Source organism: Mesoplodon bidens (genome assembly GCF_964165515.1).
Source record: "Mesoplodon bidens genome assembly, chromosome: 14".
In the NCBI taxonomy this organism is placed as follows: domain Eukaryota; kingdom Metazoa; phylum Chordata; class Mammalia; order Artiodactyla; family Ziphiidae; genus Mesoplodon; species Mesoplodon bidens.
Window position 1 is genome coordinate 62,995,191 of NC_138170.1, and position 226,396 is coordinate 63,221,586.

General features: G+C 39.0%; 1 protein-coding gene across 2 annotated transcripts; it reads right to left on the minus strand.

Moving 5' to 3' along the window:
- Positions 1-18,658: 18,658 nt before the first annotated feature.
- On the minus strand, positions 18,659-200,299 carry TTC27 (tetratricopeptide repeat domain 27). Of its 2 annotated transcripts, XM_081254403.1 has the most exons (20): positions 199,985-200,298; positions 198,635-198,812; positions 196,359-196,488; positions 190,168-190,308; positions 185,591-185,693; positions 159,583-159,747; positions 157,243-157,376; positions 150,608-150,720; positions 145,794-145,860; positions 120,241-120,354; positions 98,691-98,786; positions 95,946-96,068; positions 76,494-76,721; positions 53,083-53,181; positions 49,340-49,392; positions 44,017-44,182; positions 29,151-29,348; positions 27,725-27,836; positions 22,595-22,695; positions 18,659-18,897 (listed from the first exon to the last, which is right to left on the minus strand). In XM_081254403.1, exons 1-20 carry the CDS (start codon positions 200,082-200,084, stop codon positions 18,775-18,777), a joined length of 2,544 nt encoding a protein of 847 aa, XP_081110529.1. In that variant the 5' UTR covers positions 200,085-200,298; the 3' UTR covers positions 18,659-18,774. The 2 variants fall into 2 exon arrangements, with proteins under 2 accessions (XP_081110529.1, XP_081110530.1); XM_081254404.1 differs by lacking the exon at positions 22,595-22,695 and having other exon boundaries at positions 199,985-200,299.
- Between the last annotated feature and the right edge of the window lie 26,097 nt (positions 200,300-226,396).

Here is a 226,396-nt window from a genome sequence, read left to right on the forward strand (position 1 = left end):
GGAAATGGCATGAATTGGGAGATTGGGATTGACATATATACACTACTATGTATAAAACAGATTACTACTGAGAACCTAAAAGAGAGGGGATATATGTATACGTAAAATGGATTCACTTTGCTGTACAGCAGAAACTAACACAACATTGTAAAGCAACTATACTCCAATAAAAATTAATTTTAAAGAAAAGAAAAAGAAAAAAAAAGTCTGTTGAATTTGGACTAGTTTTTTCTACCTTTAATCCCAGAGTAAGCTTTTGGCATCTTTCAGCTAACTCTCATCCTCGGCCTGCCTTCTCTAGACTATGACTCCTCCCCAACCCGTGCTGTGGTCCCCATGTATAACAGGGTTTTAGCGCTCACAGAATTGTAGGAAGAGAATCTCTTATGTTCTGAGTCAGACTATACGTCCTTTAGGGCAGGAACAGTTTTGTTATCAAGTTTTGTACCCTGAGCACCTAGCATAGTGCCTGACACACAGGAAATGCTTATTAAACATCCATTAAGTAGGACTGACTCTGGCAAAGGTTGGTGAAAAGGTGAGTCTCTAACATCTGAAATCTTTAAATACAGTCTCTGCAACGTCAGTAGAAACTCCCAGGAGGACAAGGGTCAGGTCAAACTAGTTATCAAACATGGCTTGGAACACAGTATAGATGGCTTTGTTTCTAACAGTAGGGTCTGTGTATTTTTAGGAGCTGAGAATCCATTCAGAGCATCATGATTTGAAACCATTCTGGCATCACCTGTGAGTAAACCAGGGGCATGAATGACTATTTAGCATGATAAACTCGCAGCCTGGTCAAGAAAAAGGCCAGCACGTGGCATCCACTGTGAGTTCCAAATGGGCAGCGGTGCTGCAGGTACATGACTAGGCTGCTACCAAACCTCCTGCCCAAATCCCAGCGTTACAGAAAGCCAGAGCCCAAAGGTGGGGCACCCATTTCTCTACTGCAGCACTTCTTAGAAACTTTCATCATCTAATGTCCATGAGGACTCTTCCTGCAGGGACAGGGCACACCTTGTTTCCCAAACTCCTTGGGCCACACAGTCCTTCTCTAGTAGAACTTCTGGGTAGTGCTGCACCACACGGGGATCTGCCCTGCGTTACATTCAATGCCACAAACATCGGGTCACCCCCTCCTCCCTGCGCCGAGGTGATGTTCTGGGTGTGGGAAGGGCCACACGGAGAATGATGGACAGTCTCTCCCCTTGTGGAGTTTTTTTTTTTTTTTTTTTGTGGTACGCGGGCCTCTCACTGCTGTGGCCTCTTCCGTTGTGGAGCACAGGCTCCGGATGCGCAGGCTCAGCGGCCATGGCTCACGGGCCCAGCCACTCCGCAGCATGTGGGATCTTCCCGGACCGGGGCACGAACCCGTGTCCCCTGCATCGGCAGGCGGACTCTCAACCACTGCGCCACCAGGGAAGCCCTCCCCTTGTGGAGTTTTAGGTCTCACGTGGGAGATGAGAGAAGGAGGAATCAGAGAAGAGGCAGAGGTCAAACCGGGATGAAGGTCGGCACGTGACAGGTTTCCAAGCAAGGCCAAAAGCAGTGCGAGGGCACAGTGGGGGAGACTGAGCACCTGGCTCAGGGGTGGCCGTGGGATCAGGGAGACACCTCATGGAGGAGGTGGGCCGTCCACTGGCAGACATGAGATGGTGGGCAGAGGGGAGAGTGCTATGAAGGGCAGGGGGAGACACACACGGGGAGGGACAGGCCCCAGCATGGAGAGGGGGCAGGGAGTGGTGTCACGGGGAGAAAGCCTGGGAAGGAGGTTTGTGCTCACCTTACGAATGCCACAAAAAGAGTCTGTATTTCGTGGAGAACTCCGGAAGCTTTTTAAGTGGGGGGTGGGGGGGTGACATAACTAGAGCCATATTTTAGACCATAGAGCCCTCCTGATGCTTACCCTTATACCATCTGTTAGTTCACACATAACTCTCTAAGGAGATGACTGATCCCAACACAATATTATATACAGTGAAAGCATACTGAGTTTAACTTGTGTCAGTCTACCGTCTTAGAAATAACAGTGGAAAAGTTTTCCAAAGAAGTTCTGTTTTGTAATTATTAGGAGTTTTAAGGATTTATGTTATGGAAAGAAAGGTGACAGGTGAAATCTACTGTGTTAGTTACCTATTGCTATTTAACAGATTGCTAGGTTAAACTTTGCAACTTAAAGCACACATTATCTCACAATTTTCGTGACACAGGAGGCCAGGGCCAGCTGAGCCAGATCCTATACTTCAGGGTCTCTCACCAAACCAAAATTAGAATTGGCAAGGACTAGGGTCTTATCTTAAGGCTCACCTGAGGAAGGAACTGCTTCCAAGCACAAGTAATTTTTGGCAGAATTCAGTTTCTTGAAGGTTGTTGGACTGAAGGGCTGCCTCAGATCCTTGCTTCCTTTAGGGCTTGGCCGACTGCTGGCCCGAGGCCACCCTCAGTTCCTGACCACCTGGGCCTCTCCGACATGCAGGCCCATTTTATCAAAGCCAGCGAGGGAGAAGGTCTGCCTGTAAGATAGAAGTCACTGTCTTATGTAACCTAACCTGGCAAGTGACATCAAGCTGCCTATACAGCTCATTAACTTCCTAGCACAGATTAAACTTATGAGAAACTCATAATGTTTTAATAATTATATTCTAAATGAACCTATAGAACTTGAGATCAGTGTGGGAAGCATATATCTTGGTGGAATGTTACAATCAAGGAGAAATAACTGTGTCAATCACTTTTCCTGGCAAGTCAGAACCCTACTGTAAGAACAGTCTTGGAGCAGGGAAAGTGGTCCCCCTTACCTCAGTGGGCCCCTCTCCCCTGCCAGCTGTGACTCTGTCCTCAGGACGAGGCTCGGCCAGTCTGCTTTCATTCAAGTCCTCAGACTTGCACAGGCGCTGGGAAAGGAAAGACGCTCTTTTGTTCTGTGCAGATGAAATAAGATACTCTTCACTCTGTCTGGTCTGGTTCATATGCCTTCCTAGGATTGCCTCTTTCACTTGAAGAATGTACCAGCTACATTCCTGAAGATGAGAAACCAAATGTTGTCAGGGCTGATTTGTGATTCTTGTGATTCTCAGAGGAGGAAAGGAAAGACGGAGAGGGTTTATCTGAATGCATGTAACAATCAGAGAAGGACTGTAGGATTGGCTGGGTCAGGAGATGGCTAATAAAACACAGTGTCTTTGATCTATAGGTCGCCAGTTTATTTAGGGTTGTCCTGAGAAATTCCCTTGAAATATGTGTTTTTGGAATTCTTCCAGAAAAGCTTAAAATCTTAGGGTTATCTTTTTCTTTTCTTTTCTTTTTTTTGTGGTGTGCTAGGTTTTGATTTATCATTCCCTATGAAGTTATGGGTGAGATTTCACCTTTATTTGTTCAAAACCATCCAGGCACACATAAATGCTCTCCCTGAAGGTGGTAGTGTAGGGATCCTGCCAAATATGACCATCAGGATTCCTAGTACAACTTCAAGGGAAATCGCCACCCCAGCCAGAGCTGTCGAGTGGAGGGTCTTGAGGCCTTGCTATTCAACTTGGCCATCAGACAACAACAGGGACTTTTTTCATCAGACTACAGAGCCCAGAGGAAATGCCACAGGATATTAAACATGTCAACACCATGCTTTTCAAGAAGAAATGTGAGAAGCTGGCTTTGGTCACCAAGATGGCCACATTCTATCAATGAGTCAAAGCTGGCCAGGTTCCCTTAGGTTAGTACCCTGCTACTTAGCCAGAGAGCAATGTGGAAAGCACAGGATGTAAACTATGTTAGACAAAATAGAGACTTTTAGGGTATACTGTAAAATTATCCACATTTTGGTCTTAGGGTAAAACCACCTTAGAGTTAGTTGTAAAATGTTTTATTTTGTTTAAGGTGTTTGAGAGGCTGGGGTGGGTGGATGGAGAGTTAAAGTTACATGGGGTTAAGTTTGGGTTTGTGATGTTAAATTTCACCTCAAAAAGAAGTATGCTTTCTCAAAAGTCAGTTTTATGATTTGTAAGTAAAAGGAGTCAGGTCTCCTTAAAAAGAAGGAAAGGCCAAAGAGGTAGAAAAGTGCAAAGATCCGGAGGGGAAAGCAGACACTCAGATTCACATTAAGCCTGACTGTACTGTTTCTAATATTTTAAAGTTTTTTACTATGAACTGTAACACACATTCATAAAAATATATAGAACAAAAATGTATAACTCAATGATTTGGCAAAAGAATCACGTTAACCAGGACCTAAGTCGATAAATGATATTGCCAACTCCCCAGGAGCCCTCCATACACCTTCCCAGCCATCACCCCTGTGCATCCACAGGGGTAACCACCGTCCAGTCTTTTGTGGTAATCACTTCCTTGCTTTCCTTTACAGTTTGCACACCCATGCCTGCATCATTAAGTATTATAATTTCAGCTGCTTGTCTTTTTTAAAATAAATTTATTTTGGGCTGTTTTGGGTCTTCACTGCTGCACGGGCTTTCTCTAGTTGCAGTCAGCAGGGGCTACTCTTCATTGAGGTGTGTGGGCTCAGTAGTTGTGGCTTGTGGGCTTAGTTGCTCCACGGCATGTGGGATCTTCCCGGACCAGGGCTCGAACCCGTGCCCCTGCACTGGCAGGCGGATTCTTAACCACTGCACCACCAGGAAGCCCTCAGATGCTTTTTGAACTTCATATTATGTACATGGAAACATGCAGCATGCATTTTTTTCACGTCTGGCTTCCTTTGCTCAACATGTTTTAGAGATTCGCTCATGTTGTTGCTGTGGTGCAGCTATAATAAATTCTTTTTCATTGATGCATACTATTCCATTGCATGGCTATCCCCCCATGGGTGTATGCCTTTTACTGTTGGTGGATATTTGGATTGCTTGCATTTGGAGGCTATTATGGATAATTCTGCTATAAACATTCTTGAATGAGAGTTTTGGTGCGCGTGTGTATGCACTTGTATTGTGCATGTGCGTTCACCTAGGAGTAAACTTGTTGGATCCTAGCGTATGTATGTCTTCAGTTAGTAGACATTGCTCAACTGTTTTCCAGAATATTTGTATCAATTTATACTCTTATCAGCAATGTTTAAGAGCATCTGTTACTCCACACCCTCACCAACACTAGGTATGCGCAGTCATTTCAGTATTAGCCATTCTGTTGGGTACGTGGTCATCTCATTGTGACTTCAATTTGCATTTGATCACTGAGTCTCTGATGACTGAGTCTGAGCATATTTCTGGAATTTATTGGCCATTTGGTTATCCTCATTTGTGAAATGCTCAGTTTTTTTAGTTGGGTTGGTTTTTTTCTTATTATGGTTTTTATTTATTTATTTTTAATATTCTGAGTACACATCCTTTCCAATTAGATGTATTGCAAATATCTACTCCCACCTTTTAGCTTCGATTCCCCTTGTCATGTCTTTTGATGAACAGAAGCTCCTAACTTTAACGTAGTTCAATATATTTTTTTAAATGTGCTTTTTTGTTTCTCATTAACAAAATCTTTAGCTCTCCCAATGTCATGAAAATATTCTCCTATATTATCTTCTAGAAGCACTATTGTTTCACGTTTAGGTCTACTCACTTACAATTGATTTATAATGTATGGTGTGAGGTAGGAGGGTCAAGAGTAACTTTTTTCTATATAGAAATTTAAATACCTGGCACCATTTATTGAAAAGGTTATCTTTTCTCCACTCTTTTGCAATGCCACCTTTGCCATAAATCAAGTGTCTGTATATGTATATTTCTGGACTCTATGTTCTGCTTCATTGGTCTATTTGTCCTTGCACCAATATTCCACTGTCTTAATTACTGCTGCTTTATAATAAATTAATATCTGGTAGTGTAAGTCTTCAACTTCATTCTTCAAGATTGTTTTGGCATTCACGGTGCTTGACTTTCCATATACATTTTAAAATTAAAATTTTATTTTCTACCAAAAAATCTATGGGAATTTTGATTAAGACTATTTTCAAATCTATAGATCAATGTGGGGAGAAACAACATCTTTACTATATTGAGTTTTCTAATTCATGAACATAGTATCTCCCACCACTTATTTAGTTAGGACTTTTAAAATTTCTCTGAAAACGTTTTAGTTTTCTGTTGAGGTATTTGCTATCTTTAAAAAGATTAATTCCTAAGTATTTGATTTTATGCTACTACAAATGGTATCATTTTTTTTCTTTTCAAAATCCCTGAAGGTTGTGTATATGTGTAAATTGAGAAGTTGAGTTTTAAATCTATATGGAAATTCTGAATTTGAGAATAATTTTCATCAATTCTGAAGAATTTTCATTTACAAACTCTTCAAATGCCTCTTTCCCATTCTCTTTAATATTCTTCTGAAATTTTGATTAGAAACATCCTTCTGGAAATCTGTCCTCCATGTGTCCTAAATTCCCTTTTATTTTTCTCCCTTCTGATATGAATGTGCTGTATTATGTCCAGAGCTATCCTTTTCTTCACAAATTCTCTTCAGCTCTGTCTAATCTGCCGTTTTAACTCAGTGGTTCTCAAAAGAGGGTGATTTTATCCTTCAGGAGACACTTAGCAGTGTGTGGAAACATTTTTGGTTGTCACAACTGGGAGGGGCATACTACTGGCATCTAGAGGATAGATGCCAAAGATGCTAGTCAGCATCCTACAATGCACAGGACAGCCCCCTACAAGAAAGAATTATCCAGCCTAAATGTTGAAAGCGTCAGGTTGAGAAACCCTGGTTTAACCTATCTACTGAATTTCTAACTTCAATTATCATATTTTTCATTTCCCAAAGTTTAATATGGCTCTTCTTAAACCTTTCTGAAACTTTCTGATAGTCTTCTAAGTTCAAAGTTGATTTCCCCTTTTATTTCTTTAAACATAAAAAAATGTACTTTTTCTATATTCTGTAATTCCAATCTGTGGTCTTTCTCAATCTTATTCTGTTGCTGTTTCAACTGATTCTTACCCATGGTGCATTTCTGATTATTTTTCTTCTAGTTTTATTGAGATATAATTGACATACAGCACTGTATAAGTTTAAGATGTACAGCACAATGATTTGACTTACATACATCATGAAATGATTACCACAATAAGTTTAGTAAGCATCCATCATCTCATATAGATACAAAAGTAAATAGAAGAAAACTTTTTCCTTGTGACAAGAACTTCTAGAATTTACTATCTTAACCACTTTCATATATAACATATAGCAGTGTTAATAATATTTATCATTTTGTACAGTACATTCCTAGTGCTTATCTTTTTTTTTAAATTTATTTATTATTTTTGGCTGTGTTGGGTCTTCGTTGCTGCACGTGGGCTTTTCTCTAGTTGTGGCGAGTGGGGGCTACTCTTCGCTGCAGTGCGCAGGCTTCTCATTGTGGTGGCTTCTCATTGCAGAGCATGGGCTCTAGGCATGCAGACTTCAGTAGTTGTGGCACATGGGTTCAGTAGTTGTGGCTCGCAGGCTCTAGAGCGTAGGCTCAGTAGTTGTGGTGCATGGGCTTAGTTGCTCTGCGGCATGTGGGATCTTCCCGGATCAGGGCTCAAACCTGAGTCCCCTGCATTGGCAGGCGGATTCTTAACCACTGTGCCACCAGGGAAGCCCCTAGTACTTGTCTTATAACTGGAAGTTTGTACCTTTTGACTGGCTGCATCCAGTTCCCCCTCCCCCCCCCACCACTGGTAACCACAGTCTGATCTCTTTTTCTGTAAGTTTGTTTGTTTTTGAAGTATAATTGACCACAACACTGTTAATTCCTGTTACACAATGTAGTGATTCAGTATTTCTATACATTTCAAAATGATCACCATGATAGGTCTAGTTATGTCACCAAAGATATTACATAGTTATTGACTACCTCCCCACTTATTTCACTTAGCATAATACCCTCTAAGTCCATCCATGAAATGGCAAGATTCCTTCTTTTTTATGGCTAAGTCATATTCCATTGTATATTTATACCACATCTTCTTTATTCATTCATCTATCGATGGGCACTTAGGTTGCTTCCATATCTTGGTTATTGTAAATAATGCTGCAATGAGCATAGGGGTGCATATATCTTTTCAAATTAGTGTTTTCATTTTCTTCAAATACCAGGAGTGGAATTGCTGGATCATATGGTAGTTCTATCTCTGTTTTTTTGAGGAAACTCCATACTATTTTCCATAGTGGCTGCACCAATTTACATTCCCAGCAACAGTGTACAAGGGCTCCCTTCTTGCCACACTGTCGCCAACATGTGTTATTTGTGGTCTTTTTGATGACAGTGATTCTGACAGTTGTGAGGCGATATCTCACCGTGATTTTGATTTGCATTTCTGTGATTAGTATGTTGAGCATCTTTTCATGTACCTCTCTTCTCTGGAAAAATGTCTAGTCAGATCCTCTGCCCAGTTTTTTCTATAAATTTATTTATTATTTATTTTTGGCTGCATTGGGTTTTCATTGCTGCATGTGGGCTTTCTCTAGTTGCAGTGAGCGGGGGCTACTCTTCATTGCAGTGCGCGAGCTTCTCATTGCGATGGTTTCTCTTGCTGTGGAGCATGGACTCTAGGCATGCGGGCTTCAGTAGTTGTGGCACGTGGGCTCTAGAGCACAGGCTCAGTAGTTGTGGCGCATGGGCTTAGTTTCTCCGAGGCACGTGGGATCTTCCTGGACCAGGGCTCGAACCCGTGTCCCCTGCATTGGCAGGCAGATTTGCCACCAGGGAAGTCCCCCTCTGCCCATTTTTAAATTGGGATTTATCTTTATGTTGAATTATATGAGTTCTTTATATATTTTGGATATTAATCCCTTATTGGATATCATTTACATATTTGCATTTCTTATTTTTTATTGTGAATACTTATTCCTTAGAACCTTATTGGAATAATTCATTGAGGTCTGTGTTCAAAATGCATTCTTCCAAAGAGGTTTGTTTTATCAAATATCTGGTGGCACATCAATCTGGGTGGGCCAGATATAATTTTTGTCTTTAGGCCCACACAGGGAGTATGAATTCCAATATTAAGCAGCGTTGCTGTTAGGAATTATCACAGAATTTTCAGAGAAGAGATTTTTCATTTTTTTTCCCCCTTAACCCAGAGCCAAGTCTGAGACAGATAAATATCCCATCAATGTCCCTCTATGGAGTGAGTTTTTGTTGTAACTGTTGTTACACTTTTCACGGAGGATGGTCCCGGACACAGAGGATCCCTGAGCCAATCTTCATACTCAAATGGATCCTAGGTTTTGCCTCATGTCTCCAAGCATGCTCAGCCCATTAATACCTAAGTTTACCCCCTGGGATCAGTAGATGCTTTCAGAGCACACAGCCCCTTTAGCATTTATTTACTTCTCTTGATTCATGCTTTATGACCACCAAGAATTTCCCTATTTCCCCACCAATTCAGCCATCCCTTTAAAAGGAATTTTTAAATAAATGTTTTATCCGGTATATTCAGTTCTTTTAAGTATGGGTTTCTCTGGATGTCTAATCATATTGTTGGCAATTAACATTGATATTTATTTTACTATATTTTGTTCCAAATGTACATTACTTAATAGCTGTAGTAATTAATAATACTAGACAATTATTAATACGAGTAATACTAAATAATTATTCATAATAGAAGTAACAATACTTTATATATATAGAGAGAGAGACCTTTAGCATTCAGTGCTCTTCTTTTCATTTAATCCTTACCATCAGTCTGTTACAAAGCAATACAGGAATTATTTTCATTTTCTAAAGCTTAATTATGTTCAGCAATCCCCAAACACAGGCAAGTATCAGAATCATCTTTGGAGCTTTAAAAAAACACATTTGCTCAGGGCTAGGGGATCTAAATCTCCTAGGTTTGAATCTAGGATTTTTTTGTTTCCTGTGTTTTGGTTTTTGTAAAATTCTTCAAGTGGTTCTGATTCACAGCCCTGGTTAAAAATTCACCATGCTTAAAAAAATCCACTAGACAACTCACTGAACACAGCTAGGGCTTGAATCCAAGAATTCTGACTCTAATTAATTACTCCCCCCTCCCCTCTCTGAACTGATTTTGAAACTAATTAACGTACTGATGATGCTGGACTCAGACAGATGGAAATTAAAATGTCAGTTTTATTATTTTGATGTGTTATCACATTTGGGCCTCCTGATGCTTCTCCTGAAGTTTAGTTCTTGGATTGATCCATAAAGGAAGAGTTTGGGACCACAGAGCAGATACATTCCTCAACCCAGAATTACTGCCCCATTAAGGAGACTCAGAGGGGGGCTAACTCTCAGACAAGGCTGGGCCTTGACTTTTTGTGCTTCCATTGAGAGCAGGGGTGGGAAGAGAATTCGACCTCTCTTTTGGCAGGAAAGTGAGAAGGGGAACGGGGGAGGGAGGGAGGGGGAAGGAGAAGAGAGGAAGAGAGGGAGGGCCGAACTTGTCTAGTTCCTTAAGTCATTCCTGCACTGGAGTAAATGCAGAGTAGAGATGCTAAATTATTCCTCCTGTTCTTTTCCTTTCTAGAATGTGGAAGGAAATTCTGTTTCTTTTAAGGAAAATTAATGACTGGTGAATAGGTGTTCCTTTCAACACCTCCTATATCTGACACTATTTTCCCATCAGTACCTCCCTTAAAACCAGTCAAGAGGGCCCTCTGCCTTGACCTTTCACTTTGACAGGTCCCTCTCTGTCCCTCCACAGACACGCCTCACTCATGGGACCAAGGGAAAGGGACATGCCCACCTAAAGCCTGTACTACCCCCACCTTCTAGGCCATGCTTAGGTAACTGAGACCCCAGAATCCCCTGCCCAAACACCCAAAGCCTACATCACAGAGCTGCGTAGACCTCTTTCCCAGGCCTATATTCCCGAGGGTAGAGTGGCCTCTGGTCTTGCACCCCTAGGTCTGAGGGGTAGCATTATAACTGTTTGTGGGGGGTATGATAGACCTGAGACGTGTGCTGGGGTGTGCACACCGGTGCACAAGAGGCCCCAGAAGACTAGGGTGCACTGAAGGAGGGCCGACTATCCCTGCACCACCCTCTTCTGGTCTGGAATTCTGAGGTTTTGAATATTCTAAGTTAAAATATGACCTGCCATTGTAAGTCAACTATCATTCAATTTTTAAAAATGCCCTTCCAGAATTAATATTGTTAAAATGACCATACTACCTAAGGCAATCTACAGATTCAATACAATCCCTATCAAATTACCAGTGGCATTTTTCACAACTAGAACAAAAAATCTTAAAAAATTTGTATGGAAACACAAAAGACCCCAAATAGCCAAAACAATCTTGGGAAAGAAGAACAGAGCTGGAGGAATCACAATCCTTGGCTTCAGACTATACTACAAAGCTACAGTAACCCAAACAGTATAGTACTGGCACAAAAACAGACTAAGAGATCAATGGAAGGGAACAGAAAGTCCAGAAATAAACCCACGCACTTATGGTCAATTAATCTATGACAAAGGAGGCAAGAATATACAATGGAGAATAAGTGGTGCTGGGAAAACTGGGCAGCTACATTTATAAGAATGAAATTAGAACATTCTCTAACACCACATACAAAAATAAACTCAAAATGGATTAAAGACCTAAATGTAAGACCAGATACTATAAAGCTACTAAAGGAATACATAGGCAGAACACTCTTTGACATAACCTAGAGCAATATTTTTTTGGATCCATCTCCTACAGCAAAGGAAACAAAAGCAAAAATAAACAAATGGGACCTAGTTAAACTTAAAAGCTTTTGCACAGCAAAGGAAACAACTAACAAAACAAAAAGATACCTACTGAATGGGAGAAGATATTTGCAAATGATATGACCAATAAGGGGTTAATATCCAACATATATAAATAGCCCATACAACTCAACATCAAAAAAACAAACAACCTGATTAAAAAATGGGCAGAAGAACTGAATAGACATTTTTCCAAACAGGACACGCAGATGGCCAACAGCTCATCAGATGTTGAGCACATGAAAAGATGCTCAACATCACTAATCATCAGGGAAATGCAAATCAAAACCACAATGAGATATCACCTCACACTTGTCAGAATGGCTATCAAAAAACCCACAAATAACAAATGTTGGTGAAGATGTAGAGAAAAGGGAACCCTTGTACACTGTTGGTGGGAATGTAAATTGGTGTAGCCATTGTGGAAAACTGTATGGAGCTTCCTCAAAAAAACTAGAAATAGAGCTACCATGTGACCCAGCAATTCCACTCCTGGGTATATACCTGAAAAAAACAAAAACACTACTTTGAAAAGATACATGCACCCAATGTTCATAGTAGCATTATTTATAATAGCCAAGGTATGGAAACAAGCCAAGTGTCCATCAGCAGATAAATGGATAAAGAAGACATGGTATATATATACAATGGTACACTACTCAGCCATAAAAAAGAATGAAATTCTGTCATTTCCAACAACATGGATGGACGTGGAGGGCATTATGCTAAGTGAAATAAGTCAGAGAAAGACAAATACTGTATGATATCCACTTATATGTGGAATCTAAAAAATACAATACACTAGTGAATAAAACAAAAAAGAAGGAGACTCACAGATATATCAATAGAAAACAAACTACTGGTGACCAGTGGGGAGACTGAAGTGGGGAGGGGCAATATAGCAGTAGGGAAAAAAAAGGAGTTATTATGGGATTGTATGAAATCATGTGTGTGAAACATTTGGAAACTGTAAAGCACTATAGAATTTAAACAATCTTTCATTCAATAAAAATTTTTAATAATAAATAAAAAAAAATTTTAAATGCCCTTCCAAGTCAGTATGAAGGAATATTTGTCAAGATCAAAAAACAAATTTTATTTAACAGTTTCTTAGTTTGGTTTATAACTTTTAAATAATTTAGACATATGGTATGTGGGCCTCCATTTGTACTCTGGCTCAAAGCCCCACCATATTAAAGGCAGGCCTACTTCCATGTGCTTAATTATAAACTTAATTAATTAAAAAAAAGTTTAAAGACTATCTCTCTCTCAGATGTGTATGTGCACATTCATAGGAAACAGTCTAGAAGAATATGCAGAAAAATGTTAATATGGTTATCTAGTAAAGGGGTGGGATTTTGGGTGATTCATATTTTTCTTCTAGCTTGTTAACTTTTTGGCAATGAACATGGAAGGAACACGTGTGTAATTTATTAAAGTAGGAAGGTGAACATTAATCAGGGCATGCCTACCCACCCCCCCAAAATAAATAACTTTGTTTCCTACTGGTTATGATCAAGGGCACCAACTGCGCATATGAAGCACACTCTAGTTCTGCTACTGCTACATATTTTTTTTGTGAAACAGAACTGTTGGGGCATAAACAGGTTTTCTGGCCAGACGGCTGTAAAAATACCAAGACAGCTTTTATCAATCCTGGCACCAGACATCTTATAGGCCAAACTGATTTCAGTAAGTAGTGTGATAAAGGGCACACAGAAGACTGGAAACAATTCTGCAGCATTGTTTCTCAAGCTCTAGGGTCATGACCCCACAGGGATTTCAGAAATTGGAGCCAAGTTGCTGGATGCCCCCATCCAGGGACTCCACCAGTCCCTGGGACCCAAAAGACCATCCACAATGCCCCTTTCTCTTGATCATAACAAGAACTAATTGTGCTCAGTTGCTCAAAAAACACTTTGCACACATCATCTGATATGACCCCTATAGCAATCCTGTCTGGTCTGTAGGCTATTTGCATTTTATAGTTGAGAAAATTGAGACCCAAAGAGGTTCAGATGCTCAGGTGTGGTCACAGCTAGGAAGTGGTGAAGCTGGGACTTAAATCCAGGTCTTCTAACCCTGAGTTTATCCTAGGCAGTCAATTCCCCATTTCACCATTTGTTCTGCCTACTCTCCCTCATCACTGTTTCTCTTTCCTTTTCCTAGTACCAACCCAAGAAATCCTGATGATGGGAACTTGATTTTGTTTCTCCTTGACTTTAGAAAAATCTATCACAGTCTTTCCTTCTTCCCTTCCCCTATCCGCACTTGTAGCCCAGAAACGTGGAAACTTTGCAACAGAATGAAAATGCTGAGAATCACGACACTTTGGCATCATGGTCCAGCAGTACTACACGTCATCAAGCTCCCAATGGAGAACAGAAAAGGCTGTATCAATGCTTATTACCAAATGGTTTCTAAGACACTCTTATTTGTATTTCTATCAAACTTTTTTACTTTCACTTCTACATGCATCTTCCCAATTGATCTTGTGATAACATCTCTGTCATATGGGTCACTGACAGTTTACAGAGAGGCTAAGGACTTCCTCAAGTCCCATGGTAACAGAGGCTTCAGGAAGCATTTCTCTGTCTGTGAGCAGCATTGTGTAATAATATCTGTATGCCTATAGATGCTCATGTTCGTTTGAGCCCTCAGTCTGGAAAACGTTAGCAATGCATGGGTCAGCTCCTTAACAACATTAACATGATTTACCTCCCCCCACCCCTTTCTGGCAACACCACAAAAAGATTCAAAAATGGCTGATACTTACCGTTCAGAGGACCACTTTCATAATAGCAGCTTTCTGCCTCACAGTACTTGGCGGGAGTCCCTCTTCATAAATCACAATGTTGGCACATGGCCAAGAGATGGTGTGGTTGACTCACAGGTCACTGTGTTTATAAAAAGTCAGAACAATAAAAAGGAAGGCAGATCTGACATCACTGGCAAGAGAAAAATTTTAGTGCTGTGCAAAGCAAACTAATTACAGCTAGCTCTGAACAGTGTGGGAGGAGTGAAGACCTTGTTGGACAAATCCAATCCCGAAAAGGTCCACATAGAAAGTCCAACCACTCTAACTAAGAGTTTGCAAATCTCCTCAAAATTGACATTAACTTGTTATTTATCCTAAAGTCAAAGGGGAGGACAAAATCTGCTCAAGTAAACTCTTTATCAACCACTTTATTAACCAGGGTGAAAGAGAAGGTGCTTTATAATAAAGTAATGAGAACACACACACAAATGCACACGAAATTGGTTTCTAAATTGGCTTTGCTGTGAGCTGCATATCCTGAGTAAAAAGTACCTCTTTGTCCACTAAGCTACTGCAATTTTAAATAATAAGAAAAGACAAAATTTCAAGATAAGCTCAGCTTTTATAGTCCACTTGGTGAAAACCTAATGCAGCTACAATTATTATTAGGCCTTGGTCTGTGAAAGACTCTCTAAGAGTTAAAAGCAAGCCAGCACTACCCTTAGCCCATAAAGGATTACTCTTTTATTAGTATAGTCTTGGGATTAGTGGAAATGTCTATCTAATGAATGCAGCTACTATATTTGAGCACATGCCTGAATAAGCTGCTTGTTGATTGAAACCTATCTATTTATAAGCACTTCTGCACGTTGTGAAAAATCCATCTGTATCACCACAGCATGACGCCCACCATTTGAATAAAGGCTCTTTGCCATTTCACTATAGAGCCTGCTGAATGAACGGGCAGAAAGGAAGTGTGCTGCACCCACTTAACAGGTTTTATTCCTCACTCTTGGCAAGTAGAGTTACCTTATCTAAACACCAACTTAGATGAATGTGAATGTTATACAAACAGAAATAGGAAAAAAGAATACTTTTCATCAGACTCACCTAGGGTTTTAACCTAGTAGACTTACCATAATTTGGATAAATGGTCACAAATAGCCCAAACTTAGCCATACCTCTGCTTATGTCACAATCTTTGAATGTAGTCTGGAAAGTAGGTGAATTTACTACACATACTTGATACCATTTCTTCACATTTCTGCCTATGAAAGCACACTAATAGATGTCCAACAGAAATAAGTACAGCATGAAGAGAATAGCCTTGATACAACATTAAATAAGTCGGGGACTTCCCTCATGGTCCAGTGGTTAAGATTCTGCCTTCCAATGCAGGGAGTGCAGGTTCGATCCCTGGTCGGGGAGCTAAGATCCCACATGCCTCGGGGCCAAAAAAACAAAACATAAAACAGAAGCAATACTGTAACAAATTCAATAAAGACTTTAAAAATGGTCCACATATACAAAAAGAAATCTAAAAATATATATATATATATTAAATAAGTCAGTGCTTTCAATGTTTGGGGTCCTCATTACTGTACTGAGTCTCCATCTGAGGTAAGGCCAAGATGTCCACCCCTACATGGGAGCCTCAAAGTCCACTCTGGGATTCTGCAGTTCTGAACCTCACCACTCTACTCACGACCCCTCAACACACACCCCATGGCGCTGCTTCCCAGACTCAGTATCAACTCTCCAAGCTTCCTGAGTTTTGGGTTTGGGTGTAGGGAAGTGCTTTCTTATTCCATTTGGGTTTATTTTAACTCCTTTGCAGTTAGGGTCCCCATTTACTATGTTGCTTCTTTGGAAAAAGGCCAACAAAGAATTTATTAAAATAAAGATAAAATAATCCTAAATAATCTTAACAGACCACAGGCAATTGTTAACTGAGACCTCACAGAATTTCACTCCTTGAAAAACTTTATAAACAATGAAAGGCAATCTTTCCAGGTATCCCATTGTTGGAAAGAGAAGACTGAAATCAGCTGACCATTGGAAGTTCTTTCTAGCCCCAACATAGCAAGTACAAAGAATGCAGGTTTCAGCAGTCTTCGAAGTCCGGCTATTTCTCTTTCTTCAGTTTACTGGTGATGTCACAAACCTACCTAGTACATAGTGAGAACTCAGTAAGTATTATTATTTATGCTGTGGGAACTAAATAAAGATTAAAGGATAACATCTTTATATTTTTCTAGTTGATAAAACAAAAAAGTAATTCTGAAAACCAATGTATTAATACTAAAAAACCAAAGTTAAAATCTATAAAAGATAAGTCATTTGGAAATAGCAAGTATATAAATCATAACATAGCAATACAAAGCACCAAAGACCCTATCGGAAATGATATACAGCTGTTTAAACAGACACTCTGTTACTGACTCTGCAGCTGGGTGAAAGTGCTATAAGAGATATTAAGAACTTGATAGGAGGTACTATTATCACAACACTCTCTACAGATGAAAAAATCAAGTACCAGAGTGTTAAGTATTAAGTGTCAGGAGGTGGTAGAGATGAGGTTTTGCTAAAACCCAAGTTTTTCCTACTTTACCATAGTACCTATCCCTGGCATTTTCTTCAATTATGTTAAACATTCACTTAACATTCACTTGCCTAGTAAGACTATTAAACATAACTAATAGGTCTATACCTTTAAAAGAAGATATCTAATAGCTCTTTTGTGAGATCATCCCAAGAAAAAGGAGGTGTAGGGCAGCTTCCTGGAGACTTTGGTCCACTACAGCATTTGAAAATAGGACTAGAAGGTAATAATCCTTTAGGACTTGGTTTGTGGCAGTTCACACTCACCAGTGCCTTTCTACTTTGAACCCAAAGGAAAACAAACTGAGAACTAAAAACTTCTAAAACCTGGAAATTCTTCTTCAATCTTCTACTCGATTCCTGAAATCTTTACCCTTTCCAGTATTTATCTGTTTTCTATTGGGGTTCACAGCTAGGTACCAATAAAGGGGTTTTAATCTTAAAACCTCGTTCCCTCCATCCAACCATCCACCCACCTATTCCCCAATGGCTTCCATAAAAGATTCAAGTGGACATTTAATGTTAATTCATGCTACTACATCATTTTACTGGTCTTTCTCATAGTTACTGCATCTCCGGTTAAGAGAAACTGCTTTGAGACATACATCAGCTTTTTTTTTTTTTAGGCTAGTATGATACTAGAAAAGAGAAGCAGGTGGTTAAGTAAAAGAAGCACTGCTGGAGTATGAATGCTAAGCATTCACAACCAAAATTCATTGATGAAAGTTTTTAAAAACTTTTTTTTTAATGTTCAGAATACTTACATTTGTGGATTACATATTTTTAAATCTCCATAGGCAGCAGAAACTCCAAAGCAGCAAGGGATAGAAATTATTCACATTTTATAAATAAGAACATGGAAAACAGCAAGGGTCAAATGACTTATGCATGGGACCCAATATTCAGCAACCCAAGCCAGGACTTCAAATTCCTTACTATGACTTTTGTAGTAAGATTATTAAGCTCAGCTGCTGCCTTCAACATTTGTTTCCATAGACATTACTAAGAAAACATTTTACTTTGGCATTTTTGTAATATGGCACCATTTATAGCTGTCTTCACTCATAATAACCTTATTAAATAACCATCTTTAGGGCTGGCAGTATACACAATGAGGGTCAGCCTGGTTACTAGTGGCTAATGGCTGAGTCAAAATTTGAGTTATGTCATTTTTTTCTTGCATTTTCCCTGATTTAGAAATTAAACCATACCCACATTTCTAACTTAGCCAAGCCCGTATCTTTTGGACCTTTACACTTCTCAAGAAGTGTAAAGGTTTCCATCACCAAAAGTACTCTTTTATCACTTCTGGATAATACATCAGCCAATCTAATGATTCCACAAACTTGCAGCGTGTGATTTCTTTTTTCCCTGTTTAGACTTTTTCCAAAGAATGATCTAATTCATTTTAGACTGTGACAGAATAAACCCTATGCTAAAAAGAAAACTACATTTTTTTTTGCTCTTTGTGCTGAAATACCTGAAGAATAATAAAAAATAGTGAATTCAACTGTAATTAAGCCTAAAGAAAAAAGGAAGGAACATTTTATTTAATGTATTTCAGAAAGTTCAAACATTTGGAAAGATCACAAAAACAAGAATGTTACCCATACAAGAGAAATTTATTAAAAAAAATTAGTATCTTGTGGTTTAGATACACAGGTATAAGAGAAATTCCAGAAGGTGAAGCACCTTTTCCAGAAGCTGTTCCGAGGATGGTCAATACTGATTTCGAAATTGGTTGCTTAGGTCTTGAAGCTCTGTTACTAAGGTGTCCATTGCTGCTGTTTCATCAGCTAATTCCCTGGAAATTTCTCCACTTACCACATCTGTAAAAAGTTGCTGCAACATAAAGAACAAGGCAGAACTATCAAAACAATGAAAATGTCTTTAAAATAATATAGATACAGAGTACAGAATTAAAATTCCCTTTGCTTAATAATACATTATAGTAGCAACAGTAGTATTTGTTCTATTCACCATCCTGAAATGTACAAGCTGCAACAATTAAAGGATGAATCAAACAACATGCCTGGACTTGTAAATTCAAATCAGCTCTGCTCTTCAAAATGGCTGCACTGAATATTGATTATATTATTCATTTCAATGTCATAAGATGGTTTTTGGATAAAGAGACATCATTCATCCAAACAAAACAAATCTATTCTTTGTGTATACAAGCAAAACAAATGTATTTAATATTCAAGTTCATATAAATCATACTTTTATGCTAATTATTTGAAAATTAATATGGCTTAGGACTCAGAGGCCACAAAGATCATCAAAATTTGGTGACAGTAAAAAAGCCCAGCAAAATAAAAGTGCCCCCCTTTGGTAAAAGGAATTGCCTTGGAAGGCATATTGCAACATACTCCAATAATGCCACCATGGCTGAAACATTCTGGAATGCCTCTCTAGGAGCTGCCTGCTGAGCCGGTACAGGCACCCAAGAAAATCAGCTTCAGGATTTTATGACCGTGTGTGTGTGTGTGTGTGTGTGCGCGCGTGTGCACGCACGCGCACACACACATGTGTTTTAATCAGAAATGTAATTTACTCAGCTTACCATAAATCTTTTTCATCACAACTGACTAGATGATTTGTTTACAAAAATCAAATTTACCATTACAATATAACTATTTACTTCCACCACAGATGATAGCAATTGTTCTGACAGCTATTTTAAAAAGGGAATCCTGAAGATGTTCTGAGTGACGGCATCATCACTACAATAAGCTTAGAGTTTCTCATAGTGACTTATGGAGCAAAGAACATTCACTTGAATGCAGAACTTCAAAAATGCTTTGCAAAGCTTTGCCACATTACTGTGTAGTCACACCTTGTACAGCATTTCACAACAGATTGACATACCAACCACTGAGATGTGATCAGTAGAGAAAACACCTTTGAGGAAAGTAACTTGGACTCACATAGCATATCTGTTTTTACTAAGAATTACAGTGTTTACAAATCATCATAAATCTGTACCACTGGGACTTCCCTGGTGGCACAGTGGTTAAGAATCCATCTGCCAATGCAGGGGACACAGGTTCGATCCCTGGTCTAGGAAGATCCCACATGCCGCGGAGCAATTAAGCCCATGAGCCACAACTACTGAGCCTGTGCTCTAGGGCCCGCAAGACACAACTACTGAAGCCCACGTGCCTAGAGCCCGTGCTCCGCAATGAGAAGGCAAGCCCGTGCACCGCAACGAAGAGTAGCCCCCGCTTGCCGCAACTAGAGAAAGCCCACACATAGCAACAAAGACCCAATGCAGCCAAAAATAAATAAATAATTTTTTTAAAAAACTGCATCACTTCCCTATAGAGTAAGGAGAAAGCAGAGAGAAACTGAGGCTTAGAAAGAATGAATAATTTGCTGAGGATCCCATGGAGTGTAAGTGGTAAATCTGTTCTGTCTCCAGGCTCTCCAGCGTTTTCACCAACTGCCCTCACGACCCCCTGCAGCAAATCTGTACAAGGACAGGGTGCTGAGGGCCGAGGAGTTACTGTGTCCTGGCCAAGCATGGACTTGATGACTTTAGGTGAACCTCTAGGTTCTACCTAGGAGTTTAATTCCATGAAGTCCCAGGCCTGGCAAGAAAAGACCAGAGATTCATGCAAACCAAGCCTGCTACTTAACACAGTTATCGTCATTCATTTTCACTTTTTAAAGTGTTCTGAAAAAGTGTTCTTTTGGAAGGCAATTCTGTTTAGCAAACCCAATTTGTTGAAAAAGTAGAAAAGGCATGTGATTTACTACAAAATCAGAGACTCCTAAATATTATATGCAAAAAGGTGCTTTCAAAGGAGATGTTGGGGGCTTCCCTGGTGGCGCAGTGGTTGAGAGTCTGCCTGCCGATGCAGGGGACACGGGTTCGTGCCCTGGTCCGGGAAGATCCCACATGCCGCAGAGCAGCTGGGCCCGTGAGCCATGGCCGCTGAGCCTGCGCGTCCGGAGCCTGTGCTCCGCAACGGGAGAGACCACAATAGTGAGAGGCCTGCGTACCGCAAAAAAAAAAAAAAAAAAAAAAAAGGAGATGTTGGGAAGCAATTTTTCCCATTTTCGGATAATCCAGTTGTGATCTAATGAGAACAAAATCTAAATACAGATGATGTTCTGAGGTCTCATTTTCAATGTTTGGAATTCCACAATATGAACGGATGGGTAGTACAGACAAGACTATTTAAGTCATATAAGTACAGGTTTATGTAAAATTAATATATTATAAGAGAAAGCTTTGCACAGAATAGGGAAATCTGTAGAGTACATCCTGAAGAAATAAACCATCATGGGTAGGTTAATGATCTCACCAAAACTAGGAAAATTAGCTCCCAATTTGGGAAGGAGAGTCACAGAAAAAGTCTGCTAACTTGACTTTCTTTGAGAGAGCTCTTGCAGTTTTCTGAGAGACTCATAATCTGAAGTTGTTTGAAGTTTCCTGTTGGGAGGAAATACAATTTCCCCAGGTAGATTACAGAAACCTGGTTCCAGCATGCAGACTAATAAGGACAGAAAAGTGAGTTAATAATCTAAAGAGGCAAAAACGATGCTCTGACCTGAAAAGATCAAGCAATTAATAAAAAGCATAGTCTGGAAAGGTTTTTACACGTGTCCAGAAGTGACCTTCACATGCCATGGACTTGCTCTCAGAAGTGAAGTAAAATTAGTTTGCAACCCAGGATTAAATAGTGAAGGCAAGGAAAGATTAGAAAAAAAAAGTGCTAAAGTGTGTTAGAAGTTATATTCCTTTAAATTTTGTTCCTGAGGTATACTCCAAACCTGGCTGCATGTTAGAATTACCTGGGAAATTTAACACAAATTTCCCAGGCTCTGTCCCAGACCCGATCTGTCACAGGTAGAGATGTGGAGTCCAATCTTCAAAAAACCTCCCTCCATAATTCCTGGGTGTCCCCATTCTAGCACTGGTTCATAGGTTGGTATTTGTAAACTGATAGCGTTATGTTTTAGTCGTCAAACCTGAGTCAACCTATCTACCTTATTTGTGTCAAATCCATATATCACCTACTTAATATTCATCTCTAAATCAATTTTTTATTTAAATAAAAGTATTTTAAAGGAAACATTAGAACACTACTGTAAATAAAAAATAAGCAATACTATTCATGAAACTGTAGGTTTGATATGCGAGTTATACTTTTTCTAACATGCACTGAAATAAATACATATTAAAATAAAATGTTTACCCAAGTGCTACTAGTAGTATATATGCCACACTTTGGGGAAAAGTGATAGTAAGTAGTAGAGCAGTGTTTTAATTTGACTTAAAGAAAGCATCAAGAGCTGGATTATAAATATTAATTTCAAAGACTCCTAAGTTACCCATGTGTAGGGTGGTTTAGCCACTGGGTCAATGATCTCCTCACCAGTACAACTAATCACTTGGGGGCTGATGTCTAAAATATAACATGGGCCTAAAATTATCCTTCATGTAAAAGAAGACTTAAGAGCAGCTGGCTGATACCAAAGACCTTTTATTTTCTATGATAATTCTAATTAATTCACATTTCACTCTCACCTTTGCTTTAGATAACAAGCCCCGTAAATTGAGTCGAACTGAAGAAAGCACTTGTATAGCCTCTTGGGGACTGGATTTGCTTTTACTGCATTTTATAGCCACTGGAAGATAAATAGGGGGAAAACATCCATTAAAAATTGATAATGATAATTTGTAAGTACAAAAACCAATTAGTTAATTAGGATTTTATAGTAACAGACTTCAGAAATATTTCTACATGACAAGTTTTATTTTGGTGAAAGGAAAATAAGTTATATGCATAATTTTTCCTTTTATCCCTTAAGAAGGATAGCTTATTGCTAAAAGGAAAATTTTGAGGAAAATGAGGGACATTTGGTGAGTTACAGACTGTTGGGAATGGACCCGTGAAAACACACACGCACGTGCACACACATAAGCACAGAGTAATGAAATTAGGCAGAGACAAGATCTAATTGAACACAAGGTACCCACAGAAAACAAAAACATATGCAGCTCATCTTAATGTGGCTTCTCACGGTACTGAGTCCCTAATAGGGAATCACAATTGCCGATGACACCAGCCCAAAGAAGTGACATGCCAGATATTTACAGCTCAATTCTTACTGCATTTTTGTACTCAGAGTTTACATCACCATTCTGGAAGAAGTGACGCCAACAATCTAGGTGCCTGCATTTAGGGAATGTGACCATGACCAGGCTCTGGGGTCACTAAGCCATGCTTGGTATCCATTAGCAAGAAGTGGGGGAGAGGACAGTCACTCATTCCCGACACCTCTACCTCCACATTCTGGGGAGCCCATTTTCCTAAAACTTGAAATTATCAAGAGCGTGTAACCCTTCCTAGCACAGGGCCTGCCTATTAATGCTTTTTAAAAACAAGTGGTTAAGCACAGTGGTTAAGAATCTGCCTGTCAATGCAGGGGACACAGGTTCGAGCCCTGGTCTGGGGGGATACCACATGCCGCAGAGTAACTAAGCCCGTGCGCCACAACTACTGAGCCTGCACTCTAGAGCCCGCGTGCCACAACTACTGAAGCCTGCATGCCTAGAGCCCATGCTCTGCAGCAAGAGAAGCCACTGCAATGAGAAGTCTGCGCACCACAACGAAGAGTAGCCCCCACTCAACACAACTAGAGAAAGCACCCACGCAGCAACAAAGACACAACACAGCCAAATAAATAAGTTAATTTAAAAAAAAGAACAAGTGAAGAGCTTTGTAAAAATATAATACCTCGATACCCTGAGAAAACCATAATTCATAAAGAGTCATGTACCACAATGTTCACTGCAGCTCTATTTACAATAGCCAGGACATGGAAGCAATCTAAGTGTCCATCGACAGATGAATGGATAAAGAAGATGTGGCACATATATACAATGCAATATTACTCAGCGATAAAAAGAAACGAAATTGAGTTATTTGTAGTGAGGTGGCTGGACCTAGAGTCTGTCATACAGAGTGAAGTCAGAAAGAGAAAAACAAATACCATAGGCTAATACATATATATGGAATCTAAAAAAAGATGGTTCTGATGAACCTAGGAGCAGGACAGGAATAAAGATGCAGATGTAGAAAATGGACTTGAGGACACAGGTGGGGAGGGGAAGCTGGGATGAAGTGAGAGAGTAGCATTGACATACACACTACCAAATATAAAATAGATAGCTAGTGGGAAGCAGCTGCATGGCACAGGGAGATCAGCTTGGTGCTTTGTGACCACTTAGAGGGGTGGGATAGGGATAATGGGAAGGAGGCTCAAAAGGGAGGGGATATGAGGATTATGTATATGTATAGCTGATTCACTTTGTTATACAGCAGATACTAACACACCATTGTAAAGCAATTATACTCCAATAAAGATGTTAAAAAAATTTTTTAAGTACACACACACACACATATATATATATATGAATGTGCATATATAAAAAAAAGAAAAAAAAAGAAGGTAAATGCCTAATGAGCAGAGGGGCAAAATAAAATGCTGCTGAATTAAGAAAGAAAAAAAAATAAAACATACACAAAACGAGAAATTCTAAAAGAATGAAACTAACTTGGAATAAATAATATTTAATGTCTTGCTAAAATATATATATATATATATATATATAATGCCTCGTATTTCTCCACTGATTTGTTGTTTTTGTTCCTCTAAATTATGCTCACTACAAACAGATCAATAATCAGATCCTATTTTAAAACTACACTAAACAGTGCAACAAGTAAAGTTTACTTAGTAGCCTGTATCTCAGAACAGGGATGGAAAACAGATTTCTTTCTGTATGCAAACTCTCACCAATTGGTGGAGGTTGCTTGTGCCTGGCAAAATCGTTTTGCCATTCATTAACACCTTCCATGGCTGGTGAGAACTATGCTTGACATTCCTATTCTAAAATAATAATCAGACTTTGAAAGGATGCATGGTAATCAACAACATTACACTCATTTTCAAAGGGTACAGTTAACATGGAGATAGTGAGGATTATGATGTCTGTGTCCCATAATAGAGAAGGCTGTAACTGCTATTACTGAGGTACTTGGGCTATTTAGTACCTAGTAACATATCAAAAACAGCTGTGATTCTGTTTTCAATCCTTCATTGTCATTTTGAGAAAAACAAAAAAGCAGAAAGACAAACAGTGCTCCATTAGTCCCCTTCCTCAATCCCATTTCCAAAAGGCGTTAGAGATGGGGAGACAGAGAGAGAGAGAGAGAGACAGAGAGAGAGACAGAGAGAGACAGAGACAGAGAGACAGAGACAGAGAGACAGGGAGAGAGACAGAGAGAGAGAGAGAGAGAGAGAGACAGAGACAGAGAGACAGGGAGAGAGAGAAATAACCTGCTGTTTCAAATCATCAGGAAATCCAAGACAGCTGTGCTTCCTCCAGGCAGACTGTAGTTAAAATGCGTAACTATTATTTTAGAAGTTCCTGGATGGCAAAGAAGGAACGAACTTTTGTCCACCCTTTCCCAGAAGACAGAACAGCAGAGACTGTAAATGAATACCCTCCAGACAGAACAATGGGTACACGATGACAACACTATTACAGAAGGGTCTCCAACACTACATGGAGACCACAATGTCTTACACCAAGCTTTCTGAAGCACATGGCTACTCTTAAAAATAGCAACCCGGAAGGGAATAAATCATGTGGAGATTTTTTTAAATGTTATATTTCCTTTTCCAGTGGAATTGGGTGAGGTGGAGAACAGTGATGGGGAGAAAGATAAAAAAGAGAACAGAAATAACAGAGAAACTCAACTCATTCTTCCATGGAGCACTGGTATACAAAAGCAACATAGAAAAGGTTAAGATTTATCTCCATAAATCTAAAATATCACGAGAAAAGAAAGCTGAGCATCTACTCAAGTATGCTTAAAATGTTGTAGGAGCACGAACACATAATTCACTAAGTCAAAGGGAAACTTAAAAGAACAGACACTTGTTTTTCTCTGAGTAATGCCTGGATGAAGAAACAAAAAAAGGTACCAAAAATAGTTCGCAATCAACTTTAACATGCAAAATGAAGATTTTTCCTAGAGTACTTCTTTAACCTGCATATTTATATTTGACAGGTTTAACACCATCACTTAGTGATTACAGAAAATATCTTGGCTTTGACTGTTATAGAGCCTGCTGTTCACCGAAATGTTTAGGGTTGGCAAGCTGAAGTAGCTCAGATAAATTCTTCAGAGAAAATTGCACCCTGTTATAACTGCTTAGCATGGGTTTCCTCAAATACAGTACCACAGCCACAAAGGCCAAAGGGATAAAGAATGAGCTCCATCTGAGCCCACCCACCAGGAGGCCAGCACGAGCTACCTAAATTCTAGCCACCCTAGACCATCATTCCACTGGTCTATCGGCAATTATCTCAACCTTTTGGATATTTATATCCTTTTGTCAATGATAAGTAGAATTATTAACTACTAAGCCCAGTTCTAAATTGTTTGAATGTTCTATTACTTCTTTCAAGGCAAAGTTAAACTTTATTCTTGTTCATTTTTTTCTTTTTAGTTTTTTCTTTCTTTCCTCCTCTTTTTTTTTTTTTCTTTTTAGTTTTGAGCCCCTTATCATACAGCTCAGATCCTCTACCATAGAAGGAACAGGGTGGGGGTGAGGAGGTAAGGGATTAACATTTAAACCATGTGTAAGATACTGGTAAGTGTTTAAATATGTTTTTACTTATTTTTCATAACCATAAGTAGATATTATCCCCATTTTCCCCATGAGGGAACTAAGAGTCAGAGAAGCTAAGTCATGGTGACCCCAAGTCACCCAGTTAGTATGTGGTAGAGCTGGTCCTGGAACTTGGGCCTCCCTGAGTCCAAAGTTCTGCCCTTTTTACTGTCCCTTGTTGGCTACCTATTTGCTGCAATTATTAGTTGCAGAAGTTAGAGGAGGACTTTAGGATAGGTTCACAGTCCTTGTGATTCAGTTCTTGAGAGTGTGGCTTCATTATTTTATTTGAATTGCATTCCCAGGGCATCACATGCCTATATTCAAACATAAATATAAAAGTGCATTATTACCTTTAATTAGTATATTTTTCATTAATGCAAATAATTAAAGGTGGCCTTTATCTGGAATATCTTTCCCCAACTGGCCTACAATTTTATATGTAAGGTTTTCCCTCCCCTCAAATATCACCCACTAAATTTCCCAAAGTTATGGATGAGACTATATATTTAATTTTCTTTGTATATGCCATAGCTCTTATGTATATTGCTATGCACTCCAGAAATCTATGTATTTTTATGAATAAATATTTTCATTTATAAAAGAAGAACATGAGTCAGGAAAAGTTAATATTTTCTTACTACTACATCATCAATGCAGGAGAAGGTTACTTCTGTGTGAAGTGAAGATTAAATACAGTTGTAAAAGTATTTCCTATCTCTAAAGTTTCTATCATCTGTCACTTATTCAAACACTATTTAAGCCTCTAGCCTATTTCTTCTTATTGCTCCAGGGTGCCTACTACATAATAGTTGGTCTGTAAATATTTGCTGAATTAACTACAACAATTTTAATATAATGAAATAACCTGAAATTATTTGTAATGGAACTTTGCTTTTGACTAATACTTCTTCTTATCAGTAAAAATACATTAAAATATGCCATGGATATCAAACATTACATCAAATACCATGTGCGAGTCCTAAGGCTCTCTGAACCACTTCCTTAAATGATGTAATATCTTTCTCCCAACAACTGGACTGTGTGTCACACTTGTATGCCTTAGAGAGATACTGGAACGCCTGAGGAAAGAAAAAGAACAACTTTCAGAATAACAAGTAGAATTCACATTTCAAACTCAGCTTCCTGGAAGTCATATGGAACTAATTCCAACCAAAAAACCAGTCTCTGTTGTTATGTAGCACAGTTTCTATGATTCTCATCAAAGAAGGGGCATAGATGCACATCCAACAGCAATGAGCAATTAAAAGAAATCAACTGGATGTGTCTGGATAGAGACACTTCCCTCCAAACCGAAAAATAAAAACGCTTGGTTTGGAAATCTATAAGAAGTATACACATTTCCCTAGCATTTGTAGCCATCAGCTTAAGAGACCAGTTTAGAGAATGAGGTGTGAACTTGGTGAAAACTACTGAATTACTGGTAGGTGTGTAAACTCACAGGTGTTTAAAACACTCCCTTTCACAACCCCACCCTTGTGGATTCTTGAGGGAGAAGTCACAGATCAGAGAATTCAGAGTACCCTTAATTCTGCACATAAAGAGAGGACATAATTCAAGACAAAATGGAAGGACGGAAAGCAGGAGTGTGTGCATGCCTGCGTGTGAGTATGTGTTCTCTGGGCTGACAGGGCTTTGGTGGAAGCCAGCTGGGTGGACTGAGGGAGGAGAGAATGGCTAAGAATCCCACAGATTAGCTGTTCTGTGGCGAATTCCAAACTTACACAAGAAGTACATTTGATCTGCTGTGGATGTTTTGAAAAGAGCACAAAATATTTAGTATTCCAACCTTGGAAACTCTGGAGGTGCATCTACATTCTAAGATAAGAAGCTAAAGGCATAACTTGAATCTATCTGGTGTTCTACTGCACTGTGAGAAAGGGGCAGGGTAACCTTTGTGAAATATTTTATGTTTAGACTTTAAAAGCTCCTCTCTGATATTCTTATCTAGCCCCTTTTTCTTTCTCCTTTTCATAGTCTCCATCTCGGATTTAAACACTCCTTTGTCCTTGTACCGTCTACCTTAGTCTTCAGCAAGGAGCCTGCAGAAAGGGGTGTGGAGTAAATAACAAGAACCAGCTGTTCGCTGCAGCTCTGGAGGGAGAGCAGGTTAAGACAGACCCTTTTGCAGGAAACAGAGAACAATTATTTAAGAAAAATTCATGGAAAGAAAAAAGATGAATACCTACACATCTTAACCTGTCCACAATTCAGGGTGCTTACGTTAAGGACTCTGAATCACACCTGAAAACTTGAGCATATTAATCTTACCTTTCAAATTATCACAGTCTTCCTCCAACCATCAAAAAAGCAGATCCACTACACCTATGTTCAAACAGAAGGCAAGAGCCCCGGAGGAATGAGGCAGGACTCACCTTTTCATTTTCATCAGGCTTGTCACTCTGCCCGTTGCCATACACTCGGGCATACAGCCTCCAGATTTCTCCGTCATTCGTCACTCTTGAAGTTACTCTGCCAAACAGCTCCTGCAGCTTTCCTCTGAGGCCAGGTGCAACATCTCCACTACGATCAGCCATGCCATCCATCACTGCCCTGACCAGAATTGTAAGGACCTTAAAAGATGCATAGGAGAAACTGGGAAGCTAGAAACAACCAAACAATAGCTAAAAACAAAGAGCTACCCTCACCATCAACGATGATGACAGTGAAAAACCTTGTCAGGCCTGTAAGAATATCACCTGTCACTTTTGAAAAATAAAATACAAGACGAGCCATCCCGAACCACTGTCTGGAATCGCAGGCCGACTACCTCTCCCAGTGTCCCTTTTCAGGCTCCTTGGAGGGCTCTGCTTCCACAGGGCCCTATGCTCTGTGCACCTCTCTTCGCACTCTGAGGGCTCTCTCTGAATGATCTGATCCACACCTGTAGCTGCAAATACGCTATGACCAAGTCTACCCGATACCGTCAGCACAGCTCCAGCCCGACTCCTCTCTGGAGCCCCAGGACTGTGCACCTCTGTATCTACCAGCCATGTCCCATCAACATCTCATGCTCCATCGATCCCAAAGGGAAACCTAGATCCCAGATCCCTCTTCCTCCTGCAGTCTCAGAGCCAGTGACCTGAGCGCCAACCTAGAGTCTCTTCTCTCCCGGCTGAGCCACATGTAACCAATTTGATTCAACATTCCTAATGAGTCCTAAATCCAGCTTCTCCTCCTTTAGGTTGGGCCGCACTATTCCCACCTGGACTGCAGTGATAACACTCTAATTCTGCTAAAAGAGGTCCTGGCCCTTCCTAATTGTTGCATAATAAACTGCTAGTGCATTTGCCTTAGGTATGCAGGGTACCCACAAAGTAGCTCTTGACCTTCCAACTACCCCAGGTCGGCTCACCATTTGCAATTTTGTGGCCATCTCATTTTCATTAGTCAGATGCTTTGAATGCTGATAGATGAATTAAGGTGAGCCCCACCGTGGGTTACACTGTTATGACAAGCTACATCTGTCATATCTATATTAGGCTGTGTATCTCAAGGCTTCCTGGAAGCATAGAAAGTGCATCCTCCATCATCCACTCTTGTGACAGGAGACCAGCAAAGACACGTAGACCCACCTAAAGAACCAGCTCGAGGAGAGTGCCCTCAGACCTTGCTGCTACTCAGTGCAGCCCTTGGACCGACAGCATTGGCATCACCCAGGAGCTCGCTGTAAATGAGGAATCCTGGATGGAGATGCCGCTCCATCTCAACTGAGATTCTGCATTTCTAATGAGCTCCCAGGTGATTCTGATGTTGATGGTCCACAGATCACACTTTGAGTGGCAAGGTTCCAAGAGACAGGGTGCCACATCTTTATTCTTCCTCTGAACTTCAGAGAGAGGACCACATTTCCTCACCTTGTGTCCCCAGTATCTAACATCATGTCTGGCACACAGCTCTGATGCAATAAATACTTATGCCTGAAAGAAAGACTGAATGAACACACCTCTTTCAGAAAGCTTTGCTAAGAGAAATGCAACCAGTGTGACATCTTGCTCTATCTCCCCATAGAGCATTCTGATCTAGGCATGAGATGCATCCAAGGAATCAAGGCTCTTCTGGCCCATGAACACTGTTAGGAATGTGAGCTCAGACTTATGGTCCTAATTATATACAGGGATAAAAGTGGACAGGAGAACACTCACTCAGTTGTGCTTTTTTCTTTTTTGATGGACAAGGTAAATTATCTCTGCCTATAAATTCACATTACAATCCAAAATGTACAGTTTTAAATCTGAAAGTAATGAAATAGATATTACAATTCCATTCATAGTTTTAAATATGAAAGTCACAATGCAGAAGAAATGGTATGAATGTGCACTACCTGTTTCGAGTAATCATTCTGTAAACGTTTCAAGGATTAACATACTTCGAAAGAGATGGTCTATTGAAATAGTTAATAACATGGACAAATGAGGCATACTAAATTAGTAAAATTCTTTGTTTTTTCTGGGATATCACAGTTGGCCCAACATCCTATCCCCTCATTTTAGCCACGATGAGTAGCCAAGGGGGAAGAAAAATCTTTTGGCCTTCTTGCCAATAAAAATGGAGAGCTGCAGTACTGGTGTTTGAGAGGGGGAAAGTTGGTGAAGCGGGGTGTGTGTGTGTATTTGCGGGTGCATAGAGGGAACTGCAAAAGGGTAAGGAGGTAGATAGAATGCCTCTGTTTTGGGGTTAGGGGGCAGATACCAAACACCTCTACCCAATTCATATGCAGATACCATAAGTAGAGAGACCCTGAATATAAGTGGAGGCAATAACAAATTTGTTTTTATACTCTCTATTTGATGTACAATGGTTAAATAGCTGGATCTGGGCCTTAGAAGAGAGTTCTATATGGAAGAATACATAATAGAAGTCATTCATGGCCATGGCAGATATTGCCTAGAGAGACTGTGTTGGGTAAGCATCAGACCAAGGATAGAGTCTTAAGGAACACAACATTTAAAAGGAGGGTAGATGAACAGAAGTCTATGCACAAAGAAAAGGTGGCAGAAAGCGATGTCATGGAAACCAGGGAAGGAGAAAGTAACAAGGAGAGTACATCTACAGAAGATCAGAACTGGAAGATTCTGCTGGATTTGGCAGGTACACGGGTTAGTGACTGTATCCAGAGCTAAAGCCAGAAAAAGGAGGGCATGAGAGATCATGATTTTAGACAAGAGGCTCACAAAGAGAATCACATGAAAACCAAGACAAGTATTAACATCATAAAAAACAAAAAGCAAAAAATACCCCCCAATCATAGTATCCTATAGTACCTATTTTAAATATAATTTGCATAGGGATATAATAGTAATAGAAAATATTCATATAACCAAAATTTTTAATATAAATATATTGGGAAAATAAGAAAGGGAAGTAGTGGAAATGCTAATATAAGAGAATTAAGTCCTTATTTACTATAATAGGAAGTCAACTGATAATACCTAAAATTTGGTTAATAAAAAATAGGCGGGGGGAGCAGTGGAGCAGGAAATTGCTGTATTTTGTCATAAGCCTTATACTACAACTTAACTTGTAAAAACTATAAGTTGTGTTATTTTAATAACACAAAAATTTAATTTAAAAATAGAGAAAAAGAATACATACAAAGATTGGCAAAGAGGAAACAAAAAATGACAGCACACATGAATATTCATTTATAAACTTTAAAATTATGTCTTTCGTGTGTGTGGGCGGAGGGGGGAGGGGCAAAGACTATAAGGGGACCGTGAGGACTTTGGGATGCTGGTGATGTTCTGACTCACACTCCTCCGGGAAGGGCGTGGGCCGGTGGGGGGGGGTGGGGGGGGGCCCGAATGGTTTACACAGGTGTGTTGCCCTTCGTGAAAATTCATGTTTACTTATGACCTGTGTACTTTTCTATATTTTCACTCTATTTTAATAAAAGTTAATTAAAAATGTATTTCCTGGAATTAAGAAAGCCCCATAAACTGAAGGAAAAAAATAAGAGTTATTAAAATACATTAAAAAATGGAGCTAATATATAATCTTCAAAACTGGGTTTAGAGTGATAAAATTTTTTTTAAAACTATTAATGTGGGCCTCCCTGGTGGCGCAGTGGTTGAGAGTCCGCCTGCCGATGCAGGGGATACGGGTTCGTGCCCCGGTCTGGGAGGATCCCATATGCCGTGGAGCGGCTGGGCCCGTGAGCCATGGCTGCTGGGCCTGCGCATCCGGAGCCTGTGCTCCGCAACGGGAGAGGCCACAACAGTGAGAGGCCCGCATACCGCCAAAAAGAAAAAAAAAAAAAAAAACAACTATTAATGTTATAATTTACTGGTTAATATCACCATTTCCCTCCCTCTAACTGGTGAGAAAAATCACACTCTTGTTATCCAGACTGACTACCAAAGTAGTAACTTTTAACATATATTTAACCCTTCTTTAGTAAACAGATATTTTTCACTTAAAAAAAGCAAAGGGTGTTGTAGTAGGATTTCTTTGATAAAATGAATCACCAAGAATTATGATTTTCTCCTGGGCAGTCTACAAAGTTTACCTGCATTATAGTCCTTTGCACCATCAAAGGCGAAAAAGATTCTTTTTTTTTACCAGGTAAATGTTTTTATCTACTGTAAACTGGGTAAAAATATGATTACTGAACCCATCAGTAACTAGTTAAAACTATAAATTATTAAGTATGTAATAAGAGGCTGAAGGGTAGAGTACTAAAGTTTAAGAATTTAGAGGTAAACGATTCTTGGTGAAACAGGATCCAAGATATGGCCACTTGGATGGGTTGTTCCTATGAAATAAGATGAAGGCAAAGAAGTTTAAGTCCAAAGTATTCGATGTGCCATCTACCTAAAACCAAGTGTTCAAGAACAGTAGATCTAGAGTGGAGAGGAAGATATACATAGTCGGTTGCTGAAGTCCACCATGAATATGGGGGAATGGCTAGGAAGGTGGTAAACAGCAGTAACGAGGACACGTCTTCTGTCTGCAACATCACAGAACTGTTGTATCAAGGAGTCAATATACAGGTAAAGAGCTTCAAAAACTGTAAAGCAATATAAACCTATAAACTATCATGATTATCACTGACCCTCAACTTCCTTACTCTGTCAAAAGGGGACAGCAAAGCCCTTATCGTCGCCCACTCATTATGTGCCCCTATACTTACTTGGATTAAAATGGAGCTAAAGAAGAACAAACTCTACCACCATGGTATCAGCCCTCAATACCTCCCACTACCCCTGCTGTGAGCACTCACCATGTGCTAAGCCCCATTCTAAGTACGTGACCAACATGATTTCATTTAGTTCTCACTGTAACCCTAGGAAGCAGGGACTTTATTATCTCCACTTTACAAAGAAATTGAAGCATGAGAGGTAAAATGAACTTCTCAAGGGCACAGAGCAAGTGAATGGTGGAGGTGGGTCTTGAACACAAGTGATACTGGCCTCCTGAGTTTTGATGAGGATGAAGAGAAGACGACGATGATAGCAGGTAATATTCACATATATACACCTTCCTAGGAGCCAGGTTGTCTATGAACACAATCTTCCTAACAACCCTAGGGGGAAGGTGCTCTTGTTATTTGCATTCTGCAGATGAAGAAACTGGAGCACAGAGAAGTTAAGTAACTTGTCCAAGGTCACACACCTAGGGAAGGCAGAGGTGGATTTGAACCTGCAGCTCGCATCCTGGCTCTTGCTCTCAAGCATTTGCTGTATTAAATGATAAAGCACAGCTCCTTACTCCTCTGTTGTTCCTTCCTTTCTAATAATAAGTTCTTTTCATTGGAAAGATTTGCTCTTTTATGAAATACGTATGCCAATAACTTTGATCAGTTCATTATCGTTTTTTTGCCAAATCTTGAATCAACCCAAACCAGACAAGTTTTTGTAGTTCTTTCTTTTTTAACTTAAAAATTTCCCCAAGACATTGGAGCTAATAAAAAATAAAAAGAGAAAATAAAATTCACAAACACAAGCACTACTAACATTGTCATTAATTTCTAATTTCTTTACTGTATGTAAATTTTTAAATATAATACTATGTGAACTGTTTTATCTTCCTTTTTCACTTAACATTATGTCATAGAATTTTTTGATGTTTTCATATATTCTTTAGATAGATCACTTTAACAGATTCAAAGCCTCCCACTGGGTTGACAGAGCACAGTCTATTTAACAATTCCCCTGCAGTTAGATAGTTAGGCTGTTTCCATGTACTGCCATTGTCCTTATCATTATAAAGAACACTTCACTGCAGATTTTTGTGCCTAAAGATTTTTTTCATACTGAAGCTTCTTTAGGTTAGAATTCCAGTAACAGAATTATGGAATCAAGGGAATAAACATTTTAAGACTCTAGAGATAAGCTGAATACTTTCAAAAAGGGCTAAATCAAATTAGATGTCCATCTGTAGTATATGAAAATGTGTCATTTCACTGCATATTACCAGCACTGTGTGTGTGTGTGTCTGTGTATGTGTGTGTGTAGGTGTTTTAATCTTTGATATTTTGTTCCACTAAAAATATACACAGCTATTATTCTGAATTTTACTTTTATTATTAATGAATTTAAAACTCTTTCCAAATGTCTGTTGAGTATATTTCATTTTTAAGATATTTAAATTTTTTCTTAATTTGTATGGAACTCATTATTTTCCAATGTGAAAACGGTTTTATTGTTCATCTTCATATGGAGATTACATAGCCTACAAGCTGATGCACTAACACGTTGCTAGCCTCTTTTTCTGAACCCCAATTCTGTACACTGCTTAAAAAAAAGAGAAAGTTGATGAATCTGAGAAAGTAACAGCAAACACATGGGAAACCCTGGAGAGACAGAGACTGGCTGGGTCCTGGTTTGGTGGAGAAGAGCAGCCCAGGATGGAAACGTACAAAGTACCAAGGTTCACAGATGGGCTGAGAAAAGCTGTTTAGTTGTGCTTTGTTTTTCTTCCACACACTACTCTATACACCACTTGCCATCAACGTGGAGAGACTGAAACACAGCAGTGCCAGCCCAGTGCAAGCCAGGGACCAGGCAGGTACCGTCTGGGGGCAGAGGGCCTGGCCAGCCCCCTACCTGCTGAGGTTGGATGACTACTCAGGAAGATGGGATTGGAAGAAAGCAGTGCCTGGCAGAGATAAGAAAGGTTTCCTGAGGAGCCAGGCCACTTGGCGGTGGTGGTGGTGGTGGTGGTGGTGGTGGGAGGAGGCAGTGGCAAGGTGTTTCCAAAAGGTGAGCTCCCCTTGTGGCCCAAACTCACCAGGAGGGGCACAGTTGGTCCTGGGCTTGCTTTAGACCCTCTCACCAAGTACGCATTACCAGTCAAGGAGCCAATATCCCCGGGGAAGTATGAGCCAATAGGGACAAAATTAAGACATCTGAAAAGTGCAACCATAATGAAAGAAACAAATTGAACAGCCTATGTGAAAAAGAATTAAAGAGACATGTGGAGGAAAACTTGATTTCATAATACATATCCTCAGGAAGATGAGCGGGAAAAACAAAGGGAATGGTGAGATCCCCCGGGTAGCAGTATAAACGGGGAAGAAAAATAGCGTGAGGACTGAGCCTGGAATTGCTCTCACAGGGAAGGAAAGGTGAGAACGATTCTGCAAAGGAGATGAGGAAGCTGCATCTGGTAGCGTAAGAGTTGTGAAATTCTGGAAGCCAGCTGAAGAAAGCACTTGAAGGAAGAGAGATCAACTGCGTTAAGTGTAACAGATAGGCTGAGAAACCTGAGGGCTGACAGCTGTCCCCTGGATGTGGCAATATAGACCCTGACAACAGCACGCTCAGTAGGCTTGCGGAGATGAGCCTAGAGGGCGTGGGCTCCAAAGAGGACAGGAAGAGGGGAAGTGGAGACTGTGCAGCAAGATGCTTCTCCCAAAGAGTCAGCCCTGAAGAGCAGCAGAGAAATGGGGTGGGGACTGGGCTGGGGGTGGGGGGAGTGCACATAAATTACTTGTGCACAGTTTGTAAAGCTTGAGAACTTTCAAAAAACAAGAGCAATGATAAATGCATTTGTAATATAACACAGCTATACAGGTAAACTAACCCATGGTGATTATAAGGGAAGGTCCACTTGCCTTTTTATTGGAAAACTAATCCTAATACTCTACTCCAAAGATATTCTTTATTTCATCTGTTGTTTTCTTCTTGGGGTTCTGGACACCCTTGGGGATCTAATTGAGAGTTTTGAACCCTCTACCCAGAATAGGTACATAGCCACGTACACAAATTTTTTTCATGATATTTCAGGTAATCTCATAGTCTTCTGAAGCCTAAAAATAGATCCTTCTTAGAAATTCTAATTTGTCCACCATGGCATGGGACTCCGGTCTTCTCTCTCAATACTACATACGACTAAGCATATGACTAAGTAAGTGTATCTCTTTGAAAAGCTTTTATTAGTTTTCTATCAACTCCTTCCCTATTCTTATTATCCCTTCTGTCCCTTCCAGATGTTCAAATCTCTGGTATTGTTTTAGGCAAGACCTTCATGTGATCAGTTGAGGTCTCTCTGGCCTTCTCTCGGGGGCACCTCTGTGCATGTTGCCTCTCCTTCTACCAAAGCTACCAATGAGGTGTGTGTTGGACACACTCTCTTACCTTTACCAACCTCACTATTCTCAAAGCCACCGCTTTCTCCCTGAAAAGGAGCATGAAAGTTGTGGTGGGATGAATAGTGTCCCCCCTCCCAAATTCATGTTGAAACAGAACCTCAGAATGTGATCTCATTTGGAAATAGGGTCTTTGTAGAAATAATTAGTTAGGCTTAAGTCATATTAGATTAGTGTGGGCCCTAAATCCAATGACTAACGTTCTTCTAAGAAAAGGAGCCGACAAACAGAAACATGGGGGAAGGAGGTAAAGTAGGTGAAGAGGGAGGCACAGGTTAGAATTATGCATCCACAAGCCAAGGAATGCCAGGAACCAGAAGCTGGAAGAGGCAAGGAAAGATTCTTCACCGAGCCTTTAGAGGGAGCATGGCCCCGCCAACACCTTGATTTCAGACTTCTAGCCTCCATTACTGAAGAGAATCAATTTCTGTTGTTTGAAGACACCAAGCTTGTAGTAATTTGGTAGAGAAGCCCCAGGTAACAAATCCAGCAGTCTTATGTAGAAAGACTAAGGCAACATGGAGAACAGTACGACGAACACTTCCCAGGGCATTTAACTGGCTTCTACTAACCCTCTTCCAGTTTCAGTTCAGGAACCACTAAATGAGGCTGTCATGTCTCAGCCTGTCCCTCATCAGGACAGTGACGTTCAGCCCTCTGGTCAGAAGTCATCCTTTCCTCATGTGTAGAAATTTTCAATTCAAATCTCTCCATATTTTCTTTAGCAGAGTTTGGCTTTTGTGTCATTATTAAAAATGTTTTCTCCACCCCCAAGCTTATAAAAATATTTACCATACTTTCTTTTAAGTGCTTTCATGGTTTTACTTTTTCAATAATAGTGATGATGACGATGACGATGCTGACGGCAGCTATACTCACAGCACTCGTATGTGCCAGGCACTATTCTCTGCCCTTTACATATATGAACTTACTTACTCTTCACAACAATCCTGTGAGGTACTAATATCATCCCTGTTCTACGAAACTGAAGAACAAAGTGGTCAGTAATTTGCTCAGGTCATACAGCTAGTGACTGGCAGAGGTAGTAAGCAAAGGCTGTCTAACCCCAGGATCTATGCTCTTACCTACAACATGATCCTGCTTCTCAAGCCATTTCAATTTAAATATTTATCCAGGGAATTCCCTGGCGGTCCAGTGGTTAAGACTCTGTGCTTCCACTGCAGGGGACACAGGTTCAATCCCTGGTCGGGGAACTAAAGATCCCCCACGCCAGGTGGCATGGCCAAAAAAATAAATAAATGAATAAATAAATATCTTAACCATTTGAATTTATTTTGGTTTAAGGAGTGAAACAGAGACTTCATTTTGGGTCCCAAATGCTTGGCCAACTATTTCAATACATATTGAATATTTTATTTTATCCCACAGATTTAAAATGCCATCCTTAACATGAACTAAATTCTCATACTTGAGTCTGTTTCTGAATCCTCTCTCCTGTCCCATTTCATTCCTGTAGCAGATGTTAACTCTTAATATAATAAGGATATTATTAGCTTTTTATCTTTTCTATTTGTTACAAATATTTCATCACATACTTTTTCCATGAAGTCATAAAAATTCCTTCAAGTTTTTTTTTTTCTTGCTTCAAAGTTCAGGAAATATGGTAAAAACCCACTTGTACTGCTAATTTTTCTAGGAGATGAAAAAATATTTAGCATATATTTAGCCCATTTGGAATTCATTTGGTGTATCATAAAATAATCTAAGTATATTTTTTGAGCCTGGATGTTTAGAGGGATTTCATTTTAATCAGTATAAACATCCCTGCAGTCCCTCACTTCCTAACTAAACCAATGACACACCACCAACTTCATGTAATGACTTCTAAATCTCTAACCCACATCTCTAATCATTTCAGTGATAGAGCACTTTTGTTTCATTCTCTTTCCTCAGCCTATTTCTCACTTCCATCATGGTCCACGGACTGCATCAAGCAGAGTGTGACTGTGGGGGACCACCACTAGCCCCTGAAGAGAGCTGACTTTTTCTCACATGGAGGAGCAGCGATTCTAATCTCCACAAAGAGAAAAGTGTAACTATCCTCTTCCCCAACACTAACCTTGAGGTCCTTGGCCAAGTCGCCCCCAAAATCTTGGCTGAAAGCACAAGGCGTTGGCCCTTTGAATCCTGGAGGTCTTCAAAGCAGGAAGGAATAGGATTGCCTCAGGTCCAGTTACTAACACTTCCAGGAGGGCTGGAGGCCAGGAATGAAGCCATTTCCCGCCTCCCTGGCTTGGCCAAGTCCCAGCTCCACTTGGAGCTCTCTAAAGAACCTGCTCTGTTTCCTGGTCTGATAACCCTGACCCTTGGCTTCCCCACACCTCGGTTATCAGAGAGACGTAGGCAGTTTAATATTGTCTTTTTCACTCCTTCAGCAAAAAAAGAAAAAATTTCTTCGCGTGTGGAAAAGGCATGCACAGGTTTTAGGTTAAATAGGCCAGACTTCAGACTTCACGCCTTGGCTTGACTGCTCGTTAGCTGTGAAAGATCAACTTTATTAGTTCATCTTGCTGAGCCTCAGATACTTCAGCAGTAAAAGAGAGATAGTAACCACTTCACAGAGACAGAATTTGTACACAATATATCCATTCCCTCTGCTCTTCTCTCTCAGGTAAGCCCAGCCACCACTTGCTCCAGGACTTCAATCTGGTTGGCAACCTGCCCCACTGCCCATCAACACCACCTCCCTCCTTCCCCGAATAGAAATCCACACAAAGAACAACATCCATAGGAAAGAATACATATTGTATGATGTTCAAGAGAAAGCAAAACTGAACTGTGGTGACAGAAATCAGATAGTAGTTGCCTGGTTGAGGGGAAAGGGTGGTGGTTCAGTTGACTGGAAAGGGGTATAATAGAACTTTCTCTGGTGATGAAAATGTTCCATATCTGTTTTGGGAAGTAGTTACATAAGAATACATAATGGTCAAAACACATCAAACTTACACTTAAGATCTGTGCGTTTTATTATATGTAAATTATACCCCAATTTGAAGAAAAAAAAACTTTGTTAGATATAGTTCAAATGCACATTAATATAATGGAGAAATGTGCCTTTTAACATAAATCTTCCCACAGACTTCAAGGCTTGATTCACACAAAAAACAGACATGCCTAAATGGGATTCCTATCTTTGGTTCCTACTAGATATATGACTGGTCAAGTTATATAACCTCTCTGGGTCTCATATTCATACATTGTAAAATGAGGACTATTTAGTACCCACCTCAAATACTGTATGCCCTATAAAAGATAATCCATGTTAAGTGCCAAGAACATAGTAAGCACTGGATATACGTTAATCCCCTTTCCTTCCTCTTCCATTTATAAACAGCAAATGGGGTGCAATAATGCAATACTTAAATTTTTCCCCAAATGACTGAAAGTTATCAAAGAAGAAGGAAGAAGAGGAGGAAGGGGAGGAGGAGGGGGGATGGGGGAAGAGCAGAAAAAGAAAAAAAGAAAAGGAAAAAGAAAAAAAATGAACACATCAACATTAGAAATTATCCCAAGGAAAGAAGCATGTATATACACAAGGGTTTGTCTACAAGGATATTCATGGCACTATTAACAATAGTAGAAAACTGGAAAATCAAACAGGGACTAATTACACAGAAATATGAAAATTAGTTTTATGATAGATTAATAAAAGTGTGTACAATCCAGACATGAATATAAATATCTATTATAGAACAGTGTTCTTGAGTTATACTAATCTGTGCATTAGTCAAAATTAGGACATAGAAAGAAAAGGCAGTAAATGATAAAGGTAGTATATTCACCCATTCTCTTATTACAAATAGTGAGAAAAACAATTTATAGTTAATTTATCATGTGTCTGTATTTAAATGAATATGAATTTACAACACACAATAAAAAAATTAAAATGTCAGTAATCACATCTATAAAGAAGTAGAAAAAGAATAGATAAAAAGAGAATTTTAAAGCAAACTGAAATAGAATGAGGTCAGGTAGTGTGAAACATAAGAATATCAGAGTTTTTTTGAAAGACACCTGTTGCCAAACTTGCAGAGTCAAATTAAGTAAAATTATTTTAGCCAAGATAAAAATATTCCAGACGATGTATCAACTGTCTCAGTCCACGCTGACTAGCAGTGAGAAAACATGATGGCGGACACAAGTATGCCACGAAGCTAAATATGACTGAGACCACGCTAGCCATCAAGACCTTCCTTCAGTGATGATTTAACCACTCTGGAGTGATTCTACCCACACCTGCCAGAGACCAAACACCTCCATCAGTATTCTGTGACACTTCTAGAGAAAGCTATTAACAGGGCCTAGTATAAACTGACAAATTATCTTACTGTGGCTATTTCTCCATCTGAATACCCGAAAGTTCTCTATTATAAGGTGCTAAAGATGATCATTTGACCCGAGCAAGTCACTAGTTATCTAGTTCTTACGTTCTGAGTAATATTTCCCCAAATCCAAATATAAAAATTAAGCTAACAGCCATAACATCTAACATCTTTATAGCACCTTATGTTTCTCTAGGTGCTCTGTTTATAAGCAGTATTTTGTCTAACAGGAATGATTCTTGGTGTTCCTGTGTGTGGCAGGGGTGCTGAGGGAAGAAGTCTTAAGAATATAGATGCCACCCTTGATTGTTTCTAAAAATACTGAACTTTTATAAAAACTAATTTCAAACTCATCAAAATATTACTGCTCAGATGAAATACTCTTGTACGAAAGGAGGTTTGATTCATATTCTGAATTTGAGGAACAAAAGAATTACAGGAAAAAAGAAATCAAAATATTAGCTGGCCATGAATTTAAACTGAATCCTAATAATTTTCTCTAGGTAGGAAACGACTCAATTTTCACTTAAGTTAAAAATGATATAAGTTAAATACTCTGCTAAAACAGGTAGAGGATTAGAAAATTTTCAATGGAAATTAGAACACAGTTTTGCTACGGGTGAAAATTCTTATGATTAGATTTGCCAGAAGGAGTTTAAAACTGTGAATATGATCACTAAAATATGTTTGGAAACTCTATTTAAGATAAAAATTAAATGAAAGCATCTAAATTTATGCTGGGAGCAGTTTTGGGGTTTTTTTAAACTTTTTTTCCTTTTCTGAAAAACACTCAAAATACATCTCTATGCATTCAGAACTTCGCAAAAGGAAAAAAAAAAGAATTTATTTCAAGTGAAAAATGGAATATACTACCAATGCAAATTATTTACATTCTCCCTGAGATTTTAGAACAGGCTTCACAAGGCTTTCTTAGTAAAGAAAGGTCTTTTAAAAAATTACAGTTGAGATAAACAAGAGACAAGCACTTTGCAATCTCTGCACCATCCTCAGTGGTTCAGCAACACACCGAGATCTGTTCAGAGCCTCATCAGTGCCCTTTGCCAAAGGGCTAAGTGCGGAAGAGAAAGAGCCATCACAATGGTGAACAGGACAAGTACTACATGGCCAGAGGACTGTGCAAACAGATTGGCTAGGGTTCCTATCCTCCCTAGGATGTAAAACTCTGCTATACTTCCATGCACGTTTTAAGTGATCTTCACTCTATAAAATTCAAGTCCCTTCTTTCTATAATGGATGGTCAATGTACAACAGTTAAAAAGGGGGGGGAAAAAAAAAAACAAGGAAAAGAAAAGTAATTGAAGGGGTCAACAATGCTCCTGTAAGTAGGTATATGGTTCTACTTGAAGCCACAGATCTTTAAGTGAACTGCCCAGAACCTGAGCTTTAAAGCAATTTAGCGAATTATATAGCTGGATTTGCAAAAACATGCAAACAGGTTGAGGGCTGGGGCTACGAAACCAGAAACCAGACAAGGTAAATTTTGGAACAGCTGTAGTATATCTATAATAAGCCATAAGAGTAGTGAGGTATTATCATATATTACATGTTATTTGTTTTTTCATAATTCCAAATTCACCACTTTAAATAATATATATGTTGATTATTGCAAATAAAGTATTAAATTTTCAAGCCCCTGGACTTTGTAACCTATAAGCTCCTATACACCCTATCTTTAAACATTCTCTTCAACCACAATAAAACCCACAATGTCTTTTATATTTAATACTACTGGATGTCAAACATAGGGGCTTCAAGTCTCCCATAGTTTCTGAAACGATATAGTATTTTTTGTACTGTTAAGAATCAACCAGTCCTGACTTCATCGCAAGATGAAGACCATCTCATTAAACAGTGCAAAGAAATGTTAGTCTTCATTTCTATATTGTTCAAACAATTTGAAAGTTGCAGTAAATGATTGTTCAATGAGTGGATAAATGAGTACGGGAGTTAATCCAGCTATTGCACTGAGATAACCAAAGTTATAAATAACACAAGCATCACTCTATTAAGTTTCTGCAAGCTGACTATACATATGTAAACCACAAATCAGATTTTCATAACTGAGTCACAGTACTATTCAGTCTATGATTACACAAACATATTTGACATTGGAATGTCAGAATTAATATGTAACTAAGAATATTCAACTCTACAAAAAAGCCCTCTTTTATATATTACTTGTGTTTAACAAAATTTTCCTGGGTAGAGTCAAGGAAACAATTTACATCATATAATGAAGTATTAATATCAAACACAAACTGAAATAACAAAATATGAATATCCTACCTGAGTATCTTTGTATTTGTCTCTTAAGTCCAAGAGCCGATGATAAGCTTTAATGGCTTCTGAAAATTCCCCAATGTCAGTGCTAGTGAGAATATAGTTTTCCCAGATCTGCCAGTGTTCATAGTTGCACTTGAGGGCTTCTTGTAAAGTTCTAAAAGCTTTCACTCTATTGAAGGTCAAGTTAAAAAAACAAAAACAAAAAAAACCCCAATAATGAATAACCATAGCTAAATAAACTATAGCTACATGTATAAAATACTAATGTGGACTTTCTGTCAGTCCTTAATCATTCATGTTAATAAACAGAATTAAGAGGTTCAAACAACCCGAAACCACCTCAAATTTCCCTAACAGGAAACGGCAAACAAAAACAAGTAGAAATGAAACAAGAATAGGGAGACATAAATAAAAACCAAGTAGAAATCTTGAAATTGCAAGAGACATTAAAACAAACAAACCGGGCTTCCCTGGTGGCGCAGTGGTTGGGAGTCCACCTGCCGATGCAGGGGACACGGGTTCGTGCCCCGGTCTAGGAAGATCCCACATGCCGCGGAGCGGCTAGGCCAGTGAGCCATGGCCGCTGAGCCTGAGTGTCCAGAGCCTGTGCTCCACAACGGGAGAGGCCACAACAGTGAGAGGCCTGCATACCGCAAAAAAAAACAAAAAAAACCCCAAAAACAACAAACAAACCAAAAAACCTCAACATGTGACAAAAACTGGATTACACACAGTCAAAAAGAGTACTGATGAATTGAAAGATAACAGTGAGGAATTCAGATTAAAAAATAAAAGAGTAATAAAGAGACAAAGGAAAGAATGAGAGGTAAGATTTAAGCATACATTCGATAGACATTCCAGAGTAAATAAATGCAGAAGATGGCAAGACACTACATTTGACAAGATAATAGCTGAGCATTTTCCAGAACTGAACAAAGATCTAAATTCTATGATCAAAAGTATATTTTGTGTACTGAGCATTATATTGGGTTGGCCGATAAATAAAGGTAAACCAACACCTAGACACTTTATGTGAAACTGCAGAACATGAAGATAATCCTAAAACCTATAAAAGAATGACAGAGGACAGCAGATATTTCATTAGCAGCAGAAGATGGTAGAAGGCAATAAAATACTTTAAAGTGCTAAGTAAAAATAACTGTCAGCCTAAAATTTTATAATCAATTAAACTTACCACTCAAGAATAAATGCAAAATAAAAAATTTTACATGTACAAAGACTATGGAAGTTTATCACCTAGTGACCCTAACTTAAAAGAACTATTAAACCATCTCCTCCTGCAAAAATAAAAGGGACTTCAAAGAGAAGAAAAGGGATACAAGAAATGATCAATGGTGAGAAAAGAAAATGAAGTATGTCAGTAAATTTAAATAATTATTGAGACCAAAAACAATTATGAGTTGTGTTTAAAAAAAAAGTAAAACTACAAGTATATAGACCATATTCTCTGCAACTAAATATAGAAATCAACAGTAAAGAGACAGTTAAAAAAATATATGCCTGCAAACTTAAAAATGCACTCCTAAAAAAAAGGAACCTACAGTGGGGGGAGGAGAGAGATTCATATTAGAAAGTACAAAATATTTAGAATTTAATGAAAGCATTATATACCACCATCTGCAAGATATATGTAAAGCAGTATTTAGAGAGAAATTTATATTTTTATATGTATTGATTATAATTATGAAAGATGGGAAATAAATGAGCTAAAACATCCAACTTAATTTTGTAAAAGAATACCAAATAATTCTAAGAAAGAAGAAAAGAAATTCTAAGAAAGAAGAAAATATGAAATAAAATATAAAGAAAGAATATAAATGATCAACAAAACCAAAAGCTGGCTTTTTGAAAAAGACTAATGGAACAGACTAACTAAATTCCATTTAGAATTTAGAAAAGTGGCATATATAAAATTAGTAATTTTTTAAAAAGTCACAAGAGAACATTATGAACAAATTACGCAAAATGAGCTAAAAAATAGAAAGCCAAATAAATCAATAAAAATTAAAACCAGACTAGGTGGTTTTACAGATAAGGTTTATCAAACCATCACAGAATCCTTGCCTTATCCAAGCTACTTCAGAAAATAGAAAAACACTATTAAAAACTTGATATTGGCAAGGAAATCACCAGAACTTCATGTCACCTATTCTAAGTGTTAAACATCTCAGCTCTCAAAAAGATTCTTAATACTTTACTCTACTGGCTGAACAACACTATAGCTCCCTTATAGATCATAAATGCTTTACTGGACAACTACAGTAACCTCGTTCAAAGGTATGCTATCAATCTCCCTCTCCAAGAGCCATTTTGAATTTGCTAACTTAAGACAACAAGGTCCACCTCCCTTTCCCTGCTGAGCCTCACAGGGTTTCACCAAGACCCCTCCTCTTTGCTGACTTCAAGGCAAATTTTAGAGAGGATGGTGGGGGGTCTTCTGGCTGACTCAGGCCCTTGTCCTGAGAGTCACCTCCTAAAGCACTTAAAAAGAAGTGTAACTTTTTAGTAACCTTCCCTGCTAGTCACTGAACACACAAATCATTTACTCATTCTCTAATATACCTATGGTACTGACCAAAATTTCTTTACAATTAAGTCCTTTTAGTCTTTTCATAACCACAATTCACTACACTTTAGTTTTTTATACCCTATATTAAACAATTTACTGAAAGTTGTCATGGAATGCACTGGTTCATTTATCCCTTGACTCACCCTCCTTTACAGTTAAAAATGTAAGCACCCTTGCTCTAATACTTCTTCAAATTCAGCCATAAATTGTTTCTATGTGATTTCTTTTCTTTCTCTACTCTACTCCCTATGCCCACCTCATATGTGATAGCAACTGCCTTCAAAGGCAGTGGACCGAGATTCCGCAGGTCTCCCATCTACATAGGGGGTGGGGGGTGAAGCTGTCCTACTGGAAAAGGACTCAACAAGCAGCAGTCCACAGCAGGAGGATTATCCTTTTTGTATGTCCTCCTATCCTCTAATCACAATTTTTTGGCCTCAAAATTTTTGCAATGAAATCCTTTTTTTTTTGGGAAGTATGACTTCCTTCTAAGGAGCTTCAATTCCGGATTCATTCCCACAGGACTGGTAGGGACATGATGCCTAGGGGAATCAGATGAAATGGGGGAAAGAGCACTTTAGTGAAGAACCTGGTGACAGCAGAGGGAGAGATGAGATAGTTTAAAGGGTCACTTTAAGGCAGGGATAGGATTCTTTTGAGAGGAGCATTAATAATTTGCCCCTGAAGTAACAATCTCCTGAGTCAAAAATGAGCTCTCTCTGGAGCAGCAGCAGCAAAGTAAGCAAAGAACAAAGAGGCAAGAAGAAAGGAGTGATTTAGGGCTTCCCTGGTGGCACAGTGGTTGAGAGTCCGCCTGCCGATGCAGGGGACACGGGTTCGTGCCCCGGTCCGGGAAGATCCCACATGCCGCAGAGCGGCTGGGCCCGTGAGCCATGGCAGCTGAGCCTGCGCATCTGGAGCCTGTGCTCCGCAACGGGAGAGGCCACAACAGTGAGAGGCCCGCGTACCGCAAGAAAAACAAAAAAAAAAAAAAAAAAAGAAAGGAGTGATTTACCTCTGACCTTACAACCCCACTTTGACACAAAAACCTATTCATGGAGCTGCAGGAAGACAAAAAAAGTGTCAAAAAGAAGCTGAGGAACAATGTGCAAGAACCATTAAGAGAGAAAGCAATTAGAATTCTTAGGATTAATGGGCTGGAGGACAACATAGAGTGTCAAGAGCCTCACGACATACAAAATTATCAGTATGACTAGAAAAACCCACTGAGATCATTCTACAACTATGACAGGGATTTCCCCTGCCCCTGCTTTAACCCAAAAGGGTCTCTAGTGAGTTTTAACACAATCAGTTGCAATCAAGAACATAATGTTATTTTCCAAAGAGAGCGGCAGAACAAACAGTACTTGATTTATGTAGACTGTCATCCAAGAGCAGCGGAAGCACTGCACGATTTCGACGTGATGTGGACTTAATGATATCTTCAGAAATACTCGTGAATCCACAAAGACAAATTAAATTTGAAAATAAGGCAAAATAAAAATGGGAATATATCTACGCTTTAATTCATTTGTTTAAAACGGGGGCAACAGCCATGCTTGCCTCTTGCCTTCCCTTCACCTTCTATAGCCAGTCAGTGAGCCCAGTTGGTTGTTCTCTTTATAAACTGGCATCCGCCCCTTCTTTTTCCAGTCTAGTTATTGCCTGCCTGGACTGTTACCACAGCTGTCTCCTAACTGGTTTCCCTGTCCCCAGTTCCCTCTCTATTCTGTCTCACACATTGTCACCAGATAAATCTTCCTAAAAAACGTCTTTCTTCGTGAAATTACCCCACTGAAATCTCTGGCTTCCTACTGCCAACAGGATAGTCTCAACTAGTCAGCCAGATGATCAGAACACGCTGCCATGTGACCCCAACTGACCTTTCCAACCTCATCTCCCACTATAGATCTCACTAGTCTCGAGCTGGACTATTTTACTTCCTATATCCTAAAGTGTGGCATTCATGCCTGTCACTCTGCATTTCGTCACACAGATTCAGAACGCTAGGTACACAAATTAATGACCATTTATTTCCAAATCCTGAAAGGCTTCCCTCTCTCCCCTCTACCAATTCTTCAAATTTTAGCTTGAATCCAACATTCTCTCAGAAGCATTTCTGAACCAGCATCACACACCTTCTCTCCTCTGAGATCCTCACAGGACTACATGAGCGGCAGAGAATATAACTGTTCTACAAATATCACCTACCATTATTATAGCCCTCTTTGTACTTCTCACTTGAGATTTACCACATACAACTTATATTACTAATCAATTTTTAAAATAATATGACATAATATTTTATTTTTTAAACCCACACTCCCTGAAGACATTGGTTCATACTTATATGTCTCAATAATGTCCAGTACACAGCAAGCAATCATTAAGAATCTATCAGTTGAGCTGACTGACTAAAAGCATGCTTGCTTTTACCATGCAATGAAATTTAGGATACAAAACTTCGGTATCAAATAAAGAGGTCAAAAAATATTTCTTAAAAAAAAAATATATATATATATATATATTTCTTATTTTATTACATACTAAATGTTTTCAAGAAATAAACTACACCTGGAATGCAAATGGTGATATTAAGTCATTCTAACTCAAAGATATGGGTAGGCAAGGGGAAAAAGACAAAGAGTAAGGCACAATGTTTCAGTGTTCAGTTGAAGAAAATCTCATTCATTTATTTTGGAAGCAAAGTTCTTCATCTTTTTCTAATGCACTTACTTTTGTTTTAATCGGATATAAGAAGTTGATAAATTGTTCCAAGCTTCAGCATTCTGAAATGATAGATAACAGTTACAGACTATTCTCATTTAGGTATAATTGCTGCAACCAAAAATATAACATATTTTCCTAGCTCAAGGTGTACTCTTTACAATGTTAATTTTCAATAAGGTATGTTTAAAAATGTATAAGAAAATTAAATAAATTAAACTTAACACTTATAATTTAGAACAAAAATAGTCAACAAGGGCTTACCTGGTGGCACAGTGGTTAGGAATCTGCCTACTAATGCAGGGGACACGGGTTCAAGCCCTGGTCCGGGAAGATCCCACATGCTGCGGAGCAACTAAGCCCATGTACCACAAACTGAGCTTGTGCTCTAGAGCCCGCGAGTCACAACTACTGAGCCCACGTGCCACAGCTACTGAAGCCCAAGCATCTAGAGCCCGTGCTCCACAATAAGAGAAACCACCACAATGAGAAGTGTGTGCACTGCAACGAAGAGTAGCCCCCGCTCGCCACAACTAGAGAAAGCCCATGTGCAGCAACGAAGACCCAACGCAGCCATAAATAAATAAATAAATAAATAAATAGATAGATAGATAGATAGATTTTTAGGTCAGCAAAGTGATATAACTATTATAGCACTAATTTGGAAGTTTGCTAAGATTTTATTTCCAAATTTATATTTACAAAACAGTTGGACAATTTACAACATAATTTACACAATATATAGATTAACTACAAATCTAAAGTAATGCAAAATATTGTTTTTCCTATCATAAAAGGCTTTGCTATTTTACCATCATCCTTCATCAGATGGGAGAGCAAAGGAATATGTGTTCTCCAGTGTTAAGCCTAAGTATTTCATCAATCAAACATATTTCTCTACCTATTCCTCTATGCAATGACAAAAATAAAGCCTCTATATAAATGTTGATTCTAACAAAAATGATTTAAATTATGCTTGTTCCTCTTTGTTCCACGTTTTATAAAACATAAAGTATATAGTTCTCAAGTTCCATACATATGATATAAAAATTAATTGGCAATGGACCGACCTCTCCTTACAGACAGAGCACTGTTAGAACCAGACTAGCCTTATTGCCATAAAAAGTTACAAACTGGACAAAATTTAGGAAACAACTGTTTTTGAGAAGTTGGACAAAGGGTTACACAGGACTATGATCCCTGAGAGAAGGACAGTTGAGTTGTCTCAACAATCAACCTACACTTCTATCTAGAGGCACTTTGAGGGCTGCAGCACAGAAAGGTAGAAACCAAACAAAGCATAGCAAGTCTTACTAAGGAGGGGGAAAAGAGTTCAGAGTTCAGGTCTGAAAAGGGGCTGAATTTGCAAGACAAAATAACAGGGAAGAGAGATCTGTGCAGAGAATAAGCTCCAGAAATCTCAATAAGCATCTCCTTGAGTCCTTGGCTGAATACTAAGCTATACATGTGCAGGGCAAAACTTCTTAAGGCCAGGCAGGAAACAACTACGAGACAGCTGTGAGCTGAATGGAGATTCTAGAGGTCACACAGTTCTGGGAGTTATTCAGGTTCCAACCAACCAGAGAGGAGAATTCTTACTGATCACCTGTGGGATTAAGTTCGGCCCCCAAAAGGTTATACCTCAAGAGAAGGTTGACAGCAACTCTGGAATACGGACAACTCCAGACCCACCTTAAGCTTAAAATCAAGCTGATTCACAGGTAAATTAACCAAATGCCAAAATAAAACTCTACCTTCCTCAAGGGAAGACAACAAGACTCAGAAACTCAACAACATAGCATCCACAAGTGTAGGATATAATTTTTAAAAATTGGTAGACAGGCAAACAAGCAGGAAAATTCATCCATAACCAAATAAAAAAAATCAGTAAATAGAAACAGACACAGAAATTAAAGAGACGTTGGCATAAGCATACAAAAATTTCAAAGCAGTTGTTATAAAATATAATAAAAGATTTGAAGAGAACATGATAAGGTAACAACTAAGGAATCTCAGTAGAAACATGAAAACTATAGAAGAACCAAATAAAAATTCTTGAACTAACAAAAAAAATACATTGTCTGAAATGATGTTTAGTTTTTTTTTAATTGAGATGTAACTGATATATAGCATTGTATTACTTTTAGGTGTACTACATAATGATTTGATATATGTGTATATATCTGTGGTATATATTGATTACCACAATAAGTTTAGTGAATATCCACCACCACACATAGTATAACAAGTTTAATGAATAGGTTTAACAGCAGATTTGACATAAACATAAGAGTTAAACCAATAAAACTCTTAGAAGAAAAGATAAGGTAATCTTCATGATCTTAGATTTGGCAACAGATTCTTAAATATGACACCAAAAGCACAAGCAACAACAGAAAAAACAGACAGGCTGGACCTCATCAAAATTAAAAACTTTTGTACCTCAAAAGACACTATCAAGAAAGTGAATAACAACTTGCAGAATAGGAGAAAATATTTGCAAATCATATATCTGATATCGGATTTGTATCTAGGATATATAAAGAATTCTTACAACTCAACAGTAAAAAGGCCAATAACACAAATAGGTAAAGGATATCAATAAACATTTCTCCAAAGATGATACACAAATGGCCAAAAAGCACATAAAAAGATGCTCAACATCATCAGCCATCAAGGAAATGGAAATTGAAACCACAACAAGATACCACCTACTAGGATGACTATAATCAAAAAGACAGACAATAATCAAGACAAGTGTTGCCAAAGATGTTGAGAAATTAGAGCCCTCACACATTGCTGGTGGGAATGTAAAATGGTGCTTTAGAAAACTGTCTGGCAGTTTCTCAAAATTTTGAATAGAGAATGGATGAATTGTGAAAACATTAATCTAAGTGAAGAAAGGCAGTTAAAAAGACCACTCATTGTATGATTCCACTGATATGAAATATTCAGAATAGACAAATCTACAGAGACAGAATGTCCATTAGTGGTTGCCTAGGGGTGGGGATGGGGGGTAGACGTGGAAGGTGTTTGGGAGAAATGAGGAGTGACTGCTAACAGGTACAGGGGATTTCTTTTTATGGTAATAAAAATGTTCTAAAATTGACTGTGGGGATGGTTGCACAATTCTGAATATAATTTAAAAAAATCACTATATTGTACACTTTAAATGGATGAACTAGATGGCATGCGAATTATTCACCATCTCAGTAAAGCTGTTAAATATTTAAAGACTGTAAACTAAAAGAACTTTCTAATAGTGCAATTAACCTAGGCAGCACATGCTGGTGAGCGACAAAATATATGTGACACTTTGCTGTATACTCAGCAAAGTATATTTTTAACTAAAAAACTGTTTTATCAAAACTATTTTCTAAACAAAACAATGAATAACTTAGCTATTACGAGAAGAAACTTATTTCTAGATGTATAACTCATATAACTTAGGGTGTGACCTTCTGCCAAAGGGATACCTTCCTCCAACACAAAAGGAATTGGTGTTCTTCTTTTTTTTGACATAAAATAATAGAAAGTTTGAATCTTTTTGCCTTCTTCTCTCTCGCTCTCTTTTTTTCCTGTGATAAGAATGCTTAACATGAGATCACCCTTTTTAAAAATTTTAGGTGTACTCATCTTGCATAACGGAAACTACAGACCCATAGGAATTGCTGTTCTGAACTACAGTACAATTCAAATAACTTAAAGAGTACCAAAGAGCTTAGTAAGGAATGAAGACCAAACAAACTTACATCGGGTTCTAGGGTCACACAGCGCTGAAATGCCCTTGCTGAACCTCCATAGTCTTCCAAGGCCAGATAGGCACAGCCCAGAGAAAACCACACCCCGAGCTGCAAAGACCAAAAGACAAAGTCATTCAAACACATAGAGACATTTATAGAATTAACCTGAAAATCATTTAAGATACTATCAACAAACACACTACACTACTATAAAGAATGCAGAGCTATAATTTGGCTTACATTTTATATTAGCTTAAATGTAGGAAACTTAGCAATGGAGATGGCATTTTTCCATATAATTTTCAAAGCCAATACGACACTGAAAGCATGTGCAGTATCACTGCACGTCTTTTACCGAGAAAGACCATTCTTTGTGTTAACCAACTCCATGAAAGCAATGGAGAGCTCTGTTGACAAGCCCTGATATTATAAATGTGGGATTAATCTAACATTTTTACTGAGCATCTATGTAACTATGTAAAAAGTATACAGAGCATCAGCAGGTTCACAACTGATGAATGTATTACAAACTTGAGAGGAAAAATTTTTGCTTCCATCTTCAAGTTAGACCACAAGTACTTCTGCAGTTTAACCAAGAGCCAAATTGCCCTAGCATGTATCTGTTTAGGCATGCCCCCCAAAATTTAGAAAAAGCAGGCTGAGAATCTGGATTACCAAAGAGTCGTTCAAAGAGGAAAGCCTGACTTAAGTTAGTATGATTTGTAAACGTAGAGATGTACAAAACAGGTAAATTAGGAAGTAGCTATTGAAATCACAAAAGAATTCTTTACATCACAGGGTTTCCTTAAAATACAATAGCCCCTGTCAAAAGGAAGATAAGACTGATAAAAATTCAATGAAATGAGTCAGAAATGCAGCTATTACAACTTTGCTTTCCTTTTAGATATAGTTAGTAAGGCCAGCAGCAGAATGCAGTTTACTTTCTTACTTTCTTTGACTTCCAGTACAAAGGCAGTAAGCCAGCAGACAGACGTGGTTGAACACTTTAGGGTGGGAAAGGAAATGAGGTGCTCTGTTATCTGTCCATAGCCTTCCACAGAGGCGAGTAGGAAGCTGCCCCTACATCCCTCCTCCCCCTGCCATTCCTACAAAACTTGCTCCATATGGCTAGTTGAGGCCTGAAATTTCTTTAAGCAGATATAGATTTTTAGCCGATAATTAGAGATAAGGCTTAGAAAGCAAACATCCTTGGGCAATTTAACACTTTGCCTTGAATTCACAAGAGGCTATAAATAACTGCTATGAGGAGCCTTTAAGAGAAGAGATTTTGTTAGAGGTATAGGTAGTGGCTAGAAATGGGGTGGCTGTGTGTTTGGGGGTTGAGGGGGATGCAGAGGTACTAGGTGGAAATAAAGTTAGAAGTTCACTTTTCTCAATCAGCTCAGTACATTTGCTTTTGTCTGGTTATTTACAGAATTAACTGAAAAGAGTTCCATACTCACTAAATGTGACTCATTTGGGAGGGCCTAAAGTCTGATGCTAACGTATAAAACAACATATAAAACAAGCTCTCTTACTTCTAACCTGGTTGAAAGTTTCAAAATCTGTGTATTATATTTCATCATTTATAAGGTGCACTTTTTTTTCCATTTAACATCTCTGCAATAGATGCATCTTAATAACCCATAGCTGATCAGAGTTTTATTGGCAGCATTCAATTTTCTATACAAGGTGGCACTTACATGTGCCTCTTACAATTGACAGCATCTTATACCCCAATAGATCATGGCAGCAGGTTTACTTGGAATGAGGTATACCTCATTCTGGGACTAAATCAAGAAAAATGAGAATTGCCCTCAAAGTTCTCAAAATGCATGTGCCTGCTTGCTTCCTGCATCAGCAAAGAACAAACTCCCCACAAAACTATTTCACATGTGTTATAAAAAACAGCAAGTGTAAATTTAAGATGTAAATAAAGAGCTTTATTTTTCAATCCACCTGAAAAAACAAAGGTTACAAATGTCTGAAATTAGCAATTATCTCACAGCTCTAACATAAGCTTGTGATGATATTACTGTTGATCTTTAAGTTTTTAAAGCAAGTCAATATTTTGTAACTAATGTCCTAAAACCAAAATAAATTTGATGAAAACCAGGCAGATGACAATTTAATATATAGTATTATGATTCTCTTTTCTTTTCGCTCTTGGTAATTTGTGTAATTGCTTTTTAATTTGCATCTGAAAAAAAATTCTGGAATCATTAACTGCTAGTAGGTTTTCATCTACTGATAGCATATAATTATGATGGGAGATGACTTCTGTACACATCCTATTCTTTGAAATCATGAAATGGCTTAAAAAAAAAAAAACCTCTAGGATCTTCTAACTGCTTCTGGCTGACCCACTAAACCATCAAAACTGCATTCATACCCTGCATCTCAATTGAGGTCCTCGGAATTTGGGGGACTAAGGGGAATATTCAGTGCCTCTTACTCTTTTCATTTTAAACTATTACTTAACCTATATTATCCTCACTGGCATCTTTTTTTTTTTTTTTTCCCCCGGACACGCAGGCTCAGCGGCCATGGCTCACAGGCCCAGCCGCTCCGCGGCATGTGGGTTCTTCCCGGACCGGGGCACGAACCCATGTCCCCTGCATCGGCAGGCGGACTCAACCACTGCGCCACCAGGGAAGCCCTGGCATCTTGATTTAGGATGGTCATGCTCTGAAGAACAGAACATCATAAAAGAAAAAAAAAATCAAAAGAATCTTCAAAGAAAAAAGAAAACTCACATGGTTCCCCAAATTAAAGTTGTATATGGTTGACTACCAAAGGTCTCTATCTTCTAGTCCAATGCTATCAGATAGAAATATAATGCTAGCCTCATTACATTTGCTACTAGCCATTTTAAAAAGTAAAAAGAAATGGGTGAAATAAATTTTAATAACATATTTTATTTAACTCTACATATCCAAAATAGTATCATTTCAACATGTTATCAACATACAAAATTATCGAGATATTTTATGTTCAATTTTTTCATATGACGTCTTTGAAACCTGATGTGTGTCCTACACTTACAGCATCTCAGTTTGGACCAGCCACATTTCAAGTGTTCAACTGCCACATGTGGCTAGTGGCCACCGTACTGGGCGGCACACTTCTACACTATTTCTCCAAAACACTGAGACAGACCCTGGCATACATGCACCTCTCCCTTTTTTCTCCATTGAAAAAACTAGCTCCTCTGGCTGACACCCTCCCTTGGGCTCCAACTCTTCATATACTATAGTCACTGCTGTCCTCTCCATACAACGGCAACCAGAACAATGAGCACTTAAAGAGCACCTACAATGTTCGCCAAGCACTGATGCTGCGAGCTTTCCACACACTAACCTCACCTATTCCTCACAACAGCCTTGTGAGGCAGTAAATATCACCCTCATTAAAGAGGTGACCGTGGACCAGAGGCAGTCAGTGAGAGAGGAGAGATTCGAGGCCCAGTCAGCATGACTCCAGAGCCCACGTCATCTCCACGTGACCATGCCGCCCCCCGCTACACCGTCTGCCCCCCACACAGCCACGATTTACGGCAGTGCCATCCTTGTCACCAGTAGAGAGGGCGGGGTGTTGGGGGGAAGGAAAGAGTCCAATTAACATGTGCTGGGAAAACCCAAGAGACCAATTTTTTAAGAACCAGGGCATTATCGACTTCCCCCCTCCAAAAGCTGTCTTGATTAGGCAAGTGGACAAAGATGAAGCAGAAGAATGGATGGCTATGTTTGGCTGGAGGAAAGAGCTGAAAGGCAAATCTCTTACCAAGGGACTGGGCAAGGATGGAGAAAGATAATCATCTGACAGAGAGGCTCTGGTGGACATTTCTGTGGAGCTTATTTCCACAGAAGGCAAATTGTGAAGGCAGGCAAGCTATAGGTAGGGCAGTGATCTTTAGAAGCTGACAGTCTAGCTTTTTCCTCTGAGGGAGACAGTACAGAAACACAAAAGCAGACCAACTATTTATCTTTAATATGATGATATATGCACTTGAAGAATGGTTTTAAATTATTTTTAAGATAATTATCAAAAAGCAGGAATGGTTGAAAACATGATCTCTCTTTGAATTTCCCTCAAAAGCCCCCTACAGAAACAGTGGAATAGAGGGAAAGATAAATGACTGGGATTCAAGAGGTTCTAAGGTACTGTATGACCTTGGCCATGTCACTTAACCTCTGAGTCTTAGTCCCCCAGTTGTTAAATAGGGGGTGGGGGGGTGGATTAAGCAAAAATTCCAAGGCTCCTTCAGACCTCAGATTCTGAAAACCTGGAGGTGACAGGGTTCAAAGGTACATTGATGCCATCTAGTGGCAGAACAAGTACACTGATGATGCAAATAGAACACTTAGAATCAGCAGGGTTGACAAACTAGGAGGAAATCAGTTCAATTACAGGCTTAGAAATCAATGAAAAGAGGTGGTGAGGAAAATGAGGCCTAGAAAGGAAATGATTTCCTTTCCTTTCCTTTCCTTCCTAAAGCCACACAATGGTTCCTGGTTTCTGGTGTGCAATACATGTGATGAAGAGAGTGACTGCAATTCTTACTAAACCTCAATAATTAAAATAAAAATTGAACACTAAGCACCACTGGACAATGGACATGGATTACTTTTAAAAGTTAATTTTTACAAGGGCATTTAAAGCACATCTGCAATAGGTGCCATTTACTTATGTATTACAATTTTCTTTCTTAAACTATGAGACTACTCAAATTTCCTTCCTCCTCAAGGTTTCTGCAGAATGAATGAATAATCAGTAGCTTCACTTTTTTTTGTTTGTTTGTTTTACTAATTTTCCTTACAGGATTGACTGAATTTTTCTGATGTCCCATATAATAAAGTGTAACACGTTATAATTGAATCCTGAAGCCAAGCTACATTCTCCATTCTCTCCTTTCTACATCCCTGATTCATTCCCATGACCCCCAATGCAGATAAGTTGTTGAATGTGGCTTCATTAAACAGGAAATGACCCAAGCCAAATCCAAGAGAGCTATCAATGTTGTCTGGTAATATCTTTTCCTAAAATGATGCTTGCTGCTCATATTTTTTTTAAATGTGCACCACCAACTCTTTCGTAACCAAATTTCTCATTTACTATTAAATACTATGTTCTCCTCCCTAAGGAAACACAAGTCTTAACCTGCCAGCTTCTCCCTCTCTCTCAAAAGTTTCCTCTATGTCAGTGTCTTCTTTTAAACTACAAGAGCAACTAAATTTTATACACACTTTTTTCTTTTACTAGAAAGGGTATTAATTGTTTAGTGTCCTCCTCTTGTTCCTGTCCTAGGCTTGGTTACCACTGGTTCTTCTATTTGCCTCCTCTTTCCAGAGAATTCACATGTGAGGTAACATGGGTGTTTACGTATCATCTGCATGAAACTCTCCGGTTAGATGTATCTCCCTATCTTTAGGCTACAGAAAATGGGGTAACAATGATTTTCTACCACACTGCAATGGGCAGGACAGAAAGCTCCACAACAACTGAGAACTTACTATGGGCCAGGAAATAGGCTAGATACTTTATACATATTGGCTCTAATTTTCCCAACAGCAAATTGAGATGGGGATTATATCTCCACTTTACAAATGAGGAAACTGAAGCTCAGAAAGATGAAGTGATTTACCTTGGGATTACTAGGATTCAGAGTCAGGGCTATGGCCGCAGAGCTCTGCCCTCCCCTCTACCCCTTAGTCCCAGCTACAGCCCAGATGTTATCACAGTGCTCATATTTCTTGGCAGTTATGCAAGTTAGACCTTAAGAGTTTCATTTTTTATTGCTTACCAATATGAGAAAGGAAGAACAAAAAGGAAAGAATCTCTTTTTTCTCTACATATTATTCGCATATGGTTATTCTCTCTTCTCCACTGGAATGTAAGCTCCAATCTCCTCGAACCTCCCCACCGCAGTAACACAAGTGCACAACAGAAACTCTAACTCCATTTCAAATAAAAACATTTCTTCTTTCAAAAACTGAAATGAAAGAGAAAGTTGACCCCTACAAATCAAAGAAGAACACAAGCTCTCAGGTTAATTAACAATTCTATCAGAGTATTACATCGTGGAAGTCTAGTCTTACATGTAGCACGGGCAGGGAAGGGCTGCCTTGATTCCTCTACAACTCCCTGGTCTCGCAGAGAGTTACCCGCTGTCATGTGCTGGACTGTCCCATTACATCAAAGTTACAACTTCACTTTGCTCCTGACGAAAGCCCCAATGGTTATGTATTAAAGAAAAACGTTCAAACCCAACAGTCTTGTATTCAAGGCTTTCCATAACGTCTAACTTGACCTCAGCCAAATCTGCCATTCCTTCCTAAATAAGACAACATCCTCTAGAGGCAAAACAATGAAAAGGTTAAGAGTAAGTGCTCTGAAATCAGAAAGCCCCGCCCCGGTCCCAGCACCACCCCTCATAAGCTGTGGGGTCTCATGTAAATGAATAAACCCTCTATTTCCTCACCTGTGAAATGAGGGGAATAACAGTAAGTACCTTGGGGATTGGGCTGAGGATTAAAACTGTATGCAAAATGCTTAGAATAGTACCCGGCACCTAGTAAATACTCAACGTTGGCTGCTAGAATTATTATTACAACTGAATTTAAGAATAAATAGTCAGGGCTTCCCTGGTGGCGCAGTGGTTGGGAGTCCGCCTGCTGATGCAGGGGACACGGGTTCGTGCCCCGGTCCGGGAAGATCCCACATGGCACGGAGTGGCTGGGCCCGTGAGTCATGGCCACTGAGCCTGCACATCTGGAGCCTGTGCCCCGCAACGGGAGAGGCCACAACAGTGAGAGGCCCGCGTACCGCAAAAAAAAAAATAAGAATAAGAATAAATAGTCAAAACCTACAGCTACCAAGAAACCTTTGCTTGCTACATGCTTGATCTTTGCATCTGCTAGTCTCCTTTCCCGAAGCATATTTTCCTAACTTTTGCCTCCTATCTAAATCCCAACCACTCCTCCTAGTTCGTGGCATCTCCATCAGGCCTTACATCCTTTTCATCACGCCATCACTAGGCACCCAAAGCATGGCGTCTATTTACTCTACCCCTTGGTCACAGGGAAAGTTACTTCTGCCTCTTCTCTCCACTTAGCCCATATAAACCACAGGAGGGCAAGAGGCCACATCTCAACACAGTTCTTTTGTAACCCCTCCCCCAATACCTCACAGTGATTTTATAAAGAGTTCATTTATACTTATATTCTAGCTTACACTATAGAAGATGCTTAATAAATGGAAACTGCTATTATAATATAAATGCTCTCATCTTCTTTCCTGTCTCGTTGGAAACATTACTCCGTTTCCAGAGCTAATGCCTTCATCTCTTCTCATTTCACTCTTTCCTAGAATGACATTCCCTAGGTTAGCAACCCATCTCTCTCTATAACATTCAATCTCTCCTTCACTCAATGGATTCAACCACATAAAGGTCTCCAGTATCTAGAAAAGTTTTACTTGACTCTTCTGCCCCTTGGTACAATACTCTACATTTTGACTCTCATTTCCTTGACATGCTCCTAAAAAGAACAGTCTATGGATGTTATGTCCATTTCCTCAGCTGCCACACACTCTTTTGCCTCCTGAAGCTGGTTTTGAAGGTCATTAGTGAGCTCCAAATCCAATAAACTCTTCTTAGCTCTCTTTAGACTTTATCACTACATGTGACATTTCTTACTGATACTTGTTCTTCCTTTAGTTTCCATGACTCCATTCTTTGGGGTCCTTCTTTCCCTCTGACCAAGACTCTGGTATATTTTGTTTGAATCATATTTCACTGGTGCTACTTCTTCTACCTTCCTCCAACCCCTGGAGATGCCCGAAGTTCAACATTTTGCCTCGTGTTCTCTTCCAACACAGTTTTCTGTCAGGAATTCATTCACTTGCATGGATTCACCTTACTTCCACAGAAAAGCCCCAATCTGCAAGCTCAGTTCTTGGCCTCACTCCTAGGCTTCAGGCTTGGACTGGCTTTCAGTGGACTGTGATGAGCCCTCTCTACTTAGACACAGCAACATCTCTTCATATTCAACACTCAAAACACATCATCTTCCCCTACCAAAGATACTCTCCCTTACTCCTGAATTCTCTGTATCTATCAATAGGGACATTTCCTTTTTAACCAAACAATTGAGAAAACCACATGTTCTCAGATCCCGAACTCTCCCTCAATGCTGCCAATCCAGTGAAGGCCCAGAAAATTTTCCTTTATAATGAGCTTCAACCTGTTCTATCTTTCCATCCTCACCGCTAAAGCCACTGATCACTCATCCCTTATTTAAACTTCCTAGAATATCACTTTTGTCATATCACTCTTTTATTCAAAACCACAACAGACTCCCGTATCTGTAGGGTTACTAATCCTGAAGAAAGGCACTTACGGCCCTTCACAAACTAGTTCTGTCCATATCATTTCCCAGTGGAAACTCTCTGCTCTCTGCTGATAGGCTGACACAGCCCAGTTCATTCCCACATCCGTGTCTGGTTCACAGCAGGATCTTGATAATGCTTAGTGAGGAAGCCACATAATGTACTGTTCAAACTGCAACATTTTAAAAAATGAAACAAGGCATTAAAAAATCATTAAAATTATAGGACCTTAAAAAGACCTTATTTATTGACCAACAAACTGCTGATTGTCAAATTGGTTTTACTACTGATATATCAGGGGACCTAAAGATGGTTCTATTTGAAAACCGTTTTCAAAAGTAAAATTATTTATTGAAAAATAAAATATATTAAAAAATTGTAAATTAAGATTATCTGAAATTTAAAAATAACAAAAGGAACATTAAGCAAGCTATATATTTGTGACATTTGCATATTTCTCTAACATATTACAGAATTAAAATCAATTTTTCTTAGCAGATATTCATATCCTCTAGTCAGTTCCTTAGTCGTATCTAATTCTAGTACCATGTCATCGATATTTTCTGATAATTTTTTCAGTACCTTAGTACTTTTAATTTTTTCATAAAACTGCCTGCTGTCTACTTCAAAGTTGTTCTTTATTGTTAATTGTCAAATTTATTGTTAATACATTTAGAATTGTTAAAACTTTTGATTGACTCTTCTCTGTAGGTCATAATAATTTTAGCTGAGAAAATATTCTAAATGTATTGAGGAAAAATTAAAAATAGAACCACCATATGATCCAGCAATCTCACTACTGAGTATATAGCTGAAGGAAATGAAATCACTCTTCGAAGAGATATCTGCACCCTCATGTTCACTGTAGCATTATTCACAATAGCTGAGACGTGTAAACAAACTAAGTATCTGTCAATAGATGAATGTATAAAGAAGTTGTGTGAGTGTGTGCACACAGAGGGTGAAATATTATTCAGCCATGAAAAAGAAGGAAATCTTGCCTTTGGCAACAACATGGATGAACTTTGAGGGCATTATGCTAAGTAAAATAAGTTAGACAGAGAAAGACAAATACCATATGCTCTCACTTGTATGTGGAATCTAGAACAGCCAAACTCATAGAAATAGCAGAATGGTGGTTGCCAGGAGTTGGGGGTGGGGGAAAGTGGGGAGATGTTGGTCAAAGCATACAAACTTCCAGTTATAAGATAAATAAGTTCTGGGGATCTAACATACAGCATGGTGACTATAGTCAACAATACTGTATTATATACTTGAAAATTGCTAAAAGAGTAGATCTTAAATGTTATCATCACACACACACAAAGGTGACAGAGGTGAGGTGATAGAGGTGTTAACTAATGCTACTGTGGTAATCATTTCACAATATATACCTGTATCAAATCTTATCAAGTTGTATACCTTACACAATATGTCAATTATATCTCAATAGAGCCGGGAAAAAATTTTTTTTAATGTACTGAGATAACTAGGAAGCTCGGAGCAACTGCTGCTAAACAGAGGATATTCTGAATTCTAGTTTTGTTAATACTGAAGCTTATAAATATTTTTCTTGGGTCCGGTCTTTTGGCCTCCATTTAGAGTACCTTTCTTCAACAAATATTTTTAACAGGACAAAATTCATCAAATAATTCATCAAATTTATGATTCTTTGTAGGTTTCATCAAACTTAAAAATTTATAAATTATAGGCCTTCTCAATTACATTCTATTCTAGAATAGAATATAAATTTATTCAGTTAAAATCAAAAACTCAGTCAAAAGTTTTTGGCAAATTATTATTGATATCTTAAGTACAATGGTACTTGGTTATTTTTTTAAGTCCTTACTTTTTTAGAGATACATACTAAAACATTTAAAAATGAAATGATATATTGGGTTTGTTTCAAAATAATATGGGATGGAGTGGGAAAATATAGATGAAACAGGCCCAGTTAGGAGTTAGTAACTGTTGAAGCTGGTTCATAGGCACATGGGAGGGGACTCTTTATTCTGGTCTCTGCTAGTATATATTTTGTATAATTGAAAATTTCATAACAAAAGGTTACAAAGGAAAGATTCCTCCTAGGTAGATGTTACAGACTGAACTGTATCCCTCTCAAAATTCATATGTTGAAGCTCAACCCCCAGTGTGACTGTATTTGGAGACAGGGCCTTTAAGGAGATAATTAAGGTTAAATGAGGTCATAATGATGAGGCCCTAATCCAACAGGACTGGTATCCTCTGAAGAAGAAGAAAAGATACTGGAGCTCTCTCTACACATGAACAGAGAAAAGGCCATGTGAGGAGACAGTGAAAAGGTAGCCATCTAAAAGCAAGGAAAAGACCTCACCAGAAACCAACCCTGAAGGTACCCTGATCTTGGACTTCTAGCTTCCAGAACTGTGAAAAAATTAATTTCCACAGTGGTTTAAACCACCCAGTCTGTAGTATAATTAAACCACAGTGGTTTAAACCAACCAGTCTGTAGTATTAGTCAGCCCTTAGCAGACTAACACAGTAGGGATATTCAAAAGTACAATTATACATTATTAAATTAAATCCTGTACACGATTTAAACTCTCATTGTTCCTCTTCAAGATAAATTTCAATGTCTTCCTGTTTGAAAGTTTGCTTTCAATAATTACAATCTGGTAAAAGTTGTAAAAGCTGAAATTTTTTTGAACTCCATTAATTGAATACATAAAAGATTTCTAATTGATTTTGAACACAATGCAGCCAAAACGAAAGACTCCTTAAGAAAAAAAAAGTTCCGGGCTTCCCTGGTGGTGCGGTGGTTGAGAGTCCACCTGCCGATGCAGGAGACGCGGGTTCGTGCCCCGGTCTGGGAAGGTCCCACATGCCACGGTGTGGCTGGGCCCGTGAGCCATGGCCGTTGGGCCTGCGCGTCCGGAGCCTGTGCTCCGCAATGGGAGAGGCCACAACAGAGAGGCCCGCGTACCGCAAAAAAAAAAAAAAAAAAAGTTCCTATCATTATAGGACACTTAAATTGATGTATTAAAAAATTCTTCAAAAGGGCTTCCCTCATGGCACAGTGGTTGAGAGTCCGCCTGCCGATGCAGGGGACACGGGCTCGTGCCCCGGTCCGGGAAGATCCAACATGCCGCAGAGCGGCTGGGCCCATGAGCCATGGCCGCTGAGCCTGCGCGTCCAGAGTCTGTGCTCTGCAACGGGAGAGGCCACAACAGTGAGAGGCCCGCGTACCGAGAAAAAAAAAAAAAATCTTCAAAAAACTCAAACATTTTTATAGTGCATTAGGTGATGGGCAGCAACAAGAGAAAGTATACACTGCCACACTAATCTTATTTTAGTTCAACATCAGACATCACATCAGACATCACAAGAATTTTGTAATTCAATTACCCAAACAGTGTATATTAAAGTATGTGTAAATGACGACCGCTAGTTTTTAGTTCCATTGGTAGAAGCTTGTTTGGACCATATTATGTCCACCACTACAACCCATTCCAAGTACATTTCTGCTCCACTGGTTTTCTTAATTCAAAAAGAGAATTACTTTTACCATGTTGTCATGCTCCATGAAAATTTGTATCCTTATTATCACCACTAAAAGAAATACTTTTATCTTTGATGTTTAACAATAGCATTCAGAATAATGTCAGATGTTTCAACTTTGATAGAGTGAATTTCCAAAAATTTTATTTTGAATCCAATAATTAGGTGAAAAAAATTAAAACCATTATGAGAACCAAATTAATGAGTTTTCTATTTGAAGCATCTGATGTCACTGATATAAAACTGGCAGATTCAACTGTTAATGAACTACTTCTGCTAAGAGCTAGCACATTAACAGCTATGATCTCACTTTTCACATACGCACGAAAAAATTTGGTATCAACGAATTTTCTAAACTAATTTTGCGCATTTTCATTTGCTCTAGATAAAAGTCCAGTCTCACAGAATGACATGAAAATACACCTCCTACAGCTGCATATTAAATTGTCATCTTTGGACATGCTTCCTATTAAAACAACAACAACAACAACAACTACTAACTTTTGACATAAACACTAATGTTTCTTCAGAAGACTTGGGTCTTCTGGTTTTCATGTGATTAGTGATATGATTACGGCCCCTGAGGTGGAATTTAATTATATTAATACATTAATTTACTCTCTTGACAAGTGAAAATTAAGTTCTTAATTATTCCCTAAAAACACATTTTAAAAATTTGTTTGCTTTTTGGAGATGATTGCTGACAAAGGGGTTTACTATAAACTATATAAAAAGTTACCAAGCAATATAATATAGAAATAGTGGTACATTTAGAACATACAGTAAGTGACCAAACCCCTGCAGCAAGGGAATTCAGCCTATTCTCCATGTGCTTTTATTTCTGGCAGGACTGCTTTGCCTCTACTCCCCATACATCTATCTAGCCTACAATTCCCCATATTTCCCACTAATTCTGCCAACTGGTAACCAGGCAACATCATGCATCTCACAGGCTGCAGCTTGGCACAAGTGTCTGATATATACCAAGGGGCTTATAGAGACATTGGCTCAAACATTTCTCCTACCACCACCCAAAACCTGAAGGAGGTGGCTGCCCTCAGCCACTCAGAGCAAACACAGTTGATGTTACCAGCCAGCACCCTACACACTGTCCTCTAAAGGGCAATGTAGTTAAGTTGCATCTGGAGAGCGTTGGGGATAAAAGACACAGGCTCCTACTGGCCACCTCTCAGATTTTATAGCACATCGTAAAGTGGGAGCTCCATCCACCACATGCATTAAACACAACACTAGATGAGGCTATGGCTGAAGACAGAAGTACAAAATGAATGTCTATGAAAACCCATTCCAACTTCTTTTAATGTAACTAGTAATAATAGCACTTCATTTAAAAAGTAAAAATCTGGGGACTTCCCTGGTGGTCCAGTGGTTAAGACTCTGAGCTTCTAATGCAGGGGGCACAGGTTCAATCCCTGGTCAGGGAAATAAGATCCCACATGCCGTGCAGTGTGGCCAAAAATTAAATTAAAAAAAAAAAGTAAAAATCTGGGACATACAATAAACTGGATGTGTTATCAGGATATTAGGCACAAACTAGGAGAGCCACTTAGTAAACTCTCAAATCTTCACCTTTCTTCATGCTTTTCTCCTACCCGTGAAGCCAGTCCCCCTCCTGCACATCTACTCACTTTGCATCCATCAGTGAACATCTAAGCTAACTTCTGTCCCATTTCTGGCTCCATCAGGCCACAGCGACCCCTCACCTCCTCTCAACTCCTATAGCCCTTCTGCCTACACATGTATCTTTCCATATATATACTGCCAGTAATATCATATAACCTTACAAAGATGACCAGTTAATTGAGGAGGAAAGTCAAGGAAAATTTTAAATTTTTAAGGGGGGTAAGGGGGAAAATTGACAAAATAAAAGAAATAAAGTATCTGTGCTGAGGGAGGGGTAAAAAATGATAGGAAGTAACATGTTCCTTTTTCAGGGCTACACATACTAGCTTGATATCTGAACAATTTCTTTGTTTTTATTTTTTGCATAAAAGTAGGGAACAATGAGAATAAGTACCTAAGAGTAGACCTAAGGATTTATGTTTTAATTCTGGTCCTGAGTCTACAAAATCCTGCTTGGGAGGTTTAGTGACCACTTCCCCCACTTCAGCTTCTTCTTTTTTTTTTTAACCTCTTTATTGGAGTATCATTGCTTTACAATGGTGCGTCAGTTTCTGCTTTATAACAAAGTGAATCAGCTATACATATACATACATCTCCATATCCCCTCCCTCTTGCGTCTCCCTCCCACCCTCCCTATCCCACCCCTCTAGGTGGTCACAAAACACCGAGCTGATATCCCTGTGCAATGCGGCTGCTTCCCACTAGCTATCCATTTTACATTTGGTAGTGTATATATGTCCATGCCACTCTCACACTTTATCCCAGCTTACCCTTCTCCCTCCCTCCCCGTGTCCTCAAGTCCATTCTCTAGTCTGTCTGCATCTTTATTCCTGTCCTGCCAATAGGTCCTTCATGACCTTTTTTTTTTTAGATTCCATATATATATGTTAGCATATGGTATTTGTTTTTCTCTTTCTGACTTACTTCACTCTGTATGACAGACTCTAGGTCCATCCACCTCACGACAAATAACTCAAATTTGTTTCTTTTTATGGCTGAGGAATATTCCATTGTATATATGTGCCACATCTTCTTTATCCATTCATCTGTTGATGGACACTTAGGTAGCTTCCATGTCCTGGCTACTGTAAATAGAGCTGCAATGAACATTGTGGTACATGACTCTTTTTGAATTATGGTTTTCTCAGGGGATATGCCCAGTAGTGGGATTGCTGGGTCGTATGGTAGTTCTATTTTTACTTTTGTAAGGAACCTCCATACTGTTCTCCATAGTGGCTGTATCAATTTACATTCCCACCAACAGTGCAAGAGGGTTTCCTTTTCTCCACATTCTCTCCAGTATTTATTGTTTCTAGATTTTTTGATGATGGCAATTCTGAACAGTGTGAGATAATATCTCATTGTAGTTTTGATTTGCATTTCTCAATTGATTAATGAAGTTGAGCATTCTTTCATGTGTTTGTTGGCAATCTGTATATCTTCTTTGGAGAAATGTCTATTTAGGTCTTCTGCCCATTTTTGGATTGGGTTGTCTGTTTTTTTGATATTGAGCTGCATGAGCTGCTTGTAAATTTTGGAGATTAATCCTTTGTCAGTTGCTTCATTTGCAAATATTTCCTCCCATTCTGAGGGTTGTCTTTTCGTCTTGTTTATGGTTTCCTTTGCTATACAAAAGCTTATAAGTTTCATTAGGTCCCACTTGTTTATTTTTGTTTTTATTTCCATTTCTCTAGGAGGCGGGTCATAAAGAATCTTGCTGTGATTTATGTTATAGAGTGTTCTGCCTGTGTTTTCCTCTAAGAGTTTGATAGTGCCTGGCCTTACATTTAGGTCTTTAATCCATTTTGAATTTATTTTTGTGTATGGTGTTAGGGAGTGTTCTAATTTCATTCTTTTACATGTAGCTGTCCAGTTTTCCCAGCACCACTTATTGAAGAGGCTGTCTTTTTCCATTGTATATTCTTGCCTCCTTTATCAAAAACAAGGTGACCACATGTGTGTGGGTTTAACTCTGGGCTTTCTATCCTGTTCCATTGACCTATACTTCTGTTTTTGTGCCAGTACCATACTGTCATGATTACTGTACCTTTGTAGTATAGTCTGAAGTCCGGCAGCCTGATTCCTGCAGCTCCGCTTTTCTTTCTCAAGATTTCTTTGGCTATTCGGGGTCTTTTGTGTTTCCATATAAATTGTGAAATTTTTTGTTCTAGTTCTGTGAAAAAAGCCAGTGGTAGTTTGATAGGGATTGCATTGAATCTGTAGATTGCTTTGGGTAGTATAATCATTTTTACAATGTTGATTCTTCCAATCCAAGAACATGGTATATCTCTCCATCTGTTGGTATCATCTTTAATTTCTTTCTTCCATGTCTTATAGTTTTCTGCATACAGGTCTTTTGTCTCCTTAGGTAGGTTTATTCCTAGGTATTTTATTCTTTTTATTGCAATGGTGAATGGGAATGTTTCCTTAATTTCTCTTTCAGATTTTTCATCATTAGTGTATAGGAATGCAAGAGAGTTCTGTGCATTAATTTTGTATCCTGCTATTTTACCAAATTCATTGATTAGCTCTAGTAGTTTTCTGGTAGCATCTTTAGGATTCTCTATGTATAGTATCATGTCATCAGCAAACAGTGACAGCTGTACCTCTTTTTTTCCGATTTGGATTCCTTTTCTTTCTGTTTCTTCTCTGATTGCTGTGGCTAAAACTTCCAACACTATGTTGAATAATAGTGGTGAGACTGGGAAACCTTGTCTTGTTCCTGATCTTAGTAGAAATGGTTTCAGTGTTTCACCATTGAGGACGATGTTGGCTGTAGGTTTGTCATATATGGCCTTTATTATGTTGAGGTAAGTTCCCTCTATGCCTGCTTTCTGGAGGGTTTTTAATCATAAATGGGTGTTGAATTTTGTCAAAAGCGTTTTCTGCATCTGTTGAGATGAGCATATGGTTTTTATTCTTCAGTTTGTTAATATGGTGTATCACATTGACTGATTTGCATATATTGAAGAATCCTTGCATTCCTGGGATAAACCCCACTTGATCATGGTGTATGATCCTTTTAATGTGCTGTTGGATTCTGTTTGCTAGTATTTTGTTGAGGATTTTTGCATCTATGTTCATCAGTGATATTGGCCTGCAATTTTCTTTCTTTGTGACATCTTTGTCTGGTTTTGGTATCAGGGTGATGGTGGCCTCATAGAATGAGTTTGGGAGTGTTCCTCCCTCTGCTATATTTTGGAAGTGTTTGAGAAGGATAGGTGTTAGCTCTTCTCTAAATGTTTGATAGAATTTGCCTGTGAAGCCATCTGGTCCTTGGCTTTTGTTTGTTGGAAGATTTTTAATCACAGTCTCAATTTCAGTACTTCAGATTGGTCTGTTTGTATTTTCTATTTCTTCCTGGTTCAGTAAGAATTTCTAAGAATTTGCGCATTTCTTCCAGGTTGTCCATTTTATTGGCATAGAGTTGCTTGTAGTAATCTCTCATGATCTTTTGTTTTTCTGCAGTGTCAGTTGTTACGTCTCCGTTTTCATTTCTAATTCTGTTCATTTGTGTCTTCTCCCTTTTCTTCGTGATGATTCTGGCTAATGGTTTATCAATTTTATCTTCTCAAAGAACCAACCAGCTTTTAGTTTTATTGATCTTTGCTATTGTTTCCTTCATTTCTTTTTCATTTATTTCTGATCTGATCTTTATGATTTCTTTCCTTCTGCTAACTTTGGGGTTTTTTTCTTCTTCTTTCTCTAATTGCTTTAGGTGTAAGCTTAGGTTGTTTATTTGAGATGTTTCTTGTTTCTTGAGGTAGGCTTGCATTGCTATAAACTTCCCTCTTAGAACTGCTTTTGCTGCCTCCCATAGGTTTTGGGTCGTTATGTTTTCACTGTCATTTGTTTCTAGGTGTGTTTTGATTTCCTCTTTGATTTCTTCAGTGATATCTTGGTTATTTAGTAGTGTATTGTTTAGCCTCCACGTGTTTGTGTGTTTTACAGATTTTTTCCTGTAATTGATATCTAGTCTCATAGCGTTGTGGTCGGAAAAGATACTTGATATGATTTCAATTTTCTTAAATTTACCAAGGTTTGATTTGTGACCCAAGATATGATCTACCCTGGAGAATGTTCTATGAGCACTTGAGAAGAAAGTGTATTCTGTTGTTTTTGGATGGAATGTCCTATAAATATCAATGAAGTCCATCTTGTTTAATGTATCACTTAAAGCTTGTGTTTCCTTACTTATTTTCATTTTGGATGATCTGTCCATTGTGAAACTGGGGTGTTAAAGTCCCCTACTATAACTGTGTTACTGTTGATTTCCCCTTTTATGGCTGTTAGCATTTGCTTATGTATTGAGGTGCTCCTATGTTGGGTCCATCAACATTTACAATTATTATATCTTCTTCTTGGATTGATCCCTTGATCATTATGTAGTGTCCTTCTTTGTCTCTTGTAATAGTCTTTGTTTTAGTCTATTTTGTCTGATATGAGAATTGCTACTCCAGCTTTCTTTTGATTTCCATTTGCATGGAATATCTTTTTCCATCCCCTCTCTTTCAGTCTGTATGTGTCCCTAGTTCTGAAGTGGGTCTCTTGTAGACAGCATATATAGGGGTCTTGTTTTTGTATCCATTCAGCCGGTCTATGTCTTTTGGTTGGAGCATTTAATCTTTTTACATTTAAGGTAATTATCAATATGTATGTTCCTATTACCACCCACTTCAGCTTCTAACAGCCCACAATCCCCGGAAGTCTATGGTTGATTTTGAATTTTAGTAGTTTCAGAAGTTACTTGCAGGGCTTCCCTGGTAGCGCAGTGGTTGAGAGTCTGCCTGCCAATGCCGGGGACACGGGTTCGTGCCCCGGTCTGGGAAAATCCCACATACTGCGGAGCGGCTGGGACCATGAGCCATGGCCACTGAGCCTGTGCGTCCGGAGCCTGTGCTCCACAACGGGAGAGGCCACAGCAGTGAGACGCCCACGTACCACAAAAAAAAAAAAAAAAAAAAAAAAGTTACTTGGGAAAATGAAACAGGTAGGGGTAAACGATTGGTACCTAGCAATCTCAACACAAATGCAAATGGTACACATGTCTTCTGGTTCTCTAACAAATGCACCATAGACAAATGCATTTAGTTTTGTAGACCATCCCTGATATAAAACCAAACATTCCTATTTTTATAACAATTTGATTTCAGGAAGCCATTACAATGCACAAAAGCCATTCAAGTATCTCTCTCATTTGCCTGAGTTTTGTTATTAAACCTAATTGTTTGGATATGTCAGAAAAGCAGGGATAGAATTTTTTAAATTCTATTTTTCTATTTTCCTTTCATTCCACGACTTAGAGGAGACAATAGCATATAGGAGCTCTCCTTCTTCAGAGACAATTCTAACTTGCATCACGAGTTATAGTAAGTCTACAGCGTTCAAGTTTGCATCTTGTAGTAGTTCTGTACAACTGTAGTATCATACGCCTGCAAATTTTGGCATGGCTTACAGCCTGCCTGAATTCGATCCATATGACAAACTGCAAAATATCCTCACATAATATCTGTTTGCTCTGTGACGCTGCTTGGAGCAATTGTCATTTCTTTGTCTTGATAAGTAATTAATTTGAAATCATATAATGAGGCCATTGGGCCCTGTCAAGTCCTCCCTTGCGAATTCCCTTACTCCACCCCTTCTTTCCTATTGCCCCTCCCTCACAGCCAACTGTCCTGCTAGATCACTGCTATAGTTCCTAAGCCTGCCTACATCTAGTGTCTCCCATGGCCACAGAGTTGCCAAAACAATATTCTTAAATCACCTCCATGCACACCACATTCCTTCAATTCAACAAAGCCAAACACAAATCAACCCTTTAATAGCCTCCTACCTGCCAAATAAAAAAAACCAAAGGCCTCACCTTCAAGACCTTCCATAATCTGGCTCCAGTCTCGCTTTCCCACTGGGACTGCCCTATTCCCTTTCACTCTAAAAAACTAGCCTATTCACTAACACTCTGTACACACACACACACACACACATGCACACGCACCCCCCTTCTCTTTGTGTTTCCAGGGCTGGGCTCATACTGTTCACCTGCCTGGAATGCCCTCACCACTGCCTTTCCATTGGCCTATTCAAGTATTATGTGTCCTTCAAAGCCCAATTCACCATCCTCTCTTCATCATTGTCTACAAAAGGCAGAAATAGTCTCTTTGGCCTCTATAAAAGTAGTGTCTTAAAAATTACTCTCTGGGTTTTTCTTTGAGGCCTCATACTGTTGGCTAGCTTTGTCTATGTCCATTTCACTAGATTGTAGAAGAGGGTACAAACCAGGCCATCTGGTGGTCTGCTGCTACTGCTTCCTCCTCTGATTCCATGCCATGTGTACAGCAGACAATTAATATGTATTTGATTGAATAACTGGTTGAAGATATTATTTGTTCACTCATTCAACAATTATTTATTAAAGACCCAATATGTGTTAGGCCCTGTTATAAGCACTAGGAAAATGTAAATGAACCATACAGATAAAAATTTCTACCTTCATAGAACTTACATTGTAGTGGAGGAGAAAAAGATTTTTTTTTAAGTAAGCTATATATAATATTAGAAGGTGCTAAGTACTATGGAGAAAAATAAAGTAGGGAAGGAAAATAAGGAATGTAAGGTAAGGGTGGAAAGTGAGGGTGTGATTTTAAATAGAATGATTATGGAAGGCCTCTCTGAGAAAGTGACATTTGATCCCAGAAGTGAATGAGCTCATGGAGCAAGGTATGCAGATATCTATCCAGAAGAAGAACATTCCAGGCAGAGGAACAGCAAGTGATGAAACCCAGAGGCAGAAATGTGCCTGGAATGTTCAGAGAAGAACAAAGAGGCTAATGTGGGGTGAGTGAGGGGGAGAATGGGAGGAGGAAGGTAAAGAAGCAACAGGGGCTAGGCTTGGAAAAGCCTTGAGCCAGTCAGAGACCTGGTGATGGAGCAGAGGAATGACACATATGACTTGCATTTGAAAGGATCAACTTGGATGTTCATTGAGTATAGGCAGATTGTAACAAGACAGAGGCAGGAAGACCAGTAAGGAGGTAATATATTAACTAGGTGAGAGGTGATGGGTATTTGACCAGAATGGTGGCAGGTAGCAAGCAGTTGTCCAATTCTGGATATATTTCAAAGGCAGATCTCCTAGAATTTGCTGATAGATTAGATGTGGGATACGAGGGAAATAGAAATCAAGGACGACTCCAAGACCAAACAGGCTGCCACCTACAGGGATGGGGATGATCTTGGGGGCAAAAGCTTTTAGGAGGGGGAGAACAGTATTTCGGATATTAGAAATGTTTAGTCAGAGTAACGAATGGGGAGACTGAGAAAGCAGTGAGATACGGAAGTCTACAATTAAGGGGAGAAGACAGGACTGAAAATAAACTTTTGGGAGTTGTCAGCATACAGATGGTATTTAAGCTATGGGACTAGATTAAATCAAAGGAGTGAGTGTAGACAGAGATATACAGCCCAACGACTAAGCCCTAGGAACCAGCAAAGAAGACTGAGAAGGAGTAGCCAGTGAGGCAGGAGGACAATGTTAAGGCTGGACGTTAAGAGACTGTGTGCTTGAGAAAACAATTCATGTGTGTGATTTAACTTAGACAATGGAGGCTAAGGGAGGGAATTTATTTTCCCCACTCCTTATGGCAGCTGTGGCTGGGTAAACTTTAAACAGATAAGCAAGGATATGATACAGTTTTCCATAGAAGTAAAATTTTAGTAACACAATACTGAGTTCTATTTTCTACCAAAAAAAAGTGCCCAGTGATAATCAAGTTAGTGCAGGGTTTCTCAACCTTGGCACTACTGACATTTTAGCCGGGATAATTCTTTATTGTGGAGGGCTGTGCTGATCATTATGGGATGTTTGGCAGCATCCCTGCTCTCTACCCACTAGATGTCAGTAGTGCACCCCTTCACCTCCCCACCATTGCCAAAGGACCTGGAGACAAAATCATCCCCAGTTGAGAACTCTGAGATAGAGCAAGTTGTCAACAAAAACCAACTCTTATGTTAAGCATTCTTGCTGTGAAATGCAACTGTCAGCTTCTGCTGATATTCTGTATTCCCACCTGTCCTACTCTCTTCTCCAGGCTTCTCACCAGCTCACAGATGAGAAAGATTCTCATTGTATTCACTACCCAGAGCGAGGAAAGTAAGCAATTAGCTCAACCTGTCATTAAAAAAAAAAAATGTGTTCTGATCTTTTTTCAATGTAAAAGATATGCCTCAAGTCTACCCAGTTCAAAAGGGACCATTTCTGCACACCTTCATTCATTGCAGCACTACTTACAACAGATAAGAGGTAGGAGCAACCCAGTGTCCATCGACAGATGAATGGATAAAATAACTGGTATGTACATACAGTGAAATATCATTCAGTCTTAAAAGAAAGAAAATTCTGACAAATGATACAACATGGATGAACCTTGAGGGCGTTATGCTAAGTGAAATACGCCAGTCACAAAAGGACAAATCCTGTATGATCCCACTCATATGAGGTACTTAGAGTAGCCAAATTCATAGAGACAGAAAGTAGAGTGGTTTTTAGGGACTAGAGTCGTGGGGGGGAGAACCGGGAGCTACTGTTTACTAGGTGCAGAGTTTCAGTTCTGCAGGATGAAAAGAGTTGTAAGGATGGGTGGTGGCAATGGCTACACAACAAAGTGAATGTACTTCACACTACAGAACTGTACACTTAGAAACAGTTAACATGGTAAACCGTTTTATGTTACAGGCTTTTTATCACAATTTAAAAAAGAACAGACTGCTGGCTCTGGAGTGAGACTGTCTGGGTTCAAATACTAGCAAAGTGCCCAGAGAGGCACCTGGCTCATAGTAAGTACTCAGTAAATATTAGTGGCTGATATTAAATTAGTATTATAACTAAAATTATACCAAGTCGGTGTGCATGTTTGTCAGGAGCATGGTTGACAGGTATGTGTGACTTTGGTGACTGGGAAAGCAGTCATAAAGTTTAGTTAAAAAAAATAACCATTTCTAGGAATAAAACCATTTAACTAGGCTTCCCTGGTGGCGCAGTGGTTGAGAGTCCGCCTGCCGATGCAGGGGATATGGGTTCGTGCCCCGGTCTGGGAAGATCCCACATGCCGCAGAGCGGCTGGGCCCGTGAGCCATGGCCGCTGAGCCTGCGCGTCCGGAGGCTGTGCTCCCCAACGGGAGAGGTGCAACAGTGAGAGGCCCGTGTACCGCAAAAAAAAAAAAAAAAAAAAAACCCCATTTAACTAACTGAGTATCATTAAATACAAAATAGGTTGATCTCTTTCCCCTCAAAATTAGGTCCTCTCCTGTGGATTTCTTTTGCACTTACTTATTTTAAAGATCCAGGTTCCTTTTGCATTATTTTTTCAAATCTTAAAAATTTTTTTAAACATTTAAAAATGCTTCTGTGCATGTAAATACAGACAATTTTTTCCTAAAATGATCAACTACCCATTCTATATGTTACCCTTTTTATATAAAGGTTTTTCTTTCATTATTGACATCAACAATTACTTGCAGAGTCCTTCACTGCCTGTAATTTTGACTCTCATTCACTTCCTTCCTAGTATATCTACTCAAAATGAAGCCTAACTTTAATAGCTGTATTTGTGTTAAGGACAGTTAGCAGAGAAATAACAAAACGAAAGAGAAAAGTGAATAAAAGAAGCACAAAAGAAAGCGAGTAAGAGAAAAGCAACCTGTCCACTCTTAGTGACAAGCAAGAAGTATTTTCAAGGCTAGGTTCTTAGCTCACAGATGAGCTCCCCAGCCTTTATGAAAGAAAACGGGTATTCATTCAGTAAGTCAAAATCAAAGAAAGGCAAGAGCAGATGAGGCTTTATGAACTGTCCAACCTGCATGGGATTAATCTTCACCGAGCGTTCAAAGCACTCCACGCATTCTTTAAACTCTTTGCTTCGCAGATGGAGAAGGCCTTTGGAGCGCTGGGCGCGAGCACTGCGGTGCTGAGACAACTCCCAGGCCTGGTCGTAGTAAGAGTGCTCTCGAAGGACATCCCCAAGCAAGCAGTATAGACTTGGTGTTTCTTTTTTCTCCAGCTCTTGCCTGAGGATTTCTTCTGCCTAGAAATAACAACAGAAATAACTAAATTGCTGAATAGTGACAAATGCCTATTTTTTAGCACATATACAATCTTTTATGTCACATGATCCAAAATTTTATTTTCAAAGTTTGAGATGACCTGCTTATTTCATGCATCTGGCACACAGGCTGAAAAAGAGAGGAACAGTAGAAGATCAATATGGTACAAGGAACAGAGGAACAAGAAGTAAGAGGTGAACACGCTTCACTGGCCTCTGGAATCCTCAAGGAAAGGCCCCGAGGAGAGGCTGACTTCATGATACTGGGGGTGATTCATTTACCTCCCCTTTTCCCTGCTCCCTCTACCAGATGTCACCACTGTGACCGTTTGTTAGAGCAGAGCCTTCAATTCACCTCCACCCAAGAGCAATGAAAAGTATGTTTTCCCTTTTTAAAAATGGTATGCTTGGGCTTCCCTGGTGGCGCAGTGGTTGAGAGTCCACCTGCCGATGCAGGGGACGCGGGTTCGTGCCCCGGTCCGGGAAGATCCCACATGCCGTGGAGCGGCTGGGCCTGTGAGCCACGGCCGCTGAGCCTGGGCGTCCGGAGCCTGTGCTCCGCAACGGGAGAGGCCACAACAGTGAGAGGTCTGCGTACCGCAAAAAATAAATAAATAAATAAATAAATAAATAAAAATGTTATGCTTCAGGAGCCTGGGATCGCTGAAAAATTTATAAAAGAAGGGAGAGGGTACAATTTAATAGGCACTGCTAAACACCTACCTCTTAACTGAACTACATCACACCTCACAGATAAAACCTGCTGGAATTCCCTGGTGGTCCAGTAGTTAGGACTCCGTGCTTCCACTGCAGAGGGCACAGTTTGAGCCCCAGTTGGGGAACTAGGATCCTGAATGCTGTGCAGCGTGGCCAAAAAAACAAACAAACAAACAAAAAAAAACCTTGCCAACATGAGACCTATCTGCTTCCAGACAGTCCATTCACTATAGAAATGAAAGACCATCCTCAGTACATGGCTTGGGTATTATTCTCATGTGTCCACAATTCGGATTCACCTTGTCACCCAAGCTAACTCTGTACTTGTGACATATACTACCCCACTTCCCCCACCCATGTCTGTTACCCACCCCCACCCCCATTTCTGATTAATTTCAACAGAGGGCAAGAAGCATGGTAGCAGCTCTACTTTCCATCCTCACACACAAATACTTCCACATAAACAGCAGTGGGGTCACCAAATATGCCAAGACAGCCCTGGCCAAAGTAGATGTAGACATCCAGGAAGCCATCCTCTGGTAGCTAAAATGGTAGTTTAGACCCCCTAACTTGCGTGGCTGGCAATCTTAAAGTCTGTATATCTTATTTTCTTTAGGTTCAACATATCTATAATTTAAGTCTTAAGCAGTCTAATTTTTGTGAAATCTTTTAAAAGACGGCTGTGCTTCTATAAGTGTCTTTGGATGCCACTGCTTCTTTTGCATTTCTGATACAGTATGGGTTATGTAGGTCTTTTAGGCTAGTCTGAAAATGAAACTGGAATTTATAAAACAGGTTCTAAGAGAAAACAATTCCAAGTCCTAAACGGCCAAAATAAACATGAAGTTTTCAAATATAATCCATGTAATTCCTTTATTCACAGATAATACAGCAGTTATTAATGTACCTAACTATAATTCTGTATTCGATATATTGATTTTTCAGTAGGTACATTTCAATATACTTTGTATTTAATATATTTATTTTTACGTATATACGTGTATGTATTCAACCAAATTGTGTACAACAGATTGTAGCCACAGCAGGACTTTTGCTGAAATGACCTTACAGTGTAGTTGAGGCATTTCTCTTGACAGCATGTCACTGAAATTTGATACCCACACTCTCCCACTTCTGCTTTAAACTGTTAGAGTGGATTCTGTGGTCTGCAATTAAACAATGACGATTACAGTAACTGGGTACAGAAGTTACTGCTTTCAATATACTCCTGAAAAAAGTGAAACTTTAGTTTTTTAAGGAACCTCCATACTGTTCTCCATAGTGGCTGTATCAATTTACATTCCCACCAACAGTGCAAGAGGGTTCCCTTTTCTCCACACCCTCTCCAGCATTTATTGTTTGTAGATTTTTTGATGATGGCCATTCTGAGAGGTGTGAGATGGTATCTCATTGTAGTTTTGATTTGCATTTCTCTAACGATTAATGATGTTGAGTATTCTTTCATGTGTTTGTTGGCAATCTGTATATCTTCTTTGGAGAAATGTCTATTTAGGTCTTCTGACTATTTTTGGATTGGGTTGTTTGTTTTTTTGATATTGATACCATACGACCCAGCAATCCCACTACTGGGCATATCCCCTGAGAAAACCATAATTCAAAAAGAGTCATGTACCACAATGTTCACTGCAGCTCTATTTACAATAGCCAGGACATGGAAGCAACCTAAGTGTCCATCGACAGATGAATGGATAAAGAAGATGTGGCACATAGATACAATAGAATATTACTCAGCCATAAAAAGAAACGAAATTGAGTTGTTTGTAGTGAGGTGGATGGACCTAGAGTCTGTCATACAGAGTGAAGTAAGTCAGAAAGAGAAAAACAAATACCGCATGCTAACACATATATATGGAATCTAAAAAAAAAAAAAAAAAGATCATGAAGAAACTAGGGGCAGGACAGGAAGAAAGATGCAGACCTACTGGAGAATGGACTTGAGGACATGGGGAGGGAGGGGGAAGGGTAAGGTGGGACAAAGTGAGAGAGTGGCATGGACATATATACACTACCAAACGTAAAATAGATAGCTAGTGGGAAGTAGCCGCGTAGCACAGGGAGATCAGCTCGGTGCTTTGTGACCACCTAGAGGGGTGGGATAGGGAGGGTGGGAGGGAGGGAGACGCAAGAGGGAAGAGATATGGGATATATGTATATGTATAACTGATTCACCTTGTTATAAAGCAGAAACTAACACACCATTGTAAAGCAATTATACTCCAATAAAAATGTTTTAAAAAAAAGTGAAAGTTTGTGATTGGTTATCTGATCTGGTTGGAGTTGAAGACAATGAGGATCCAGTGATCATGACAGGGTTTAACATCACTAGTCCATGACGTCCAGTGATGAAAGGATTACTTAAATTATCACCTGCGGTAACTTAGAATGAAACACCGATCTAACGCAAGGCTTTTGCAGTTTGAGTGACAGGACGTTGTGAGACAGCGCAAGACTGTGAGGTAGGTCAGCTGGTCCTGAGTTCACCGGACAGCTCAAACATAGAAAATGACACTCAGTGTTCTAAATCCTCAAGGCCAGAGAACCAGGGAATTTCTATAATTTCCTAAAAGAATTTGTTTTCCTTGTAGCTGCCAAGCTGGTACAGGCAAAAATCAGATGCAGGCATTGCTCTTATAGGATTGCTGAATTACAGTATAGGATGAATTCAGTTTCACTAGTTCTATGTGAAAGTTAGGGCATTTGATTGGGTTAATCAAATATGCTTTACTCATTCATTTTATTTCCTCTATTGCCTCTTAGCTACACATCATTTTATTAAATTTTCATGATTGCTCTAGGGCTACTCATGTGCGTCTTCAATTGATCTAAGTTCATTTAGAGTTAATATTGTATCACCTCACCTTTCTCATGTCACAAGTGGCCTTCCTAAATTTCTGTTCCACAGAAACAATGAAATAAACGACCGCTATTGTTTTAAGTCACTATGTTTTGATGTGGTTTGTTATATACCAATAATAACTGCAACAGTTGTTTAAAGCGAGAGGGTTACTCTAGTGCCAGTTACTTCATCATGGCCAGGAGAAGAGGACACTGATCATAAAAGAGCAAGACCCAAGAATTTAAATGGGGACATTTGGGATGATTCAGGTAACAGAAAACCCCCAGATTCTATGGAGTTTCCTAAGCCAGCAGAGGCAACCCTCCCCTATCTGATAAGACTAGTGCTACCTTGCTTAAGGACAGTGTAACAACTACACCTCAAGGAGTTACCTTGCAAGAGAATGCCAGTTCTCTCCTATTACCTAACCCCTCCCACCCCTCACTGCCTCCAGACATGTAAATGGGTTTATACACAAAAAGAACTGCAAGATTTTGTTACTTTCTAGAGAGAAAACCTTGGGACCATGTGGAAAAAGATTCTAAGGGAGCTAGACCATAGACAAAGAGGATCATAATTTTAAATCAGCTTAATGTAGATACTCATCAGAAAATTTTGATTCACAGTTCTAACTCAAGCAGCTGGGGATGGTTCCAAACTATTTGCTCAACTGCTTGACTAAAACCAAGACTCAAGCATGGCCAAAACTAAGGCTGAGACGCCAAAAATTCTTTGGTGTAATATGGAAGAAAGAATCCAACAACTTAGGAGAAAAGGCTGTTGTTAATTTATCATTTGCAACCTACTACCCACCCTACCTGTATCCCCCATTAAGGCCAAGGGGATACTCCTTTCACCTTGACTTTGAGAAATACATTGTACCTGGGAGTATCAGCATTTTGAAAAGTGCTATAGTAGATATCCTATGTAAGCTGGAGGTAAAGCCGAGAGGTCCTTCTATTAAATGAGCTTCCTGATTTCAATGGGGATGATCAGAAGCCAAGGTAGTAGACTTGCTGATAGCCCCTGGAAGCAAGATGAACATAGTTCTTTGTAACAGGCACAGCCAGAGTGATAAGTAGAACGGTGTGACTAGCATGGATCACAGGTGATGGCCAACTGATCATAAAGATTTTTAACCAAATTAGATAAACAGTCAACTAAGTACAACTTGATCTAGTAAGACTTAAAAAAAAAAATCTAGATTCGGAGACTAGATGTCTGACATGAATCACCATGCTGAAACACTGTCTCTCACCCAATTCCTATCCCTGAGTCATTTCACAGACTCAGAGCCTCTTATAAGCAAACAAATAAATAAGCAAGCAACTCAGTACTGGTGAGAAAGGACCCTGTGATAACATAACAAGTATATAACACAATTCTTCTTCCCTAAATAAGTAATTATAACCATTTACCAGGTAATTGTATCCTGGGGAAAAAGAAATCCCTCCTCTCTTCAGGGTTGATTAGCTCTTAGTTACTGCTAATCCCTGGGGACCCAGAATATCACCATGTTGAGTTAGTGGGTTTATGGGAGATACTAAGCCTACCATGGGATGGACTAAGTCCCGAACCCACCCAGTGGTCGCTTTCCTAGTTGAATACAGAGGTGAATTACATACATCCAGCAACAAGCAGAGTCCACAGTGAGTGCTGCTTCGGAATAAGGGGCCAAGTGAAAGCCTCTGAAGCTGCTTCTCCTCATTAAAAGAGAAAACCCAAAGCAACACCACATTATCTATGTAAATCACAGACATGTGTGCCACTATCAAAAACTTGAGAGACAATGCAAAGTGTATGTGTTTGTACGTGTGTGCATGGGCCGTTTAACCTACCCATTTAAATTGAGAACACAGACGGGTCCTGGAAAATGTCATAGATTATTATAAACTTAATGTAATGGCACTCTAATTATAGCTACTGTTCCAGACATGATCTCTTTACTGTAGCAAATAATCACAGCTCTTGACATATGCTAAACAGGTACTGATACAGCAAATACATTTTTCTCTACCCAATAACCAGGCAACATCAAATGCAGTGGGCTTTAACTAGCACAGAGAGAAGTAGACTTTCCCTGTCTTTCCTCAGAATTACATAGACTTATAGTATAATTCAGTCTGCAAGGACCTTGATTGTCTCACTATCCCATTAGACCTTACCAGTCTTGATGACATCATGCTAATAAAAGTCAAGAAACTAAAATAAAAAATTATATGCCAATGTCAACCAAAAACCAATTGGAAATTACATACTCTTGTCACCGTAACTTGTTATTAGGAAAATTTTCATTTATAAAAATTCATTTTATATGTTCCTTAGAAGGAACTCATCTATTAAATAAAGCAAGATATGTAAAATAAATGTTTATGTGTTATTTTTGTTATTATTTCTAGTTATTTTTGTTCTTATATGCCCTAAGAATGCTTCAATATCTAAACCTCTTTTGAAGAAACTGTATGTTTCCCCCAAATCAGAAATTCTTCTTTACATATACAACACAATCTATAAAATACTCTGTGTCTGGGAATTCCCTGGCAGTCCAATGGGTTTGATCCCTGGTCAGGAAACTAAGATCCAAAAAACTGGCCAAAAAAAGAAAAATTAATTAATTAATTGTATTTAAAAAATACAATACTCTGGGCCTATTAGTAGTTTGTCACTTTCCAAATAAGTAAACTCCCAAGTAAAAGGACTAAACCACTGCATAGTCATATGTACCAGATCATGCTATGTACTTGCTTAAGCTGGGAACTACGTTTTCTAAAATCCCTTTCCCTTCTGATTTCGTGTTAGAGTTGGTCAGAAGGGAAACTTGCTAAGGATTTGAAAGGCAGAAGTAAAGCAACAACCATCCTTTACTCTTGGAAGGTTGTCATGGTTAAATATGACATCAAACAAGAGGCAGAGATGTCCTGAAGATCCCAGCTTGACCATGCTCTATGTGTCTTTCCACTTGCTGGCCCTGCCAACCAACAGCAACCCCGGGCCCACCATAAGACACTTCACTTTGGACCCACAGAGCTTGTAGCTACAGAGATCCAACAGCTTTCCACAGACCTCTCCACAAGTTCCTTCTTCACCCTCCCATTTCAATGGCTGGAAGTACGTGGCTTCTCAGATTCCCCTGTAAGTTCTGACTGATGCACTGGTGCCAATGCTTCAAGTGGATCGTTAAATGATTCTTTCCCTGATCCTCTTACTCCCTTTTTCACTCCTTCATTTTCCTTCCCACATGTGTGTAATATCTAATTCTTTTAGCGAACCTCTATTCCCCAAAATACTCAAGGTGGCTCTGCTTTCATAAACAAAACCTGAATGACAAAATCGTTTTTTTCATTTTTCCTTTTAAATGCCTTATGTGTCCTTCCATCTGACAGTACTTACAGATTAGTTTTTATTCAGCACATTATTAAATGCATTATCTCACTTAACCTCTGTAATAATTCTGAGAGGCAGATACTAATATGCCCATTTTTAAGACAAAGAAATACAAGTTTAGATTCCTTGATCAACTGGTAAGCCCAAAACCAAAAAATACTAAGTTGAAAAATAGGACCTTGATTTCAGGTTCAATACTTTTCCTATTTTCACATCAGCAAAAATGGTGGTATAAGGACCTCTAAAATTTCCCTGCACCATAAAAGCAACAAAGAAAACTGGAAAAAGTGTTAGAATCAACTTTTTCAGAGCTCTGGAAATTAATCAAAGATTTGAAATAAACCAGGGAGTGTTTATTCAAGAAAATGATAAAACTCTTGGTAAGAACAGCAAGCTTTGTGTCATTTTAACATGTACCATTCCTATTCCCTCTTCTCCAGCTCTGCACTAGCCTTGAAAACCAACAGCATATTATCATGGGAAAATTATCAGCCAAGCAGCCACCAGAGGGAACAAAATGGATTTGGAGCTCCTCTGAAGTTTCATTCCCAGAAAATTGTCTGGTGGTTCCCTGGAAGAGCCCACTTGCAGAGCTGTCTTTATTTAACCTAACTCTGAACTTGTCCAGTGACAACCCTTTGTCAAAAATAATTAGAGACAATTAATTAATTCTGCAGCTGCCTGAGGTAGTAACAGCTGGGGCAAACAACAGGCTATACAAAACACTTAAGGGAAAATAAGGGAATGAGATATACATAAGGGCTTTGAAAAACTCCACCATATTGGTGGGAATCTAGAAGTCCATGCATGTGTAGGGCTGTGCACATGTTCAGGGAAGAACTGAGAAGGCCCTATACTCTCACCTCAGGCTGACCCTGAGGCTTTGCACAAGCAGTTAGTGAATGTTAAGGCAGAGTTGTCAACTGCCTGGCTAAGTGTTGAAAGCATACCCCAACACACACACACCCAGAGCCCACCATCAAAGACTGGGAGACTCCTTAATTTAGGCATTTAAGGAATTTTCTGTCCAGTCATTAGCTGACCATTAAGCTAACCAATCTGAGACTACACAAAGAAACAAGAAAGTATGGCCCTTACATGGGGAAGAAAAAGTAGAAACCATCCCTGAGGATGTCCATATGATGGACTTAAAAGACACTTAAAATCTGCTATTTTAAATAATGCCTAGTACAAGGAATAAGAAACTCAAAAAGAAAAAAAAGTAAAAGAAATGACAACGGAATTAAAATGGTATACTAGAAGTAGAAAACATCCATTAAGCCAAAAAGAAGGCAGTAATGGGGAAATAAAAAAGACATATAGAAAACAAAATGACCAACATACATCCTACACTATCAGTAATTAAATTAGATGTAAAGGGATTAAATACTCCAATCAAAGGCAAGATTGGCAGAAAGGATTTTAAAATTATGATTCAACTAAATGCTGTCTACAAGGGACACACTTTAGATTCAGACATACAAACAGACTGAAAATTTTTAAGACATAAAAAGGAAGATGACACATCGTGGAAACAGTAACCAAAAGAAAGCTGGAGTAGCTATACTAATATAAGACAAAATACACCTTAAGACAAAAATTGTTACTAGAACAAAGAAAGGCATATTTTAATGATAAATATTCACTCTATCAAGAAGATAGAATAGTTATGAGTATATACTCACCTAACAACAGAGCCCCAAATTACATGAAGCAAAAACTGACAGATCTGAAGGGAGAAATACAAATTCAACAATAATATTTGGAGACTTCAATATCCAACTTTTAATAATGAATAGAACAACTATACAGAAGACAGAAATAGAAGAATTGAACAATGCTATAAACCAACTAGACCCAACAGACACTTAAAGGACACTCTGTCCAACAACAGTGGAATACACATTCTTCTCAAGTGCACACAGAACATTCTCCAGAAGATATACTATACGTTAGGTCATAAAATGTCTCAATAAATCTGAAAGTGTAGAAGTCACACAAAGTATATTCTCCAACTACAATGGGATGAAATTAGAAATCAGTAACAAAGAAATTTGAGAAATTCACAAATATGTGGAAATTAAACAACACACTGTTAAATAAATAGTAAGTCAAAAAAGAAATCACAGGGAAATTGAAAACATTCTGAGATAAATGGAAACAAATATATAATATGCCAAAACTTATGGGATGCAGTGAAAGCAGTGCTTAGAGGAAAATTTACAGTTATAAATGCCTATATATCAATAATAAATAATATCAATTCTGGAAGATGGGTCTGGAGGGCCAGAGTGGGGCAGCTTCCAGAAGAAGGTAAGAAACACTAGAGCAGTGACTCTGCTTAGTCTAAATTGGCCTCCTCAAATTCCTATCCCTCGTTTCTTTAGATAAGTCAATTCTTTCTCCTTGAGCACTTACACCTCTTCATCCTGCTGACAGACTTATCTTCCCCAAGGGCAATGCTTGCAGGCAATATATTTGCTCTCTTCAATTAGTCACACCCTCAGTCTTCCTCACTCTCTCCAAAATGTTCTATTTTCTCTTCCCTCCTCCACTTATCCACTCAATTTATATAATTTATTATCAAATAAAGAACTACAAAAGAGGTGCCCGGTGAACATAAATAAAGCACAAGGGCTTGTAATATCACTTTTGCAGTGTCAAAATGTGGGTGGTCAGAAATCTTCACAGAATGTGAAAAGCTTTGGTATTTCTGGCTTCCCTACTGGAAAACACAGATGTATGTTCTTACACAATACAAGAAATTTGTCATCTTAACATCTATGAAGTAGGATAAAAATACATTCCCAAACATGCAAAGGCATACTTCAAGTGGCAAATGGCTGCAATGAACCTGGGGTGCCTACAGGAACCTGCAAACCCCAAAGACCATTCCTTTACCCACACATATATACATATCTTACATATCTATTTTATTTTATAATTCCACACAACTAATTACTATTCTTAATACAACTTTACAGCAATGACTAGGCACAGTGAATCTCAGCATAAAATTAAGTCAGCCAAGACTTACACAGAACCTTATGAATTATGGCTGGAATAACACTCTCCTTACTTTACCAGGAAAACCTGCAGTGCTTAGAGCAAGGATCACTCACTCAAATGCCCAGAGATTCTTGCCAATTATTGAGAATGAATAAAGCAGGCTGGCAATTGAACATACAAAGGAAGGAGCCACTCCTCAACTACAGCCAGTTAGCACAATAATATGGGAATCTGCCCCAATGTTTCCACATCATTTGATTCTTTTTTTTTTTTTTTTTGTTACGTGGGCCTCTCACTGTTGTGGCCTCTCCCCTTGCGGAGCACAGGCTCCGGACGCACAGGCTCAGCGGCCATGGCTCACGGGCCTAGCCGCTCCGCGGCATGTGGGATCTTCCCAGACCGGGGCACGAACCCGTGTCCCCTGCATCGGCAGGCGGACTCTCAACCACTGCGCCACCAGAGAAGCCCCATTTGATTCTTTAAGAGAAGAAATCTAGATTTTTAGATGAAATTGCTTGAAAATGCTTACTCTAATTTTTTTCCAAAACACTATGTAAGCCAAACAAAATACCTCTTGCAACTTCAGATTTAGAAAATTAAACTCCCACCCTACAGTGGACATCAACTGCTCTTTTTCCTGCTCAGCATCCATCCTCTGATCTTCTGATTATAGAACTCCTCTTCCCTGAGGGGAAACCATTCCATGTGGTACAGGTAGGGCCTATCAGAGGCAAGGGCACATGCCTCAGGCAGTTCAGAACTTTTCTGTTACAGCCATGGAATTGACTGCATTTTTCCACTGGGATTACTAACCTTGAGCTTCCAGGGGCCATCCTGTCTGGCTCTTGGAGAGATAACATCATCTCAGCCCCTGGATACGGCTATCATGATGGGTCTACTAGAATTTTCAGCTGCATGAACCTATAAATTCCTTTTTTTGCCTAAGCTAGTATATGTTGGTTCTCTTACAACCAAAAGAGCCCTAACATGTCCCTAGAAAACTGTGTTGCATAATTCATTCTATAGAGTTCGAACAATAAGAAGATCTGTGAGGGACTTCGCTGGTGGCGCAGTGGTTAAGAATCCACCTGCCAGTGCAAGGGACACGGGTTCGAGCCCTGGTCTGGGAAGATCCCACATGCCGCGGAGCAACTAAGCCCGTATGCCACGACTGTTGAGCCTGCGTTCTAGAGCCCGCAAGCCACAACTACTGAGCCTGCATGCCACAACTACTGAAGCCCGCATGCCTAGAGCCTGTGCTCTGCAACGAGAAGCCACCGCAATGAGAAGCCCGCGCACTGCAATGAAGAGTAGCCCCCGCTCGCCACAACTAGAGAAAGCCCACGCACAGCAATGAAGACCCAACTCAGCCAAATAAATAAATAAATACCGGGCTTCCCTGGTGGCGCAGTGGTTGAGAGTCCGCCTGCCGATGCAGGGGACGCGGGTTCGTGCCCTGGTCCGGGAAGATCCCACATGCCGTGGAGTGGCTAGGCCCGTGAGCCATGGCCGCTGAGCCTGTGTGTCCAGAGCCTGTGCTCCACAAGGGTTGGGGCCACAACAGTGAGAGGCCCGCATACCGCAAAAAAATAATAAATAAATAAATAAATAAATAAATAAATAAATACCAAACTTATATCCAAAAATTAAGATGAAGAATTAGATGTGAAATGTACCTAGCATTTTGTCAGGCACACAGTAAGCCCTAAACTAATGTTTGTGTTTTTTCTCAATCCCTCCACTGGAAAACCAGATTGGAAAGCAAGATGCTTGAGGCTTCACTACTAGGAAGAAGGAAAGGAACTTGAAACAGCTTCTAGAAACATTAAAATTTTCTATAAATAATCATACTAGTCAACTGTGTACAGTTTCTCCAAAGATAGAAGAACTGCTGTTGTCAACTGTTAAACAGGTGTTTATGTAACCCAGGTGTTCATGTAACAGGACTGGAGGAAGTAAGGACAAAGGGGGAAAGTACCGATGCTACAAGGTTAAAGCTGAATTTTTCCACTCAAGGCTGATTTCAACCAAACATCAGTTTTTTATGAAAATGTGTAGAGTCACAGGAGGAGGCCCTGGAGATCTCAGGGAGAGAACCTGTACAAGATACAAACTGAGTAGATTGTTGCTTTATAGAAGGATAGCAGTGGGAGAAATATTTTGCTGGCCAAATAGAACTTGGAATCCACACACTTCCATCTTAGCATCTGTCACACTACACTAAAGTATTCTGCTCACAAATATCTGCACTATCAGACTATAAGCTCCTTGGAGGTAACTTTTTTTCTCACTCTCATCTTTGGAATACCATTGCCCAGCACACAGCAGGTACTCTATAAATGTTGGATGAATTCAACTGAAACTAACACTGAAATCACAAAGGGCTTCGGATTCTAAATAGAGACATAAAAGATTCTTCCTACTGAGAACAAAGGGAGAACATTTTGGGGACATGCTCTGGCTGACATCAACACTGAGCATGACTAAATTAGGAATGATCTAACAACAAGTTAGTCCTAGCAAACAGAGAGGTCATACAGCAGAATCTGAATTTCACAGGCCCTTCTCATGCAAGTGATCACACCTAAGAAGTGACTCTTGTTAGGACTAAAAATACCAAGGAGCGAAGCTGACAGCCTGAGTTCCGTACCCTGGTGATGTACCTTTTGATCAAACAGTCCAGTGTTGAGAGGTAACTGAGAATTTTAGATATATGCAAGAAAAAAGTTAATATAGTGAAAAATATGCCATATTGGGACACACTTACATTTATGAAGGTATATTTTTCTACAAGCTGTTATATGGGATATTCGGGTTTGAAGCAGGGACCCTACCCTAAGCACACTAGGATTCCAGGAAGCACCCTGTTAGAGACAAGGCCCTGGGTTTGGGGTAAAGAATATGGGTGACAGTTCAGTTCAGTATCTAATAAAAAGAAAAATAAAACATTTCAGGAAAATTATTCCTACTTGAGTCAGAAGGAATTATCAAAACAAACTGCCCCTCTTGGCTGCGATTTGGGCCTTGATTTTGTGAATGAGAGGAAGGAATCAAAAGTTCTAATGTGCGATAAGAGTGGCCCTCATCTGACACTGCATCTGGGCAGTATGTAGGTAGGGGAATTGGTAGACCAACAACTACAGGAAGCTCTCCTGGCAAAAACATGAAGGTGGGGAAATGAGCTCTAGACCCAGAGATGGTACTAATTGTAACGAGTGCATTTGAGGACTACAGAAATGACACAATTAGGCTTAACAACAAGAGGTTTGCTCCAAGGGGACCAATAAATGGCAGGCTAAGAATTTAAAGTCATATTATGAATTAGATTTGGCCATCTGACAATAGCTTCAGGTTTTTAAAAGTGTGTGTTGGGGGGGGTGTGGTGTGGTGCGTACAGCTCAAACAACTTTGGGCACAGTCTAACTCAGTCTTTTCCTCTGAAGCACAGAGGAAAATGGACTCTAATTTTTACTACTGCAGACACTGGTTCTCAGAAACAGGGAGCTGGGGCTTCCCTGGTGGCGCAGTGGTTGGGAGTCCGCCTGCCGATGCAGGGGACACGGGTTCGTGCCCCGGTCTGGGAAGATCCCACATGCCGCGGAGCAGCTGGGCCCGTGAGCCATGGCTGTTGAGCCTGTGCGTCCGGAGCCTGTGCTCCGCAACGGGAGAGGCCACAACAGTGAGAGGCCCATGTAACGCAAAAAAAAAAAAAAAAAAAAAAAAAAAAGAAACAGGGAGCTGGACCACTGGAAAGGTGCTCTACTGCCCTTGACACAGTGAATGGGACGAGAGGGCAGAACCAAGAGAGCACCAAGCACCTTGTGCTCTTATGGCTGTCACATACAGTCCTTCTAGCAGAGAGGCAGTTTATCCCTAGCCTACATGCTTGTTCTGTGAGAGGCAACTGAGAGGTGAAAAGTACAAAACACTTCATCTCACCCCAGTCGCTCACTCCCCTTTTCCGTGGGGGTGATGCCTAGTCTTATTCACTCTCTGACTGAGCCAACTATTCACTAATTGCTCTTTACATTTATGTGTGTAACTGCACCATACTCTGGCTTGATTTTTCAAAGGGTACCTGCCAACATAAATATTCCAGGTCCAAGATAAAACAGAATAATTAAAAACAGCCCTTGTTATCCAATTAGCTGATCATCTCCTATTTGTACACCAAGTTATATTTTCAGTTGTTTTGCCTATCTTCCTCATTCAAGTGAACACAACAGGTTTTAACTTACAAATTGACCATCAAATTTTAAGGGATTAACAACAACCAGGATGGGGGGCAGGTGCTGGGGAAGCAGTGTGGGCTTTAGAGGAAAGGAAGGTCGGAGCTTGGATTCCAAAATCTGCCGCTTACTAAGGCTAATCAGTAGAGTGGCAAAAACAATTCATACTTTGTAGGCTGTTACAAATATTAAATGACAGTGACAAAATAATTCTATAAAGAATGTAGTACATAAAAGGCTCTCAAAATTGCATTACATAATAACAGCATGCTCACAGTATCTTAGCATCTGCAGAGCAAAAATAAAAGTTCTTTAAGGCTCCTATTTCTATTCCTAAAATTAAAAGGTTGAAATGGGAGGGGTGAGATGTTACAATTTGTTTTTGGAGAGAAAATATATAGCAGGGGTTGGAGAGGTATCTTTCACCACATGTAAAGTCCATAAGGAGTGTCTACTTGGAGATTTGCTTCAATGCAATCACTATTCTACCAACACCTACTAGTCATTCATTCAGCAAATATATTTAAGTTCTCCCTAGGCTCCAGGCCTGTGGTAAGTGTTGGCGAGACAGCTATAAATAATATAGACACAAGTCTGGTTCTTAAACAGCTTACAGTTTAGCAGGTGAGCTAAGCCAGCACATGAAGGATAAGAGCACTGTTGGGTGTTACAGGAGCACACAGGAGAATATCACCAAATCTTCAAGGGAGATTTCATGGAAAGCTCACTGTAGGAAGCAATCACCAAAGAGACATCTGAAGAATACGGAGTGAGCTGAAGGAGGACAAGTTCTAGACAGACAAGAGCACGTGCAAAGGTTCTGAGGTCAAACAGTGCTGAAAATTCAAGAATTACAAGTAGTTTAGTCCTACCAGAACTTTGGGCACAACCTGGATGAGTGAGTACAAAGGGGGACAAAGCAGAGATAAAAGAGTAGGCAGTGACTTCCCTGGTGGTCCAGGCGTTAAGGCTCGGTGCTCCCAATGCAGGAAGCCTGGGTTTGATCCCTGGTCAGGGAACCAGATCCCGCATGCCGCAACTAAGATCCCACGTGCGGCGACCGCATGCCACAACTAAGAGCCGGCGCCGCCAAAATAAATAAATAAATAAATAAATAAATAAATATTTTTAAAAAGAGTAGGTAGACAATGCAGTTAGCAAGGTAAGCAGGAGTCAGATCGTGAAGTAAAGACCATTCATGCTAAAGGGCTCTGAGTTAATCCTGGAGACACAGGGAAGTTCCTGAAGAGTCAGAACAACATGATCAGATTTGCCTTTTAGGAAGCTTGCTCAACTGTAGTGTGAGAAAAGAACACGTGGGAACTCTCTTAAATCATATAAAGAAACTATCTTAGAAGAAAAAACACCAAAACCCCAACCAAATGTTAAAAAGAATCTCAGCTGTTTTAGAAATAAAAGATTTACTTGGCAATTTAAAGGAAAAAATTGTTAAAGCCCAAAGGCTACAATGATCTGCCAACTGTAGCATAATGAAAAATAAGGCTCTGCATCTCAGGTAAGCCTTGTTTCCTAGCAAGAAGAGAAAATAAGAGAGGTTCCAACCTGAATCTCTCCACTTCCTTCCCCCCTGCCCTCTCCAGGCAGCTTACGCCTGCTCAGTATTTGTCTTTTCACTTATGGACCCAATTTGAGCAACAAAATAAAAATTTTGTTATAGAAAAGCCTTGGGGAAACTGCAGTCAGTGTTCCAAATAGCTTTAAAAAATTAAATGCTAGCAGATGAGAACCAGTTCTGACCCCAAGGTCAAGCAAAACTAATCTTAGCTATTTTGCCAGTGGTCATTAAATAACGAGAATTTCTATAGGTAGTTTCTAAATTAGAAAGTCTGAGATCTTACTAGTGGGGTGCAAACATGAGCACCAGAGCATAATAATTAGACTTAGATACTTTTCTGAATTTGCCTTTTAAAAATAAATTATGCCATTAAGCACTAAATGCAAGGATTAAAATTTCACAATCTTCTACTTAAATCAAAATGTGGTGACAACTACTGGCACACAACCAAATACTAAAAGAATCTTAGCTGTTTTAGAAATAAAACATTTGCTTCCAACTTGATGCAAACGTTTTTAGGGTCTATGGTTAAGCTGATCTGTAAATACAGCATAAGAAAAACAGGTAAGGGAAGTCTTCTATGTGGCAAATAAAAAGCTAAAATCAAGATTTTGAAGGATGTTTGGCTGTAACTCACAAAAGACTTGAGACAAAGTAAATGACTATACATTCCTAAAAATTAAAATATGCACATTTTATAGTGATTAAAAATGTAGGAATTTATCATTACTATAAGACATTTTTTACAAGGTTATGTGCAAATTTAAAAAATAATAATACCACAACTACTTTAGGAAACATAGTCAAATCCATTCTATAGTCCATCCATCCAAAGGAATGGACTCATTATACTTTTTCTTTTACAATATGAGAAAGTCTCTACTTTCCATACTTTCTAAAAATAATTAAATAAATTTAATATTTCAAAATGTGCTTTGGGTATTTGTGATTCACCAACTTGCTTAATTATTTCAAAAATCACTATTTCAAAAACTTCCATATTTTTATATACAGTTATTATTTATTTGTTCACTGACCGATGTGAAGAATGATGCAATGGGAACTACATCAATGGTATCCTGGGAGTCAAGATACCATTCATTCATCCATTCATTTCTTTGTTAAACAAATATCTGAGTACTACCTGTGTGCCAGACAATGGGCACTAAAAAAAAAAAAATACTTAAGTCCCTGAAGAAACATAATACTATATTTCATCAAATGTGAGATGCCATCAATTGTAAGACTAACTCTTAACTAATAAAGAAAAAACATGGGCTTCCCTGGTGGCGCAGTGGTTGAGAATCCACCTGCCGATGCAGGGGACACGGGTTTGTGCCCCGGTCCGGGAAGATCCCACATGCCGCGGACCGGCTAGGCCCGTGAGCCATGGCCGCTGAGCCTGCGTGTCCAGAGCCTGTGCTCCGCAATGGGCGAGGCCACAACAGTGAGAGGCCTGCGTACCGCAAAAAAAAAAAAAGAAAAAACGCTTTCAATTAAATTATGACACAATGCCTTGGATGAATCACATCAGCCTCTCAGTGCTTTGATGTTTTTTAAATCTATTCAGAAAAATTTGGCAATTTTTCCTGCCTTCAATACACTGCTTGACATTTTAAATGGCAACCATTTTTTCACAGATCTCAGCACAAAACACAGCTTCATTTACTTTGGGATGTCTTGCTTTCTTGGCTGCCATAAAGCATTTAGTGTTATTAAAGAAAAGTAAATGGAACTGTGATGATTTTGCCAGTGGCACATGTTTACTTCACTAATGCTAAATTCACATCTCTTGACTTTGTTTTGGTCCTTTACTGTGTGTTCAATAACTTTGTGTTTCAACGCCATATCATAATGGAATCTTTTTGAAGATATCTTAAATGACAATTAAACCCAACAGATGTAGAGCTGACATTGTGTACATAACTCAATTGAAATGATGATACTAAATATAGCTACAACTAAACTTGTACAAGCACAAGCAATTACAATCTGGCCAAATGGCCACCTGACTGACAGCAACTGACAGATGCCATTAAGCGATATATTCCAAATTCAAGACGTTAAAATGTGAAAAACATTATGTCTTAGAATCAGTAATAGCAGCAAACACTCACACAGCACTATGAGGAAAGCACCATTCTATGTAGTTAACATACATTATGTCACGAAAACCTGTAAGGTAAATAGATTATGTGCCTCTAGATGAGGAAACTGAGGCTTGGGGGCTGGGGGGTGTTTGAGTAACCTGCCCCAATATCACAAAGCTAGCACGTGCCAAGGTTAGCTATTGAATCCAGGCAGTCTGGGCTATGCTTTTAACCACTACGTCATGTGGTCTCTTAAGTTATTAATCAATAACTAGCTTTGTGACCTAACCCGAATCGTTAGAGACTCCTTTCCTTACCTGGAAAAGGAGGAAAATGGAATGGATGATTATGGAGCCCTTTCCCAGGATGAAAATATTATAATTCTATAACCTTCTATGGTAAAATGTTATCACCATGGTAGTCTCTCCTTAACCCAGTACAATTCAAAGACCTTCACTGACATTAGTGATTAGTGAAAGGAACGTAACTTTTACTATTAGTCTAAAATACACATACTTAGAAAGGTATTAAGAAACAGACACACATGTACCACCATTTCTCTTTTGCAGGGTGACGGCAAAAGGCTGACTGTAGACACAAATGATCCAATTTGTGGGTTTTACTCTGCCTGTGTACTACATTTATGATAGAAATTTAGCCATTTAAAATTTTAATCCAAAATTAACAAATGATTTCAATGTGTCCATTGAGCATACACACATTGCACAGTCCTTTATTCTTTATTCTTTAAAAATTCTTTTCATTTATGAGGGAAAAAACAATAGATTAATAACAGATGCAAATATGGCAACATTTTCTCCCTTGACCCAATTTAAGGGTGGAATTAAATGTGCATTACACACTTGACAACTCTTCTGCCCCAAGGCGGGGTGGGTTGTCACACCCTTTGGATTTTCTACAGGCCGAGCCAGCTGCCCTCCCTTCTAGGTAACCTTCCTTCAGACCCACAGCCTCTGATCATAAGGCAACACAGTGGTGCTTAAAATAATTCCTAAGAGTTCATTTTGAAGTTGTCTACAGGAGAGTTAATAAAGGAAAGAGATCACAAGGTGCAATGTGTTTAAAGCTTTCATTATTTATTCACAAACATCAAATACTGTATCAGTTTTGGGCCTTGCTTTTCTCTTTTATATACACATACATATGCAGACAAAATAATCTGCCCCAACGGAAATCAGAGAAAACATTAAAAAGATTTCTGGGGGAAAAAGTGAAAAAAGGCATATAAGTGAACTGTTGGCAGAAGTAGGCTTAAAAAACAAGTGAGAAGATGCTCAAAGATGAAAGGCCCTGGCTGGTACACAGAATTTTACTATTACATACCTTCCCATGCTGCCCAGCTCTTTCATAACAAATGACGACATCTTCCCACATTTCTAGCTTCTCAAATATCTGAAGGGCTGAACTGGTACATCCCAACTCAAAGAGTAAACTTGCAAGCTGGCGCTAGAAAATCAAGTTAAAATAATGAACAATCCTTTACACAAAGATAGATTCCTGTCCCACTTGTAGGTATATCCAATCTGCCATTTTAAGCATCTGCTTACTGTATTAAATGCCTAATTTCTACAATTCAATCTCTACTAATTAGAAATTTGCAATCATTCAATACTTACCTTTACTTTAGCAAGCCTCTTTAGAGGGGGTAAGGAATTAAAAAACAATATAGGAACTGTTCAAAACACTCAATATATCAATTTTTTCCCAAGAATTCAGAACTTAAAAGGCAAAATCTGTATTTCTTCATTACCTAGAGATTCTATATACGACAATCTCTGTTGTAAAGCTGATATCCAATAAATCAATTTTTAAAACTCTAGTTAGAATGGCCATTATCAGAAAGACAAGAGATAAGTGTTGCTGAGGGCATGGAGAAAAGGGAACTCTTGTGCACTGTTGGTGGGAATGTAAACTGGTACAGCCACTCCAGAAAACTGTATGGAGGTTCCTCAGGAAACTGAAAATAGAACTACCATATGATCCAGTAATTCCACTTCTGGGCATACAGCTGAGGAAAATGAAAACACTAATTTATTTTAAGCACATCCTAAAAAACTTAGCTACTAATTTCCCAGTCCTTGGCAGATAAAAGGGTGCAAATTGTGGTAAGGTGAGTGAAGGTTAAATATATTCAAAAATAAACATACTGCATATTATAAGTGATCCAACCTGCAGGAATAGAAAAACAATATTAAAAAGGTTTAAAAAGTAGGTGAGACTCTTGAATAAGGTCTGGTTTCAAAATTCAATACATATTTAAGAGTTAAGAGGCTAATGGACATGGAACATGCAGGACTAACAAACTTAGAAAGTAAAATGAAATATGCCTGAAAATTATAAGCTAACATATTATCGAAATAAATAAAAGGGATGGTCCAATTCTTCTGTATCTCATGAAATACAAGAGAATTTGGCTATTTTAGAATATGTGGTTGGACATTTTCAAAACCTGAACATAGAATGTGGGAGCTGGAATAAATCTTAATGTTCATGTAGTAAGTAGTTTAATCTTTTCATTTAATAGATGAAGAAAGTTATGACATCTAAGCTGATATGATCTTTAGCTAGCAGTAAAGATGAATTCTCTTTTTATAATAAACTATGCTGTTACTTCTTGATCTTTAAAAATAATACATAAAGATATGGTTCCTCCCTATTATGAAAGAAGAATGATTTAATTTCTTAATGAAAGAGGATGTTTATCTAACTGCCCCAATATCCTAAAATCCACAGCTTCCTAAGCAGATAAAATAAACACAGCCTACATTCTAAATTTATTTGAACAGTATTTAATTTTCCTAATGCTTCTGTTCAGAAACAGAGTAACAGTTACACCCTCAACAGACATGTTTTGTCATAATAACAGTCTGAGATGTTTATACACCACAAATCACACAGTACAAAGCACTTAAATTTCACAGATCAGGGTCAAAAACATGCCAAAAAGGTCCAGTTTTTAACACCTTCCTGATGAAGAAGCTACTCCTTTTGAGATGATATAACAAAGCTTTTTTTGTGCCTATGTTTTATTGAGATGCCTTCAATAGATAAAATGAATCCCAATGTGTAATAAACCCCCTCATTTACCCTGTGCTTAAGAATATAACCTACTCTCTAAGAAATCTTATGATGGAGATTCTGAGTCATTGAATTGTGGGTTGGCATTTATAATTCTAAATCACTACCTATGTGCCTAATCCACAAGAGAGGACAGGAAGCTGGTTAAAATGACAATAGTTATTAAATCATCTAGAAATTTCTGGCTAGCATCATTTAACTCCACTTAGCCACTATGCACCATAGCTTTCACATCTGTAAAATGGGGCTATTTCACAAAATTGTTGCAATAAAATAAGACAATGTGTGTGAAAGGCAGAACAAAATGTGTACCTCATAACAAATGTGCAGTAAAAGCTGGCTGTTATTATTTGTAATAATTACAACCCAATGGAGATACAGGAAAGGAGGTAAACTAGACTAAAAGTTGGGAAACTAGAGATGTAGTTCATGAACAGCTATATGATCAACATTGGAAAAGTGTAGTTAATTGCACTGGGCCTCAATTTTCCTTTCTGTAGAATTAAGAAACTGGACCACATATCTTAAGTGGCCTTCAGTGCTTAAAATTTTACAAAATAGAGAACCGACACCTCTTACACAGGAGAACCATGGTGTGGGAGCTAAACTAGGTATTCTCATATCATTAGAAAGAGGAGAGTAGTTAAGGGTATCTCACAATATCAAGTATCGAATAAATGCTTTCCTTTACCTTTTGTACACAACTTGCTTAAAAGGTTCATTCTTTAGCAGAAGGTCCTTAAAGGGCTTTTAAACATTGAAAATGAAGACTTCTGTGGTTCTAGTTAATCTAGTTTAAATTTTTTTTAATGTTATAAAAGTCTAATATCACTTTACTCAAATAGCAGTTTGAAGTAACTGGCAATCCTCAGCTAGTTACTTTTATTCTTTTCACTGAAATATTTGAAAACTCAAAAATAAACATCTAATGCGTTTATCTTTCAAATGCGAAGTATTTTCCATACCCAATGACAACAACAACAAAAATACCTGAATGGCCCAATGAGGTGGCACTTGACAGCAATAGAAAATCTTCAGACGTTCCAATACAGACGTAGTCTTATCTTCAAACTGGTCTGCAAGAGCCTTAAGAGCACGTATCATAATCAGAATCTATATGTGCAATACTTTTTAATATAAACAAGATTCTTATTGCAAGTTATACAAACAGACATATAAACAATAAAGAACACAAGTTACTTTGATAAGGTGATGGGATGTGTGAATTTTTTCTTGAATTTTATTTAATTTTTTAATTTTTTAATTTTTAAAAAATTTTTGGCTGCATTGGGTCTTCGTTGCTGCGCACGAGCTTTTCTCTAGTTGTGGTGAGCAGGGGCTACTCTTTGTTGCAGTGCGCGGGCTCTCATTGCGGTGGCTTCTCTAGTTGCAGAGCACGGGCTCTAGGAGTGAGGGCTTCAGTAGTTGCAGCATGTGAGCTCAGTAGTTGCAGCACTCGTGCCCTAGAGCACGTGGGCTTCAGTAGTTGCGGCACATGGACTCAGTAGTTGTGGCACATGGGCTTAGTTGTTCCGCGGCATGTGGGATCTTCCCAAACCAGGGATCGAGCCCTTGTCCTCTGCATTGGCAGGTAGATTCTTAACCACGGCGCCACCAGGGAAGTCCTTGAATTTCTTTAAATGTTTAAAAAAACCTTTAAATTAATCAACATTTATGTAAATTTGTACATTTAGAACTTACCAGGAAAATAGTTTTTTATTTTTATTATTATTTTTTTTTGCGGTACGCGGGCCTCTCACTGTTGTGGCCTCTCCCGTTGCGGAGCACAGGCTCTGGACAGGCAGGCTTAGCAGCCATGGCGGCCCAGCCACTCCGCGGCATGTGGGATCTTCCCGGACTGGGGCACAAATCCGTGTCCCCTGCACCGGCAGGCGGACTCTCAACCACTGCGCCACCAGGGAAGCCCAGGAAAATAGTTTTTTAAATTGAGGTTTCCTATAATAGTTCTTTCAAAGAACTAGCCTTATTAATCAGCCTTTTTACTTTTTCTAAGAAAAACTGTTCTTCAGCATATCTATTTCACAGCCACACTGTCACTGTGACAATGGCGCTTTCTAACATAAATCAGAGAAAAATTACATGAAGAACTTCATTTAGGAATTTTCTAACGAATAAAGTGAAATCAAAGCGTGTGTCTATTTGATCACAGAGGGTGAGTTCTCTTACTCTTCAGCAAGAGAGACATAGGGCAGGACATTCATTCATGTGAGACCACCCTTAAGGTGCAGTGGACAGCTTCAACCTGCATGCACTGAGGAATCCCTCTGCTGGTCTGAAATACCTGCACTTTGTACTAAGTAACTGAACTCGAAGAGGCTATGTCAAGAAGCAGACCAACAAGACCAAGATGGCTGACTCTGAGAAAAGGTACCAGGGCCAAACGCAAAGCCAAAGGCCGGCATTAACTGGTAGTCACATGATGAGTCATCGCAAGACCCCACATATTCAGCATCAAAGTGAATGCAGACGCTCAGGAGTCCTAGGCAATACACAGACAGTAGTCCCACTACCGTGATCATCTTCACCTGCCTCCTCATTTGCCATACAGTACGCATATATGTTTCTTCTGTTTTATACAAAGACCTCTCCACTGTGAATTATCATGACCTTTTTTGCATAATGCAGCGCTCATATTTTCTTTTTTTGGCAATTGACTAGTTTTCACAGGCCTGTCTTATGAGGATTAGATGGCAACAATACGTCAACGTTAATTTTCTGATGTTAATGCACATATTGTAGTTATGTAGGAGAGCGTCCATGTATTTGAGGATGATGAAGCACTATGTTTGCAACTTACTTTCCAAAACTTCAGGATACAAAAGACAGTTTGTCCTGTACTTAAAACTTTTCTGTAAGTTTGAAATTTTTTTCAAGTTTTTATGAAATTAAAATTGAAAATTTCAACAACAACAACAAAAAGTAAGAGGTAGCAAGTTCAAACTTCCTCAGGAGAAAGAAAAGGACAAGAATCTAATAAATCCCACTATAAGTAAGAGGAGACCAGTTTCTGAGCAGGGGAACTGCTCCTCACCTGGGGGAGAAGGGAAGTTCTCTATATTATAATAGGTGGGAGATATATTTGTTAGTCTAAGAATATCCTGCAGAATGAGAAAACACTCATTACATCACTTCTTTGACAATCCAAGATGTTATTCAATCAAATCAGTCAGAACAAATTGAGTCATAACCAGACTCCTAAACCATCTTGATCAAAATATTTTTAAAGCTTTCTGGCCTTACTTCAGAGAAACTTAATAGCAAAAAGGTTGCATGCTTCTGCCCAAAGCTATTTAGTTGTAGGAGAGACAGAAGAGAAGAAAAACTTCTGGCTGAATACACATGGTTACAATACAAAAATAGAAGGTTCACTGAATTACTTCATTAAGGGGGGCAACTTTTCCCTTTTATCAAATTCTTTTTCTTCCTTTGGAAAGAAAAAATAAATAATGCTTATTTAATAATTAAAAGCCAAAAGCAACATCCCACCATTTATTTTTATGAAGTCTTAACTACATGCAAGACATCTGATTTTCAAACAAAACTCATGCTGTTTGCTGTACTTACTGCATCTAGCTAAAACGTATTAATCAGTGCTCAGTAAATACTTCCTAATTTATTAAAAAATAAACAGATTTATTATGTATTTCAGATACTCTCAGATACTTTTAGATGATTTCAGAGTGTCTCTGGTACTCTCAGATACTCTCCAAAATGTCAGAGACCACCGGAGAGAGCAGAGAATAAACATTTATTTGAATCTGATACCATAAATAAGCCCCTGTACAAGTACAGCCATGCTTTATAAGAACTCAAATAGGCCATGTGTATGATAAAAGATTAAAAACAGAATTCTAACCTATTTTCACTCCTGCACAGAATATACTTCTTCCTACCTTAAATATGACAACCACCTAAAGATTCACCTACCAATAAAACCAAGAACATCAAATTAATTTGTCTATTTCCTCTACTGAATTCAAAGTACTCTCTTATTTGCTAACTCACTCCAAATACAGGGACTTATTTACAATTCATCTCTAGGTTTTTCAGAGCAGGATTATTTCTAGTGACTCATTCTGGAATAATCCCATTATAGTCAAATGAACTGGAGTCCTTTACAAGAAAAAGAGTGCTGATAGGTGAAGCGGCCTGCATGCTGTTCTAGGTCAACCTCCAACAAGCAAGTCATTTAAACACAAAGGCACTCATCTACGAAATGATTTTCTAAATGATCTTTTGCACTCCAAACACTCTGAGTATATGGCTTTATCAAAAGAGTATTTTTGTTTAATTTCAAGCATTTGAGGAGATGGCTAGTTTCAGGTACCATTAGCCGAACACAAGTGTCAGGTTCATTCCTCAGGGGCAAACTGTACCAAAGCAGTCTGGAAGACAACGGCAGGACATTAAGTCCTAGGAGAATGGGACTGAATGAACAGCAAGCCCGAGCTCCTACCGTGTATATGTGTGTGTGTGTGAATGTGGACAGAAACAGTGAGCTCAGAGACAAACTGGCACTTTGTAAGCTTTCACACACCCCCAGAAATTGAGGTAAATGACCTCTAAAGCAGTGTCCTACCCTTTCACTTGCCATTTTCTCTCTCCAGTTTCTAAATTTCATGTATTTCACACCTGAAAGTCATGGGCACTTGGTCATAAGTTAAAACTGGTATGAGAAGTTGTCTTTAAGGGAAAATGGTAACATCAAAAATGGAGAGAGAGAGAGAAGTGAATATACCCTAGACCAATCATTAAGAGTTGAAAGCAAGCAGAGTGTACATAGGAGAGTGACAGAAGAAATGTGGATAAACGGGAAAGACGATGAGTAAAGAGTAAGGAAGAGTCTAGGGCTCAGTCAGGAGGTGGGGGGACAGCCAAGTCACAGAAAATCCAGGTATGATAACTGTTGGGAGACACCAAAGATGACCTCATGATGTATAAACTACTGTGATATGAAACTGTTTTCAAGATTTAAGACTCCCTTTTAATGTCTTTTTCTCCCCAAACTCCATCGTAAAGCATTTATACTTTGAGTGTCCTTTGAGACAACGTGCTTGTGCATATGGATTCTCTAAGCCCAGACAATAACGACTCCCAAGCCTTCCAGGAGCCACAGTACCAGAGGTCAGGAGATACCTCTAAGGAATGGGGAATAAAAGAATAAAACCCTGGGCTTCCCTGGTGGCGCAATGGTTGAGAGTCCGCCTGCTGATGCAGGGGACACAGGTTCGTGCCCCGGTCCGGGAAGATCCCACATGCCGCGGAGCGGCTGGGCCCGTGAGCCATGGCCGCTGAGCCTGCGCGTCCGGAGCCTGTGCTCCGCAACGGGAGAGCCCACAGCAGTGAGAGGCCCGCATACTGCAAAAAAAAAAAAAAAAAAGAATAAACCCCTGGAAAACAATGATGGGTCCTCTCTTTTCAATTCTCTGTTTTCAGTAGAGAAAGAACTTCCCCTCCAAAAAACTAGAGAAGATCAAGACTACATTTTAAAATTAGCACATGGAGAATGATTTAGTATAGAAGGACAATTCTGAACAAGGTCTGGTATGATTTAGACTTTATTTATGTGCTCGTATCTAAAAGTATGGCACACATATCTTCAAAAGAACAGAGCTAGTCCCTAAGGACCTACACTTTCACTGAAGGCTATTCTTTCTTGCTTGCGTGATATCAAAGTGTTTATCCACTTTCTGAAGAGCCAAGTAGAAATTAGCTGATAATCTAAAAGGTATGATTGATCATATGCCAAATCACCTTGCTTTTTTGTGCAATGTGTGTGTGTGTGTGTGTGTGTATGTGTAGGAGAGTGGGATTTATTATAAAAATATGTACTTAATCAAATATATCCAACAGTTGGGCTGAACTGCTCTTTGACAGGAGGCTGCAGTCATTCAGCCGTGATTCAGTGGTGAAGCTAATTGTCACCTCTAACTCCCAAGCCCAAGAAAATTTCTAATAGGAACAAGGGGAATGAGAATCAAAACCTATTAACAACCTACTAAGTATCAACAACACCATTAAACCTATCGTTAATCCAGTTTTACCTTGTGTATAGGGAATTGCAGGGAATCAGAGAGATTAAAAAAATGGCTTGCCCAGGCTTCCCTGGTGGCGCAGTGGTTAAGAATCTGCCTGCCAATGCAGGGGACACGGGTTTGAGCCCTTGTCCAGGAAGATCCCACATGCCACGGAGCAACAAAGCCCATGTGCCACAACTACTGAGCCTGCGCTCTAGAGCCCATGAGCCACAACTACTGAAGCCCGTGCACCTAGAGCCCATGCTCCGCATCAAGAGAAGCCACCACAATGAGAAGCCCGTGCACTGCAACGAAGAGTAGCCCCTGCTTACCGCAACTAGAAAAAGTCCGAGCACAGCAGCAAAGACCCAACTCAGCCATTCATTCATTCGTTCATTCATTTATTTTTAAAAAATGGCTTGCCCGAAGTTTAAAGCTATGAAATAGGTGAGTCTGTCTGATTCCAAACACTAAGTTGACAGCTTCATTAAAACCTTACCTCCTAAGTGGAAATTATCAGAGCTGTGAAAATAAAAAGCAGCTTCTCACTGGAAAAATACTGAGAACTCTAATTAACTGGGTTTTTCCCCACCTAATCCCATAATATGGGAGTCAGGGTGTGGCCTGGCCAAGAAGATCTTTGATCACTACTCCCTGTTCCAAAGACTTTTATGTGTTGGCTGGTAGAAGCTGGGTCTACTATAATGGGGGCTGGGAGAGCTTAAATGTCTTTTTTATGATTCCAGACAGAAGAGATGAACATAAAGAGGGAGGCTTCAAGGAAGCCCAGACAAGGATCTTGGAACATTCCCCTTAGTCACACCTTAGCAGTTCTTAAACCATTTCGTTTCAGGACCTCTTTATATTTATTTTTTTAATTAATTTTTATTGGAGTATAGTTGCTTTACAATGTTGTAGGACCCTTTAAACTCTTATAAATTATTGAGGGACTCCAAAGAGCTTTTGTTTGTGTGGGCTATCATCTATCAATATTTATCATATTAGAAATTAAAACTGAATAAAATTTAAATATTAATCCATTCTAAAAGAAAATAATGAATCTATTACATTAACATACATAATATGTTTTATGAAAAATAACTATATTTCCCCCCCAAAAAAAGAGAAGTCTTGAAAAGATTGGCAATGTCTTGGGAATTCCCGGCAGTCCAGTGGTTAGGACCCCGAGCTTCCACTGCTGGGGGTCCACGTTCAATTCCTGGTCAGGGAACTAAGATCCTGCAAGCTGAGTGGCACAAAGAAAAAAGTAAAAACAAAAACAAAAACAAAAAACTGTCAATGTGTTACATTTTTGCAACTCTCTTTAATGTCTGGCTTAATAGATGACAGCTGGATTCTCATACCAGCTTCTGTAGTCAATCTGTTGCAATATGATGTTTTGGTTGAAATTTATGAAGAAAATTTAGCCTCATACAGATAGGTAGTTGGAAAAGGGAGAAGTATGTTAACAGCTTTTTCAGTTAATTGTGCATATTATTCTTTGATACTACATCAAAATTCAAAATGTGGTGGCTTCTTAGAGTTACCTGCAATGTGGAATTTGAAATCCTATAAATGAATGTTTCCCTGTACATTAAATATTCTGTTACAGTAAAAATCCACTGGTCTAAAAAAAACCAAAAAACAAAAATCTACTCACTGATGTATCTTGAACTTTGAATGGATCTTTTACCCATGCTTGATTTTTTACATCATGTATTAGTCATTTGGAAAATGTGCAGATTTAGAAATGTTGACATATTTCATATAATATTAAAAATTGTATGCATTAACATCACCAATAATCTCACAAGAAAACTCTCAGCCCAGTCCTGAAGTATTGGAAAGCTGTCAAATTCATAAATGCATATAAAAGATTTCCAAAAGTCTCAATTTTTTTCTTAAAAGCTCAAAATTTTATCACTGGTAAGAAATACTGTCAATTATTTTCCTAGAAGTGATGAGCTCACTTCATTCATTTTTGAGAAAATTTCTGCCAAATACCCAAGTATGAATACCCACAGTCTGTCAATAGTTCTTCTTAGTAAAAACAGTGTTTCCTGGGAAAAGCAACTCGCTTAGCTTTTCTTGAGACAACCACTGTACTTCAGCACGCAGCACAAGTGTTTTGCAAGTACTTCCCAGTTCATCACGTAGAATATTAAAAAGCACGCTGTCAAGGGTGAAGACTTAATAATATTTACTGCTTTATCGAAGACATTCATAAACAAAACTGTCTTGGGACTTCCCTGGTGGTCCAGTGGTTAAGAATCCGCCTTCCAATGTAGGGAAACACGGGTTCAATCCCTGGTTGGGGAACTGAGATCCCACAAGCCACAGGGCAACTAAGCCCGCGTGCCACAACTACTGAACCCACGCACTCTAGAGCCAGCATGCGACAACTAGAGAGCCCGCGTGCCACAACTACTGAGCCCATGCACTCTGGAGCCCGTGCGCCACAGTAAAGAGAAGCCTGTGTGCCTCAACAGAAGATCCTGCGTGCCACAACGAAGATACCACGTGTTGCAACTAAGAGACCCAACACAACCAAAAAATTAATTAATTAATTAATTTAAAAAACCCAAAAAACAAAACTGTCTTTTCTTTTTTTTAAGCTACAAACTCATGGTGGTGAAGCACAGGATGACTACCAGCACAGTATGGTGTCCTGACCTTGATTCCGGTTAAGGGACCAACAGTTTGATCCCCCATTGCTTCTGCTGATTCAGTATCAACACAGTGACAAGATAAATAGTATCTCAATATTTTTGTGAAGACAGTTGTGACCTTGGACACTCTGAAAGGTCTGAGGAGCCTCGGGGCTCCACAATCACCCCGAGAACTGGGAGATGCACAATCTCTCGTGCCTTCCCCAGACGCTGCCCACCTCCAACCTTCTCCCACAACTTCTCCAGGGGACCCTGCTTAGTATTTAAGGCAATACTTAGAAGTTCTCCTTTATTATCTTGTCTTAAAAGATTAGGAAATGAGAAAAGTCAGTCTGTTTACAGTCTGCAAGTATTATAAGAGTGCAAAGAATATTTATTAAAACTTAAATGAATGCTTTAAATTCCCAGTATTATTCTTTCTAAAAAAGTTAAAGTAGTTAAGTCTAATAATAATTACCCCTACTTTCCTGAGCACTCTCAGTCAGATGCAAAGCATCTGTTCCTCAGCAAGCTCAATTCCACCTGGCCCTCGTCTGCAGCCCTCAGTAACACTCACCTCTAAGGTTCCTTCTGGCACCCAGTCCCGTTAAATCACAACGCTGGCCTCCAGGCCTTGATAAATGCCCTTTTAGTCTCTGTTCTGTTTGTACTTGGATGTAAGACAGGAAAATATCTGGAGCTACAAAAGAGTAACAACCTGCCTCTGTCAGGGGCAGTCTCTTCCAAACGTACCCATAATCACCACCCTCACCAGACCCTGAATTTCTGCAGGCTGGGCTGAAGAGCTATATATATATATTTTTTTTTAATTTATTAATTTTATCTATTTTACTTTTGTCTGCGTTGGGTCTTTGTTGCTGGGTGCGGGCTTCCTCCAGTTGCAGCAAGTAGGGGCTACTCTTGGTTGTGGTGCGTGGGCTTCTCATTGTGGTGGCTTCTCTTGTTGTGGAGCATGGGCTCTAAGCGTGCGGGCTTCAGTAGTTGTGGCACTCAGGCTCAGTAGCTGTGGCTCGTGGGCTCTAGAGCGCACGCTCAGTAGTTGTGGCGCACGGGCTTACTTGCTCCACAGCATGTGGGATCTTCCCGGACCAGGGCTCGAACCTGTGTCCCCTTCATTGGCATGTGGATTCTTAACCACTGCGCCAGGGAAGTCCCATGAAGAGCTATATTTTAACAAGCACCTTGGAAGTGATTCATATGTTCAGGCAAGTTTGAGAAATATTGTATAAGGCTCTTAAGATGTACACAGGGTGCTGTCCCAGGAAAAACCAATGTGTCAGTTCAATCAACACAATCTGACTCTGTCAAAGACCTTCAGTGTGCCCCGACTGGAATCTGACTGAAGTTAGCATTCAGTGCCTTTAGAAGTGTGCTTTAAGTGGGTGTACTTTATTCTATTCCACTAGTAAGTTTGTCTGCTGTTACTGAGTTTTCACTGTTCTGTAACTTTCTAGGTTTTCAAAATATTTTTTTAACTATTAACAATATTTTATGTTGTTTATCACTCCTCCCTTCTTTTATCTCACTTATTTATGAACTAATTGTTGCCTATATTTTTACTAATCTATTATATCATGAAACTCACATCCTGGTTCAGCCTATCAGCCTCTGTCCAGGCATCCCCCTTCCTTGGCCTTAGCAGAAGCCAGTTTCACTCACCCAGGTGCACGTTCTTCTCCCACACGGGACTGCATCCTGATATTGTGTACAATCCATTTCCTTCTCCTTTCACCTAAATTGTAGGCCTTCAGACGCTGAGTTCTACAACCGAACCTTCCTCACAAAAGCCTCTATTCACTTCTTCCTGCCTATGCTGGTTCAACCCCTTTCCCCCAGATGATGCCAAGTCTTCCACTGATATCTTCTTTCTCAGAGCTTCCTGAGAAGAATACAGCATGGTGAGTCAAAGCATGGACTTCGGGGGCTTCCCTGGTGGTTCAGTGGTTAAGAATCTGTCTGCCAATGCAGGGGACATGGGTTCAAGCCCTGGTCCGGGAAGATTCCACGTGCTGTGGAACAACTAAGCCCGTGCACCACAACTACTGAGCGTGCGCTCTAGAGCCCATGAGCCACAACTACTGAGCCCAGGCACCACAACTACTGAAGCCCACGTGCCTAGAGCCCGTGCTCTGCAACAAGAGAAGCCACCGCGATGAGAAGCCCGTGCACCACAACGAAAAGTAGCCCCCGCTCGCCACAACTAGAGAAAGCCTGCGCACGGCAACAAAGACCCAACTCAGTCAAAAATAAATAAAATAATTTAAAAAAAAAAGCATGGACTTCGAAATCCAAGACAGACCTGGTTTGAATTCAATTAGACCTTGGGTAAGTCACTTATATTTTCGGTGCTTCAGTTTCTTCATCAGTAAAAATATAAATAGTGCCTACTTCCTAGGATTATTTAGAACCTGGCACATGAGTATCCAGTAAACGGTAGTAACTGTACACAGTTCTGAATAAAGAGTAGTAACTATAATGATTCCAAAAAAAAAAGCATAGCTACAGTCACAGGAGCAAGTTCTAGTATACTTTTCAATAACTTTCAAGCGCTACACGTGGTTATTAACGCAGGTGAAGTACAGAGCTAGAACGGAAGACATGATTTCATATCTCAGGTATTTGAAAAGCTCAGTGGCAGGACTCAGCACAGTAAACATGAAGCACTGTAATTATCCCAATGTTTTTGGATTTTCTAAATCTAAAGCATTCTATTCTAGGTAGTAATGATTGCTTTTGGTGAGTTATGAAGGATTGGGCAGCTTTATTTTCCTGTACCGCCTTTAAAGTCAGGATAATAGAAACAGTCAACATTTACTGAGGGTTTACTATGTGCCAGGCGCTATTTGAAGTGTTTCACAAATATTAAGTCATTTAACCCCTCAGTATCTGAATGAGGTGGGCATTACTGCTCTCTCCATTCTCCAGATAAGGGAAGTGAAGCATAAGAGGTTAGGGTGCTTAGCCTTGGCCACAGTACGTGACATCTCTTCCTCTTGGATTGTGAGGTCTATGGACAATAAAATCTGGTGCTTTTCTGACAACAGACATTCTGACACTGAAGCAGGCAGAGAAAAGCAGAGATGGGAAAAGAGAGAAAGACCTGATGATCTCTTCGAGCCTTGAATCCAGCTAACTTTGGGATCGGAATACCCCTAGACTTCCCAGTTATTATAACAGTCAACCAATTTCCTTTTTTTTTTTTTTTTTTTGCAGTATGTGGGCCTCTCACTGCTGTGGCCTCTCCCGCCGCGGAGCACAGGCTCCGGACGCGCAGGCCCAACGGCCATGGCTCATGGGCCCAACCGCTCCGCGGCACATGGGATCCTCCCAGACCGGGGCACGAACCCGCGTCCCCTGCATCAGCAGGTGGACTCTCAACCACTGCGCCACCAGGGAAGCCCCAATTTCCTTTTTTACAGCCAGTTTGAATTGGGTTTCTGTCCCTTACAACTAAAAGTTTCCTACTGAGACCTGTCCTTGAATTGTACTGAAGTAGAAGTATAAAAAGTCTCGAAAAGCTCTAAACATCAATGTCTATTACAAGCACCTTATATTTAGATAAGGATATTTAAAGTATAAAAATCAAATGCAACTTCTCAAGTTGTGAAGCCATACCCCCTCGTGGGGTAAGCCAAATATGGCCAAGGTCAGCTTGAATTACTACATCACGTGCTCCCCTCCACCTCCTGTCATCCATAATAACAGCCATATATTCCATCACGCAAACAGCCACACATCAAGGTCAATGCCAAGCCTGCCAAATATAATTCATGTGGATGTACTTTCATGAAGAAGATATGTGAAAATGTAATAGAGCAGGTGCATATTCTGAGACACTAAAACTTCAGAGAGCAGTCTGCAATGCAGAACAAATGACCAGCTTGTAATATAGAGGAAAAGCTTTGTTTTATGGTATGTTGAGAAATACAGAGTGAAAATATTTCCAGATAATTAAGTAGCTAACTCATGAACTCCAGTCTCTTATCGTTTCTTTTTTTTAAATATCTTTATTGGAGTATAACTGCTTTACAATTCTTATCACTTCTTCTAATGACCTCAAAGGGTAGTGATTTATGCATGCAGTTCATCATTTTTTAGGAAACCCTGTATAAGAAAAAACTGAAATTCCTTTACCTCTTTCCCCTTAAAAAAAAATACAACCAACCAAAATGTGAATTACTACCCACTGAGACCTCTACGTTACCCTCAGTGTGATCACAGCGATTGCTCCGTTCCGGTTAGCTTTGGCACTCGACTGAAGATTTGGACTGTAGGATATTACAAATGCTGCTCTCTACTCCTCTCAGATTGCTAAATTGCCAGATGAAAATATAATCTTTAATTTAGCTAACTCTCAATTATTCCTGCTAATAAGTAGGTAATTAAAAATTAAACACAGAGAAGAAAAGGACTTACAAAAACAAACCCAAAACGTTTAAGAAAATGGTAATACGAACACAAATTTCGATAGCTACCTTAAAAGTGAATGGATTAAATGCTCCAACCAAAAGACACAGGCTTGCTGAATGGATACAAAAATAAGACCCATATATATGCTGTCTACAAGAGAGTGCTTTGTGACCACCTAGAGGGGTTGAATAGGGAGAGTGGGAGGGAGATGCAAGAGGGAAGAGATACGGGGATATATGTATATGTATATCTGATTCACATTGTTACAAAGCAGAAACTAACACACCATTGTAAAGCAATTATACTCCAATAAAGATGTTAAAAAAGAAAAAAAAATAGATGTTCTAAAAATACTCATTTAAAAGTTGTGAAATCTCAATTAGCTCCCACAGTTAAGAAAGTCAAATGACAGCATGAATAGTCTCCAGTGACAGAAAACTGCTGCAATCTCAAATTCTCAATTCAATGCAATGTCCTCCCAGAAATTCAAGGGTGAAGGAAAAGACTCTTGCCATGCAAACATCTTCAGAGGCACAACTACCTCGACAGGGGCAAATCTTCACAATTTAAATTAAAAGGTTTAAAACATAACTGGGTAATTAAAATTCACTAGCAAAATTACTTAATAATGAACATAAAGTAACCTAACATTAACCCTCAGTGACTGAACTGAGTTTATCTAACACTAATATGAACGTTATTAGACAATGATGACATTTAGTTTGCGCAAGTTTTTTTGGATTGGAAATAAGACGGTTCCCTTGAATGTATGTGGTTTCAATTAATTTCCTTCATATTTGGATATGTATAATACATTGCTTTCATCATACTAAAGGAAAGAAGAAAAAGATGTGATCTTATGATACAGAAGATATTGATTATTTGGACTTGGATGAGATCTGGCATGGTGGGGTGGGGGAGAAGCAGAATGATGATAGATACATAGGCATTTTGTACCCCACTGGTAAAAAGCAGGGTATAAATAAATACTGGAGAATATAAGATTTTAATTCAAGCTGCTTCTGAATTCTAAAATAACCAATGTTTCCATAAACATTATTTTCTTCATCATTACCACCATCATCATAGTCCTGAAGATACAATAATTAAAGAACTCTAGCCTAGAATAATTCCCATTAGATAGGGTGCTTTTAATGGACTTTCCTCAACTTGGATTTCCTTCTTCCTCTGTGAATTTTATAATACTGATTTATTTACCATTAGGTGTGACACAACAGTCCCTTCTAAGTTTGGCATGACTCACTTAGACATCCCTTCCAAATCTGCCACCTTTAGGACCTGCCATTACATCCTTTTTCTTTTTCTTTTTAACATCTTTATTGGAATATAATTGCTTCACAATGGTGCTTTAGTTTCTGCTCTATAACAAAGTGAATCAGCTATACATATACATATGTTCCCATATCTCTTCCCTGTTGCATCTCCCTCCCACCCTCCCTGTCCCACCCCTCTAGGTGGTCACAAAGCACCAAGCTGATCTCCCTGTGCTGCGACTGCTTCCCACTAGCTATCTATCTTACATTCGGTAGTATATATAAGTCCATGCCACTCTCCCACTTTGTGCCAGCTCACCCTTCGCCCTCCCCATGTCCTCAAGTCCATTCTCTAGTAGGTCTGTGTCTTTATTCCTGTCCTGCCCCTAGGTTCTTCATAACCTTTTATCTTTTTCATTTAGATTCCATATATATGCGTTAGCATACGGTATTTGTCTTTTTCTTTCTGACTTACTTCACTCTGTATGACAGACTCTAGGTCCATCCACCTCACTACAAATAACTCAATTTCGTTTCTTTTTAAGGCTGAGTAATATTCCGTTGTATATATGTGCCACATCTTCTTTATCCATTCACCTGTTGATGGACACTTAGGGTGCTTCCATGTCCTGGCTACTGTAAATAGAGCTACAATGAACATTGAGGTACATGACACTTTTTGAATTATGGTTTTCTCAGGGTATATGCCAGTAGTGGGATTGCTGGGTTGTATGGTAGTTCTATTTTTAGTGTTTTAAGAAACCTCCGCACTGTTCTCCATATTAGCTGTATTAATTTACATTCCCATCAACAGTGTAAGAGTGTTTCCTTTTCTCCACACACTCTCCAGCACTTATTGTTTGTAGATTTTTTGATGATGGCCATTCTGACCAGTATGAGATGATATCTCATTGTAGTTTTGATTTGCATTTCTCTAACGATTAGTTATGTTGAGCATTCTCCTTCATGTGTTTGTTGGCAATCTGTTTACCTTCTTTGGAGAAATGTCTACATAGGTCTTCTTCTCATTTTTCGATTGGGTTGTTTGGTTTTTTTGATATTAACCTGCATGAGCTGCTTGTAAATTTTGGAGATTAATCCTTTGTCAGTTGATTCGTTTGCAAATATTTTAGCCCATTCTGAGGGTTGTCTTTTCATCTTGTTTATGGTTTCCTTTGCTGTGCAAAAGCGTTTAAGTTTCATTAGGTCCCATTTGTTTATTTTGTTTTTATTTCCATTTCTCTAGGGGATGGGTCAAAAAGGATCTTGCTGTGATTTATATCATAGGCTGTTCTGCCTATGTTTTCCTCTAAGAGTTTTATAGTGTCTGCCCTTACATTTAGCTGTTTAATCCATTTTGAGTTTATTTTTGTGTATAGTGTTAGGGAGCGTCAAATTTCATTCTTTTACATGTAGCTGTCCAGTGGCCCCAGCATCACTTATTGAAGAGGCTGACTTTTCTCCATTGTATATTCTTGCCTCCTTTATCAAAAAGAAGGTGACCAGGGCTTCCCTGGTGGCGCAGTGGTTGAGAGTCCGCCTGCCGATGCAGGGGACACGGGTTCGTGCCCCGGTCTGGGGAGATCCCACATGCCGCAGAGCGGCTAGGCCCGTGAGCCATGGCTGCTGAGCCTGCGCATCCGGAGCCTGTGCTCTGCAAGGGGAGAGGCCACAACAGTGAGAGGCCCGCCTACCGCAAAAAAAAAAAAAAAAAAAAAAAAAGAAGGTGACCACATGTGCGTGGGTTTATCTCTGGGCTTTCTATTCTGTTCCATTGATGTATACTTCTGTTTTTGTGCCAGTACCATACTGTCTTGATTACTGTAGCTTTCTAGTATACACTGAAGTCAGGGAGACTGATTTCTCTAGCTCCGTTTTTCTTTCTCAAGATTGCTTTGGCTATTCAGAGTCTTTTGTGTTTCCATACAAATTGTGCAATTTTTTGCTCTAGTTTTGTGAAAAAAGCCAGTAGTATTTTTTGATAGGGATTGCACTGAATCTGTAGATTGCTTTGGGTAGTATACTCATTTTCACAATGTTGATTCTTCCAATCCAAGAACATGGTATTTCTCTCCATCTGTTGGTATCATCTTTAATTTCTTTCATCCATGTCTTATAGTTTTCTGCATGCAGGTCATTTGTCTCCTTAGGTAGGTTTATTCCTAGGTATTTTATTCTTTTTATTGCAGTGGTAAATGGGAGTGTTTCCTTAATTTCTCTTTCAGATTTTTCATCATTAGTGTATAGGAATGCAAGAGACTTCTGTGCTTTAATTTGGTATCCTGCTACTTTACCAAATTCATTGATTAGCTCTAGTAGTTTTCTGGTAGCATCTTTAGGATTCTCTATGTATAGTATCATGTCATCTGCAAACAGTGACAGCTTTACTTCTTCTTTTCTGATTTGGATTCCTTTTCTTTCTTTTTCTTCTCTGATTGCTGTGGCTAAAACTTCCAAAACTATGTTGAATAATAGTGGTGAGAGTGAGCAACCTTGTCTGTTCCTGATCTTAGTAGAAATGGTTTCAGTGTTTCACCATTGAGGACGATGTTGGCTGTGGGTTTGTCATATATGGCCTTTATTATGTTAAGTTCCCTCTGTGCCTACTTTCTGGAGGGTTTTTTTATCATAAATGGGTGTTGAATTTTGTCAAAAGCTTTTTCTGCATCTATTGAGATGATCATATGGTTTTTATTCTTCAATTTGTTAATATGGTGTATCACATGGATTGATTTGCGTATACTGAAGAATCCTTGCATTCCTGGGATAAACCCCACTTGATCATGGTGTATGATTCTTTTAATGTGCTGTTGGATTCTGTTTGCTAGTATTTTGTTGAGGATTTTTGCATCTATGTTCATTAGTGATATTGGCCTGCAGTTTTCTTTCTTTGTGACATCTTTGTCTGGTTTTGGTATCAGGGTGATGGTGGCCTCATAGAATGAGTTTGGGAGTGTTCCTCCCTCTCCTATATTTTGGAAGAGTTTGAGTAGGATAGGTGTTAGCTCTTCTCTAAATGTTTGCTAGAATTCGCCTGTGAAGCCATCTGGTCCTGGGCTTTTGTTTGTTGGAAGATTTTTAATCACAGTCTCAATTTCAGTGCTTTTGACTGGTCCATTTGTATTTTCTATTTCTTACTGGTTCAGTCTCTGAAGGTTGTGCTTTTCTAAGAATTTGTCCATTTTTTCCAGGTTGTCCATTTTATTGGCATAGAGTTGCTTGTAGTAATCTCTCATGATCCTTTGTATTTCTGCAGTGTCAGTTGTTACATCTCCGTTTTCATTTCTAATTCTGTTCATTTGTGTCTTCTCCCTTTTCTTCATGAGATTCTGGCTAGTGGTTTAACAATTTTGTTTATCTTCTCAAAGAACCAACCAGCTTTTAGTTTTATTGATCTTTGCTACTGTTTCCTTCATTTCTTTTTCATTTATTTCTGATCTGATCTTTATAATTTCTTTCCTTCTGCTAACTTTGGGTTTTTTTTTAATTCTTCTTTCTCTAATTGCTCTAGGTGTAAGCTTAGGTTGTTTATTTGAGATGTTTCTGGAGGTAGGCTTGCATTGCTACAAACTTCCCTCTTACAACTGCTTTTGCTGCATCCCATAGGTTTTTGGGTCATTGTGCTTTCATTGTCATTTGTTTCTAGGTATATTTTGATTTCCCCTTTGATTTCTTCAGTTATCTCTTGGTTATTAAGTAGTGTATTGTTTAGCCTCCATGTTCTTGTATTTTTTACAGACTTTTTTGTGTAATTGATATGTAGTCTCATAGCATTGTGGTCAGAAAAGATACCTGATACAATTTCAATTTTCTTAAATTTACCAGGGCTTGATTTGTGACCGAAGATATGATCTATCCTGGAGAATGCTCGATGAGCACTTGAGAAGAAAGTGTATTCTCTTGTTTTTGGATGGAATGTGCTACAGATATCAATTAAGTCCATCTGGTTTAATGTATCATTTAAAGCTTGTGTTTCCTTATTTATTTTCATTTTGGATGATCTGTCCATTGGTGAAAGTGGGCTGTTAAAGTCCCCTACTATGATTGTGTTACTGTTGATTTCCCCTTTTATGGCTGTTAGCATTTGCCTTATGTATTGAGGTGTTCCTCTGCTGGGTGCATAAATATTTACAATTGTTATATCTTCTTCTTGGATTGATCCCTTGATCATTATGTAGTGTCCTTCTTTGTGTCTTGTATACAAGTAGTCTTTGTTTTAAAGTCTATTTTGTGTGATATGAGAATTGCTACTCCAGCTTTCTTTTGATTTCCTTTGCATGGAATATCTCTTTCCATCCCCTCACTTTCAGTCTGTAGGTCTGAAGTAGGTCTTTTGCAGACAGCACATATACAGGTCTTGTTTTTGTATCCATTCAGCCGGTCTATGTTTTTTGGTTAGAGCATTTAATCCATTTACACTTAAGGTAATTATCAATATGTATGTTCCTATTAACCATTTTCTTAATTGTTTTGGGTTTGTTATTGCAGGTCTTTCCCTTCTCTTGTGATTCCTGCCTAGAGAAGTTCCTTTCGTATTTGCTGTAAAGCTGGTTTGGTGGTGCTGAATTCTCTTAGCTTTTGCTTGTCTGTAAAGGTTTTAATTTATCTGTCGAATCTCACTGAGAGCCTTGCTGGGTAGAGTAATCTTGGTTGTAGGTTTTTCCCTTTCATCACTTTAAATATATCCTGCCACTGCCTTCTGGCTTGCAGAGTTTCTGCTGAAAGATCAGCTGTTAACCTTATGGGGATTCCCTTGTATGTTATTTGTTGGTTTTCCCTTGCTGCTTTTAATATTTTTTGTTTGTATTTAATTTTTGATAGTTTGATTAATATGTGCCTTGGCGTGTTTCTCCTTGGATTTATCTTGTATGGGACTCTGCGCTTTCTGGACTTGATCAACTATTTCCTTTCCCATATTAGGGAAGTTTTCAACTATAATCTCTTCAAATATTTTCTCAGTCCCTTTCTTTTTCTCTTCTTCTTCTGGGACCCCTATAATTTGAATGTTGGTGCATTAAATGTCATCTCAGAGGTCTCTGAGACTGTCCTCAATTGTTTTCATTCTTTCTTCTTTATTCTGCTCTGTGGTAGTTATTTCCACTATTTATCTTCCAGGTCACTTATCCATTCTTTTGCCTCTGCCATTCTGCTACTGATTCCTTCTAGAGAATTTTTAATTTCATTTATTGTGTTGTTCATCATTGTTTGTTTGTGCTTTAGGTCTTCTTGGTCCTTGTTAAATGTTTCTTGTATTTTCTTCATTCTATTTCCAAGATTTTGAATCATCTTTACTATCATTACTCTGAATTCTTTTTCAGGTAGACTGCTTATTTCCTCTTCATTTGTTTGGTCTGGTGGGTTTTTAACTTGCTCCTTCATTCTGCTGTGTGTTTCTCTGTCTTCTCATTTTGCTTAACTTACTGTGTTTGGGGTCTCCTTTTTGCAGGTTGCAGGTTCGTAGTTCCCGTTGTTTTTGTTGTCTGCCTTCAGTGGCTAAGGTTGGTTCAGTGGATTGTGTAGGCTTCCTGGTGGAGGGGACTGGTGCCTGTGTTCTGGTGGATGAGGCTGGATCTTGTCTTTCTGGTGGGCAGGACTGTGTCAGGTGGTTTGTTTTGGGGTATCTGTGACCTTATTATGATTTTAGGCAGCCTCTCTGCTAATGGGTGGGGCTGTGTTCCTGTCTTGCTAGTTGTTTGGCATAGGGTGTTCAGCACTCTAGGTTGCTGGTCATTGAGTTGAGTTGGGTCTTAGCATTGAGATGGAGATCTCTGGGAGAGCTTTCGCCGTTTGATATTACGTTGGGCCGGGAGGTCTCTGGTGGACCAATGTTCTGAACTCGGCTCTCCCACCTCAGAGGCACAGGCCTGACACCCAGCTGGAGCACCATGACCCTGTCAGCCACACGGCTGCTAGTGTTGGAGGGTCTCCTGCAGAGGTGGTGGGTGGCTGTGGTTTACTTGCGGGGACAAGAACACTGACAGCAGAAGTACTGGGAAGCACTCCTTGGAGTGAGACTCCCGGAGTCCGCCATTAACCCCACCAAAAAGCTGGTCTGCATTCTTCAATGTAATTGCCTGCTACTGTGTAAGTTAAAGTCCAGACTCTGTCATTAACTAGCCAGGCAAACTGGGGCAAGTCACCTGACCTCATCACACCTGCATTTCTTCAACTTATCATGTGACAAGATTAAGCTTTTCCCTAAGAGTTCCTTCTAGCTTATTTTTCTTTCTGCTTTACCACTTTATTGTTTTACCACTTTGTACAGCTGAGCAAGGGAACAGATTTCCACAGAAACTAAAAGAGAATTTTTTTAAAACATTGTTTTATGTATACATGTATTTTTAAAATCATTTTCCTCTTATTCTTTAGGGATGCAATAACTTCAACAATTAGTAATATCAAACTCTGAATCAGAGGAATTGGCAAAATTTCAGATTATGAAGTAAATGGCTCAACAAGTAACAGAATATTAGACAAATTTTGTCTAATTGATCTTGTTCCATGATCTGACTAATTTCCAAATTTTCTGGGTCGGGGAGTGAAAAGATTTTCTCTGATTTTTCCCGCAGAGGCAGGAATAACAACTCCCTCATTCTGTTGTATACGTAGAAAGGTATACCACTCTCTTCATCACGTAGCATTTGCATGGCAAGATGAAGAGACCCCAGATATAGTAAGGCCAAGACAGGGGCAAAGGGCCAAAGCATGGTGATTTGGCTCTTTCTTCAAATCCATTTTCCCCAAGCAAAGCACATCTTGTTTATTTGATATCTAAAAGCATCATCTGCACAATTCAGAGAATCATGCAGGTTTCAAACTGGAAAGCTAGGAAAGATACAGAACCTAAGGAATAACTTTGTACTATATTTCCAGCAGCATCAATAGAGTGCTCTAAGCTTAGTGAGGTGTCTATCAGAAATATTTTTAAACACAGAAATTAATAAAATATTCTTCAGTAGTTTAAAAAAAAACCACTTTGGAATAGAGACTATTCATTCCAGTTCATCAGTGAATATTTTTGCATTAGGATTAATTTTGTTTCCTCATACAATCTATGTCTGTGAAACTGCATACCTTTTTCACTAACTCTTGTATTATCTGTTTACCACTCACCACAAACCTATGCTATGAGTACAATTATTAGTACCCCCTTATATAGATAATGAAAATGAAACTAAAACTCTTGTAACTTCCTGAGTGGTAGGGTTAGAAGAGTGTCTTTTGTTATCCATAGTAAGTCCCTTTCACCACACCTGAGCTTATGGCAATGAGGTGACTCTGGGAGGATGGGGGCCGGTTGTCAGAGGAACCAACCATGTGACTGGGGGGTTGGAACTTCCAGCCCCACCCCAAGGTCCGGGGAGGGAAAAAGGGCTGGGGGTTGAGGTAATCACCAGTGGCCACTGATTTAATCAATCATGCCCACATAATAGATACTCCATAAAAACCCCCAAAACAAATGGGCTCAGAGAGCACCCATGTTGGAAAACGCACTGACGTTCTGGGAGGGGGAGTGCACCCCAAACTCCACAAAGACAGAGAAGCTCCTTTGCTCAGGATCCTTGCCCTATATACCTCTTCATCTGGCCGTTCATTTGAATCCTTTATAACATACTTTATAATAAACCAGTAATAGTAATTAAGTGTTTCCTTGAGTTCTGTGAGCCAGTTCTAGCAAATTATCAAACCTGAGGTGAGGAGGAGGTCGTGAGGACCCCTGATTTATAGCCAGTCAGTCAGAAGTAGAAGACTTGAGATTGGAATCTGATGTGGGAGGCTGTCTTTTGGAACTTAGCCCTTAACATATGGGGTCTGCACTAATTCCAGGGAGGGTCAGAATTGAATTAAATTGTAGGACACCCAGTTGATGTCCACAGGGAAATCATGAAATGCTTGGTGTGAAAGACCCACATACTTGGCGTCAGAAATGTTGAGTAGCGGAACAGCTTTCCTTTAGAAAGGTTAAATACTACGGTCACAGAGCTAAGTGACAGAGTTGGGCTTTGGAGCCAAGCAAACTCTGAAACAACACTCTTCAATAATAAAACGTGTTAGAGGAAAATGATTTTATACTCACAACAAACATGTACGGTTATTGATAATAATAAAGAACTGGAAGAATAACAAAAATTGCCACATTAATTCTTACCTGTGTCTGCCTCATTGCCCGTTCCACTCGGCGTGTGCTCCCTCTCTCAAGTTTTGTCCGGAGGATCAAAGCTGATGTCTGAATGGCCCAGAACTTGGGTTGCGAAAGCAAACACTGAGGGGAAGAAAGAAAGAAAGAAAAAAAGAAAAAAAAAAAAAAGACCACAGAAGGAATGGATAAGCTGGATAATTCCACTCTGAATATAACAAAATGAATATATCAGGTACTGCTGAGTGCAGATTTGAAAATCACCTCAGTGAAAAATAATAAAAGACAACATGCACTTTATATTTTTTATGAAGAATATTTTTTATGAAGAATGTGTTCATCTGAGCAGAGTCATTACTTAACCTAGTTGACCTGTTCTACTGAATAAATTCCTTAAGGAATGAATCAGAATATTTCCATATAATCAAAAGGTAAGCAGAATGTATCATACCATAAATTAATAAATCTTTTTATCTCACGAGTTATTAAAAAATGTGAGAAAATAGGGCTTCCCTGGTGGCACAGTGGTTGAGCGTCCGCCTGCCGATGCAGGGGACATGGGTTCGTGCCCCGGTCCGGGAGGATCCCACATGCCGCAGAGCGGCTGGTCCCGTGGGCCATGGCCGCTGAGCCTGCGCGTCCAGAGCCTGTGCTCCACAACGGGAGAGGCCACAACAGTGAGAGGCCCGCGTACCACACAAAAAAAAAAAATGTGAGAAAATAAACTACATAAAATAAATGCCATCTTTCTCAAATTTGAAATAAATTTTTAAAAATCATCCAAACTCACAAACAAAAACAAATAATTAGAAATCTGGTACCTTTCATTAAATATCCTAATCCACTGATGCAAATGCAAACCAAACTTTTAAGAAAACCACTCTAAAATTTTTGAGAATGCATTCTAGTCTTGGTTAGGGTAGGGAGTCTCTAATTTTAGTTAAAATGCTATCCTAGAGAGGGCATCTTAAGAAAGACTGGCTCATAAGAAAACTCTGAATATGCACATACTGAATCCTAGCCCCAGAGAAAGCTGTGACCAACCATGAGTTCACAGAGTGCAGTAGAAACCACTGAATACGACCATAAATGTAGTGGGGAAAAAGTGAAAGTTTGGGGTGCGTGAAAAGAAGGGCAAAATGTATTATGAGACAATAGGGACTGATTGGTATAATGAACACAACTTAAGCTCTTTGCTGATGACATGGAAACCAATGCTGCCCGAGTGATCATTCACAACAATAACTTTCAGTGAAGATTGCTTCGAAGAAAGGCAAAAGGTTTATTCGTCTGAAAGCTGACTACATCCTTGATTATCTGCTTATTTCTAAAAGTCAGGTATAAAAAACATCCTAGTTAATTAGCGTCCAATTAATCATTCAAAACCTAGCTGCGCACTAGAAGGAGAAGCTCTTGGTATTTTAAAAGTAAGTCAGATCTCTGAGAGCAGGATCTGGGCATCGGTGTTTTTTAAAACACTCCCCAGGTAATTCTAAGGCATAGCCAAAGTTACGAACTAGTAGGCTAAGCTAATACACGTATTTGTTTTTGGTCATATTCCCTTGTAACTCCAAATTCTCATTAAAAGTTAGCAAGAAGTCCTTCAATGGAGTGTATATAAACTATATCACCGTCCCTGCAACGTCTTACTGTACCATGCCCAGCTCACTTCCATCATTTCTATTACCTGCCTGGCCCCTATAGGTATGTGAATTGTCAACTCCAAATCTTTGCCAACTTTCTTAAAATAAAAAGGAGACTGAAGCACCAACAGGTTAGATCACTTGCTCAGTGTCACACCTTCATTAGAAGCAAAAGCTGATTCTAATACTTGGTCTCGATCCCCAAAACAACATCTTTTATTTTGGAAATTGCACTGGGATGCATAAGCTTCAACCATTTTCATTTTGTAACTGAAACATAGTTAACATATAATATTATGTCAGTTTCAAGAGTACTACAGGGCTTCCCTGGTGGTGCAGTGGTTAAGAATCTGCCTGCCAATGCAGGGGACATGGGTTTGAGCCCTGGTCTGGGAAGATCCCACATGCCGCAGAGCAACTAAGCCCATGCGCCACAACTACAGAGCCTGCGCTCTAGAGCCCACGAGCCACAACTACTGAGCCTGCGCTCTAGAGCCCGCAAGCCATAACTACTGAATCCGAGCGCCTGGAGCCTGTGCTCTGCAACAAGAGAAGCCACTGCAATGAGAAGCTCACACACTGCAAGGAAGAGTAGCCCCTGCTCCCCACATCTAGAGAAAGCCCATGCATAGCAATGAAGACCCAGTGCAGCCAAAAACTAAAAATTATTTTTAAAAAAAAGTACTACATAATGATTTGATATTTGCATACATTATAAAGTGATCACCACAATAAGTCCAGTAACCATCTTTTCCCATACAAAGTTATTACAATATTATTGACCATATTCCTCATGTTGTATATTATCAATATATCCCCATGACTTATTTTATTCTATAACTGGATGTTTGTAACTCTTAATCCCCTTTACCTATTTCGCCCACCCCACCTCACTTTCTGGCAACCACCTGTTTCTACTCTGAATCTGTGAGTCTGTTTTCATCTTGTTTTGTTTATTTGCTTGTTTTGGTATTTAGATTCACCATATAAGTCAGATCATGCAATCTTTCTCTGTCTGACTTATTTCTTAACTTAGCATAATACCCTCTAGATCCATTCATGTTGTCGCAAATGGCAAGATTTCACTTTGTTACGGCCACAGAACATATTTACATTGTTTTCTTAACACTTTCTCCAAGGAAGTGGATGACAGTACCCAGGAAACACTGGTAGAGTAATGTAAGAAGAGGACTCAGTAAAGAACTTTAGGAAACGGCTCTATTAAAGGGAAGTAGAAGAAGAGGAGTAAACAAAGAATATGTAAATAAGGGAGAAGGAGAATCAGAAGAATAAATTCTTACTGAAATGTGTTCATTCATTAATTCACTTGAGTGAACAAGCCTACTCTGTACAAGGCAGTGTGCACAAGGCCCCAGGGACAAAGTAGCGAGCAAGACAGACAAGGTCCCTGCCCTCAGAGAACTTACATTCTAATGCAATGACTATTAAGTAACCTAATTCTTCTATAACTAAGTTTGCAAATTAAAATACTTTTATCTCCTTGGAATACAGTTATATGGCACTATAAATATATACATGATGAAACAGAAGACATGAAATAAGTAAATCTGCACACTGATTCTACTACCTACAGTGGGTCGCCTGTTTTCTCTTCATTTTATTAAAGGGACTGTCTCGGTACCTCATGACAGGATGGAAGAGCACTGAGGAAATGGCTCTGTAGAACAGTGGGGATAATCTCCAAGTCAGCCAGAGCTTGATCAGAATCCCAGCTCCACCAAGTGAGGTGATTAGCTGGGTGACCTTGGGAAGCCACCTGACCTCTTAGGATCTCATTTTCCTCCTCTCTAAAACAGAAGTAGTAACTCCCATCTCTCACAAACTTGTGAGGATTAAAGAAACATGAATAAGTTAACACTTAACTAGCCTCTGAGAGTACCTGCTAAAAAGCACATGTGGTCCCCTCTGGGATTTCTCCTCCTGTAATGCTTTCTCTCACCCTCAGCAGGAATGCACCATCCAGAGTGGGCACAGGTGATGGCCCTAACCATCAGCTATCCCCAAAATATGGCACCTGGGCATACTGAGCATTTTAAGCTGAAGGAGTCTGAGAAAACAGCTGAAGGAGGAAGATCACTCTGACCTTCCCACTGCCTTTTTCTCCTGAAACAGGTCATAAAACTCTCACATGAGAGGTGCCTTCCCTATACCCAGAGGAAAGGTGCATCCTTATCTCTGAAGACAAAGGGACCCTGAGAAGAATCCCAACAAGCAGGCCTTACTAAATTTCTCCCAGTTTACTACCCTTACCTTTGAACTATCATACTCCTCCACGACTGCCCACACTTCATCAAACCTAGCACTAAAATACTCAGGTTGAACTGTTTCATCAGGTCTTCATTTCCTTATGAAGGCTCCTGTGTTACACAAAATCTCTATTAAGAAATGTGTGCACTTTTTTCCCATTAATCTGTCTTTGTCAGTTTAATTTTCAGACCCAGTCTGGAACCCTAAGAGCGTGGAGGAAAACTCTGTCTTCCCCCACAGTCCCCAGCCACACGGTCACTTCACACCAATAACATCATGCTACATGGGCCAGCACAGGCCGTGGGCTTGTCAGTTAAAGCCCAGCTTTAAAAGGTTTGCATACCAAAGCGAGGAGATATTTTCCTCAGAAAACTACCAACTCAGACTGTTTTCTATGCTGGCATGAGAACAAGAGTTTCAGACTTTTATGTGAAGCTCAAGCAAAACATTCTCACTAAACGCTGAAAGTAAAATGCAATCTGAAAAACAGACATTTGAAAAGCTTTAAAGAAGGAACTGACTGGATAATGATATCACTGAAGAATGCATTTATCTTATATTTGTTTGGCTGGGAGATATACAGAATTGGGAAAGTCTTTCTAAGAGGAGGTAACTGCAGATAGGCTGTGTTTAATATATCTTACAAAACACTGCTGCCCACAAAGTAAAAATCGTCAGAATATGAGACATTAGGTAAAGAAAAAGAAAATTAAACAGGATATATATGCTTTAATGCTCTAAATAGTTGGAGAAAGTTCATTTTATTGCTGAATAATATTTCACTGCAATATACAATTTATTTAACCATTATCCTGCTAACGGGCATTTAGGTAGTTTCCAATCTGGGGCTACTACAAATCTGCTGTGAACATTCTAGATGTGCTATCAGAATGTGCCATCAGTTTAGGTGAACATGTACAAGTGTTTCTGTTGGACATATACTTAGGAGTGAAATTGCCAGGTCAGAGTATTTAGCTTTCAGGAATACATCCAATCTTCTAAAAGGTTTTCCACTTTACACTCTTATTAGAAACATTAGAGTCCTTGTTACTTCACAACCTTGCAACACTCAATATTGTCTATTTTTTACATTTTAGCCATTCTGGTGGGTATTTAGTAGTATTCCATTATGGTTAATTTTCACTTCTCTAACGAATTTGCATTTCTCTACTGGTTAATAAAGTTGTGCACCTTTTTATATGTTAATGACCATTTTAATGCCTCTCTTTTAAATCCCTACTGAAGTCCTTTGCCTGCTGTTTTCTGTTGGGTTGTCAAAATTTTTCTTGGGCTTCCCTGGTGGCACAGTGGTTAAGAATCCACCTGCCAATGCAGGGGACACAAGTTTGAGCCCTGGTCTGGGAAGATCCCACATGCCATGGAGCAACTAAGCCGTGTGCCACAACTACTGAGCCTGTGCTCTAGAGCCCACGAGCCACAACTACTGAAGGCCAGGCACCACAACTACTGAAGCCCGCACACCTAGAGCCCATGCTCTGCATCAAGAGAAGCCACCACAATGAGAAGCCCGTGCACTGCAACGAAGAGTAGCCCCCGCTCAACGCAACTAGAAAAAGCCCACATGCAGCAACGAAGACCCAATGCAGCCAAAAATAAATAAATAAAATAAATAAATTTTAAAAAATCTTTTCTTGATAATTTGTTAAATATTCTTTATATTTTCTGAACACAAGCTCCCCTGTCTTTTTGTTGGAAGAGGGTAACATATTCTTCTTATTATTTGACAAATACACAACACATACTCGTGCTGGCAAGGCACTGGTCTAAGCGCTTTACAAATATTAACAGTATCTTCTGAAATTTAAAGTGTTTAATATTACTAGTCAACCAGTTTATTGTTTTTTGTTTTATGGTTAGAGCTTTATTGTCCTTTTTGATCGTCCTAAGGTCTCAAAGATGTTCTGTATTTTTCCTCTAAAAACTTTACAGTTTTGCTTTCTACTTCCACATATTCAATTTGGAATTGATTTTTTGTATATCTAGTATGATATAGGGGTTAAGATAGCTTTTTTCCATATGGATATAAATCATCTAGTACCATGTATTGAAAAGCCTACCCTTTCCCCACTGCACTGCAACGCCAGATTTGACATAAGTCAGATGAACTGTGTATGTATGGCTCTGTTTTTGGACTCTCTATCTGTTCCACTAGTTAGTCTGTATTTCCTCGTGTCAAAATGTCTTAATTCAGTGTTCCTCAAACTTTCAAGTGCATAAGAATAATCTAGAGATTGTTAAAACACAGACTCCTTGGCCCCAACTCCAGAGATTCTGATTCAACAGGGTGTGAAGTGGAGCCGGAGAAATTCCATTTCTAACAAGCTCCCAGGTGATGCTGATGCTGCCAGTCCAAGAACCACAATATGCTAAGCTCTGCCTTAATTGATATAGTTTTATAATAAGTCTTGGTATCTGCCAGTGGAAGTACTCCAATTCTGTTCTTCATGACTGACTTCGCTATTCTTAGCCTTTCACATTTCCATATGAATTTTAAAGTCAGCTTGAGTTCCACAAAACCAGAAAAAACAACAGCAACAGCAAAAACAAAAATCAAGAGCTGGAATTTTGTTACGGATTGCATTGACAATGTAGGTTAATTTGAGGAGACTTGAAATTTTAAAATATTGAGCCCCCCACGTACATAGCATATTCCTCTATTTAGGTCATTAATTTCTCTTAATAATGTTCTGTAGATTTTAGCACAGAGGGCTTGTAAATCCTTTGACAGATTCACTCCTAGGAATGTGATGTTTTTTAACATTATTGCAGGTGCTATCTTTTCCCCCTCTTTTTAATTTTTTTTAATTATGGTAAGATACATACATACATATATAAAATGTACCCTCTTGACCATTTTTAACTGTACAGTTTACTTATGCAACCAATCTCTAGAATTCTTCTCATCCTGCAACTGAAACTCTATACCCATTAAACAACAATTCCCCACTCCACCCCAAGGCAACAACCACCATGCTCCTCTCTGGTTTGTTTGCTTGCTTTTTGTTTTGGGTTTGTTTCTTTTTTGGGGGGCCGTGTTTTTTTGGGCATCTCATGTAGAATTTTAGTTCCCCGACCAGGGATCGAATCCATGCCCTCTGCAGTGGAAGTGCAGAGTCTTAACCACTGGACTGCCAGGGAAGTCCCCACTATGCTACTTTTTCTTTCTATGAATTTGATTACTCTAGGTACCTCATATAAATAAGTGGAAACAGGCAGTTGCAAATGCTATCTTTTTAAAGTTCATTTATTTTTACCTGGAGTCTATTAAGTAAAGCAATTTGATGAAATGTTGGCTCACTAAACTGAGTACTGGCTAAAACTCCAGTAAAAACAGACACTTAAGAAAGAAATTTGGGAGAGTTTCAAGATGGCAGAAGAGTAAGATGTGGAGATCACCTTCCTCCCCACAAATACATCAGAAATACATCTGCATGTGGAACAACTCCTACAGAACACATACTGAATGCTGGCAGAAGAACTCAGACCTCCCAAGAGGCAAGAAACTCCCCACATACCTGGGTAGGGCAAAAGAAAAAAGAAAAAACAGAGACAAAAGAATAGGGACGGGACCTGCACCAGTGGGAGGGAGCTGTGAAGGAGGAAAGGTTTCCACACACTAGGAAGGCCCTTCACTGGCAGAGACGGAGACAGGGGTGGTGGGGGGTGAAGCTTCGGAGCCACAGAGGAGACCACAGCAACAGGGGTGCGGAGGGCAAAGCAGAGAGATTCCAGCACAGAGGATCGGTGCCAACCAGCACTCACCAGCCCCAGAGGCTTGTCTGCTCACCTGCTGGGGCGGGTGGGAGCTGGGAGCTGAGGCTCTGGTTTCAGAGGTCGGATCCCAGGGAGAGGACTGGGATTGGCTGCGTGATCACAGCCTGAAGGGGGCTAGTGAGCCACAGCTAGCTGGGAGGGAGTCCGAGAAAAAGTATGGAGCTGCCGAAGAGGCAAGAGACCATTGTTTTGGGGTGCACGAGAAGAGGGGATTCAGAGCACCACCTAAATGAGCTCCAGAGACGGGTGCGAGCCGTGGCTATCAGAGCAGAACCCAGAGACGGGCATGAAATGCTAAGGCTTCTACTGTGGGCACCAAGAAGCTTGTGTGCAAGCACAGGTCACTATCCACACCTCCCCTCCCAGGAGCCTGTGCAGCTCGCCACTGCCAGAGTCACGTGATCCAGGGACAACTTCCCCGGGAGAACACACGGCGCGCCTCAGGCTGCTGCAACGTTACTCTGGCCTCTGCCACTGCAGGCTCGCCCAGCATTCCGTACCATCCCTCCCCCGGCCTGAGTGAGCCAGAGTCCCCTAATCAGCTGATACTTTAACCCTGCCCTGTCTGAGGTGGGGAAGAGACGACATCAGGCGACCTACACGCAGAGGCAGAGCCAAATCCAAAGCTGAACCTCAGGAGCTGTGCAAACAAAGAAGAGAAAGGGAAATCTCTCCCAGCAGCCTTAGGAGCATCAGATTAAATCTCAACAATCAACTTGATGTACCCTGCATCTGTGGAATACCTGAATAGACAATGAATCATCCCAAATTGAGGCGGTAGACTTTGGGAGCAACGATATACACATATTTTTCTTTTTGTCTTTTTGTGCGTGTGCATGTGTATGCTTCTGTGTGTGATTTTGTCTGTATAGCTTTGTTTTTACCATTTGTCCTAGGGTTCTGTCTGTCCATTTTCTCTTCATTTTTTTTAGTATACTTTTTAGTGCTTGCTATCATTGGTGGATTTGTTTTTTGGTTTGGTTGCTCTTTCTTTCTTTTTTTTTAATTACCTTGTAAATTTTTAAAATTTTTATTATTTTAATAACTTTATTTTATTTATTTTTCATTCTTTCTTTCTTCCTTTTCTCCCTTTTATTTTGAGCCTTGTGGATGACAGGGTCTTGGTGCTCTGGTCGGGCATCAGGCCTGTGCCTCTGAGGTGGGAGAGCCGAGTTCAGGACATTGGTCCATCAGAGACCTCCCACCTCCACATACTATCAAACAGTGAAAATCTCTCAGAGATCGCCATCTCAACGCCAACACCCAGCTCCACTCAACAACCAGCAAGCTACAGTGCTGGACAACCTATGCCAAACAACTAGCAAGACAGGAACACAACCCCACCCACTAGCAGAAAGGTTGCCTAAAATCATAATAAGGTCACAGACACCCCAAAACACACCACCGGACGTGGTCCTGCCCAACAGAAAGACAAGATCCAGCCTCATCCACCAGAACACAGGCACCAGTCCCCTCCACCAGGAAGCCTACACAATCCACTGAACCAACCTTAGCCACTGAAGGCAGACACCAAAAACAACGGGAACTACGAACCCGCAGCCTGCAAAAAGGAGACCCCCAACACAGTGGGTTAAGCAAAATAAGAAGACAGAGAAACACATAGCAGATGAAGGAGCAAGGTAAAAACCCACCAGACCAAACAAATGAAGAGGAAATAGGCAGTCTACCTGAAAAAGAATTCAGAGTAATGATAGTAAAGATGATCCAAAATCTTGGAAATAGAATGGAGTAAATTCAAGAAACATTTAACAAGGACCAAGAAGAACTAAAGCACAAACAATGATGAACAACACAATAAATGAAATTAAAAATCTCTACAAGGAATCAATACCAGAATAACTGAGGCAGAAGAACGGATAAGTGACCTGGAAGATAAAATAGTGGAAATAGCTACCACAGAGCAGAATAAAGAAAAAAGAATGAAAAGAATTGAGGACGGTCTCAGAGATCGCTGGGACAACATTAAACATACCAACATTCAAATTATTGGGGTCCCAGAAGAAGAAGAGAAAAAGAAAGGGACTGAGAAAATATTTGAAGAGATTATAGTTTAAAACTTCCCTAATACGGGAAAGGAAATAGTTGATCAAGTCCAGGAAGTGCAGAGAGTCCCATACAGGATAAATCCAAGGAGAAACACGCCAAGGCACATATTAATCAAACTATCAAAAATTAAATACAAACAAAAAATATTAAGAGCACCAAGGGAAAACCAACAAATAACATACAAGGGAATCCCTTGTATGTAACAGCTGATCTTTCAGCAGAAACTCTGCAAGCCAGAAGGCAGTGGCAGGACATATTTAAAGTGATGAAAGGGAAAAACCTACAACCAAGATTACTCTACTCAGCAAGGATTTCATTCAGATTTGATGGAGAAATTAAAACCTTTACAGACAAGCAAAAGCTAAGAGAGTTCAGCACCACCAAACCAGCTTTACACCAAATGCTAAAAGAACTTCTCTAGGCAGGAATCACAAGAGAAGGAAAAGACTACAATAACAAACCAAAACAATTAAGAAAATGGTAATAGGAACATACATATCGATAATTACCTTAAATGTAAATGGATTAAATGCTCCAACCAAAAGATATAGACTGGCTGAATGGATACAAAAACAAGACCCGTATGTATGCTGTCTACAAGAGACCCACTTCAGACCTACGGACACATACAGACATAAAAGGAGGGGATGGAAAAAGATATCATGCAAATGGAAATCAAAAGAAAGCTGGAGTAGCAATTCTCATATCACACAAAAAAGACTTTAAAACAAAGACTATTACAAGAGACAAAGAAGGACGCTACATAATGATCAAGGGATCAGTCCAAGATATCAATTGTAAATATGTATGCACCCAACAGAGGAACACCTCAATACATAAGGCAAATGCTAACAGCCATAAAAGTGGAAATAGACAGTAACACAATCATAGTATGGTACTTTAACACCCCACTTTCATCAATGGACAGATCATGCAAAATGAAAATAAATAAGGAAACACAAGCTTTAAATGATACATTATACAAGATGGACTTCATTGATATTTATAGGACATTCCACCCAGAAACAACAGGATACACTTTCTTCTCAAGTGCTCATGGAACGTTCTCCATGATAGATGGTATCTTGGGTCACAAATCAATCCTTGGTAAATTTAAGAAAACCTAAGAAATTAGAGAAAGAAAAACAAAAATCCCCAGAGTTAACAGAAGGAAAGAAATCATAAAGATCAGATCAGAAATAAATGAAAAAGAAATGAAGAAAACAATAGCAAAGATCCATAAAACTAAAAGCTGGTTCTTTGAGAAGATAAACAAAATTGATAAACCATTAGTCAGACACATCAAGACAAAAAGGAAGAAGCCTCTCATCAATAGAATAAGAAATGAAAAAGGAGAAGTAACAACTGACACTGCAGAAATACAAAGGATCATAAGAGATTACTATAAGCAACTCTATGCCAATAAAATGGACAACGTGGAAGAAATGGACAAATGCTTATAAAAGCACAACCTTCCGAGACTGAACCGGGAAGAAATAGGAAGCATAAACAGACCAATCACAAGCACTGAAATTGAGACTGTGAATAAAAACCTTCCAACAAACAAAAGCCCAGGACCAGATGGCTTCACAGGCGAATTTTATCAAACATTTAGAGAAGAGCTAACACCTATCCTTCTCAAACTCTTCCAAAATATAGCAGAGGGAGAATCACTCCCAAACCCATTCTACGAGGCCACCATTCCCCTGATACCAAAAGCAGACAAAGATGTCCCAAGAAAAGAAAACTACAGGCCAATATCACTGATGAACATAGATGCAAAAATCCTCAACAAAATACTAGCAAACAGAATCCAACAGCACATTAAAAGGATCATACACCATGATCAAGTGGGGTTTATCCCAGGAATGCAAGGATTCCTCAATACATGCAAATCAATCCATGTGATACACCATATCAACAAATTGAAGAATAAGAACCATATGATCGTCTCAATAGATGCAGAAAAAGCTTTAGACACACTCAACACCCATTTATGGTAAAAACCCTCCAGAACATAGGCCTAGAGGGAACTTACCTCAACATAATAAAGGTCATATATGACAAACCCACAGCCAACATCATCCTCAATGGTGAAAAACTGAAACCATTTCCACTAAGATCAGGAACAACACAAGGTTGCCCACTCTCACCCCTATTATTGAACATAGTGTTGGAAGTTTTAGCCACAGCAATCACAGAAGAAAAAGAAATAAAAAGACTCCAAATCGGAAAAGAAGTAAAGCTGTCACTGTTTGCAGATGACACGATACTATACATAGAGAATCCTAAAGATGCTACCAGAAAACTACTAGAGCTAATCAATGAATTTGGTAAAGTAGTAGGGTACAAAATTAATGCACAGAAGTCTCTTGCATTCCTATACACTATTGATGAAAAATCTGAAAGAGAAATTAAGGAAACACCCCCATTTACCATTGCAATAAAAAGAATAAAATACCTAGGAATAAACCTACCTAAGGAGAAAAATGACCTGTATGCAGAAAACTATAAGACATGGAAGAAAGAAATTAAAGATGATACCAACAGATGGAGAGATATACCATGTTCTTGGATTGGAAGAATCAACATTGTAAAAATGATTATACTACCCAAAGCAATCTACAGATTCAATGCAATCCCTATTAAAAAATACCAATGGCATTTTTCACAGAACTAAAACAAAAAATTGCACAATTTTTATGGAAACACAAAAGACCCTGAACAGCCAAAGCAATCTTCTCAAAGAAAAACAGAGCTGGAGGAATCAGGCTCCCTGACTTCAGACTATACTACAAAGCTACAGTAATCAATACAGTATGGTACTGGCACAAAAACAGTAATATAGATCAATGGAACAGAATAGAAAGCCCAGAGATAAACCCACGCACATGTGGTCACCTTTTTTTTGATAAAGGAGGCAAGAGTACACAATGGAGAAAAGACAGCCTCTTCAATAAGTGGTGCTGGGAACACTGGACAGCTACATGTAAAAGAATGAAAATAGAACACTCCCTAACACCATACACAAAAATAAACTCAAAATGGATGAAAGACCTAAATGTAAGGCCGGACACTATAAAACTCTTAGAGGAAAACATAGGCAGAACACTCTATGACACAAATCACAGCAAGCTCCTTTTTGACCCACCAACTAGAGAAATGGAAATAAAAACAAAAATTAACAAATGGGACCTAATGAAACTCAAAAGCTTTTGCACAGCAAAGGAAACCATAAACAAGATGAAAAGACAACCATCAGAATGGGAGAAAATATTTGCAAATGAAGCAACTGACAAAGGATTAATCTCCAAAATTTACAAGCAGCTCATGCAGCTCAATATCAAAAAAACAAACAACCCAATCCAAAAATGGGCAGAAGACCTAAATAGACATTTCTCCAAAGAAGATATACAGATTGCCAACAAAAACGTGAAAGGATGCACAACATCACTAATCATTAGAGAAATGCAAATCAAAACTACAATGAGGTATCACCTAACACCAGTCAGAATGGCCATCATCAAAAAATCTACAAACAATAAAGGCTGGAGAGGGTGTGGAGAAAAGGGAACCCTCTTGCACTGTTGGTGGGAATGTAAATTGATACAGCCACTATGGAGAACAGTATGGAGGTTCCTTAAAAAACTAAAAATCGAACTACCATACGACCCAGCAATCCCACTACTGGGCATGTACCCTGAGAAAACCATAATTCAAAAATAATCATGTATCACAACATTCACTGCAGCTCTATTAACAATATCAGGACATGGAAGCAACCTAACTGTCCATCGACAGATGAACTGATAAATAAGATGTGGCACATAGAATGGAATATTACTCAGTCTTAAAAAGAAACGAAATTGAGTTATTTGTAGTTCGGTGGATGGACCTAGAGTCTGTCATACAGAGTAAAGTAAGTCAGAAAGAGAAAAACAAATACCATATGCTAACACATATATATGGAATCTTAAAAAAAAAAAAGGTCATGAAGAACCTAAGGGCAGGACGGGAATAAAGACATAGACCTACTAGAGAATGGACTTGAGGACACGGGGAGGGGGAAGGGTAAGCTGGGACAAAGTGAGAGAGTGGCATGGACATATATACACTACCAAATGTAAAACAGATAGCTAGTGGGAAGCAGCCGCATAGCACAGGGAGATCAGCTCAGTGCTTTGTGACCACCTAGAGGGGTGGGATAGGGAGGGTGGTAGGGAGACGCAAGAGGGAGGCGATATGGGGATGTATGTACATGTATAGCTGATTCACTGTTATAAAGCAGAAACTAACACACCACTGTAAAGCAATTATAGTCCAATAAAGATGTTAAGAAAAAAAAAGAAATTTGGTGTGTTCAACTAGCAGCAATTTGAGAATTAGGACAATTGCTACAGAACACTGTGCCATTTGCAACCATATACTTGTACGTGAAATGGAATTTCCACCATTTTCACATACCAGGGCAGAGGCCAGAAACCCCCTAAAAGTAAGTGGTAACATTTGTGTGTCTCTTTTTTTTTTTTTTTTTTTTTTTTTTTTTTTTTTTTTTTTGCTGTATGCGGGCCTCTCACTGTTGTGGCCTCTCCCGTTGCGGAGCACAGGCTCCGGACGCGCAGGCCCAACGGCCATGGCTCACGGGCCCAACCGCTCCGCGGCATGTGGGATCTTCCCAGACCGGGGCACGAACCCGTGTCCCCTGCATCGGCAGGCGGACTCTCAACCACTGCGCCACCAGGGAAGCCCTGTGTGTCTCTTTTTAAGAAAAGTTCTCTCATATCTCAAATCTCATTAACCAGAACCGCTGAAAGGTTACTCACTGAGTCAGTAGGCTTCTACAAATGTATCATTTTTCATACACACTTTAACATTTCTATTGTTGTTGTGAAAATTGAAATAAACTCTTTTATTTATAGTTAGAATATATTATAAGTTAAAGAATCAATCCACTTCAGCAATTGTTGATAAGGAGTGTAACCAGATACCTTGAGAGCAAAAGGGAGACAGCTCTGCACGCCTCAGTAGGAGTTTCTCACTAAACTATGCCACCTGAGCTGATGCTTGGGCTCAGACCAGAAAGGGAGCTGTAATCATCTGTTGATGACATCAGAGGAAATGCCAGTAACTACTTGAAAAAGTCAGTGAATACCACTTTAACTTACATTAAAAAGTAAATTTTAATATTATGACACACTATACACAAGGCATGATTTTACTTAGCTAACAATTTCCCACCATATGCAACATTACCCTCATTTCCAGATAAGTGCAAAGAAAATTATGTACCACCAAAGAGGATCTGGAGTGTTGTTTCTATTAAAAACAAATTTCCTTTCATTCTTATCATTATACATTTCAAATACTCTTCTTCCAGAGGTCACTAGGACCCTTTACATGACAGACAGCCAGTCTGTTCCTTTAAATATGAAGGAACTTTCACATAGTTGCTTTTTCTACACATAAATCAAGGAAACTCAGAGCTCTCCTGTGGATGCATAGTTGTTTGGCTACACTAAAGGCAAATCAAACAACACCCACCCAGGTCAGGCTGACCTTATAAAAGTAAGGAACAAAGAAATATTATAAAAAACCAAAACTATTCCCCCTTCTTAACGAACTGTTTAAAAGAGCATTCGTTGTTAAAATCAGTACCAAATAACGTTAAATTGCAAATGTAGTCTATAAACCATTCCCAGTAGAACAGCAGTCCAAATGCCCTGTCCTTGCTCTCTAGACCATTTAAAATCTGTCTCAAAGCTATTTTTCCCCAAGTCTTACTACTGCCTTAAACAAACCTTCCAACACAGCCAGATGAACCCAGTGCAGCTCACGCATGGCCATGTCCTTGCCTTCGCTGGTGTTATCACTCCATCTAGATCCCATCTGTCTTTCAAGGCCCCTCTAATCCTCCCTTAGTGAACAAAGCCTTCTTTGACTGCTCTGTTCTAAATATTTTCTTCTTTTCTAAGCAGTTAGGGGATTTATTTATCTGTTCTATCAGTTTGTAGTTTAAATTGCCTGGTACTGCTAATTACATTTTCATAAGTTTATCTGATCTTGGCTAAATTAAAAATTCCATGAAGGCAAGTCTTATGTTTTATACCTTTATTTCTTCCACAGTATCTAGCAGCATGCTTGGCAAATCCTGAGATTCTGGATCTCCTGCTATTACAACGCGCTCAAAGTTCTTTTCTCCACTCTGCAAATTTTCACATAGAAAGCAGACACCAGAGAGATCAAGCTGATGGTCATTTGGTTGCCTCAAAAAAGAAAGATCTCCTGCATTCTGGAGATGCCAGTTCATCAGCAGTATCAGATGCACCTTTCACATGGTCATGAAAAGCAGACCTATTTAAAGCATACAAATTATTTTTGAACTGGATTTTTCATCCTTTAACACCATGTGAATTCGTAATGTCAAAAGGCCTAACACCTTTAGCTTCAGTGATGGCCAAAAGCCGAAGCACAAAGCCATGAGTCTGAGTAAGACTCCTCAATATCAAATGTATCAACATCTTAGCTATAAGCCCCATATATTTCTCCTATCTGGGGACTGGAAGCTCCACTAAGGAGCTTTCCTTTCTTAAGGCTTTTTCCTTCACCTTACATTAATGCTCTCCATTATCACCAGCCTAATAAACAGCAAGATTCACTTTAAAAGTAAAATGTACACAATGATGTCAGTGTCGTTTATTCCTTAAAATCGTTTATCAAATAACATTTAAATGATTTTGCTCTTGCCCAAAATGCTTTTCAGATTTTTTTATTATTTGATATACAAAGAAGATTAAAAGTAACTAAAATGCAAGTTATAAAGTATAATATAAGCACCTGTGAATCTGGGACTGGTTTTGTTGTTGTTGTTTTTGCCATACCTTGTGACAGGTGGGAATCTTACTTCCCTAACAAGGGATCGAACCCACGTCCCCTGCATTGGAAGTGTGGAGTCTCAACCACTGGACTGCCAGGGAAGTCCCTGGGACTGGTTTTTTTAACCTATCATTACCTTTATAAAACTCATGCATGTTGTTACTTATAGCTATAGTTCATTTATTTTCACTTCACTGTTGTATAATATTTCATACTTGTGATATAAGATATCACAGTTTATTTATCCCTTCTCCTGTCAACAAACATTTAGGCTGTTTACAGTTTGTTTGCCATTACAAACACTGCTATTGTTAAACATTCTTATACACATCCACTGATGCACATGCACGAGTTTCTTAGGTGTACTTCTAAGACTGGAATTTCTAGAACACCTGTTATACACAACTTTTTGGTGTTTTTGGACATCTCTCTGATGTGGATAAACATGGATTACATTTTTTTTAATTCTGCTTTTTAATTTCAAGTTATTCCTAGAAGTTACATTTTCTCTCCCAAATCATGAACATCTAATAACTAACATAAGTTGCTAGGTTATCTTTGTGATTATACCCTATATTTCTTTAAATGTTTCACACATAGCTGTTATATATTATGAATGAGAAAACTGCAATTCATCCTTTAATCTGCTGTTTGTTGACTCTCAACCACAGTGGCTTGCCTTCTCTTCTGTTTATTGATCTTTAATTATGAGCTCACTGCTCAATTTTTAATTTGGGTTTAGGAGATGTTTTCCTCTAGAGAGACTGGTTTCTGCTGCCACAGCCAAGCAGCACCATGCATTCACAATCACTTCAGACTTGCCTGCTTCAGTCTTAGCTCAGTGGAAAGTTCTGAAAGTGCTATTACTTCAGGTAACTCCATCCCTCACGGCTGCCTGCCGAGGCCTCGGCTCCCTGCCTCTCATTGCTGGCCCTGACCCCAGCTGCTGACTTCTCTGAGTGTCTATGCACATATGTACGTGTTTAAGTCAGGTCTGAAGACTCCTTAGACACCTTTCTTACCTCTTGTGAGATTAACAGTGTCTTAACACCGTGAAAGCCTCTGCTCTCTGGTCCACGAGTCCCCCTTCTTCCTTTTATTTTAAGCCACGTCTTTAAATTTCGTAGCTCCTCCCTATTTCCTTTGCTGCTAAAGACAATATGGGGCAAGACAAGGTTGAAACCCAGTAAGAGACACAGGGAGACCAACCGAAGTTTAAAGGTAGCCCGAGTATGCTCCAGAGAGCCTGCGTATATCTTCAACCCAAAATAAGGATGGTTATCTAGCAATGAGGCAATGATGGACTTTGCTCATTTTCCATGTAGTTTTGTGCCAGACGTCTTTCAACTTTTTATTTTCAAATTTATTTTCTTCTTCAGAAAAGTTTCGAGAATAATACAAAGAATTCCCGTACACCCTTCACCCAAGTGTTAACATTTTGCCACACAACCAATAGTTTGATCTGCAGGCCCAATACAGATTCTACTAAAGATGGTATTTACAGATTTAAAATAATTAAATTCTACTAATTAACTACTTTTACATCCATTAACACAAGAAGTTACCTGAAATCATAAATTAGTACCTCACTTTATTTTATTGTATACACAAGTTTCCTGCCCTGTGCACTCCTAAGGTTTACATTCATCCTATCTTTCTGTTTGTTGTTTCTGTTGACTCTCAATCATGAGAGGGAAAAAATTCAATTCAATAAACATTTTAATATTGACAACCTGTGTTGGATGCTAAGGGTCAAAGGGACCCCCAACTGGAGATCTATACAGTAGATCCATCCACTCAATTTTAGGGTTTCTTTTGAACACAAGTTTCCAAAAAATATTTGGGTAAAACTAGCTTGATTTTGCCTTGAAAAAGAAGCTTCATACTGAATGTGAACACTGAGCAATTTCCCATTGGGCATTTGTTCTTCTCCTTCTACATTCTTTCCATTTAACACTTTAGGTAGGTAGAGTATTTCTGTTGTACTTCAGAAATTGATGATAAGGACTAATCTACACGGAAACCGAAATCTACTTTGACAAACTAATCCATCTTAAATATTACAGCTCTAAATAACATACATGCATTTTCCCTTTTAGTTATTCTTAGTGACTTTAATGAAGTATATGATAGATACAATAAAATAAACCCATATTTAGTATAGTGTTTGATCTGTTTCGACAAATGTATACACCACAAACATCAAGATATACAAAATTTCTATCAGCCACAAAAATTCCCTTGTTTCCTTGCACCTCTTTGCAATCAATCTGTGATCTATTTTCTGTGATTATGATTTAGTTTTGCCTATTCTAGAACTCTAATGAAAAGGAATCATACAATCTGGCTTCTTTAACTCAAAATCATGCTTTTCAGATTTCATCCACATTGTTGCATGTATCAATACTTCCTTTTATTGCTGAGTATTATTTCTTTAGATGGATATACTGCAATTTATCATTTACTTGTTGATGGACATTTGCACTGTTTCCAGTTTTAAGCTATTACGCATTAAACAACTATGAACATTTGTGTAAGTCTTTGTGGAGCCACATACTTTCATTTCACATAGACAAATACCTAGAGGTGGAATTGATGATTAACTGTATGAGAAAATGTCAAACTGTGTTCTAAAGTGGTTCTGCCATTTTATGTCACATTACATTTACAATGTATGAGAATTCCAACTACTCTGTATGGTAATATACCTTTTAAGTGATGTACAGTGGTATATTGTTGCGGTTTTAATTTGCATTTTCCCAATGACTAGTGATATTAACAATCTTTCATTCTCTTAGTGGGCATTCATATAACCTAATGTCATCAGGTAGTTTATTTTGTTTGTTTTTTTGTATTTTGTCCATAGTTTGTAATTTTTATCTGCAGACAGATGGGTCCAAAGAGCTTACTTGGCCATCACAGAAGCAAAAGTATTCCAAATAAATTTTAGAATCATCTTGTCAATTTCTGCAAAAAAAAAAAAAAAAAGAGAAGGGGGTTCTCCTGGATTCTGATTGCTATTGGATTTAAATTATAGCTCAATTTTGGGAGAACTGTCAACTCAACAATATTAAGCCTTCCAATCCATGAACATGGTAAGTCTCTCCATTTATTCAGATCTTCAATTTCTTAAAGCAATATTTGTCATTTTCAGTGTACGGGTCTTACACTTTAGTCAAATTCATCACTAAACATTTGGTTTTTTTTATGCTATTGTAAGTAGTTTTAAAATTACTTTCCCAATTATTCACTGCTAGTATATATAAACATAACTGACTTTTTTATATTGACCTTGTATTCTCAGACCTTGCTTATTAGTTCCAGTAGCTTTCATGTCTATTCTTTATAGAGTTTCCCTATGTAAAGAATTGTGCTGTCTATGCAAAACGATAATCTTCTATCTTCCTTTCCAATCTGCACTCCCTTTGTATCTTCTTAATGTCTTATTGCACTAGCTGGGATTTCCAGTTCAATGAAGAATAGAAGTGCCACTTTCCTGATCTTAGAGGAAAAACTAGTTTTTCATCAATAATGATTTTAACTCTGATTTTTCATAGATACCCTTTATCAGGTTGATATTCTCTTCTATTCATAGTTTACTAAGTTTTTACAATGAAAGGGTGTTGAATTTTTTCAAATGCTAAAATAAATAAATATAATGAGATAATCATTCAGTTTTTCTCCTTTACTACATTAATAAGATGAATTGCAATGACTGTTTCACGTTAAACCAATTTTGCATTCCTGAGATAAACACTATTTGGTCATAACTTACTATCCTTTTTATATACTGCTGTTTCATATATTTATTTTGCCCCAGATTTGTGGTTTTTTACAATGAGAGTTCAAATGCAGTACCAGTTACTCAAACATGGCTAGAAATAAACCCACAAATAAGCATTAACCTTAAGCCATGGTTAACTGTGAAGAAAGAAATCTAGCAGTTACCAAAGTAGATGATGGTAAGAAAAGAGCCATGTAAGATCCCACAAATCCTATTACTCATTATTCTTTCTCTGTCTATTCTTGAAGTAAGATATATAAAAGTAACCTAGTTCAACTCCAATCAAAAAAAATATTTTTAAGCCTCTGTTTAATAACAGTTAACCCACAAACTGAAACAAAACATACCCATCTCCTGCTTCTTTAAAAGTTACCAAGTTATGACCCAGATATAGCTACAAGGCTCATGATCCGAATGCCTGTTAAATTAAAATGCATGAGTAACATCTGGGGAGACAAGTATTCAAACCAGAAAGAAAATCAAAATCCTGGGTTATCCTGCTTAATATAGACATGTCAACATGTAATGCGAGGACAAACTATCAGAAGTATCATGACTATCTCACAGTTATACTGCCTATCTTAAAAAATTAAAATTAAGAAATAAGTATGCCCTAGAAGAAAAAAAGGTATCATTTTTCTCTTCAAAAATGGTTAGCAAACTATTTTAATTCCATAGTTAAGTATTTATTAAGTAGCCTTAAAATTAATAGCAGAAAGAGAAAATACATACAATATAATGTGTAACTTTCAAAGGTTTTTTTCCATTTTTCATTTGCAGAGACCTTGGGGCTTCAGGCAGACAGTCAGAAGGCAGGCTGCCAGTACCAATTCACACTTAAGCAGAACTTTTGCCAATGAAAACTGAAACACCTGTATGAATTACCTAAATTGTTCCCATTTTCAACAATGAAAGGAAATTAAAGGCATTACTGAATGTCACTGACTTGGCTCATCTGAAAGGAAATAACGTAGACAACACAGCTAATTTTAAATTATCAAGCCAATACAACATAAATGGCTCTCTAGAACAATGTGGGTTATTTTTACTATGACTCATTCAGTTTTCCTGAAATGTGAGGAAAGAATATCTCAGGAAGAGCATTACATAATAACAATGTTAAAAAGGTAAAGTATTCTTCTTGGGAAAATCTTCTGCCATTGCTGAATTAAAACTTTTTCCCAACATATCTCACATATATTTCAACATGCTACACCAACATGGAAACACTGGCAAAAATTCTTCCAAGAAAGAGATTTCACCATTAGTTTAGTAAACTTTAGGATAGCACATGAAAACTGAACGAAATTCAGGACCAATAAGCCATTCATTTGTTCAGTAAGTATACATCAAATGTTCAATAACTGTGATTCCTGTCCCTCCAAGTGCTCACAATACTCTGGTAGGGGACTGAGATTTCTACTATGGGACTTGCTCTTCTATCAACAGAGGAAGACACCTCACAGCCTCAAGAGTTCACAACTCCAGACCCTGGCCACCATGCCACAGCCAGAGCATGGAAACGTATGCTCAGGAAGGAAGAGGATGCTGCTTCTTTCCTCTCTACTGCCTTCTCTTCCACATCTACAGCCAATTCCAAACCGGCCTTATCCACTTAGGAAGTCCTATTCCTTGAAAACAGTAGCGCGCTCCTACAAACCAGCAACCAGATAAGCTGACTCATTCCTGAATGCTATGGGGGCACCAGGCTCTATCTACCCACTCTGAAGTATTTTCACATACACTCTGTAATTTGATCCTCAAAACAAGTTTTCAGTGCCGAGGGAGGGACACATCACTCCTTCCCTCATTTTACTGAAGAGGAAGATGAAATAAGTCGTTATCCTAAGGATACACTAGGTAGTACACTGGGTGGTAGTACTACCTATATTATGGAACTAAGTGGAGCAATGCAGCACCTTGCTGCAGGACAGAAATAAATCCTGTTTCTGGTTCTAGTGTACTTCATTCATTCCCGCATTTTGCATACTTTTCTTGAGCAACAACTGTGAGAAAAGCATTGAAGCACTGCAGTAGGCCTTGTAGAAGACCCAGAGAAGAACAGAGACCAGTGCCTAAAACTGGAAGTTTATAGTCTTATGGGGAAGATAAGACATACACATAAATAATTACAATACTGTAAGCCCAAATATGATCCTTGTTAAAAGAGAGTTCAGAAGCAGGGTAGCACTTAAACGTGGTCCCTCTTGCCTCAAACACTCCTCTGGAGTTATATAGGATATAAATAAAGGATATTTATGTACAGGACATACAGTTATATAGGATATAAATTTTAGTGAAATTCTTCATTGAAACCAGGGGCCACTTCTAATTCACCTTATTACCCACTTCAGAATCATGCACAAAGAAGGGATAAGAGGAAGGACTGAATGACAAAAGGAAGAGCTGATTTGGGTTTTTCTGGTGTATTCCATATGCTTCCTTTGGGATAAGAAATGGAATGGGTGGTGCACAGCCCAAAGTATGCTTGGGGCTCCTCAAAGCCCTCCTCATTATAAGTTCCTTGCCTTACTTCTTACCAATTAAACATTTACTTGGCATTAACAAACTCATCTCTTTAGAAGAGTTAGGCCCGGCACTATAAAGCACTGTCACTGAACAGCTTTCCTCGAAAAAGAGATCAGTCCTCAGGTCAGTGCTGACTTGGAAGAGAGCTGGAGGAGGAGAGCAGAAAAATTATGTATTATAAAGCCCTGGGGGAAAGTATGAAACCTGAGTTTACGACCTTCATTGCAAGTTAGGAGGGATGAGTCACCTACCATCACAGGTTACCAGAGTTAATTACTTCAGAAACACCTCACTGTACAGAGGAACAAGAACAGGAAAAGAAAAAAGAAAGAAAGAGAGGAAGAGAAAAGAATCAGAAAAGAAATAAGAAAAGGTTAAAGAATACACCCCACCCACAAAAAACACTAAAAAAAAAAAAGTTAACTGCTTGAATGTAAATAGAGTGTTTTAATGTCATTTCAGGATAACTGTGGATAACCTATATTCCACAATAATCTGTTTATGAAGCCAAACCCAAGAAGGCATTACTGCTGACCACTGTCCCCGTGAGAGGACAGCAGGAACACTTCCTATCATATGCTGCATCCTGTTTAGCTCAGTCATCAGAAGAAACACAAGCATCCTGGTCATCATTTATCATCTAGATAATAGGTGACCGTCCCCATCCAGCTCTGTACTTCCCTACACTGACTCAAGCTCCCCATCATTCCAGACCCTCCATGTCCTTTCCTGTGCCTCACATCAGGAAGACCCATGTTCAACATCACCTTCCCATTGAGATCTTCCCCCACCTTCTTGTCTACAACAGCCATCCCCAACCCATTCTTATTCCCTTATACTGTTTTATATTTACACTAAGCACTTCTATTAAATATCTATTTCTTTTTTTGTCTACTGTGTTATTTCCCTCACAAGAGTGTAAAGTGGGGCTTCCCTGGTGGCGCAGTGGTTGAGAGTCCGCCTGCCGATGCAGGGGACGCGGGTTCGTGCCCCGGTCTGGGAAGATCCCACATGCTGCGGAGCAGCTGGGCCCGTGAGCCATGGCCGCTGAGCCTGCGCATCCGGAGCCTGTGCTCCGCAACGGGAGAGGCCACAACAGTGAGAAGACCGCGTACCGCAAAAAAAAAAAAAAAAAAAAAAAAAAAAGAGTGTAAAGTGATGTAAACTCCAAGAGGGAAAAGACTGTTTACTGCTGTATCTCCAATAACCAGCACAATGCCTGGTAGATATGAAGTATTCAATCGATATTAGCTGAATGAATAAATGGGAGGTACGTAACAATTTTTAAAATATATCTTTGAAAAAATGTTTAACACTTTAGTTGTCAAATTCCCTATAGCATATGTAATGACTAATTAGGGACATTCTACATATTTACCTAAACACTCATATGCTATAATGAAAAACAGCAGATTTCTAAGAATACTTAAGTGAGAAAATAAAACAGGCACCCAGAGGACTCAGAAGATTAACATCCAACCAGTTCCAAAACTGTATGTAGAAAACAGTAACTTGCAAAATTCATTTTACAGTACAAAGTAAGCTAGCTTTCATTTCTACCAGATAAAAGTGCTTTATTTTTGCCTTATCTGAAAAATAACAAAGGAAGAAAACACCAGAATTCTAACTTGATCCCTAACTATGATAATAAAGATGCCTTTGAAAAAATGATGTATCTTAAGCAACTTGTGTTCATTAAAGACGTGTGTATCTTCTTCTTATCCATAAAGCTAAAAAGATACTGACTGACCTCTTGCTCTCTGACTTTCCTCTTCTAGAAAAGCCTTCTTTGATCATGAATCCTCAAGTATCTATTACTTTATCTTTCCTTTTCACTGCTGCCATTCTTCTCTAACTGTGGTCTTCATCTATCAACTTTATTTTCTTACACCCCATTCCCTCCTTAATTCTCTGTAGCGAGGTGACTACCCAGCTATTCCACTGAAACTGTCATAGAGATAAGCAACGCAAAACATCAAAGCCTCAGCCTTTCCTCCAGACTGCTCTCCACTGCTGAACGCTGACAAGTACCCCTGGCTCTTGACACTGCCTCCTGCCTCAGCCTCCAAAACCCATTCCCTCTGCTGGTTCTCCTCCTCGCTCTCTGAAGTCCTCTTTCTCATCACATCCGTGTCGCATCACCTTCAATCTGAGACGAAAGAGTTGCTTTGGAGTAAAGGTTCAGACTCTTGCTCTGTCACTTCATTTATTCATTCAACAAGTATTTATTGAGCACCTATTATGTGTGAGATACTGGACTAGGCCCTGGGATCAAACAAAGAACAAGAAATATTTGGTCACCACCCTCAAATCTAAGCAAGTGCAAAGAAAAATGCTTATGTCTAAATCAGCAGCAAGATATATGCAGCTTGGAAACTAAAATGATAAGCTTTTTTCCCCTCAATTTCCTTAGGTGGCAGTGTTTCATCATGAGCAATCTGAGGCAAGAATATACCAGAGGTAATAATTTACAAGGAAAAAAAGAAAAAAAAGAAATGGAATAATAATATAATAATATTATTATAATAATTATATTATTATATTATTATTAATAATAATTTATGAGGAAAAAAAGAAATGGAAAGGAAAAAGACACTATTACTCACTGATGTAAATGCCAGCAGCTCCTCTTCAGTTAACTTATGCACTGGGTTGTTCTTCTGGAGATTTGTGCTTTACATTAAAAAAAAAAAGCAAATTAATTCCAGAATGCATGTCATAATGAATGAAATATAATTTTTAAAAGGCAAGTAATTATATTTACATATTTGAAAGCACATATTTTAATATTACTGCATTATATAGAAATGTAGAGATGAGTGTGCCAAAGATAAGTACAAAAAGTAATAAAATGCTGAGAAATGAAATGTGGTTGGTGTACAAAATATCAACACAATTTCTTTTATAAGAAAAAAATGAAATCCAATCTGTGTCACTCCACAAAGAAAATGAAAAGAATTAATATAGCAACAACTCCTATTTATCAAACTCATGCAAAAAAAAATTTAGTATCACCATGAGACAGGCAAAAATTAAGAAATTGTCAAAGAGGCAGAACAATGGGCATTCTTAGATTCTGCTGATCCAAGTGTGATTTGATTGGATAATTTTGGAAAACAATTTAGCACTATCTTGTAAAGTGAATATTCATATATCCTAAACTCAGTAATTCCAGCCTAGGTATAAGAGCTCAGAGAAATTCTTCAACAGGTGTACCAGGAATCATACACACGAATATCCATAGTAATATTGTGTGTAATAGGAAAAATCTGTTAACAATCCAGATGTCCAAAAAAGAAACCAATATATTGTAAAATATTCACCCAATGGAATGTTATATGGCAAAGTAAATTTCAGCTATGTATAACAACATGGATGAGTCATAGAAAGACACCAGTGAGAGAAAAAAGCAAATCACAGAAGACTATATATAGTAAGATAGCGCTTTTATAAAGCTCAAAAACAAACAAAATGAAGCAACTGACTTAGAGGTATAAAAGATGTGAATAAATTTATCTTTTGAAAAGGTAAGAAAATGACAAAGACAAAATTCAGGACAGTGATTACCTTTTAAAGAGAGGCAGGAAGGTGAGATGGGAAAGAAGCACATAGACTGAGCAAGTGGTATTTGCAATTTTCTAGTTTTTAAATTGGGTGGTGGGTTCAGTTTATTATTATATTATATAACTTATATTTATATATTACATAAGTTATTTTGTATGCAAATATTACTTGTATTAAGAATGAAAAGAAAATACCACCTCACAAAATAGTACCACTTCCTCATAATTTTCAATACTGTTGGAGGATTTTATAATGAGCATAAAATGTTTACATAATAACTGTTAAATGAATATATTGTTGATAAAAAATAAATGAATGGAAGGAAGGAATTATAAAATCATTTTATATTGTACACCTGAAATTAATACAATGTTATCTCTCTAATTTACCTCATTTGAAAACATACACACACACAATACACACATACATAGTTAGACATTTCTAGTTTGATTGCACAAAGGAATTATGTATCAGTTGGCAAGATGATCCAAATAACCCCTAAGGTCCTTTCAGTTCTAATACTATGACTCTGATAAGTGAACAAAAACAAAAGTCATTCTAAAATAAGAACCTCAACCAAAATGGATGAAAATTCATCCCTCACATACAAAATTCCAATCTTAACTTCACTGCATAAAGTATACAGATAAAGTTGAAAGGCTACAGGCTCATTACAAGTAATTATGATATAGTAACTGAATCAGGCCACCACTCTTCACCATAACTTACTAACTTAGGCTTAGAATATATTACTCTGCATATCTGAAAATCAGACTATTAATTCAAAAGCAATTACCCTTCTCACTCCAGTTGTCTGAATTACTGAAGGATTGCTGTATTTTAAGGAATTTCTCCCACAGTTACTTTACATAAAAGCAATCAGGTATATTGATGTATGAGACACGTGGCCTCCAGGTAAAATCAAATTCAAGCAGGAGGCCAGTGAAGGGAAGGAGCTGAAGAAAAGGAGCATGAAGCTGGCCCCACAGTTTGGTCAATCCACCATCTATATGAATTCCCCCTATGTCTGCTTTCCAAAGAACCCAGCCCACCGCAATGTCCAAGTCACCTCTTCACAGGGGTTAGTGGCCACGGAGGTCACGCAGAGATCAGACAATATAATAAAATCACGACCCCCACACGCAAATCATCAATTCACAGATGTTCCAACCCAGGGGTTTATAAAGTGTATCAGATGCCCCAAGATTCAGAATATAATCAAGTAGTTTCTACCAAACAGTGAAGATTTAAATTGCCCATGAAATCCATTCAGCACTTTTTTTTTTTTTTTTTTTTTTTTTTACTTTTTATTTTATATTGGAGTATAGCCGATTAACAATGTTGTGATAGTTTCAGATGCACAGCAAAGGGACTCGGCTATACATATGCATGTACCCATTCTCCCCCAAACTCCCCTCCCATCCAGGCTGCCACATAACATTGAGCAGAGTCCCCTGTGCTATACAGTAGGTCCACTGGTTATCCATTTTTTTTTAAGTTTATTTATTCATTTTTAATTGTTCAATATATTTAGATTCTACCAAGATCATATTTGGGGGAAAAAAGTATTTGAAGACAAGCATTTTCTTGGTTTTTCAGTCCTCTCTCAACTGTGAAGTCTAACTCAATAAAGCTAAAGCACAACTGAGAGAAGCCTGGGAATATATATATTTGGTTTGATTTAGTTTCCTGTTGAGTTGACAATTATGAGTTTGCCAAAATAACCTTTTAAGAAATAGCATAAAGGAAAACTCAGAATTTGGGTCTGTAAAACCTGGATTCAAGCCCTAAATGCTGTACTGCAATTCTGAGTGAGTCATTTTGCCATTTGAACCCTGATTTCCCATCTGAAAAATAGAGAAAAACAACAACCTCTAGGACTGTTAGAACATTAAGGAGGGATAGTGTGAAAGTACATGGTATAATTCCTAGCACATAACATTGCTTGTAAATGATTGTTTATATTATTTATATACTAAGTATCGTTATGAATTGAACAAATAATTCTTTGGCAGTAAGCATAAATTCTGTCACTGGAATGAAATAATGTGATAAGACAACTGATTTGGATTAGAAACAGAACTCTGCATGTGTGATTCTTTTTAATCAAACAAAAGGGGACTGTAGAACTGAATTTAACTTTTGTATAAATGAAAACCTACTGTTAGTGTAAAGGAGACAAAATGCTATGAGGTGAACACAGAAAGATAAGTTCTACTGAGCTAAAACACAAATTTTTTAATAAATGCTCCCTTTATTAAATTGCCTATTACTAATTTAACCAGTCTCAATATTATAACTTTGTGAAATATTCTATTTTGAACATTACTAAATCTCCAGATGAGAAACGGGATATTTATATAGTCTAAAAGACCATGTTAATAACAAAAGTTAAAAAAGAATAACTTCACACTGGAGAAACCTGGCAGACCCCACTTTAATCATGTGATCAAACTTAACATGGCCAGTAGAGGAACAAATCAAAATTGTTTTCTACCTGCTGGGATGCAATAAGAACCACAAAACCTCCATTTTCTGATACCCCTGATAATGATACAAAATGTGAAACTAATCCTTTTTTTTTTTTTAAATCAGACAAATTCAAACTGAGAGTAAGCCTACAGAATAACTGGCTTATAAACTTCAGGTATCAAGATCATGAAAGTCAAGCAAAAATGAAGAACTATTCCAGATTGATAGAAACTAAAGGGACATGACAACTAAACGTAACACGTATGTTCTAGACTGGATCCTGTGCTATAACGGAGATTATTGGGACAACTGGCAAAACTTGAATGGGGTCTGAGTAGGAAGTGATAGTGAAATATGAATGTTAATTTCCTGATTTTGATAGCTGTATTATGGCTATGCACAAAAGCTCCCTTGTTTGTTGAAAACACACACTAAAGTATTCAGGGGTGATAGAATATCATGTTGGAAAATTATTCTCAAAAAGGTTATTTCCAATGCCTTGCCCTTGCAACTTTTTTCCAAATTTGAAATTATTTCAAAATAGAAAAATAAAATAAAATGAAAAACTATTTCTACCACACATAAGGTTCTCTTTTTTTTTTTTTTTTTTTTTTTTTTTGCGGTATGTGGGCCTCTCACTGTTGTGGCCTCTCCCGTTGCGAAGCACAGGCTCCGGACGCGCAGGCTCAGCAGCCATGGCTCACGGGCCCAGCCACTCCGCGGCATGTGGGATCTTCCCAGACCGGGGCACGAACCCGTGTCCCCTGCATCGGCAGGCGGACTCTCAACCACTGCGCCACCAGGGAAGCCCCCAAGGTTCTCTTGTATTAAAAAAAAATTCTAGGGACTTCCCTAGAGTTCTAGTGGTTAAGACTTCACCTTCCAATGCAGGCGGTGCGGGTTTGATCTCTGGTCGGGAAGCGAAGATCCCACATGCCTCGGGGCCAAAAAAACAAAACATAAAACAGGAGCAATATTGTAACAAATTTGATAAAGACTTTAAAAATGGTCCACATCAAAAAATCTTTAAAAAATAAAATAAAATAAAAAATAATTCCATACTCTGAACGTAAATACCCTCAAAGGTCAAAACAGTCACCTATCCTAAATACTTCATTAAGAGTCTATTCCTAGCCAAGGTTAACCAAAGAAATTTTGTTTATGAAGAAAAGAGAAGGATAAGTATACCAACTTACAGTAGATTCCTGAGATTCCTCATCTCTAACCCTTTAATTGGTTGCCCAACTATTCTTCATCTTCATAAGCCATGACAAGATTCTCTATTCATGCACAACTCTGGGGACCTGCTCGAACAAAGATTTCCCCAACACAAGAGAACCAATATGCTAGAAGTTCAAGGTAGCCAAGTAAGTCATTAACTCACCAGATTCCAAGGATAACAGCAAGCTCTTCAGCACATAGGTCAGGCATCTGAAACTGTTCACAATCTGCTAACTTTATCTCATTTAGAACAGTATCATCATTGAGCTCAATATTCTGGTGGAATACAAAAGAATCTACTTAGAACAAAAATTAATTCTGATTCATTCAACAGACTATACACAACAGATTGCTGGGGGGATAACATCTTTTTGTTCAAGATTTTACAATGTCTATATATGGTCAATAGGCTGCTTCTTGTGAAACACATATTTGGGGACAATTTACTGTGCAGAAATGGAGGACACGCATCTATACCTCATGATGCACGGACAACATCAATAACAGGGAATGACTGCTATTGTTGATTAAGCCTAGTAGGCAAAAGCCCCTCTAACACATCAGGATTCAAAACCAGATCTTTCTACTCTGATTCTAAATTATAATCTAAAACATCAACTGCCACCTCTGTTTCTCAATAGGATTTAGAATAGGTAAAACAATTTGAGAAAGGAATAAAACCTGAAGACTTAGAGAACTTGGTAGAGTACTTGATTTCAGAATTACTACAAAGCCAAGACAGTGTTGTACTAGCATGAAGACAGACATATAGATGAAAGGAATAGAATAAAGTCCAAAATTTTAGACCCATGTTGTATGGTCAATTGATTTTCAAAGGTGTCTAGGTCAGTCAAACAAAGGAAAGTTTTTTCAATAAATGATGTTAGAACAACTGTATATCCATTTGGGTAAAAATGACCCTCCGTCCTGATCTCATAACATACACAAAAATTAAATCAAAATTAATCAGAGACCTTACTGTAGAAGCTAACACTAAAAAAACTTCCAGGAAAAAAGTCATAGGAGAAAAGCTATGCCACTTTGGGGTAGGCAGACAGTCCTTGAATGAGGACACAAGAAACTCGAACCATCAAAGAAAAACTTAATTAATAAACTGGACTTCAGCAAATTAAAACTTCTGCTCTTTGAAAACATTGTTAAGAAAATGAAAAGCCAAGCTACAGACTCAGAGAACATATTCACAAAACAAATATCTGAAAAAAGGCTTGTATTCAGAATATGGAATTACAACTTAAGAAGATAAACAACCCAACATAAAAATGGACAAAAGATTTGTACAGACACTTCAGAAAAGAAAGGGCAGTAAGCACATAAAAAGATCCTCAACAACAGTAGTCAAAAGGAAAATACTAATTAAAATCAGAATGAACTACTAGTACACACACATTAGAATAGATAAAATTTAAAAGACTGACAATACTAATTGTTGACAAGGATCTGGAACAATTAGAACTTTCATACGTTGCTGGTAGAAATGTAAAATGGTACAATCACAGAAAACAGTTTGTTAGTTTCTTATAATAAACATATTTACCATATGAGCTATCAATTCCACTCCTATGTAGTTACCTATGAGAAATAAAAACACATGTCCACCCAAAAACATGTGTGTGTGTATATATATAAATATATATATATATATTAAAAAATTAAAAAGTGTTCATAGCAGTTTTATCTGTAATAACCCTAAACTGGAAACAACCCAAATGTCTGTCAACAGGTAAACAGATTAAAAAGAAAAATTATGCTATATGCATTTAATGAAATTCTAATCAGAACTAAAAAGGAAGTACTGACACATGCAACTACATAGATATATCTCAACTGCTGAGCAAAAGAGGCCAGATACAAAAGAGTGCATACTGTAGGATTCCAGTCACATGAAATTCTAGAAAAGGCAAACTACCTGTAGCCACAGAAAGCAGATCAATGATTGTTTAGGGCCAGAGAGGATGGGGAATTAACTGCAAAGGGGCAGGATGGAACTTTCTAGGGTAATGAAATGTATCTTGACTGTAATGGTTGTGTGTATATATTTTTCAAATCTCAGCAAACTGTACAATTAAAAATTTTCTGTGTATAAGTTATATCTCAATAAAATGGATTTTTTAAAAAAATTAATCATCAAAAAATAGTAAAATCACAATGAGAAACCACTACACACAACTCACCAGAATAGCAAAAAAAATTTTACCAAGCACTGGCAAGGATGTAGAGCGACTGGTGCTCTCATATACTGAGGGTGGGAATGTGAAACAGTACAACCACTTTGGAAAACATTTTGGCAGTTTCTCAAGTTGAAAATACACTTACCACACAACCTAGCCATTCCATTCCTCGGCATTTAACCCTGAGAATTAAAAACATACGTTCACACAAAGACTTACACATGAATGTTCCGAGCAGCTTTATTCATAATAGCCAAAAACTAAAAATTGCTCGATTGTCTACCAAGAGGTGAATGGATAAACACACTGTGGCTTATCCATACAATGAAATAACTCAGCAATAAACAGGAGCTAACTATTGGTATCAAAATATAGATGAATCTCAAAACATTATGCTAAGTGAAAGAAACCAGACACAGAAGAGTCATACTATATGATTCCATTTGTTTGAGATTCTAGGAAAAAACAGCTCTAATCTGTGACAGAAAGCAGACCAGTGGGAGGGAAAGTGATTGCAAAGGAGTATGGGTGGACTTTTTGGCTTAATGGAAATGGTTTTGTATTTTGATTACAGTGGTGGTTACATGGGTCTACCTATTTGTCAAAACTCATCAAACTGGACACTTAAAATAAGTGTATTTTATGTAAATTATTCCTCAATAAACCTGATTTAAATTTTTTTCTAATTCAATAGAAGTAGCTAAAACTAGGAAGACTTTAAACTGTAGGCCTAGCTCTATCTATAAGGTTTTGAGAAAAGAGAAAAGAGTACAACAACCTCCAACAACTGCTGACAGGAGAAACACAAAACTTTAGGCGGCTACTCAGGCTCCACTGAAAAAGTGCCTCCTCCTCCCTGACCCGCACAACCTCAAAAGGCAGAGCTGGCAGGTGCACAGCGCACCCTGGTGGCCAAACATTTTCAATACAAGCCTTTCATATATTTTTTTTAGAAAGCTACTTATGTAATTCTAAATTTTCTAACAGCTACACTTCAAAAAGTAAAAAACAAAAATTAAGTGATTTAACCTAATACATCAAAAATATTATCCTTGTAACATGTATCAACAGAAAATTATTAATTAGATACTATACACTCTTTCATACACAGCTTATGAAATCTAGTACATCTTTTACACTTCAGCACATCAAAGTTTGGACCAACCAACTTTCAAGTGATTAATAACCATATGTGGCTACCATATTGGACAGTGCAGCTCTAGAGTATCCAAAACTCTCACCTTTTCACATCCAGATAGGGTTGTATCAACCTGCTTATTAATATCCAATGTTTGTGGAGCATCTTTATAGATCTAATCTGATCCCTTAAAAAAAAGTGTGATGTGGGGAATTCCCTGGTGGTCCAGTGGTTAAGAATCCACCGCCCAATGCAGGGTTCAATCTCTGTCCGGGGAACTAAGATCCCACATGGCGCGGGGCAACTAAGCCCACGTGCCACAACGAGAGAGAAGCCCGCGCACTGCAACCAAGAGCCCGCGTGCCGCAACTAAGACCCCATGTGCCGCAACTAAGACTCATCGCAGCCGAATAAATACATAAATTTTTTTTTAAAGTGTGATGTGGGAAAAAACAAATGAGGAGGCTAAAAATACAATAACTTTCCCAGGTTCTCACCTCGGCTAGACAATAAAGATGTGACAGGGACCCAAGTCTCCACCTCCCAGTGAGGACTCCTTCCCCTCCGGCCCCCACAGAAGACCTGAGACAGGTCAGCCATAACAACAAGGCATTATTTATTACTCTTCAGCTACAAACAGGTGATCAAAATAGTTTCAATCTTCATTCAAGATACTCTACGTTCCTATTCAGCTCTTTTCGAAATTAAAACTGGTTGGCTGCACTACCTACTTGCCTATGTGTTCTACAAGCCACAAATTTAAAATACTGTTCTGCTTTAGTCCCACTCCAACCTCACAACGTTCTACTGAATCAAAAATTTACCTACAGTCTTTCAGACCTCCTAGTCAAGTGATGCTTATGATACTGTTATTGCTCACCCATCATAAATTTGTTTCTTCTTTTAATGCTGCCCTTGCTGTGTAATAAACGTTATATCTAGATAATCAAACTAAAGCCTGAAACTGCAAGAGTGTGGACTTTTGGACAGACTTTGTTTTTGCACATAACCTTGTACAATCCTGCAACAGAGGCCAGTCACATAAGGCACAAATCTGGACTGTCCTGTATTATTGCATTTTTGTTGTTCTGAATATCCTTGACATTACAGCTGACAAAAATGAAAACTGATATTGCAGATCTGTTTTCTGAAAACTTTAAAGCTAAAATCACATGCAAGAACTGACTTTCCAACTACTAATATTGACACCCTTTCAATCTGTATGAAAGCAGGTTGTGTAGAAGCAGCAAATCAATGGGTGCTGTTTTATCTTTAGTTAAACACCATCCTGGTGTATTCATTTACACCATCTTATATGTGACACACTGCTGTACAATGTGTAATTCTGTGATCTTTATTTCCCTTTGTATTCATTTTAAGCATCTTTATAAATTGCTGTATTGTGCTTAATGTAAAAAAAAGAGAAAAAGAAATTAGCACATAATTTATCTCCAATTCATGGGACACACCATATTCAGCATTTAATGTATATTTCTTATCAATCATGCTGATCATGTATGTGTTTGTGTTTTCTGTGAATATACAATTTTAATTTATTCTCCCTCCTCACACCATGCCCCCATGATTGAATAATAAAGAACAGAGACTGCGCCTTCGATTTGCACATTGGGGTTGCTCATAACTGTTGGCTTATTAAAGCCTGAAGTCCCATAGCTTCAGGCTATGTAATTCCCCATTAATAACAGATTAAAAATATAGCAAGGTCCAAAGGGAAACACTATGTTCCTCACTGGCAATAAATTACTGTATTTCCTCAATTCTAAGATATACATCTTCACATTGTAACACTCCTAATCACGATGTATTTTATAATCACTATAATTGGTATAATAGTGTTCCTTTTTTCCTGAAGAGTTTGGTTATTAAACAGATGGTGTATTTTATAATCTAATGGTATCTGAATAAGGAAATATCATACATAACTAATTAAACAAGCAAGTCTATCTTCCATCCATGAGTAAAAGCTGTTTCTATCTAATCCATACCTACATCACATAATTTGTACTTTCCACCTTTAAGTGGTAATGAATGAAGATCATAAAATTATCAGAATGTATTTTATTTCAAGTAGGAAAGAATAAATTCTGTATTAAATTATACATCATTTTTATACATTGCTCATAAGAGTCATCACATCCTATTTATAATCATAGGAGACAATTTTCAATACGAGAACGCCACACTAATAAACAAACAAACAACAATGGATTACTGAATTAAATGCTTAGATTGCGGAATTAAATCTCTTTTCATTGATGCTGTGCTATGGCCTAAAAACCAGCTTATGATACTTTATCTAAGACTCAGGGAGGGACTTGGGTTACATCAAATAGCTGAAGGAGGAGGGTCTGGTATATACAAGGAGGAAATGGAGGATGGAAGCAGGTTATCAACACAGTTCCCTGACCAGCATCAACACAGCAGTACAAATACTTGTTCAACTGTGGCTCTACCTACATCAGGAGATATACAGGCTGTCCCCTGTGCAGTCTCATCCCTGAGTTTCTCCATCTTTCCCTCCCTTCCTTCCTTCCTTCTCCTCTTAGATCAGTAACTGTCCCCACCCTGAAGTTACCACAAAAGCAAACAGAGAACCTGGAGCAAGCCCAAGAGGGTCATAAGATCACATCAAAGGCCTTCCTCAGGACTCCTCGCTGCTGCCACTCTTTCCCATCTCCCTAGTCCCTACCCTTGGCATTACTTTCAGTACACAACAGAATTTTCGTGTTCAATGCACCAAGTAAATTTGTTTGCAGGCTCTGGAATGAAAAGTAGCAAAACATGGGCTTCAAGGACGGTAACATCAACCAAAGAACAAGCAGAACTATTGGCTTAGGGTCTCTGGGATAAGAAAATGTAAATGCTAATGGCCTCCATGGAAGCAGATGGAAAGGCCTATTGAGCAGGTAAACTGACTAAAAGATATAAATTTAAGCTACAAGAGAATGTATTAGCCAAGTCAAGAAAACATACTAAGGCAGCAACCAGCCCAGTAATGACATAGTAACTAAGGACAGATCAGAAAACTGGTAAAAAGGAATTCTGATCATCTGTTTACATATTTAGAAGAAATCCAAGAAATTTCAAGGCTCTTAATATTTGAAAATATCAACAGAAGGCAAAAAATATGGTAGCCACTGGAAAAATTAGTCTCTACTCAGTCTGCCTTTTGGACTTTTTTCAAGGGCAGTAATACATAACTAACTGCATTACTAATTCATACTTACTGAAGTCTAGGAAAAAAACAACATTTTATCTCTATTTAAGGGTAAAAATGGCTTTAAAAAATGGGTCCTGTTTTGTTTTGTTTAAAACATCCAGCCACCTTGTAAAAAGCTCAAGAAGGGTCAAAAGAAGTCTCTTCCCACCCCATCCAGTGTTTCTACAAAACTCACCTATGGAAACTGTTAGACTTGGATGCTAATTTAAATAACTTACAATCCTACTTACCTTGGTTAAATATTCCTGAGGGGTGGGTGCTGGAGTGAATTCATAATTTGAAAACACAACTCCTTCCCTTCTTACATCTAGAATAAGTTGGGCCACGTAATTTTCCTGGAACCATGTCCTTTTTCCCAAAGCACCTGAAAAGATATATATTAAATTATATGTATCAACTTGTCAATCAGACATATAGTACAATCTTAAAGAGTAGTATTTTCAGAGTGCTTTAGAGCTTATGAGGTATTTTCTCCATTTCAAATAAGAGAAACCTGAGGCCCAAAGATGACTTTAAAATGACTTTTTAGAAAATTATAAAGCCAGTAAGTTATAAGGCCAGAACTCAAACCCAGGATTTCTGCCACTAGTTTCCACATACTTACTTTTTCACTAAACTACCTCCTTTCTCAAAACAGATAACTCATTAGGTGTCACAGGGAGAAGAAATACTATCCTCTCCATACAACAGATGAAAAAATGGAAGTTCTGAAATGCAGTCATTTGCTCAAGATCACAGGGTTTTCAGTATCAGAGCCAGGGCTTAAAGCCAGGGTCTTCAGGTTCTAAATCCCACAGTCTTTCTATTACACTATCTGGCTCCACGTAAGACCAAAATTTTTTTTCATTTTGTATCTGAAATAACTTGCTGCAAAACAGCTTTAAGAGAAGCAAAAGCTCTGACATCTATTCTCTGGCAAGAGTCAGATTACAAAGACCCTTGATTACAAAGACCAGTCTAAGAAGTCTGGATTTTATCCTGTGATGAGTCTGGCTCTACTTTATACAACAACCATTTAAACACTTTATACTAAAAATAGCTATTGAGATGGTCTAACACAACTTACTTTTTTATAGTAAGGCTAGAGTTGAAAAGAAAAAACTAATAATCTGATTCTCATTTTATATTTGTGAGCACATTTGTATTTTTAAGTTCTTCAGTCTTAACTTTGAAAAAAATATGAAAAACTAGCTAGTAAATACACCAACAGCTAAAGCTGACTATACTGAGCTGACTATACTGAGACCATGATACTAGCTTTTTAAAATAATCCCCCAAAAAAAGTCTCCTAGGACCGAAATATTTAAAAACAAAATCTCTGAAACTAACCTCACAACTTATATTACATATATCTCAAATACAAGACTCCAACTTACACTTGGCCATTGTCACAAAGTTATAAGTTGAATATTTAATAATTCTCCCCATACAAACAATGTAATAAAAGGTGGTTACGATCCCAGACTAGGTCACAAAGTCACATTTACCTCATAATGTATCTGAAGGATTTTATTGACAGGACTACCTCAATAAGCACAGAGTTTGGGGACTAAGAATGGGCCTTACAGATAATCTAGACCAAGCCTAGGTAGGACAAATAGTTTCAATCATTTCACCATTCACAGATTATTGTTTCAACATTCACAGAGCCCAGGTTCAACAGGTATAAATGGTGTGACCCACTGATGATGTCTGACTTTCATGAATGTCTTCAATATAGAATGCCAATTACATTGTGAGACTAGGGACAGGGCAATACATTAAGAGAAAATAATGTTTCTCATTTGGTACTCAGAAAAAACACAGAGATCTTGGGAAAAATTCTGCAATTTATTTGTTCTTCCAACAAATGTTTATTGAGTGCCCACTGTATGCCAGACAGTGTTCTAAGGCCATGAAGAAACATCTAAACAAAACAGTCAAAAATTTCTGTTCTTAAGAAATACAAGAAAGGCAGGATGGAAGCCGCAGGTGGGTATTTAACAGAAAGGGAAAAACTAAACTTGGGAATCAAGAGGGGCCTTGGGAAGCCCACATGCACAACCAAATACACAAAGTTCATTTGTGTACTGCCCAGCTGCCACATATCACTGACAGGTCGAACTAGACATGGGCATCTGCAGGAATAAAGAAAGTATATGATTTCAACTTTGTTCTAAAACTATGAATTTTTTAAATAAAATCTTTAAAATCTATTTTTTTTTTTTTTTTTTTTTTTTTTTTTTTTTTTTTTTCTTTTTGCGGTATGTGGGCCTCTCACTGCTGTGGCCTCTCCCATTGCGGAGCACAGGCTCCGGACGCGCAGGCCCAGCGGCCATGGCTCACGGGCCCAGCCGCTCCGCGGCATGTGGGATCCTCCCAGACCGGGGCACGAACCCGCATCCCCTGCATCGGCAGGCGGACTCCCAACCACTGCGCCACCAGGGAGGCCCCTAAAATCTATTTTTGTAAAGCAAACAAGAGGGCACAGATAATAAAATACAACGATACAATACAGCCAAACTGCCAATTATATATTAGTTTATCATAAAAATAAACCAATTATCCATAAAACGTAAAAAAAATCTTACCTGTCAAATCAATTTGTAATCTGCAGATGTCTTTAGCAATATTGAACTGATCTTTTGCTTTTTTATATTCATAATAATATAAAAATATATATGCACATTCCAGATGGAACTGAACAGCCAAATATCGACCTGAATCATCTACAAACAGATCCTCTAGTTTCATCACTGTAAGACAAAAGATGAAACATTAAAAAGTATGATGAGAGTAAAAATATATTAATAAGTAAAACACTGAGTCCATAATATATGAAATATATATATTACATAGTTCCTGCTCTTAAAGAATTTCAAATCTGGAAGATGAGGGACACATATAATAATAGTTTACAGTAAGCATTCTCTGAGCACTTACACGCTCCAAGCTTGAAGCTAAGGACATTATATACATTATCTCCTTTATTCCACACAATCCTAGGAGATACAATTCATAACCCTGCTCTTTCTTATTTTAGAGTACTTGTCTTAATCGTACAATAAAAAAATATGACAACACAAGGTGATGATACAGTATACCAAGTGAATCTGCAAAGAGTTAAACAATATGAAAATCTAATGAACAGATCAGCTTACAGACAGTTTTCCACATAAAGAATGTAGAATTTCTCCCTTAAAAGAAGAAACAGATATATATCCATATAGAGCTAAGACAGTATGAGTATCAAATAGAAAATGAATAAGTATTGGCTTAGCAGTCATATTCTACTTTATTTCTCTAAACACCTGAGATGAAAAGATGGGAGAATAATAGCCTAATAACATGGTATCTGAAATAAGATGATTTTTAAAATTAATTATATATAATAAAGGGGCTAGTTGGCATACACCAAGGGAGTTTCCAACAGGTCACCTCATCCATCCCTCTACAATATCCCTGAAAAACTATCCTTCACAAATGTTCCCGGGAACAGGATCAGCATTTCACCAAACAATTTACATGAATGAAAGTATAATGAATGAATAGAAAACACACTTAGAATGTCCAAAAATTGAGAATCAGTTTTCTATAATTCAAGCTGAGAGAGAAGTGATATTGATCGATGGCTACTCTGCTCAGCACTAGGTATTTTACATGTTGTGTTAATTCTCACAATGATGTCTTTAGGGTTGACATTAACCCCACTGAACTCATTAGAAAACTGAGCTTAGATCGCTTACTGACTAGTCACCTCACCTGTTAAATGACAAAGCCAGAATTTGAATCCAAACTTGTTGGGAAAACGGGAGGAGGGAGTTGGCAGAGGAAGGACAAAGGTGTAGAGATGATGTTACAAAACCTAATCTACTTTCTCACCAAGTAATCTGACTGAAACCTACAGCTAAGAAACAGACATCCTTTGTCTTACCATGAACTGAAAATAAAATGAGTCTGAAAAACAAAGTGTTTTTCTATATACTGTCAGTCCTTTAAAGAGATTCTTAACTCAAATAAAGAGACTAAATCAAGATGTACATGTCTTAGGACTTCCTTGGTGGCGCAGTGGTTAAGAATCCACCTGGCAATGTAGGGGACACAGGTTCAAGCCCTGGTCTGGGAAGATCCCACATGCCGTGGAGCAACGAAGTCCATGTGCCACAACTACTGAGCCTGCGTTCTAGAGCTTGTGAGTCACAACTACTGAGCCTGCGTTCTAGAGCCTGTGAGCCACAACTACTGAGCCCGCATGCCACAACTACTGAAGCCCGCGTGCCTAGAGCCCATGCTCCGCAACAAGAGAAGCCACCGCAATGAGAAGCCCGTGCACCGCAACAAAGAGTAGCCCCCACTCGCCACAACTAGAGAAAGCCCGCGTGCAGCAACGGAGACCTAATGCAGCCATTAATTAATTAATTAATTAATTTTTTTAAAGATGTATACGTCTTACTTCAAAAGGCAGACAGGCATCCAAACACGAACTTCTCACTGTGAAAATCCTTCAACAGATTTCCTCTATGCAAACCAAACTCAAGAAAAGGTGGATCTGATGATACTCAATGCTGTTAGTGAGTGCTTTTTCTTTTTAAACTTTCTCTTCTTTTGTCTGCCCATTATTCCTGAGTGTCTAGCCACTACTCTCAGAAATATAACCTTCTATGAGCGTAGCACAATTCACAAGTGACACAATTTCGCCTAATTGTCAATGACAGTAATCTTCTCTAAAGGTTCTGGATGCAAACTGTATTAAGGGATGTTGCCTAGGGTTTTTCAAAATCCTCTCTCAAATATCACAAAACAGCCATTTCTGCACTTAAGTAGGCTTGTTATGTTGTGATCACTCACAAAGGTCTAGGGAGGACCATCAAATTTAAACTGTCCTAATAACACATAAATCACATAAATGCCCAAAGCAAGATGTGTATATCTATTGTCCCTCCTACCTACCCTATCTACTTGTAGAAATATGTCTGTGTGTGTGTATACACAAACACATATTAGTACAATTGGTTCTGATCTTGTACTTCTGTGCTTTTTCTGCATTTCTTACGTGTTCAGGGGTCAAAGACTGTTAGAAAAATAGGATAGATACTAATTTTTTTAAGTTTAATCTTTAATTCCACCAGCATGACTAATTACTCTCCCAATAAAAATACTTTTAAGAAACTGGATTTAAAATTTTTAATATATTTTTGTGTTAATGATTGTGTGTTAATGACTGCTGAGAACAAAATAAGGGATCAACAAAAGACAAAAACTAAATGAAAACTGCAACCTTAGGAATTAAGCACACAGTCTGCCATAATCTGCCCGGAGGCGACCTACCAAACCTTTAGGGACCTTAGGATTCCACTCTGATGGCTGCAAGGAGCACCAAAGACAAAAGATGAGACCTGAACCTACCCAAAGTAGGCAATCTAGCCAGAGACCTCCATTTAAAGCTGAGTCCCAAATAACTGTGTCTTCAATGGAATTTAAAAAGGACTAGGTCTGCCACGCAGAAGAGGTCAAAAAGGAAAATGGCAGTGGGCAAAGGGGAAAGCATTTATCCCAAGAATTCATAACCATAAGCCAGCTTTCACACAGATTTGTAGACAAAATTTAGTCAAAAAAAACCCACAAAAACAAACAAACAAAACGTTACCCCTCAAGCCAAAAATTTAGGTCCCCAGAGAAGTAGCACAAACAAAGAAAAATCCTCTTTTGCAGGAATGCAACATCAACCAGGATTCAATGAATTCCCACAGATAAATTTCCAAGGAACACGAGCTCATAGAAAACAACAACAACCACCAAAAAACAGAACATTAGCAGAAACAGCAAAAGGCAGAAACACACCTTCAAAGCCTTCAGAGGCGGAAATTGCGAGATACCCATACATGAAATATTCAATAGGTTTCAAAAAATAAAAGGCTAGAAAATATGAACAAGGAAAAAGAAACTATAGAAATCTACCAGGTAAATCAGAAAAGAAACCAAAAATAGTTTAGAAAAAAGACTTTAGTTAAAATTAAACATTAAATGTTCAGACCAGAGAACTAGAAGATAGATCTAAATAAAATTATTCCAGAGGCAACATAGGGAAACAAAGAGATAGAAAATAAAAGAATTAAAGAACATTGAGGATGCAGATGAGAAGTTCTAATGTGTCTGAAGATCTAGAAGGAGAAAATAGATAATGAAGAAGAGATGATATTTGAAGAGACAATGGCTAAGCATTTCCAGAGATGTGGAAAAAAACTAAATCTCAGAATCAGGAAGCCCACTAAATCCCTAACAAGATAAAGAGAAATCCACAACTAGTCCAGCAACAGTCAAACTAAAGAATGCCAAATACAAAGACAAGATCTTAAGAACATCAAAAGGAAAAAAGCACACAAACGAAGAATAGTTGGACCAACGACTGATTTCTCAATACCAACAGTGGAATCAGAAGAAAACAGATTAATATCTTCATGGTACTGAGAGAAAGTAACTATGAACCTAGAATCCTTTAGCCAACAATTCAAGGAGAGTGAAATAATATTTCCAAGTAAAAAGAAGCAGAATTTATCACCAAGATATGTTTGCTAAAACTGAACTACTAAATTACTTTAAATAACTTTTAGTATACAAAAATATAACTTTTTAAAATAAATTTATTTATTTATTTATTTTTGGCTGCGTTGGGTCTTCGTTGCTGCACGTGGGCTTTCTCCAGTTGCAGCAAGTGGGGGCTACTCTTCATTGCAGTGCACGGGCTTCTCATTAGGGTGGCTTCTCTTGTTGTGGAACACGGGCTCTAGGTGCACGGGCTTCAGTAGTTGTGGCATGCGGGCTCAATAGTTGTGGCTAACGGGCTCTAGAACGCAGGCTCAGTAGTTGTGGCACACAGGCTTAATTGCTCCATGGCATGTGGGATCTTCCTGGACCAGGGCTTGAACCCATGTCCCCTGCATTGGCAGGCGGATTCTTAACCACTGCACCACTAGGGAAGTCCCCCAAAACATAACTTTTATTACCTCCATACCTCCCCTAGGTAGAGAAAAATGAGAAAACATTGCCCAAAGACAGACAGGAAAAAGCCAAGGACCATAACCCAACGCTGCAGTTTCAGACTTCAAAAAACAGTACATCTTTAGGTTGTGGAAAGGAAGAAGGCCAAGTCTCTTTACGAACAAGTGTGAAGAAGCGTTGAGAGTTTTATCTATTTTTAAAGCTTCTGATTTAGAGTAAAAGTTGAAAGCTGCTGGAAATACTGTATCTGCTTCAGCAGAGATACTTTCTAATGTTAATTAAGCTACTGATGAAGACATAAAACTTAGAAGAGTAAAAAGCAATGAAAAGGTAGAGAATTGGTGTTTCCCCAAAAGCAGCCCCGTCATCCTAGTGACAACATTCTCATGAGAAGCTGAATCTCATGGATATTAACTAGACAAGCACGTACAGGATTATTTAATTTCTTAAATATACAGCATAACCATCAACAAAACTGATCAAATATGCCCTAGCTAAAGCCATTTAACTGATTCCCATTGCTCTTGGGATAAAAACAAAATTCCTAAACATGCCCTATACAGTCCTGGACCTCCACCTCCCACACTGTCCTCTCTCTGCTTCAACCACAATGACCTCAGACCATCTTGCGCATGCCACAGAGCCTTTACGGTTCACATAAGCCCTTCTTTCTGGCATCAAAGTTTGCCAAGTCAGACATTTATCAACTACCCTGTCATCCATTTATAAGATACTGCTTATCTTAGCCTATTATACATCCAAAATCCCTTATCTGCGATGATGAAATTTTTAAAAATCCCTGCAAACCTAAAGTGTTTTTTGCAATTTGTTTTGGGGGAAAAGATCTGAACTGACATCATTTGGCAGCAAAATTGGACAAGAATGGACAGGTAGAACTAGCCCTCCGGAAGATAACAAGGGTAGGGAAAAGTAAGAGTGCAAATTATAATACATGAGGAATAGAAGCTTTTGCCACTTAGGGGAACCTGGGGCTCCTGTTTGCCTCAGCTAATTTTTAAAGTCTACCTTCGAGGATCCAAACACAGCAGAAGATTGGACATAGTCCAGAGGCCTCACGTCTGTCAAAAGAAGACAGGTGAATAAACTATGAAACACCAACATACTAGAATACTAGACAGCTGTAAAAAGGAATGATCTTCAAAATACATTAAGGAAATAAAGTCCCAAACAGCAATGTGTGTGTGTATGTGTGTGTGTGTATGTGTGTATATACATAAAACATATTTTATGTTATATATATATATAATATTTTGTGTAACATGAAGGAAGGGAGAATACCAAAGAGCAAAGAGAAAACTAGAAGAATAAACCAAAAATTAATAAAACTAATAAAGGGAAAAAGAGAGAATAGGGTAGAAGGAAAATAGAGATAGATGAGAAACTTCTCTGAGGAGACCTTAACTTGACCTTGACTCTTCTCTGAAGAGTTCTGACTCTGGAATCATGTAATTATTTTATATATTCAAAAAAAAATCAAAAAGAAAAAATCAATCCCTAAAAATTGAAAACAAATGGAAAAATATAACTCTAACTATATAACAAGTTGGTGACAAGGGAAAGAATTATTGCAAATGTCTTTAAAATGTTTTGCCTTAGAGCATAGTATACATCCTTAAGGTAACATATTCTAGGGGCAAAGAGAGTTGCAAAGAAATCTTGAGCCTTATTCATTGGTCTTACTGTTAGTAGGAATGCTGGCATTGTTTTGAAACTTTTTATATATACAACAAAGCAAGTAAGTAATTATGTTTATATTGTTAGGAACAAGATTTTCAGTTTAAGAGAAGAAGGATATAAATATGAAATCAAAGATATTGACACACTGCAAGGTTAAATTTTTTATATCATATTATTTCTTTACTACTATCATACTGTTGAAATTACTATAGTTTTAGAGTAACTTTTATATCTAAGGGAAAGTCTCCATCATTATTTTTCTCTTTAAAAATCCTCTTGACTATTCTTACATACTTTTTCTTCCAAAATCAATTTGCATATTCTCTCTTCAAAATGTAATCTCACTTACTGTAATTGCACAATTAGCATCTTTACAATATTGATCATCCTATTCAAGAAAATAGTATGTATGTCTTTAACATTTTTAGTAAAGTTACACAATTGACTTCATTTTGGTTTTGGACATTTTAAGAAATTCCTGGGTTAAATCTTTTTTTTCACCTTTTTATTGAAATATAATTGACATATAACATGATATTAGTTTCAGGTGTACAACATAATGATTCAATATATGTATATACTGCAAAATGATCACCACAGTAAGTCTAGTTAACATCCACCACCACATACAGTTACAAGTTTTTTTTCTTGTGATAAGAACTTTTAAGATCTACTCTCTCAGCAACTTTCGATACAGAATTAACTATAGTCACTATGCTGTACATGCAAGGTTAAATTTTTCAACAGCTTTATTTAGATAATTCACATATGTACAGCCCAACAACTTGAAGTGTGCAACTCAATGGCTTTTAGTATATTCCAAGAAATCTGCAACCATCACAACAGTCAACTCTAAAACATTTTTATCATCTCAAAAATAAATCCTGAACCCTTTAGCTATCACTCTCCTCCACCCATCCCTCCCATAGCCCTAAATACAACTAATCTACTTTCTGACTCTAAATCTGCCTATTCTGGACATTTCATATAAATGAAATCATATACTATGTAGTCTTTCATAACTGGCTTCTATAACTTAGTATGATGTTTCCAAGGTTCACTTGTGTTATAGTATGTATCAGCATTTCATTTCTGTTTATGGCTAAATAATACTACAATGGAATCCATTGTATGGACATACAATATTTTGTTTATCCATATATCACTTGATGGACACTTCCATCTTTTAGTTATTACAAATAATGTTGCTATAAACATTCATATACAGGTTTTGTATGGACCTATGTTTTCATTTCTCTTGGGTATATACCTAGGAGTTGAACTGCTGGATCATATGGTGATTCTGTACTTAACTGTTTAAGAAACTGCCAAACTGTCTTCCAAAATGGCTATACCATTTTACATTTCCACCAGCAGTGTTCCAATTTTTCCACGTCCTCAACAATACTTGTTATTATCTCACTGTTTTTTATTATAGCCAGTCATGGGGGTGTGAACTGACATCTCACCGTGGTCTTGATTCTCAGTGCCCTAATGACTAATGATATCGAAATTTTTTTTTTTTTTTTTTTTTTTTGTGGTACCCGGGCCTCTCACTGTTGTGGCATCTCCCATTGCGGAGCACAGGCTCCGGACACGCAGGCTCAGCGGCCATGGCTCACCGGCCCAGCCACTCCGCGGCATGTGGGATCTTCCCGGACCGGGGCACGAACCCGTGTCCCCTGCATCGGCAGGCGGACTCTCAACCACTGCACCACCAGGGAAGCCTGATATCGAACATTTTTTCATGTACTTATGTCTTCTCTAGATAAGCATCTGCTTAGATCCTTTGCCCATTTTTTAATTGGGTCTTTTTTTTTATAATTGGGTTGTCAGAGTTTATACATTCTAGATACAAGTCCCTTATGATATATATGATTTGCAAATATATTCTCCCATTCTATGGATTGTCTTTTCACTTTCTTGATAGTGTCCTTTGAAACCCAAAAGTTTTTTAAATTTTGATGAAGTCCAACGTATCTATTTTTTCTTTTGTTGCTCATGCTTTTGGTGTCATATTTAAGAATCTGTTGCCAAATCTAAGGTCATAAAGATTTATCCCTATATTTCCTCCTAAGAGTCTTATAGTTTTAGCTCTTTCATTTAGGTCTCTAATCCACTTCAATTTAACTTTTGTAGACAGTATAAGGTAAGGGTCCAATTTCATTCTTTTGCATGTGGTTACCCACTTGTCCCAGTTGAAAAGACTACTCTTTCCCCATTGAAACATTTTATATGTAAAGTAAAACAAGTAATTACATTAATATTGTTAGAAACAAGATTTCCAGTTTAAGAAAAAGATATAAATACCATTATAAACACTTTGTAAGGTTAAATTTTAATTGGAGCTCTTTGGTCAGGGTCAGGGACTTAACAGGCATGTTTGCTGGGGCCTGGTCTGAATGGGGATTCAACCAGCGTGTTTGCCAAGAACAAAGTCTCAACAAGGGCCTCAGCTGGGTGCTTGCCCTAAGTTTGAGACGTGACTTATGCGTTCCTAAAACCAGGACTGGTGACTTGACCAAAGACTCAGCCAGCATGTATGCAAGGTCCAGGGCTCACCTGGAGAGTCTGCTGGGGCTGGGGATCAGTCAGAGACTAGAGCAATATGTTTGCGGGGCTGGGGTCACAACTGGTGTGCTCAACAGGGCCAGGGACTTAACCAACATTCAACAGAGCCAGGTCAAGGATTAAGCTGTGTGTTCCCCAAGGTCAGAGCTAAGGGAGCAGCCTGCACAGTAGAGGTATGGCTGGGAAGATTGTACAAGTACTCATATTGAGGTTAATGGGAGCCTGGTTTTTCACTGTCAAAGAAAGGAGTTAGAAATTTGGAAGAGAGAAGACTAAAATAAACCCTGTGATATTGGATTGGAATTGGAGATTATGTAAACTCGTGGTTTTTAATACAAAGATAAATATAGAAATAGATACAGATGTGTACATGTATTTATATATACATATACACATACTTTCCAGCTATGTCTGTTGAAAGGCTTTAAAAGGAACCAGAACTCCTTGGAGAAATTACTGATTCCAGGGCCAGAGCAAGGAAATACAAAATAAGGCTAAAGCATCTTCTTATGTCAGAAAATAAAGAAGTGCTCAATGTTGAAAGGGCACAGAAGCCAATTTGAACAAGCTCCAACTGGCCAAATCTGGGACGATTTCAGCATCAAAACAATTATAGTAACAATTATAATCTACTGAATGAATTAGGAATCTGTGACCACATACTAGTATCAATATATAAATGCATAAATTCAAAGTTTAGTGAAGAATAGGAGACTTACATGGTGTCTAAGTACATCACCATAAAACACCAATTAATTATAAAGAGTAACAGCCAAAAACTGGAAGCAATCCAAATTTCCATCAACAGATGAAAGGATAAACAAACTGCGGTATTCCCATCCAATGGAACACTACTCAAAAATTAAAACGAATGAACTACCGGATGAATCAAAATAATTATGCTGGGTCAAAGAACCTAGGCCACAAAAAAAAAAAATAAGAGTACAGACTGTATGAATCAACTTTTATAAAATTCCACAAAATGCAAACTAATATATAGCTAGAGAAAGCAGATCAGTGGTGGCCTGAAGAGGCTGAAGGAGAGATCAGGCAGGGTGAGAGGACAGGGCTCCCAAGAAGCACAAGGAAGGTTTTGGGAGCAAAGTGTATGTTCATTATCTCAATTGTGGTGATGGCTTCATGGGTGTAAACATATGTCCAAACTTTACAAATTATACATTTTAAGTATGTCAGGTGTACTGCATGTCAATTTTATCTCAATAAAGCTGTTTCAAAAATAAAAAAATATAAAGAGAAAATGGATAATTCTGTAGTGAAGAAGACTGACAAATACCACCTTAATCGAGTGACCAAAGTTAGTATCACCAGTAATGGGACCAACTGAAATCGTGCACCATCTGATAGGATGCAATGACAGTAACACAGCATGATTTCTGTGACAGATCTAGACTGAAAGAGACTAAAGGGATATGACAACTAAATGTAACACTTGATCCTGGACTGGGTCATTTTGCTTTTTAGGACGTTTTAGGGACAACTGGAAAATCCTGAATGGCAGTAATTAAATATTTGTATTGTATCAATGTTAATTTCCTAATATTGATTGTTGTATTGTGGTTGTATAGGAAAATGCCTTCATAGAAAAAACACCCTAAACTATGAGGAGTGATAGGGCATCAATTCAGCAACTTATTCTTAAATGATTTCAGAGGGGAAAAAAAAGTTCTTTGTACTATACTTGCAACTTTTCTAGAGGTTTATGTTTCAAGAAAAATTTTTTAAGTCCAAAATATTAGCAACTAATAAAGGAAAATAATTAAGAACATATCTGGCCTTTCCTACATAAACCAAATTTTAGGGTTCTCACAGAGCCCTGGTTGATGAGGATGAGTTCTTTACAAAAGAATTCTAGATATGTACTTAAGATTAATATAGACAGATTGCACTTTCAGAGCCAAATGTAGCCTGGGTTGCCTCAGTAACATGCCAACCAAATGGAAACTTCATAAGATCCTCAACAGTTGGATGGAGGGTATCCATCATAAGTCATGAAAACCAGGGAGGCACAGAGCCATAGGAAAGTGACAGCCAACTTCAACTCATTTCTTAAAAAAACAAACAAACAAAAATCCTCTTCTCCCCAACTTCCATACTTTCCAAGCTTGTTTCCCTACATTGCCCTCTCTGATTTTTCCTCCATCCCACAATTTTAATCAATATCTACTGAACTATTATATATGCTTACAATTGTGCTATATCCTACAGCACAGTTTAAGCCCTACTCTCCACAAAAAAGAAGATGGAGGAAGAAGCACTAGGAAGAGAAGACACATAATCATTATTCAACACAGTTAATTTGATTTGAAGTTGGGTGGTACTGACCATAAATACCAAAGGGGGGGAAATTCATAAAGCTGGGATAGTTGAACAAACCTTGTCAGAAGGGCTGGGCCTTGAAAGATGGGTAGAATTTGGCTATAACTCCGCCTCTAGACTGTAAGGGTCACAGCAGTGCCTTGTTCACTGCTGTTTAAGTCTAGCACTTGCCATAGTTGGTGTTTAATAAATATCCTAGGAGTGAACAAATATTTAAAAACCCTTTGACGGCTGTCACCAACAAGAGAGAAATCCAATTTCCTATCCATCTAGCTCCTGTCAACCTGTTTCAACCTCATAACCTGACACACAACTCCTAACATCGCTCCAACCATTCCAAACTACCGGAATTCACAAATGCACAAAGATGTTTCAAGTCTATGTGCCTCTCTTTGTACATATTCTATGTCCTTTCCAACTTCACCTAATAAATTCTTACTCATTCTTCAAGAATAAGTTCAAGCATTAGCCACTTTGTAAAGCCTTCTCTGGTCTCTCAACGTTAGACTTTCATTCATTCCTTCGTTTTTTTTTTAATTGAAATATAGTTGATGTACAATATTTTGTCATTTTCAAGTGTACTACATAGGGATTTCACATTTGTATACATCATGAAATGATCACCACCGTAAGTCTAATAACCATCTGTCCCCATACAAAATTATTACAATATTACTGACCCATTTCTTATGCTGTATATTAAGTCTCCATGGCTTATTTATTTTATAAATAGAGGTTTGTACCTCTTAATCCCCTTTACCTATTTTGCCCCTCCCACCTTCCTCACCTCTGGCAACCACTGTATCTATGAGTTGGTTTTCACTGTGGTGTTTCTGTGTTTTGGATTCCACATATAAGTGAGATCACACAATTTTTGTCTTTCTCTGACTTACTTCACTTAGCATGATACCCTCAAGGTCCATCCATGTTGTCACAAATGGCAAGGTTTCTTTCTCTCTCTCTCTTTTTTCTTTAATGGCTGCCATCCCCTCCTCTTCACGCTCTTTTCTTCTACTTGTGAAACAGGAGGGAAGGGGGCAGGGCACAACCACTGGAAGAACGACATAGCCCGAGGACATAACATGAACTGATTAGAACCGAGGAGACCTTCAAGATGGCAGAAGGGTAAGACATGGAGATCACCTTCCTCCACACAAATACCTCAGAAATACATCTACATGTGGAACAACTCCCACAGAACACCTACTGAACGCTGGCAGAAGACCTCAGACCTCCCAAAAGGCAAGAAACTCCCCACATACGCGGATAGGGGAAAAGAAAAAACAGAGACAAAAGAATAGGGACGGGACCTGCACCAGTGGGAGGGAGCTGTGAAGGAGGAAAGGTTTCCACACATTAGCAAGCCCCTTCACTGGCGGGGATGGCGGGGGGGGGAACCTTCGGAGCCACAGAGGAGAGCGCAGCAACAGGGGTGCAGGGGGCAAAGCTGAGAGATTCCCACACAGAGGATCAGTGCCGACCAGCACTCACCAGCCTGAGAGGCTTGTCTGCTCACCTGCCGGGGCGGGTGGGGGCTGGGAGCTGAGGCTTGGGCTTCAGAGGTCAGATCCCAGGGAGAGGACTGGGGTTGGCTGCGTGAACACAGCCTGAAGGGGCTGGTGCGCCACAGCTAGCCGGGAAGGAGTCCGGGAAAAAGCCTGGAGCTGCCTAAGAGGCAAGAGACTTTTTCCTGCCTCTGTTTCGTGGTGCGCGAGGAGAGGGGATTCAGAGCGCCGCCTAATCGAGCTCCAGCGACAAGCGCGAGCTGTGGCTATCAGCGCGGACCCCAGAGATGGGCATGGAACACAAAGGCTGCTGCTGCAGCCACCAAGAAGCCTGTGTGCGACCACAGGTCACTATCCATACCTCCCCTCCCGGGAACGAGTGCAGCCCGCCACTGCCAGGGTCCCGTGATCCAGGGACAACTTCCCCAGGAGAACGCACGGCACGCCTCGGGCTGTTGCAACGTCACGCTGGCCTCTGCCACCGCAGGCTCGCCCCGCCTCCGTACCCCTCCCTCCACCCGGCCTGAGTGAGCCAGAGCTCCCGAAGCAGCTGCTTCTTTAACCCCGTCCCGCCTGAGCGGGGAACAGATGCCTACACGTGACCTACACGCAGAGGCGGGGCCAAATCTAAAGCTGAACCCCAGGAGCTGTGCAAACAAAGAAGAGAAACAGAAATCTATCCCAGCAGCCTCAGGAGCAGCAGATTAAATCTCAACAATCAACTTGATGTACCCTGAATCTGTGGAATACCTGAATAGACAACAAATGATCCCAAATTGAGGCGGTGGACTATGGGAGCAACGATATATACATTTTTTCCTTTTTCTCTTTTTGTGAGTGTGTATGTGTATGCTTCTGTGTGTGACTTTTTCTGTATAGCTTTGCTTTTACCATTTCTGGTAGGGTTCTGTCTGTTTTGGTTTATTTTAGTATAGCTTTTAGCACTTGTTATCATTGGTTGATTTGTTTTTTGGTTTGGTTGCTCTCTTCTCTCTTTCTTTTATTACTTTTTTAATTTTTAATAATAATTTTTTATTTTAATAACTTTATTTTATTTTTTTTCTTCCTTTCTTTCTTGTTTTCCCCCCTTTTATTCTGAGCCAGGTGGATAACAGGGTCTTGGTGCTCCAGCCGGGTGTCAGGCCCATGCCTCTGAGGTGGGAGAGACGAGTTGAGGACACTGGTCCACCAGAGACCTCCCAGCTCCACATAATATCAAATGGCAAAAATCTCCCAGAGATCTCCATCTCAACACCAACACCCAGCTTCACTCAACGACCAGCAAGCTACAGTGCTGGGCACCCTATGCCAAACAACTAGCAAGACAGGAACACAACCCCACCCATTAGCAGAGAGGCTGCCTAAAATCATAATAAGGTCACAGACAACCCAAAACACACCACCAGACGTGGCGTGGTTCTGCCCACCAGAAAGACAAGATCCAGCCTCATCCACCAGAACACAGGCACAAGTCCCCTCCACCAGGAAGCCTACACAATCCACTGAACCAACCTTAGCCACTGGGGACAGACACCAAAAACAACAGGAACTACAAACCCGCATCTTGCGAAAATGACACCCCAAACACAGTAAGTTAATCAAAATGAGAAGACAGAGAAACACACAGTAGATGAGGGAACAAGGTAAAAACCCACCAGTCCAAAGAAATGAAGAGGAAATAGGAAGTCTACCTGAAAAAGAATTCAGAGTAACGATAGTAAAGATCATCTAAAATCTTGGAAATGGAATGGAGAAAATACAGAAACGTTTAACGAGGACCTAGAACAACTAAAGAGCAAACAAACAATGATGAACAACACAATAAATGAAATTAAAAATTCTCTAGAAAGAATCAATAGCAGAATAACTGAGGCAGAAGAACGGATAAGTGACCTGGAAGATAAAATAGTGGAAATAACAACTGCAGAGCAGAACAAAGAAAAAAGAATGAAAATAATTGAGGACAGTCTCAGAGACCTCTGGGACAACATTAAACACACCAACATTCAAATTATAGGGGTCTCAGAAGAAGAGAAAAAGAATGGACTGCGAAAATATTTCAAGAGATTATAGTTGAAAACTTCCCTAATATGGGAAAGGAAATAGTTGATCAAGTCCAGGAAGTGCAGAGAGTCCCATACAGGATTAATCCAAGGAGAAACATGCCAAGGCACATATTAATCAAACTATCAAAAATTAAATACAAACAAAAAATATTAAAAAGCAGCAAGGGAAAAACAGCAAATAACACACAAGGGAATCCCCATAAGGTTAATAGCTGATCTTTCATAAGAAACTCTGCAAGCCAGAAGGGAGTGGCAGGACACATTTAAAGTGATGAAAGGGAAGAAACTACAACCAAGATTACTCTACCCAGCAAGGATCTCATTCAGATTTGACTGACAAAATTGAAACCTTTACAGACAAGCAAAAACTAAGAGAATTCAGCACCACCAAACCAGCTTTACAACAAATGCTAAAGGAACTTCTCTAGGCAGGACACACAAGAGAAGGAAAAGACCTACAATAACAAACCCAATACAATTAAGAAAACAGGAACAGGAACATACATATCAATAATTACCTTCAATGTAAATGGATTAAATGCACCAACTAAAAGGCACAGACTGGCTGAATGGATACAAAAACAAGACCGCATATATGCTGTCTATAAGAGACCACTTCAGACCTAGGGACACATACAGACTGAAATTGAGGGGATGGAAAAAGATATTCCATGCAAATGGAAATCAAAAGAAAGCCGGAGTAGCAATTCTCATATCAGACAAAATACACTTTAAAATAAAGACTATTACAAGACAGAAAGAAGGATACTACATAATGATCAAGGATCAATCCAAGAAGAAAATATAACAATTGTAAATATTAATGCACCCAACATAGGAGAACCACAACACATAAGGCAAATGCTAACAGCCATAAAAGGGGAAATTGACAGTAACACAAAAATAGTAGGGGACTTTAACACCCCACTTTCACCAATGGACAGATCATCCAAAATGAAAATAAATAAGGAAACACAAGCTTTAAATGTGTTTACATTAAACAAGATGGACTTAATTGATATTTATAGGACATGCCATCCAAAAACAACAGAATACACTTTCTTCTCAAGTGTGCATGGAACATTCTCCAGGGCACATTATATCTTGGGTCACAAATCAAGCCTTGGTAAATTTAAGAAAATTGAAATCGTATCAAGTATGTTTTCTGACCACAATGCTATGAGACTAGATATCAATTACAGGAAAAAAATCTGTAGAAATTACAAACACATAGAGGCTAAACAATACACTACTTAATAACCAAGAGATCACTGAAGAAATCAAAAAATACCTAGAAACAAATGACAATGAAAACACAATGACCCAAAACCTATGGGATGCAGCAAAAGCAGTTCTAAGAGGGAAGTTTATAGCAATACAGTCCCACCTCAAGAAACAAGAAACATCTCAAATAAACAATCTAAGCTTACACCTACAGCAATTAGAGAAAGAAGAACATAAACCCCAAAGTTAGCAGAAGGAAAGAAATCAAAAGATCAGATCAGAAATAAATGAAAAAGAAATGAAGGAAACAATAGCAAAGATCAATAAAAGTAAAAGTTGCTTCTTTGAGAAGATAAACGAAATTGATAAAGCACTGGCCAGACTCATCAAGAAAAAAAGGGAGAAGACTTAAATAAGAAAAATTACAAATGAAAAAGGAGAAGTAACAACGGACACTGCAGAAATACAAAGGATCATGAGAGATTACTTCAAGCATCTATATGCCAATAAAATGACAACCTGGAAGAAATGGACAGGGCCTTAGAAAAGCACAACCTTCTGAGACTGAAAAAGGAAGAAATAGAAAATATAAACAGACCAATCACAAGCACTGAAATTGAGACTGTGACTAAAAATCTTCCAACAAACATAAGCCCAGGACCAGATGGCTTCACAGGTGAATTCTATCAAACATTTAGAGAAGAGCTAACACCTATCCTTCTCAAACTCTTCCAAAATATAGCAGAGGGAGGAACACTCCCAAACTCATTCTACGAGGCCATCATAACCCTGATGCCAAAAGCAGACAAAGATGTCACAAAGAAAGAAAACTACAGGCCAATATCACTGATGAACACAGATGCAAAAACCCTTAACAAAATACTAGCAAACAGGGCTTCCCTGGTGGCGCAGTGGTTGAGAGTCTGCCTGCTGATGCAGGGGACATGGGTTCACGCCCTGGTCCAGGAGGATGCCACATGCCGCGGAGCAGCTGGGCCCGTAAGCCATGGCCGCTGAGCCTGTGCATCCAGAGCCTGTGCTCTGTGGCGGGAGAGGCCACGGCACTGGGAGGCCCGCGTACCTCAAAAAAAATGAATACTAGCAGACAGAATCCAACAGCACATTAAAAGTATCATACACCATGATCAAGTGGGGCTTATCCCAGGAATGCAAGGATTCTTCAATATATGCAAATCAATCAATGTGATACACCATATTAACAAACTGAAGAAAACCATATGATCATCTCAATAGATGCAGAAAAAGCTTTTGACAAAATTCAACACCCATTTATGATAAAAAAAAAAAAACCCAGAAAATAGGCCTAGAGGGAACTTAACTCAACATAATAAAGGCCATATTTGACAAACCCACAGCCAACACTGTCCTCAACTGTGAAAAACTGAAACCATTTCCACTAAGATCAGGAACAAGACAAGGTTGCCCACTCTCCCCACTATTATTCAACATTGTTTTGGAAGTTTTAGCCACAGCAATCAGAGTAGATAAAAGGAATCCAAATCAGAAAAGAAGTAAAGCTGCCACTGTTTGCAGACGACATGATATGACAGATAGAGAATCCTAAAGATGCTACCAGAAAAGTAGTAGAGCTAATCAATGAATTTGGTAAGTAGAGGGATACAAAATTAATGCACAGAAATCTCTTGCATTCCTATACACTAATGATGAAAAATCTGAAAGAGAAATTAAGGAAACACCCCCATTTACCATTGCAACAAGAAGAATAAAATACCTAGGAATAAACCTACCTAAGGAGGCAAAAGACCTGTAAGGTCTTAAAACTTTAAGACAATGATGAAAGAAATTTAGATGACACAAACAGATGGAGAGAAGTACCATGTTCTTGGATGGGAAGAATCAACATTCTGAAAATGAGTATACTACCCAAAGCAATCTGCAGATTCAATGCAATCCCTATCAAACTACCAATGGTATTTCTCACAGAACTAGAACAAACAATTTCACAATTTGTATGGAAACACAAAAGACCCCGAATAGCCAAAGCAATCTTCTGAAAGAAAACAGGAGCTGGAGGCATCAGGCTCCCTGACTTCAGACTATAGTACAAAGCTACGGTAATCAAGACAGTATGGTACTGGCACAAAAACAAAAATATACATCAATGGAACATGATAGAAAGCCCAGAGATAAACCCACGTACATATGGTCACCTAATTTTTGATAAAGGAGGCAAGAATACACAATGGAGAAAAGACAGCCTCTTCAATAAGTGGTGCTGGGAAAATTGGACAGCTACATGTAAAAGAATGAAATTAGAACACTCCCTAACACCACACACAAAAATAAACTCAAAATGGATGAAAGACCTAAATGTATGGCCAGACACTATCAAACTCTTAGAGGAAAACATAGGCAGAACACTCTATGACATAAATCACAGCAAGATCCTTTTTGACCCACCGACTAGAGAAATGGAAATAAAAACAAAAATAAACAAATGGGACCTAATGAAACTTAAAAGCTTTTGCACAGCAAAGGAAACCATAAAGAAGATGAAAAGACAATCCTCAGAATGGGAGAAAATATTTGCAAATGAAGCAACGGACAAAGGATTAATCTACAAAATTTACAAGCAGCTCATGCAGCTCAATATCAAAAGAGAAACAACCCAATGGAAAAATGGGCAGAAGACCTAAACAGACATTTCTCCAAAGAAGATATACAGATTACCAACAAACCCATGAAAGAATGCTCAACATCACTAATCATTAGAGAAATGCAAATCAAAACTACAATGAGGTATCACCTCACACCAGTCAGAACGGCCAGCGTCAAAATATCTACAAACACTAAATGCTGGAGAGGGTGTGGAGAAAAGGGAACCCTCTTGCACTGTTGGTGGGAATGTAAATTGATACAGCCACTATGGAGAACAGTGTGGAGGTTCCTTAAACAACTAAAAATAGATCTACCATATGACCCAGCAATCCCACTACTGGGCATATACCCTGAGAAAACCATAATTCAAAAAGAGTCATGTACCACAATGTTCATTGCAGCTCTATTTATAATAGCCAGGATATGGAAGCAACCTAAGTGTCCACTGACAGATGAATGGATAAAGAAGATGTGGCACAGAGATACAATGGAATATTACTCAGCCCTAAAAAGAAACGAAATTGAGTTATTTGTAGTGAGGTGGATGGACCTAGAGTCTGTCATACAGAGTGAAGTAAGTCAGAAAGAGAAAAAACCGTATGCTAACACATATATATGGAATCTAAAAAAACAAAAAATGGTCATGAAGAACTTAGGGGCAGGACGGGAATAAAGACACAGTCCTACTAGGGAATGCACTTGAGGACACAGGGAAGGAGGGGGAAGGGTAAGCTGAGACAAAGTGAGAGAGTGGCATGGACATATATACACTACCAAATGTAAAACAGATAGCTAGTGGGAAGCAGCTGCATAGCACTGGGAGATCAGCTCGGTGCTTTGTGACCACCTTGAGGGGTGGGATAAGGAGGGTGGGAGGGAGGGAGATGCAAGAGGGAGGAGATATGGGGATATATGTATATGTATAGCTGATTCACTTTGTTATAAAGCAGAAACTAACACACCACTGTAAAGCAATTTTACTCCAATAAAGATGTTTAAAAAAAAAAAAAAACTGATTAGAACCAAATGGGCCCAAGATGGCGTACAAGTCAACTTCCACTAGACCTTGAGCCTCAGTATACGCTCACTGTAACACATCAACAAGCTAAATGACACACCCACAGGTGCCATGACAGTTCCAAGACAGACCATAAGGATCAAAAAGTAGGCGGTGGCCCAATTCCTGGAAATCCCCACCCCTTCCCAAAATAGCTAGAATACTCCTCCCACTCATTAGCCTATGAAATTACCCACCCCTATAAAAACTGACAACCCCATACCCTGGTGCCTTTCTCACCTTCTGAAATGGCCCATACTCTGTCTGTGGAGTGTGCTTCTCTCTAAATAAATCCACTTCTTACCTATCACTTTGTCTCTCACTGAATTCTTTCTGCGATGAGACATCAAGAACCTGAGCTTCATTAAGTCCTGAAACCAAGTGTGTGATCTCAGTTGGAGGTATCACCTGTCCATTTTGGCCAGGTTCGAGCGCCGGCCGCCTGGGTTCGAGTTCCCAATCAGGGTTTTGGCTGGGTTCAAGTCCCGGCTGCATGGGTTCAAGTCCCAATCTGAGGTGCACGGTTTCACTTGTATTTTATTCCCTATCCCACCGAGTTCACTGATATCCCTAGCAACTACCACAGTGACTGGAACTCAGCAATCATTGCAAAAAAAATTTTTTTAATTAAATATCAAGTTGGGCAGGAAATAGAAAGCCAAAAATAAAACTGGGAATGATTAAAGATTTTCCTAATTTAAAAATGACATGATGGGCTTCCCTGGTGGCGCAGTGGTTGGGAGTCCGCCTGCCAATGCAGGGGACATGGGTTCGAGCCCTGGTCCGGGAGGATCCCACGTGCCGCGGAGCAACTAAGCCCGTGCGCCACAACTACTGAGCCTGCGCTCTAGAGCCCGCGAGCCACAACTACTGAGTCCACGTGCTGCAACTACTGAAGCCCGTGCGCCTGGAGCCCGTGCTCTGCAACAAGAGAAGCCTCCGCAACGAGAAGCCCGCCCGCCACAGTGAAGAGTGGCCCCCGCTCGCCACGACCAGAGAAAGCCGGCGCGCAGCAGCAAAGACCCAACGCAGCCTAAATAAATAAATAAATAAATTTATATTAAAAAAAAAGACATGATGAAATTGGTATTTTTTTAAAAAAATCCAGTACTGCTGTACAGGCAGAAGAAAGGAAGGCCAAGAAAGAGCCTACAAGTCAGGTGCAAGGCTCAACAGGAGCACTGTCCAATAAGTTTCTGTAACGATGTAAATACTCCACAGCTGCACTGACCAAAATGGTAGCCATTTACCACAGGTGTCTTCTGAGCACTTGAAATGGGGCTAGAGAAACTGAATTCTTTATTTCATTTCTTTTATTTTAATTAGCCACATGTGGCTAGTGGCTACTACATTGGACAGCACAGCTCTAGCTAGCAGTTGCAAGTGAAAGACTAGCAGGTTTTTTTATTTACTAAAAGGAAGCACTTTGTAGCAATTACAGATCCCAACAATGGAATGAACTCCTTCTCAAGGTCATCTCAGAAAGCCCAATGAAAAAGGAAATAACTTTTTTTTTTTTTTTGCGGTACGCAGGCCTCTCACCGTTGCAGCCTCTCCCGTTGCGGAGCACAGGCTCCGACATGTAGGCTCAGCGGCCATGGCTAACAGGCCCAGCCGCTCTGCAGCATGTGGGATCTTCCCAGACTGGGGCACGAACCCATGTCCCCTGCATCAGCAGGTGGACTCTCAACCACTGCGCCACCAGGGAAGCCCGGAAATAACATTTTTGGACACAATCTTCCAACAGATCCCAGCATTAGGATGGGTGGGAAGCTGGCCTACAAAGAATCACATTATTTTACACCTAGTAAGGACTTAAAGACCATTTTTATGCAGAAGAAAACTCTTGGTTTGGAAGTCAGACGAGCTCCCTGAAGCACACAGCTTGTCAGTGACAGAAGAGAAACTGAAAGTCAGATCTTAAAACTCTAGGTTCTGTTAATTATCTTGATTATGATAATTTCCAAGTATATACATATGTAAAATATCACCAACTGTACACCTTAAATGTGAGTCTTACTGTAGGTTAATTATACTTCAAAAACATTGCAAAAAAAAGCGCACACAAATACACTACTACACCTTCCTATATCAAGTCTTCAGTTCTATCTCACAGAGTTGTTGCAAGGAATAAGCTAGTTAACATATTTAAAGACTGAGAACAGTACTTGGTGTGGAGTAAGAACTACTGAAATGTAAACTGTATTATTATTATTAGATGTTAGAATTCTGCCCTACTGACCAGTTTGGAGAAAAGTAATGGAAAGAAGAGTAAGCAGATTTGGAGTCAGAAACTCCAGATCATAGCTCTGGTTCTTGGAGAATCTCTCTGAGTCTCAGTTCTTTGTAAAATGAGTTAGCTGGACAAGACAATCTCTAAAGGGCCTTTCCAAACTAAAGATTTCAGATATGGACTAGGATAAGAGTTGTAGGAATGGAAAAGGAAGGATGGATATGGAATGCTTAGGGATGAACTGATAAGATTTAAGAACTGGCTAGATACGGAGAATGATGGAAAACAATGAGTCAACCATGAACACAAAGTTTTAAGCTTTGGATAACTCAAGTGTAAATAGAAAGAGGAGCATGTTGACCCAACAGACATATATTTATTATTTTAATAAATCAGTAGGTTCTCCATGGAAATGAATATTCATGACCTTCTGGATCAGAATGTCAACCAGCATATATTTAATATATTTAGCATATATCTAAAATGTATGCTAAAACCAAAATCTCTTCTCATGAGATTACTGAAAGCTATGTTAAAATGAAATCCCTATGAATTCATATGGATAATTATAATTAGATAATTATACTTAGTATATTTAAAGACATCCATCCCAAAGTATCAAATTTATCTTTAAAAATCGATGCATTCATCAGTCACCAAGAAACGAATCTCTTGACGAACTCTTTCTATGTGGAAACAATCTAAGCCTAGAGTCACAGAGCTGCCTGTATTTGTTACAGTGGAATCTCGGACAAAGCATTTTAGCCTGTTTTCTCTTAGACATAAGCTCATCTTCAAATACCTAAACCTCAATATTACATCTCATGCACTATACAGAACACGTTTTCAGTATCAGATCCCACAATAAATGATTGTGTGCCCTTAAGCAGCCTTCAGAGAATCATGATTTCATCAGTATGACATCCAAAAGAGGATCTCAGAGTGCACTGAGGATCAGACTTTTCAAGATTCTAACTCAACTCCTTTCAGAGATGTGATCAGTCCAGCAAAGTTATGCTGACATTCTGATGGGTTGTATTCCACTACATTGTACTGATGATGCAACATTCCTGGACAAAAATATAAAGATCCCAGTTGCTTATGTTTCATAGACTAAAGAAAAAAAAAATCTTGCCAACTTTTTGATGATCCTTCAAGGGCAACATTTCAAATATAATATTCTTCTCTGGACACTGAACAATATTTCAGTTATAACTGACTGTTGGGTCAACATTTGGGTTAAATCCCAGAACATTTTTTTAAATAAAATTGTTTATGAAATGTTGCAGTTTAAGACTATGTGCACACTTAGACATAGCCAAAATGGACCAATTTATGAGAAGATAAAATTTAAAATATCGTTGATTAGCCTATAACAGCAACATAAAAAATTCTTAGTTGCAAGGCAAAGCAAATGATATACTAAAATATACTGCAGAAAAGAACTGAGACCACTTGGGGAATGAGTCACTTAGAGTCAGATCTTCCAGATATCTTAGTTAACACTTTCTGTTTAGGAACTAAAGTTTACCTCTTAGAATTCTCTCTAAGAAGAGAATGGTTCCTATCATTCATATGGTTCTAACCTTCTAAAATGGTACATAAAAAAGGTATTTTTTTTCTTTTCTTAATAATTAAGGGTCATCATTAAGAACATTAGTCACTGAGATGTGGTAAAGATGTAGACATAAATGCAGATTTATATATATTATATGGGATAAAGGGAAGAGATGTAGCTTTCCCTCTGGCAACTGCATCAAACTTGATTTCCTTTACAAAAAGAAATAAAAACTCCCAGTGACACCTTGTTTTTTTGTTCATTTACCGATTTTCCATAAAAGTATAATGAAGCATACGAAACTGTATAATATGTTACAGAGTATAATGTAATAACCTTTTACAAAATTAAATAGTGGGCTGAATCCTGATGCCATCTTCTTCCAAACGCTTTCACTAACCTCAGGGAAAATCAACTTTTTCCCCATTAATATCAGTAAAGTTCAAATCATCTCTGACTTTCAAAACTTTACCAGTTTTGTGAGCCCCCACTCCTCTGTCTCCCTTGCACTAAGTTTGTTTATGGAATGTATCTCACTTCATTTTAAAAATATGAAATGGCATGAAAGCGGGAAGACTTAGTCTATGCAGTTTTCATTTTACTAAAAATAGAAAGAGGACAATGACGTCTGCTAAACTGGGCATCAGGTCTTAATTTTCTCCAAGTCCAACTTCATATTTCATTCGCAACAGAACTCCACACTTAGGCAACACTATAATGAGAAGATTCAAGATCCCATAGGGTATCTGGATAGGATCAATTTTCTCATAACTTCTATAACATTTCACTTTTTGAAAAACTTTTGTACAGAAGTAAACTCAGATAAAAACTGCTATCAAGATGGAGGACAAATGGAGGGAGTTCTGCAACTTCTCCCCTGAAAAGTGAATGTAGAAAAGGCTCAATAAATGTTAGCTATCACTATTCAACAAATATGAATTAAATATTTATTATTTTCTAGGCATTAAGCAGAAACAAGAAAAAAATCAGCCCTCAAGTTTCTCACAACTTAGAGAGTTGCTTACAGTCTTAACAAAAATATAGATGGTTCAGCAGCCTAAATTTGCTCATTTTGTAATCCAAAAGCATTAAACCAAAGACTTTTACAGGAAAAAGAAATACTGTTTTTCAGTTCTGTTACTTCATTGCATCATTGTACATGTAGTGAAATGTCATTGTATAGAAAAGTAAACTGCTTACATTTAATAAAACAATCTGCTAACATGTCAGGTTTAAATCTCATGGTAGAACAAATATTGTTTTATATATACAAAGTTTAAGCTCAGACTAATTTTTTTTTTACATGTACAAGTCTGATTTAACATACTCTTGCTTGTTCCACAGTCTTACATAACCTAAAATCCTAAACAAATATAAACTAAGTCCAGGTATATAAATAACAATTATACTGACTGAATAAAATTTACCTGACATTCTCATTTTGAATCACATATAGATGTTCATTTTATCTAAGATTAGCATATGTGTATGTATTTCTGTCTTAGAACAAAATAAAAATTGAGAAACTAGTTTCTAGCTTAGTAGTATTTGTTACTGCACAAACTAATGTCCTCTAGTGCATTGTGACCTAGCCTGTAACTATACAGATGCACCTTTAAAGGAACCAGACTCCAGAAAGGTACAGCAGCGTCTTGCAATTACACATGCCCACACACACAAGAGCTGTCTTACGCCTTCACCAATGTGCCGCCTCAATCAAGTGCAGATCACTGCTCCTCCACGCAGAGTGATACTAACCACCATCCCCAACAGACATACGAACCCACATACATAATGACTTCATACTCTTGTGATGTGAGAGAAATAAGGGCACTGGAATCAGGCACACTTAACGTCAAATCCCTTCTCTGACACTCAGAAGTTCATTTCTGAACTCAAGTTTACTTGTGTTCTGTATTCCTTCACTACAAGAGAATTTGTTTTTGTTTGGCAACTTTTGTCAGGCATAATTGTTCCAAAATCCCAGGGAAATCAAGGGTCAAGGTACCCAAGATTTTCCCCCTTCTTCAAAATGTTTCCCTAAAAGACATATGAGGCATCTGCAACAAAGGCATTTACAGGGGTGTGTGGTTTATGATCATTTACTTAATTTTGTATTTATATTCTAGGCACATTTCTATATGTACATTATGTACTAAAATAAAAAATAATTTAAAAATGCAAAAATGCCTCTCTACCCATTGTCATCCTCAGTAAAATGTATTTTGTACAAAATGTTTAAAAAAAAGAAAACCTGAATCCTTTCTTCATGTACTCAGTAGGATATAGGATAAATAATTTCCTGTTCTGCATGCAATTTGGCACAATTTACTCCAGTTCAAATTAGTTAAAGATTTTTTTTAATAAAGGGAGTTTACACTTGTTTCTAATGAGGCTTCTTACATTAAAGAACCGAGAAAATATTTAAATACCTTTAGGCAGTTTGTGATAAAATCATGGTGAGCTACATAGAATAAATCACTCTTTTTAAGTAGGTAATATAAATAATAGTGATTGCCTTTTTAAAAATTCAAAGCCAAAAAAGAAATCCTATAATCTGACATCCTAATAATTTGTGATATTCCACATCCAGAAAGAATGGAACACAAAAAGTTACCATCTGCTGTCAAACAACAGACGAAAAAGGAATGTCTCAGCCAAGAAAACAGAATGGAGCTACATGCTCATAGCAAACAACATCTGGGACATACCTCGATCAATACAGTCTTCAGCAAGAGCAAAGAGCTGAGGTGAGCGTGCCTCAAGCAATTGCTGGTGAATATTCACACATCTCAAAGTCCACCATGGCAAGCTCTAGAAAAAGGAAACACCAACGTGTTTACGTTGAATTAAAAGGACCCTTAGGAAAAAAATTTCACATTAATTCAAATCGGTTTTTAGAATATTTTTACATTTGTGAGATTAAATTTACCCTTCGATAAGCTGCTATGTCTTCAGTAATAAAACCAAATCCACTGCCATGTCTTCCACGAGAATAACATCTCTCCTCCATTCTCTCAAAGCCTGTATTTGTAGCCAGTTGGGCTTCCTGATGTCATTTCGAACTTACCATTTCCTCCTTTAAAATGCCTACTGTAATCGTGCTGCTCTGCTGTGACACTCTACCAGCACCATAATCCAATACCAACAATCCTAGGAGGCCTCCCCCCAAGAACCTCCTATGGGGTGATTTTTTTCCCTCATCTCAACTTCCAGCACACTGTTTGCACCTCTCTTTGCAGACACACTCCACCGTATTTGTGTATGCCATCCTAGCTTTCAATGCTGTCCACCATCTAGACAACAAGATGAGGAATCACGTCTTACTCATCTCTGTATCCTCCTCGAAGCAACATATGCTTATGCAAACTACAAGGTAAGATATATCCTGGGTTCAGATATTCCCCAAACTGGGAAGATTTCTTCCACACCCTCTTCCATGAAGCCCTCTCCCACTAGTAGGGCCCACACTGGTCTCTCACTTATCTAAACTTACACACTGTGCTTAGAAGTTAGCACCACACTGCAGAGCTCTTGTTTTTCAAATGTGTGAGTACCTGGTCCATATATTTTGGAGAGTAGAAACTGCATTTTTACCTTGCCTTGACTAATGCACAGGCTGAGAACACAGTAGCTTTTTCTCAGTTCTCTGATGCTTACTCTTACTTTTCAACACATCCTTATTAAACAACAACAAACAACAACAAGCCAATACAGAAGCATACGCAGTGAAGATGGAAGGCTCTCTTCTGCTGCCTCAGCGCCATTCTCCTCCCCCAGAAAAATCCATGACAAAGGTTTATATTCTTCTAGATCTTCTGCTATGCATGTGTGTGTGTGTGCGCGCGCGCGAGCGCGCACGTGCAAGTAGTAAGTATTAAATATTTTTGATAGGCTCATTAAATTACCAAGTATGATCATGCATTGAATCATCTAAAGTAATTACAACTATGTTACTCTAAACTATATTGCACAAAGGAGTGAAAAATTAATTTTCCTTTTTTTTAAAGCAATACCTACTAATAGGAGATCATGCTCAATTACCAAAAGCATTTTCTTTTTTACTCGAACTTAATTTCTTCATTTGATTAAGGGGTAAAACTGCTTGCTCCCCTTCTGAACTACACACAAGTGCTGCAACAATCAAAAAATCACAAATGAATTTTGACCCTCTGACAAAATCGTTTCTAATTATTAATGCTGTTCCCTCAGTCCATCTAAGGAAAGGAAAGGGAGAATTATCTAATAGAGAGAAGTTTCACATCATTTTTAATTTCATTCCCTGAGGTGCTGTCTCATTTTCATTCTTTTCCTATCACTAGGCTGATGAAGTCAGTCTATATGTCAATTATCTGTCCCTTATCTGCTGTCAGCAATAAGTGAGTCAGGTCTGGCAGCAGTCTTTCCTTTTCTAGACATGGGAATTTAGATAGATCCAGTCAAAGAGACTGCCCTTTTAAGAAAACATACAACGTAAGATGCTCAGCTCTTAAAAATCAGATCTATAAACTAACTCTTAACCCAAAATCTTCAGATGGGAGAAGGGGGAGTGTGAAACAAAGAAAGAAAGCATAGCCTATTTTTCTACTAGAAAATAAAAGTACCTTTTTCTATCTGTCAGGAATCACTTAATAGACAATTTGAGGCATTAATAAAAAAGAAAACTAGAAGCCTTGCTTTAGATAGTTCCTAGATCCTGTCTCCTGATTATAGCACTTATTACAGAATATTCTGATTGACAAGTCACACTCGTCAATAACCTCCTAGAAGGCAGGCAGCATGAGTGTACTCAAAAGAAACCCAATAAATGTTTGCCAACTTAGTCCATTTTATAAATAAGAAAACTGATATTCAGAGAAATTCACTGGCCTAAGGCCACACAGTTGTTAAGTGGCTGAGCCAGACAAACTCTGGTCTGATTCCAAAGCCAAAATTCTTTTTACTCAACACTCACATATTACTAACACTAGTCTATCCACTTCACAGACTAGGGGGTGGGGGAAAATCATCTTCTTTTATAGTTCCACAAAAATAAAATCATAATAAACAACCTGATATGTTCCTTAAGATCCAGCCATTTCAAAATTAATTTAAAAGGTTAAGATTAACTTGGATAAGCATGTCATGCTTCTTTATCATTTTATCTTCATTTCTCAAAGAAATCATTTTTAACATCATCGTTTACAGAATAATATATCAAAGACCCAAAGGGAAGAAAACTATAACATTTCAACTGAAAGGCAAGGTTTCAGCACAGAATGATCTTTGCATGGAGATGTACAAGAAAATAAAGTTTAAAACAGAAGTCAAAAGCTGTTTAGCATCTGCCAAGAAACTCAGGTAAATTATCTCTCCAATTCTACGACATCTGCAACCAGCAGTTCACATATTTACTTATTCTCCAAAGCTGTTGATACTACACGTATTTTTTACAAATGATGCTTAACGAACGTACTTGCTGATGAAAGTTTTCCACCAAGAAAACTGTATCACTAACTCATTGACCATTAGTCTCACTAGAAAGAAAATAATGTCATTTAGCAACCTCATGCCTTGATGATACTTCCTTTAGGGCCAAGTACTAGTCAGTCTATAAGATCATTTAACTCAGATCAACTTGGGAAAACATTTTTTTATTCAAGCTAACATCACTAAACAACAAATCAAAGATAAGGTCTTATATCTGCTAGGATATGTTGAAACCCATCTATTAAAAACCCTTCTGGTACAACTGATTCCAAATCATCTGTCCTCATGAGAGCTGCTGAAAGAGGCATGATTCCTTTCTTACCTCCGCTTTGTCACAACTTAAATGCTTAGGAAAGTAAGCCCTTATACAGTACAGACCAAGTCCACATTTTGCCCATAGAAATATTGTGTTTCTTAAACTTTTTCAGCCAACTCTTGGAAATTGGGAGATCTCACATAAAATTTAGATTTACTATTTCTGGAAATACAAGGTCTGTATGCCCAAGTTGCAACAATCAGGACAGGAGTCAGGAAGCTACAGCCTATGGACCCAAACCAGCCTACCACCTGTTTTCCTATAGCCTAAAACCAAGACTGGTTCTTACATTTTTAAATCATTGCAAAAAAAAAAAAAAAAGAAAGAAAGAAAGAAAAAGAGAAAAATAATATTTTGTGACATGTGAAAAGCATATGAAATGTAAATTTCAGTGTCCATAAATAAAGCTCTATTGATACACAGTCACACCCATTCACATACATATCATCTACAGCTGCTTTCACACTACAAGGCAGATTGAATAGTTATGTGCACAGAGTTGAGTAGTTGTGACGGAGCCTGCACACTGCACAGCTGACAACCTCCACTACACCTCAAGGACTTTCTTCGAATCTCTCATGTGGTTTTTGTCACCTTCTACTGCATAATAGCTATCTGTATCAGTGCTTTTCTCGCTAATTTATATGTGACCTAAAGAAACCATATAACAGACATTCAACAAATGCTCTACTAAATCCAACCCAAATATGAAACAAGGTAGGATGTGAGCCAAGAAACAGTAATCAAGAAACAGCTTCCCTGGTGGTGCAGTGGTTAAGAATCCACCTGCCAATGCAGGGGACACGGGTTCGAGCCCTGGTCTGGGAAGATCCCACATACCATGGAGCAACTAAGCCCATGCGCCACAACTACTGAGCCTGTGCTCTAGAGCCATGAGCCACAACTACTGAGCCCGCGTGCCACAACTGTTAAAGGCCACACGCCTAGAGCACGTGCTCTGCAACAAGAGAAGCCACCGCAATAAGAAGCCTGCTCACCGCAACTAGGGAAAGCCCGTGTGCAGCAACAAAGACCCAAAGGAGCCAAAAATAAATAAATAAAATAAATAAATTTATTTTAAAAAAAATTTCTAGGAGCTTTAATAAAAAACAGTAAAAAGTGAAATTAATTTAAAAAAAAAGATCTACTGAAAGTGCTATACTTTTGGCTACTCATTAGTCTTACATGAAATTCACAAAAACTATGAAGGGTGTTTTTAAACCTATTTTTAAGATTCAGAGAATGAACATTTATACACATGCAAATATACACACAACACATATATACAACCCCATTAAAGAGGCTCAACATCTCATTTTATACTAGATGAATCTCATGAGAGAGAGTTTTTGCTTATTTTCATCAGATTTTAAAATTAAACACCTAAAGAAGACTTAGAAAACAAATATAACAAGACATTTTCAGCATCACACCTAGTTTTATGCTAATCAGCACAAAAGTCACACCTGGGTCTGAATCTCCTGGCTCCTTTTCTTCTCTTACCTGAATAGCTGTCAGCCTATGTCTTACATTCACTAGGGAAATTCGTGCTAATAATAGCAGTATAGGCTTCAAGGTCAGGCTGTAGATTGATTCACCATCTAGAATGAGCAAACTCAGAACGAGTGCATCCAGTCCTTTGACCTGAAAAAAAAAATTTAAGATGATATAATTTAGCAACATATTAATCTTTATATGTCTTACAAGAATACATATTTTCCAGGTAATCAGCTGTGAAACACAGGCACTAATCTATTACACAGCAGTTGGCACTGGACGGAGTCCTAACATTACAAATGCCCTTAGAGATCTACAATTCCAGCCTGCCCTGACAGACAGACAGCCGCCTGCTTGTACTTTAGAGAACAGGGCAATCAAGAAAATGCTACTATTTTTTTTTTTAATTTGCTTTTCCCAAGTTGCACCCTTTTTTTTTTTTAATAAATTTATTTTATTTATTTATTTATTTATTTTTGGCTGCACTGGGTCTTCATTGCTGCACATGGGCTTTCTCTAGCTGTGACGAGCAGGGACTACTCTTCGTTGCAGTGCACGGGTGGCTTCTCTTGTTGCGGAGCACAGGCTCTAGGCATGCAGGCTTCAGCAGTTGTGGCACACGGGCTCTAGAGTGCAGGCTCAGTAGTTGTGGCGCTTGGGCTTAGTTGCTCCGTGGCATGCGGGATCTTCCAGGACCAGGGCTCAAGCCCACGTCCCCTGCATTGGCAGGCGGATTCTTAACCACTGCACCACCAGGGAAGCCCAAGAAAATGCTACTATTGAAGAAGCATCATGACTTTACAGATTTACTTACAACAAAATAGCTTCTCAATAAAAACCATTCCTATGTGAAAGTATTCATATTCAACACCTACATTTCATATATGCTTCACCAGCTGGCTAATGTCATTACAAACCATTGCTGCTCCATAATTACTATAAAGCCAAAAAACAACAAGGTCTTACATATCAAATGCTGAGTAGGCATACAATCATGGACCAATGTGAACAGAGGCTGCCCAAAAGGGATGCCTCTGAAAAATCTACTTCTTACTGAACAGAGATTTTCTACAACAGACCAAGCACCTGTGTTTTTAAAATGTGGACTGAATCATTTTGACAGTTACCACAAAATCGATAGTAGGAATGCTCAATGTTAGGAACATGGGCTCTAAGTCACAGACACAGGATAGGGTCCTTTTTCTGATTATTAATTTGTGGGCATAGGTAAATTTTTTTTTAACTGAAGCCTCTGTTTCATCAGTTATAAAGTAAAATAATAGAACCTAAACCTCACAGTGTTCTTGTAAGGATTAAACAATCCAAGTGATGCCAGTGTCTGGCTCAATGCTTTGTTGAAACATTCAATAAAGGTAAGAAAGTAATAGCTGTGGGTTCATACTCTGCATAACCTTCATCATTACTGAAAAGTGTACTAGAGGAATAAAGACAAAGTGAATGACCACCACCAAACCACAAATAAAGGTTACTGTTACCTAAACTGAGGGTAGAAGGAATTTTTTTTTAAGTTCAATAATCAAGGAACTATTTTGAAGTACTGTAACTGCCTCAACTTCAGAAGAAAACAGATACAAAAAAGTTAAGTGCAGTACAAAATCACACAGAAGTTATCAGCATCTAAACAGACATTATAGCCCAAGTTTTCCAACTCCCAAACCAGTGTTCTTCCTGCCACCTCATGCTGCATTCCCCTCAGACCTCTCTACCTCTTCCTGCCCCTCAGCAAGCTCCAGGGCTATGCTAAGCATGAGGAAGTCCTCAAGGACAGGGCCAGGATCACTTCTAGACTTCTGACTAGGACAACTGCATGATGGTGGTGTGGGTCACTGAGACAGAGACACCAGAAGAAGACCTGGTTTGGAGAAGAGCCTCACCATGAGTTCAGTCTTGGACACAATGAGTCTGAGGTACCTTGTGAGACCTCCAAGTGGAGGTACCACATACACAAGTGAATCTACTGCTTAAGAACTAGAGAGAAGGGCTTCCCTGGTGGTACAGTGGTTAAGAATCCACCTGCTAGTGCAGAGGACATGGGTTCGAGCCCTGGTCCAGGAAGTTCCCACATGCCGCAGAGCAACTAAGCCCGTGCGCCACAACGACTGAGCCTGTGCTCTAGACCCCACGAGCCACAACTACTGAGCCCGCATGCTGCAACTACTGAAGCCCACGTGCTGCAACTACTGAAGCCTGCGCACCTAGAGCCCGTGCTCTGCAACAGGAGAAGCCACCGCAGTGAGAAGCCCGCACACCACAACAAAGAGCAGCCCCCGCTCACCACAACTAGAGAAAGCCCGCGTGCAGCAACAAAGACCCGATGCAGCCAAAAATAAAATAATTAATTAATTAATTAATTACTTTTAAAAAAGCACTAGAGAGAAGACCCCGCCTAGTGTGCCCAAGCTGGACCTGCAGCCTCATCAAATCATCTTGCCATTTAGATGGATTTAACAGTCTTTATTTCCTAACATACAAACCAAGCTGGTGAAGTACAAGACATGCCTTTAAGAAAAAGAATCCTTATTCTAATCACATTGAGATGAGAAAGATGTCTACCTGTTGTAGCACAAATTTAAATCATTATCTTCTAAACGAAATCTTTAAAGATAACAAACAGGTAATTGAACAGGGCAACAAATAAAAAATTACACAGAGAGATACTCCATGATATACTACTTGGATCTCATTACCTCTGATACTCAAAGGTTTAGTTGGTTACCAAACCTCCTACTCTAAGTCCTCTGGAAATGTCATTAATAGGGTAAATAATAAATAAATAAAGGAGTGAATGCATGAATAAACAAATAAATAAACTTCTTTTCCTAGAGTTACCTTGCATCACCATCATTAAAAAATTAAATGCGGGGCTTCCCTGGTGGCGCAGTGGTTGAGAGTCTGCCTGCCGATGCAGGGGACACGGGTTCGTGCCCTGGTCCGGGAAGATCCCACATGCCGCGGAGCGGCTGGGCCCGTGAGCCATGGCTGTTGGGCCTGCGCGTCCGGAGTCTGTGCTCCGCAACGGGAGAGGCCACAACAATGAGAGGCCCACATACCACCAAAAAAAAAAAAAAAAATTAAATGCTTTTCTATCTTCCTGTGACGTAATACTGATATTCCAACCGAATTCTAAATGTGCTTCCAGAGGTTTTGGGAAATGGCCAAGTTTTAAAGAGGATTGTGGGACTTCCCTGATCGCACAGTGGTTAAGAATCCGCCTACCAATTCAGGGGACACGGGTTCAAGCCCTGGTCCAGGAAGATCCCACATGCTGCGGAGCAACTAAGCCCGTGCACCGCAACTACTGAGCCTGCGCTCTAGAGCCCGTGAGCCACAACTACTGAAGCCCGCGCGCCTAGAGCCCGTGCTCTGCAACAAGAGAAGCCACTGCAATGAGAAGCCCGCGCACCGCAACGAAGAGTAGCCCCTTCTCTCCACAACTAGAGAAAGCACGCCTGGAGCAGTGAAGACCCAACGCAGCCAAATAAATAAATAAAATTTTTTTAAAAAAAAGAAAAGCAATGGAATGTTAACACAAAATTCAAGAGAGTGGTTCATGAGAAAGGGGGCCAGGGATACCACCAGGAAGCACACACAGGGGACCTTGTAACCCTGTATTTCCCAACTCTTTCCAAGTCAGAGCAAATGCAGAAGATGCTATTATATGTAGTGCACATCAGGTAACTAGAGAAGGCTACTACACCAGATGAGACCAGTTCAAAGGCTCTCCCCAGCCCCAGCCCCAGCCCCACACAGCTACTGTAATGGCAAAGGGGCTCAACACCTGGGGAACAGCAGTCGGGAAGCTCTGTTCTACAATGCTGGTGATGTTCTCTCTCTCAAGCCAGGTGGTAGGAACAAAGGAGTTTTATTATTTAAACTGTACACATTCTGTATGCTTTTTGGAATGTATGAGGCACTTTTTTTTAAAGATTTCTTTAATGTGGACCATTTTAAAGTCTTTATTGAATTTGTTACAATATTGCTTCTGTTTTATGATTTTGGTATTTTGGCCACAAGGCATATGGGATCTTCGCTCCCAGAGCAGGGATTGAACCCACACCCCCTGCATCAGAAGGCAAAGTCTTAACCACTGGACTGCCAGGGAAGTCCCATATGAGGCACTTCTAATAAAAAAATTAAAATCAAGGTCTTATTTATAGTTTCCTATGATTTGAGCCCCATCAAGGCTGACCTTTTACGGCTGCTCCAACAGGCTCAAAGCATCCGTTTCCCACAAACACCACACTCTTCTCCCCTCTAAATTTCTGCTCATGTGACTGCACCTAGAACGTATTTCTTTCTCTTCTCTACCTGTCCATTTCCTCATCATCTTTCAGGTTCTAACTCAAGGTCCACTCTTGACGAAAAGGTCTTCTCAGACAAAATTCACTTTCCACACGTCTTCATTAATTTCAGTATTTTTTTTTTGATGTTGGGAGTAGGAGTTTATTAATTTATTTTATTTATTTTTGCTGTGTTGGGTCTTTGCTTCTGTGAGAGGGCTTTCTCTAGCTGTGGCAAGCGGGGGCCACTCTTCATCGCGATGTGCGGGCCTCTCACTATCGCGGCCTCTCTTGTTGCAGAGCACAGGCTCCAGACGCACAGGCTCAGTAGTTGTAGTTCACGGGCCTAGCTGCTCCGCGGCATGTGGGATCCTCCCAGACCAGGGCTCGAACCCGTGTCCCCTGCATTAGCAGGCAGATTCTCAACCACTGCGCCACTAGGGAAGCCCTAACTTCAGTATTTCTTATAGGTTGAACCTCTCATGTAACCCATTTCTGTACTGTTTGAATTGTTACCTAACTTTACAGGTGCTTCTACTTTAGTATAGCAGAAAGAGTATTGAATTTAGACCCAGAAAATGTGTGTTCCAATCCCCCAGCTACAAGGTCTCTGACAAGTTTCTTTCACCACTGTGAGCATCAGTCTTCTCATCTGGAGAATACGTCAAATTGATATAGCATACATGAATGAAGCACCACTCCAACCACACAATAGCGCTCGGTACGTATTTACGACTTTGTCTGGTGGGTTTCTAACCTGCACTATAGGGCAAGAGAGGCCAGAAACTGTTTCATACACAGTAAAAGAGGGAATGAGACATTCCTTACAAGTAATTTCCTAGATAACTGAAGCATATCTCTTTAAGTGCCAAAATCTTAGGGATTTTATTTTAACCATTTTGGATGAAAACTTTTGTAAAGTATAGATTAAATTCCCTTCTTAGACATAAGATACGGAAGAGCTTTTAACCTTTCAATAACGATTTAGGGGCATTATGAATCTCAATTACTCTATTGCAATATAACATAATGCCTCAAACTGATGTGTAGAGGCTTCAGATTATGACTGCTTTTGTATTTCTCTTTCCAACCACCACATCAAATTATTAACACTAATCTCTAACAACTCCATTCCCCTTTCATTTGTTACTTCTAATTCTGAGAGACCAGGTAACAGTAAGTAGGTCCCTTTTGCTGTGCAAGTTTTGGATGCTAAGCAGCCTTCCAGGCTGAGTGATCGACAGTAATGCTCTAGTTCTGAGGTGGCTGGATAAATCAGTTACCATACTTCTTTTCAGATCATGTCATATCCCCCAAGCCCTGCGTATATGTGCTCAAACAGTACTGAGGAATTCAAACTGCAAGCTCTACTGATGACCTACTGATGCAGGTCAATAATATTATCTCCATATATGGATAATAAGAATCATTATCGCCATGGAGCACCTCTGTGCCAGACACTTTAAGTATATACAAATAAGTATATCTGTGACATAAAGGAAATCACCTCTGGGAACTGTTAGTAAGGACAGCAGCAAAAGTTTCCTGCAACAAAATTAAACAGATCTCCACATTCTCTACTTTGCCAGAAAAGATCTTTATGTAACTGTGGTAACATATGCAGCTGGGTGACTGGTGCAGCTGCCTGCACTTTAATAAAAAGAGCAACTAATAGAGCTCCATAAAATGGGGAGCATCTGAAGAGGAGTTTGAGTCTGATAATGGAACTTCTGGAATTGAAAATCTGATCAATGAACAAGCATTCTTAGTAGGTTCTGTACAAGCAATAAAGTCATGTTTCTCTCCTACCTATTATTAACTCCAGTTTATAAAGAGCCGTTCCTAAAGAATAAACAACACAATAATACCTATATATGACATTTCCAAGAAGCGTACCTCACTAAACTGCTGGAACAAAACAGACGGCAAAAAATCCTGAGGGTGTAAATCAACAAGAGGCCCCGTCCAGTTACTCTGAACAAAAAGTTGCAAACTGCTCACACCAAGTAGGAATATCAGCTGTTGTCTGCATATAAGAATAAAGAAATAAACATGAGCCACTATCACTGTATAACCACAAACACATTATTTCATTTCAGTTTTATTAAGAAAAATGTAAGATATCAACATTTATTGAGATTATCTGAGAGTATTACAAAAAAAATTTCTGAAACAATTTAGATCTGCAATGTCCAATATTATCACCATAAGCCACATATGGCTGCTTTAAATTTAAATTAATTACAATTAAATAAAATTTAAAATTCAGTCCCTCAGTTGCACTGTCCACATTTCAAGTGCTCAATGGCCAAACGTGGCTACTGGCTACCGTACTGTACGGCGCAGATACAGAATATCTCCATCATCACAGGAAGTTCTCCTGAACAGCACTGGTTTAGGACCCTATCAGGCACTTAGAATTTTGTCTTGTGTTCTGTTTAACAGCTCTGACACTGACTGGATGGAAAACTGATTTTATACAAAAGAAAACTGACAACAAAAAGTTTTCAAATATTTTACTGATCCTGTACTACCAACTATTAGAACAACAACAACAAAAAAAAACCCTAGAAATTTCACTTGAACCCATTTCTTTTCAATCCTACTTTGGCTGAAGACAGGAGTGGGTAGGTAAACCTATACGGCAAAGGAGAGATTAAAAAAAAAAACTTTAAGCTTTGTGGGTCACACGTGTTTCTTTTTTTCCAACCCTTTAAAAATGTAAACATCATTCTTAGGCACTTTGGACTTGCTCCACCAGCAGTAATTTGCCAACCCCTAGATTAAGACACAAATAGGTGGGGATTCAACTCTAACGAATAGCAGCCAGAGAATCCTGTAGCCTCACACTGAAGGAAAAATAAAAGCAGTCACCCTCTTCTTCCCATATCCCCTAGGCCCTACCTCAAAAGGAAGATTCTTTAAGGAAAAAAAAAAAAAAAAACAAGCCTACAAGTCTGTGGTAGCTGGAATGCTCTGCATGCATCACAACTGACAGCAAAGAATGAGCAGAAAACAGGTGACAAAAGAGGCTGCTTGTAATTAGAAGTTAGGAAACTTGAGGAAATAGGTGTGCAGCAAGATCTGAAAGCCTTAATATAACTGTCATAACTAAAAATCAAAATCCTTAAGGGGAATTGAGAATAGAGTTTAATTTCCAAATACCTCATAATGAGGTAACTGAAATGTCTCTTCTCAGCTCTGTGTGACAAGCCGAATTCTGGTCTACCAGTGTATAATGTATTTGTGTGTATGTGTGTTTTCATGTGCACCACACAAAGCTAATGGCTATGATAACACACACACACCTGACAGCAAAATAATAATCAAGAATGACATCAGAGGAATGTAAACTACTAGGAAACCAAAAAAATAAAAATGAATGACACTAACTTTTTAAATAAAATGCCTATAGTAGTAGCACTCTTCTGTGAACCCCTTATAGATACAGATTATGTTTTATTCATCTTCACAACCTCAACACCTAGCCAGTAGTTGATTTGTTGAAGAACTAAATGAAGCCATTCCCTAGAAATAATGGTAAAACAAAACTGTGTTTTAAAGACAACTAAAGTTTGATGTGGTTGCCAGAGATGGTAGAGAAAAGGAAGGTATATTAACAAACTAACAACAGTAAAATATAAGCCACTGAAAAACTTAGGTTACACTGCTGTGTACCTATCCATTATATTTAACCCTATAAAATTACATAAACCTCAATGGAAGAAGATAAACCAAGGGTTCCATAATAAAAACATTAAAGATTACCTAAAACATAATAAAAGTAGTTACAATTATCACTCAGCGATCTACAAACAGCAAGATGGAGAGTGCACACTTTCAAGTTAAAAGAAAAGAAGGTCTGAAGTCTTGTCTATGGCTAAAACCTATGAGACTTAAGCATTTAGAAACTCAGTGGGTTAGCAGCTACCACCGAGGCATAAGTCAGTGTTATATATGAAACCTCTATATCCTACACCACTTTACCTTTTCATTCTCGATGGTCCTCTGGACAGAAACTCTTACATAGATTATTTGGTACATCGTGAGTCCTGAGTAAACATAAAGCCAGGTTTTTCAACAACTGCAAAAATCAGTGCCTTACACTGTCAAGGCAATAGTAAATGTATTCAGAATCTGTTTCCCTATGAAAATTTCAAATAAAATTCTACCTTCTGGTTTTGTCCAAATCTGTTGAGTAATCCAGGAATGTTACTATCTGCTTCTCTAGGTAGCTGTCAATCTTTTCTTCAGTCATCGTTGCTGAATTTAAAATACTTTGAGTCAATGAATTTAACAATATGGCCTCATAGTTCCCTTCTAGCAGCAATTGCAGGAAAGATCCACTCTCTGTAATAGAAAAAAATTAGTCCAATAATCCAAAGAACAACTACTTTCATACCGTAAAAGGTAACACTATTTACCATTTCAGCATGCCAAAAAAAAATGTATATACTTAGAATGTTTCCTATACATTAACCACAAAGCACTGAGCAAATGCCCATCACTTTTCCTAGAATTAGAAGCTCATTCATACCATGAGCAGCATGGCAGAAGCTAGACCCAGAAATAATATTCCTCATTAGCAAGTAACATCAAAAGGAATTCTGCTGGGAATTCAAAAGAATTCCTACTGACAACAGAAGTTTCCTTACAAAGTTTCCTTTCACTATCTGGCTCCTCCTACCCCCACGGTCCTCCCTGATGAAAACCTGGTTCACTCATTGTTCCCCTAATATCCATATGCACATTCCTGCCTCCACACTTTTACACTTGTGACTCCTCCTGGGGAACTTTTCCACTTGTCAGTCTTACTCTTTAAACAAAAATCAGGTCAAGTTTGACTTGTTCCATAAGACTTCCAGACCCAAACTTCAGAAACTACCTCTCTCCTGAAGCACCTATTGCGTACACACACAAACACAGGCCCGCGCACACAAACATACACACACAAATATACAGGACAGGATATATACTGTCCTACATTGTTATTTCTCTTTTGGGTCCAGCCTAAATCCCACAACCAGATGTGCCTATAACCCACTAGTAAATGTGCCTTTTAACTCTTTCTCTGTCCGGTAAATGTGCTTTGCTTACAAGATTACATCTTTGCTGCCTCATTTCAGCTGTTGTGCTTACCAGCTGTGTGCCCTTGAATAAATTACTTAACCAATCTGTACTTAAATGCCTCCATCTGCAAAACGGGAATAAAAGTAGTGTCTACCTTACAGGTCTATTCTAAGCATTAAATGACTGAAGAAATGTTAAGGGATTAGAAAAACAATTGACATTATTATTATTGAACCTGGACGGTGAGAAGTTTGGGGTAAAGACATGCATGGAGCCTTTGGACCGCGCCCACTAGGTCAAGGATGCAGCAACCCAAAGCATTAAGAATCAAATAGATTTGAGTAGTAAAAAAAATAAAACCAGAAGGGATTAGAACCCAGCCGCCGCCACCCCTCCTCCCCACAGTCCCCACGCTGGCCTCAGTCCCTCCTTGGCAGGTGCACCCCTCTCACCCGAACCGGCGACTCCCTCCTGCTTCCACTGCTGCAGCTCAGCCTCAGTGGGGAAGCCCCTCAGAAGGGCCAGCTCCGGGGTCCACATCACCTCAGACATCGGTGCAACCAAAACAGAACCCTACGAGGGTCACACGGGAGTCAACAAAAGAAAGTGAAAGGAAGAGGGTCCAAAGACGTCGAAGACTAGTGGCGACAGTTCCTGTAAGCACATCCACAGCCCTAGAACCCCATGTGCGGACACCGGTACAAGGAGGCGACCATAACGGTAGCGCGGAGAACCCTGGGAAGAACACACAAACTCTCAGGGACCCGCTTCCGCCTAGGAGGCCAACCCGAGCCCTTGGTACTGAGCATGCCCAGTAGGAATGCCCCACCCCGAGCAGGGGAATGGGCGGTGTTTGGAGGGCGTGGCCGACCTCAGCCCTGCCCCCAGGGGTGCTGCCGAAGGAGTGGAGGGCGTGGAGTCATCTTGTACCGCCCAGCGAGGAGGCAAGTTGAAATGCCGTTCGAAGTCGCGATTTTGCCCAGCTGCGGTTTACTTGGAAGGTCTAAGGCTTTGATTCCTAAACCTGTTTGGGTCAGAACCCTCCAGACTACCTGATGAAAGCCATAGTCCTTCCCGCAAAAGCACGTGTACCCTTACCACCAACACTGGGGTACCATTTCAGGGAGTTGAGACCCTCTGAAGTGGAGTCTGTGAACCCCAGGTTAACAACCCCGTCAGCAGGGCTTCCCTGCCGCCACAGTGGTTAAGAACCCGCCTGCCAATGCAGGGGACACGGGTTTGAGCCCTGGTCCGGAAAGATCCTACATGCCGCGGAGCAACGAAGCCCGCGCGCCACAAGTACTGAGCCCACGTGCCAGACTACTGAAGCCTGCGCGCCTGGAGCCCGTGCTCTGCAACGAGAAGCAACCGCAGTGAGAAGCCTGCACACCGCAACAAAGAGTAGCCCCCGCTCACCACAACTAGAGAAATCCTGCGTGCAGCAACGAAGACCCAACGCAGCCAAAAATAACTAAATAAAAATTAAAATAAAAAAATACTGTAAAAAAAAAAAAAGAACCCTGTCAGCAGAGGTCTTTATTCTTGAATGTATTCAAGTGTAAGAAAAGTATCTGGTTTTGATGCTGCTACTACATAAATCATAACTAGGTGGGACATCTGGCCCAGGCACTAGTGCAGAGAAACTTTTGGAGGCTAGACTGTGAGAAACCTCCCAGCCCTGCGTGCCTGCTGCCGGCCCAGAGCTGGCGCCTTAGTCGCACGTCTTTTAATCTTCATAGCCGCACTCCTAGGCCAAAACGGAGCTCTGAGAGCCAGACTTGGTGGAACAGGACTCTGCCCCAGTCAGCTTGAAGCCTGCACCGTGAGTGCGCCTGCCGTACACGATCCAGAAGAAAGCTGCAAGGTGACACTGACCACACAGGATTCATGGAAGAATCAAGTGCAGTTCTGGAAGAGCCTTGCCCAGTACCGGCTCCAAGGCGAGAAGCGAAGTAATTCTTCTTTTTTTTTTTTTTTTTTACAACTTACACATACTTTATTTACTTGACTGAAAGCCTTATGGTACATAAAATGCTTTCTATAGTTGATCTCAGCTTTGTTCACACCGAAGTGAGTTGTGTCTGTGTTTTCTGTGCTCAAGACTGCTCAATTGCTGCTGCTGCCACAGTTGGGTTTTTTTCTTTCAGGATCAAGGTGGGTACTTTCATATAAAATCTTGTTTTTAATTCCTTCTCTGGCAAGTCTTTCCTGGATTCTTAGCTTTGCATAATTATACCTACAATGGAACCAGCATCCTAAAGTCACCAAGATAAATCCTCCTACTCGAATGTCACATGATCTTCTAATTCTACCTTCGCCTTCCCGGCCCCCCGGGGCTCCAGCGCAGCCGCCATGGGGACAGTCAGCACCTCCTACGAATTCTTAATTCACTTTCTTCCTCAGGACCCAGAGCCCCTCTAGACTTTGGAAGGAAGAGGTGCTCGGCTTAGCTCAGCAGCTGCCAGCAGATGCCAACAGAAGCCAGACCTGGGCTGTGAGAGAAGAGCAGATGCCCTAGAATGTTTTCTCACTGAGAAGTAATGAAAAGGTATTTGTGCAGGGAACCATTTTTGATCGGTGCGATCATCTGTTTTTTCAAGCACAAAATCTAGCACTGTGGAACTATTTGACAGTTGTTAAAGATCAACAGTTGCAGAAACACACTAACCACTACCCCAAGTTCCTCACTTGTGTGTAGAGCCCCATTGACCCACAGGGTGAACTTGGAGCTCTCACTATAATTCAAGTTTTGTTTTGTTTTTTTAATTGAAGCATAGTTGATTTACAATGTTGTGTTAAGTTCTGCTGTATCAAGGTTTATTTTAAATGTGATTTGCGAGACAATGATAGTCATTAAATCTATTAATCTCCCTTGAAACAAAATTGACTCCAGTAATAAAAATGGGAGAAAAAACATCTCAATTTAAAAAAAAAATACTGAGACTTCCCTGGAGGTCCAGTGGTTAGGATTTCGCCTTTCAATGCCGGGGGTGCAGGTTTGATCCCTGGTCAGGAACCTAATATCCCACATGCCTTGAGGCCAAAAAAACAAAACATAAAACAGAAGCAGTATTTTAACAAATGCAATACAGACTTTAAAAATGGTCCACATCAGGGCTTCCCTGGTGGCGCAGTGGTTGAGAGTCCACCTGCTGATGCAGGGGACACGGGTTCGTGCCCCGGTCTGGGAAGATCCCACATGCCGCAGAGCGGCTAGGCCCGTGAGCCATGGCCGCTGAGCCTGCACGTCCGGAGCCTGTGCTCCGCAGCGGGAGAGGCCACAACAGTGAGAGGCCCATGTACTGAAAAATAATAATGATAATAATAATAATAATAATAATAAAAATGGTCCACATCAAAAAAATTTTTTAAATTAAAAAAACTTAAATAAAATAAATAAAAATTAAAAAGAAAATACTGAGTGGAAACTGAGTTGGTAGGTGAGCTATGTCCACTTTAGGATCAGTGTAGAGTGCCTTGGCTGGAAGATCTGTTGGGAACCCAGATGTCACTATTTATAAGTCCTTTTTCTTATGCTAATCAGATTTCTCAGGGAGACTCTTTAAATTTCCCACCTGGATGGTGTCTGGTTGCCAGAATTTCAAAGCCAAATGGAGCAAGAAAGCCAGGAGTCTCAGCATTCAGGACCCAGTCTGTATATGGGACTCTCTACAGGGTCCATATACACCGCTGCAGGGGTGGTGGAGGGAAAGCAGTGGATGCACCTTCCAAACGACTGACTCAGCTGTGCAGGAGTCCTCCTCATTTTAGCCCCTCCTTCTCCCACCCCATAATCTTCGGTCCCAGAGGCACCTAGTGCTCCCAGTTCCTGAGTCTTTTGGGGATTCTTCAGTGTAGATAAAATGTGGCCTTAGCTTTCCCTGTTGCATTTTTAGGATTGGGCTTTCTTCGGTCAGTGAAATCAGTTACATAGCTTCCAACACTGTTAACTACTCTCATCTTCTCTTTCCTTGAGAGTTATGTCTTAATTTTTACTTTTTACTACTTTACCGTAGTTTTTTAAATTAATTTTTATTGGGGAACAGTTGCTTTACAATGTTGTTAGTGTCTGCTGTACAGCAAGGTGAATCAGTTATACATATATCTAATCTTTTTCAGATTCCCTTCCCATCTAGGTCACCACAGAGCAGAGTTCCCTGTGCTATACAGTAGGTTCTCATTAGTTATCTATTTTACATATAGTAGTGTATATATGTCAATCCCAATCTCCCAATTCATTCCACCCCTCCCTTCCCCCCTTGGTAACCATAAGTTTGTTTTCTACATCTGTGACTCTATTTCTGCTTTGCAAATAAGTTCATCTGTACCATTTTTCTAGATTCCACATATAACTGATACTATACGATATTTGTCTTTCTCTTTCTGACTTATTCACTCGGTGTGACAATCTCTAGGTCCACCCATGTCACTGCAAATGGCATTATTTCATTCCTTTTAATGGCTGATAATATTCCATTGTATATATGTACCACATCTTCTTTATGTATTCTTCTGTCAATGGACATTTAGGTTGCTTCCATGTCCTGACTATTGCAAATAGTGCTGCAATGAACATCTGGGTGCATGCATCCTTTCGAATTATGGTTTCCTCCAGATATATGCAGAGTGGGATTGCTGGATCATATGGTAGCTCTATTTTTAGTTTTTTAAGGAACCTTCATACTGTTCTCCATAGTAGCTGTACCAATTTACATTCCCACCAGCAGTGCAAGAGTGTTCCCTTTTCTCCACACCCTCTCCAGTATTTATTGTTTATAGATTTTGTGATGATGGCCACTCTGATCAGTGTGAGGTGATACCTCATTGTAGTTTTGATCTGCATTTCTCTAATAATTAGTGATGCTGAGCATCTTTTCATGTGTTTTTTGGCCATCTGTACGTCTTCTTTGGAGAAATGTCTATTTAGATCTTCTGCCCATTTTTTGATTGTGTTGTTTTTTTGATATTGAGCTGCATGAGCTGTCTTTACCATAGTTTTAATGGGTTTTGAAGGAGAGAAATTAGATGCATATTCAATATGCCATGTTTACACAGAACCTTAAATTGTGTTGTAAATGACACCTTTCTCCAAGTAGCTTCAGGTTTGATACATTTATGTGTTTTAACTAATTCTATCTCATGTCTTGCAGGTAGTAAAGGGGAGGCAGGATCTTTTCACTAGCTCAAGAACTTCTTCACTAGCATGGAGAAGTCAGGATTGTAACCAGCATTTCATGACCCTTCAATCCCTTTTCATATTCATTAACAACTCTCATGTTTAATAATGATAATAATTTTTTAATGTTTGCAAATTTTTTTGGAGTTTTTGTTTTATATTTATTTATTTTTGGCTGCACTGGGTCTTCGTTGCTGCGCGCGGGCTTTCTCTAGTTACAGTGAGCGGAGGCTACTATTTGTTCCCATGCATGGGCTTCTCATTGCGGTGGCTTCTCTTGTTGTGGAGCACGGGCTCTAGGCTCGCAGGCTCAGTAGTTGTGGCACACAGGCTTAGTTACTCTGTGACATGTGGGATCTTCCTGGACCAAGGCTTGAACCCGTGTCCCCTGCATTGTCAGGCGGATTCTTAACCACTGTGCCACCAGGGAAGCCCTGCAAATGTTTATAGCAGCATTTTTAGTAATAGCCAAAAACTGGAAACAACACAAATGCCCATCCACAGGTAAATGAACAAACAAATTGTGGTATATTCATACAATTGAATACTGTTCCCCTATAAAAAAGAATGAACTATAGATACACCCAACATACACAAGTATCAAAATAATTACGCTGAGTGAAGTAAGTCAGAAGAAAAAAGAGAACATCTTATATGATTCCATTTATATAAATGTAAACTAAACTCTAATGACAGAAAGCAGATCAGTGGTTGTTTGGGATGGAGAGGTGGAGAGGAAAGCAGGGAAGGGTTATAAAGAGGAACAAGAACACTTTGGGGAATGATGGATGTGTTCACTATCTTGATTGTGCTGATGGTTCCATGGAAATGTACATATGGAAAAACATCACCCTGTACAGTTAAAATATGTGCACTTTATTCTATGTCAATTAGACCTCTCTAACACTGTCTTTTAAAAATTGTTCTCTAAGGCTTAAAACCTGATCTCCCAAGACTAATATTCTCCAAAAGCCTTCCTTCTCCTGACATACAATTCTTTCTTCTCATCCCACCAGTGGTCCTCTACCTTTTCCAAACACTGTGTCCCTCAGAACACAGACACATAGAGTACTCACCCGAAACATGGCAACCATCACCAGCCCATAGGGTATTAAAGCCAGCAACCGGACGGGGCTACCCTCCCCCTTATCTTGGAGCCATTACAACCACTGCCGTTTTGGTTAAGGCCACTGAGAAAATCGCTGTGGGATTCCCTTTAGCCATTTTTGTATCTCATGCTGTAGAAGCTCTCCTGAATTCTCATCACACTCAATATTTCTGTCAGTCACCTCATATGAAGTGCTTTTGTTAACTGTCCTTCACATAACTCTTTCACACTATAATAACCTTAACGCAGTTACTCTTCCCTCTGTTACTGATGAGACCCTTATGACAGCTTAAAGCTGACGGACCACCTCCTGACTCCCCATGATGATCTGCAGGAGATTCCACTGGGTAACGTTGACTTCACATGATGGTTCACTGATGGTTCTTATTTTTTAAATGACAATGGTAAATATCGTTATGGGTATTCTATTACACCTCCTTTTTTTTTTTTTTTTTTTTTTTTTTTGCGGTACGCTGGCCTCTCACTGTTGTGGCCTCTCCCGTTGCGGAGCACAGGATCCGGACACGCAGGCTCAGCGGCCATGGCTCATGGGCCCAGCCGCTCTGCGGCATGTGGGATCTTCCCGGACCGGGGCACGAACCTGTGTCCCCTGCATCGGCAGGCGGACTCTCAACCACTGCGCCACCAGGGAAGCCCCTACAACTCCTTTTGATGTTGTTGAGGCAGCGTCTTTACCTACAGTTACTTCAGCCCAGCAAGCTGAATTACATGTTCTTACATGGGCTTGTACTTTAGCCAAGGACAAAACTGCCAATATTTATACCAATAGTAGATATGCTTTTAGACTACCTGTGATTTTGGAATGTTGTGGAAGCAGTGTGGCTTCCTAACTTCTAGTGGAAATAAAATTTTAAATGGCCCCTATGTTCAGGAATTATTTAATGTAATGCTTTTACCTGCCTCTTTAGCTACTTTTAAGATACTGGGGCATTCTAAACTTGACTCTCTGAAAGCTAGGGGAAAATCATCCTGCCAATATTGCTGCAAGGAATGCTGCCCTTAAAGCAGCCAAATCTCTGTCATGGTTCAAAGAGATATTTCCCCAAATGATAATTTAGAAAAACTGGCTAGAGAGTTCAACAATTAGCCTCAAAAAAGGAAAAACAAGATTGGAAACTCAACAATTGTTGGTTTGATAAAAAGAGAAAGCTCTGGTTTGGACCAAATTACAACCCAGTCATACAGGAGACTCTAAAATTCCCACACCTCACCACTGTGCATGCATTAAACCATTGGTCTACTGACAAAATAGTAGCCTGCATGAATCAATATTGGTGATTATTAACAAGGCCACAATATCAACAAGGCCACAAAAGCACCTACCTCACTTGTCCCACTTGTCCAAAGTACAACCCAGGGAAGCCTGTTGGTACTGCTCCCAGACATTTTAAACTGCCCAATGGACTGCTCGAGCTCTGGCAAATGGATTTGATACAACTTCCTGTGTCTAGTGAATATAAATGTGTTTTAGTCGTGGTCTGTATGTTTTCACACTGGACTGAAGCCTTCCCTTGCAGACAGGCTACTGCCTCTTTTATGGCTAAAGTCCTTTTGGAAAAGATTACCCCTACCTGGGAAACTCCTCTCAAATTTTGCAGTGATTGAGGAACCCATTTTACTGGCCATGTGCTTCAACAAGACTATGCTGCTTCGCTGGTTTTACAGCACTTTCACTGTGCTCACCAAGCTCAAACCTCTGGTTTAGTCAAACGCACTTACAGCATTATTAAGACTCAATAGGCAAAATTTGTAGAGGTCCTCCAAATACGCTGGGCAAAAGCATCGCCATTGGTCCTTCTAAATCTCAGACCCACCCCTTTTGGAACTCATGAACTCTCACCTACTGGGATAGTCACAGGATGCCCAATGCAGTTGGCCTCTGCTTCTTTTGATCCACAACAGATAAAAGGAAAGGTAGCAATACTGCAAAGGACTAATTGCTTCTATTAAAAATAACCTTGTTTTGTTAGAGCAATCTTTTCTCAGCAAACCCTTAGGAAACAAAGACCTTAAGCATCACATCTTGCAACCTAGAGATTTCATCTATTGAAAAGGAAACCTTCAGAAGAACTTTCTTCAACCACACTGGACAGGCCCCTTCCAAGTATTGCTAACCAACCCTTGTGCCCCCAAATTCCAATCGACAGACTCTTGGATTCACATGACACAGCTAAAGAAAGTGCCAAAACCTGACTGGACCTACATACCATCTGGTGACCTGAAGTAAAGATTTCCTGGATTTGAAGCAAACAACATCTGATGAGACAGCTTTCCCAAGATATCTGGACTAGGTCTGTTAGAATTTTGTTGCCAAACCTTTGATGATGATGTAATGCTTCAGATGATTTCCAACGTCTATGATCTTGATAACATATGGACTTCACACAAAAAGTGCCTGAGAGTTCTCCCTCCTACCTGTCCTGTTACTTGAATATGACCTTAATCAGTTTCCAATCTGTCGACTTTCCCTCTGACATGAGACATTACACTCAGGAAAGGTCCTTCCTGACATAGAGGAACAAAAAGCCACTGAAACTAGAAAACTTGACTATTGATCAGGGATGCTTTCAGAGAAAGACCTTGATCAATAGAGGGAAATGTAAAAAATTAACAAACAGACATTTCAATTAAACAGAGTTGGGAGACCAGAAGGGGGTACTTACATGTGGCTTGCCATGGTTGCAGGCCCCAAATTGCAACTCTCTGATGACCCTAAATAAACCCATCTTTGCTGAAGAAATATCTGGCAGTCTATTTGTTTCAGGCCAACAATACATTTAAACTTTATATACTTTAAATAAAAATACATGTTTTTAAATCCTTTAGTTGATTAATATTAAAAGAAGCAGGAAACCCTTGATTATTATAGTGAGCTGACTAGTAGCCCCAAAGACATCAAGTCTTAATCCTTGTTACCTTATTTGGAAAAAGAGTCTTTGCAGTTGTGGTTAAGGATTTAAAAATGAGGTGATAATCCGGGATAATCCCAATGGATTCAAAGTGCCATCACCAGTGTCCATATTAGAGACAGGCAGAGGGAAATTATACACACACACACACACACACACACACAAGAAAGATATGTGAAGATGGGGGCAGAGGTTGGAGTAGTGCATCCACAAGCCAACAAATGCTGGCAGTCACCAGAAGCTGGAAAAGACAAGGAATGGATTCTTCCCTAGAGCCTTCAGAAGGAGAGTAGCCCTGCCAAGACCTTGATTTTGGACTTCTGGTCTCCAGAACTGTGAATGAATAAATTTCTGTTACTTTAAGTCACCGAGTTTGTGGTAATTTGCTACAGCAGCCCTAGGAACTAATACAAGTATTAAAACATAATTAATGATTTTGTAGAAGTAAAGGCAAGATAAATACATTTTATGGAATAAGTATATAATGTTAATTATGTATGTCTTTATTTCATTACTTATCCAAACATTACTGGCCCTTCAATTGCCCAATAAATTATTTTAATTATTTTGATGACTAGCACGTATATAAAAAACTTAGTTTAACACATTTTTTGCTATGAAAATATACTTGTCAAAGTAGTATTATAGGACATATTTCACATAATACTTTGTTAGCTTGATTAAGAACCTAAAAATGGCATGTGTATCTTCATTTCCATCTTGCCTCTCACCCTGTAAATGTTACAAGCAGACTTCTGTGTGATGTACTTTTACAGTTTGGAACAAGAAAGGAGATTTCTACCTTCCAGTCTCCCTACCTGCCTCCTCAATTCCAGTTTTCGATCTGAAGACACTTCTCTTATCCACATGATCAATGTAACATGTACTTTCATGCATTAAGAGGATAATCACTTCACAGACAAGAAAAGAATAGCCACTTCACATAAAAAAACAGACACACAGATCAGTGGAACAGAACTGAGAGCCAAGAAATAAACCCATGTATATATGGACAGTTAATTTATGACAGAGGAGCCAAGAAGATACAACAGAGGGAAGACAGTCTCTTTGATAAATTGTGTTGGGAAAACTGGACAGGCACATGCAAAAGAATGAAACTAGACCACTATCTTACACCATACACAAAAATTAACTCAAAATGGCTTAAAGATTTTAAGACCTGAAACCGTAAAATTCCTGGAAGAAAGCAAAGGTGGTAAACACATTGACATTGGTCTTAGCAATGGTTGGTGGATCTCACTCCAAAAGCAAAAGAAACAAAAGCAAAAATAAATAAATGGGATTACATCAAACTATAAAGCTTCTGCATAGTGAAGGAAACCATCATCAAAATGAAAAGGCAACCTACTGAATGGGAAAAGATATTTACAAATCATACACTTGACAAAGGGTTAATATCCAAAATATATAAAGAACTCATACAACTCAACAACAAAAAGCAACTTAATTAAACAATGGGCAGAAGTTCTGAATATACATTTTTCCAAAGAAGACAAGCACACGGCCAACAGGTACATGAAAAGATGTTCAACATCACTAATCATCATACCTGTTAGAATGGTTATTATCAAAAAGACAAGAAACAACAAGTGTTGGAGAGGATGTAGAGAAAAGGAAATCCTTGTGCACTACTGGTGGGAATGTAAACTGGTGCAGCCACTGCGGAAAATGGTATGTAGATTCCTGAAAAATTTAAGAATAGAACTACCATGTGATTCAGCTATTTCACTTCTGGCTATTTATCTGAAGAACACTAAAACATTAATTTGAAAAGACATATGCACCCCTATGCTCACTGCATTTTTTTACAATATCCTAGATATGGAAACAACTTAAGTGTCCATCAGTGGGTGAATGGATAAAGATGTGGTATGTATATATAATAAAATACCACTCAGACATTAAAAAAAAAAAAAGAAATCTTGCCACTTGAGACAGCATGGATGGAACTTGAGGATATTATGCTAAGTCAAAGAAGTCTGACAGAGTAAGACAAATACCATATGATTTCACTCATATGTGGAATTTAAACAAAGAAAGAAAGAAAGAAAAACAAACTCGTAGATACAGAGAACAGATTGGTGTTTACCAGAGGGTAAAGAGGTTAGGGACTGAGGGAAAGGGGTGAAGGGGTCAATTGTATGGTGACAGATGGTAACTAGACTTTGGGGGGTGGTCACTTTACAGAGTGTACAGACGTAAAATTAAATGTTGTACACCTGAAACTATATAATGTTATATACCAATTTTACCTCAACTGAAAATAAAAAAGAGGATAGCCACTTTAAAGTAATATCAGAGCCATAGACATCCTATCAAAATCTGTACACACATGGCATGGGGAGGGCTTTTCCCTCTCAGACATATAGAAGAAAAATTCCTGAAGTTTGGGAAGGGCATCAACTTCAGGTGAGAACTAAGAGAAATAGAAGAGAGTGGATTGAGAGAAAATTACCACTTTGGGGAGCAGTTAATAGTGATTCTCAAATCAGGCTGTCCATCAGAACCACCTTGGGAGTTTTGCAATCACCTGCTTGGAATCAACCCTCACTAATTAAATCAGAAGCTCTGGCAGGTGGGGAGACTCCTATTCTCAGGATTTTTTAAAGGTCTCCAGGTGAGTCTAATAAGCCAGGGAGGAGAACCATGAACTGGTAGGTACCACGGATACTGTGCTAGGCATTCCCCTTAAGTTATGCCCTTGATACTTATAATAACACAGATAGTTATTATTGTTTCCAATTACAGATGAAGAAAATGACTCTCAGAGAAGTCATGTGGCTTGTCTGAGGCCACACAACTAGTGATCTGGAACCAGGATGACTCCAACCTTCTTTCCTCTGCAGACCAACAAAATATCATTGACTTGGATTCAGAGTGTAAACTTGTCAATCAGCCAGAAAGTACCACAAATTCCCTTGTCTAGAGCTAAGAGATGTTCAGCCACTTTAGAAGAGTGGGACATATGAAAGTCACTTTTTATGTTGAGAATAACATTCTCCAAAATTTAGGGAAAGACTGGCTATTCTGCCAGCCATTAAACCTATTCAATTAATGAAAACCTACCTCGCTGAATATACTTTTGTAAGACATCCAATCAGTGTTAGACTCTTGCTTCTGAAAGAGCCTGTGGGGGATGGACTCAATCAAATAAACTTACCTCTGAGTGCCAACCAACCAACAAGAGTGTCAACTAGGTAGTCATACTTCAGATGATGTCAATTCCTTATTGCTCTGAAAGTCTGCCAGACTCTGATCTCCACACTGCCCCAAACCCATGCAAGACCAACACTCTGCTCAGCTGTGAGAGACTGGGCCTGACCAGCATAACTTTCCCACTGATGACATATTTAAGATCCTTTAAAATCAAAATGGAGTAAATGTGATTCAGGCATTCAAAGTAGAGCCTGGTGGCCATTGTGAACGTGGCTTCAGACACATTCCTGCATCAACTGAGAATCTGAATTTTCTAAACTGTATCAAACTCAAGGACACCACCAGCCATTTTGAAAACAATATTGGCTAGCAGCTACCAGATGCAACCATATGGCCTCAAGGTCTCCCCTTGTAAACATGCAGCCATTTTGGACCCCAAGCAATCCTTGCTTAACAAGCACCCTTCATGCCAGCTCTAATCCTAATTCTTAACAATTTACACTACTTTTCAATTATTGCCTATATAAGCCTCTCCCATTTTGTAGTCCAGCAGAACACAGTTCAAGTGTGTCCTGAATCTGTGTTTCCCAAGCTATAATCCTCAGTTTGGCTCAAATAAAACTCTTTTCTATTCCTGTTACAGATTGTTTATTATTTGCATTGACACCTCGCTATATGTTATGGGCTGAATTGTGTAGGCCCCCCAAATTCCTATGTTGAATTCCTATGCTAATTCCTTAGCCCCCCAATTAGGACCCCTCAAAATGTGATTGTAAAAGAAAAAAAGTGATTGTATTTGAAGATAGGGTCTTTAAAGAGGTAATTAAAGGAAAATAAGGTCATTAGGATGGGCACTAATCCAAAGTGACTGGTGTCCTTCTTGTAAAGGAGAATGTGAGATACAGTTACCAAGCATATATGTTAACCAACTGTGCTGGCCTTGTTCTTGGTGTGTCACAGGTTTGCCTATAACAAAGTCTAAACTTCTTCTTGGAAGAATTTCTACCTCTTATACAAAGCTATACCGTAATCCTAACTCTTGAATTTTCTTTGGTAAATGGAAAAATTAAACAAAAAAATTTTTTTAATCTTTTAAAACTTAGAATAACAATGGCCATCATGGGAAACTTTTGACATGTCATAAAGAATAAATATGTTTAAGAGGCATTCTGAAAACATTTAGGAGACAAAACACCAAATAGACAATATCAGCTTCTTTAAAATTGGAAAAGTGAGGCCTCAAAAAAAAAAAAAAAATTCAAACTCCAAGACAGTACCCAATGGGACTTCCCTGGTGGTCCACTGGTTAAGAATCAGCCTTCCAATGTAGGGGATGCGGGTTTGATCCCTGGTCAGGGAAATAAGATCCCACATGCCACGGGGCAACTAAGTCCATGTGCTGCAACTACAGAGCCTTAGAGCCCACACATTGCTACTACTGAGCCCGCGCGACATGGTTAGAGAGAAACCTGCGTGCTGCAATGAAAGATCCCACATGCCTCAACTAAGACCCAACTCAGACTCTGGTTAGAAGAGCCAGATGTGAGGCCTCCGCATATAGCCCCCTGTGAGCAAGTGAAACCCGACTAAGCACAAAGGAAAAAAAAAAAGCCATCTCAGAGCTGTGACTATTTTCAGGCTACTGTTTTTCTCTGTGGAACACTGCCTGCAAAACAAAAAAGAAGTAGGTGATTCTAATGTGCAGCACAGAAGGACAGCCAATGCAGGCCAGCTTCTCCAACTCTGACGGCACTCCTGCTGTGTGGCTCATAGGGTCTTGGTGCTCCAGCCAGATGTCAGGCCTGAGCCTCTGAGGTGGGAGAGCCAAGCTGAGGACAATGGACCACCAGAGACCTCCTGGCCCCACATGATATCAATTGGCAAGAGCTCTCGCAGAGATCTCCGCCTCAACGCTAAGACACAGCTCCACTCAACGACCGGCAAGCTACAGTGCTGGACACCCTATGCCAAACAACTAGCAAGACAGGAACACAACACCATGCATCAGCAGAGAGGTTGCCTAAAATCATATTAAGTTCACAGACATCCCAAAACACACCACAGGATGCAGTCCTGCCCACCAGAAAGACAAGATCCAGCTTGATCCACCAGAACACAGGCACAAGTCCCCTCCACCAGGAAGTCTACACAAGCCACTGAACCAACCTTATTCACTGGGAGCAGAAACCAAAAACAACGGAAACTATGAACCTGAAGCCTGCGAAAAGGCGACCCCAAACACAGTAAGTTAAGCAAAATGAGAAGACAGAGAAATATGCAGCAGATGAAGGAGCAAGATAAAAACCCACCAGACCAAACAAATGAAGAGGAAATATGCAGCCTACCTGAAAAAGAATTCAGAATAATGATAGTAAAGATGATCCAAAATCTTGGAAATAGAATAGAGAAAATACAAGAAACGTTTAACAAGGACCTAGAAGAACTAAAGATCAAACAAACGATGAACAACACAATAAATGAAATTAAAAATTCTCTAGAAGGAATCAATAGCAGAATAACTGAGGCAGAAGAATGGATAAGTGACCTGGAAGACAAAATAGTGGAAATAACTACCACAGAGCAGAATAAAGAAAAAAGAATGAAAAGAATGGAGGATGATCTCAGAGACCTCTGGGACAACATTAAACATACCAACAATCAAATTATAGGGGTCCCAGAAGAAGAAGAGAAAAAGAAAGGGACTGAGAAAATATTTGAAGAGATTATAGTTGAAAACTTCCCTAATATGGGAAAGGAAATAGTCAACCAAGTCCAAGAAGCACAGAGAGTCCCATACAGGATAAATCCAAGGAGAAACACACCAAGACACATATTAACCAAACTATCAAAAATTAAATACAAAGAAAAAATATTAAAAGCACCAAAGGAAAAACAACAAATTAAAAGGGAATCCCCATAAGGTTAACAGCTGATCTTTCAGCAGAAATTCTGCAAGCCAGAAAGGTGTGGCAGGACATATTTAAAGTGATGAAAGGGAAAAACCTACAACCAACATTACTCTACCCAGCAAGGATCTCATTGAGATTCAACAGAAAAATTAAAACCTTTACAGACAAGCAAAAGCTAAGAGAATTCAGCAACACCACACCAACTTTACAACAAATGCTAAAGGAACTTCTCTAGGCAGGAAACACACAAGAGAAGGAAAGACCTACAATAACAAATCCAAAACAATTGAGAAAATGGTAATAGGAAAATACATATCAATAATTAACTTAAATGTAAATGGAGTGAATGCTCCCACCAAAAGACACAGACTGGATGAATGGATACAAAAACAAGACCTATATATATGCTGTCTATAAGAGACCCACTTCAGACCTAGGGACACATACAGACTGAAAGTGAGGGGATGGAAAAAGATATCCTATGCAAATGGAAATCAAAAGAAAGCTGGAGTAGCAATTCTCATATCCGACAAAACAGATTTTAAAATAAAGACTATTAGAAGAGACAAAGAAGGACACGACATAATGATCAAGGGATCAATTAAAGAAGATACAACAATTTTAAATATTTATGCACCCAACATAGGAGCACCTCAATACATAAGTCAAATGCTAACAGCCATAAAAGGGGAAACTGATAGTAACACAATAATAGTAGGGGACTTTAACACCCCACTTCCACCAATGGACACGTCAACCAAATGAAAATAAATAAGGAAACACAAGCTTTATTTATTTTTTTGAATAAAATTTATTTATTTATTTATTTATTTTTGGCTGTGTTGGGTCTTCGTTGCTGCCTGTGCTTTCTCTAGTTGCAGCGAGCAGGGCCTACTCTTCATTGTGGTGTTCAGGCTTCTCCTTGTGGTGGCTTCTCTTGTTGCGCAGAACGGGCTCTAGGCACGTGGGCTTCATTAGTTGTGGTTTGCCGGCTCTAGAGCACAGGCTCACTAGTTGTGGCACATGGGCTTAGCTGCTCCATGGCATGTGGGATATTCCCAGGTCAGGGTTCAAACCCATGTCCCCTGCACTGGCAGGCAGACTCTCAACCACTGCACCACCAGAGAAGCCCAGGAAACACAAGCTTTGAATGCCACATTAAACAAGACGGACTTAATTGATATTTATAGGACATTCCATCCAAAAACAACAGAATACACTTTCTTCTCAAGTGCTCATGGAACATTCTCCAGGATAAATCATATCTTGTGTCACAAATTAAGCCTTGGTAAATTTAAGAAAACTGAAGTCATATCAAGTATCTTTGCGAACCACAATGCTATGAGACTAGATATCAATTACAGGAAAAAATCTGTAAAAAATACAAACACATGGAGACTAAACAATACACTACTAAATAACCAAGAGATCACTGAAGAAATCAAAGAGGAAATCAAAAAATACCTAGAAACAAATGACAATGAAAACACGATGGCCCAAAACCTATGAGATGCAGCAAAAGCAGTTCTAACAGGGAAGTTTATAGCAATACAATCCTACCTCAGGAAACAAGAAACATCTCAAATAAACAACCTAATCTTACACCTAAAGCAATTAGAGAAAGAAGAACAAAAAAACCCTCAAAGTTAGCAGAAGGAAAGAAATGATAGAGATCAGACCAGAAATAAATGAAAAAGAAATGAAGAAAACAATAGCAAAGATCAATAAAACTAAAAGCTGGTTGGTTCTTTGAGAAGATAAACAAAATTGATAAACCATTAACCAGACTCATCAAGAAAAAAAGGGAAAAGACTCAAATGAATAGAATTAGAAACGAAAAAGGAGAAGTAACAACTGACACTGCAGAAATACAAAGGATCATGAGAGATTACTACAAGCAACTATATGCCAATAAAATGGCCAACCTGGAAGAAATGGACAAATTCTTAGAAAATCACAACCTTCCAAGAATAAACCAGGAATAGAAAATATAAACAGACCAATCACAAGCACTGAAATTGAAACTGTGATTAAAAATCTTCTAACAAACAAAAGCCCAGGACCAGATGGCTTCACAGGCAAATTCTATCAAACATTTAGAGAAGAGCTAACACCTATCCTTCTCAAACTCTTCCAAAATATAGAAGAGGGAGGAACACTCCCAAACTCATTCTATGAGGCCACCATCACCTTGATACCAAAACCAGACAAAGATGTCATAAAAAAAGAAAATTACACACCAATATCACTAATGAGCATAGATGGAAAAATCCTCAACCAAATATTAGCAAAGAAAATCCAACAGCATATTAAAAGGATCACACACCATGATCAAGTGGGGTTTATTCCAGGAACGGAAGGATTCTTCAATATATGCACATCAATCAATGTGATAAACCATATTAACAAACTGAAGGATAAAAACCATATGATCATCTCAATAGATGCAGAAAAAGCTTTCAACAAAATTCAATATCCATTTATGATAAAAAAAACTCTCCAGAAAACAGGCATAGAGGGAACTTACCTCAACACAATAAAGGCCATATATGACAAACCCACAGCCAACATCGTTCTCAGTGGTGAGAAACTGAAACCATTTCCACTAAGATCAGGAACAAGACAAGGGTGCCCACTCTCACCACTATTATTCAACATACTTTTGGAAGTTTTAGCCACAGCAATCAGAGATGAAAAAGAAATTAAAGGAATCCAAATCGGAAGAAAAGAAGTAAAACTGTCACTGTTTGCAGATCATGATACCATACATACAGAATCCTAAAGATGCTACCAGAACACTACAAGAACTAATCAATGAATTTGGTAAAGTAGCAGGATACAATATTAATGCACAGAAATCTCTTGCATTCCCATACACTAATGATGAAAAATCTGAAAGAGAAATTAAGGAAGCACTCCCATTTACCACTGCAACAAAAAGAATAAAATACCTAGGAATAAACCTACCTAAGGAGACAAAAGACCTGGATGCAGAGAACTATAAGACACTGATGAAAGAAATTAAAGATGATACAAACAGATGGAGAGATGTACCATGTTCTTGGATTGGAAGAATCAACATTGTGAAAATGACTCTACTACCCAAAGCAATCTACAGATTCAGTGCAATCCCTATCAAACTACCACTGGCATTTTTCACATAACTAAAACAAAAAATTTCACAATTTTTGTATAGAAACACAAAAGACCCCAAATAAGCAAAGCAATCTTCTGAAAGAAAAATGGAGCTGGAGGGATTAGGCTCCCTGACTTTAGACTATACTAGAAAGCTACAGTAATCAAGACAGTATGGTACTGGCACAAAAACAGAAAGATAGATCAATGGAACAGGATAGAAAGCCCAGCGATAAAACCATGCACATAAGGTCACCTTATTTTTTTTTTTTTTTTTTTTTTTTTGCGGTACGTGGGCCTCTCACTGTTGTGGCCTCTCCCGTTGTGGAGCACAGGCTCCGGACGCGCAGGCTCAGCAGCCACGGCTCACGGGCCCAGCTGCTCCGCGGCATGTGGGATCTTGCCGGACAGGGGCATGAACCCGCGTCCCCTGCATCGGCAGGCGGACTCTCAACCACTGCGCCACCAGGGAAGCCCGGTCACCTTATTTTTGAAAAAGGAGGGAAGAATATACAATGGAGAAAAGACACCCTCTTCAATAAGTGGTGCTGGGAAAACTGGACAGCTACATGTAAAAGAATGAAATTAGAACACTCCCTAACACCATATACAAAAATAAATTCAAAATGGATTAAAGACCTAAATGTAAGGCCAGAAACTATCAAACTCTTAGAGGAAAACATAGGCAGAACACTCTATGACATAAATCACAGCAAGATCCTTTTTGACCCACCGACTAGAGAAATGGAAATAAAAAAATAAATAAACAAATGGGACCTAATGAAACTTAAAAGCTTTTGCACAGCAAAGGAAACTATAAACAAGATGAAAAGACAATCCTCAGAATGGGAGAAAATATTTGCAAATGAATCAACTGACAAAGGATTAATCTCCAAAATTTACAAGCAGCTCATGCAGTTCAATATCAAAACAACAAACAACCCAATCGAAAAATGGACAGAAGACCTAAGTAGACATTTCTCCAAAGAAGATACACAGATTGCCAACAAACACATGAAAGAATGCTCAACATCACTAATCATTAGAGAAATGCAAATCAAAACTACAATGAGATATCACCTCACTCCAGTCAGAATGGCCATCGTCAAAAAATCTACAAACAATAAATGCTGGAGAGGGTGTGGAGAAAAGGGAACCCTCTTGCACTGTGGGTGGGAATGTAAATTGATACAGCCACTATGGGGAATAGTATGGAGGTTCCTCAAAAAACTAAAAATAGAACTACCATATGACCCAGCAATCCCACTACTGGGCATATACCCTGAGAAAGACATAATTCAAAAAGAGTCATGTACCAAAATGTTCACTGCAGCTCTATTTACAATAGCCAGGACATGGAAGCAACCTAAGTGTCCATCAACAGATGAATGGATAAAGAAGATGTGGCACATATATACAATGGAATATTACTCAGCCATAAAAAGAAATGAAACTGAGTTATTTGTAGTGAGGTGGATGGACCTAGCGTCTGTCACACAGAGTGAAGTAAGTCAGAAAGAGAAAAACAAATACCGTATGCTAACATATATATATGGAATCTTAAAAAAAAAATGGTTCTGAAGAACCCAGGGGCAGGACAGGAATAAAGACACAGACGTAGAGAATGCACTTGAGGACACAGGGAGGGGGAAGGGGAAGCTGAGACAAAGTGAGAGAGTGGCATGGACATATATACACTACCAAATGTAAAATAGCTAGCTAGTGGGAAGCACCTGCCTAGCACAGGAGATCAGCTCAGTGCTTTGTGACCACCTAGAGGGATGGGACAGGGAGGGAGACGCAAGAGGGAGGGGATATGGGGATATATGTATACATACAGCTGATTCACTTTGTTATACAGCAGAAACTAACAGAACAATGTAAAACAATTATACTCCAATAAAGATGTTTAAAAAAAAAAAGACCTGACACAGCCAAAAGTAAATAAATAAATAAATAACATATTTTTAAAAAGAGACGGTCTCAAAGCCTTTGTAACCTTCTGAATCCTATCCTTTTGAGTTACTCTCTTGTCTTACTCAGCTTTACCTGATTTTCCAAATGAACTCTTTACCTACAGAATTTTCACAAAACACACACACATACTGTAGTGGATCAAATCAACTCTGTGAACGATAGGGAATTGAATGTACAGATTCTGGCAGAATAAAGGTACAGAGGCAGATAAACCACAAAGCTAATGCAGCTTACGTTTTATGGCCCCTCTCAAGACTCTGGGAACAGTCCTAACAATGTAGTGACCTGATCCTAAGATTGTATAAAATTTGCAATACGTAATAGGAAAGTAGGTTAATGATGGTTTAGGGCTGGTGAGGGGACAAGGGGAGCAGACAGTGGTAACTAAAAGATATGGGGTTTCTTCTTGAGATGATGAACATATTCTAAAATTGTGGTGATGGTTGCACATATCTATGAATATACTAAAAACCACTGAATTTTACACTTCAAATGGTTAAATTGTATGGTATGTGAAATATATCTTAATACAGCTTTTTAAGAAAATGATACTTTGGGGAATACCTGGTGGTCCAGTGGTTAGGACTCTGAACTTCTACTGTGAGGGGCATGGGTTCAATCTCTGGTTGGGTAACTAAGATCCTGCAAGCTGTGCGGCATGGCCAACAAAAAGATACTTTCATGTCAATCAGTTAGGCCTATTGTACCTTTCACTGAGATATACTTCCCCTCTACTCAGGTGGCTTTGGAGTGGCTGTGGTAATCTGGGGGATCCAGGAAGTTGGCGATGTGTTTAATTTTGGTTTGGTGAGATAGATTTATATAGTATGCTGTCATTTCTGTGGATATTGCTAACCACTTCAGTGTAGGAACTGGCTTCCAGGATATATTCCTACAGCCTGTGTACTGACCTACCATGAAACAAAATCGAAAGCTGGAGGTCTTAGAATGAAATGAATGAACGAGTCCTGTGGTGCTCAACACGAGAGGCAGGTGCGTAATGGAAGAGAAACAAGATTTGAAATGCCCACAACCAGAAGCTGTCGATGTAAAATTCTTCCAGTAATCAGACTAATCTAAAAGTGTGAGAAGATTCAGTCCTCATCAATGCTTGGCCAAAATGGAAATCCACTCCTATCAGGAATATACTTGATTTTTACACTGAGTATGGATATCATTATAAATCCATCACGTTCTTTTCTTTTGTGATGGGAATCACAGAATACAAAATGTATGTGTTGGTGGGCCACAAACCTGTTGGAATACTGTAAACAGTGTATATGTCCATGGGAGAAGTTGTATGTTTTATGCATCTCTACCATCAATAATAAAAAGCAAAGTTTGTTCAACCATGCAGGAAAAAATAATGAATTCTCTTTCTATTCAATCTTAGAAAATATTACAAAAACTGTGGTCCTATGAAGAGGTAATCAAAAGATTACAGGCAAGAAAAAAAAGATTTTTAAAAAAACTGCAGCCAAAATATGTAAGGAAAAAGTACTGTAAAGATGTATCTGCCAATTAATTAATTAAATTATTTTATTTTTCTGCCTTTTATGTTTGTGGCATTTTAATTGATTAAGGTCTCTTTTCTCATTTTAAATAAATATCCTTTTGTGTAATACAAAAAGAAAATCTAAAAACAAAACAATCAAACAAAAAGACAAGTACATTGTAAAACTGCTAGGACAGAAAGACAGATTTGAAGTTAAATTAAAACTACCATCAAGAGTAAAGTAAAGGACTATAATTAAGGATTTTCATCAACTTCAGGAAAACAGATAAAGGGACAATATATTTGAGATAGGTTACAATCCTGGACTATAGCTCTGTATCAATTAGTTCAATTAACTGTTAGACTCTTAGATGGAAAAAAAAAGTTTCAGAATAACAGGGTAAAAAAAAGATTTGGGGCTTTCCTGGTGGCACAGTGGTTAAGAATCTGCCTTCCAATGCAGGGGAAACGGGTTCAAGCCCTGGTCCAGGAAGATCCCACATGCCGCAGAAGAGCTAAGCCCGTGCGCCACAACTACTGAGCCTGCGCTCTAGAGCCTGCAAGCCACAACTAGTGAGACCGAGTGCCACAACTACTGAAGCCCACGTGTGTAGAGCCCGTGCTCCGCAACGAGAAGCCACCACAATGAGAAGCCTGCACACTGCAACAAAGAGTAACCCCTGCTCGCCGCAACTAGAGAAAGTCTGTGCGCAGCAAAGAAGACCCAACGCAGCCAAAAATAAATAAATTTAAAAAAAGAAAAAAAATTTATAAAAAAAAGGATTTCAATAAAGCCTCTATGTAAAATTTAAAAATAAAAACACACTACATAAAGTTCAGAAGCCTTTGTTAAGGTTGGATTAAACTTAAAACCTAAAGTTTCAAAATTATGAAATACAGATTTAAAAAAGACTTTAAGAAAGTTTCAGCCAATATTCTAGAGTAGACTCAAGGTGAGATAAAGGGAGCCTAATAACCTCTTTTATAAATGGGCTCAAGCATGAATTATTGAATTCAATCAGAAATAATACATGAAATTGCCAGGTTAAAAAAATATCCACTGTGTAGTTAGATATTTCCGGATAGTCTTAGAAAGTAAACAAGTGAGAAATCCATATAGTTTAGGTTTCTCTCTATAAAACAACAAAATGAGCCTTTCTTCTTTAAGACTTGGGGGCCTACATATAAGGATAATGGTACAGATTACAAGCAGAAGGCCCACTGAAAGAAACATTGATCTACATTGTCTAAAAACCAAAAGGACAAGTGTCCAAAATCAGTCCAATGGTGCCACTCCAAGAGATATTCGCACCCAAAAATATTCTGTCCTTCATCTAAACTCCCAAGGAGAATTATCTATAATAATGGGATGATAATTCTTGTTGATATAGTGCCATTTTATCTACCTCATTCCCACTACTGTAGAACATAAAATCTTGCTGTGAACAATTTTAAAGTTGGCTGAAAAGCAAAAAGGAAAGCAAGTTCACTTTTCTTAAGAAAAAAAGAGAGGAACTTCTTGTGCCAGTGTGTGGGGGAAAAAAGATAATAAAAGACAAATTTGAGGGTATACAGTAAAGAGGCTGAAGGGAAATGAACTTTATTTACATTGGCTTAATAGAAGCATTCAAGTAGTAAGAATCTCTAATGAGCCTATATCCTAACCTATGATTGGTGTTTTGGAATCATTAGAAGAAGAATACTTCTTTATTCTATGGGACACACCACCTACAGTTTTAGGATTTGCTTCCAGACAGAAGATACTGCAGCTGTTATGCAGGATCAGATTACAGCTGAACTAGACATTAGAATACCTAGACTATGTATAATTCAAGAAATTATTAAAAATAATACCTCTGATCAGAGAACCTCTATAGGTAATATAGGATAAACACAGGAAGATTATGAACACAGAAGAGTCCAGGTTAACTATTCCTAAAAAATTATAAATCTTTCTTTTCGTACAAATATTGAAAATGTTAGTCTGTACTTTTGGAGTATTACATCAATAACATGGTATATATTGAAGAACCATTGCCAGATAAAGCATATCCTTTAATTCAGTAGCCAATGCTTAGCCTTGCCTCAGAGCAATTACAAGAGCCAACTGGTCAAAAAAACTTAATATAGCTAGAGCTAAGATAACAAGGATAGCCACTTGTAGAAAAGGGGCACCAACAAGCTAAAGGAGCTCTAGCTGGCCCCTCTAAATAATGATAATGGCTCCAGAGAAATGGGAGTTGCTCTGGGGCTAGGTTTGCCAATTTTGCAGACAACACGGTGAAAAGAGGAAGAGATAATCAACGAACAAAACCTGTAGAAAGCCTAGGGAAAAACAACAGCAAGGAACAGAAGGGGAGGGGGTGGCGAGGATGAGGGAGATCTGTGTCTACCCTTGTGACCTAGCCCTTGGAAAAGAGAGAGGCCAGGGAGGTGGAGAAGATCAATCACTCTCCTAGGAACCCCACTAGGCAGAGATACTTAACCAGAGGCTGTGTGCTGCCCAGTGACCCAGGGCAACCTGCAGCTGACACAGCTGGACTGGGCATTCCCTCCTTGGAGAAGCTCCGAGTAACACTAAAACACTATCAAAATGGTGGCCTGTTGCAATCTCTTCCTGCACTGGAAAACATAGCTGGTGCAACCTGAGGAGGGACACATATGAATAAAGCAAAGAAAACCAGTCTTTTGGTGGAGCCCATGGGATCACTACAGGATCACATCCAGGGGCTGAGGGAAGAAGGCCAGAGGATGCCTCTTCTGCCCAGGAAATGCATAAGTTCAGAGGGCTGTCAGCTCCTTTAGTGTGAAGAATCAGGAGACTAGAAGCTGAGAGAAAGGAGGATGGCTGCTGGAAACTGGACAGGTTTTGAAGAGAGAAAGAGGAAAGAGCTTCCTTTCAACCTGGTGTGCCCCTTCCAACTCAAGCATGTGGCCCCTACATTCTTACCACCTTGCTGGGCTCTGGAGGGGGTGGGAAGCAGAGAGCTTTTAGGCCTGTTCCAATTTAGCTCCAGACAGGTTTACACCAACACCAGAACCAATCCTAGTTAGAAAATATATATGATTCTTTCGTCTTTGTAGAGGGGAGTTCTGAAAAAGAGTTAAAAAGTAATTAAAATCACGAAGGAAAAGATCAACAGATGATTTCATGATAATTTAAAACGTCCACGAGGGACTTCCCTAGTGGTCCAGTGGTTAAGAGTCCACCTTCCAATGCAGGGGACGTAGGTTCAATCACTGGTCAGGGAACTAAGATCCCACATGCCACAGGGCAACTAAGCCCGCATACCACAACTACTGAGCCCACGTGCCACAACTAGAGAGAAGCCCACGCACCACAACGAAGATCCCCTGCATGCCACAACTAAGACCCAATGCAGCCAAATTAAAACAAACAAACAAAAAACTTCTATGAGAAAAATTAAAAGTTAAAAGGCCATCTGGAAAACATACAAATATGATAAAAATTAATAGTCTACCACACAAGTAGCTCATTTACATTAAAACATCCTAAGACAATACAAAAAAATGGGGAAAAGGTATAAACTGATTATTGACAAAGTAGAAATTCAAATGGCTAATAAATATTGATATAAACAATGTTGGGAAAAAAAGCAGACTAAAGCATGTTTAATGATGCTACATAAAAATTCCAGATTAAAAAGTTATAATCTCCAATGCTGGCCAGGGAATAGGAACATTAATTGAACCTGGAAGTGTGAAATCAATACAATCTCTCTGGAAAGCAATTAGTCATTAAATATCAAACCCTTTGACCTAATAATTCTAGGCTTTATCATAAGGAAATAAAAGATATAGACCATGGTTATTAGAGCATTATTTATAATTAGCAAAATAGAAATAGCTTAAATGTCCAACAGTAAGGGATTAGTTAACTACATTCATATCATGCAGTCATTTTTTGAAAAAATAAATGTATTTATTTATTTTTGGCTGCATTGGGTCTTTGTTGCTGCGCGCAGGCTTTCTCTAGTTGCAGTGAGTGGGGGCTACTCTTCCTTGTGGTGTGCAGGCTTCTCATTGAGGTGGCTTCTCTTGTTGCAGAGCACGGGCTCTAGGCGCATGGGCTTCAGTAGTTGTGGCACGCTGGCTCAGTAGTTGTGGCTCATGGGCTCTAGAGCACAGGTTCAGTAGTTGTGACACAGGGGCTTAGCTGCTCTGTGGCATGTGGGATCTTCCCGGACCAGGGCTTAAACACATGTCCTATTCACTGGCAGGCTGATTCTTAACCACTGCGCCACCAGGTATGTCCCGCCATTAATTTTCTTTATGATAAAAAGTGCATAATATATTGTTAAAAAGGTGATAAAATTGTTCATGCAATATACCAATTATATAGAAAAGAGAAGTATTGAAAATAGACTATGAAGAAAGATATCAGAAAATTGTTTTAATTTCATGTTGTATTTTTCAGTATTTTCCCAATTTTCCTTAGTAAGCTGTTCATTATAGAGTATAACTATCATAAAAGAGAAAAAAAAAAACAACTCAAAAAGCTCAGTATTACTGAAACCAAATGAACCTGAGGCCCTGTCATGTTCTGACCATTTTGTCTAAGACTGAAACACCAGTGCAGCAGCTTGGCCCAGGCTCCTCATTCCAGTCGTCTTGTACCCTGGCTGCCTGCTCCAGCTGAGTATCTAGCTCCACCAAGGTCTGCAACTGGGTCTGTTCCCATCTCTAGGCTGATCCAGCAGGCATGTCTGTTTCTTTCTTGGAATCTTTTGGTCTAACCAATCTCATGGACGTACCAGAGTATTAACTCTTAATTGTGGAAAAGTATGTAATATGGTGAAAAAAATGTAACTATAGAAGTTTGTCTACTAAATAATTAGCTTTGGTTTAAGGAATAAATGGCCAGTCAGCAATGCCTAGCTAGGGACCAACCCTCATTTGAGTTAATTAGTACAGGGCCGCTCAAGCCACAGTCCAC

Coding starts and splice junctions, on each gene's coding strand:
- TTC27 (XM_081254403.1), bottom strand. CDS start 200,084: ATGTCTGAGGTGATGTGGACCCCGGAGCTGGCCCTTCTGAGGGGCTTC. Junction 159,748..185,590: donor TGAAGACTGTATTGATCGAG/GTATGTCCCAGA, acceptor TTTGTCTTACAG/TGATGAAACTAGAGGATCTG. Junction 44,183..49,339: donor TATATCCGATTAAAACAAAA/GTAAGTGCATTA, acceptor GACCTTCAATAG/AGTGAAAGCTTTTAGAACTT.